The following is a 288358-nucleotide window of genomic DNA, read 5'->3' as shown; positions in this document are numbered from 1 at the left end:
GACTCAGGTAGAGGCATTGCCATGGAGAATGCACCAGTTTATACCGGGTGGCGCAGTGGTTAGCACCGCAGCCTCACAGCTCCAGGGACCCGGGTTCGATTCTGGGTACTGCCTATGCGGAGTTTGCAAGTTCTCCCTGTGACCGCGTGGGTTTTCGCCGGGTGCTCCGGTTTCCTCCCACAGCCAAAGACTTGCAGGTGATGGGTAAATTGGCTGTTGTAAATTGCCCCTAGTGGTGGTAGGGAATATGGGATTACTGTAGGGTCAGTATAAATGGGTGGTTGTTGGTCGGCGCAGACTCGGTGGGCCGAAGGGCCTGTTTCAGTGCTGTATCTCTAAATAAAATAAAATGCTCTCAGAGAAATAGCTGCAGACTTGGAGGGAAAATAAAATTAAAACTAAGTTGTTTCTTTAAAATGTGCATGTAAACAGACTTTTGATCAGTCTAAATTCCTGTGTATAGCATGCACTTCCTGTAAGCTTTGCACTTCAGAGGATCGTCTGACTCTCAGAATATCTACTAACCTAAAATAGAAACATTTCATCTATTGTCCCAACCCTGTCTTCACATTTGAAACAAAAGGAAAAGAAAATTAATTATATTTAATAGTAGAAGCTGTTCAATGACATTTAAATAGAACTAGTAAATTGCCTGTGGTTCAGTTGATTTTTTTGTGTAATAAGATTGAGAGATACAGCACTGAAACAGGCCCTTCGGCCCACCGAGTCTGTGCCGACCAACAACCACCCATTTATACTAACCCTACAGTAATCCCATATTCCCTATCACCTCCCTACACTAGGGGCAATTTACAACAGCCAATTTACCTATCACCTGTAAGTCTTTTGGATGTGGGAGGAAACCGGAGCACCCGGCGAAAACCCACGCCGACACAGGGAGAACTTGCAAACTACGCACAGGCAGTACCCAGAATCGAACCCGGGTCACTGGAGCTGTGAGGCTGCGGTGCTAACCACTGCGCCACTGTGCCGCCCATGTTTATAGAGTTTATAGAGGGGCGGCACAGTGGTTAGCACCGTAGCCTCACAGCGCCAGCGACCCGGGTTCAGTTCTGGGTACTGCCTGTGTGGAGTTTGCAAGTTCTCCCTGTGACCGCGTGGGTTTCCACTGGGTGCTCCAGTTTTCTCCCACAGCCAAAGACTTGCAGGTTGATAAGTAAATTGGCCATTGTAAATTGCCCCTAGTGTAGGCCGGTGGTAGGAGAGTTGTGGGGATGTGGTAGGGAATTTGGGATTAATGTAGGATTAGTATAAATGGGTGGTTGATGGTCAGCACAGATTCGGTGGGCCGAAGGGCCATTTTCAGTGCTGTATCTCTCTCGGGGCGGCACAGTGGTTAGCACTGCAGCCTCTCAGCTCCAACGACCCTGGTTCAGTTCTGGGTACTGCCTGTGCGGAGTTTGCAAGTTCTCCCTGTGACCGCGTGGGTTTCCGCTGGGTGCTCCGGTTTCCTCCCACAGCCAAAGACTTGCAGGTTGATGGGTAAATTGGCCATTGTAAATTGCCCCTAGTATAGGTAGGTGGTAGGAGAATGGTGGGCCGAAGGGCCTGTTTCAGTGCTGTATCTCTCTATGACTCTGAGAGTTTGGAGGAAGATTTCTGAAGTTTACTCCAAGAGATTTAGGAGTCTGTACACACAGCATTAAAGGCTAGTGGACAGGTACAAAAAATGCATCACAAAGCTAATGGAATGTTAGCCTTTATTCAAAGGGGTTGAAGTTTTGTTAGTTATATAAAGCTCTGGTTAGCCCCCAGTGCGGTACTGCATTCAGTTCTGGGCACCATGCTTCAGGAAGGATACACTGGAGAGGATATGGTGCAGATTCATCAGAATGATATTGAAGCTAAAAGAGTTAGATTATGAGCATGGTTGGCATAAACTGGACTTGAACTCCCTCAAGTGTAGAACATTATTGCGGGAGCGGCGCAGTGGTTAGCACCGCAGCCTCACAGCTCCAGCGACCCAGGTTCAAATCTGAGTACTGCAAGAGTACTGGAGTTTGCAAGTTCTCCCTGTGTCTGCGTGGGTTTCCTCCAGGTGCTCCGGTTTCCTCCCACAGCCAAAAGACTTGCAGGTTGATGGGTGAATTGGCCATTATAAATTGCCACCAGTATAGGTTTGTGGTAGGGGAATATAGGGACAGGTGAGGATGTGGTAGGAATATGGGATTAGTGCAGGATTAGTATAAATGGGTGGTTAATGGTCGGCACAGACTCAGTGGGCCGAAGGGCCTGTTTCAGTGCTGTATCTCTAAATCTAAATTATTGGGTGATCTAATTGAGGCATTTAAGATGATTAAGAGTTGAAAAGGTAGATAGAGAGAGAGAGAAAAACTCTTTCCTCTGATAGGGAGAATCCAGAACAAGGGGACATAACATTAAAGTTAGAGCTAGGCCATTCAGGAGTGATGTCAGGAAGCACTTCTTCACATTAAGGGTAGTGGAAATCTTGAACATTCTCCCCTAAAAAGCTGTTGCGACTGGGGTCAATTGAAAATTCCAAACTGAGATTGATTAGTTTGTTAGGAAATGGTATTAAGGGTTATGAAAGCAAGGTGGGTAGGTAAAGTTAAGCTACGGATCAGCTATGATCTAATTGAATGATGGAAGAGGCTCGAGGGGCTGAATAGCCTAATCTTGTTCCTGAGTCCCTCTCTGGATGGCTATTTCGTGACAGCGTTGACACAAAAGAATCTTCAAAAATTACAACAAAAAGTCAGGTTTGTAGACCAAAATGTGTGCCCTCAGCAAGGTTTTTAATGCAACTTTGAGGAAAAGTTACACTATCTTTAGTTGTAGAAGAAGCTGACTGAGAACAGGTTTGTCAATCATTGGCAGTTGAACATCTGGCAGACTTGAACATGCTGATGTATCAATGCACCCTGCTTCCTAGTACTTTGGTCACCTGGATTTCTGCTTCCTTTTTAGCAGACTTCACTATACTGTATTCAATTTTACTTTGGTATATTGATGCTAAAGATTATTTATGATCAGAATCCTATCCCGTAACACTTTGGCAGAGTTTGATTTATGCCCAAGTATAATGTTTAGGCCCTCTACTAATACCATCTATTTAACTTCATATTCTGTGTGCTTTGAACTTTGCCATTTTCCCAGACCATTTAGTTTCAGGGTGTCACTTAAGGTGCTGCAATACTTAATTCGTAGAACAGGACTTCTGTTGTTCTTAGGTTGATCCTGAGGTTTCATGTGACTAATAGGTGGAGCTGAGGTTTTAAATGGCACTGGTCAAACAAACAAGTATGGTCAGAGGAAACGTGTGGGCTGGCCTGTATCTTACCATGTGGCGCCTTTTTCAGGCATTGAATGTGTCTGTGAAAGCACTGAGTACAGACCTGAGTGGTACAAGCATGTACACTAGACTTAGCATTGGAACTTTGCATCATATTGGCCACTGGCTTTATCAGAAATGTTCTTTTGAGTAGGGATCAGTTTGGTTGGATCTTGTTGAGTTGAAGGCCTCGAGGGAGGTTGAACCATAGAAGTTTATGGCACAGAAGAAAGAGTTTCAGCTCATTGTCTCTGCTAGAGCAATCCAAAACCGATCCCACTACCTTTCCATAGCCCTGTATCTACTTCTACTGCAACTCTATTCAATTTTACCTTAAATGATAGTTTCTCCCTCAACCTCTGCTTGCAGTAAAGCATACGATGCTCAAACAACCCTTTGTGTAGAGATTTCTCCTAACCCCTTTCCTCATTTTGTTGTTGGTTGTTAACTTGATGACCCCTTGTTACTGTGTTTAACCAGAGAAAATAGTCCTTTCCTATTCACAAAACAATTCATAATTTTCAAAAACTTTAAATCTCCTGTTAACCTACTCTGCTTCAGTGGAAATATATGCAATATCTGGTATGTTCAAAATGATAATTTCCTATACTGACTTTATTCTAGTGAAGCTAGGCAGTATTTGTTCTTGGGATGAAGATAGCTTTGGAAATGTATTATTTTTTGGTAACCTTAATTGACCTAGAGGCATTAAGGATCAACCATGCAGTATTGGAATAGAATCATGTGAAGGTCAGGGCGGCAGGTTACTTTCCCAACAATATGGCCGCTTTCATGGTAATTTTAGACTACAAATTTGTTAAATTCACTTTCAGATAACCACTAGACTACTGTGACCATTTGTACACCCTCTGGTTTTAATACCTTTTTTTTACATGTTATTGTGGCCTGGAGTGTGCTGCATGTTAAATGGTGGTGGAAGCCGATTCACTAGTAACTTTCAAAAGGTATTGAATAAATACTTGAAACAGAGAAAATTAACAGGGCTATGAGGAAAGAACAGGGGTGTGGGATTAATTAGATAGCTCTTTTAAAGAGCCGGCATAGGCATGACAGGCCGAAAGGCCTCCTTTTGTGATTCTGTGATCCTATTCAGAGCTGCCTCCAGTTTCACTGCCCCCCCCCCCCCCCCCCAAAGTTTGGTACCATCTGCTGTTTGCGTTGGGTTGCTGAGTCAAAGTCATTGACATAAATTCGAGGTAGTAGTGATACCAACATTGACTGTTGTGGTACTCATACAGTACTTACCCTGGCTTAATCTCTTAAAAGTACCTGTTATCCACCTTACAGACAATTTATAATCCATTCTCGGGGTTCAAAATCTTTGAATTTTTGAAACCCAGGGACAATATTTTCTGACAGTCAGCTCCCCTCCTGAGAATTTAAACTCCTTGCTTGGTTTCGATTCCTCAAGCCCCATTCACTGCCACCTGCCCAGACCTCACCACATTCCTCACCCAAATGATTAGCATTCACGTGAGAGCCAAGGCGGTTAGTGTTTGCAGGCTGTTTGACTGAAGGGGGCGTAGCAGCTAAATCCTGTCTTAAATAAAAACAGAAAATGCTGGAAATACTCAGCAGGTCTGGCAGCATCTGTGGAGAGAGAAGCAGAGTTAATGTTTCAAGTCTTTCATCAGAACTGGCAAAGGTCAGAAATGTAATGGGTTTTAAGGAAGTGAAGCGGGGGTGGGAGGGCAAGAGAACAGAAGGGAAGGTGTGTGGTGGGGCAGAGGGCAAAAGAGATTAAATGATAAAGCTGCCGTGGGACAAAGGCAACGGGAGTGCTAATGACGTGATGAAAGACAAAACATGAGTCCAGAGAGAGTGTTAATGACAGAATAATAGACAGCTCTGTCCAAAAGCACAAACATGAAAAACCAAGTTTAAGGCAGGCACATGGTTAAAAAATAAAATAATAATGATAAAGGCCAGTCATGCTCTGAAATTATTGAGTTTAGTGAGTTCAGAAGGCGACAGAGTGCCTAATTGGAAAATGAGGTATTGTTCTTTGAGCTTGCATTGATGTTCACTGGAACACTGCAATCCTGTCTTGTTCAACATCTCCAAGTATAATTTCCTGGTGTTCTTGTTCCTAGCCCAAGGGTCCCGGGCCAGTTGCATTGTTTTAATACAACAGAGTGAGCCTAGTGAACATAGCACCGGTCAATGATCAAACCTGGAACCTCCCTTTTATGTGTAGCTCTCCAATTTAGTGGATAAACCTGCTGAATTATCGGGGAAGCCAAAGGGATGTGTGCAACCTGCTGCACCACCCAATTCTGCTGATTTTTCTTTAGTAGTTGATCTGTCTCATTGCCTTCAGGCTTTAGCTGTGTATGCAGCAATTGAGGCAGGAAAACAATAGAAAAATTAAATGTAGATCGTTTAAAACATTGTGAATTTTATTTAGCATTGGACAGCTTTCAGTTTGTAACGTCAATAAATGTTTTGTTGTGAACATGAGGGTGATAAGGCAGAGGTCATGGTACATGTTGGTACCAGTGACATAGGTAGAGAGAGGGATGAGGATTCAGGGAATTCAGGGAGTTAGGCAGTAGACTAAAAAGCAGGACCTCTTGGGTTGTAATCTCTGGATTACTCCCAGTGCCACGTGCTAGCAAGTATCGAAATAGGAGAATAGCACAGATGAATGCATGGCTTAAGAGTTGGTGCAGGAGGGAGAGATTTAGATTCTTGGACCACTGGGACAGTTTCTGGGGAAGGTGGGACCTGTAGAAGCTGGATGGTCTACATCTGAACCAGAGGGGGACTAACATCCTTGCTGGCGGGTTTGCTAGTGCTGTTGGGAGGAGTTTAAACTAATTTGGCAGGGGGAGGGGACGCAGACTCCTAGCAGAATAGGGACACAGCTAAACACAGGAAAGCAAACAAGTCAGAGAGAATACAGCGGAAGTAAGTTTCAAGGGAGTAAGACCAGGATGGATGGTCTTACTCTACTTTAATGCCAGGAGTATTACAGGTAAAATGGATGAGTTAAGGGCAAGGATTGACACGTGGAATTGTGATATAGTAGCCATCACGGAGACATGGTTGAGGGAGGGGCAGGATTGGCAGCTCAATATCCCAGGATATAGAATCTTCAGGCGAGACAGAGGAGGGGGCATTGCAATATTAGTTAAGGATTCAGTTACTGCAGTGAGGAGCGATGATCTCTTGGAGGGGGCATCAAATGAAGCTTTATGGTTAGAGTTTAGGAATAAAAAAGGGACAGCCACATTGCTAGGTGTTTATTATCGACCCCCAGATAGTCAGCAGAAAATTGAGGAGCAAATATGTGCAATTCGCAGAAGTGTGTAAAAATAATAATAGGGTAATTATATTAGGTGATTTCAACTTTCCCAACATTAATTGGGATCGTCATCTTGTTAAGGGCTTAGATAGAGTGAAGTTCTTAAAATGTATACAGGAGAACTTTTTAGCTCAATATGTAGAGGATCCAACAAGGGAGGGTGCAGTGCTGGACCTAATTCTGGGGAATGAAGCCGGGCAGGTGGTTGATGTGTTGGTGGGGGAGCATTTTGGTGATCGCGACCGCAACATGGTACAATTTAAGCTTGTTGTGGAGAAAGAAATGGACAAGTTGCAAAAAAAGGTTTTGGATTGGGGGAGAGCGAATTTTAGTAAAATAAGGCAGATCTGGCCAAGGTAGACTGGAAAGAGTTACTTGTCGGGAAATCTACAGAAGAGCAGTGGGAGGCATTCAAAAAGGAAATGGGGAGGTTACAGGCCCAACGTGTTCCCTCTAGGGTAATAGGTTGGAGCATTAAAGCCCAGAGAACCATGGATGACCAGAAACATTCAGGGTATGATGAGAAGGAAAAGAGAGGCTTTTAGCAAATACAAGGAGAGCAAATCAACAGAAGCATTAGTGGAGTACAGAAAGTGTAGGATGGAGCTTAAGAAAGCAATTGGGAGAGCAAAGAGGGGATATGAGAAAGCCCTGGCTGGTAAAAGTAGGGAAAATCCCAAGATATTCTATAAGTATATCAATGGGAAGAGGATAACCAGGGAAAGAGTAGGACCCATTAGGGACCAAGGGAGAAATCTGTGGGTGGAGCCAGAGGACATTGGTAGGGTATTGAACGAATACTTCACATCTGTCTTCACCCAAGAGAATGAGGATGTAGATATGGAACTCGGAGAGAGAGAGACTGTGAGGTTCTTGAGCAAATTGTCATAGGGAGTGACAAGGTATTGGAGGTTTTGGCAGGCTTAAAAGTGGACAAATCTCCAGGTCCGGATGATTTGTGTCCCAGGATGCTGTGGGAGGCGCGGGTGGAGGTTGCAGGGACTCTGACCCAAATTTTTAATTCCTCTCTGGCCACGGGGGAGGTGCCAGAGGACTGGAGAACAGCTAATGTGGTCCCACTATTTAAGAAAGGTTGTAGAGATAAGCCAGGGAACTACAGACCAGTGAGTTTCACATCAGTGGTAGGGAAACTATTGGAGAAAATTCTGAAGAAGAGAATCAATTTCCACTTGGAGAGGCAAAGTTTGATTCGGAATAGTTAGCATGGCTTTGTCAGAGGGAGGTCATGCCTAACAAATTTGATTGAATTTTTTGAGCAGGTGACCAGGTATGTAGATGAGGGTAGTGCAGTTGATGTAGTTTACATGGATTTCAGCAAAGCCTTTGACTAGGTCCCACATAGGAGACTTATCAAGAAAGCAAATGCACATGGGATGCAGGGTAACTTGATAAGGTGGCTGTAGGAGACAGAGTGATGACAGACGGCTGTTTTAGTGACTGGAAGCCAGTGTCCTGTGGCGTACCACAGGGATCTGTGCTGGGTCCCCTATTGTTTGTCATTTATATAAACGACATAGATAACTATGTGGGGAGTAGGATCAGTAAGTTCACGGATGACACAAAGATTGGCGGAGTGGTTAACGGTGAGATTGAGTGTCTTGGGTTACAGGAAGATATAGACGGGATGGTCAAATGGGCAGAAAAGTGGCAGATGGAATTTAACCCTGAAAAGTGAGAGGTGATACACTTTGGAAGGAGTAATGTGACATGGAAGTATTCCATGCATGGCCTGACACTTGGAGGTTCTGAGGAACAAAGGGACCTTGGCGTGTTTGTCCATAGATCTCTGAAGGCAGAAGGGCAGGTTAATAGGGTGGTGAAAAAGGCACATGGGACACTTGCCTTTATCAATCGAGGCATAGATTACAAAAGCAGGGAGGTCATGTTGGAGTTGTACAGAACTTTGGTAAGGCCACAGCTGGAATACTGTGTGCAGTTCTTGTCGCCACATTATAGGAAAGATGTGATTGCACCGGAGGGGGTGCAGAGGCAATTCACCAGGATGTTGCCTGGGATGGAACATTTAAGCTATGAAGAAAGGTTGGATGGGCTTGGGTTGTTATTGCTGGAGCAGAGAAGACTGAGGGGTGACCTGATCGAGGTGTACAAGATTATGAGGGGCATGGACAGGGTGGATAGGGAGCAGCTGTTCCCCTTAGTTGAAGGGTCAGTTACGAGGGGACATAAGTTTAAGGTGAGGGGCAGGAGGTTTAAGGGGGATTTGAGGAAGAACTTTTTTACCCAGAGGGTGGTGACAGTCTGGAATGCACTGCCTGGGAGGGTGGTAGAGGCGGGTTGCCTCACATCCTTTAAAAAGTACCTGGGTGAGCACTTGGCATGTCATAACATTCAAGGCTATGGGCCAAGTGCTGGCAAATGGGATTAGGTAGATAGGTCAGGTGTCTTTAATGTATTGGTGCAGACTCGATGGGCCGAAGGGCCTCTTCTGCACTGTATTATTCTGTGATTCTATGAGCACCCTGTATCTTTTGAATTGACAGTTTTTCTGTTTGGTTGCTTTATGATGAAACCTCAGATGAAGGATTTATTTCCAATTCAGACATTTTCAGAACTGGCTGTGTAGTTGGTAAAGGGCATTGCCAATTAATGCCAAGTAACCCAGTGAGTGGTTCAAGCATTCTAAACAGGAAGACGCCTGACTGTGTTAGTGCTTTGGTTGTAGAGAGAGATTTTTGTGAAAGTTACTAAATTATTAAAATATGATTGTTCTCAGAGGAAAATCTTTTGTTTATAGTGGTACATTTGATTTGACATTACAATTTTGGGATATCATTTTGCAAGTTGGAACAATGCTGCGTGCCAGAGGGCAGTGGAGCTGAAAATACTGTGGATTTAGGGTTACCAAAATTTGAGTAAAAATGCTTGTAGGAGCATTTGGTCAAGTGTACAGCTACCTCTATGGTGCTGGAGTAGTATTCCAGAGCTTGTGAGCTTGAATACCACCATGACAGGTCGTGAAATTTAAATCAAGAAATCTGGTAATTTGTGGGCTGACACTAGGGAAATAATGAAAACTGTCAGCGTTGTAAAAGCCCAACTTGTTCACGAATTATCCTTAGGGAAGAATCTGACTTCCCTGCTGGTCAGCCCTGCACACAACTCCACATCCTATCCCGTAGGCACATGTAACGTGGGGGAACAGTGATGTAAAGGCGGGTGGAGCAGCCTGGGGAGTCCTCAACATTGTCTGCAGACATAATGAAATCAGTTGGCTTCGTGCAAAAGTTAAGGAAACCTCCTGCTGATCACTACTGAATGTCATCTTGAACTTATGAATCAATACTCCTCCATGTTGGAACAGTACTTGGAGGGAATATCCACCACTAAGAATGACTTGGTAGTACCGCAGCTGGCTGAGCCCTGAAGAACCTAGCTGCTAGACTGGGTCAGCATCAGGTAGTGAGGGAAACATGTAAAAGTAACTTGCTTGACCTCATCTTGCCAATCTACCTGTCAGACTCATTTGACCACGCAAGCATTGGTGGTTGGGAACACAGGATTGTACAGTGGCCACTTAGCTTAAACTTGGCACCTTTGAGGTACATGAGTCATCAGTGCCAGAATTGTATGCCACCATAATCTACAACCTCATTGCCAAGCCCGTCACTGTCCAACTGAAACACCAACCCTGGATAACTGGAATGATACGACTCCACCTTAATTTGAGGCACCATCTGATATCAAATCTGGGAATAGTGCCATTGGAGCATGAATTAGACTAGAATGTTGTTGATCCACAATGCACAGCTATTGAATAACTTTTCCACTGTATTTACTGACTCCGTGCTTTATGTAATTGGTGACCCATGTGCAATCTGCAGATGGTTTATTCTTAACAGTCCTACACTTGTTGATGGTTTCAATAGAGCCACTTGACCGAAGCTGTTAACCCCCCCCATTTACTGATCAGAAATGTGACAAACCTCCCAAACTGACACAGAACCATTGCAGAAATAGTGGCTGAGATGGCATTTGTTGCTCACTTTGAGAAAGGCATGGTATGTGCTTAATTGAACATGTGATACTATTGATGTGCATGTGACAATCTGCTGTAGTTCTGTGTCTGAGGTCCACTCTCTCCCCCCCTCCCCCCCCCCAACATTTAACTTTCCTATAGTAACAAGGTGACCTTTTGCTGTGGAACTGAAATGGAAAATGGGGATATGAAATAGAAATCTGGGATGTGGCACAGTTGTGCTTTGTATGAAGTTCAGTTCTTTTTGTGATGTAGGTAGTTCTCTGTTTTCTTCCACGCCATAACCTCGGCTCACTTTTGTTTAAAGTTCATTTTTCAGTCAATGTGGAAGTTCCAGCATTTGTTGTTTTTATTATGGAAGTGACATTAGTTAGTTTGTAATGAACTGAGTACTTTGCTGCATGCAGCTAGTAATCTGGTTTACTCTTACTAATTTCTGTATAGTTATTTCTTCACATATTTTATCTAATCATCATTAATTAAGTGCAGCTCCTGTGGGTCAATGCCCCAGCAGCTTTTATTACATTGATGGTAGCAATTTCTCTCCTTTTCTTGTCTTTATGAGCTCCCTTTTCAGGGAAGCGATGATGATCTGAAAGCATGAAAAGTACTGGTGCTTCGTCATGAGTTCCAATGTGAAGGAGTTGAGAGCAGGAGTTGGATTTTTTCCTTCCATAGGTTACTCTTAATTTGAAGTATCTGTTATTTCGAATTGAAATCCTGCAAAATCACATCCTGTTCTGTTGTATTTAAAATTGCTTAAATTGAATGATTGTAGCAAAAGCGTTTTGAATTAGGAGTGTATTGTGTGTTGTAGGTATTAAAGCTGAAAGTACTTCCTAGTTGCAAAGGAACAGGTGCAGGCCTGTTGAGTCTGTTTTGCTATTTTGTTACTCATGCCATCTCATGGATAAATGGAAAGGGATGACCCCTGGAAATGCTACATGGTGTATTTCCAACTTATTGAATGTACTTGATTTGAGTGAGCTTTTTAAATAGATTCCTGGAGCCCAGAAGTTGAGAGTGCAAACTCTTAACAATTAGCACTTTTCCTGTTGTTACACAAGGAATTTTCTATGGGTGTGTCTATTATTGCATTTGATTTGTTGCCATAGTGAGTAAGATATTTGTCTTTCAGTTTTTCAAGTTAATAAAACTGGGTGTGACACAGAGCAACATTGGATGTATGTGGGTAAGTAAGGCAGATAATTCTAGGAATAATTCCAGGACATGCTTCTTGAAGGAGGAGTGTTCTGTGTGTGCTCTTTGTGGGAGGTATCTGGGAGAGGCTCCAACTCAGCAGAAATCTGGAAAAATTACCATACCACAGAAGGGCATTTTGAGGGAACGTGAGCTTGTATGAGTATTGAAGGAACAATGGCTTGAGATGATGACAGGAGTCCTTTCGAGCTATGCCGGCGATCATCTACCTTTTTTGATAATGTTACTGTCCCATAATGAAGTAATAATTTGGAAGTAGGGGCACCAAAATGTTGAGCCTGAAGATATGATGGTGGGACACCACCTGCTAAAGGATCTGGAATATGCAAGAGATGCCATTCTTAATGGATGCTTTTCTTCTGCCATTATGATGACGAAGTAGCTTGGATGATGAAGGAAATGAACGTCATTGCTAAGGCGAATGCTGAATGAGAGTATTGCCATGGAAGTTTGCAACACTTGGAAGCAGTGAGACAGAATAGAAATAAAATGCCACAGCTGAAGTGTTCATAACAGCACATCAAACAGAATTTGTGCTGGGCAATGGTGCAGTTTCAGCATTAAGCACTTCCAAGTCCCCAGGTCTGCACCATAGACAGATGCAGAGGAAAGCTCCCTGTGCTGTGCTTCAGTAATGGATCTTAATTCTGGTTTAGAAACTGCACTAGCTATTCCGTGGCTTGAGTGCTATTGTCACTAAGTGTTGAACTAGGGATGGTTTTGTGCTTGGTTGTAGGCCCATGTTCACAAGCAACTGGATTGAGACTACCCAAGATAACTTCATATAGGAGATTCTTATAGCCAGCAAACAGGAGATCTTCATCCCATTAATCTGAGCTGGATTTGTGTCCAAGTTCTAGGTGAAACAGCCAACATTTAACCCACCTCATTCCCAATTTTTGTGCTGGTGTATTTCTGAAAGGCTAAAAAACCATTCTGTGCTATATATTACAGGACCTGAAACGAGACCATATGAGAAAGTTGACACTTATGTATGGTGCTGAGAGTTGGAATCTGGCCAGTAGTGAAGCAGATGATTTTGCCATATGCTGGACAAAGATGATGCTTGCTTTTATTTGGAGGACAGTGACTAACACTGAAATAAAGGGTAGCCTGGGTGCAGGAACATTGTGTTACAGAGAAAAGATTGAGTTAGGAAGGATGAGTATGGAATTATTTTCTCTGAAAGTAGTGAAATGGATCTTATTGGGAAGAAAACACCACCTGGAAGCCCACAGCTGAGAATGAGCTCTTAGTAATTACGTTTTTGCTAATATTTTGTCGAGGGCAATTCTTGTGGAATTGCCCAACATTTGCACTGAATAATGGGAGACTGGTCTGCTTTATGGAAACTGAAATATCTCTGCCTCCAAGTACCAGAAATAGTGAACAGTTCAGCTGGGTGGGTCTTTTCAGCATGGTAGAGAAGATAAAGCCGCTGAAGACTCAGAGACCTGAATGACAGAATCAGACAACTGAAATCTGGCCTACTGCATGTCAAGCTGAGAAAATAAAAGGGTGAATGTTTTGGTGCAGTCTAGTAGCAGCACTGTTCCCTGTTCCCTCGCCACTGACTCCATTCCTGTCACTAGCAACTGTTTGAGCCTGAACTAGACTGTTCGTGACCTTGATGCCATATTTGATCCTGAGTTAAACTTCTGATCACATATCTGTGCCATTACCAAGACTGTCTACTTCCACCTCTGTAACATCACTGGACTCCGCCTTGCCTCGCCTCCTGGCCGGCCTCTCATCTTGCATCCTATATAAAGTTGAGCTCATCCAAAACTCTGCTGCAGGTATCTAAACTCGCATCAAGTCCCTTTTAGCCGACGTAATATACTTGGATTTACAAAAAACCTTCACTAAGGTAATGAACAGTAAACTTAGGGCTAAAGTCAGAGCATCTGGTGTTGGGACAAGTAACTGAATGGATAGCAAGCTGGGTACAAAACAGAAAACAGTAGATCTTAAAGGTAGTTAGTTGGATTGGCAAATGATGGAAAGTGGTGTTCTGCTGGCATTGGTGCTGGGACCCCTGTTCACCATTTATAAGCAATTTGAACACGGGCATCTAAAATTTGCGGATAATGCCAAATTGGGGGGTTTAGTTAATAGAGTGGAGGACTGCAACAAAATACAGGAACACAGTAAACTTGCAGAATGGGTATGTAAATGACACATTAACCTCAATGCAGAGGTCTAGGCAGCTGAAGGCACGGCTACCAATGGTGGAGGAATTAAAATCGGAGATGCTGAAGAGACCAGAATTAAATGAACACAGGTATCGTTGGGAGCGTTGTGGGGCTGGAGGAGATTACAGATGTGGGGAAGAGGGGGATGGACAATGAGGGATTTGAAAACACGGATGAGAATTTTAAAATCGAGGCGTTGCTTAATCAGGAGCCAGTGTTGGTCAGTGAGCACAGGGGTGATAGGTCTTAGTGCGCATAAGGACGTGGGTAGCAGAGTTTTGCATGATCTCTAGTTTATGGAGGGTAGAATGTGGGAGGTTGGCCATGAGTGTGTTGGAATAGTTAAGTCTAGAGATAACAAAGGCATAGATAAGGGTTTTGGCAGCAGATGAGCTGAAGCGGGTTGAAGTCGGGCAGTGTTACGGAGATGGAAATAGGTGATCATCGTGATGGCATGGGTATATGGTCAGAAGCTCATCGCGGATCAAATATGACACCAAGGTTGTGAACAAGCTGGTTCAGCCTCCGACTGTTGCTGGGGATTGGGATTGAGTCAGTAGCTAGGGAATGGAGTTTGTTGTGAGGACTGAATTACAATGCCTTCGGTCTTCCCTATATTTAATTGGAGGACATTTCTGCTTTCTTTGTGACAGTGAAGAAATTGAGAGCTGGTCAAGAGGTAGAACTGTGTGTTGTCAGCATGCATGTGAAAACTAACATTATTTTTGGATGATGTCACCAAGGGTAAGTATGTAGATGAGAAATAGCAGGGAGCCAAGGATAGATCCTTGGGGGAACCCCAGAGGTAATGGTGTGGGAGCAGAAAAGGAAGCCATTGTAAGTGATACTCTGGTTACAGTGGAATCAAGTAAGTGCAGGCCCACCCAGCTGGATGACAGTGGAGAGGTTTTGGAGGAGATTATGTGGTCACTCATGTCAAAGCCTGCAGACAGGATTAGAAGGAGGAGGAGGGATAGTTTACCTTTGTAGCAGTCACATAGGATGTCATTTGTGACTTTGGTATAAGCCATTTTGGTGCTGTGGAAGGGGTGGAATCCAGATTGGAGGGATTCAAACATGAAATTCTGGGAAAGGTGGGTAAGGATTTGGGAGGTGACAACACATTACAGGACTTTGGCGAGGAACAGGTGGTTGGAGTTGTGGTTGTAGTTTGCAAGGATGGTGGAGTAAGAGATGATTTCACTTGTGACCAAGACCAGAGCAATGGGTCAAAAATATAATTATCGTCACGAATAAATCCAAAAGGAAATTCAGGAGAAACTTCTTTACCCAGAGTGGTTAGAAGGTGGAACTTGCTACCTCATGGAGTGGTTGAGGTGACTAGCCTAAATACATTAAAAAAAAGGGAAGCTAAACAATCACATGAGGAAGAAAGGATTCGAATTATATGTTGATGGGGTTAAGTGAAGAGGGGTGGGAGGAGGCTCGTGTGGAGAATAAACACCAGCATGGACCTGTTGGGCTGAATGGCCTGCTTCCGTGTTGTAAATACTTTATTATAAAATTACACTTTGTATCTTAGTCGCCTCCTCCAGCCCTTCAACCCTCGGATCTCTATGCTGCTTCAATTCTGGGTCTTGTGCATCCCCGATTTCCTTTGCTCCACCATTTGCGACTGTGCCTTCAGCTGTCTAGGCCATTAGATTTGGAATTCCCTCCCTAAAACTCTCCACCTCTTCCCGCTCCTTTAAGACTCTCCTTAAAACCTACTGCTTAGGACAGAAGATCAATAGCTTGTCCAAATGGCTTGCTGCCAAATTTTGCTTGATAACTCTTCACAGCTTGAGATGTTTTACTAGGTTAAAGACGCTATATAAATGCAAGTTTTTGTTGGTTATAACTGATAGTTACATGTTGGCCAAACATGAGCTCAGCAGTCTCAGGAAAGGTATCTGAGGATAGCGCAAAGAAGCAAGGGCATTATTGCTCTTATTAAGGCAGGAACAATGAACCATTTCTCGGAGTCACCATCTCTCCTTTAATCCTACTGTAGATTTCCTGGGTGTGCTTGAATATCACAAACAGTTGAGGGTGCCCTGTCAGCGAATGAACACTACACTAGGATGGCGGACCAGAGCTGAGAACCTTGAGTCAGCAGAACACTTTCAGTCCACCTGAGTGTTTCCATAAGAGACTTCACTAAAACTACCAATCTTTTGCTGCCCTTAGAAAATATATATCTTGGTGTTGGAGAGCATGGGGAAAGTATTGGCAGAAGGAGCTGCTCCTGCAGGTGAAGTGAGAAAGTGGTGTTGGATTAATACATTCACATCACCAAGTGTGGAGGCAAGATAATTTCCTCAAAGGGAGGAATGGAAAATCAGATAACAGAAAGCCTCGCTTCCTAGCCATTGAGTCTGGAGCAGCTTTATAAAAGCCTACAGCACCAAGTCTTCCGTTCTGTCAGAGAGGGAGTCGGGTGTTTGGGAAGTATGTAAAGGGGCTGATTAATTTTGAGAGGGTAAAGGACTGATGGTGAGTGAGCAGCATTACAAAAGATTCGGCTTTGAATCTGATGCATCAGTAGTAGTAGGTGCAGTCACGCAAGCAGTTGCTGTGCCAGGGAGAGATTGTGTCATGATCTCTTGTGTTGCACACCATGCACATCGCCGCTATTGTCCCTTACGCTAGAATCAAACATCTGGAATCTGTTGCATGTTTCTGGGGATGTTGTGAAATGCAGCTAGCTCTGGGTGTGCTATGATGACTGCATTATCTTTTATGGACTGAAATATTAATGCAGTTGCAGTTTGAAGCTTGCTTTGGGAAATTCTGTAAATGTTGTCATTGTACTTTATAAACAAGCATGAGAGTTTTTTAAACAAATGCTTTTCGTGAAATCTTTCGCTGTGCAAAAAAAAAACTAATCTTAAATATAAAAATGTTTGTCTGAAGTGATGTTTCTCTGGTTCTGATGGAAACAAAACTGTCTTGTCACTGCTGCAATGCTGGAGGAAGAAGACAGGAAGCTTGAGGTTGTGCAAAGAAGTGTGTTTGTATGTGGGTTTTCCCATATATAGTCAACGTAGCTTCAGCCTACCTGATGGATCTGAGATACGAGTAATGAAACATTTCAACTGCAGTAACAGAAATTGAATTAGACTGTGACATCAGTGTCAAATGAGCAGTTTGTGGTCTGGTTTGAAGCTCTGCACAGGATACTGTTGTTACAATGCTGTTTTACATACGAGCATACAAATTAGGAGCAGGAGTAGGCCACTTGGCCATTCGAACCTGCTCCGCCTTTCAATAAGTTCATGGCTGAACTGATTACTCCACATTTCCACTTACTCGTGATAACCTTCCACCCCCTTGCTTATCAAGAATCTATCTACCTCTGCCTTAAAAATATTCAAAGGCTCTGCTTCCACTGTCTTCTGAGGAAGAGAATTCCAAAGACACTCAAGCCACTGAGAGAAATAATTTCTCCTCATCTCTGTCTTAAATGGGCGACCCCTTATTTTTAAACAGTGACCCCAAGTTCTAAATTCTCCCACAAGGGGAAACATCCTTTCCACATCCACCCTGTCAAGACTGCTCAGGATCTTGTATGTTTCAATCAAGTTGCCTCTTACTCTGCTAAATTCCAGCGAATACAAGCCGAGCTTGTCCAATCGTTCCTCCATCCTTAAGTAAGGAGACCAGTACTCCAGATGTGATCTCACCAATGCCCTGTATAGCTGAAGCATAACCTCCCTACTTTTGTATTCAATTCCCCTCGCGATAAACAATAACATTCTATTAGCTTTCCAAATTACGTGCTATACCTGCATACTAACATTTTGCGATTCATGCACTAGGACCCCCAGATCCCTCTGAATCTGAGCTCTGCAATCTCTCACCATTTAGATAATGTGCTTCTTTTTTATTCTTCCTGCCAAAGTGGACAATTTCCCACTTTCCCACATAATACTCCATTAGCCAGGTCTTTGCCCACTCACTTAACCTATCTATATCCATTTGTAGCCCCCTTATGTCCTCTTCACAAGTTACTTTCCTACCTATCTTTGTGTCATCAGCAAATTTAGCAACCATACCTTCCGTCTCTTCATCAAAGTCATTTATATAAATGGTAAAAAGTTGAGGCCCCAGCACAGATCCCTGTGGCACACCACTCGTTACATCTTGCCAACCAGAAAATGACCCATTTATGCCTACTGTCTGTTTCCTGTTAGCTAGCCAATCTTCTATCCATGCTAATATGTTGCCCCCTACACCTTTAGCTTTTATTTTCTGCAATAACCTTTGATGTGGCACCTAATCAAATGCCTTCTAGAAATCTAAGTAAAATATATCCATCGGTTCCCCTTTATCCACAGCACATGTAACTCCCTCAAAGAACTTCAACAAATTGGTTAAACATGATTTCCTTTTCACAAAACCATGTTGACTCTGCTTGATTACCTTGAATTTTTCGAAATGCCCTGCTATTAACACCTGGCTACCTGACCCAAACCCGACGACATGTGTCGGGTAGGGTCTGTATTCTGCGTCCAGCATTCGGGCTCGGGTCTGGTCGGGCTGGACTGTACTGTTTTGTTTCGTATTGTTTTCGTTTTAATCTATGATTTAAATTCTGTTTCAGTAATATGTTTGTAATTTTCAGGTTGGGTTGGGCATTTAAAAAAATTAAAGGACTCGGGCCTGGGTCGGGTTGGCTGTTGTCGGGTCGGGCTTTAATTTTATACCCGAGCAGGCTTTACCTGCTATAATATCTTTAACAAAAACTTCTAACATTTTCCCGAAGACAGATGCTAAGCTAACTGGCCTGTAGTTTCCTGCTTTCTGTCTGCCTCCTTTTTGAATAATGGAGTTACATTTGCTATTTTCCAATCTAACTGAACCCTCCCCAAATCTAGGGAATTTTGGAAAATTAAAATACATCAACTATCTCACTAGCCACTTTTAACACCCTAGGATGTAGCCCATCAGGACCCAGGGACTTCTCAGCTTGCAGCTCCAACAATTTGTTCAGTACCACTTCCCTGGTGATTGTAATTTTCTTGCGTTCTTCCCTCCCTTCCATTTCCTGACTTTCAGCTAATACTGGGATGTTACTTGTATCCTCAATAGTGAAGACTGATGCAAAATATCTGTTCAATTTATCTGCCATCTCCTTATTATCCAGTATTAATTCCCCAGACTCACGTTTTATAGAACAACGCTCATTTTGTTAACTTTTTAAAATATCAATCGAAACTCTTACTGTCTCTCTTTATATTCCTAGCTAACTTTCTCTCGTGCTCTAATTTTACATTCCTTATCAACCTTTTAGTCATTCTTTGCTGTTTTTTATATTCTGTCTAATCTTCTGACCTGCCTCCCATCTCTGCGCAATTATTGGCTTTTTCATTAAGTTTGATACTATCTTTAACTGTTTTAGTTAACCAAGGATGGCGGGTCCCACCCTTAGAATTTTTCTTTCTCGTTGAAATGTATCTATTCTGTGTGTTCTGAAATATCCCCTTAAATGTCTGCCACTGCATCTCTTTGATCTATCCCTTAACCTGATTTGCCAGTTCACTTTAGCTAGCTCTGCTTTCACGCCCTCCTAATTGCCCTTATTTAAGTTTAAAATGCTCTTCTCTCCCTCAAACTGAATGTAAAATTCAATCATATTATGATTGTTGCTACCTAGGGGCACCTTAACTATGAGGTCATTAATTAATCCTATCTTATTGCACAATACCAGGTCTAGTATAGCCTGGCTCCAGAACATATTGTTCCAAGAAAATATCCCGAAAACATTTTATGTACTCCTCATCTAGTCTACTTCTGCCCATCTGATTTTTCCAGTCTATATGTAGGTTAAAATACCCCATAATTATTGCTGTGCCCTCATGACAAGCTGCCATTATTTCTTCCTTTATACCCAGTCCTACAGTGTGGTTAATGTTCGGTGGCCTGTATACCACTCCCATAAGTGACTTCTTGCCTTTATGATTTCTCATCTCTACCCAAACTGCTTCTATATCCTGGTCTCCTGAACTTGGGTCATCCCTCTCTATTGCGCTAATACCATCATTAATTAACAGAGCCACCCCTCCACCTTTTCCTAGCTTTCTGTCCTTCCTAAATGCCATGTACCCTTCAATAGTCAGGTCCCAATCTATGTTGTCCTGCAGCCATGTCTCTGTAATGGCCATCAGATCATACTTATTTATTTCTATTTGCACTCTCAGTTCATCTGTTTTGTTTTGAATGCTACGTGCATTCAGATACAGAGCCTTTAGTTTTGTCCTATTACTTTTGCAACCTCTAGCCTTATCTGTTGATTTACTCTTAGGAAGGGACAGAGCATACAAATCTATCACAGTCTGTTTATCATTTCCCATATTAATACCTTTCTGTCTTGCCTTGTCTGCTTGATTTACCATATCTTCCCAAATTTGATCTCTTGCCCCCACTATTCAGTTTAAAACCCTCTCTACTTCCCTAGTTATGCAGCTTGCTAGAACACCGGCCCCAGCACGGTTCAGTTGTAGACTATCCCAACGGTACAGCCAACACTTTCCCCAGTACTGGTGCCAATGCCCCACAAACCGGAACCCACTTCTGCCATGCATTAATGTCTCTAATCTTATTTGTCCTATGCCAATTTGCACGCGGCTCAGGTAATAATCAAGAGATTATTACCTTTGAGATTCTGCTTCTTAATTTGGCGCCTAGTTCCTCATAATGACTATGCAGAACCTCATTCCTTGTCCTGCCTATGTTGTTGGTACCTACATGGACTGTGACGACTGGATCCTCCCCCTCCCACTGTAAGTTCCTCTCCAGCCCTGAGCAGATGTCCCAAGCCCTGGCATCGAGCAGGCAACACAGCCATCTGGACTCTTGCTCTTTGCTGCAGAGAACCGTGTCAATCCCCCTATCTATACTATCCCCGACTACCACTACATTTCCTTTTTTCTCCCTCCACTTGAATGGCTTCCTGTACCATGGTCAGGTTGCTCATCCACCTTGCAGCCCCCATTCTCATCCAAACAATCTGAAAGAGCCTCAAACCTGTTGGACAATTGCAAAAGCTGAGGCTGCTTTGCTCCTGCCCTCTGGGTCCCCTTACCTGCCTCAGCTGCAGCCACACTCTCCTGTCCCTGACCAAATCAGAAGATCCTGTCCTAAGGAGTGTGACCACCTCCTGGTACAAAATGTCCAGATAACTTTCTCCCTCCCTGATGTGTCGCAGTGTCTGCAGCACGGACTCCAGTTCAATGACTGTGTCGAAGAGCTTCGAGCCACAACCACTTACTGCAGACGTGTTTGCCCTGGATAGCACTGACATCTAGGAGCTCCCACATGCTACAGCCATGACACATCACCTGTCCTGCGATCCTTAATGTGTTTTAATTAACTACTTAATTATTTTCTTTAATGATTTTATTTTCCTTTTTTTATATATTAAGCTTACCACTAGTTCCTATACTATTTTAAACATTAGGATTAGAATGGACCTTAATAACTTACCAGAAACTCACCAAACGGGTAGCTTCTTCCCAAACCAATCACCTACCTGCTTGCCTGTGATGTTTGATGCTATGTTTGATTTAAATTAAATTCAAAGCTTACCTGTATACTCACCCCAGCGGCTCTCTGTTTCCCTCCTCTCACTGTTGATTGTGATGTCGCACTGATGTCACTTTTCGATGTCCCCCACCCCTGCTCCGCTTCTGCTGCTCCCGCCGTGCTCCTCCCTCTCTCTCTGCTCCTGTTGTGCTCCTCTCTCTCGCTCTGTCTCCGGTCTCCGACTCTGGGCTTTTGGCATGCTTTTTAAACCTCCGCTCCTGCCGTGCTCCTCTCTTAGTCATAGAGTTACACAGCACAGAAACAGGCCCTTCGGCTCATCGTGTCTGTGCCGGCCATCAAGCACCTATCTATTCTAATCCCATTTTCCAGCACTTGGCCTGTACCTTATATGCTATGGTGTTTCAAGTGCTCATCTAAATACTTCTCAAATGTTGTGAGGGTTCCTGACTCTACCACCCCTTCAGGCAGTGTGTTCCAGATTCCAACCACCCTCTGGGTGAAAATATTTTTCCTCCAATCCCCTCTAAACCTCCTGTCCCTTACCTTAAATCTATGCCCCTTGGTTATTGACCCCTCTGCGAAGGGAGAAAATGTCTTCCTATCTTTCCTATCAATGCCCCTCAATTTTGTATACCTCTATCAGGTGCCCCCTGGTTATTGACCCCTCCGCTAAGGGAAAAAATTTCTTCCTGTCTAACCTATTCATAATTTTGTATGCCTCTATAAGGTCCCCCCTCGGCCTTTTCTGCTCAAAGGAAAACAACCCGAGCCTATCCAGTCTCTCTTCATAGCTGAAATGCTCCAGCCCAGGCAACATCCTGGTGAATCTCCTCTGCACCCTCTTCAGTGCAGTCACATCCTTCCTATAGTTTGGTGACCAGAACTGTACACAGTACTCCAGCTGTGGTCGAACTAGCGTTTTATACAGCTCCATCATAACCTCCCTGTGCCTCGGCTAATAAAGGCAAGTATCCCATATGCCTTCCTAACCACCTTATCTACCTGTGCTGCTGCCTTCAGTGATCTATGGACAAGTACACCAAGGTCCCTCTGACCCTCCGTACTTCCTAGGGTCCTACCATCCATTATATATTCCCTTGCCTTGTTAGTCCTCCCAAATTGCATCACCTCATACTTCTCGGGATTAAATTCCATTTGCCACTGTTCCGCCCATCTTAGCCCATGTATATCGTCCTGTAATCTAAGGCTTTCCTCCTCACTATTTATGACACCACCAATTTTCATGTCATCTGTGAACTTGCTGATCATACCTCCTATATTCACGTCTAGATCATTAATGTACACTACAAACAGCAAAGTCCCAGCACCGATCCCTGCAGTACACCACTGGTCACAGGCTTCCAATTGCAAAAACAACCCTTGACCATCACCCTATGCATCCTGCACTAAACCAATTTTGGATCCAATTTGCCAAATTGCCCTGGATCCCATGGGCTCTTACCTTCTTAACCAATCTCCCATGTGGGACCTCATCAAAAGCCTTAGTGAAGTCCATGTAGACTACATCAACTGCTTTACCCTCATCACATCTAGTCACCGCCTCAAAAAATTCAATCAAGTTTGTTAGACACGATCTCCCCCTGACAAAGCCATGCTGGCTATCCCTGATTAATCCCTGCCTCTCCAAGTGGAGATTAATCCTGTCACTCAGAATTTTTTCCAGTAGTTTCCCTACCACTGATGTTAGACTCACTGGCCTGTAATTACCTGGTTTATCCCTACTACCCTTCTTGAATAATGGTACTGCATTTGCTGTCCTCCAGTCCTCTGCTACCTCTCCTGTGGCCAGAGAGGATTTGAAAATTTGTGTCAGAGCCCTTGCTATCACCTCCCTTGCCTCACATAACAGCCTGGGATACATCTCATCTGGGCCTGGGATTTATCCACTTTTGAGCCTGTTAAAACAGCTAATACTTCTTCCCTTTCAGTGCTAATTTGTTCAAGTATATCACAATCCCCCACCTGATCTCTACACCTACATTGTCCTTCTCCATAGTGAACACAGATGAAAAGTAATCATTTAAAACCTGATCTATGTCCTCCGGCTCCACTCACAGATTGCCACTTTGGTCCCTAATGGGCCCTACTCTTTCCCTGGTTATCCTTTTGCCCTTGATATACTCTAAAATGCCTTGGGATTTTCCTTTATCTTGCCTGCCAGTGTTTTTTCATGTCTCACCTCTTCGCTCTCCTAATTACTTTGTACCCCTCTACACTTTCTGTACCCCTCTAGGGCCTCCGCTGTTTTCAGCGCTCTGAATCTGCCATAAGCCTCCTTTTTTTTCCTTATCTAATCCTCTATATCCCTTGGCATCCAGGGTTCCCTGGACTTATTGGTCCTATCCTTCACCTTTACAGGAACATGTTGGCCGTGAGCTCTCACTATTTCCTTTTTGAATGACTCCCACTGGTCTGATGTAGACTTTCCTACAAGTAGCTGCTCCCACTCCACTTTGGCCAGATCCTGTTTTATCATATTGAAATCGGCCTTTCCCAAATTTAGTACTTATATTTCCAGTCCCTCTTTGTCCTATTCCATAACTACCTTCAATCTTACAGAGTTATGGTTACTATCCCCCTCTCTCTCTCGCTCTGTCTCCGGTTTCCCACTCCAGGCTTTTTCAAATGTTGCTGTATATTGCTAATCACAGTATGCTCAATTCAATTTCTTTATTTGGTAGGGGTGTTCAAAATCATGAGGGAACAAAACATAGAGAGAGTAGATAGAGAGAAACTTCCCATTGGCGGAAGGGTCGAGAACCATAGGATACCGATAGACATGAATGGCAAAATAACCAACAGCGACATGCGTATGAACTTTTTACGCAGTGAGTGGTTAAGATCTAGAATGCACTGCCTGAGAGTGTGATGGAGGCAGATTCAATCGTGACTTTCAAAAGGGAATTGGATAAGCACCTGTATAAGAGAAAAATTGCAGGGCTACAGGGAAAGGTTGGGGAAGTGGGACTAGCTGAATTGCTATTGCAGCGAGTTGGCACACCAACGGATGAATGGACTCCTTCTGTGCTGTAACCATTCTATGATTCTCTGAAAGATTTGACTTTTGAAGGAGGGGTGTGAATCCACATGAAACAGTTGAGAACAAATGCTGAGCTAGGAAACAAGAATTGAGGAAAAGAGTTGTGGAAGCTTGGCTGAAGTGATGTTAGTTTGAAAGGTGGAATTCTAGGAAGAGAGCTTCAGTAAAGAGTGAATGCAACTGATGATTTTACCACCAAAGGTGCCAGCCTGCAAGTTGTAATGATTTGTTTATGTTGGAGAGTAGTGACATTAATATCAAACATACTGCTGCGGGGTATTTTTGAGCATGGTTTATGAATTGAGTTGTTTGCAGAAGTTGTTACAAGAAGTGGAGATGCAGCTGGAATAATTTGAACCCACCATATGTGAAAATACCACTTGAAATCTCAACTTTACAGATGTGATGCTGACACATTGCATTCCAGCTGGCAGGTTATTAAAAATTCATTCGCGGGATATGGACGTTAGCAAGGCTGGCATTTGCTGCCCTTGAGAAAGTGGTGCTGAGCAATCTTGAATTGCTGCAGTCCATGTAGCAAAGGTGGTCCCACTGTGGGAATTTCCAGGATTTTGAACAGCTATGACGAAGGAACGGCGGTATATGTCCAAGTCAGGATGGTGTGTGACTTGGAGGTGATGGTGTTGCCACACACCTGCTGCCCTTGTCCTTCTAGGTGGTAGAGTTTGTAGGTTTGGAACGTGCTGTTGAATATTAACTAGCGTGTACTGTATTCGTATTTAAGTACGAGTTCCAGTCTGTGAGGTAATAAATGGTTTTGACAGTGTTCTGATAGTCCAACTGCGCCATGACGATACATTTTTGTTAAGTCATAGAGGCACAGAAGGAGGCCATTTGACCCATCTAGTCCAAGCTCCCTCTAGAACAATCCATTCAGTCCCATTCCCCTGCTCTATCCCCGTACTTCTGGAAGTTTATTTCCCACGAGTACCCATCCACTTTCCTTTGGAAATCAGTATCGTCTTCGCTTAGAGCACCATCGTAGGTAGCAAGTTCCAGGTCATTATCACTCACTGTATGTTTAAAAAAAAAGTCCTTCCTCACATCCTCCTGCATATGTTGCCCAAAACCTTAAATCTTTGTCCAAGAGTCCTTGTTCCATCAGCTAATGGGAACAGCTTTTCTTTTTCTACCTTATCTAAGCTGTTATAATCTTCTTCACTTCTATCAAATCTCCCCTTAATCTCCTTTGTTCCAAGAAGAAAAACCCCTGATTTTCCAACCTAACCTTGTAACTAAAAATTCCTCATCATTGGAACCATTAAGAAACAACAACTTGTCTTTATATACAACCTTTAACTTGGTCAAAAATGGAAACATTGTCAGACAAAGGATGAGTCACCAAACATTAAGCAAAGTTTTAAAGGAGAAGAGAGAGGCAGAGAGGTTTTGGGAGAGAAAATTCCAGAGCTTGGATCTGAGATGGCTGAAGGCATGGCCAGCAATGGTGGGACAAAGGGAGTGGGGATAGATTATTCCTCCCTTCAACTTTATCTACAGTAGAGCACACAGCAGTGTGACATTTCAGTTCCACAAACATAGACATAGAAACATAGAAAATAGGAGCAGGAGTAGGCCATTTGGCCCTTCGAGCCTGCTCCGCCATTCATTATGATCATGGCTGATCATCCAGCGCAGTAGCCTGTTTCCGCTTTTCGCCCCATACCCTTTGATCCCTTTTGCTCCAAGAGCTATATCTAACTCCTTCTTGAAAACATACAATGTTTTGGCCTCAACTGCTTTCTGTGGTAGCGAATTCCACAGGCTCACCACTCTCTGGATGAAGAAATTTCTCCTCATCTTAATCCTGAAAGGTTTACCCCGTATCCTTAGACTATGACCCCTGGTTCTGGACTCCCCCACCATCGAGAACATCCTTCCTGCATCTACCCTGTCAAGTCCTGTTAGAATTTTATAGGTTTCTATGAGATCTCTTTCCCCCCCCCCACCTCACTCTTCTGAACTCCAGTGAATATAATCCTAACCGACTCAATCTCTCCTCATACGTCAGTCCCACCATCCCAAGAATCAGTCTGGTAAACCTTCGCTGTACTCCCTCTATAGCAAGAACATCCTTCCTCAGATAAGGAGACCAAAACTGCACACAATATTCCAGGTATGGCCTCACCAAGGCCCTGCATAATTGCAGCAAGACATCCCTGCTTCTTTACTCGAATCCTCGCTATGAAGGCCAACATACCATTTGCCTTTTTTACCGCCTGTTGCACCTGCATGCTTACCTTCAGCGACTGGTGTATGAGAACACCTAGGTTTCGCTGCATATTCCCCTCTCTCAGTTTATAGCCATTCAGATAATCTGCCTTCCTGTTTTTGCTACCAAAGTGGATAACCTCACATTTATCCACATTATACTGCATTTGCCATGCATTAGCCCACTGACTCAACTTGTCCAAATCACCCTGAAGCCTCTCTGCATCCTCCTCACAACTCACCCTCCCACCCAGTTTTGTGTCATCTGAAAATTTGGAGTCATTACATTTAGTTCCCTCATCTAAATCATTAATGTATATTGTGAATAGCTGGGGTCCTAGCACCTATCCCTGCGGTACCCCACTAGTCACTGCCTGCCATTCTGCAAAAGACCCATTTATCCATACTCTTTGTTTCCTGTCTGCCAACCAATTTTCTATCCATCGCAATACACTACCCCCAGTCCCATGCGCTTTAATTTTGCATGCTAATCTCTTATGTGGGACATTGTTGAAAGCCTTCTTTGTTTGTTCCTTTGTTTAAGAAGGGTGGCAAGGATACTCCAGGAACTTATAGGCCGGTGAGCCTTACGTCAGTGGTAGGGAAACTATTAGAGAGGATTTTTCGGGACAGGATTTACTCCCATTTGGAAACAAATGAACTTATTAGTGAGAGACAGCATGGTTTTGTGAAGGCTAGGTCGTGTCTTACTAATTTGATTGAGTTTTTTGAGGAAGTGACGAAGATGATTGATGAAGGAAGGGCAGTGGATGTTATCTATATGGACTTCAGTAAAACCTTTGACAAGGTCCCGCATGGCAGACTGGTACAAAAGGTGAAGTCACACGGGATCAGAGGTGAGCTGGCAAGATGGATACAGAACTGGCTTGGTCATAGAAGACAGAGGGCATCAGTGGATGGGTGTTTTTGTGAATGGAGGGATGTGACAAGTGGTGATCCGCAGGGACCAGTGCTGGGACTTTTGCTGTTTGTAGTATATATAAATGATTTGGAGGAAAATGTAGCTGGTCTGATTAGTAAGTTTGCGGACGACACAAAGGTTGGTGGAGTTGCGGATAATGATGAGGATTGTCAGAGGATACAGCAGGATATAGATCGGTTGGAGACTTGGGCGGAGAAATGGCAGATGGAGTTTAATCCGGACAAATGTGAGGTAATGCATTTTGGAAGGACTAATGCAGGTGGGAGGTATACAGTAAATGGCAGAACCCTTAGGAGTATTGACAGGCAGAGAGATCTGGGCGTACAGGTCCACAGGTCACAAAGTGGCAACGCGGGTGGATAAGGTAGTCAAAAAGGCATACGGCATGCTTGCCTTCATCGGTCGGAGCATAGAGTATAAAAATTGGCAAGTCATGTTGCAGCTGTACAGAACCTTAGTTAGGCCACACTTGGAATATTGCGTGCAATTCTGGTCGCCACACTACCAGAAGGACGTGGAGACTCTGGAGAGGGTACAGAAGAGGTTTACCAGGATGTTGCCTGGTCTGGAGGGCATTAGCTATGAGGAGAGGTTGGATAAACTCGGATTGTTTTCACTGGAACGACGGAGGTGGAGGGGCGACATGATAGAGGTTTACAAAGTTATGAGCGGCATGGATAGAGTGGATAGTCAGAGGGTGGAAGAGTCAGTTACATGGGGACATAGGTTTAAGGTGAGAGGGGCAAAGTTTAGAGGGGATGTGCGAGGCAAGTTCTTTACACAGAGGGTGGTGAGTGCCTGGAACTTGCTGCCGGGGGAGGTGGTGGAAGCAGGTACGATAGCGACGTTTAAGAGGCATCTTGACAAATACATGAATAGGATGGGAATAGAGGGATACGGTCCCCGAAAGTGCAGTAGGTTTTAGTTTAGGCAGGCATCAAGATCAGTGCAGGCTTGGAGGGCCGAATGGCCTGTTCCTGTGCTGTACTGTTCTTTGTTCTCTTTGTGTCAGATGTTAAGTTCCACCGAATTGGATTTCACAATCATTACAGTGTAGAAGTAGGCCATTCGACCCATCATGTCCGCACCCGGCTCTCTGAAAGAGCAACTCCCTCAGTTCCATTCCCCTGCTTTCTCCCCATAACCCTGCACTTTCTTCCTTTTCATATGACTGTCTAATTCCCTTCTAAATGCTTCAGTTGAACCTGCCTCTACCATGTTCTCAGGCAGTGCATTCCAGACATTAACCACTTGCTGCGTGAAAAAGTTTTTCCTCATGTTACTTTTGCTTCTCTTACCAAATACTTCAAATCTGTGCCTTCTCATTCCTTTCACGAGTGGGGATAGATTTTCTCTCTCTGCTCTGTCCAGACCCCTCATGATTTTGAATATCTCTACCAAATGACCCCTCAGCCTACTTCTCCAAGAAAAATAGTCCTAATTTCTCCAATCTGTCTTCATAACTGAAATTCCTCATCCCTGGAACCATTCTTGTGAATCTTTTCTGTACTCTCTCCAGTGCCTTCATGTCCTTCCTCAAGTGCGGCACCCAGAATTGGACGTAAATACTCCAATGTTAGCCGAATTATTCATGTGTCCAGAAATATCCCCAGTGAGATAAGCGATTACATGTATGGGATAGGAGTTAATTTGATTATTATCCTCATCATACCTCAGAAATGTCTCAAAGCACTTCACATATAAAGAACTTAAAAGTACAATAAAAGCAAAATACTGCAGATGTTGGAAATCTGAAACAAAAACAAATTGCTGGAGAAACTTAGCAGGTCTGGCAGCATCAGTGGAGAGAGATGCAGAGTTAACATTTCAGGTCAGTGACCTTTCATCAGAACTAAAAAATACAATGACTTATGTAGGAAAATGTGAGTAATTCTATGTATAGTAAGATCCCACAAAGTGATAGAATGAGTGATCAGTTAAACTGTTCTTCATGGTGTTGCTTGTGGGAGGAATGGACACCAAGAGAGCTCCCTACTCTTCTGCAGATAGCATTTTTAGCATCCACTTAACATTGGAATAGGCATACGGAGCTTCTTTTTAACATCTCAACTGAGGGACAGCACCTCTGACTGTACAGCACTCCTTCAGTACTGAGCTGGCGTATCTGCCTAGATCACGTGGTCAAGTCCTGGAGAGGTACTTAAATCTACCACTTCCTGTCTCTGATGCAAAAGTGCTACTAACTCAGCCAACTGTATTGTGACCTAACAATCTCTGTTCACCACAACAGATCGAATCAAACTACTCTTAAAGAACACTTTTTTTATTTTAAGTTTTTGAAATGGCAACATTGGAAGTTGGCAGTAAATGAGAGGATACTGCAGAGGAAGTTGTTTAATATTATCCTCACACTCAGTGGCCTGCGTAATTCATCACAATTTTGTGGCTTATGAGTTCTCCTTTGCTCGTGTAATTGAAGTTGTAAACTACCACTTCCTGTATAATATCCTCTTTCACTAATTCTTCAGGCACAGACCTTATGAGAACATACTCACCCAGTAAGGGACTGTGGGAGCAAATGTCCATTTTTTTTTTAAAAAAAGGCTGTCACCTCACCGGAACAGCAATTAGTTTTTTTAAAAAGTTGTTTTGAATTGTCGCGAAAGAGAGGAGGGAGAATTACATTCATGCTGCACCAGCAGCAAGTTCATAATGGCCAGAGTCTTGAGACAAGATTAATCCTATTAATAATGATAATGATGAAAGATCAGACAAACTAAAATGGGAATTGTGATAAGCATGTCAGAGAACTGTTAGTCAAGCACAAATTTTTTGAAGTGAGGACAAGATATGAGATTTACATGGGGAGAAGTCTAGGGCCTGACTCAAAGAGCTCTGTGGGATAACATCATGAGCTTCTAATATAATTTGTGTAATGGGCTTCTGATTTACATCAGATGTAGGGTGCAGGGTTAAAGAGTCAGTACAACAATGCATGGATACCCTGCTGATGGCAATTGAGTATTTTGCTGGGACGAGGTTGCATGCTCTCTGAACAGCTGTAGTAACCTAAGAGCGTAGTAGGAGCAGGAGTAGGCCATAAGGTTCTTTGAGCCTGCTGTGCCATTCAATAACATCTGATCTTGGCCTCAATTCCATGTTCCTGCATGTTCCCCATAACCCTTGATTCCACAAAAGTTCAAGAATCTGCCTATCTCAACCTTCAATATATTCAATGAATCAGTCTCCACAGCTCTCTGGAGTAGAGAATTCCAGAGATTCATGACCCTCTGAGAGAAGGAATTCCTCCTCATCTTAAATGGGTGACCCTTATTCTGAAACTATGCCCCCTAATTCTAGATTTCTCCATGAAGAGGGGAACAGTCTCAGCATCTATGCTGTCATGCCCCCTCCAAATCTTATATGTTTCAATAAGATCACCCGTCATTCTTCTAAACTCCAATGAATATAAGCCCAACCTTCCTCATACGACTGCCCTTTCATCCCAGGAATCAGCCTAGTGAACCTTCTCTGAACTGCCTCCAATGCAAGTATATTTCTCAAATAAGGAGACCAAAACTGTTTGCAATATCCCAGACGTGGAATGATGGTTTAGGATGATGGTCTCGGAGTTGGGCTGGCTATCTCAGTGAAAGGCTTGTGGGGCAGAGTGGGAGCTGAGCTGGCTGATATTGAGGAATGCAGTTTAGGAAGTATGGCAGCAAATGGAAATCTGGGGTCCGTCGGGATAGAGGGAGAGTAATTTTAAGCAAGTGATTTATTAAGTGGCATAAGAGTGAACCCCCTGCAAACCTTGAAAATAGAGTGCAACAATAAGGTGGTGATTAAGTTGCGGCACTCTACAAGTTTGCTTCATAGCCACCTGGTGGCCATTGCCTGTAATTGCCTCATGATGGTTGACATAATATTAATTGGAAATGTGAGAAAAGTTGACAAGTGAGAGAAGGGGAATTAAGGCTTTTAGTCAGGAAATGTGTGCAAATATAAGATTTTTAAAAAGTTTCAGATGAGATTAAGTGCTATATAAATGCAGGTGGTGTCTGTCTTCCATATCTTGCTTTTTTGCTGCGAAGCGGTTCTTGATTGACAATTGCCAGACTAATGCTTGAATGTGAATGGGCAGCTGGTATATTGTCTGTGTCTATGGAATGTTGAGCTCCTTCATCTGCATTTATCTTTGTGCTGCTAATAAGTTTAGGTTTGTTGATGAATTTAGTTCTGTTCCATTTAACCATTTGTTTTAATATTTTTTAAATCAACAAAGCAGAACACTTTATTGGATTCCGGTATTAGATGGAGTCTTGGAAACAGTATGTGTAATGTAATTGTCACACATAACTTAATTTCTGTTATCTGTGGAGTCGTGACTTACTAGCTGAGCTCCTGCAAATCGCATCTTGTAGAAACATTTGTGTCCTCTGAACAGATAATAGATGGACTGGACTGAACGACAGGTGGAAATGTATAATAAGGGGAGAGCGATATTTAGATACTGATGCCCCGAGACTGGAATTGTTGCACAGGTTAAATGTTAAAACATGGTAATTGGTGAATCTTTGATGAAAAATGCTTACCATGTCCTGAGTTTGGCTCAAGGGGGCGGTGGATGATGCTCAAAAACAGAAGGTGGATGGACACATCATGCACGCAGAGTATGAGAGAGTTTGCAATGCACTATGCAGGGAAATGATCATGACAGAGGATGTGAGTAATTTGGATAGGCATTTGGTGAGAAGGTCAATTGAGTGATTGTAGGTAGCGAATGGTGTATTCTATTTTTGAACTGTGCAGCTGACCAGATGGTCTGAAATGGTTTATCATTGTCCTGTTGTGTTCCTAGAACATGGAGCAATATGTTCACAGTATCATTAATAGGCAGTAGTACACTGGGAATTTGCTTGCACTGATCAGAAGGTTAGCTGAGTGGATGCGGGTATAAATACACAGTGTGCTGGTGTTACAATGTCCAGTGTCAGAGACACTCACTGGAAATTGTTTAAAATGTACTCTGAGATATTCAGCTCTTGCTTGTGAGAATAAAATGTGGAAGTTACACGTTGACAGATGTTAGTGCAGTAAGAGTAAGAGACTTGGCCATTTTTGGACAGATATATGAGAGATACAGCACTTGCTCCCAGAGTTCTGAAACTCTGTGTGTCATATTGCTGCAGCATGCTCAGTGATTATAGCAGTTGATTTTAAATTTAGAAAGTAGTGAAATTATACTGCAGAGAAAATGACTCCAGGTACTTCATAAAGTGTGGGAATTGGACCAGACATGGAGTTTCAGGTGGTGACTGAAAGTAAAGTCTGTTTTAAGGTGGACAGAGAGTTCATGTGTGTGGCTGTGAGCTGGCTGAAAACTGCAGCATCTGTTGGGGGTGATGGCGGGAGGTGGAGATGGGCACAAAGGTACAAGTGGCCATGTGACTGTGTGCAGGTCGAGTGGTGATTGGAAAGTCTGGTTCTGGGGCATGTGGGCTGTCAAGTATGGAAAAGTAATGGAGGGGAAAGAAATTTTTTTAAAAAGGTGTAGCAAGCAATTAGGAAAGGTATATTGGCCTTTATTGCAAGAGGGTTGGAGTATATGATTAAGGCATTCTTGCTGCAGTTATATTGGGCTTTGGTAAGACAATGCCTGAAGTACTGTGTACAGTTTAGATCTCTTTACTTGCCTTTGAGGAATTGCAACAAAGTTCACTAGATTGATTCCTAGAAGGAGAGGGTTGTCCTACGAGGAGTGACTGAGTAGACTAAGCCTATATTATCTGGATTTAGAAGAATGAGAAATGATCTAATTGAAACACATAAAATTCTTAGAGGGCTCGACAAGATAGATGTTCAGAGGCTGTTTCCCTTGGTTAGAGAGTCTAGAACTAAGGCTCACAGTCTAAGAGTATGGGGTCGGCGATTTAGAATTGAGATAGGAAGACATTTTTTTCTTGGGTTGTGAATCTTTGAAATTCTCTACCTCAGAGAGCTGTGGATGTTCAGTCATAGAGTATGTCCAAGACAAAGATGGATAGATTTTTGGATACTGAGAGAATTAAGGGATATGGGCTAGGGTGGAAAGTTGGAATGTTATATTCCAGAAATCAGATGGTGAAGGATAGAACTGGAGCCAATCTTCTCACGCTTTTCTTTCGAGATGCACATTACAAACCCAACCAGTACAGATTCAGTCTGTTCCTATTTATAGAAGCACAAGTGAATCCTCAGTTAATATCCACCACCTGCATACAATTAAAAACAATTAATGTGAAATTAACAGGATTTGAGGTAGAAGCTTAACCATGGTCTTATTGATGGAGGAGTAGGCTCGAGGGGCCTTATGGTCTACTCTTGCTCCTATTCTGCCAGGACCATTGTCTCCAGACCTCATTACAGCCTCAGTCCAAACATGGACAAAAGAGCTGAATTCAAAGCGTGAGGGGCGAGTGACTGTCCTTGACATCAAGGCAGCATTTGACTGAGTGTGGCATCAAGGAACCCTAGCAAAATTAAAGTTAATGGGAAACAGGGTTGGAGTCATACCTAGCACTAAGGCAGATGGTTGTGGTTGTTGGAGGCCAAACATCTAGGCCACAGGACATCGCTGCAGGAGTTCCTCAGGGTAGTGTCCTAGGCCCAACCATTTTTAGCTGCTTCATCAATGACCTTCCCTCCATCCTAAAGTCAGAAGTCATAGAGTCATAGTCATAGAGAGATATAGCACTAAAACAGGCCCTTCGGCCCACCGAGTCTGTGCCGACCAACAACCACCCATTTATACCAATCCTACATTAATCCCATATTCCTTACCACATCCTCACCAACCTCCTACCACCTACCTACACTAGGGGCAATTTACAATGGCCAATTTACCTATCAACTTGAAAGTCTTTGGCTGTGGGAGGAAAACGGAGCACCCGGCGGAAACCCAAGTGGGGATGTTTGCTGATTGTTGTACGATGTTCAGTACTGTTTGTGACTCCACAGATACTGAAACCGTCCGTGTCCACATGCAGCAAGTCCTGGACAACATTCAGACTTAGGCTGATAAGTGGCAAATAACATAAGTGCCACACAAGTGCCAGGCAATGACCGTCTGCAGCAAGAGACATTCTCTTGACATCTCCTTGCCATTCACTGGTATTACCATCACTGAATCCCCTCCAACAATATCCTGGGGTTACCATTGACCAGAAAGGTAACTAGACTAGCCATATAAATGCTGTGGCTACAAGAGCAGGTCAGAGGCTGGGAATTCTGCAGCGAGTAACTCATCTCTTGACTCCCCAAAGTGCATCCGCCATCTACAAGGCAACGTTAAGTTGGAAAAGCTGGGGTTGTTCTCCCAGGAGCAGAGGAAATTGAGGGGAGATTTGATTGAGATATGCAAAATTATGACAGGTTTAGATAAGTTAGACAAGGAAAAACTGTTCCCATTAACTGATGGTGCAAGGACTAGGGGACACAGATTGAAGGTTTTGACCAAGAGATTCAGGTGGAATGTAAGGAAAAGCTTTTTTATGCAGCAAGTGACAATGACCTGGAACTTGATGCCCACAAGGGTGTTGGAAGAGGAGACAGTCAATGATTTCAAAAGAAAATTGGATGGGCATTTGAAGGAAATAAACTTGCAGGGCTACAGGGATCGAGCAGGTGAGTGGGACTGACTGGATTGCTCAGCAGAGAGTAACATGGACTTGGGGCTGAATGGTCTCCTTCTATGACTCTAAGTAAAGTCAGGTGTGATGGAATACTCTCCACTTGCCTAGATTAGTGCAGCACCAACAAGACTCAAGAAGCTTGATACCATCCAGGACATAGCAGCCTGCTTGATGGGAAACCCATCACCACCACCTTAAACATTCATTCCTTCACCACAGTGGCAACAGTGTGCACCATGTACAAGATGTACTGCACCAACTTGCCAAGCCTCCTTTGACAGCACCTTCCAAACTTCACCTGCAAGGACAAGGGTAGCAGATGCATGGGAGCACCATGAGAACACCAAACTCCCCATCAAACACATATCATCCTGACTTGGACCTATATTGCCGTTCCTTCACTGTCTCTGGGTCAAAAACCTGCAACTCCCTCCCTAACAGCACTGTCTGTTCACCTACACCATAGACTGCAGCGGTTCAAGAAGGCAGCTCACCACAGCCTTCTCGAGGGCAATTAGGGATGGGCAATAAATGCTGGCCTTGCGAGCGACGCTCGTATCCCATGAAATAAAAAAAAAAAAAATCCTTATGTTCTTGTTTTCCTTCATCCACCAATTTGGTCTTTAATGTCGAAGTAGCTTCCACCTCAACAACTAAGCCTTCGTTGCTCCGAGTGGCCTTTCTGGACTGATAGAGAATCGAACAGGATCAGTTCTTTATTTCTGGGATGAACATGGAGCAGTCTTCAGTGCCAATTACATTCATGATGGCAAATTTTCCTAACCCCTGCCCACCCTTGAGCTGGGCAGGAGCAGTATGTGCACACAGTGCATTTTCTTGCCCAGGCCCATGGGTATCGAGAGTTCCCGTTTGGGACTGTTAACACCTGGCACAAGCCAAAGGAACAGGAAGTATACCTGTAACCTACTCGGGCCGGGATACTGGAAACTGGCTGCAAATGGAGATCAGTAATGAGAAACTCTGATGTGTGTATCCTGAGTGGGGATGGGGTGGTGTAAGATGACAAAACAATCACTTGGCTTCTGTCATTAACCTGCACATGGATCCTTCAGGAATGTCCCCTCATGCCACATTGCATTGGATCATCGGGCTGATAATTTTGTCAACTCAGGTCCCTTCTCCTCCTCATCCCTTCCCAGGAAAGCCCCTGAGATATCAAGGCACCTTTTAGATACTGGGCTGTAGCCAGACATGAGCTCATCGTCTGTTGGGAATTGAGGGTGCAGAGACTTACAAAGACCTCCAGAATTCATGTTTCAATTATCCTGGGAGGGCAGTGAACCCAGTTGATGTTAGATGGGAAACTGAATTTAGGCAGCTAACAGATTTAACAACTGAGAATTGCTGGTGAGGGGAATTGGAAATTGAGGGAAACATCTATTTCTTTCTTTCCTTTTCTCTCTGTCCATTTCCATCATGTGTATGTTTCTCATGATTTTCCACTCCTGTGGCCCCTCGTTGTTTGCCTTACTCATATGGCCCCTTGCCCTGTGTCTTGCCCCGGTGGCCTCTTCCCCTGCACCCTCAATCTTATCATTCCATCTTCCTTTTGTGTTCACATCTCTCTTGTGCTCTGTATTGCCCTTATGCCCACTCTGCCTTCCCTCCCTCCTCTCCATCCCAACTGAATAATTGCTCCATTAGATTGGGGTTATATTTGTTCCATACTAGTCTTAGTGTCTGGTGGTTACAAAGATTCATTATCAAGCCCTGCTGTTGGATTATGAAAATGCTTTGTTGGAATCTGAATGCCATTATGAATTATTACCTGAATCTGTCTCGTGAATCTGGGATAGAGTTGTATTTGCCTAAATATATGCAAGGTATGTAGATTTTTAATACCTTAATCATGTGGTGCCACAATACAGTGAAGTTTTGCTAATTACTGCTACCACACATTGATTTATTACTCCAGTCGATGGATCCATGTTGCTATGAACTGTGTAATTCACACCATTCTATATTATCACATAGCTCATGTGCTAATAATTAGAATTTGCTAATGTGTCTGTTAATAGGGCTTGTATTTGTGTTATTGTGAAGAGTGCTAAAGTTCTTACACTCAGAGCTGGAAGTGGTGCTATAACATTTTAAAGATCTCATGGCACTGTTCAAAGAGGGGCAATGCCCTGGACACATTGCTTCCTCAACTAAAAGTAAAAACACATTTGCTGGTCAAAAGCAGTTCAGAATGTTTGAATTTTTATGCAGAATTCTGGTATGTGGTGCAAGGAGCAGTTATCTGAGGCCTGGTTAATTCCATCAAATACCAAAATGGTTAAATATGAATAACACAAGAGTGAGTAATACTTGGAGTGTTTCAGGGAACCCCACACACCATTGGAATAAGGGTCAAGTGTTTCTTCATCTTGTGCACCTAGAGATTTTTTAATGCATTGATACTCTCCAATAAAGTTTCTTCCTTTATTAAAGAGGAAGTGCTTCCCGTTTATGAAACCTGCTAAGTTGTTAATTTGCTGCAATATAGAAATATGAAGTGGCAGTCTAGAATATATTGTTATGACCAGGTGAGGAAGGGGACTCGGGCTCCCCTTTCACCCCTTCTCTGGTTTGACCGCAACAGGGTTTATTCTTTTAACACAGTGATGTAGCTTACCACCTCAGTGAGCACTTGCTCACTGTTCCTCTAATTATAATTGTAAATGAACCAATCGGACAGGTTTTCCTGAGTTTAAACAAGAAAGATGTAAGTTTATTAACCCTTTCACTCTAAACCAGTTAAAATTACTAAAATACATGCTCACATTCATACAAGAGGCGCACACATACAAGTAGATTGCAGAGGGAAAACAGAGTTGGGAGGTTGAAGTAAAGTCTGTAATAAATGGAATTCAAGTACTGAGTTCAGTTTCCTTAGTTGAAATTAAAGTCTTGAAGTCCTTGCTGGGCCACATGCACAATTTGGGCTTGCTTCTCTGGTTCCAGAAGGCAGCAGAGAGGCTTTATCTGTCCTCTTGGTTGTTTTCTGTGGAGGTCTGTAGATTTGAGGTTTACCTGCAGCCGCAGCTCCCCTGGGACTTTGCTGCAGAGGGAGACAGGAAAGATGTCTCTTTCTCAAACTCTGAGTTACACAGATACAAATGTCACCTCTTTGTTTGAACACAGAAGTTTCTGGAAGGTGTTTTGAAATTCAAAGTTCTTCTCTCAAACTGTGTAAGCATACTTGGTAGTGGGGTGTTTGGCTCTTTCAAAGTCAATGGGTGTCGATGGCTTTTGACGACCAATATTGACAAAAAATCATTTTAGGTCATTGAATCAGAACGCACCCCTATTGTTCTGGCCAGACTAGGGAATTACCTCTGACTCCCAGCTGGCCTTTGGCTTCTCATATGCAAATTGTACGTGGCCATCTTTAGCTGTTCTGTTCTGCTTTTTAAAAGTTATTTGTAATAATGTCCAGTAAAAGGTCTCGGGCAAAGTTTCATACGATAAAATTAATATTTTTCCATTTGGCATGTGGGTTTTCCGACACGATATGTTCAAATCTTTGCCAGAGGCTTGAGCCTACAACCGTCAGAATCAGGGTGCTAACAACTGGTCCAGGCTGATGCTAGTGGATTTGTGGATTACTTTTGAAGTTTTTAATGAATCAGGCAAAGTTGAGACTCATACTTGTTCTGCAGTTACATCATGGACCAATATACAAAGGAAGTTCTCTATTCCATGTAGCCACCTTGCCGATTTGTGAAAGTGTAGATGATGCTGAGCGTTGTCCTGATATCTCACCTTAACCGTTGCCGCTTTTATGCTGAATAGCCCCCGCTATTCTGTCTGATCTTCTGAGCCCCCGCTATTCTGTCTGATCTTCTGAGCCCCCGCTATTCTGTCTGATCTTCTGAGCCCCCGCTATTCTGTCTGATCTTCTGAGCCCCCGCTATTCTGTCTGATCTTCTGAGCCCCCGCTATTCTGTCTGATCTTCTGAGCCCCCGCTATTCTGTCTGATCTTCTGAGCCCCCGCTATTCTGTCTGATCTTCTGAGCCCCCGCTATTCTGTCTGATCTTCTGAGCCCCCGCTATTCTGTCTGATCTTCTGAGCCCCCGCTATTCTGTCTGATCTTCTGAGCCCCCGCTATTCTGTCTGATCTTCTGAGCCCCCGCTATTCTGTCTGATCTTCTGAGCCCCCGCTATTCTGTCTGATCTTCTGAGCCCCCGCTATTCTGTCTGATCTTCTGAGCCCCCGCTATTCTGTCTGATCTTCTGAGCCCCCGCTATTCTGTCTGATCTTCTGAGCCCCCGCTATTCTGTCTGATCTTCTGAGCCCCCGCTATTCTGTCTGATCTTCTGAGCCCCCGCTATTCTGTCTGATCTTCTGAGCCCCCGCTATTCTGTCTGATCTTCTGAGCCCCCGCTATTCTGTCTGATCTTCTGTACTTGGAGCTGATTATTTTTGCATTTGATTATTGCTTCATTGTATGAACTCAGCCTCTTAGCTACTGGCTCCTTCAAAAGAGTGGAATGTGGCGCCATTGGATGGTCTCTTGTGCAATCAGGGGTTGGATCTCACAGCAGTAATGCAGGGAAATGGCTTTATCAGGTTTGCAACCCCTTCCCCCCCCCCCCCCCCCCCCCATTAATTTTGCGCTTTTCAAGTTGAGGAACTTTACTCTATAGAGGAAACATTATCTAACTCAATCTGTACCTTCTTTCGGAGTCTACACTGTATGCACCGTATCTGAACCTAGATACGAGTATGCTGAATGATGCTTTGAAAGGGAATTGACTTGAAAACGCACAACCCTATTTTGGATAATGACTCTCCTTAATATCTGAAGATTGAACTACATTGATGAATGAATTAGAAATACTATACCATAATGAAATATGACATTGAGTTTATTAATGGTTTATGTGTCCTATCTGTGACCTCAGCAGACATCTCTCTTCATTTCTGGGTTTGACCCGGCTGTATAAATAGCATCATGGAGTGACGCATGTACTGGTCAGTAGCTGTGGGTGTCAGCGTGTATCTCATTCCCTGCTTTCTGAACCCATGTTACTTTTACTACGCCAAAGCTTCTGCGGTTCCAGAACAGATCACAAGAGCGTGAGCGAGTTGATTGAGTTTTCCTCTAATCTGTTCTACTCTTGACCTGCTTGTCATCTGCTCTGCACTAACATGTGATAGAATGGAAGCCATGTTCCAGTGGTGTATTGTACAGCATGTACCTTGAGTTCCCATGCTGCAGCATTCTTCAGTTAACACTTTAAAGAGATCATTCCTGTTGAATTAAGGCTGCAGCATTAATATTTTTTAAAAACCTTTTAATTTTGTTTGTGTGGGTTGCATGGTTCTGATAGATTGTCTGAACAAATAATGGATTAGGTACAACTTAAACAATTATTGGGTAAGAGAGTCAAATGACATTGTTCAAAGCTGCACTAATTAACAGCAGAGCACCTGCATTCCTAATATACCATCCACATCATTATCCTAAAACTGAAAGGCTGAGGGAGGCTTTACAGATTAGGATTACCAACTGTGGCTGCCCATGATGTGTCAGGACCTGGTGGATTGTTGTGAACTTCTACCAATTTTAAACTAGCTCTCTTTTATTCAGCACAGTTGAGAAGTCCATCTCTTGTTTGTGATCTTTGTTACTTGGAGCAGTAGTTTTCTGATTTTGTGAAACAGGTTTTCCTGCAGCCTGTTTACCATGCAACAATTTAACTTGAACAAAATCCTTCCTTCAACTTCTAAAATATCCCATTGCCCATATGTGATATTTGACAGCGAGATTGTTTTTCACACTTGGACAGTAAAAGGATAATTGGGAAATGTGTAACTCCTATACTCTCCCCATCCTGGCAATACTCAGGTCTGGCAGCATTTGTGGAGAGAGCAGAGTGCTTAACCTTTAGGATATGAAGCTTTTCTTAAAACAAGACGGACCAGGAACCTTTTTGGTCCTGGTTTAATGAATAGAGCTATTGGGGGATCTCCTGGATGCAAAATTTTCCATTCCAATTAAACTTTCTGAATTGAAGGATGTGCTGATGGAGTTAGATGAAGCTGGGAGGGAACAGGCTCGTGTGGAGCAAAGACACTGGGCACAATCCAGTTAGCAGAATGGCCTGTTTTTGCGCACAATAAATACAATGCAGTAAGTACTTTTGCATCAGTCTTTACTAAAGATAAAGATATTGGTGGGATGACAAATCCTGAAGTTGTTGAGAGTGAGAAGAGCGATAATGTGATGGGTGAAAGGAAAATTTTATGCTGGTCACTTGAGCTAAATGATGCAATGTAACAGGGCCCAAAGGGAGGAAATTGTAGAGGCCCTAGAAATGATATTTCAAGCTCTGTTGAGTGTGGATCTTTGCAGAGTTCAGGAGAATGGCCAATGTAGTGCCATTTTTAAAAAGGCAGACAGCTGGTCTGGGTAATTGCAGGCCAGTTAGCTTAACATCTGTGTGAAGGAAAATTTTAGAGTCTTTAATGAAGGATGAAATTACCATGTATTGAGATAAAGAGAAAATAGTAGCAAGTAACTCGCATGGAATTCAAAAACTTCACAAGCCCCACAGAATGCTTTCAGGAGCTAATGGACTATGTTGATGGGGGTGGATGTGGATGGATTTCAGGAAAGCATTTGACAAGGTACTGCAAGGGAAATTACTAGCGAAGGTTGAGTTAAGAATTAGGGGAAGGTTAGGAAACTGGATTAAAATGGATTAGAAGGGATAAAATACTAACCCAGAATTTCCTGAAACAGTGTAACCAGCAAGTTATGTGGAACTTTACACCTATCTTAGTTGTGAATTATGCCAAAATTTCCTGAGATTTCATTAACATACTCTGGAAGGTTAAAACTGGTATTTAACTAGCAGAAATAAACATAAATAATTGTGGCCCAAAGAAAAGACAAGTTTATGCTTTCTTGAAGAGGTGAGAGACTGGGAAATGTTCGTAATTGGAGACCTGGGTGACCTTGTACATGAGTCACAAATTAATATGCAGCAATTAGGAAAGCAAATGGTATGTTAGCCTTTCTCACTTATTCGTTTCATGGGATGGGGGCTTTGCTGGCCAGGCCAGCATTTATTGCCCATCCCTAATTGCCCATGACAAAGGAGTTAGAGTAGAAGAGTAAAGAAGCCTTGTTGCAATTGTATAGTGCCTTGGTGAGATCACAGCTGGAGATACTGTGTGCAGCTTTGGTCTCCTTATGTAAGCAAGGATTTACTGTACTTTTAGAGGAAATGCAACGAAGGTTCACTGGACTAGTTTCTGGGATGAGGAAAGTGTCCTGTGGGGAGAGATTGAGTATGCTAGGTTTATATTCCCTCGAGTTTAGAACAATGAGATGTGATCTTATGGAAATGTATAAAATTCCTAAGGGGCTTGACAACAGAGATGCTGGAAGGATGTTTCAACTGGCTGGGGAGCCAAGAACTAGAGGTCAGAGAGTCGGAGCAAGGCCATTTAGGACTGAGATGAGAAATTTCTCCACTTAAATGTTTGCGAATCTTGGGAATTATCTCCTGCAGAGGGCTGTGGATATTCAGTCGTTAATTATATTCAGGATAGAGGTCGATACGTTTTTGAATACTAAAGGAATCAAGGGATATGGGAATAGTGTGAGAGGTGGAAGATCAACCATGATCTTATTGAATGATGGAGCAGACGTGATGGGCTGAATGGCCTGCTCCTGCAACTATTTGTTCCTTTTTGCCCCTCTATGCCTGGATATTAAAGTTCAAAGCCATCAAACCACCAGTTGTGCACATTAGGCATAACATGTTTAAAGAAATGCAATTGTGGAAGTTTTGCCAAATGAATTTTTAAAAATTCTGATGTCATAAAGATGCATTCAAGGATACTGTAAATACGTTGTAGATCTGTGAGGAGCAGTTAAAAAAAAACAAAAAAAAAATGGGTTGTCAGAGGCTTTGCAGAATCAACGGAAAAGATTGAAAAAATGTAAATACTGTGAAAATAGGCGCAAAGTCACTTACACCTGACATTGTTCTGTCTATTGTGCCAAAAATCAATATTACTGTACTTGTGCCATTGATTCGGTGCAAGTTTTCAGGAAGTTCTGTACTGTCGCTGAGTTAAGGGCAGTTTTTCAGAGTGACAATTGACTCTTGAAGCCTTCTGAAGTAACTGTACAAAGCCACTTAGAGTGGAAGCCATCGTCATCCCAACACCACCTCAGACGAACAGGAGGGGAGTAATAATCCTGGCCTTGCCAGTTTACCTGCACCCACCCTCCCCCAACTAACATCCTGAGAACTAAGATATAAGAAAAAAAAAATCAGAGCTGAACAAATTCAAGCTTTTAATTTGAATTTAGAAGATGCTCAGGCAGAGCTGGGAACACTGAAGTTGATTGGACAGGATACGTTTCTGTGGAAGTCAGTTGAGGACTGGGTCAGGCGTAACTCTGCCTCTTCGGCTCAAGTATCAGTGACGTTGCCAAAACCTGTGGGATCACATCGGGAGGGGAGGAACCCTCCACTCCCCTCAGTTCCTTGGGTGTAGTGATGTCAAGTATGTTTGTATTTGGAGCTGCAGACATGTGCTCGTGTCAGACAGGAATCTGATCTGAGTCACACCTTGAAGGATAAACCAATATGACAGACTAGACTGAGCAATGTGAGGGAATAAAATTCAAGCTGTTTTAGTAAATCCGCGCATTGTGTTTTGGTCAGACTGGAAATTCTGTAGTGTGTGCCCACATTGCTCGCAATGTGTAACTCCAGTCTTGGGCTAGCACTGCTGTTCAGATGTATTGTGAAGAACAATGTTGTTGGCAGTAAAATTTTACTCACTTTATAGGTTAAGAATCACCAATTTTAGCTTTTAAAAAATTCTTTCATGGGATGGGAGCGTCGCTGGCAAAGCCAGCACTTGTTGCCCATCCCTAATTGCCCTTGAGAAGGTGGTGGTGAGCTGCTGAAAATATTTTTGCTGGGGTTGATGCATCATTTAATGAGAAACAGAGTAGGTTTGCATTTTTAGGAACCATAATGTTTAATTCCTACATGCTGAAAGTTTTTTTTTTAAATGAGCTTTTCGCTGAAAGGAGTGTTTGGCAGAGAAGTATTGCAGTGGATTTCTTTACTCATTCTCAGGATGTTGTGTTGCTGGTAGGGTTGCTTTTATTGCCCATCCCTAGTTGCCCTGAGAAGGTGTTGGTGAGACATTTTCTTGAACTGACTTAAATATACAGGAGCTTGTAATTATCTGTCACCTTTTATTATTTTCCAGGGATGCCCTCGTTGTGGCAGATGATTGAGGTTCCAATGTGATATTAGTACAGATTAGGTATACAATACTGATTCTATATCATTTTACTTTGGACTGTGTTTACTGGCTGTTTGGAGTAGAGAGACTCTCAGCATGGCAGGAAGCCTCACTGAAGTGGGAGTTTCTGAAAATAACTGTGGTAAAGTTCAGAGTTTGGCAGCATTGTGGTGCTTGGTAAATACAGTGTCAGGGCAAGAGATGAGATGCGTTTGGAAGAGAGATTGGGGATAGAGTGATGAATGTGAGAACAATGAGACAGGGCAGGAAGTAGTAACATTAGGATTTGAAATCACTCAGTAGATATGTGCAGACATGTCCTGGAAGCCAGGTCCTTATCAGTTAATAGTTTTGCTTTGAGTCGTGCTTATTGAGGAGTTTGAAGACGAGGTTTCTCCATAGTACCATAGATGTTTAAAGTACGGAAGACCTTTTGGCCTGTTCTTTCTGGAGCAATCCAAAATTAATCCCATTTACTTGCTCTTTCCCCACACCCTCAAATATCAAATGTCTATTCTTTCAAAATTTGCAATGCCCTCTACTTCAGCTATTATCAGTTTTACCGTTGGCGAAATAATTTTAATGCAGCGCAGCAATTATCACTAAACTTTTCCCTGGTGCAGATATATTCATTTACTTTTTAACATTGCTGAAACGTTTTCAGCAAAAAGAAAGCAATCTTGACCATGAAACCAGGGATGAATGTCTTTCTCGGTGTCTGAATGACTCCGAGTATGTCCTGTCTGCTGGGGGCCGAGTGCTGATAACTGATCAAGCTTAACAAGAAGTCACATGTTTCTAAGTAGTTGTTTACATGCTGTATCTCTTGGTTATTACTTTATGTGGTTCTTTTTAAAGAATACAACTATTAATTCAACTACTGGAACAGGTAGACTTCATTAAGGAATGTCTCACTTTTATAAATTGACTGAGGCAGGCGAGCTGTGATATAGGACATTCCCACTCCAGAAGTCCTGATCCTAGTTCTGGGGTAGCACAGAGTAGAGTCAGATGCTTCCCTACAACGTGCTTGCTCTTCCTTCTGCCTGTGTATGTCAGCTTTGCACTGTTCTATGTCAGTAAAAATTCCTACCTGAGCTGTATTCTGTATATAATGTGGAATTTGCTCTTGAAGTCAGATGAATGCTGAGACTTTCATATATAGATACTGGACCAGATAAATAAAAACATATTTTGACAGCTGGCTTCATGAGAGCCTGGAATTGCTGATAGTTTTTCAGTCAACAGCAGCGCCATAAGCTATAGCCAGTGCTTAAAATAGCCAGGTTTGCTGCAATGCAGTTATGACTGGCTGTGTCAGTGAATCTGTACTGTGTGCCTGAAACTGTACACGTGGGGAAGGCTCCTAATCACAGACCGTTGATTACTTACACAGTTTCATTGTGTTGAAGACTGTCTTGCAGCCTGTGTCACATTCTCAATGTCTTTGCGTGGTTTGATTGAAAGTGACGCAGATTTTATTGGATTAATTCTACCCTGAAAATAGATAGTTTATCTAATTGAATCTTTCCCCACTGTACATTCATTTCACACTGACAACTTCTCCCAGGTTTTTGTTTTTTGTCATTATGGGAGTTTAGGTGCCTTGTAGGCTAGCTATAAAGTTTAAATCAATGTTTGCACTTATTAGCATCTATTAAGTTGTAGTTTCTAACATTATGTGGTCTGATTTAGGATTTACCAGCTAATGAGGCAACAGATCTTTCTGAATCTCCAGAGCTATGAAATTCAAATGGGATAAGGCAGCAAGTAAGAAATAAACCTGTAGGTTTGGGATTGGTGGCTCAGGTGTCGCAGTGGTCCCAGGATTGGTGGTGTTCCAAGGCTTGGAGGCAGTGGTGAGGGGCGGGAGGGGGGTGGTGGGGGGGTGCTGGGCTCAGTGGGGTACTGGACTCGCCTGGTGGAGGAAGTGCCCAATTCTGCTGCTCCTGGTGTTGTGGATTCAAAAGGATCTTGTTTTTGTTGTATTTTTGTAATGTATGCTGAAGTGGATTAATGTCAACCCTCTGTTGATCTCCTGAGTAGCAGGAACTATCTGCTAGTCCCAGGCTTTGGACCTGTGAGTAGGCAGTTGAATAACTGCCCTCTGCTGTGCGTACTTTGACCACAGCTCAATTGAATTCTGCTCTATTTTTTGCAAACCTGAGAGGACAGCATTGATAATGCTTGAGGGTATTCCTGAATGGCGCTTTCCAGGCAGGGCAGGGCCTAACTGTTCAGGAGCAGTGGATCAAATGTTCCCCAGGCAGCCCTTTCGTTTGACCGTAATTGCCTGTATCTGGAGCTGCAGTCGCAAACATCTATCTCCATTTCCTGCTGCTACTTTTTCATCCTCCACCTTTGCTAAGGACAGCAGGTCCCTCCTATTGGCTCATCTGGTAGATCAAATGATTTTGAGTAAGAACATTGTACTTTCATGTCCCATTTCAGGACTTGAGCAAGTAATATAGACTGACACATGGAGCAGCTGTGGCATGGGCTGACAGTGGAGGCGTTGTACTCAGATAAGACATGAAACTGGGGCCTCATCTGCCTGCTCAGGCCGCTGTTAAAACTCATACACAGATTAACTTGCAGTGTATCACTGCACTGTTTGTGGGATCTTGCGCGCACATAACTTTCGTATTTACCTTTTTAAGTCATTGTACATCGTAGTAATTTATTGATAAAGAAGTGCTTTCAGATTTTGCTGAGTTATGGTATGGCACTTGATAAAAATCCATTCTGGTTGGATGCAGATAAAGCGTGATAATAGTGCAGTTAAATCCAGGCCTCAGGTGTTCCCTGACAATATAAGAAATAGGAGCAGGAGTACATTATATGGCCCCTTGAGCCTGCTTCACCATTCAGTTAGGTCATGGCCAATCTTCTACGTCAAAGTCACCTTCCCACACTATCCCTATATCCTTTGCTTCCCTCAATATCCAAAAATCTGTTGATCTCTGTCTTGAATATACTCAATGACTGAACATTTACAGGGCTCTGAGGTAGAGAATTGCAAAGATTCAGAACCTTTTGAGTGGAGAACTTTTCCTCATTTCAGTCCAAAATAGCTGATCCTTTATTCTGAGCCTGTAACCCCTAGTTCTAGACTCCCCAGCCAGGGGAAACCTGCTCCCAGCATCTACCCTGTCCAAGTCCCTTTAGAATTTTATACATTTTGATGAGATCACGTATTATTCTTTTAAACTCCTGGGAATATGGGCCTAGTCTACTCATTCTTAACTCATAGGATGGTCTTGCATCCCAGGAATCAGTCTAGTTAACCTTTATTGCACTCCTTGTAAGGCAAGTATATCCTCCTTTAGTTAGGGAGACCAAAACTGTACGTAGTACTTCAGGTCTGGTCTCATCAAGGTCGTATGTAATTGCAGTAAGACTTCTTTATTCTTATACTCTTAATTTCTTTGTAATAAAGGCTAGCATATCATTTCCTGTCCTAACAGCTTCTGTGATTAGTATATAAGGCCACCCAGGTCTGTCTGAATCCTACTACTACAACAACTTATATTTGTATAGCATCTATAACGTAATAAAACATCCCAAGGTGCTTCATAAGAGCATTTTGAAACAAAATGACACTGAGCCACATAAGGAGTCAGTTAAGCAAAAGCCTGGTTGAAGATGTAGGTTTTAAGGAGTGTCTTAAAGGAGGAAAGAGGGATGGAGAGGTGTAGGGAGGGAATTCCAGAACTTAGAACCTGGACAAATGAAGGCATGGCCACCAATTGTGGAGTGATTAAAATTGGAGTTGCTTGAGGCCAGAATTAGAAGAGCACAGATATCTGAGGGTTGTGTGGCTGGAGGAGATTACAGAGATAGGGAGGGGTGAGCGAGGCCATGAAAGGATTTGAAAACAAGATGTTGCTTGACTGGGAGCCAATATAGGTCAGTGAGCACAGGAGTGATAAGTGAACAGGACTTGGTGCGAGTTAAGACACAGGCAGCAGAGCTTTGGATGACTTCAAGTTTACGGAGGGTGGAATGCAGGAGACTAACCAGGAGTGTGTTAGAATAGTCAAGTCTAGAGTTAACAAAGGCATCAATGAGGGTTTCAGCAGCAGATGAGTTGAGACGGATGAAGTCGGGTGATGTTAGAGGTTGAAATAGGCAGTCTTCGTGATGGCGCGAATATGAGGTCAGAAGCTCATCTCGGGATCAAATATGATACCAAGGTTGCGAACAGACTAGTTTAGTCTCGGACTGTTGCCAGGGAGAGGGATGGAGTCAGTAGCTAGGAGTTTGGAGCAGGAACTGAAAACAATGGCTTCCCAATATTTAATTGAAGGAAATTTCTGCTCATCAAGCACTGGATGTCAAATTAGAATCTGATAATTTAGCAACAGTGGAGGAGTCGAGAGAAGTGAGATGAAGTAGAGCTGGGTGTTATCAGCGTACATGTGAAAACTAATGCTGTGCTTTCGGATAAGGATTGATCTATGCGGGTTATGGTGCAGGAGCAGGAAGGGAAGCCATTGCAAATGATTCTCTGGATATGATTAGATAGATAAGAATGGAACTAGGTGAGAGCAGTTCTACCCAACTGGATGGCCGTGGAGAGGCGTTGGAGGAGGATGCTGTGGTTAACCACGCCAAAAGGCTGCAGACAGGTTGAATTACCAACATTTTCCAGTCTTTCTCCAGTTTTTCCTCCCAAAGTGAAAAACTTCACAGTTCTCCATGTTATAATCCATTTGTCATGTTCTTTCCCAATCAGTTAACTTGTCTAAATTCTTTTGCAGTCTCCTTGCATTTTCCCCAGTGTACTTTCCCACCTTACTTTGTATCATTAGCAAACTTGGACACATTACATCCAGCCCCCTCATCTAAGCTGAGGCTCAAGTACTGATCTTTGCAGTACCCCACTAGTTATGGCCTGCCAACCAGAAATTACCCGTTTATTCCTACCCTCTGTTTTCTGTTTGTTAACCAGTCTTCAATCCAAGCTAATATGTTATCCCAATTCCATGAGCCCTAATTTTGTGTAATAATGTCTTAATGGGAATGATTTCTGCATTGCAGACATAAAGCCCAGACAGTTTAAAGTTGGTATACTTCACTATCTTTCAGATAATTGGTAACTGGTTGCATAAAGCTCAGCTACATGCATTAGCAGTTTAAATTAACACTGGGCATTGCAGAATAAAGCCATGCCTAACTGTCCAACTGAAATTGACAGCACCCATCAAATCTTTGAATCATGTAGGCATAACCGGTCAGTGCAATGTAGGCTTAAAGCCCAAATAATCTCCTGTTAATACTATCCCCTCGTCCCATCCCATTTAAGGTTTAAAGCACATAGGCAATTGAATGCTATGCTGGCCCAGACCATGAAATATACTATTACAAAGCAGAGACTTTAAAACTGAAGCCACAGCAGGCTTAAAACCAATGGATAAAATCTGACTCCACCTCACTGTTCCTGTCATTATTAGCCTTTGGAGCTGACCGTATAGATTCAACCAAAATTCAAGATGCTGGGATGAATAAATACCAAATTTACCAGAAAGTTAATCTTTGTAAAATCCAAATGTGCACTTAGCTGTTGTGAAGTGAATCTGAGATGGTGCCATAGTGTCCTGAACACATCAGACTTGCATGTAAGGATATTGAACTTTAACCAATTTGGGTAAGACAAACATATGAAGATGAAAGCAACAATTTTCCAATGATAAAGTGCCACATAACAGGCTTATCAGCAAAGTTGAGGCCCATGAAATAAAAGAGACAGTGACATCATGGATACAAAGTTGACTGAGTGACAGGAAATGGAGAGTAATGTTCAAGCAGTTTTTTGGACTGGAGGAAGGTATACAGTGGTGTTCCCCAGGGGTCAATACTAGGACTGCTGCTTTTCTTGAATCAGATAGATACATATTAGACTTAGGTGAACAGGGCACAATTTCAAAATTTGTAGATGATACAAAACTTGAAAGAATTGTGAACTGTGAGGAGGATAGTGATAGACTTCAGGAGGACATAGGCTAGTGGAAATGAGTGGGCCCGTGGCAAAAGTTTAATGCAGAGAAAAGTGAAGTGATATATTTAGGTAGAACAAGGAGAGGCAACATAAACTAAAGGGCACAGTGCTCAAAAGGAGACATTCAGGAACAGATATACCTAGGAATATAGTGGCATAAATCATTGAAGGTGTCAGGGCAGGTTGAGAAAGTGGTTAAAAAGACATAAAGGATCCTGGGCTTTATAAATAGAGGCATAGAGTACAAAAGCAAGGAAGTTGTGATGAACCTTTATCAAACACTGGTTCGGCCTCGGTGGGAGTATTGTGCGCAATTCTGGGCACGGTACTTTAGAAAGGATGTGAAGGCTTTTGGGTGAGTGCAGAAAAGATTTGAAAGTGGTTCCAGGATGAGGGACTTTAATTGAGGATAGATGAGAGAAGCCAGGGTTGTTCTCCTTGGAGATGAGAAGGTTAAGAGGAGATTTGATAGAAGTGCTCAAAATCATGAGGGGTCTAGACCGAGCAGATAGAAACCCTTCCCATTGGCGGAAGGGTCGAACTAGAGGACAGAAATTTAAGATGATTGGCATAAGAACCAAATGCGGCTTGAGAAAACATTTTCTTGTGCAATGAGTTCTTATGATCTGGAATGCCTGGTCTGAGAAGGTGGTGGAGGCCGATTCAATTGTGACTTTCAAAAGGCAATTGGATAAGCACATGAACATTGTTATGACCAGGTGAGGAGGAGTCTATGGGGTTCCCTCTCAGCCTTTGCCTGGTTTAACCGTAACAGGGTTTAATTTTAAAACACCATGTTTTTAACTTACCCTCAGTGAATCCTTGTTGACTGCTCCAATTGTAAGGTGAAGAAATCAGACAGGTTTCCTTAGATTTAAACAAGAAAGGTAGAAGTTTATTAATCATAAACTCTAATCTGGTTAACGACTACGAATATGAGACGCGACCACGCTAGCATGCATTCGCAATAAACACAAGCAGATAGAGACAGAAGTAGATGAAATAAAAGGGAAAAGTTTGAGGCAATATCTGGTAGTTACAGTCCTTTGAGTTCAATGTGGAGTCTTTGGTTGTTGTTAAGTCTTGCAATTCATTGGGGCCCAGTTTACGCTTCAGCTTGTTCCGGTTTAGGAATCTTTTCTCTCTTGAGGTTTACGTGTCTTCTGTGGGTCTGGCGGCTTGGGGGAGAAAGCGAGAGAGGGAGGTTTCCTTGTTCCAGCTTCGGTTTCATACTGCCTTCTGTTCCTTTCTCTGTGGCGCAATTCAAAAAAACCGCCAGGTTGCCTAGCAGGTTAGTCATGTGACTAGCTCCTTATTTGGCAACAGTTGCTCCTGCGAGATTGTGGATTTCAAAGCTCTCGAATTGAGGGTGGGGGGGAGGGGGTGGATGTAGTGCTATCTCTTACCGACAAGGTGTGGAACCATTGTCAGACCAATCTCTCTTAATTGAATCAGTGATCAATTCCTTTGTGTCTCCAAGCATTGTCTCTTAATATGCAAATGTTCTTCCAGCCAAGTGTCTGGTGATCTTCAAACCAGTCATTTCTTCACTCCAGCAACAATTTAAAATCAGTGTTCATATGACAAAATTAATATGCCTCATTCTTGGCAGGGGGTGGTGGGTGGGTCTGCATGACAACGTGACAAATATACTGGGTTATGGGGGAAAGGGCAGGGGAGTGGAACTAGCTAAATTGCTCTTGCCGAGAGTTGGCGCAGTCTCAACAGGCCGAATGCTCTCTTTGTGTTGTAACCATTCTGATTCTAAGTTCATCATTATCACTAGCCCCTTAGTTCCCTACTATTTCCGGAATGTTTATTGTGTCTTCTGCAGTGAAGACAGATATAAAGTATTAGTTTAATGTCTCTGCCAATTCCTTGAATAATTTCTTCTGTCTGTGCCTCCAAGGGCCCCACATTTATGATCTCTTACCTTTTACATACCTATAGAAGCTCATAGCTGTTTTTATTTCTCTTAGTTTACTCTCATTCTGTTTTCTCTTTATCAATTTCTCTGTGCTCCTTCACTGAATTCTAAAATGCTCCTAATCCTCAGGCAGAGATCGGCAACGTGTCAGTACACTGACAACAGTGTCGTGACCGGTAATTTTAAAGATGAGAAGTTTCCATTGGCGGCTTCACCAGTCCAACTTTAAAAAAAAAAAATTGCAGCTGCCATTTTCACAACTGTCAGGTGCTTAAAGCAGCGACAGCGTTTCCGAACCTCGGACCGAAATGTGGCTTTTGGGAGGCTTTTTAAAAAAAATCGTAACCCGCCACAAAGCCACGAATCTGTCCGGGGTTCTGAAGTGTTGTCTCTGCTGTAAGCACCTGATAGCTATGAAACTGATGGCTGCGATTTTGTAAAAAAACTGATCGACCACAAAGCTGCTCAGCGGAGAATTCACTGTCGAGAGAGAGAGAGTAGGGAGGGGATAGAGAGAAAGGGAGAGAAGGTGGGAGGGAGAGAGCGAGTTTGGGGAGCAGGTGTGGGGGGGGGGAGTGGCGAGGGAGCGAGTGTGGGGGGGAGGGAGTAGCGAGAGAGCGAGTGTGGGGGGGAGGGAGTAGCAAGTGTGGGGGGGAGGGAGTGGCGAGTGTGGGGGGGAGGGAGTGGCGAGTGTGGGGGGGAGGGAGTGGCGAGTGTGGGGGGGAGGGAGTGGCGAGTGTGGGGGGGAGGGAGTGGCGAGTGTGGGGGGGAGGGAGTGGCGAGTGTGGGGGGGAGGGAGTGGCGAGTGAGCGAGTGTGGGGGGGAGGGAGTGGCGAGAGAGCGAGTGTGGGGGGGAGGGAGTGGCGAGAGAGCGAGTGTGGGGGGGAGGGAGTGGCGAGAGAGCGAGTGTGGGGGGGAGGGAGTGGCGAGAGAGCGAGTGTGGGGGGGAGGGAGTGGCGAGAGAGCGAGTGTGGGGGGTGGTGGAGTGGCGAGAGAGCGAATGTGGGGGGGGGGAGTGGCGAGAGAGCGAGTGGGGGGGGGGGGGGGTGGAGTGGCGAGAGAGCCAGTGGGGGGGGGGGGGGGGAGTGGCGAGAGAGCGTGTGGATGGGGGGAGTGGCGAGAGAGCGAGTGTGGGGGGGGGGGGAGCGGCGAGAGAGCGAGTGTGTGGGGGGAATGAGTGCGAGCGAAAGATAGCTAGAAAGTGGTGGGAAAGAGAGTGATCAAAATCATTCCTGACAGATGGACATCTATCCAGAGTACTCGGCATCACGCCAAAAATGTGCAGGCAAACATTGACTATTGTGCAAGCAAAAAAATGCCACATATCTCACTAGATCAGTGTCCAACCTAGTGACCAGAAAGTAAGTCAATAAATTAGTCTTCTCATTTATCAGTCTTCCCAAAAATGCACATTTGTTGCTGTTTTGATTAATAGTCTTATGACCAGGTGAGAAAGGGTCTAGGATTCCCTCTCCGCCTTCACCTGGTCTTAGCATAACAGGATTTAATTTTAAGCACATTGTGTTTTTAACTCCCCCTTGGTGAATCCTTGTTCACTGCTTTCCAATTATAAGGCAAAGAAACCAGCACAAACAGGTTTTCTTAGGTTTAAAGAAGAAAGGTTGAAATTTATTAAACTTAAACTCAACGTCTACAGATACACAACGCACCCATGCTAGCATGCATACGCGATACACACATGCAGATAGAGACAGAAAAGAGCGGCAGAAAATAAAGTGGAAAAGTTTGAGGCAATCTCTGAAGAGGGTTTTTGTTACGGTTCTTTGAGCTCACTGTAGAGTCCTTGATTGTAGGTAGTAGATCTTACTCTTCGTTGGGCCCAGTATTCTTCTTAAACCTTGTTCAGTGTAGGAGACATTTCTTTCTTGGGGTTCATGTGTCTTCAGTGGATTTGGAGTTCCGTGAGAAAGAGAGGGAGGACCAGACCCGAGAGGTGGTCTTCAGTCCAGGAGCATACTGCAGACTTTCTGTTCAAAATGCTTTGTGCAATTCAGAAAAACGAGGTTGCCAGGCAGGCTAGTCACGTGACCAGCTGGTCTGATGGTGTCTGTTTGTGGATTCGGCCATCCCAGCAGCCATCCTGAAATTTGAGCTCCTTTAAATGTCTGGTGTTCAAAGTCCATTGTGGGTTAAATTGGATAAGGGAAGTAACATCTTTGTCTCCACAAGCACTGTCTGTTAATACGCAAATGTCTTTCCAGCCAAGGGCCTGATGATTTCTTTTTTTACACAAGTCCTCTCTTCGCTTCAGCAACAGCTTTCTAATCGATGTTCGTATGACAAAATTACTGTGCCACATTCTTGGCAGGTGGGGGGGGGGGGGTGGTGGGGTCTGCATGACAAATAGTAAGAAATTTTTAATGCCTTTATCTTTACAAAATTGTCTCACCAGTCCCCTATGTTCAGACAGAAATTGTAATGTGCCCCACCCCCCCAATATGAAAATGTTGGACATCCCTGCTTCAAGCATTTAACCTTGTGTTTTAAATAAGTTGGCAGCTAGGTTATTTTAAAACACAAGTGTTTAAAGGCTTGTGTTACGTAAACTCATTTTAATATGGCAAAAGTCACTTGGGGAATGTCTCGATTTCTACGCTCAGGCATGCATTACTTTCACCTGAGCCACAAGCTCAGTGACCTGTTGAAAGTTGTTGGTCTTTTGCTTCTGTATAAATATCGTGGTTCTGCTGCTATCCATTTGGAATCACATTGTTCCAGATCTTGTATTGAGAGGAAAACAGGCAAAAAAATCGAAGGAATATTCAGAAGTCAGCACTGTAAGCTCCTCATAAATATAAAAGTGCGATGTAATGGGGCTGAATGATATTGGCAAAAGCGGGATGCTGCTGACCCATATACAATGGTTAGTAAATACAATGTAATGGAGAGCTTTAATAACTCTGAATCTATGATGAACTGTCTACGATTCCTTAAAAAAATCAATACTGCATTTGCAATTTTGAAAACTGTTGGGGAAGTATGCTCAAAGATCAGTAACTGCAATGTGCATCATTTACATCCAGTTTGAGGGCAGATAACCTGACTGGCCAATGTCATTTGAAAGTTGTCTATCGTATAATTACATTGTGTTAAAAATGCACCGTTATTAACAGGTAATAGATTTGGTTTGGACATAAATTGGTTAGTCTGGAGTACAATCATACAGATAGTGACTAAACATTTTGTAACTGAATAATACATGCAGTAACAATCGCTCAACTTTTTGTAGAAAAGCTTTTTGTTATCTTGTTAGAGCTGATCAGAATCGGCAGTGAGAGTGAATCTAACAGAATCGCTTTATTGGAGGAACTGTAGGGCGCTTTTTATTTGTAATTGTGTTTATCTAATTTTGCCACTAGCTTTGGTGAGCAAATGACATTTTGTCCATTAGAGATGGGGCGGCGCAGTGGTTAGCACCGCAGCCTCACAGCTCCAGCGACCCGGGTTCAATTCCGGGTACTGCCTGTGTGGAGTTTGCAAGTTCTCCCTGTGTCTGCGTGGGTTTCCTCCGGGTGCTCCGGTTTCCTCCCACATGCCAAAGACTTGCAGGTTGATAGGTAAATTGGCCATTAGCAATTTCCCCTAGTATAGGTAGGTGGTAGGGAAATATAGGGACAGGTGGGGATATGGTAGGAATATGGAATTAGTGTAGGATTAGTATAAATGGGTGGTTGATGGTCGGCACAGACTCGGTGGGCCGAAGGGCATGTTTCAGTGCTGTATCTCTAAACTAAAACTAGATTCTGATGTTTCTGTATTTTAGAATCCAGAACCTAGTTTAACAGTCTGTCAAGATGAATAAACTAACCTTGGCAAATTACCATTAATCTTTTTTTCCTTTCTTGTCCCACTGTGCTGTTCTGTTTTAAATGACTTTTCTGAAATACTATCTGCTTCATCCTATAACATTCTCCTGATTTTTATTATTCATTCATGGGATGTGGGCGTCGCTGGCTATGCCAGCATTTATTGCCCATCCCTAATTGCCCTTGAGAAGGTGAGCTGCCTTCTTGAACCGCTGCAGTCCATGTGAGGTAGGTACACCCACAGTGCTGTTAGGAAGGGAGTTCCAGGATTTTGACCCAGCGACAGTGAAGGAACGGCGATATAGTTCCAAGTCAGGATGGTGTGTGACTTGGAAGGGAACTTGCAGATAGTGTTGTTCCCATGCACCTGCTGCTCTTGGCCTTCGAGGTGGTAGAGGTCGCAGGTTTGGAAGGTGCTGTCGAAGGAGCTTTGGTGCATTGCTGCAGTGCATCTTGTAGATGGTGCACACTGCTACCACTGTACGTCGGTGGTGGAGGCAGTGAATGTTTGTGGATGGTGTGCCAATCAAGTACACTGCTTTGTTCTGGATGTTGTTGGAGCTGCACCCATCAAGGCAACTGGAGCGTATTCCTTCACACTCCTGACTTGTGCCTTGTAGATGGTGGACTTGCTTTGGGGAGTCAAGAGGTGAGTTACTCGCCGCAGGATTCCTAGCCTCTGACCTGTTCTTGTAGCCACGGTATTTATATGGCTACTCCGGTTTAGTTTCTGGTCAATGGTAGCCCCTCGGATGTTGATAGTGGGGGATTCAGCGATGCTAATGCCATTGAATGTCAAGGGGAGATGGTTAGATTCTCTCTTATTGGGTATGGTTATTGCCTGGCACTTGTGTGGCGCAAATGTTACTTGCCACTTATCAGCCCAAGCCTGGATATTGTCCTGGTCTTGCTGCATTTCTACACTGACTGCTTCAGTATTTGAGGAGTGCGAATGGTGCTGAACATTGTGCAGTCATCAGCGAACATCCCCACTTCTGACTTTGATTGAAGGAAGGTCATTGATGAAGCAGCTGAAGATGGTTGGGCCTAGGACACTACCCTGAGGAACTCCTGCAGTGATGTCCTGGAGCTCAGATGATTGACCTCCAACGACCATAGCCATCTTCCTTTGCGCTAGGTCTGACTCCAACCAGCAGAGAATTTTCCTCCTAATTCCCATTGACTCCAGTTTTACTAGGGCTCCTTGATGTCGAGGGAAGTCACTCTTGAGTTCAGCTCTTGTGTCCATGTTTGAACCAAGGCTGTAATTTGGAGATCATTGCCCTTTTGTTGGCTGCCTGGTCTTCAGACACACATTACAAGCAAGTGGAGAAGTTGCACAAACATTGATCATCGTGGGTTAAATTGTCTTGACAACAGCAGTGTAAGAAATGGTCCATCTTCCTATTGCTGATTTTTCTACTGTCTCACCTCAGTAACCACAATAATAATCCTCTCTTTGAGTTTCATGGTTTATTGGATGAATCTGTGAATTCACAGAGGCCATCCGATAAGGTCCCTCTATACCATCCTGTGACATGGTGTAGCTAGCTCTATTTTGTCAACAAAAGTAATTCGCATTGGCATTGCATACTATTTTGTTTGCTAGCTAGCTAATGCAGGTGTGTTTTGAATCAGACTGTGTTTTGATGGCATTAGATTGGCTATATACTCTATATACAGATTAATTGCCCCCATGTCCGTGGCTGAGTCAATTTTGTTGAATGTCCGTGGTGCAGCATGTCGGCGCCTATCCATGTTTTCAGGTTTACTGCTCTTTGGCAGCATCTTATATTGAACCGTTTCTGTCTGTCTGCGCGTTTCAGATTGGTTGGTGGGTTGAATTAGTGGGCGGAGCCATCACTTGACACACAGCAGAGTGTTTATTGGCTCCATTTTGCACTGCGAGAGAGATGAGTTGTGCAAATGAAAACTTGAGAGATTAGGTGGATATGTTCTTGGTTTTCACACGTACAGTGAGAGGTGAGTTTAGTACGCACTTGCGAGACTATCATATAACATTGAGAGATACTGAGGTAAAATTTAATTAGTGTAATATCAAATAGAGACTAATGTTAAATATAGAAAATATAATACAAATTAGAGAGAGTCAGAGGTAAAATATAATGAAATGAAGCGAGACTGAGGTAAAGTATAATCAATATAATATAAGAATTGCTGAAGAAGCCCTATATTAAAACTTGGACAGCTTCTGTAGGATTTTGTAGGTCTTGATTTGTAGCGTGTTTTGAAAGGTCGAGTAAAATATAAAATTGAGAGACTGAGGTAAAATTTAATTAGTATAATGTCAAATAGAGACTGAGGTTAAATATAGCCAATACAGTGAGAAACCCATTTGAAAACTTGGACGACAACTGTTGGGTTTGTAGGTCTTGGCTTGTGGAATGTTTTGTAAGGTCCAGTGAAGTTTTGCACCTGTGGAATGAAACCATAATATAAAATTGAGAGAAACTGAGATATAATTTAATCAATGTAACATCAAATAGGGAGAAACTGAAGTTAAACATAGCCAGTCTTAGAAAATATATAATTTCTGTCTGTCTGCATTTTCTGATTGGTCGGCGGGCACGGTCCCAGCTGCTCCCTGGTCTCCTTTACCAGCCCCCGCCACTTCCTGGCCTCGGTTAATGGGCTTGATGACGATGGGGGTGAGTTGGGGGGGAGGCGAGGGGGTAGGGAAAGGCATGGGGAGAGGGTGGGACGGGATGGGGAAGGCATAGGAGAGGGGTGGGGTCGGGGAAGGCATGGAAAGGAGGGAAGCGACGTGGGGGGGAGGGCACACGGCCTGGCATGGGATGGTCTGGGAGGTGTGGAATGGGGGGTGGTGATGACATAGGTAGAAGGTGGGGATGATGTGAAAGGGGTGGCATGGGAAGGATGAAATGGCATGGGATTGGGTTTGAAAGAAGTACTGTTGCAATATAGATACTAATTTCATGCAAATGTTTTGGGGGGGTGATCTCTGCTAGTTATATCTTTAGCACCTAATATATCTAATACCTAATATCTTATTTAATATTTCTTTACTCTATATTTGACTTCTCTTGTTAGCCACAGTTAGACCACCTATCTTGTGGGGTTTTTATTCCTTAAAGGAATATATGCTTGTGAATTATGAATTCTTTAAATGCTTGTTATTGCTTATCTATAGTCATATCTTTCCATCTAGTTTCTCAATCTACTGCAGCAACTTGCCTCTCTTACCTATGTAGTTTGCTTTGTTCATATTTAATTTAGGACTAAATTAAATCACTCTCAAACTCAGAAAAGTTCTTCATATCACTTCTCTGGAAGCTCTTTTACAAAAAGGCTATTAATTAACCCTTTCTCATTGCATAATCTAAAATAGCTGCTTCCCTAGTTGATTCCTTGATATTTTAATCTAGAAAACCGCCTTGAGTACATTCCATGAACTTGTCCTCAATGCTATTACTGCAAATTTGATTCGCCCAGTATATATGAAGGTTAGAGTTGCCCATGGTTCATTGTACCCTTCTTGTATGCACCTCTAATTTCCTGATTTGTAATGATTCTATGGCTATAGAAAGCTTTCCTTATTCGCCATTCAATACATGTTCCTGATGTTAACAACTGGAACCAGTGTCTGGTGCAACATGAAAAGCTTCACGCAGCGAGTGGTTAGGATCTGGAATGTACTGCCTGAGAGTGTGGTGGAGGCAGGTTCAATCGAGGCATTCCAAAGGGAATTAGACGGTTATCTGAAAAGGAGGAATTGTGCAGGCCTTCAGGGAGAAGGCAAGGGAATGGCATTAGGTGAATTGCTCGTTCGGAGAGCCAGTGCAGACACAATGAGCTGAATGACCACCTCCTGCATTGTAACAATTCTGTGATTCTCTATCTGATTCTGAGATGTCCAGTCAGTTCAGCTTACTAATCTTTATTGATTTAAGAGTCAGTTACATGGGGACATAGGTTTAAGGTGAGAGGGGCAAAGTTTAGAGGGGATGTGCGAGGCAAGTTCTTTACACAGAGGGTGGTGAGTGCCTGGAACTTGTTGCCGGGGGAGGTGGTGGAAGCAGGTATGATAGCGACGTTTAAGAGGCATCTTGACAAATACATGAATAGGATGGGAATAGAGGGATACGGACCCTGGAAGTGCAGAAGGTTTTAGTTTAGGCAGGCATCAAGATCGCCGCAGGCTTGGAGGGCCGAATGGCCTGTTCCTGTGCTGTGCTGTTCTTTGTTCTTTAACCCACCTTTAACCACTTAACTTATGGAACAGATCCAAGATTCTGTTTGGATCTTAAAAGAGGAGTTTGCCCTGATGATCTGTAGCTGATGATGTGTAAAGGCACTGCCCCATGTTGTACTAAGCCAGGTAGACCAGGAACTTGGAACTTAGCTGATTGACATTGAGGCAGCAGTTAGTGAGCTGCAGTTGGTGTAACAGTCCTGGGTTAAGAGGGAAGTATCAGCCAGGGTTTTTGCTATCTGATGGCTTCTGTTGAACAGTTTAAGTGACAAGTGGAATAAGTTGTGATGGTCCCCACAGTTTGCATAGCCTTGGGACGTGCTAAGGTGACTGGCACCTTTGGAAGAAAGTACCCCAGAGATGGTGCTTTGACAGAAAAAGTTGACAGATTTGTGACTGAGAAGGAAATTGGCACTGGTGCAGAGTTGCTTAAATATTAAATTAAAATATTGGATGGATTGAGTGATTGTTCAGAGCCATTGTCTTTTGCTTTACCAGATAGCGGGTGCTGTAGCTAGCCTGATTGTGGTGATGCAAAGGAGCTTGCAGATGGTAACTCGACAGTATTATCCCATTGAGCTGTAGTAGCATGTACCGTGATGCTAATTATCAAAAGGTGTAAGCTGAGATGGGAAGCGTGAAACTACCGTGTAGTTGAAATAATGAGGCATCGTGGTAACCTGCACGCCAGCATCTGATGATTTTTCTGGATTTCCTTTGTGATGGCTGGGCTTCAGTTTGCAGTTTTGCGTGTGCCCAGAGCCACATTTCGAATAATCTGGTCTGATGCTTAGGGAGGGCACTGATTGGCTTTTCCTTTTTTGCTTGCTTGAGTGAAAAATTGTAATACATATAACTCCCTTCTGTATGTATAAAATCTGGACACTGCATCGTTGTCTTTCTGCGACCTGTGCCTGACTCACCTTTGTTCAAAATGCCCAATTCTTATGCAGAACTGGACATTTCAGACTTCTGATGCCATCCCATGTAGCTGCCCGATTCTGGAGCTCAGGAGCTGAGCAGCTAGGGTTCTATTTGAATTGTGGTCTGTTCAGAATGGAAATGATGACCAGTTGGCAATTGGCCAGCTAACACACGACCTCTGGTCAGGGCAGGCATTAGGATAGGCATTGTGCCTGTGAACCTTTAAATGTACTTTGCTGAAGCAAGTCAAGCTGTTGGATTACTTCTTTATGTACAAGAATGTTGTATGTGAGAGGTTACCTGCAGAAGTTCACTAAAGTCCTTGATGGAGGGAAATTGCTGTCATTACCTGGTCTGGCTTATATGTGACTCCAAACCCATAGCAATGTGGTTGACTCTTAACTGCTAAGCAAGCTACTCAGTTGTATCAAACTGCTACAAAAAATAAAAATAAAAAATCTGGATAGACCACCTGACATCAACCCAGGCACCAGACACAGTACCAAACGGCTCTTATCAAAGTCACTAAGGACATTCTATGTGACTGTGACAAAGGTAAACTATTCCGCCGCGTACTTCTTGACCTGCCTGCAACCTTCTACACGGTTGACCACACCATCCTCCTGCAGCGCCTCTCCATTATCATCCAGCTGGGTGGGACTTAATTCGCCTGGTTCCATTCTTATCTGTCTAATCATAGCCAGATCACTTGCAATGGTTTCTCTTCCTGCACTGTTACCTCTGTTGTCCACCAATGATCTTTGCTTGGCCTCCCATTTCTCATCAAAACCCACTCCTCACTTGAGCAATTGAGCACAAAAATCAAGGGTGACATTCCAGGCACTGCTGGAGGTGGCGTTTTTTGGATGAGACTTTAAACCGAGGCCCCGTCTATCCTTTCGAGTTAATGTAAAAGGTCCCATTCCACCATTTCAAGGAGCAGGGCAGTTATCCCCGGTTTCCTGGGCAATATTTATCCCTCAATCAGCATCAGTCTGCCTGCCGCAGATGTATCTGTCCATGACAGTGTTGGTAGGAGTGATCACCGCACAGTCCTTGTGGAGACAAAATCCCGTCTTCACATTGAGGATACTCTCCATTGTGTTGTGTGACACTACCACCATGCTAAATGGGATAGATTTTGAATAGATCTAGCAATGCAAAACTGGGCATCTATGAGGCATTGTGGGCCATCAGCAGCAGCAGAATTGTACTCAACCACAATCTGTAACCTCATGGCCCGGCAAATCCCCCACTCTACCATTAGCATCAAGTTAGGAGACCAACCCTGGTTCAAAGAAGAGTGCAGGAGGGCATGCCAGGAGCAGCACCAGGCATACCTCAAAATGAGTTGTCAACCTGGTGAAGCTACAACCCAGGACTACATGCATAACAAACTGTGAAAGCAGCATGTGATCGAGCTAAGCGATCCCATAAGCAACAGATCAAATCTAAGCTCTGCAGTCCTGCCATGTCCAGCCGTGAATGGTGGTGACAAGTAAACAACTAACTGGAGGAGGTGGCCCCACAAATATCCCCATCCTCAATGATGGGGAAGCCCAACACATCAGTGCAAAAGGTAAGGCTGAAGCATTTGCAACAATCTTCAGCCAGAAGTGCCGAGTTGATGATCCATCTCGGCCTCCTCCTGAAGTCCCCAGCATCACAGATGCCAGACTTCAGCCAATTCGACTCACTCCACGTGATATCACGAAACGACTGGATACTGCAAAGGCGATGGACCCTGACAATATTCCGGCAATAGGACTGAAGATCTGTGCTCCAGAACATGCTGCACCCCTAGCCAAGCTGTTCCAGTACAGCTACACCGCTGGCATCTACCTGGCAATGTGGAAAATTGCCCATGTATGTTCTGTAAACAAAAAGGCAGGACGTCCAACCCGGCCAATTACCGCCCCATCAGTCTACTCTCCATCATCAGTAAAGTGATGCAAGGTGTCATCGACAATGCTATCAAGCGACACTTGCTCAGCAATAACCTGCTCACTGAAGCTCAGATTGGGTTCTGCTTGGACCATTCAGTTCCTGATGTCATTACAGCATTTGTTCAAACATGGACAAAACATGAAGTCAAAAGGTGAGAGTGACTGCCCTTGACATCAAGGCAGCATTTGTCCGAGTATGGCTTCAAGGAGCCCTAGCAAAACTGGAATCAATGGGAATCAGGGAGAAAACTCACTGCTGGTTGGAGTTATACCGAGCACAAAGGAAAATGATTATGGTTGTTGGAGGTCAATCATCTCAGCTCCAGGATATCACTGCAGGGGTTCCTCAGGGTAGTATCCTGGGCCCAACCATCTTCAGCTGATTCATCAATGACCTTCCTTCACTCATTAGGTCAGAAGTGGGGATCTTTGCTGATGATTGTATAATGTTCAGCACCATTCGTGACTGCTCAGATACTGAAGCAGTCTGTGTAGAAATGCAGCAAGACCTGGACAATAACCAAGTTTGGCCTGATAAGTGGCGAGTAACATTTGCGCCACACTAGTGTCAGGCAATGACATCTCCAACAAGAGAGAATCTGACCATCTCCCTTGACATTCAATGGCATTACCATCGCTGAATCCCCCACTATCAACATTCTGTAGGTTACCATTGACCAGAAACTGAACTGGAGTAGCCATATAAATACCATGGCAACAAGTGCAGGTCAGAGGCTAGGAATCCTGTGGCGAGTAACTCACCTCCTGACTCTCCAAAGCCTGTCCACCATCTACAAGGCATAAGTCAGGAGTGTGAAGGAATGCTCTCCAATTGCTTTGATGGGTGCAGCTCCAACAACACTCAAGAAGCTTGACACCATCCAGGACAAAGCAACCCGCTTGATTGGCACCCCTTCCACAAACATACACTTCTTCCACCACCGACGTACAGTGGCTGCAGTGTGTACCATCTACAAGATGCACTGCAGCAACACACCAAGGCTCCTTAGATCAGAGCTTCCAAACCTACAACCTCTACCGCCTAGAAGGACAAGGGCAGCAAATGCATGGGAACACCACCACCTGCAAGTTCCCTTCCAAGTCACACACCATCCTGACTTGGACCTATATCGCCGTTCCTTCATTGTCACTGGGTCAAAATCCTGGAACTCCCTAACAGCACTGTGGGTGTACTTACCCCACAAGGACTGCAGCGGTTTAAGAAGGCGGCTCACCACCACCTTCGCGAGGGCAATTAGGGATGGGCAATAAATGCTGTCCTAGCCAGTGAAGCCCACATCCCATGAATGAATAAACAAAAAATGTAGATGAGAAGTAGGAGGGGGCCAAGGATAGATCCTTGGGTGACATCAGAGGTGATGGAGCGGGAAGAGACGCCATTGTAAGTGATACTCTGGCTACGACTAATTATTTAAGAATGGAATCAGGCAAATGTAGTTCCAACCAGCTTGAAGGATAGTGGAGAGGTGTTGGAGGAGGATGGTATGGTCAAATGTGTTAAACACTATGAACAGGTCGAGGAGGGATAGTCAAATAGGATACTATTTGTGACTTTGAGTACTGAAGTGCCTCTGTGATTGGGTGTAAACCTGATTGAAGGGATTCGATCATGGAGTTTCAGGAAAGATGGATTTGAAAGGTAGCAACATGCTCAAGGACTTTGGAGAGGAAAGGGAGGTTGAAGACAGGCTGGAAGTTTGCAAGAATGGTATAGGTAAGGTCTTTCTTTGGGAGGATGGGGTGATGACAGATTTGAAGGAGAGGGAGACAGAACCTGAAGAGAGACATCCATTAACAATATCAGCGAGCCAGGAAGGAGAGTTAGATGGTTGGCACTTCAATGAGAATAGGGTTGAAGGAGAAGAAAGTGGATCTCATGGACAAGATAAGCTTGGAAAGGGAATGAGGAAGGATAGGAGGAGAGATAGGAGCGAGTTCAGGGCTTGGCCAGGAGGAGGCTTTTGAGGAAATTTGGCCAGTAGGCTAGGAGAAGGGAGAGAAGTGGCAGAAGCGATTGATCAGGTGGTCTCAATCTTGGAGACAAACAGTCCGTGAGCTTCTTTCAGTTGTTGGAGGTGAGGGTGAAGCGGCAAGGGAAGAGGTTTAAGAAGATGGTTTATAGTAGAGAAAAGAAGCTGCGAGTAATATTTGCACTCCAGGATGATCCTGGAATGATGAGCAATTTTGACAAATGTGAGCAGGACCCAATAGTGTTCTACGTGATCCAGACAGATCTGGTGGTGAACGGTTAAACTAGTTGTCTGTCACATTCATTCAAGTCTGCATCCCTTGGGCTTATGGGTACAGAGGTCAGGAAGTTATGTTAAATCCATATAACACACTAGTTTGACCCCATCTGGAGCATTGTACCAATTCGGGGCACTGCACTTAATGGGAAGGATGTGAAGGCTTTGCAGAAAGGTTACAGAAGAGATATACAAGAATGGTTCCAGTGATGAGGAATTACAGTGATGAGGAATTACAGTGATGTGAATAAACTGGGGAATCTGGGATGATACTTGTTAGACCATAAAAACATAAATAGGAGCAGAAGTGGGCCATTCAGCCCCTCAAGCCTGCTCTGCCATTCAATAGATCATGGCTGCTCTGATTGAGGTCTTCACTCCACCTTTCTGCCGGCCCCCCCATAACCCTTTACTCCCTTGTAGATCAACAGTCTGCCTAACTTAAGCCTTGAATATATTCAATAGCCCTGCCTCCACTGCTCTCTGGGAAAGAGAATTCCAAAGATTAAGCACTCTATGAGAGAAGGAATTCCTCTCATCTCCATCTTAAATGTGAGATCCCTTATTTTGAAATTATTCCCCCATGAGGGGAAACATAATTTCGGCATCTACCCTGTCAGGCCCCCCTCAGAATCTTTTATGTTTCAATAAGATCACCTCTCATTTTTCTAAACTCCAATGAGTATAGGCCCAGCCTGCTCAATCTTTCCTAATAAGGCAACCCCTTCATCCCAGGAATCAACCTAATGAACCTTCTCTGAAATGCTTCCAATGCAAGTATATCCCTCAAGTAAGGAGACCAAAACTGTATCTCGTATCCGCTGTTCGCAACGGGCAAGATACAGGCTGTACCCAACCTGCCAGCCTATGCTTGCAACACTCAAAGCACAGTCTCCGACATTAGATGTGATTCCGCGGTTGGACAACATTTTCTAAGTAAACCTCAGTGTGCTAAGAATTACGCTGACAACCAATTTAAGATTGTCAGTCAGGCTCACAGTGTGGTGCATTTGCACATACTGGAAGCTACATATATCAATACACGGGCCCCTGTTCTTTGCAGACAGAAAGAACATGTACACGTATTATGCCTGTTTCAGCTGAATGAAATAAGTGGCAGCCTTATGTTAATTCCTCAGCGCAGTGCCTTGACCAATCAGAGTCAAGCTGCCTGCTTTAAATTTCAAACAAAGCTTGGCAGTTAACTGTCAATCACCGTAAACTGGTGTATTCTCCGTGGCAACGCCTCTACCAATCAGAGTTCACTTGCCAACCAATCAGCGCACTCTTCTCATGCAGTATAAGTTGTTGTTTTCCCTTATATTGGTTATTCTTGCGTATTGTCCTGATGAGTGCAAGATGAAAAGCTTTGACAACATGTCTCTATTTTCAGCAATTCTCAAGTTCTGTACTACTAAACGACTGTTCGATCTATATCTGTTTGCAGACCCTTTGCATTCTCCTCACAACTTGCTTTCCCACCTATCTTTGTTTCATCAATAAATTTGGTTACAATACACTCGATCCCGTCATCCAAATCATTAATACAGATTGTAAATAGTTGAGGCTTCAGCACTGATCCCTCTGTCATAGGGTCATAGAGTCAGATTTATACAGCACAGAAACAGGCCCATCGAGTCCCCGCCAGCCATCAAGCACCTATCTATTGTAATCCCATTTTCCAGCACTTGGCTTGTAACCTTGTGTGCCATGGTGTTTCAAGTGCTCATCTAGTGGCACTCTACTGGTTACAATTTGCCAACCTGAAAATGACCCATTTATTCCGTCTGTTTCCTGTTAGTTAGCCAATCCTCTATCCATGCTAATATATAACCCCAACACCTTGTGTAGTAACCTTTTATGTGGCACCTTATTGAATGCCCTTTGGAAATCCAAGCACACTACATCTACTTGTTCTCCTTTATCCACCCTGCTTGTTACATGCTCAAAGAACTCTAATAAATCTATTAAACACTATTTCCCTTTCATAAATCATGTTGACTCTGCTTGATTGCATTATGATTTTCTAAATGTCCTGCTAATGCTTCCTTAATTCTAGCATTTTGCCAATGATAGATGTTCGGCTAACTTGCCTGTAGTTTGCTGCTTTCTGTTGCACCCCCCCCCTTGAATAGAAGTGTTGCATTTGCACTTTTCAATCCACTGGGGCCTTTCCTGAATCTAGGGAATTTTGGATGATTACAACCAATGCATCCACTATTTCTGCAGCTAGTAGGCAAGCCATCAGGTCCAGGGGGGACTTGTCGGCCTTTAGTCCCGTTAGTTTTCCTAGTCCCTTTTCTGTAGTTTAGTTTAGTTTAGAGATACAGCACTGAAACAGGCCCTTCGGCCCACCGAGTCTGTGCCGACCATCAACCACCCATTTTTATACTAATCCTACACTAATTCCATATTCCTACCACATCCCCACCTGTCCCCATATTTCCCTACCACCTACCTATACTAAGGGGCAATTTATAATGGCCAATTAACCTATCAACCCGCAAGTCTTTGGCATGTGGGAGGAAACCGGAGCACCCGGAGGAAACCCACGCAGACACAGGGAGAACTTGCAAACTCCAGTACTCTTGCAGTACCCAGAATTGAACCTGGGTCGCTGGAGCTGTGAGGCTGCGCTGCTAATCACTGCGCCACTGTGCCTCCCTGAGTGATGGTGATTGTTCTAAGTTCCTCCCTTCCTTTTGCCTCTTTTTTTCTCCCTCTTGATTATTTTCTTAGTCATTCTCTGCTGGTTTCTAAATTTTTCCCAATGTTTTGGCCTACCACTAATCTTTGCAGCATCGTACATCTTATTTTTCAATTCAGTGCCATCCTTAACTTCCTTAGGCACAGATGGTGCATCTTTCACAGAGTCTTTCTCAATGCTATATATCTTTGTTGATTGTTATGAAATATCTCTCTTAAATGTCTGCCACTGCTTTTCTACTGTCTTGCCTTTTAACCTAGTCCACTTTACCATCATCTAAGTATAAGACACTAGTTTCAGACGCAGACTTCTCACCCTCAAATGAACGTGAAATTCTATCATGTTATGATAATTCTTGCCTAGAGGATCCTTGACTATGAGGTCATTTATTAATTCTGTCTCATTACACATTACCAGGTCTCAAATAGCCTCTCCCGGGTTGGTTCCAGAATGTATTGTTCAGCACCATTCGCACTCCTCAAATACTGAAGCAGTCCATGTAGAAATGCAGCAAGACCAGGACAATATCCAGGCTTGGGCTAAAAAGTGACAAGTAACATTTGCGCCACACAAGTGCCAGGCAATGACCATCGCCAACAAGAGAGAATCTAACCATCTCCCCTTGACATTCAATGGCATTACCATCGCTGAATCCCCCACTATCAACATCCTAGGGGCTACCATTGACCAGAAACTGAACTGGAGTAGTCATGTAAATGCCGTGGCTGCAAGTGCAGGTCAGAGGCTAGGAATCCTGCGGCGAGTAACTCACCTCCTGACTCCCCAAAGCCTGTCCACCATCTACAAGGCACAAGTCAGGAGTGTGATGGAATACTCTCCACTTGCCTGGATGGGTGCAGCTCCAACAACACTCAAGAAGCTCGACACCATCCAGGACAAAGCAACCCGCTTGATTGGCACACCATCCACAAACATTCACTCCCTCCACCACTGACACACAGTTGCAGCAGTGTGTTCCATCTATAAGATGCACTGCAGCAACGCACCAAGGCTCCTTAGACAGCACCTTCCAAAGCTACGACCTCTCCCACCTCGAAGGACAAGAGCAGCAGATGCATGGGAACATCACCACTTGCAAGTTCCCGTCCAAGTCACACACCATCCTGACTTGGAACTATATCGCTGTTTCTTCTCTGTCGTTGGGTCAAAATCCTGGAACACTCTTCCTCACAGCACTGTGGGTGTACCTACCTCACATGGACTGCAGCGGTTCAAGAAGGCAGCTCACCACCACCTTCTCCAGGGCAATTAGGGATGGGCAATAAATGCTGCCATATCCAGTGATGCCCACATCCCATGAATGAATTAAAAAAAAAAGAAACTGCCCCTAATACACTCTATGAACTCATCCTCCAGGCCAGCTTTGCCAGTTCGGTTCATCCAATCTATTTACTGTGATTCTGAGATATGAAGATAAAGATCGCCCATGATTATTGTAGTACCTTTCCTGCAGTCCCCCATTATATCTTGATTTATATTCTATCCTACAGTGTAGCTGCTGTTGAGGGGCTTATAAAGTACTCCCACCAGTGACGATTTTCCTTTTGCTGTTTCTAATCTTCACCCAGACTGATGCTACATCTTGATCTTCCGAGCCAAGATCATTTCTCAGTATGGTAGTGATCTCATCCTTTATCAACAGAGCTACCACCTCCTTTACATTTACCTTCCTACCCTTTTGAAATGTCAGTTACCCTTGAATATTTAGTTCCTAGCCTTGATCACCTTGCAGCCATGGTATCATACCCATTTATTTCTATTTTTGCTATCAAATCGTCCATTTTGTTTCAAATGCTGCGTACATTCAGATAAAGAGCCTTTAATTCTGTACCCTTACCATTTTTCCCTGTCTGACCCTGTTGCTGGTGCACTCTTATGTTTGTATGCACTGTCCCTGTCGCCCTCTGGTTATCATTACCCGAATTGCTATCCTGCACTGATTGCCTTGTTCTTGTTAACTTTCTAAATTTTCCCTCACCTGAACCCGCCCGCTATTTAGTTTAAAGCCCTCTGTACAGCCCAAGTTATGTAATTTGCCAGGACACTGGTCCCAGCACGGTTCAGGTGAAGGCCATCCCAACGGTACAGCTCCCTCTTTCCCCAATACTGGTGCCAGTGCCCCATGAATCGAAACCCACTTCTCCCATGCCAATCTCTGAGATATGCATTCAACTCTGATCTTATTTACCCTCTGCCAATTTGCTCGTGGCTCAGGTAATAATCCAGAGATTATTACCTTTGTGGTTCCCCCTTTTAATTTAGCCCCTGGTCGCTCATATGCTATCAGCAGAACATCTTGCTTAGTCCTACCTATGTCGTTGATACCCACATGAACCACGACACCTGGATCCTTCCCCTTCCACTCCAAGTTCTTCTTCAGCCCCGAGGAGATGTCCTTAACCCTGGCACAGGGCAACTCAGCCTTCCGGACTCTTGATCTCAGCTGGAGAACAGTATCTATCCCCCTAATATTGTTCCCTACTACTATATTCATTTTTACTCCTCCCACTTGAATGGCCCCCTGCACCATGGTGCTGTGGTCAGTTTGCTCATCCTCCCTGCAGTTCCTGCTCTCGTCCAACAAGCTGCAAGAACCTCGAACCTGTTGGATAGGTGCAAGGACTGAGGCTCCTCCATTGTTATTTTCTAGACCCCATACATGCCTCAGTGGTAGTCACGCCCTGTTATTCTTGAGAATGGGCCAAATCTGAAGTACCTAGCCTAAGGAGTGTGACTGCCTCCTGGAACAAAGTGTCCAAGTAACTATCCCCCTCCCTGATGCATCACTGTCTCTGAATCTTGGACTCCATTAATCAACTCTTGAGCCGAAGGTCCTCGAGCTGCAGACACTTAGTGCAGATGTGGTGCGGTGGATCACACTGGTGTTCACCAGTTTCCATGTGCTACAGCTGCAACACATCACCTCCCCTGCCATCTCTATTGTGTTTTATTTAACTAATTAGGTTTCAAGATTAGAAATATCATTGCTAATTTGTAGTTGTATAGCTTAACTAGTTAAACTAAATATATTAAATACAGTACTTATATCGCTACAGTACCTGATTAAACAATTGCCCCAGTTTAGTGCAGAGAAGGTTCAGAGGAGATTTGATAGAGGTTTTAAAATCATTGGTGGGTTTAGGGAGAGTAAATGAAGAGAAACTATTTCCAATGGCTGAAGGGTGGATAACAAGGGAGCATTGATTTAAGGTGATTGGTAAAAGAACCAGAGACGACATGAGGAAAAGCTTTTACCCAAGAAGTGGTTACGATTTGGATAGTGGATACAGATTCAATAGTAGCCTTCAAAAGAAAATTGGATAAGGAAAATAAATTCTGGTAATACGGGGAAAGAGTGGGGGGTGGGACTATCTGGATTGCTCTACTGTGCTGTACTATTCTATGAAAACAGAAAAGAGAGAATAAGAGGTTAAGGTAGTCACTCAGACGGACAAAAGGTGAGAAGTTGGGTTCCGCAAGGATCAGTGCTGGGGTCACTGTTCCCCATTTATATAAACAAGGTGGACTTGGGCATCAGGAGTACAATTTCAAAATTTGCAGATGACACCAAATTGGAGAGTTTAATTAATGCGGCAGCCACCTGTTTCTTGGACATTAAGTGTCTAAATGTGGCAGAGAGGCAGATGGATCTGGGGGTACAGACGTACAAATCACTAACTTTAGTGACGCAAATTAATATGGCCATTTTTTAAAAAAGCAAAGAATTGGTGTTCATTTTTAGATGGGTAGAATTGAAAAGCAGACACGTTATGTTAAACTTGTATGGAATCTTGGTTTAACTATACTTTGAGTACTGCGTAGTCTGATTTCCTGTTATGAAAAGGATATCGAGGCACTGGAGAAGGTGCAAAAAAGATCCACAAGGATAATTCCAAAACTGAGAGGTTATGCCTATCAGCAAAGATTGAACAGGCTGGAGCTCTTTTCTGCAAAAAAAAAGACTGAGGGGTGACCTGATAGAGGTCTTTTAAGATTTTGAAAGGGCTTGATAGAATCAGTATAAATAAGATGTTTCCACTTGTGGTGGAGCCCAAAGCGAGTCACTAATAAATCCAGTAGTGAATTCAGGAGAAACCTCTCTACCCAAAGAGTGGTAAGAATTCAACAAATGTTCAAGAACATCCTCAGCATTTTTTTCACTCAAATATATTTTGTCCCCACTACCCCCAAAACCTAGTCATCTAACTATAGATATTGGTGCCCCAGTCTCCATTTCTGTAGTCACAGGACAGACTGTATCCTTTGTTACACTTGTAATCTGATCAGCAGAGTACCAGCAATCAGATTAAAAATAGTTTTGTTTTGACTGCCAAATCTGTTTTTATTGTGCAGTAGTTGTATGCGGTTTTGAGTCATTCAGTCTGGTTTGCATAGGTCACACATAGCAACCTTTACTTGTCACTATTAAATGCTATCGTTGTACTGTCCTTCTAGTAGTAACAACCCTGATTGAACACACTGAACATGGAGAGAATGATGACAGCAATGCTCTTCTTAAAAGGTTCTTTAGAGGGAGGGATTGTGTTGTCTGGCCAATGTGGGGTTTGGGGGAACTGGGACTGGGTGAAACAATGTGTACAGGATTCAGTTGCAATGTGAGTGGAATCCACACACTAACCCGTTGTCCATTTAACCTTCATTAGCATGTGACCTTTGAATGCTTGGAGCCCTCCATTTTCTTGAAAGGAAACAAGATGTCTAAAATTGAGCAGGAGTTAAACAGTATGTACTGCCTGTGCATTATTGCAAAGATTGGAAACTAGGGCAGTGTGTGTCTGGAAGGAAGCAGAAGACATTTGACAGCTCTGACCCAGATTTTCCTTGTGTCTGTTCCTTTGTTCATGGGTTTATATTGATATCAGAGTAAATTGAGTGAAGTACCCTCTCTTAGGGGACATTCATCTGCTGTGGAGCAGAGGGAAAGATGTATATGATTTCTAAGTTAGTGCGATAGGGTTTTGTTCAGTGATCACGTGACCCTCCAGTGTGTTGCTTTTCAAGCTTGGGTTTTAAAATGTTCTATTATTGAAATGTTTTACTTTATAAAAATCTTTTTCTTTGACTGCGATCCTTACCCTGTAAGATTTCTGCCTCACTGAGTGGCATTGAGAGCCACCTTAATGTGCTCAGTCCTGATAAAGACTGACCGTCTCAGTAGTGCCCAGCTGCACAGTAGGTCCAGTTTAAGTTTTGTTCACAGATTGGGTTGATGTCCAGTAGCTAGTTAACTCTGCAGTTCCAAAGAAAGAAAATTAATTGGTCTTGTTTCACTCTTCAGAGCTGTGAAAGGGGGGAAAAACAGAAAATGCTGAAATTTTGAAATAAAAATGTAAAGTGTTGGAAATAAAGCTTGGCTACTCGCCCCGAACCCGACGACATGTATCGGGTTCTGGTCTCTCTTCCGGGTCCAGCATTCGGGCTCGGGTCGGGTCGGGCCGGACGTGGACAGTGCTGCCTTGGTCCAGGAAGTAATCTTCAAATGAACATTCAGGACGTCAAGGCGGGGAACATGCAGTGCGGACTCCGCACTCTGCAGTAAAGCCTAACTACCCAACCAAACCTCACAACATGTGTCGGGTTCGGGTCGGGCATTTTAAAAAATTAAAGGTCTCAGGCCCGGGTTAGGTTTGGGTTGGCTGTTGTCGGGTCAGGCCTGGGTCGGGTTTTACTTTTGTACGCGAGCCAGGCTTTAGTTGGAAATAGGCAGCAGATCTGCCATGATGTGAAAAGTGGAAATGCCAGTCAATATTGTCGGATCAGAAGTGTCGACCGTTTCTCTTTTAGATCAAACCTCGACCTGCTCTATAATCCTGGATTTTCTATTTTTATTATTAGATTAGATTAGATTAGATTAGAGATACAGCACTGAAACAGGCCCTTCGGCCCACCGAGTCTGTGCCGAACATCAACCACCCATTTTATACTAATCCTACACTAATCCCATATTCCCAACAAACATCCCCACCTTTTCCCTACCACCTACCTATACTAGTGACAATTTATAATGGCCAATTTACCTATCAACCTGCAAGTCTTTTGGCTTGTGGGAGGAAACCGGAGCACCCGGAGAAAACCCACGCAGACACAGGGAGAACTTGCAAACTCCACACAGGCAGTACCCGGAATTGAACCCGGGTCCCTGGAGCTGTGAGGCTGCGGTGCTAACCACTGCGCCACTGTGCCGCAGCAGGTCTCTTTGCTACAGCCTGTGCTGCCAGAGATTCTGGGGACTGACAGGTGGGATGGGAGGAGCGGGGCGGGGATTGCGGGATGGATGCTGGGTGGTAGGGGCTGGGGGCTATATGTAGCTATGGAAGAGGCAGCGAGGTGTATGAGTTTATCATTGACAATATGGCGAGTGGACATGCTTTGGGAAATTTAATTCCAGACTTGGGCATGACAAGTTGATGTATTCGGGAGCTATGCAATTGAAAATTTGATGAGGTGGGGTTGTGTTTTAATCTGAATCAGATTGTTGGGGACTGGGGAAGTGCTGAGTCCCTTAGGTGGCTGGGTAAAACCAGTTGCTAAATCCCAGTTAGTGGCCTTGGTGTCTGGAAGTTTGGGAGTTTGTTGCATGATCATGGGGAGGGGAGCAAAGGGACCTGCTGCTCACAAAGACAAAATGCTCCAGAGAATAACAGAAGTAGAAAATCCAGGATTACACAGAAGTTCAGGCCTTCTTCTAGAGAGAGAAATGGTCGATACTTCTGCAAAGAGTAAAGATTTGCATTTATACAGTGCCTTTCATAACCTCGATTTCCCAAACTGCTTTACCACCAATGAAGTACTTTTTGAAATAAAAACAAGAAATGCTGGAAATACTCAGCAGGTCTGGCAGCATCTGTGGAGAGAGAACGTTTCAGGTCAGTGACCCTTCAGAACTGGCAAATGTTAGAAATGTGAAAGGTTATAAGCAAGTTAAGCGGGGGTGGGCCAAGAGATAACAAAGGAGAAGGTGTAGACAGGACAAGGTCACAGAATAGCTGACCAGAAGGTCATGGAGCAAAGGCAAACAATATGTTGATGATGTTTTGAAAGACAAAGCATTAGTACAGATCGGGTGTTAACGGACTGAAAATTGAACAGCCGCAAGTACAAACATGAAAAAAAAGTGGGTAAGCAAACTAAACGCAAAAAAACCCCAAAAATAAATAAATATAAAAAAGAAAAAATAACTAAAAATAAAAGTAAAATAGGGGGCCCGTCATGCTCTGAAATTACTGAACTCAACGTTCAGTCCGGCAGGCTGTAGTGTGCCTAATCGGTAAAAGAGATGCTATTCCTCGAGCGTTTTGAAGTTTAGTTATTGTAATGTATGAAGCGCAGCAGCCAATCTATGTGCAAACAACAAGGAGATAAATGACCAGATGATCTGTTTTAGTGATGCCCGTTGAGGGATAAATATTGGCCCGGGCACCAGGGTGAGCTCCCCTGCTCTTCGCATAGTGTCATGGGATCTTTTACATCCACTTGAGAGGGAAAATGGGGCCTCACTTTATCGTCTCATCTGAAAGACGGCATCTTCAACACTGAAGTTCTGCACTGGAGTGTCAGCCTGGATTATGTGCTCAAGTCCTGGAGTGGGACTTGAACCACGACCTTCTGACTACGAGGCAAAAGAGAAACTCACTGAACTACAGCTGACACCGTGACATCATGTCAAGAAAATGTCTTTTGTCTAATCCTTTTTGAGTGCAGTTACATCAGTTGTGTCTGTAAGTGGATAATTATCCTGGCCTTGCTTTTCAGAATATAATCAGTCCAGTGCTAGCTGTTTTATCTGGGAGTCTGTTCCCAGGGTTGTCTGCTTTATCTTGTGGACGGGCAGCTTGAAATGAAGGACCATTGGGTATATGGGTGCTAGTGGTGTGGGGGAACAGTAGGGATTGGGTTACAGTGAGCTGGGGTACATAGTACAGGATTATTTCTCTAAGTTCCTTGGAATCACTTTCCAGTTGTTGTGTTCTGGTGATGGTGGTTGTACAATTCCCCAGGGGATGGTTTTGTCAGTAAATGAAATGAATACTTGCATTCAGGCCCCTCATCACAGTGATTCCCCCCTACTGTCAGAATTGGTAGTATACACTTAACTGCTAGTTTATATTTTTTGTATTGATCCAGAGTTCATTAATGGTTGCTGGGAAATTTTCAAGCATCAGCTAGTCACCTGACCTAGTGAGAAGTGCTCAATATCTTGCTCATGGGATGAATCTCATTAAAGCCTCAATGCAGTGGCTCCCTCAATTGGAGACTCCCTCTTTAAAGCCAGTCTTGGACTACACAAATAATAATGTTGGTGCGATGCTAATCACAGTGGATTGATCTTTATTCATTTCTCAGTTATTAGGCCTTCTTTACTTGAGGATATAGATATTCCATCTGTACCAGCACCAGGGGTAGCCTCTATTCACCCAATTACAGCAGAAGTCAGACAACCATGTAGTTCAAGATAAAAGTTAAGGGTGTCCTGCATGGAGCTTGCTGCCGATACTGTTCACATTCCTTAATCCCTGACCCACCCCATACCATTCTACCCTGGTATTGAGTGAATGTGTCTGTGTTGTGGAACTGAGGAGCTGTGTTAATGCATCATATTAATGAGTGTTCATTGTTCATGAGCCTCCTTTGTGAACTGCAGCAATGTGACTTCAGCTCCCAAGGTCCCAGATTCCAGAGAATCGTGGTGCATATTACGACAAGAACTTACATTTATATAGCACCTATAACCAATAAAACATCCCAAAACGCTTCACAGGAGCATTATAAAACAAAGTATGACACTGAGCCACAAAAGGAGATATTAGGTCAGATGACCAAAAGCTTGGTCAAAGAGAGAAATTTTAATGAATGTCTTAAAGGAGGAAAGTGAGGCGGAGAAATGTCGGGGAGGGTATTCCAGAGCTTGGGGCCTAGGCAACCGAAGGCACAGCCACCAATGGTGGAGCAATTAAAATCAGGGATATGCAAGAGGCCAGAATTAGAGGAGCGCAGATATCTTGGAGGGTTGTGGAGCTGGAGGCGAATACAGAGATGGGGTGTTGGGGGGGGGGGGGGGGGAGTGGGGGTTGTGGTGGTGGTGGTGCGCGAGGCCATGGAAGAATTTGAAAACAAGGATGAGAATTTTACAATCAAGACGTTGCTTGCCCAGGAGCCAATATAGGTCAATGAGCACAGTCGAGGGGTTATAGGGGAATGGAACTTGGTGCAAGTTAAGACGCAGGCAGCAGAGTTTTGGATGACCTCAAGTTTACTGAGAGTAGAATGTGGGAGACTAGCAAGGAGTGCTCTGGAATAGTCACATCAAGAGGTAACAGGCACGAATGAGGGTTTTGGCAGCAGATGAACTGAGGTAGGGTGAAGTCGGATGATGTTATGGAGGTGGAAATAGATGGTCTTCGTGATGGCATGAATAGGAGGTTGGCAGCTTGTCTTGGGATCAGATGTGACACCAAGGTTGCGAACAGACTGGCTTAATCTCAGATTGTTGCCAGGGAGAGGGATAGAGTCGGTAGCTAGGGAACTGAGTTTGGAGCAGGGACCAAAACAATGGCTTCAGTTTTCCCAATATTTAATTGGAAGAAATTTCTGCTCATCCAGTGTTGTATGTTGGATAAAGAGTCTGATTTAGCAACAGTGGAGGAGTCAAGAGAAATGGTGCTGAGGTGGAGCTGAGTGTCGTAAGCATACATGTGAAAACTAACGCTCTGCTTCCTGACGATGTCGCCAAGGGACAGCATGTAAATGGGAAATAGGAGGGGGCCCTGGGTAGATCCTTGGGGGACACCAAAGGTAATAGTGTGGGAGCAGGACGAGAAGTCATTACAAGTGTTTCTCTGGCTACGATTAGGTAGATAAGCTGGATGACAGTGAAGAGGCATTGGAGGATGGTGTGGTCAACCACGTCAAAGGCTGCAGACAGGTCGAGAAGGAGGAGGAGGGAAAGTTTACCTTTGTCACAGTCACGTAGGATGTCATTTGTGACTTTGATAGCTGTTTTGGTACTGTGGTGGAGTGGAAAGCTGATTGGAGGGATTCAAATATGGACAAACATGGGCAATTTCTATCTCAGCTTAGGGAGTGGTTTCCCTGCGTTGGTGACTAGGCTGCTTTTAGGTTGGACCCAACATGTTGCAATCCAGCCCTGAAATTGACATCACTGGAGTAGCCGAGCAGGTGAGGGCAGAAACTGAGCACTCCAGGAATTCCAGAGTAGGTCTAAAGTTGATTCTTAAGTCAAGAAATTATTTATAAAAATTGGATAAAACTGACCATAGATTCTCCTTTCTTGTTATCACAGAGGAAGACTAACATCAGTATAGATAGTAACACCGTCCTGGGGGCGAGATGTTACTGAGTGCAGTGTGAAGGAGCAGGATTAACATCAGTAGAGATACATTCAGTAAAATAGGGTGCTGGGAAAGAGGTTCCTGAGCGAGTGCATGAGGGAACTGGATTGACATCAGTCGAGATATATCCAGCAGCGCAGGGTGCTGGGGGAAGGAGTTAGTTCAAGCTGAGAGTTTTGAGTACAATATCTTACCTATCAAAATATCTAATTTCCATTTCTCAAAGTATATTACTGTGATTGGTGCATTAGCTCAGAGCTGATGAGCTCGTTGGTGTTATGCATGGATTTATCCTGGGAGAGAGGCGTGGTATAGTGTTCTCATCCCCGAGGACAGATGCCAAAAACTGCTGAGCAGAAATATCTTGTTGCGCCAGACTCTGGGCTGAGTGCCTCCTCTTGTAGTTGCAGTTACAGCTTCACAGTCCTTCCCTGTCCCTTAGTGTTTCTGCTCTTGGTGCTGGCTATTGCAGACTGGTACCTCTTGTTTCAAGAAAGAAAGCACATTAAATCCACAGTCAGTGTCTCGCTTCATTTGTGCTTGTCTCAGATAGGCAATTGATTTTAGCCTGTCTTAACTTAGTGCTTTTGTGTTGTCTTGAACTGCAATTCTGAGAGTCTGAGGGTTGGACAGAGGGCAAGGAAGCTGTAACTCAGATCAGGTTTTTAGGAATGCAGATGGAATGATCAAAATTTGAACAGATTGTTGAGACAGTTAATGGAGACTAGAATCAGTTTGTAACTAATTGATACCTGCTTCCAGCATTTTGCTCTCCAGTCTGAGCCACATGGACAAAGAATCACTGTCAGAATGTCTGTGATTCCTGATGCAGACCTTCAAATCTTTCATTTATTGTTAGGATGTGGACTGCACTGGCTTGTACTTAGTTGTTCTGATGGCATTAAGTGTAAACTGGTCAAATCGGTGTCAGATTGGGTATATGTGCAGTTTCATTTACTGAAAGATATTAATGAACTAGTTCAGTTTTAGGACAATCTGATAGCTTCATGGTCATTTCTCCTCAAATCACCAGCTTTATTGATTCTACATGCCATGGTGAGATTTGAATACGTGACCTCTGGTTTGCCAGTCCAATGGCATAGCTGTCACCAGCTGGGGCATCAAATGTTTCTGCTGCAGTAAGATATATTTGCATTTGCTTTTGAACCTGACCATGGGATGTTTACTCACTTATCCAGACACTCATTTTCCTCATTTGGGAATTAGCCATATGACCCCACACAGGGCGGCGCAGTGGTTAGCACTGCAGCCTCACAGCTGCAGGGACCCAGGTTCGATCCTGGATACTGCCTGTGTGGAGTTTGCAAGTTCTCCCTGTGTCTGCGTGGGTTTTCTCCGGGTGCTCCGGTTTCCTCCCACAAGCCAAAAGACTTGCAGGTTGGTAGGTAAATTGGCCATTATAAATTGTCACTAGTATAGGTAGGTGGTAGGGAAATATAGGGACAGGTGGGGATGTTTGGTAGGAATATGGGATTAGTGTAGGATTAGTATAAATGGGTGGTTGATGGTCGGCACAGACTCGGTGGGCCGAAGGGCCTGTTTCAGTGCTGTATCTCTAATCTAATCTAATAAAATCAAACTGACTCTCCCAAATCATTTGATGCAATAAGATCATAGGAAATAGGAGCAGGAGTAAGTAATTTGGCCCCTCGAGCTTGCTCTGCCATTCAGTAAGATCATGGCTGATCTGATTGTGGCCTGAACACCACTTTCCTGCCGGCCCCCCATAACCCTTGACTCTCTTGTAGATCAAATATTTGTCTAACTCAGTTTTGAATATATTGAATGACCCAGTCCCCACTGCTGTCTGAGGAAGAGAATTCCAAAAATTAACAACCCTCAGAAGAAATTCCTCCTCATCTCCATCTTAAATGAGAGACCTCTTATTTTCAAACTGCCCCTATTCTAGATTCCCCCACGAGGGGAAACATCCTCTTATCTATTATGTCATGCCCCCTCAGGATCTCGTATGTTTCAATAAGATCAACTCTCATTCTTCTAAACTCCAATAAGTCGAGGCCCAACCTGCTCAACCTTTCCTCATAAGACAACTCCTTTATCTCAGGAATCAGCCTAGTAAACCTTCCCTTAACTGCTTCCAATGCAAGTATATCCCTTCTAGGGTGAGGAGACCAAAACTGTACACGGGACTGTTTGGTGCAGTCTCACCAATGCCCTATACAGTTGTAGCAAGACTTCCCTTCTTTTAGACTCCATCCCCCTTGCAATATATACCAACATTCCATTTGCCTTCTTAATTACTTGCTGTTTCTGCATGCTAACGTTTTGAGATTCATGTACGAGGACACCCAGATCCCTCTACCGCAGCATTCTGCAGTCTGTCTCCATTTAGATAATCTGCTTGTCTGTTCTTCCTGCCAAAGAGGGCAACCTCACATTTTCCCACACATTACTCCATTGCCAAATTTATGCCCCCACACTAAAGCTATCTATATCCCTTTGCAGACTCTTTGTGTCCACACAACTTGCTTTCCTACCTATCTTTCTATTATTAGCAAATTTGGCTACAATACACTCAGTCCCTTCATCCAAGTCATTAATATAGATTGTAAATAGTTGAGGCCCCAGCACTGATCCCTGTGGCACTCCACTAGTTACCGTTTGCCAACCTGAAAATGCCCCATTTATCCCGACTCTGTTTCCTGTTAGTTAACCAGTCCCCTCTATCCATGTTAATATGTTATCTCGAGCACCATGAGCTCTTATCTTGTGTAGTAACCTTTTATGTGGTACCTTATCGAATGTATTGGAATTCCAAATGTACTACATCTACTGGTTCCCCTTTATCCACCCTGCTTGTTACATCCTCAAAGAAACTCAAATTTGTCAACCATGAATCCCCTTTCATAAAACCATGTTGACTCTGCTTGATTGCATGTGATTTTCTAAATGCCCTGCTACTACTTCCTTAATGATGGATTCCAGCATTTTCCCAATGATAGATGTTAGGCTAACTGGCCTATAGTTTCCTGCTTTCTCTCTCACTCCTTTCTTGAATAGAGGTGTTACATTTGTGCTTTTCAATCCACTGGCACCTTTCCAGAATCTACGGAATTTTGTAAAATTGCAACCAATGCATCCACAATCTCTGCACCTACTTCTTTTAAGACCCTAGGATGTAGGCCACCAGGTTCAAGGGACTTGTTAGCCTTTAGTCTTATTAGTTTTCCTAGTACCTTTTCTCCAGTGATACTTATAGTTTCAAGTTCCTCCCTCCCTTTTGCCCCATGATCTTCCTTTATTAGATGCTTTTAATGTTACCTGCTGTGAGGACACATACAAAATACTTGTTCAAAGTCCCGATGGACTGGGCCCTGGAATGGTTCATTGACAGCAGCTCGGAACTCCCTGCTATGGCCGTAAATTCGCTGAATCGTCAGCGAAATAACCTTTTCTGTTATATCCACTGACTTGTTTATCTTGGAATGGATTGACTTGGCAGTGTTTCTGCACTGTTTTTGGGATGCTGGTGGTTTAGTATGATGTACCACCCCGCCCCCCCCCCCCCCCCACCCCCAACCAACCTGTGTGATTTTAGAACGCTGAAAGAATGCACATCTTTTGCAGTTGCATTTCTGGTAAATTTCCCCAGTGTGGTGAAGGGTTGGAAGTGCAGAGAGTGGGAGGCCAAACTATTTGCAAAACCATGTCCAAAACTAAATGCTGGCTCACAGCAGTCGGTTATGTTGAACTCATGGCACAGGGAGATGACACCTATTCAGGTAGTTCCTGATGTGGTCGAAGATACTGACCAGGCTGCTTGTGATGGCTGTTTGTAACACTGGAGCTGATTGGATTGAAATGGTTAAAATGCCACAGGCTGTTTGTGTTGATTTGTGAATTGGTGTTGCGGGTTGAATTAATGCTGTCAGTGAATGTGGCAAAATAAATGTATATTGTAATGTCAGGGATGTGTGCTTATCTTGATTAATTGATTTAATGCCTTGGCTTATCCATAATGTCCTAACAAGAAACAAATTTGTTTGTAAATCTAGCTTGCATTCAAGTTTAAGTGCATTTTACAAAGGGCAGAGTTGCTTGATCTTCAACCAGCAGACAGGTTTCCCTTTTGTAATGATGTAGTATGCCATATTCTGGTTAATATAGTGAAATCAATTAATCCTTAGTTTGTAAGAACTAGGAGCGGGAGTAGACCATACAGCTCCTTGAGCCTGTTCTGCCATTCAATAGATCATGGTTAATCTGCTTCAACTCCACTTCCCTGTCCGATCCCCATAATAGGAACATAGGAGTAGGAATAGGCCATTCAGCTCATCCTGCCTGCTCCGCCATTCAGTGCAATCATGATTGATCATCCACTTTGGTGCCTTTCTCCCACACTATCCCTGTATCCCTCTATGTCATTGGTATTTAGAAATATGTCCATCTCTGCTTTAAACATTCTCAAAACCTGAGCTTCCACAACCTTCTGGGGTAGAGAATTCCAAAGATTCACAACCCTCTGAGTCAGTTGATTAGAATCCAGGACCAGCATGTTCCTGTGAGGAAGGAGGATAAGTTTGGCAAGTTTCGGGAACCTTGGATAACGCTGGATATTGTGAGCCTCGTCAAAAAGAAAAAGAAAGCATTCGTAAGGGCTGGAAGGCTAGGAACAGACTAATCCCTTGAGGAATATAAAGACAGTAGGAAGGAACTTAAGCAAGGAGTCAGGAGGGCTAAAAGGGGTTATGAGAAGTCATTGGCAAACAGGATTAAGGAAAATCCCAAGGCTTTTTATACGTATATAAAGAGCAAGAGAGTAACCAGGGAAAGGGTTGGCCCACTCAAGGACAGAGAAGGGAATCTATGTGTGGAGCCAGAGGAAATGGGCGAGGTACTAAAGGAGTACTTTGCATCAGTATTCACCAAAGAGAAGGTCTTGGTGGATGATGAGCCTAGGGAAGGGAGTGTAGATAGTCTCAGTCATCTCATTATCAAAAAGGAGGAGGTGTTGGGTGTCTTGCAAAGAATTAAGGTAGATAAGTCCCCAGGGCCTGATGGGATCTACCCCAGAATACTGAGGGAGGCAAAGAAGAAATTGCTGGGGCCTTGACAGAAATCTTTGCATCCTCATTGGCTACAGGTGAGGTCCCAGAGGACTGGAGAATAGCCAGTGTTGTTCCTTTGTTTAAGAAGGGTAGCAAGGATAATCCAGGAAATTATAGGCCGGTGAGCTTTACGTCAGTGGTAGGGAAATTATTAGAGGATTTTTCGGGACAGGGTTTACTCCCATTTGGAAACAAACAAACCTATTAGCGAGAGGCAGCATGGTTTTGTGAAGGGGAGGTCGTGTCTCACTAATCTGATTGAGTTTTTTGAGGAAGTGACAAAGATGATTGCTGAAGGAAGGGCAGTGGATGTTATCTATATGGACTTCAGTAAAACCTTTGACAAGGTCCCCCATGGCAGACTGGTACAAAAGGTGAAGTCACACGGGATCAGAGGTGAGCTGGCAAGATGGATACAGAACTGGCTCGGTCATAGAAGACAGAGGGTAGCAGTGGAAGGGTGCTTTTCTGAATGGAGGAATGTGACTAGTGGTGTTCCGCAGGGATCAGTGCTGGGACCTTTGCTGTTTGTAGTATATATAAATGATTTGGAGGAAAATGTAGCTGGTCTGATTAGTCAGTTTGCGGACGATACAAAGGTTGGTGGAGGTGCGGACAGTGATGAGGATTGTCAGAGGATATAGCAGGATATAGATCGGTTGGAGACTTGGGCGGAGAAATGGCAGATGGAGTTTAATCCGGACAAATGTGAGGTAATGCATTTTGGAAGGTCTAATGCAGGTGGGAGGTATACAGTAAATGGCAGAACCCTTAGGAGTATTGACAGGCAGAGAGATCTGGGCGTACAGGTCCACAGGTCACAAAGTGGCAACGCGGGTGGATGAGGTAGTCAAGAAGGCATACGGCATGCTTGCCTTCATCGGTCGGGGCATAGAGTATGACAATTGGCAAGTCATGCTGCAGCTGTACAGAACTTTAGTTCAGCCGCACTTAGAATATTGTGTGCAATTCTGGTCGCCACACTACCAGAAGGACGTGGAGGCTTTGGAGAGGGTACAGAAGAGGTTTACCAGGATGTTGCCTGGTCTGCAGGGCATTAGCTACGAGGAGAGGTTGGATAAACTCGGATTGTTTTCACTGGAACGAAGGAGGTGGAGGGGCGACATGATAGAGCTTTACAAAGTTATAAGCGGCATGGACAGAGTGGATAGTCAGAAGCTTTTTCCCAGGGTGAAAGAGTCAGTTACATGGGGACATAGGTTTAAGGTGAGAGGGGCAAAGTTTAGAGGGGATGTGCGAGGCAAGTTCTTTACACAGAGGGTGGTGAGTGCCTGGAACTTGTTGCCGGGGGAGGTGGTGGAAGCAGGTACGATAGCGACGTTTAAGAGGCATCTTGACAAATACATGAATAGGATGGGAATAGAGGGATATGGACCCCGGAAGTGCAGAAGGTTTTAGTTTAGGCAGGCATCAAGATCGGCGCAGGCTTGGAGGGCCGAATGGCCTGTTCCTGTGCTGTACTGTTCTTTGTTCTTAAAGAAATTTCTCATCTCTGTCCCAAGTGGCTTCCCCCTTATTTTGAAATTGTGTCCCCTGGTTCTAGACTCCCCAACCAGGGGAAACATCTTAGCTGCATCTACCCTGTCTATGCCTTTAAGTATTTTGTAGGTTTCAATGAGATCACCTCTCATTCTTTGAAACTCTAGAGAATACGGGCCCAGTTTCCCCAATCTCTCTTCATAGGACTGTCCCGCCATCCTGGGAACAAGTCTGGTGAACCTTCGTTGCACTCCCTCAATGGCAGTAATATCCTTCCTCAGGTAAGGGTGCCAAAACTGCACACAGTATTCCAGGTGCGGTCGACCCAGGGTTCTATATAATTGAAGCAAGACTTCACTACTCCTTTACTCAAATCCTCTTGCGATAAAGGCTAACATACCATTAGCCTTCCTAATTGCTTGCTGCATCTGCAAGTTATCTTTCATTTATTGATGAGAACACCCAGGTCGCCTTGTACATTTACAAGTGGGACCGGCATAGTTTAAAAGTGCAGCGGCAGAGGGAAGGCCCGAGACTGAGTGAGACCAGCACAGTTTAAAAGTGCAGCGGCCGCAGGAAGGAGTGTGACTGAGTGGGACCAGCACAGTTTAAAAGTGCAGCGGGAAGGAGCGAGACTGAGTGAGACCAGCATAATTTAGAAGGGCAGCGGGAAGGAGTGAGACTGAGTGAGACCAGCACAATTTAAAAGGGCAGCGGGAAGGAGCGAGACTGAGTGAGACCAGCATAATTTAGAAGGGCAGCGGGAAGGAGTGAGACTGAGTGAGACAAGCACAGTTTAAAAGTGCAGCGGGAAGGAGTGATACTGAGTGGGACCAACACAGTTGAAAAGAGTAGCAGCGGGAAGGAGCGAGACTGAGAGAAGTCCAGGCGCACAGAGTTTTGGAAAAAAAGTCAACAGTGACATCACAGGAAAGCTGTAAGGTGATTGGTTGGTGAGTAACTGCTGTTAGGGGATAGCTCTAAATAGCTGGCTTAGTAACTAAGGTAAGAAAGGTCTACAGTTTATTTTCATGTATAGTAAGTAGTGTTTTTTAGGGAGTTCTGTAGTAACGAGGACCAAGGAAGAAGGGTCCTAGAGTAATTGATAAGCATCTTCCAAAAGGCTTAATTTAAAGGGTTACGTCATAGCATGAGAGCTCAAAGCCATGGTGCTCTATTTGGGAAGCCAGGAACAATTCCAGTGCCCGGGACCAGCATGTGTGCAGGAAGTGTCTCTAGCTGCAGTTCCTGGAAGCCCGACTTTCAGAGCTGGAGCGGTGGCTGGGTACGCTGTGGAGCATCCGCGAGGTGGAGTGTATCGTGGATAGCATGCATAGAGAGGTGGTCACACTGCAGGCTCAGACTCCACAGGCAGGAAGGGAATGGGTGACCACCAGGCAGAGTAAGAGATCTAGGCAGGCAGTTCAGGAATCTCCTGTGGCTATTTCCCTGCAAAACAGATAAACTGCTTTGGATGCTGTTGGGGGAACGGCCTCTCAGGGGAAAACAGCAACAGCCCAATTCGCTGCACCACAGTTGGCTTTGCTGCACAGGGGAGGAGTAAAAAGTGTGGGAATGCAATAGTTATAGGGGATTCAATTGTAAGGGGAATAGATAGGTGTTTCTGTGGCCGCAAACGATACTCCAGGATGGCATGTTGCCTCCCTGATTCGAGGGTCAAGGACGTTTCAGAGCTGTTACAGGACATTCTGAAGGGGGAGGGTGAACAGCCAGTGGTCGTGGTACACATTGGTACAAACGACATAGGTTTAAAAAAAAAGGATAAGGTCCTAAAAGCAGAATATAGGGAGTTAGGAAGTTAGTTGAAAAGTAGGACCTCAAAGGTAGTGATCTCAGGATTACTACCAATGCCACGTGCTAGTCAGAGTAGAAATAGTAGGATATATCGGGTGAATACGTGGCTGAAGAGATGGTGTGAGGGGGAGGGTTTTGGACTCCTGGGGCATTGGGAGCAGTTCTGGGGGAGGTGGGACCAGTACAAACTGGATGGGTTACACCTGGGCAGGACCGGGACTAATGTCCTGGGGGGAGTATTTGCTAGAGTGGTTGGGGAGGGTTTAAACTAAAATGGCAGGGGGATGGGAACCTTTGCATGGAGTCAGAGGAGGGGGGATCAAAGACATGAACAAAAGACAGTAAGGGGAATAAGAAAAGTGATAGGCAGAGAAATCAAGGGCCAGAATCAAACAGGGCCACAGTGAAAAACAGTGGGAAGGGGACAAGTAATGTTAAAAAGACAAGCCTTAAGGCTTTGTGCCTTAACACGCGGATCATTCGCAATAAAGTGGATGAATTAATCACACAAATAGATGTAAATGGGTATGAAATAGTCGGGATTATGGAGACATGCCTGCAGGGATGGTAAATGAACATCCAGGGGTATTCAGTATTTAGGAAGGACAGACAAAAAGTAAAAGGCGGTGGAGTTGCGTTGCTGGTTAAAGAGGAAATTAACACAATAGTGAGGAAGGATATTAGCTCTGACAATGTGGAATTTGTATGGGTAGAGCTGAGAAACACTAAGGGGCAAAAAACATTAGTGGGGGTTGTATATAGACCCTCAAACCGTAGTGATGATGTTGGGAATGGCATTAAACAGGAAATCAGACACATGCAATAAAGGAACATCTGTAATTATGGGTGATTTCAATCTGCATACAGATTGGGCAAATCAAATTAGTCACAATGCCGTAGAGGAGGAATTCTTGGAGTGTATACGGGATGGTTTTCTGGATCAATACGTTGAGGAACCAACTGGAGAATAGGCCATCCTAGACTGGGTATTGTGTAATGAGAGAGGAATAATTGACAATCTAGTGGTGCGAGACCCCTTGGGGACAAGCGACCATAATATGATAGAATTCTTCATCAAGATGGAGAGTGACATAGTTGATTCTGAGACAAGGGTCCTGAATCTTAATAAAGGAAACTACGAAGGTATGAGGCGCGAGTTGGCTATGATGGATTGGGAAATGTTACTTATAGGGATGACGGTGGATAGGCAATGGCAAACATTCAAAGAGCGCGTGGATGAACTGCAACAATTGTTTGTTCCTGTCTGGCGCAAAAGTAAAATGGGAAAGGTAGCCAAACCCTGGCTTACAAGGGAAATTAGACATAGCATTAGATCTAAGGAAGAGGCATATAAATTTGCCAGAAAAAACAACAGACCTGAGGATTGGGAACAGTTTAGAATTCAGCAAAGGAGGACCCAGGGATTGATTAAGAAGGAGAAAATAGGATACAAGAGTAAGCTTGCGGGGAACATAAAAACTGACTGTAAAAGTTTCTATAGGTATGTGAAGAGAAAAAGATTGGTGAAGACAAATGTAGGTCCCTTACAGTCAGAAACAGGGGAATTTATTATGGGGAACAAAAAAATGGCTGACCAACTAAATGCATACTTTGGTTCTGTCTTCACAAAGGAGGACACAAATATCATACCAGAAATGTTGGGGAACACAGGGTTTCGTGAGAGAGAGGAACTGAAGGAAATCAGTATTAGTAGAGAAATGGTGTTGGGGAAATTGATGGGATTGAAGGCTGATAACTCCCCAGGGCCTGATGGTATGCATCCCAGAGTACTTAAGGAAGTGGCCCAAGAAATAGTGGGTGCGTTGGTGATCATCTTCCAAGATTCTATAGACTCTGGAACAGTTCCTACGGATTGGAGGGTAGCTAATGTAGCCCCACTGTTTAAAAAGGGAGGTAGAGAGAAAGCAGGGAATTATAGACCAGTCAGCCTGATGTTGGTAGTGGGGAAAATTCTAGAGTCCATTATCAAAGATTTTATAGCAGAGCACTTGGAGAGCAGTGGTAGAATCGGACAGAGTCAGCATGGATTTACGAAAGGGATATCCAGCTTCACAAATCTACTAGAATTCTTTGAGGATGTAACTAGTAGAGTTGATGAGGGACAGCCAGTGGATGTGGTTTATTTGGACTTTCAGAAGGCTTTCGACGAAGTCCCACATAAGGGATTAGCATGCAAAATTAAAGCGCATGGGATTGGGGGTAATGTATTGCGATGGATAGAAAATTGGTTGACAGACAGGAAACAAAGAGTAGGAATAAATGGGTCTTTTTCAGAATGGCAGGCAGTGACTAGTGGGGTACCGCAGGGATCAGTGCGAGGACCGCAGCTATTCACAATATATATTAATGATTTAGATGAGGGAACTAAATGTAATATCTTCAAATTTGCAGATGACACAAAACTGGGTGAGAGGGTGAGTTGTGAGGAGGATGCAGAGAGGCTTCAGGGTGATTTGGACAAGTTGAGTGAGTGGGCAAATGCAAGGCAGATGCAGTATAATGTGGATAAATGTGAGGTTATCCACTTTGGTAGTAAAAACAGGAAGGCGGATTATTATCTGAACGGCTAGAAACTCAGAGAGGGGCTAGAAACTCAGAGAGGGGAATATGCAGTGAGACCTGGGTGTTCTCGTACACCAGTCGCTGAAGGTAAGCATGCAGGTGCAACAGGCGGTAAAAAAGGCAAATGGTATGTTGGCCTTCATAGTGAGAGAATTCGAGTATAGATTAGATTAGATTAGAGATACAGCACTGAAACAGGCCCTTCGGCCCACCGAGTCTGTGCCGACCATCAACCACCCATTTATACTAATCCTACACGAATCCCATATTCCTACCAAACATCCCCACCTGTCCCTATATTTCCCTACCACCTACCTATACTAGTGACAATTTATAATGGCCAATTTACCTATCAACCTGCAAGTCTTTTGGCTTGTGGGAGGAAACCGGAGCACCCGGAGAAAACCCACGCAGACACAGGGAGAACTTGCAAACTCCACACAGGCAGTACCTGGAATCGAACCCGGGTCCCTGGAGCTGTGAGGCTGCAGTGCTAACCACTGCGCCATAGGAGCAGGGATGTCTTGCTGCAATTATACAGGGCCTTGGTGAGGCCACACCTGGAATATTGTGTGCAGTTTTGGTCTCCTTATCTGAGGAAGGATGTTCTTGCTATGGAGAGAGTGCAGCGAAGGTTTACCAGACTGATTCCTGGGATAGCGGGACTGACGTATGAGGAGAGATTGAGTCGGTTAGGATTATATTCGCTGGAGTTCAGAAGAGTGAGGGGTGATCTCATAGAAACCTATAAAATTGTAAAAGGACTTGACAGGGTAGATGCAGGGAAGATGTTCCGATCGTGGGGGAGTGCAGAACAAGGGGTAATAGTCTATGGATACGGGGTAAACCTTTCAGGACTGAGATGAGGAGAAATTACTTCATCCAGAGAGTGGTGAGCCTGTGGAATTCGCTACCACAGAAAGCAGTTGAGGTTAGAACATGGTATGTTTCCAAGAAGGAGTTAGATATATCTCTTGGGGCGAAAGGGACCAAAGGATATGGGGCGAAAGCGGGAACAGGTTACTGAGTTGGATGATCAGCCATGATCATAATGAATGGCGGAGCAGGCTCGAAGGGCCGAAAGCCTACTCCTGCTCCTATTTTCTATGTTTCTATGTTACCCTTTCTAATCTCTTACCATTTAAGAAATACTCTGTACATCTGTTTCTCCTGCCAAAGTGGAAACCTCACATTTTTTCACATTATATTGCATCTGCCATGTTCTTGGCCATTTTCTAAGTCTGTCCAAATCCCCTTGAAGCCGCTTTGCATCTTCCTCACAACGCACATTCCCACCTAGTTTCGTGTCATTTGCGATCTTTGAAATATTACATTTGGTCCCCACATCCAAATCATTGATATATATTGAGAATAGCTGTGGCCCAAGTATTGATCCTTGCGGTACCCCACCAGTCACAGCCTGCCAACGTGAGAATGACCCAATTATTCCTACTCTTTGCCTGTTAGCCAATCCTTAATCCATACCAGTATATTACCTATCGCATGTGCTTTAAGTTTGCTAACCAACCTCCTGTGGGTTTTCCTATTCATAAATCCCATGTTGACTCTGCCCAATCAGATCATTATTATCCAAATGCCCATTTATCACATCCTTTTGGATAGATTCTAGCATTTTCCCTACCGCTGCTGTAAGGCTAACAGGTCTGTAGTTCCCTGTTTTCTCCCTCCCTCCCTCCCTTAAATAGTGGAGTGACATTTGCTACCTTCCAATCTGCAGGAACTGTTCCAGAATCTACAGAATTTTGGAAGATGATCACCAATGCATTCACTATCTCCATAGCTACCTCTTTCAATACTCTGGGATATGGAATATGAGGTTCCGGAGACTTATCAACCTTCAGTCCCATTAATTTCTCCAATATAACCTCCTTACTAATACTAATTTCCTTCAATTTCTCATTCTACCTGGCCCTTTGGATCTCCAATTCTGGGAGATTTCTTGTACATTCCGCAGTGAAGACAGACACAAAGTAATCATTTAGTTTCTCTGCCATTTCTCTATTTTCCATTATAAATTCTCCTGACTCTGCCTGTAATGGACCCACATTTGTCTTAAACATTTCCTTTTTGCATACCTATGGAAGCTTTTATAGTCCGCTTTTATGTTTTTTGCTAGTTTACATTCATATTCTATTTTCGCTTTATCTGTTTTTGGTCCTCCTTTGCTGTATTCTAAAATCCTCCCAATCCTCAGGTATACTATTATTTCAGGCAACTTTTTATAAGCCTTTTCTTTTAATCTTATACAATTCTTAACTTCCTTTGTTAGCTACAGTTGAGTGACTTTTCTTTTTGGGCTTTTGTGCATTGAAGGAATGTATAGTTGCTGTAAACTATGTAATATTTCTTTAAAGACTATCCATTGCCTATGTACTTAGATTAGATTAGAATATTACAGCGCAGTACAGGCCCTTCGGCCCTCGATGTTGCGCCGACCTGTGAAACCATCTGACCTACACTATTCCATTTTCATCCATATGTCTATCCAATGACCACTTAAATGCCCTTAAAGTTGGCGAGTCTACTACTGTTGCAGGCAGGGCGTTCCACGCCCCTACTACTCTCTGAGTAAAGAAACTACCTCTGACATCTGTCCTATATCTATCACCCCTCAACTTAAAGCTATGTCCCCTCGTGTTTGCCATCACCATCCGAGGAAAAAGACTCTCACTATCCACCCTATCTAACCCTCTGATTATCTACTGTCATACCTTTTAATGTATTTTCCCAATCTACCACAGCCGATTTGCCCCATATACCTTAATTTCGTTTGTTCAAACTTAACACTCTGGCTTCAGATTGAACTACCTCACTTTCAAACATTGTGTAAAATTTTATCATATTATGATCACTCATCCCTTAAGGTTCTTTTATAACAAGATTATTAATTAGCCCTTTCTCATTACATAATACTAGATCTAAAATAGCCTGTTCTCTAGTCGGTTCCTCAATATACTGCTCTAGAAAACCAACCCTAACACACTCCAGAAACTCGTCCTCCATTAGATTAATGCGCATTCGGTTTGCCCAGTCTATATGCAGATTGAAGTCACCCATAATTACTGTATTACCCATGCCACATGCTTCTTTAATCTCCTGATTAATACCATGTCCCACACTACCAGTACTATTTGGTGGCCAATAAATAACTCCTGCCAATGTTTGCTGCCTTGTGCTGTTTCTTAGCGCCACCCTTGATTCGCAGCCTTAAATATACTCAACAGTGGAGTAACTGCAATTCTTTGAAATAGACAATTCCAAAGATTCACTGCTCTGAGTGAAGAAATTTCTCCTAATCTCAGTCTTAAATGATCGACCTCTGAATTTGAGACTGTGCCCCTGTGCCCTAGATTCCCCAGCCAACAAAAACAACCTGGCTGTGTCTACCCTGTCAAGCCCCTTCAGATTTTGTATATTTCAATGAGATCATCTCTCATTCTTCTAAACTCCAGAGTGTATAGGCCCAATTTACTCAGCCTCTCATCATAGGACATCCCTTTCAACCCAGGAGCCAATCTTGTGAACCTTCTCTAATGCCTCCAATGCAAGTATATCCTTATTTAAATATGGAGATCAGAATTGCAAGCAGTATTCCAGGTGTGGTCTCATCAAGGCCCTATACAATTGTAGCAAGACTTCCTTATTGTTGTACTCCAGTCTCCTTGCAATAAAGGCTAACATGCTTTTTTTTCTTCATAATAGTTTCTGCACTTGCATGCAAACTTTTGTTTCTTGTATAAGTACACCCAAGTCTCTCTGAACATCAACATTTAGAAGTTTCATGCCTTTTTAAAAAATGTTCTGGTTTTCTATCATCACCAAAGTGAATAACCTCATGCTTACCCACATTATACTCCATCTGCCACCTTGTTGCCCAATCACTTAACCTATCTTTAGCTCTTTGCAGCCTCTGTATCTTCCTCACAGCTTACTTTCCCATCTAGCTTTGCATCATTAGCAAATCTGGATACATTACTCTCAATCTCTTCGTCTAAGTCATTAATGTAGATCATAAATAGCTGAGGACCCAGCACTGATCCTAGCGGCAGATAGCATTTAAAAGAAAATTTTCATTCCCACCCCCTTTCCTGAAGGGGCTGGGTTGCAGCTGCAAGGGCAATTTTTACTGCCCTTCAGTACTAAACTCAATTAGCTATTCTCCAAGTGGGAGCCCAGATGCTGGTAACAGGCTGTTCCTTTACAGGGACATCACAGATAGGAATGATTCTGTCTGCATGCAACGCCTTAGGTACTTTCACACTTGCTTCTGTAGTTTGGGTTGGGGAGGTTGATGTGTGTGCACTGACTCCCTTATCCTGAAAACACAGTTGAGTCTGATGCTACAGTTGAGAGTCTCCAGTTCTCCACGTGTGTTTCTGGCTAGGGCCAATGAGCAGTGATACAGAGTATGAGTTGTAGTTCAGCTTTCCTGTAGCCAAATTGAGGGAAAGTTAAATTTAATATTGTGACATAAATGCACCGTTGTTTAAATACTGTGTGTATGGAATATTGGCCATTTAAAGCCTATGTTGTTGGTGTTCAATTCTAAGAAAATAGTGAATGTTGAAGATTGTCAGTACTCAAAAAGGAAGTATAGTCTCTGTGAAGTTTGGTTGCTGTAAACTATACCCCCTCCTCAAACATCTTGCTGGTGGCATTGTTATTGGGGAGGGGCGGGGAAGAAATCCTCTGTTTGGAGAATTAACTGCTACTAACTCTAGGCCATGCTCCTGAAGGCTTGATATTACAGGTCCATATTCTGCCCCTCATCTGTCGTCTGTCCAGTCAATGAACCTGCTGTGACCAAGAACAACCTGCTACCTCCTTGCTGTCTACCCAAAGCTCAGTCACTGAATTACCAGCACGATGGCTGATTGCTGCTATGCGTTTATCTGGTGCAAAGCATTGGGCATGAAAAGCCCACCAAATTCTTTCTCTTCTCATTGTGTACCCTCGATTCTGATTGTGGACTGCACCCTACCCACATAATCCTGAGATAAAAGCAACTCTTTGAAGGAGTTGGTCAGGATTAAGAATCCTGGATGGTTAGAATAGTGGTAATGTTACTGGACTAGTAATCCAGGGCTGAACAAATGATCTAGAGCCAGGAGTTCAAATCCCACCATGGCAACTTGGGAATTTAAGTTCAGTTAATTAAATAAACCTGGAATAAAAAGCTTCTATTAGCAATTAGTAGATCACAAAGGCAGCTTCACAGGTAGATAAGGTGGTTAGGAAGGCATATGGGATACTTGCCTTTATTCGCTGAGGCACAGAAAATTAGAGCAATTAGAAAATTATGATGGAGCTGTATAAAACGCTGGTTAGACCACAACTGGAGTACTGTGTACAGTTCTGGTCGCCACACTATAGGAAGGATGTGATTGCACTGGAGAGGGTGCAGAGGAGATTCACCAGGATGTTGCCTGGGCTAGAGCATTTCAGCTATGAAGAGAGAATGGATAGGCTGGGATTGTTTTCTTTAGAGCAGAGAAGGCTGAGGAGTGACCTGATAGAGGTATACAAAATTATGAGGTGTATAGATAGGGTAGATAGGAAGAAACTTTTTCCCTTAGCGGAGGGGTCAATAACCAGGGGGCATAGATTTAAAATAAGGGGCAGGAGGTTTAGAGGGGTTCTGAAGGAAATGTTTTCTCCCAGAGGGTGGTTGGAAACTAGAATACACTGCCTGAGGGGTGATGGTGGCAGGAATCCTCACAACATTTAATAAGAAACGCCATAGCATACAAGGCTATGGGCCAAGTGCTAGAAAATGGGATTAGAATAGATAGGTGCTTGATGGCTGGCATGGACACAATGGGCCGAAGGGCCTGTTTCTGTACCATATAACTCTATGACTCTAGGAGCCTTGAAACTGCCAGATTGTTACTTTATAGTCCTTTAAGGAAGGAAATCTGCTGTCCTTACCCAGTGTGGTCAGCCTGTGACTCCAGACCCATAGCAATGTGGTTGACTCTTAACCACCCTATAAAATGGCCTTGCAGGCTACTCAGTTATATCAAAAACATGATGAAAAATTAGAATGGGAATAAAACTGGATGGACCACCTAGCTCAACCTAGGCACTGGATTTGGATACAATGAAAGCACACCCAGCCCAGTGGAGTCTCTAAAGTCGTTCTTGCTAACATCTGAGGGCTCGTACCAAAATTGGGTGAGCTATTATCACGCAGACTAGTTGAGCGACAGTCTGATGTAGTCAATCACAAAATCATGCCCATCAGCTAGTATCAAAGACTCCTTTCCCACCGGCAGAACAGACTGACCAGAGATGCTGGCACAATTGGGAGGGAGTGATACTGGGTGTTCTCAAACATTGGTCCCAGACATCATGAAGTCTTATAGCATAGACAAGGAAACCTTCTGATTACCACCTACCACCTTCCAACTGCTGAATCAGTCCTCTCCCATGTTGAACACTACTTGGAAGATGCACTGAGGGTAGTAAGGGTACAGAATGTACTTTTGGTGGGGGGCTTCCAATCACCAGGAGTGTCACCAGGATGCACCAAGAGCATCCCTGTAGCACTGCTACTGCTGAGCCCTGATGGACGCAACTGCCAAACTGGGCCTGTGTGACGTGATGAGAGAACCAACTCGAGGAAAAATCTCTCTTGACCTTGTCTCGCCAGTCTACCTGTCACAGATGTATCTGTCCATGACAGTATTGGTAGGAGTGACCACCACACAGTCCTTGTGGAGACAACGTCCCATCTTCACACTAGGATACCCTCCATCATATTATGTGACACGAGCACTATGCCAAATAGGATAGATTAAGAACTGATCTAGCATCTCAAAACTGGGCATTCATGCAGCACTGTGAGCCATCAGCCAATCGATAACTTCATGGCTAAGCATATCTGTTACTTTACCATGACCATCAACCCAAGGATCAAACCCTGGTTCAATTAAGAATGTTGAAGAGAATGCCAGGAGCTATTCTACGCATACCTAAAAATGAGGTGCCTGTCTGGTGAAGCTGCAGTACAAGACTACATGCATGCTAAACATTGGAGCAGCATGCTATAGACGGAGCGAAGCAATCCCACAATGTGGCATATGTGACACCATTTTTAAGGCACTATTCAGGAGTGTGATAGAATCTTCTCCAATTGCCTGGATGAGTGCAGCTTCAACAACACTTAAGAAGCTCGGCACCATCCAGGACAACCCAGCTTGCTTGATTGGTACCCTATCCACGTGGCATCATGGAATCCTCGTAAAAGTGAATTCAGTGGGAATTGGGCTGGAGCCATACCTAGCATAAAGGAAGGTGGTTGAGGTTGTTGGAGGCCAATCATCTCAGTCCCAGGACATCGCTGCAGGAGTTCCTCAGGGCAGTGTCGTAGACCCAACCATCTTCAGCTGCTTCATCAATGACCTTCCCTTCATCATAAGATCAGAAGTAGGGAGGATCACTGAATGCAGTGTTCATTTCCATTTGCAACTCCTCAGATAATGTAGCAGTCGATGCCTACATGCAACAAGATCTAGACAACATCCAGGTTTGAGCTGATAAATGGCCAGTAATGCTTGTACCACACAAGTGCCAGGCAGTGGCGTCTCCAACAAGAGCGAGTCTAACCATTAACCCTTGACATTCAATGCCATTACTATTGTCTTATCCCCCAACATCACCCTGGGGGTCACCATTGGCTGATCTGGTTGTTTCTGATCACATAAATACTGTGACTACGAGAGCAGGTCAGAGGCTGGGTTTTCGATAATGAGTGACTCACCTCCTAACTCCCCAAACCTTTTCCACTATCTTCAAAGCATGAAGGAATCCTCTCCAGTTGCCTGGCTGAGTGATGAAGAAGCTCAACACTGTCCAGGACAAACTAGCCTGCTTGAGTGTTACCTTTTCCACCACCTTAAAACATTCACTGCCTCCACCAACAGCACACTGTCATTTGTACAAGATGCACTGCAGCAGATTTTGCAAGGTTTCTTTGACAGTGCCTTTCTAACCCGTGACGTCTACGACCGAGAAGGACAAGGGCAGTAGGCATGTGGGAACATCACCTAGTTTGCCTTAAAGTCTCCCACCATCCTGACTTGAAATTATATCGCCGTTCCTTCAGCATTGCTGGGTCAAAATCTTGGAACTCTCTACCTAACAGTACTGTGGGGATACCTTTACTACGCAGGCTGCAGCAGTTCAAGAAGGCAGCTCACTACATCTTCAGAAAGGCAGTTAGAGATAGGTAATCCTCATCCAGGCAATTGGAGAAGATTCCATAACACTCCTGAAGTGTGCCTTGACGATGGTGGAAACATTTTGGGAAGTCAAGAGGTGAGTCACTCATTATCGAAAACCCAGCCTCTGACTTGCCCTTGTAGTCACAGTATTTATGTGATCAGAAACGTAACCGGATCAGCCAATGTTGACCCCGCCCAGGGTGCTGATGTTGGGGGATAATGGCATTGAATGACATTGTCTGAGAATTGCGAATGGAAATGAACGCTGCATTCAGTGAACATCCCGACTTCTGACCTTATGATGGAGGGAAGGTCATTGATGAAGCAGCTGAAGACAGTTAGGTAATAAATGCTGGCCTTACCAGTGACACTGGCATCCCAGGAATGAATCAAAAGAGATTATCCCCTTTCTTGGCCCAGAGTTACATGGTATATTTCCCACCCTGTCCCCAAATGACAGATTACTTCGTATATTACCCCCCCCAGCATGCTCCACCCCTTCCTCAAATGACAGGGTACCTGGTATAATCTACTGGGGACCTGTGTAGCTGTGTCGCTCTTGGTTTTTCAAGTTATGTCAGTAGGTGTACAGAAATTGCAGAAGAATGGCATAAGAAACCCAGCCTGTCGATGATGTGCAGTCTGCCCCATCAGTGATTCTCCCTGCTCATTTAATCAGTCAGTAAAAATTCTCATTTGTAGATCCCTGCATATAGTGGATCCAAAACTGAAAGTCCTGCAATTTCTGCACTGACATGGATGCTGGAACCAGAAACTGTAACTAGTTTCAACAGAGCACTAGACTGGTTCTTGTCAATAAGTGGGATTCAGGGTGTTTAGAAATGCACCAAGGATGGGTGGGATAGATGGTCTGAAAATTGTCTTCATGAAGCTGTTACCATATTACCATCTCCCCTCAGTCCTTATCACATTCATCTTGTCCCTGAGTTTCCCACCTACTTCCTCGATCCTCTCCTGCTCTTGCTCCTGACCATCCAACTTCAGCTCCTGAGGCCAACCCATACAATGATCTTGGGATGTGGGCCATGGCACTCAAGCCACATGCATTGCCGGAGAAAGTGGTGGTGGGTCTTCCAGTGGCAAATTGTTTTACGACTGATGATTTCCTAGGTCACTTCAGAGGGCATTAAATTCAACCTATAGTGTGGGAGTGGAGTCATACATAGACCTGATCATGTAAAGGTGGCAGATTTCTCCTGGTGCTGCTAATTATGTTACAGTGCTGGCAGTGAGGAGCTGTAATGTTGGTACATTTTCCCGGTGTACTTTTGGCAAGTTTTTTGCCCTTCCATATTTACGTAGTGCCAGTATGTAAGGGTTTTCAGGGCACAAGCAGTAATGTACTGGTACTTTTTCTTAAAACAACATTTGTACACCCTGTTGGCGGTAGCTTTTGAAAGGAGGCCTTTTCTACAGTCTGAGTTCAGGAGACTGCCAATATTTGGAACAGGGAGGGCAACCTGTGTCGGGTGAAGTGCAGTTTCATTTTATGAACTTACAAAAATGATGGACAAGAAAAGTCCAGCTGGTCCATTGAGTCTGTCCACACTCAGGAAGGCTGGAGCATCATAACTACACCCCCATTACCGCATACGGAGATGTGCAGAGAGAGCACCCACGACACCAGCTGGCTGCATATTCCCAGACTCACTGTTCTCTGAACATCTAGTCCATTCCTTGTCTTCAACAGTTTAAACTCGCAGCCTCTGGTCCTCCCCAATCTATTAAATTGGAATAATCTATCAATAGGGATGCCATCCAGCCCTTTCAGTATTTTATAGACCTCCATCAGACCATCTCTAAGACTGCACTGCTCTAAATAGCCGAAGGACCTTTTGTCTATCTGAGTAATTAAAGTGCTTTAAGCTCTGAATCATTCATGTAAATCTCCTCTGAACCTTTTCCAAGACCCACAACTTATTTTAACCTGATTTACTGCAGTGTACTGTTTAAATTTTAATCTGGTTTAATGTGCTATGTTGTGGGCTTGATTTTAACCTGGAATTTTTGTTTCTTTCACAGGGAGCGGTGATGGTCAGGGCCGGATTATCCAGCGCTTCCCAGAAAAAGAGTGGGAGGATAATCCCTTTCCGCAGGGGATTCAATTGGTTAGTCACAGCAAACCATATAAAGATACTGTTTTGGTTTCATTTTTTTAGATTGGGTATACATTCTCTCTCTGCCAAACACCAGCCTCCTTTCTCTTTACCAAACACTGTCCTTATTTTTCTCTACTCTGCCCAGCCTATGGCTATGGCGGTTTGGAATTAGGTGAAAGTGACTGCAGTAACTTCCTGCAGGTTTTGATCCCAGTCTGCAGTGGTGAGAGTATCATGCACTTGGGCATCTCCCCACAGCCTTGCAGTAGTTCAGGTTAGAGGACTGCTTCCACTGTCTTCCTTGCTTTCGATGAAGGATGTTTTAATAACTGGCAATGTTTTGTCAATAGATGAGTAGGTAGTGAATGAGTGTCCCTTTCGTGGGGGTAGGTATTGGGCCAACTGTGTTCCGACCATTTTCATATACTGCGAATCCAGTATTGAAGTCTCGTGCTATTCGGACAGACATCGTAATGCTGTCTTTACACTGCCCATTGAACACTTATAAATCGACACAGGTTAGATGCCTGGCAGAGTTTCTTCATAATCTGAACTGACATTGTACTGCAGTATTCAAAGATGTGTTATGTTTTTCATGCGTGTTAAAATGAGACCCCATCTTATCTGTGCAGATGTTTTCAGTGGACATTGAGAATCCGATGACATTATTTGAAAAACAGCAGGGAGTTTCATCAAGTCTCCTGGGCAACACTGCTGTTTCAACCAGCACCATCAAAAACAGATTAACTGCTATTCAACTCATTGCTGTTGTGGTTCCTTGCGAGGCACAAAACAGTTGGCGTATTCTGATTGGGCAGATAGGTGCAGAAATTTGAAGTACATTTAGGGAAAAAGAACAGTGAAAGGATGAGTACCTCAATAGATGACAGGCACAGCAATCAAGAGATGTGATGGACTTCTTTAAAGCTGGCAGTACAGGTAGAAAAGGCCACATAAAGGCAAATAGCATTCTAGGATATGAAGAAAGATAGTATATTTTTACAAAAAATTGGAAAAGCCACAATTGATGTACTGTGGCAGTTCTGGGTGCTCCATCATAGGAAGAATATTAAACGAGAAAAGTGTACAGTAAGACTCTCGAGAGGTGATTATAGCGATGAAGAAAGCTTAAAAAAGTGGTACTTAACTATGCACTTAGAAAATTATAATATGATTAGGTGGAGTCAACATGGCTTTATGAAAGGGAAAGGGCGTTTGACAAATTTGAGTGTTTTGAAGATGTAGCTAGCAGGGTAGATAAAAGGGATGTCGTATATTGGGATTCTCTAAATTCCGACAAGATGTCATGAAGGGTTGTTGCACATGATAGTCATGTGATTGAGGTAATATATTAGCATGGAGAGAGGATTGGTTGAAGGACAGAAAACAGAAGAAATAAACGTGCCATTTTCAGGTTGATAGGCTGTTATTAGTGAGGTGTCGCAAGGATCACTACTGAGGCCTCAACTACTTAAGCTATATTAATGTGCTAGATGAAAGGACTGAGCAGCGTTTCTTCTAAGCTGCGCAGCCGTGCAACAACCTGAAAGCTCCTCTGCAGGCCATGTACAAGTCGGATTTTTTAAGTTACTGTCTGTACGCGGCTGCACAATAAAAATAAAAGGGCTATGCTTAACAATTGCCGACATACTCTAAAACAAAATTAGAGGGTATGTTGGGACCGACTGTAATATATCGTTTGCTAACGATACAAAGCAAGGTGGAAAAATAAGCTGTGGGGAGGACATGAGGATTGATTCCTGGGATGAGAGGGCTGTCCACAAGGAGAGGTGGAGTAGAATGGACTTGTACTGTCTGGAGTTTGGAAGGATGTGATCTTATTGAAACATAAGATTCTGAGAGGCCTTGAGAGGGTAGATGTTGAGAAGCTGTTTAGCCCTGGTTGTAAAGTCTAGAACTAGGGGGCATAGTATCAAGATAAGCGGATGGCCATTTCAGACTGCGCCCCCCTCTCGCCCCGCCCGCGCCCCCCTCTCGCCCCGCCCGCGCCCCTCTCTCTCTCCTAGAATACAATTTAGATTTTTATTTAACTGTAGTTTTAGCTACTTTCCTGTTTGTTACAACAGCTGTTGCCCTTGGACTTCAAGGCAGTTAATATTGGGGCTTTCACGAGGTTAAGTATCAGGGTTTCCAGGTGGGTGCGTATTTTACGGTTGGATGATGTTGGTTGTGTAAAAAAAAAACCTGATTTCGCATTTTCTGTGTCTGAATTTTTCATTTTTCTCTCTCCCTCCCTCCCTTCCTGCAGTTCTGTCAGCCAAGTGGATGGCACTTGGTTCTCGAAAGGAAATCTCCAAACTTCTTTGTGGCTGTTTTAACTGATATCAACTCGGAGAGACATTATTGTGCATGTTTCACTTTTTGGGAAGCAGTTGAGCAGGTACAAATCAGTACAGAATCTTCACACAGTGTCTGTTTTGTGTGTTCACTGTTGTTATGTCCGAGGCGGGAGGAGTGCACTGTTTATTGTAGTTCCACTTCTCCATGGGTCACAACGTATATTTAAATTTTTCCTACTTACCGATACTGTCAATCATTGACTCTATTTTTAATCCCAGAATAAAACACACCAACCAGGTTTCTTCAATAAACAGCAAAATTATCAGTTTATTATAAAACAAGTCTTAACTAGTAGTGAAGCAAAGCATAAACACACAGATTGAAATATTAAAGTTCCCTTTTTACCGTAGCGCCTTACACTCCCACACAAGCGCACTGGTTAACTGGAAAAATAAAGGGATTTTTGTTTTTCGAGCTCTATTACTGACAAAAACAAACACTTGGGCTTAATACTTGCTCATTCTTGAAGAAACAGCAACTGAGATATGTTGTGTTCCAAAACTGGCAGACAGTTTACGGTTGGATGATGTTGGTTGTGTACACGTAGATGGGTCAATGGGATCTTTTGGAACAGTTCTTTTCAGGTGTTGTTGAGAATTAATTTAGCAGGCTTTTCTTGAAAGACAAGACGAGATGAGTTGACCAGTGGACTTCTCAGGGTCTTTTAGAGAGGTGCTGGAAAGCTGAGCTGGGTTGTGGTCTTTTCTCCTCTCTTGGGAATTCTCTCCTTGGAAGTTCTCTCCCTTGTTATACAGTTCAACCCTAATTCAAAACAATTGTGATAAGGGTTTTATTTTTGTACTAAATCTTAGAATTCTGTGTGTTTTAAAAAATTGAAAAAAGGATTTTCAGTGGACATGGAAACCTGCAAATAGCTGAAATTTTTGGATGTTGACTTTGTATACAAGAATAGGAAAAGCAAGCCAGCCAGCAGTTTTTGACTTCCTCAGAGCAACAATTTGAATGACAGGGGAGACACTGTGTGAGATCATGTGATCGGCTCAGGAAGATTACTTTTTTTGCACCCTTTAAAAACCAGTGAGTTGGACAAAGAGCAGGCATTTGAAATTTTGAAAGTTAGACCTGACCTGCCTAGAGACTAGAAAAAAAACCTCCCTCTGTAAAGGCAGCTTGCATCTCTTGAAAAGAAACCCTGTATTTGAAAGGTGGCAGATTCCTATTGACTCCTGTCTGAAGAATTCCTGCATCCAGTGTGGTTCGTGTTGCCTCCTGTGTTTGGGAAATTCTGGAATCTGAAGAAAACTTCTGTTGTGAGTCCTAAGCAGACCTGATGCTACACCCCGGCTGAAAGACCTATGTGATGCCTGCCGTAGTTGAACTGCCTTGAACACCTACCCATCACAGACTGTTCATCAACCCCGCCTGAAGAGACTTCGAGTGACATCTGACTATTTGACTTTGGGATACCTCACCCAACTGAAGAATTTCCTACCAGAACGTGACAAACTGATATATTTTATTATTCCTGCTATTCCTAAGAAACAGCTGTAAACCAAAACCTTTTTTTCTTGGTTAACCGGTTTTCTTGAATGTATGTGTGTGTGCATGATGACTAGGGAAATAAGGAGCTTTCATAAATATAGACTTTTTTTCCTAATAGTTAATGTTGTTTAAAGAAACCTGGTTGATGTGCTTTATTCTGGGGGACAGATAGAGTCTAATTGGCTAATCTTCAGTAGGTGGGAAAAATTTATTGACGTGTTGTGATCTGTGGAGAAGTGGGACTGAATTAACAGTGCATTTCTCCTGCCTTGGTCATAACACAATTCAAAAGCAAAACTGACAACAGGAGGTCACCTTTTGACCTCCATCAATCTTGACCTGGCACTTCTTTGTAAACAACTAATCCACGCGTCCAAAGTACTGTGTTATTTATTGAGTTGGAAGTCAGGTGGTTTCCCAGAAAGGCTTGTTTTTGTTGGAAGTCAAGTGGTTTTCCGGAAAGGCTTGTTTTTCTCATGAGACCTCTTAGTGCCCCATTTATAAAAACATTTCTAGGGACTGTTCTTTCAAAGTCAAGTAGCCTTTACATGACTCCCTTTGAAAACCCCGAAGATTAACGTTGCTTCAATCTTTGAACAATGAATCCTCAAAAAACATATTTAACAAAACCCAAAGGCACTTTTGAAACACTGTCCTCATCCCACGACCAATATCGTTCTTTTTGCTCTGAGTGCTGATTGCTGCTAGGATTTGGTTATGAGGGTTTGGAGTCTGGCAGAAGATGTTCCAAGTGACTATTCTTGCTGTGTGAGTGGCGACAGCGCGAGTTAGTCATTCAACTCTGAAGGCTGTTTTCCTACAGAGTCCTGATTAAAGTTCAAAACCAAGAATCCTGGCTCATTTTCTTCCTTTTATTACTGCCTTCCCACCTCCGAACAGTTTAGGAATTGCAAACCTCTCTTGCCAACCTGGATGACAAAGGGTGGAACCTGTGACTTTCCTGGTCCACATGGATAAATTCCAGATCCAGTTTTGATTCTGGGTTGTTTTACGCTTCATTCGTAGCTGTTTCAACCACATCCATTAGATGCCATTAGATTAGATTCCAGCCTGTAACTCACTTCCATGTATCTGTTCTTCTCTGTATAACCACTTAATTCGATTCCACCCCATAACTCACTCCAGGTGAGTTCTATGTAAACCACCCAAACCCCTTGATTTGCACGCTTTGTGATATACTGTATTTCACGCTAATCTCGACTTGATCTGTTTCCCTATAGTCCCAGAAGAACCATGCTAATGATGTCGATGATGAGGACTCGAAATTTATGCAGGCCCCACAGTTATTTGCCCCAAAGAGTCTGGTTCTGGTCTCTCAGTTGGATCACACCGAGGTGTTCAGGGTAAGAGCCCAGTTGAGAGACGGAATGCCTTGCTTATCACGCTTTGTGAAAGTTCTCTGAAACATTGTGATTGTTTCACGTGTGTTGCATTATTTTCAGATGCAGTAAATGTTATGTAGAGCAAATATGGCAGTCATTTTGAGAACTTTAAAATCCCACAAACAGCAGAGTGATAAATGACAGGTCAATCTGTTCTTAGTGTTGCAACAATCACCATATAACCAACAATGAAAGTAAATTTAGAAAAGCATCCCAGGGCCCTTCTCAGAAGTCACCGAGCCAAGAAAAGAAACTTGGAAGTATGAGTAAAAGCTTGGTTGAAGAGGTTGATTTTCAGGATGGCCTTTAAAGAGATGGAGAAACAGAGTGTTAAGGGGGAGAATTCCAGAGCTTTAGACCTAGGTGGCTGAATGTACAGATGCCACTGTTAGGAGAAAGGGATTTGGGGTGCCTGAAAAGACCAGAATTGGAAGAATGCAGACTTATGGAAGTTTGCAGGAGAAAATTAGAGAGATGGGGAGGGGACACTTAGAAGTCATTTAAACACGGAGAATTTTAAAATTTACGTTGCCTGATGTAAGTAAGCAAGCACAGGGGTGAGGGGTGAATGGGACTTGGTACAAGTTAGGATACAGGCAGCAGAGTTTCAGATGACCTCTAAGTTTACAGAGGGTGAAGAATGGGAGGCCAGCCAGGAGAGCATTAGAATAGTCGAACTTAGAGGTGAAGAAGTCATTGAGGGTTTCAGCTATGGAAGTGGAAGTTGGCAGTCTTGGTGATGGAACGGATATGTGGTTGAAAGCTCAGCTCAGGGTTAACTAGGACACCAGTGTTGTGAACGGTCTAGTTAAGACACCCTGTTGAAACGGCCTCAGACAGGGAGCAGTATGGAATCAGTGGCAAGGGAGTGGAGTTTGTGTTGGGGACTGAAGACAGTGGCTTTATTGGAGGAAATTGCAGCGCTTCCAGGACTGGATGTTGGACAAACAGTGTGCCAATGCAAGAGCATTGGAGGGGTCAAGAGCGATGGTGAGATGGAGTTGGGTATCATCAGCTTGCTTACATGTGGAATCCTCTCTTTTGATATCCTCAGCCTATTGGTGAAGAGGAGAAGGCCTGTGAGACTCCTGAGGTAACTGTGGGAGGGGGAAGAGAAACTGTTGCAGGTGATGCTCAGACTATGATTAGGTAAGTGTAGATCAGGCAAGGGCAGCACTATCCAGCTGGCTAACAGAGGGGTGCTGGAGGAGGATGATATGGTCACCTGTTTCAAAGGCTGCAGACAGGTCAAGAAGGATGAGGAGGGATAGTTTGCCACGGCCACATAGGATGTCATTTGTGACTTTGATTAGTGCCATTTCACTGTTATGGCAGGGGCGGAAATCTGATTGGAGAGTTTCAGACATGGAGTTGTGGGAAATATGGGCAATAATTTGGGAAATGCAACACATTCAAGGACTTTGGAAAAGCAGGGGAGATTGGAGATGGGGCAGTACTTTGCAAGGAGAAAGTGTTTTTTTGAGGAGGGGTTGGTGATGGTCGTTTTGAAGGATATTTACAATATCAGCTATCGTGGGGACCAAGAAGGTATGTTGGGAGGTCAGTCACTTAATGGGAATGGTATCTGTTTCAGAGTTGGGTCTAGTGAACAAGATAAGATCAGAAAGGGCATGAAGAGCAATAGAAGAGAATCTAGAGAACTTAGGGTGTAGGGTGTAGAGTGTAGTGGAGGCGCCATTGAGGAGGGCTAGCTCCTGCCCTCTCTTGCCTCCCCCTGCCCTCTTGCTCTCTCTCCCCCTCCCTCCCTCTCTCCTCCTCCCCCTCCCTCCCTGTCTCCCCCTCTCTCTAGAGAAGTTAGGGTGTAGTGGGGCTGCCTTCAAGGAGGGTTGGCTTGGTGGGGAAGGGGGGCTGTGGCAGAGGTAGCATAACTCGCTCTTCGTAACAAAGAAGTCAATGAGCTCACATTTGGTGGTGACGGACTGAGGAGAGTGGTTTAAGGAGACTGTTAGTAGTGGAGAAAAGAAGCCGGGAGTTATTGTTGTTCGCAAGGGTGATCCTGGAGTAATGAGTGTTTCTCCTGTTCAAATAGTGAAGTGGGGAATTTAGCATTCAACTAAACAGGCAGACATGAGCTTAGCATCAGATTCAGAGGAGCCCAGTTCTTTCAGCACTGTCAACGTAATTGAACACACAATTGCCTGGCTTGGAAGAAAGAGTCCAACCTGAGCCCAGATGACCCAAAACCAATTCATGAATACATGGGCCTCTGTGGAGCAACCTTATCATGAAATATCTCGATCTCTCATGATGCAGTTTAATTGCATAATTGTTTATAAAAACAGGGTCTATGTTTGACCTTCAGTGAGGCCAAGAGAGCTCCATCCTCTGTGGCCTGGCATGGCTCTATATCTCTTGTGCTGGTTTATGACTTTGCATGTAGTTTCTGTTTAGGCTAGTCCTGATTTGGGCTGTTTGAGTGACGCTACCTGTGAATCTGCCTGTTAAAGGTTCTGGTATTCTCTCTGTACATGTCCTGGGGAGGGGAGGGCAGGAGGAGAAGGTGTGGTCACCAGTTTAGTACTGAATATAATATTAGTTGACTCACTGTTGCAGTGCAACTTATTAATTGGTTTCATATTGGTTGAATAGATAGGTACATTATTTACAACTGCATGTTCTAGTGAGTGAAAGTGTCCTGATCTTTGTCTGTCTCTCTCTTTTGTGCAGAATTGTCTGGGATTGATCTACACCATTTACATTGATAGTCTGAATTTTCCATTGGAGACGGTGATTGGGAATCTGCTAACTTGCATCATTCCTATCACAGGAGGATCCCAGGTCAGTCCGGGTGCAGCATTTTACTCTCTCTTTTAGTTCATAATTCCCTTTACCTTGCACATGTTCTCATTATCAGCCACTGTGTTGAAGGTTTGATCGTTAATTTGGTAAGAAAAGTGAGTGAAGGGTATAAGAAGCAATAGATTGGGATTTAAACTTTGGCGGAGATCTGTAAGCATTGTAAATCCCATGGAGTATTTGGATTCTTCAGCATCTCCTTTGCTAAAAAGCCCAGACAGTGCAGACTAGCATCCTTCAACTGTCTGTGAAATTGCAGAAATTAAAGTTCCATCATTTTTTTCCAATTAAATCAGAGCCTGTTCTGGCACAGCAATGGGTCATTCAGCTCAAGTATGTGCAGGTGCTTTGCTCCACATAGCCCACCCAGTTTAATCCCACTCTCCCCATAATCTTGAATATCCCACCTAATATAATCCCACTCTCATCACGTCCCCTACCCTTTAATGTCCCACCCATTCAGGTCCCTGAGTCAGCAACTTCAGAGGGGATGGGGTGATGGGGAAGAGGGAAGAAGGTCAGCAGATACAGGGGAGTTGAGAGAGAGATACAGAGCTGTCAGTATCTCAGGTTGTTGCCACGGTCATGTGAAAGCTGAGCTGTGTTCTAAGAGTGAAACGGAAGGATAGAGTTCTCCAGGTGACTAGTTTATGTTCTCAGCTGGGCAACAGGTGGAGGTGCCAGGCACCAAGCAATGTGGGACAGACTGTCCCAGGACTCTAGAAGGGATGCTCTGTGCCAGCAGAACACTCTTTCATTACCTTTGTGCAAAGTCCACTGAACGGAAGATGCATTCCAGCTAATGAACTGTATTGTAAAATAAATGTGAGATGTGAGCACACAGCAGTTAGCTGCTTTAAATATTCCTGGCTGCTCATGTGTTCCTTGTCAGAGAAAATGTGGTTGGGATGATTCCTTATCAGGTGATTTAAACTTTAAAAATGCCCTGCTAAACAAAGGCTGAAGTTTGTGTATGTTTAGCATGATTATTATTCCAGGCCCTGGGTGTTCAAAGGTCAAATTAGAAATTGGAAAATTCAAGCCTTATGCCCACTAGCATCCTTCAACTGTCTGTGAAATTGCAGAAATTAAAGTTCCATCATTTTTTTCCAATTAAATCAGAGCCTGTTCTGGCACAGCAATGGGTCATTCAGCTCAAGTATGTGCAGGTGCTTTGCTCCACATAGCCCACCCAGTTTAATCCCACTCTCCCCATAATCTTGAATATCCCACCTAATATAATCCCACTCTCATCACGTCCCCTACCCTTTAATGTCCCACCCATTCAGGTCCCTGAGTCAGCAACTTCAGAGGGGATGGGGTGATGGGGAAGAGGGAAGAAGGTCAGCAGATACAGGGGAGTTGAGAGAGATTCAGTACCTTCGACAACAGTAGCAACAACTTGTAATTGTAAAACATCCTAAGGCACTAGACAAGTGTGTTATCAAACTTAATTTGACTCCAAGCCACATAGCGAGTTATTAAGGCAGATGACCAAAACCTTGGTCAAAAAGGTAGGATTTATGGAGTGTCTTAAAGGAGGATAGAAAGGTTTAAGAAGGGAATTCCAGAGCTTAAGGCCTTGGAAGATGAAGGCACGGCTGCCAACAATGGAGCAGATAAAATTGGGAATGCTTCAGAGGCCAGAATTGGCGCAGCACAAATATCTCTGAAGGTTGTGGGACTGCAGAAGATTACAGAGATAGGGAGAGGTGAGGGATTTGAAAGCAAATTTTAAAATCGAAGCATTGAACCAGGAGCCAATGTAGATTAGTGAGCACAAGGGTGAAGAATGAACGGGACTTGGTGTAAGTTGGGACGTGGGCAGCAGAGTTTTGGATGGCCTCAAGTTCACAGTGGGTAGATGGCGGAAGACTGGTCAGGAGTGTTAGAATAATAACCTGCATGGATAAGGGTTTCAGCAGCAGATGAGCTGAAAAGGGTGCAGAGTCGGGCATCCAGTGCTTGATGTTGGACAAGCAGTCTGACAATATAGAGAGAGTGGAGGGGTTGAGGGAGATGGTGGTGAGGCAGAGCTGGGTGTCATCAGTGTACACGTGGAAACTGACACTCTGTTTTCAGATAATGAGATAATGTTGCTGAGGGCAGCATATAGATAAGAATGGAACCAGGTGAGTGCAGTTCCACCCAGCTGGATGACAGTGGGGAGGTATTGGAGGAGGATGGTGTTGTCAAATTTGTCAAAGGCTGCAGACAGGTCAAGAAAGAAGAGGAGGGATAGTTTGTTTGTCACAGTCACAGGGTGTCATTTGTGTCTTTGGTAAAAGCCGATTGGTAACGTGGCAGGTTGGAAACCTGACTGGAGGGGGAAGGAGTCAACACCTTCAAGGGGTATGTGGAGATTGCAGCTTCACAGGATAAGAAGTAGTCAGCACCTTCAAAGGGAGAGCAGGGATGGGAATCTCAAAGGAGGAGCTGAGAGAAAAGGAAGGAGAGCAGCAGAAAATAGGTGAGCTAAGTGCCATCATCATAGAAATAAAGGGTGATTTTCAGTGGCAATATGTGAACTGGGGAGGGCACACGTGTTGTGACCTTCGTTACTGTTGCATCCAACTTATGAATTGTTCTTCCATGTGTTATAATCTGACATGCTGTTTATCTGGTCATTCTTGAGTTATGTTCAGGTTCTCTCTCTCTCTAACCGTGTGTTTTGTTTTTCATCTATTGTGTGTCTGTCTTTGTTGCTAACCTAGACGGATGATGAAAGCGAGGAAGCAGGGGTAATGATTCTCTTTCTGCTTCAATTCTCATTGTCTAAAAGCTGCATTGCTGGATGGAGGCAGGTCGCACAGAGCCATGATTCTATTGGTAACGCGCATCAGAAATGATTGCAAATGAAAAGCTTTCCTATTTCTTAACCTGTAAATATCAGGCAGAGACATCCTGTAGGTTGATTGCTCTCGAGTATCAGGAGGATAGCTGAAGTGCTGTGGCATTTCATGGTCATTTCAGACCATAGAAAGATGTCTCTGATTGAGAGCCCAGTGGTATTTGGCATGAAAAAAAGGCAGTATTTACATCATCTTTTCTTCTTTGGCCTCCTTATCTCGAGAGACAATGGGTAAGTGCCTGGAGGTGGTCAGTGGTGTGTGAAGCAACGCCTGGACTGGCTATAAAGGCCAATTCTAAAGTGACAGGCTCTTCCACAGGTGCTGCAGAAAAATTTGGTTGTCGGGGCTGTTACACAGTTGGCTCTCCCCTTGTGCTTTTGTCTATTTTCCTGCCAACTGCTAAGTCTCTCTTCGACTCGCCACACTTTAGCCCCGCCTTTATGGCTGCCCGCCAGCCTGATATTTACATAGAATTATGTAATATACAGCAGAGAAATAGGCCAGCCAGCCCAACTAGTCCATGCTAGTGTTTATATTCCACAAGAGTCTCCTCCCATTCCTTCTTCCTCATCGCCTTTCAACAGATTTTTCTATTCCTTTTTCTTTCGTGTACTCGTCTATATTCCTTTTGAAAGCATCTAAGCTATTTATCTGAACCGCTTTCTGTCATAGCATGTTCTGCATTCTAACCACTGAGTAAAGACATTTCTCCTTAATCCCCTATTAGATTTATTAATAACTATCTTGTAGTTATGGCCTCTAGTTTTGGATTCCCCCTTAAATGGAAACATTCTCTCCACATCTACCTGTCCAAACCATTCATAATTATAAATGCCTCCATCATGTCTAAGTCTTTTCTAAAGAAAAAAGCGCCAAACCAGGTCAATCTTTCCTGATAGTTGTAATCTCTTAGTTTCGGTACCATGCTTGCAAATCTTTTATGTATTTTCTCCAGTGCTTTTATGTTCTTTTCACAGGATGGAAACCACAACTGTGCAGTTCCCAAAAGGTGGGGAGGGGAGAGAGCGTGAGGGGCTGGGGGAGGTGAGAGCGTGCGAGGGGATGAGGGAGGGGACAGAGTACAATCATGCGCCAGACTGGCTCTGCCCCCAGCCTCTCTGCCGGGGCTGGTGCATGCTCGCACTCTCTCCCTTGTCCCACCGCATCATGCCCTCACCTCTCCCCCACCCCCTCGCGGGTGCCGTGCTCTCCCCCACCCCCTCGCGGGTGCCGTGCTCTCCCCCACCCCCTCGCGGGTGCCGTGCTCACCCCCACCCCCTCGCGGGTGCCGTGCTCTCCCCCACCCCCTCGCGGGTGCCGTGCTCTCCCCCACCCCCCTCGCGGGTGCCCTGCTCTCCCCCACCCCCTCGCGGGTGCCCTGCTCTCCCCCACCCCCTCACGGGTGCCCTGCTCTCCCCCACCCCCTCGCGGGTGCCCTGCTCTCACCCACCCCCTCGCGGGTGCCCTGCTCTCCCCCCACCCCCTCGCGGGTGCCCTGCTCTCCCCCCACCCCCTCGCGGGTGCCCTGCTCTCCCCCCACCCCCTCGCGGGTGCCCTGCTCTCCCCCCACCCCCTCGCGGGTGCCCTGCTCTCCCCCCACCCCCTCGCGGGTGCCCTGCTCTCCCCCCACCCCCTCGCGGGTGCCCTGCTCTCCCCCCACCCCCTCGCGGGTGCCCTGCTCTCCCCCCACCCCCTCGCGGGTGCCCTGCTCTCCCCCCCACCCCCTCGCGGGTGCCCTGCTCTCCCCCCACCCCCTCGCGGGTGCCCTGCTCTCCCCCCACCCCCTCGCGGGTGCCCTGCTCTCCCCCCACCCCCTCGCGGGTGCCCTGCTCTCCCCCCACCCCCTCGCGGGTGCCCTGCTCTCCCCCCACCCCCTCGCGGGTGCCCTGCTCTCCCCCCACCCCCTCGCGGGTGCCCTGCTCTCCCCCCACCCCCTCGCGGGTGCCCTGCTCTCCCCCCACCCCCTCGCGGGTGCCCTGCTCTCCCCCCACCCCCTCGCGGGTGCCCTGCTCTCCCCCCACCCCCTCGCGGGTGCCCTGCTCTCCCCCCACCCCCTCGCGGGCGCTCCCTCCCCTCCACCCCCGTCCCCTCGCGCGCGCTCCCTCCCCTCCACCCCCGTCCCCTCGCGCGCGCTCCCTCCCCTCCACCCCCGTCCCCTCGCGCGCGCTCCCTCCCCTCCACCCCCGTCCCCTCGCGCGCGCTCCCTCCCCTCCACCCCCGTCCCCTCGCGCGCGCTCCCTCCCCTCCACCCCCGTCCCCTCGCGCGCGCTCCCTCCCCTCCACCCCCGTCCCCTCGCACACGTTCACCGGCCCCAGGCGTACTCCCCTCCCTCCCCGCCTGCACTCCCCTCCCTCCCCGCCCCCTCGCGCGCGCCCCCTCCCTCCCCGCCCCCTCGCGCGCGCCTCCTCCCTCCCCGCCCCCTCGCGCGCGCCCCCTCCCTCCCCGCCCCCTCGCGCGCGCCCCCTCCCTCCCCGCCCCCTCGCGCGCGCCCCCCTCCCTCCCCGCCCCCTCGCGCGCGCCCCCTCCCTCCCCGCCCCTCGCGCGCGCCCCCCTCCCTCCCCGCCCCTCGCGCGCGCCCCCTCCCTCCCCGCCCCTCGCGCGCGCCCCCCTCCCTCCCCGCCCCTCGCGCGCGCCCCCTCCCTCCCCGCCCCTCGCGCGCGCCCCCCTCCCTCCCCGCCCCTCGCGCGCGCCCCCCTCCCTCCCCGCCCCTCGCGCGCGCGCTCCCCTCCCCTCCCTCCCTCCCTCCCTCCCCGCCCCCTCCCCTCCCTCCCTCCCTCCCCGCCCCCTCCCCTCCCTCCCTCCCTCCCTCCCCCTCCCCTCCCTCCCTCCCTCCCCGCCCCCTCCCCACCCCCTCCCCGCCCCTCTCTCCCTCCCCGCCCCCTCCCCTCCCTCCCTCCCCGCCCACGCTCCCCAACCCTTCACCCGCGCTCACCTCCCTCCCCTCCCAACTCCTCACGTGCTCTTCTCCCCCAACCCCTCGCACTCCCTCTCTCTCTCCCTCATTCTCCTTCTCTCCCTCCTTCCCCCCGCCCGCCCTCTCTGCTTCCCCGCCCGCCCTCTCTGCTTCCCCGCCCGCCCTCTCTGCTTCTCTTGAAGGTGTTGACTCTTTTCCTCTCGCCAGATCTCTCTGGTATCTTAATAAAAGGCCTCTCTTCATTGTCCAAATCTAACATTCAGTGTTAGTTCGATATTTGACCGGGGCATCACATCAGCCTGATGTTCACACACAAGCCTTCCAGCAGGTGGCACTGACTTGTGGTTAGCTGCGCATACTGCTTGTTTCTCCATCTAACCTGAGGGATTTGTATTAAAGGCTTGCTCAGGTCGGGGAAAAAGAACCTGACCCGATCCACAGCGGACCTGAGCCCGACCTGGCCCGAGTCCCTCCAATTTCGCCCCGAGCCCGACTTGACCCGACCATCCCTTTACTTACCTACCGACTGGGAAGCTCCACGAAGCTGCAGCACATGCGTGATGACGCCATAGTGACGTCACTCGCTCACTGCGCAGACTCAGTTTTTTCCCGGACTCACAGCTCAGGGAAGGTTTTTTTTTTTTGTTTTTTTTTTTGTTTTTAATGCTTATCAGCAGAGTACTTACCCTTTGTACCCGACCTGCCGGGGTCCCGTCAGATTTGGATCGGGTAGCAGGCTTTTAATTTGTATTGTCCTATAGCTGCTGCTAACTGCCCAGTGTATGGATGGAACCAGGGGCTTCTCACCCCTATGTGGCTTAGTCTATAAATATTTCCCTCCTGTCCTTTGCGGCTGCTCTCACATTAGATTGTTACTATTCTGGGAAACTGATTTTCTTGCTCAAACTGAGAATATTTGTATTCTCAATGTTGAAATCAGAAATGGAAACATTGGGCAAACCCATTTTGTTCCTTGTGCCTGTGTCTGAGCTTGTTTCCCAACTGGAGTTAGCAACCCTGGTCCCATTCCAATCTGTTCCCTGTATTCTGTCCAGGTTTTCCTTTGTGTTAAGCCTGTTCATTCTGTTGGATGAAGAGCAGCCTCCCCCATCCATCTGTCACTAAAAGCCTCTGAAATCATACTCATTGTAACTCAAGCACATAAATTTTACCAACTGATTACTGCCTTCCAAGTCCATCACTCCACCCCAGTATATACCCCTTGAGGGCAAGAGGTCTAGTTACCATATAGAACAGTCATGGTTGACAGAAGACAAAAAGAAACTTGTGAAGAATATCAATAGTAACACAAGTTTTACTATTAGAAAAGAAAGTATAGTCAAGGTTCATGTGGGCCCTTTAAAAATAGACCGTTAACACTGTAAATGAAAATAAGGAAATGGCCAATCCAATGAAATGGGACTTCATGGTGAACCATCTCAGAGTTTAAAGGAAGTAGGTAAGGAAATTGCAGATGTTTCAGTCATAATCTTCCAAAGTTCTCACTTCAGAAATTGCCCCTTTAGATTGGAAAATTGAAAATGTGACTCCATTATTTGAGGTGAGAGAGGAAAAACAAGAAGTTATTGACCTGTTGGCCTGTTGGCCTGATGTGTGTTGAGTGGAAGTTATTGAAATCTATAATTAAGGACAGTGTGACTGGGCACTTAAATTTAAGTTGATTAACTAGCTCCAATATAGATTTGTAAATGTTGGGTTATGTCTAACAAACCTTATTGAATTTTTGAATAAGTGCTAGAACTTTATAAATCACTGGTTAGACCTCAGCTGCAGTATTGTGGACAATTCTGGGTCCCACACCAGGAAAAATGAAGAGGCTTTAGAAAAGGTACAGAGGATGTTTATTAGAATGTTACCAGGATGAGGGACTTCAGTTATGAGGAGAGGTTGGAAAAAGTTTGGATGCTGCTTGGAACAGAGTAAGTTAAGTGGTGACCTAATAGAGGTTTTCAAGGTGATGAAAAGTTTTGATAGAATAGATCGAGAAAAACTATTCCCTCTGGCAAGTGGGTCAGTAACCATAGGTCATAGATTTAGCATCTTTGGCAAAAGATTTGGAGGGCAAATGAGAAATATTTTCACTGAATTTTGGGATATGTAATGCTGTATCTGAAAAGGTGGAGGAAACTGATTCTATAAATAATTTTAAAAGGAGTTGGACAGATAGTTGAGAATGAGGAACTCGCCGGGTTACGGACAAGAAGTGGAGATGTGGGACGAAGCACGAATGCTCTTTCAAAAAGCCAGTACAGGCATGATGGGCCGAATAGCCTTTTGCTGTGTTATAGTTCGAAGTAACTAAGTAATAGACGAGGCAATGTCTGTGGTTGTAGTCTATGTGGGCTTCCAGAAGGCATTTGATAAATTTCCACAGATGAAACTTATCTACAATTAAACCTCATGGAATTGAAGGCAAATTATTAACCTGTTTAGGAGTTTGATTAGGCAGTAAAAAACATTAGGAATATTGACTATGTACTTGAACTGGATGGAAGTGGCCTGTGGTATCAGACATGGATCTGTGCTGGACCTCAACTATTCACAATATTTACTGATGGCTTCGATAACATAATAGAGAGCCATATATCCAAGTTTGCCGATAGATTAAGTGATTGGGCAAAACTGTGGCAGGTGGAGTTCAGTGCAAGTCAAATGTAAATGTGAGGTCGTCCATTTTGGACCAAAAAAACTTTATAGCAGAGTACTTTTTAAATGGTATAAAGCTAGGAACAGTAGAGGTCCAAAGAGATTTAGGGGTTCATAGAATCATAGAATGATACCGCACAGAAGGTGACCATTTGGTCCATTGAACCTGTGGAGGCTCTTTAAAAGAGCTCATCAATTAGTCCCACTCCCCGGCTCTGTAACTATTTTCCTGATAAGTAGTTATCCAATTGCCTTTTGAAAGTTACTGCTAAATTTGCTTCCAATACCCTTTCAGGCAGTGCATTCCAGATCACAACAACTCCCTATATTTAAAAAAGAATTCCTTATGTTGCCCCGGTTCTTTTGCTTATCACCTTAAATCTGTGTCCTCTGGTTACTGACCCTTCTACCACTGGAAACAGTTTATCTTTATGTACTCAATGAAAACCGTTAATGGTTTTGAACACCTCTATCAAATCTCCTGTTAACCTCTACTGTAAGGAGAACATCTCCAGTCTTTCCACATAACTGAAGTCTGTCATACCTGCTGCCATTCTTGTAAATCTTCTCTGCACCCTCTAAGGCAGGGAGCTCATTAAGGACTCGCACGGCTCCTGACCTTGGTCAGTCGATCACGTTTTTCAACCTGTCCAGATATTGAAACGCTTTGCAAAGAAATCCAACAGCAGAAATCGTATTAAAAGTAAAAGTTATTTTTTCATTTACCATTTTTTGCATCCAACTGCTTATTTGCGCAAATATAAATGTGCCCATCTCCTGTCTCTGTCTTGTTTTTCATTATTGTCATTTGCGTAACAGCATTGCAGCTCCTGAGATACTGCGTTTTTGATTAAATTTAAGAAATGGCTCCTTTTGTTATTAAGGTTGCCAACCCCTGCTCTAAGGGCTTGAGATCCTTTCTAAAGTGTGATGATCAGAATTGAATGCAGTACTCCAGCTGAGGCCTAACCAGTGTTTTGTAGAGGTTTAGCACAACTTCCCTCACTTTTGTACATTATGCCTTTATTAATAAACCCAAGGATCCTGTATGCTCTTTTTAAACAGCCTTCTCAACTTGTTCAACTGCCTTCAAAGATTTGTGTACGTACACCCCCAGATGTCTCTGTTCCTGCACCCCCTTTAAAATTGTACCATTTAGTTTATATTCTTCCTACCAAAATTATCACGTCACACTTCTCTGTTAAATTTCATCTGCCATATGTCTGTCCATTTCATCAGTCTGTTTGCCTGAAATTTGTTACTATCTCCCTTATTGTTTATTGCATTTGAGTTTTGTTTCGATGCCCTGTGTACCCAAGTCCAGGTCATAAATAACAATGGTTATAATACCGACTGCTGGGTAGCACCACTGTATACTTCCCTCCAGCAACTATTCACCACTATTCTCTGCTTTTTGCCCCAAAACAAATTTTATACTCATGCTGTTGCTGACCCTTTGATCCCTGGGCTTCAATGTTTGCTTACGTGTCCATGAGCACAGTTCACTAAAGTTTCATAGTCAGGTACAAAAATAATCAGGAAGGATAATGGTTAAATCAGGGGGAATGTAAAGAAGAAAACATTTTGCTACAGTTATAAAAAGCCTTGGTTAGACCACATCTGGAGTACTGTTTACAGTTCTGGGCACCACACCTCAGAAAGGATATATTGGCCTTGGCAGGATTGCAATGCAGATTCACCAAAATGTTATCAGGGCACCTGGGGTTAGATTATGAGGAGAAATTGCATAAACAGGGCTTCTGTATTCCCCGGAATAAAGAGGTTTAAGGGGTGATTTGTTTTTTATTTGTTTTGTTTTAGAGATACAGCACTGAAACAGGCCCTTCAGCCCACCGAGTCTGTGCCAACCATCAACCACCCATTTTATACTAATCCTACACTAATTCCATATTCCTACCACATCCCCACCTGTCCCTATATTTCCCTACCACCTACCTATACTAGGGGCAATTTTATAATGGCCAATTTATCTATCAACCTGCAAGTCTTTGGCATGTGGGAGGAAACCGGAGCACCTGGAGGAAACCCATGCAAACACAGGGAGAACTTGCAAACTCCACACAGACAGTACCCAGAATTGAACGCGGGTCGCTGGAGCTGTGAGGCTGCGGTGCTAACCACCGCGCCACTGTGCCGATTTGATTGAGGCTTTGCGGATTTTCAAACGGATTGATACGGTAGATAGAGAAAAACCTTTTCAGCTAGGCAAGGACTCTAGGACAATGGGACTTGTCCTTAAAATCTGAATCGGACCATCAGGAGAGAAGTTAGGAAATACTTCTTCACACAAAGGTTCGTAGAAATGTGGAAAACACTCCAAAAAAGAAAGTAGATGCTAACTCAATTCATAATTTTAAACGAGATTGAAAGATTTTTGCTAGCCAAAGTTATTTTGGGATATGGAGCCAAGGGTGGAATGAGGATGCAGATCAGCGATGATTCTATTGATTGGCGGAACATGCTTTTTTTTTTGGAACATGCTTGAGGAGCTGAATGGCCACCCCTTGTTCCTATGTTCCTAATTTCAGCTGTTTCTGACTTGGGAATGTGGTGCAGTGCCTCCACCAGGTGGTCACTAATATAAATTACTGCTGTTTTGGTTGACTCCTACCTCCCTGCATAAACCTGAAATGACATCATTGGGTATTATTTTTGATGTAGGAAAAGGGAAGATGTAGGTGAACATGACATCAGAACATTGTAATTGGGCAGTTTCTGGAATTATTGCTTGTCACTGCAGTGTATATTGATAGTTGAAGAATGAGGAATTTCAGGTAGTGAGTCTACCTGTAGGACAGAATTTTCAAAGCTTTGTATTCAGGTTACCCCTGAGAATTTTGATACAACCTGTTTTTCTGCCAAATGTCTTGTGTTCTGTCACCAGTTTGTAAACCTGTGCTGTTTAACATTGCATGATGTGGCTACAGATTAAACCAAGCCTCAGTCATCACCTCCAATTATGATTGAGTTGTTTCTCTAACTCTTCGAATGGGGATAAAACATCAATTTTAAGAGGAAAGTTTTATTTATTGCTGTATTTACTGAAATTAAACCAACTCAGAATGTTGGTAAAACATTTTCTTACAATTTCTGCTTGATTTGCCTCCACAGAGAACAGTCTCACTGGGAGCAGGAGACCGTCAGGTGATACAGACCCCCATCAATGATGCGCTACCAGTCAGTGGCTGCAGTGTTGCACTGCTGCTCAAACAGCTGGGTACGTATCTGCAGTCTGTGTGTGACGTCAGACTCCATCATGGGAACACAAGATGCTGTGTGCACAGTGATTATTCTCCAATCTCAGCACAGTGATGGCTTCTGCTGCCTGCATCATACCCTTAGTATTACTCTTCAAACGTAACATTCATTTCCACAATAAAAACAGAAAATGTTGGAAATACTCAGTATGTCTGACAGCATTTATGGGGTGAAAAACAGAGTTAAGATTTCAGGTCGATGACCCTTCGTCAGCCCTTTGAAGGGTTATTGGCCTGAAACATTTTACTCTGTTTCTGTCTCCACAGATGCTACCAGACCTGCTGAGTATTTCCAGCATTTTCTGTTTTTATTTCAGATTTCCAGCATCTGCAGTACTTTTCTCTTGTATTCATTTCCATAACTTACTTAAGATTAATGAGTAAAAGGAGGTCCTGACTGTTATTTATGGAGCTGTGTGATTGCAGTACCTGGGATTTAATCATATCATATATATGAAGTCACTTCAACATCGTCCAAAGGGGCATCAGGTAAACAGTGTCAGATTGGTCAGATCACAAATTGGAATGAGGCTGCCCGATAACTCCCGCCGCCCCCCTCACCTTCTGAAGGTGCTCTCTGTTTCCTTCCCCCTCCCTCAAAGGTGATGGCTCTCTTCCCTCCCTTGAAGGTTGCTGGCTCTCTTTCCCCCTCCCTTGAAGGTGCTGGCTCTCTTTACCCCTCCCTTGAAGGTGCTGGCTCTCTTTACCCCTCCCTTGAAAGTGCTGGCTCTCTTTCCCCCTCCCTTGAAAGTGCTGGCTCTCTTTCCCCCTCCCTTGAAGGTGCTGGCTCTCTTTACCCCTCCCTTGAAGGTGCTGGCTCTCTTTACCCCTCCCTTGAAGGTGCTGGCTCTCTTTACCCCTCCCTTGAAGGTGCTGGCTCTCTTTCCTCCTCCCTTGAAGGTGCTGGTCCTCTGCCCCATTCCCCTGAAAGCCTATCCCTTCCCCTCCAGTTTCTTTCTCTCTTCTCTGGGTGACTCATGGAACCCCAACTCCTCCGATGACTCTCCCTATCCCTTTCCCTCCCCCCCCCCCCCCCCCCCCCCCACCCCAGTGATGCTCTTTCCTGTCTCTATCCCTCCTTTTCCCTACCCAACCCATGACTTAACTGCCAGTTGTGGAGGGAGAGGACACTTGGGCCGGATGTTGAGATGCTGATGAAGGTACTTTGTCCAGTATTGTTTTGAGCTTCTTGAGTGGTGTTGGAGTTGCATTCATCCAAGCAAGTGGAGGGTATTTCATCACAATCTTGACTTGTGCCTTGTAGATGGTAAAAAGGCTTTGCGGAGTAAGGAGGTGAGTCACTCATCACAGATTACCCATTGTTTGACCTGCTCTGGCAATGTGCCCTCTCGCTTTAAAATTGTAGTTTAGTTTATACTGTCTCTCCTCATTCTTCATTCCAAGATGCGCCACTTCACACTTCTGTGCATTAAATTTCCTTTGGCATGTTTCTGCCTATTTTGTCAGGCATGTTTCTGCCTATTTTTCCAATCTCTGTCAGCAGAGAAGGAGGCCATTCAGGCCATCATGTCTGTGCCAGCTCTTTGGAAGAGCTATCTGGTTAGTCCTATTCACCTGCCGTTTCCCCATAGTCCTGAAAATATTTTATCCAATTCCCTTTTGAAAGTTATTATTGAATCTGCTTCCACCACCCTTTGAGGCAATGCTTTCCAGATCATCATAACTCGCTGCGTATTTTTTCATGTTGTCTCTGGGTCTTTTGCCCCATATCTTAAATCTGTCCTTTGGTTACCAACCCTTCTGCCATGAGAAACATTTTATCCTTACTGACTCTATCTAAACCCCTCAATATTTGCAAACCTCTATCAAATCTTCTCATAGCCATCTCTGCTCTAAGGAAAACAAACCCAGCTTTTCTAGTCAAGCCACATAATCCTCATCACCGTTTACTATATTTGCAGCTTTTGTGTCAGCTGTGTCAAATATGTTTGTGTTGGCTATATTCTAGTCTATGTTATTAATATATCAAAAAAAAGTGGTCCTAATACTGACCCCTGGGGAACACCACCGTATACTACCCTTCAGTCTGCAAAGCAACCATTCATCACTACCACAAACAAAAGCAAAATACTGCTGATGCTGAAAATCTGAAATAAAAACAGAAAGTGCAGGAAACATTTAGGCCAGACAGCACCTGTGGAGAGAAAGTAAGTTAACGTTACCTTTCACTATATTTGGAAGAAGTTGGAGATTTACAAGCAAGTACTGAGCCAGCGTAAAGGGGGAAGACGGAACAAACAGGAAGGGCTGTGACAGTGACAGAGTGAAGGGCAAGAGTTCACCACTATGCTTTGCTTTCGGTCTTCGCCAGTTTTGTATCAAAGCTGCCATTGCCCCTTGCTCTCCCGCTGTCTCTGCCCCTTTGCTCTCCCGCTGTCTCTGCCCCTTTGCTCTCCCGCTGTCTCTGCCCCTTTGCTCTCCCGCTGTCTCTGCCCCTTTGCTCTCCCGCTGTCTCTGCCCCTTTGCTCTCCCGCTGTCTCTGCCCCTTTGCTCTCCCGCTGTCTCTGCCCCTTTGCTCTCCCGCTGTCTCTGCCCCTTTGCTCTCCCGCTGTCTCTGCCCCTTTGCTCTCCCGCTGTCTGTGCCCAGTGATGGCAGTGATGATGAGCGACAGTGTTGCAGGAAATGTTTCTTCAGAAGTATTGGCACTAAGGTGTGTCACTCATTTGGGTTTTGTAATCCGCACTTCGCTCGGATGCTTCTCGATTCAGTGAATGTGGTAAGCGACGTTCATTGGTCTTTTACTGTTGAATTGCTGCAAGTTTGATGCAGATTTCAGTGGCTGAATTTCAGTAATGGTGATATTTTTATTATTCCGGTTGCTATAACTTGGTCTGTTTGTTTGGCTTGTTCTGCAGACAATGTAAATGGGTATTTCAGGTTGGAAAGCATATTTTGACATTATTGAAGTTACTGAATTAGGATGGGGCTTCACGGGTGCTGCTTTGTCATAAATTGGTGAATAGTATAATACCTTTACAATGCCACTAATAGGCACAGTACCTTTGGAAGCCTGAGATCACTCTACATTTTTAATATATAGCATATACAATCAGATACTTCATGTTCACAGTAAGGTATATTCTAAGTTACAGTAATTAGCTTTTCATTATTTCCAGCTCTGGAATTTGTTTTCTTTATTCCTTGTTTCCTTTTTCCAGGGATTAACAATGTCTTGGATCTTTTCTGTGCTGCCCTAACCGAACACAAGATTCTGTTCCTGTCTTCCAGTTACCAGAGGCTGACGGAGGCCTGTCGAGCACTCCTCGCTCTCATGTTCCCTCTAAAGTATAGGTAACTAGGGGAGGACCAATGCATTTAGAGAGACGCTAGTGTATTTAGGGTACAGACACATTGGAGCAATTGGGAGGGAGTATTGGATGGGATGTTTGGCGGGTATTTATGTATAGGTGGATTGGGTTAGTGAGAGCCGGTGGGATTGAGTTTCTGGACATGTGGATACTGTATAATGCCTGTAGCTTTTGCAAGTAGTTTTTGGATGCTGGGTTAAGGGCTGGACAGTTTTGGTGACTGGTTAGGAAAAAGGTCAATATGGATTTTGGGAAGGGGAGTGGGGGGTTGGCAGAAGGGAGGAGTAGGGTGTGGAGGGTAGTCTAGGTGTGAGAGGCTAAATTGTAAGGTTTCGTAGGGCTGTGGGCAGGGCAAGGCAGCAGCTTCAGTGTGAGGTGGTTGTGGAGATGGTTTGTGGGAATGTTTGTCTCTTATTTGTGGGATTGGCACGAATGACCCTTTGCCTTGTGTTCTGGTAGTTTTACGTATATCCCAATCTTACCAGCTCAGCTTCTCGAAGTGCTGAGCAGTCCCACGCCTTTCATCATTGGAATCCATTCCTCCTTCCGAGCAGAGATGCAGGACCTGGTGAGTGCACCCAACACGATAGTCCAGTCAGTCGTACCTTCATCAGCTGAGTTCCGCAGCTCACTGAAATATTTGGTCACAATCTAAAGTCTGAATTGGTGAATATTTTCATTTATAATGTGAGTGTAATTTAATATTGACCAATGCAGTAGGGAGTGAGAGAGATTTGGTGGGAGGGGGTGGAAGAGAATAGCAAGGTGGAGAGGGGCAACAGTTATGCATGGAGTCAGGGAGGGCGTGGTAGTGCATGTGGGGGTAGAGAGAGTGCTTGGTGAGGGTTGTACCTGTGTTGGTGAGGTGCTGATTGTTTTTTTCTCTAGTTGGATGTAATTGTGGCTGATCTGGATGGCGGCACACTTGTGATTCCAGAGTGTATCCACATCTCAGTCCTACCAGAGCCCCACCTTTTCCAGACACAGACAGCACTATCTATGGTAAGATGTTTCTAACTATATCGAACTGATAATGCCTGCTCTAATCGGGAAATGTCGGCATACAGAGTTCGTGGTGGGAAGCGCGAGGAGAGGAGCGCTCGGTGGTATGTGCTCCAATTGTAGTGAGATGCCGTGTAATTCCAGAGCCCTGTGGTGTGTCTGTGGATATAGCGAGCAGAGAAATGGAATTGGTTGGAAGCTGGGAATGTCTGCAGTACAGGTTGGGGAGCTGAGAAATGTAAAAGTGAGGGTCTCCATTGCTGACACGATGTAATTGCTAAATTGCTGGGGAGCTATATTTGTGTGGTTCAATTAAGATAAGACAATACGCTCACAAAGTTTCACATATTCAATGCTTAATGTTCCAAATAAGGTAAAGTACTTATGAACCAAGCAAATTTGATTCGGGTAAATAATATCTATTGGGTACATAGTTCAAGTTCAACCTTAATACAAAGAAAAATGCTGCAGTTGCTGGAAGTCCGAAATCAAAACAGGAAATGCTGGAAGCACTCAGCAGTCCGGCAGTATCTCTGCAGCGAGAAACAGAATTAACATTTCAGGTTGATGACCATTCGTCAGGTTCTGATGAGGTGCCACTTCAGTAATCCAGGAGACCAGAAAAGGCAGGAAATACTGCTGGCCTTAACTCTTCTAGCCATGTCTCCAACAGCTCAGCAGGTTTACAGCAACAGCTCCAATTATTAATGTGGACAGTGGATCTTCTAAGTTGTGCGCCAGACATGAGACTTGTAAAAATAATTTTTATACATGTTTTAAATGTACATTTCCCATGTTTTCCTCACAGGTTTTGGACCCAGAGTTGGAGTATGCGGATTATGCCTTCCCACCTTCCTCCATATCAGCCTCTTCAATGAAATTCCAGGTACAGTAATGGATGAGAATTGGGAATTAACAAATAGAATGGTACCCTTTTTTAGTAGTTTTTAGTAGATCTTGTTAGCACATCAATCATTACTCTGCATTCTGTTCAGTGAGTAAACCAAAGTTGGTAAGCAATAAACCTTGGCACTGTTATAGTGAAAAACCCTTACCCTGAATAAAAAGAGCAATTCTGTGCAGTTGCACAGTGAGTAATCTTTACCCTTCTGAATAAAGTTATTCTACAGTTACATTGAGTGGTCCCTTACCCTGAATAAGCAGCAGCTCTGTCCAGTTAGTGTGTAACCCTTACCATGAATAAATAGCACCTCTGTACAGTTAGGGATTAACCCTTACTCTGCTGACTGAATAGTGACTGCAATGACTGGTCCTGATGCTGAATAAACAGAAACTCTATTTTGTATTGCAAAGTTTAATAAGACTTAAAAGTTGATAGGTCATTGATTCAAGATGGTCAACATTCACAGTAAGGCCAACCATATAAGTTAACCTTATAATTTATCCAAATTCTTTAGTAATGGGAATTGTCCCAGAGGACTGGAGGATGACGAATCCTAGGATTTTACAGTAGAGAAGGCCCATCACACCTGTGCTAGATCTCAGTTATCCATCCAGTCCAATTTACCTACCCTTTCCCCATACCCTATTGATTTTGATCTTTTCTAAATATTCACCCAGTTCCCTCTGTAAAGGCCAGTTTGGTTTCTGGTGGAGCATTCCATGTTTTAACAGCCATCGGCATAAAAAAAGCCCTCCGAGCCTCTTGTTTTTGGTTGTAATCTTGAATTGATGCCCTCTTGTTATTCATCAGCCAGTGGAAACAGTGTTTCCTGATTTACTGTTATCAAAACCCTTCAGCATTATTAGCACCTCTGCAATACAGCAAGTAAGGTTAAGACGAGTTGTGACAAAGAGTCCGAATATCTTATCTTTGCACATAGCTAAACCCTCTCATCCCTGGTGTCATCCTGGTGTATATCTTAGTCTCTCATGATTTTAACATCCTAAAATAAGGTGCCAAAACTGGACACAATTTCTAACCGGGTCTAACCAATGATTATCTCTCTGCTTTTGTCCCCTCTACCTCTATTTATAAAACATAGGATTCCAGAAGCTTTCATTTTACACATTTTATCAATTAGTCTTCCCAACTTTTAAAGATTTATGTATCCGACACCTTGAGTCTCTCTTTCTCTACTCCTTTTAAAGCTTTACCATTTACATCAACAACAACTTGCATTTATATAGTAACTTGTGTTAAACTTGCATTAAATGTAGTAAAATGTCCCAAGGTGCTTCACAGGAGCGTTGGCAAACAAAATTTGACACCAAATCATGTAAGGAAATATTAGGGCAGATAACAAAAAGCTTGGTCAAGGAGTTAGGTTTGAAGGAGCTTTTTAAAGAAGGAGAGAAAGGTGGTGAGGTGGAGAAGTTTATGGCCTCTGCAGTTGAAGGCACAACAGTCAATGGTGGAGTGTCAAAAATTGAGGATGCACCAATAATTGGAGAAGCTCAGAAATTTCGAAAGGTTATAGGGCTGAAGGAGGTTGCAGCTATAAGGAGGAACCAAGATCATGAAGGGATTTGAACATGCGGATGTGAATTTTAAAATTGAGGCTTAACTGGACTGAGAGCCAATGTGGGTCAATAAGGACAAGGGTGATGGTGAACAGGACTTGGTGTGAGTTTGGATATGGGCTGCAGTACTTTAGATGAGTTCTGGTTTATGGAGGGTGAAGATGGGAGAGCATATTAGATGACATCTGGCATCTCTTTGTCCTTCGCAGTTAACCAGACCTCCCTTTTTTTGGTAATGAAAACAGAAAATGCTGAAAATACACAGCAAGTCGGGCAGCATCTGTGGAGTGAGAAACAGAGTTGATGTTTCGAGTCGGATATGACTTCTTCCGAACCGGTTTATATCTGAATCGAAATGTCAGCTCTGTTTCTCTCTCCACAGATGCTGCCAGAGCAGCTGAGTATTTCCAGCAGTTTGTTTTTATTTCAGATGTCCAGCATCCCTCCCTTTTGTTGTCCCCTGCAAATTTTGACATCTTGTCCCTTATATCCAGTTGCAGATTATTTCTGTATATTGAAAAGAGCATTGGTTCAAACACTGATGCTCAATGATATTCCCTACTTTGGAACCCTGGGAAAACACAATAATGGAAACTGTTGTGCTTTTTGAGTACATATCTATTCCCCTGACAAGGAATCACTATTACGACTTAATTTCTGCAGTTTACTTCCACTCCTTGTCAGCCATTTGCTCCAGAGTGCTGTGGTCGTCATACATTGAGTCATTGTCATTGTCTCAGTATGGAATATCTATTTGTTAGTGCACAAATTCCTACAGTGCCAACCTATCGCCGGTCTCCCTTTCCTATATTTAAGAATGGTCCCACTTCACTGGTCTCTCGCCCACTCAAGAATATGTTGCACCCTTGTTCAGGAAAGAGGAAAAGGACCAGTTAGTCTTAAGTCTGTAGTAGGGAACAGCTAGGAACCATAATAAGGAATAATTCTAGCGATAAAGATATTCAAAACAGATTCGTAAAGGGCTAGTTATGCTAGAGTATTTTAACTGAATTATGGAAATTACTGAATCATGAGACAAGAGACTTATGTAGATTAAGGGCCATGGTATTAAAAGTTATAATTTATTAACTTGTCTGGGCAATTGAAAAATCCATCTAACGAATTAATGTCAGAAGCCCTTTAATCTCTCTCTATCTATACGATGAGGTTAGGAGGAGAGAGACAAACACCAAAAAGGCAGTCCTGCTTTTGGAAACAGGTTGTTGAACTATCCGGCAGTAAAAATTCTGCAGAGTGAAGAGATTCTATCCTCAATTGTAAAATAGAATGTGCAGGTGTTAGTCTATTAAGCTGCCCTTTATTGTAGTGTTCAGATCTTTGTTCTTAGGCAGGCATAAGTTGTATCAATTGACTGGGAGAATTTGTTTATAAGCATTACTCTATGTTTAATCTATATTGAAAATAACATCTTAGGATACAGAGTATGATTAATTTGAGACATGACATGTGAATGTAGCATGCTTGGAAGGAACAGATGACTTTGGAGCGATGGTTCCCTCACCTCATGTCTGGGTTTGTTGTAGACAAATTGATAGAGAATGATTGCTGTGATTCATCAACAACTCCATTCTTGTTGCACACAATTACCAGGATGATAGAAGGCAAACAAGATGGACTTTGGTCTGTCTGTGTCAAGCAATTCCTGTGTTTACCTTGTGTAGAATAAAGTAGTTTCATTATTTGAACAAATCCTCAGCTCATTGGCTGCAAAGCGCTTTGAGATGTCTCGTGGTCATGAAAAGCATGATATAAATGCAAGTCTTTTTTTCTTTCATCTCGTGTTTACTTGATCTGGGACAGCAGAGGGATCTCCACTTACCACACATGATATGGTTCCTCACATGATGCACAGTTTGACCAAATGGTTGGTTAGCTCTTAACTGAAATTAGCAATGTTATAATCTTTCTCAATTGAGTGGTTTGGGCTCTATGATTCCAGCTGTAATGAATGTATAAAGATCTCTTGAATGGGATTGGTTCTCAAGTTAATATTCCTGTGAACTCATTCTGTGTGCTTTGCTAGGATAAGGAGATCCGTGCTGTCTTCCTGCGCTTGTTTGCACAGTTGTTTCAGGGTTATCGGTGGTGTCTGCAAATCATCCGCATCCATCCGGAGCCAGTCATTCGTTTTCACAAGGTATGTAGGGCACATCCAGAGGCGAGGAAATAGGATATGGATGGAATACCACAGAGTGGGGAATGTACTGGCAGGGACAATTGCACAGTACGGAGAGTGTACTGGCAGGGGCATTTGCATAGTACAGGGAGTGTACTGGCAGGGACAGTTGCACAGTACGGAGAGTGTACTGGCAGGGAGAATTGCACAGTATGGAGAGTGTACTGGCAGGGAGAATTGCACAGTACAGAGAGTGTACTGGCAGGGGCAATTACACAGTACTGAGAGTTTCGTTTAGTTTAGAGATACAGCACTGAAACAGGCCCTTCGGCCCACCGAGTCTGTGCCGACCATCAACCACCCATTTATACTAATGCTACACTAATTCCATATTCCTACCACATCCCCACCTGTCCCTACATTTCCCTACCACGTACCTATACTAGGGACAATTGCTAATGGCCAATTAACCTATCAACCTGCAGTCTTTGGCATGTAGGAGGAAACCGGAGCACACGGAGGAAACCCACGCAAACACAGGGAGAACTTGCAAACTCCACACAGGCAGTACCCAGAATTGAACGCGGGTCACTGGAGCTGTGAGGCTGCGGTGCTAACCACTGCGCCACTGTGCAGTAGTTCTTTTGAACTACTCGAGCATCTTTCATGGAGGGTTCTGAGGTCAGTACCAAGTCCCCTGTGGTGCAGCTAGCACTGATCTAGAGTATCACCCTGGACAGGATCATTTTGAAGCTCAGCACCCAGTATTTTGCAAATCAGAATAAAAAGTGACAGTTTTAGTACACAAATTCAGAGTGACACTATATTTGTAATTTTTCTTGAATGCTTTACTGTGACAGATGCAACAATGAATTACGCTGGCCTTGCAAACATTATGCTTTTTATATTTAAATTTAATTATCTTAAGTTACAGTGAAGGTTACTAGACTGGTTTTATAATAATATTGATATTTTATTTACCTTTAATATTTTTCTAGCTGTTCTTTTCCCCCTCCATTCCAGTCTATTAAAACCAGTTCACGTTCTTTGTTCACTCTTCTGGGTTAACTAGCTCTGTAGAATGCTCAGTCATACATAAGAACTAGGAGCAGGAGTAGGCAATTCAGCCCCTCGAGCCTGTTCCACCATTCAACACGATCATGGTCGATCCCATCTCGGCCTCAACTCCACTTTCCTGCCCGCTCCCCACAACTCTTCAACCCATTACTAATTAAAAATCCGTCTATCTTCTCAAATTTACTGAATATCCTGGCATCCACCACACTCTGGGGCAGTGAACTCCACTGACTGACGACCCCTTGAGAGAAGCAATTTATCCTCATCTCAGCTCTAAATCTGCTACCCCTTAGCCTAAAACTATGACCCCTCGCTCCAGATTGCCCCACAAGAGGAAACATCCTCTCTACGTCTACTCTGTCTACTAATCTGTACTGGCAGGGGTAATTGCATAGTACAGGGAGTGTACTGGCAGGGAGAACTGCACAGTATGGAGAGTGTACTGGCAGGGGCATTTGCATAGTACAGGGAGTGTACTGGCAGGGACAGTTGCACAGTATGGAGAGTGTACTGGCAGGGAGAATTGCACAGTTCGGAGAGTGTACTGGGGGCAGGGGCAATTGCACAGTACGGAGAGTGTACTGGCAGGGACAATTGCACAGTACGGAGAGTGTCCTGGCAGGGGCAATTACACAGTACGGAGAGTGTACTGGCAGGGGCAATTGCATAGTAAAGGGAGTGTACCGGAAGGGGGAATTGCACAGTATGGAGAGTGTACCGGAAGGGGGAATTGCACAGTATGGAGAGTGTACCGGAAGGGGCAATTGCACAGTATGGAGAGTGTACTGGCATGGGCAATTGCACAGTACGGAGAGTGTGCTGGCAGGGTCAATTGCATAGTACAGGGAGTGTACTGGCAGGAGCAATTGCACAGTACGGAGAGTGTACTGGGGGCAGGGGCAATTGCACAGTACAGGGAGTGTGCTGGCAGGGAGAATTGCACAGTACGGAGAGTGTACTGGCAGGGGCAATTGCACAGTACGGAGACTGTACTGGCAGGGAGGATTGCACAGTATGGAGAGTGTACTGGCAGGGGCAGTTGCACAGTATGGAGAGTGTACTGGCAGGGGCAGTTGCACAGTATGGAGAGTGTACTGGCAGGGACAATTGCACAGTACGGAGAGTGTACTGGCATGGGCAATTGCACAGTACGGAGAGTGTGCTGGCAGGGGCAATTGCATAGTACAGGGAGTGTACTGGCAGGGAGAATTGCACAGTATGGAGAGTGTACTGGCATGGGCAATTCAACAGTACGGAGAGTGTGCTGGCAGGGGCAATTGCATAGTACAGGGAGTGTACTGGCAGGGGCAATTGCACAGTACGGAGAGTGCACTGGCATGGGCAATTGCACAGTATGTAGACTGTACTGGCAGGGAGGATTGCACAGTACGGAGAGTGTGCTGGCAGGGGCAATTGCATAGTACAGGGAGTGTACTGGCAGGGAGAATTGCACAGTATGGAGAGTGTACTGGCAGGGGCAATTGCACAGTATGGAGAGTGTACTGGCAGGGGCAATTGCACAGTATGGAGAGTGTACTGGCAGGGAGAATTGCACAGTATGGAGAGTGTCCTGGCAGGGGCAATTGCACAGTATGGAGAGTGTACTGGCAGGGACAATTGCACAGTATGGAGAGTGTACTGGCAGGGGCAATTACACAGTACGGAGAGGGTACTGGCAGGGGCAATTGCACAGTATGGAGAGTGTACTGGCAGGGAGAATTGCACAGTATGGAGAGTGTACTGGCAGGGGCAATTGCACAGTATGGAGAGTGTACTGGCAGGGAGAATTGTACAGTACGGAGAGTGTACTGGCAGGGAGAATTGTACAGTACGGAGAGTGTACTGGCAGGGAGAATTGTACAGTATGGAGAGTGTACTGGCAGGGACAATTGCACAGTATGGAGAGTGTACTGGCATGGGCAATTCAACAGTACGGAGAGTGTGCTGGCAGGGGCAATTGCATGGTACAGGGAGTGTACTGGTAGGGAGAATTGCACAGTACGGAGAGTGTACTGGCCGGGAGAATTGCACAGTATGGAGAGTGTACTGGCAGGGGCAATTGCACAGTACGGAGAGTGTACTGGCAGGTAGAATTGCATAGTACAGGGAGTGTACTGGCAGGGAGAATTGCACAGTATGGCGAGTGTACTGCCAGGGAGCATTGCACAGTATGGAGAGTGTACTGGCATGGGCAATTCAACAGTACGGAGAGTGTGCTGGCAGGGGCAATTGCACAGTATGGAGAGTGTACTGGCAGGGGCAATTGCACAGTATGGAGAGTGTACTGGCAGGGAGAATTGCACAGTATGGAGAGTGTACTGCCAGGGAGAATTGCACAGTATGGAGAGTGTACTGGCAGGTAGAATTGCATAGTACAGGGAGTGTACTGGCAGGGAGAATTGCACAGTATGGCGAGTGTACTGCCAGGGAGCATTGCACAGTATGGAGAGTGTACTGGCATGGGCAATTCAACAGTACGGAGAGTGTGCTGGCAGGGGCAATTGCACAGTATGGAGAGTGTACTGGCAGGGGCAATTGCACAGTATGGAGAGTGTACTGGCAGGGACAATTGCACAGTATGGAGAGTGTACTGGCAGGGAGAATTGCACAGTACAGAGAGTGTACTGGCAGGGGCAATTACACAGTACTGAGAGTTTCGTTTAGTTTAGAGATACAGCACTGAAACAGGCCCTTCGGCCCACCGAGTCTGTGCCGACCATCAACCACCCATTTATACTAATGCTACACTAATTCCATATTCCTACCACATCCCCACCTGTCCCTACATTTCCCTACCACGTACCTATACTAGGGACAATTGCTAATGGCCAATTAACCTATCAACCTGCAGTCTTTGGCATGTAGGAGGAAACCGGAGCACACGGAGGAAACCCACGCAAACACAGGGAGAACTTGCAAACTCCACACAGGCAGTACCCAGAATTGAACGCGGGTCACTGGAGCTGTGAGGCTGCGGTGCTAACCACTGCGCCACTGTGCAGTAGTTCTTTTGAACTACTCGAGCATCTTTCATGGAGGGTTCTGAGGTCAGTACCAAGTCCCCTGTGGTGCAGCTAGCACTGATCTAGAGTATCACCCTGGACAGGATCATTTTGAAGCTCAGCACCCAGTATTTTGCAAATCAGAATAAAAAGTGACAGTTTTAGTACACAAATTCAGAGTGACACTATATTTGTAATTTTTCTTGAATGCTTTACTGTGACAGATGCAACAATGAATTACGCTGGCCTTGCAAACATTATGCTTTTTATATTTAAATTTAATTATCTTAAGTTACAGTGAAGGTTACTAGACTGGTTTTATAATAATATTGATATTTTATTTACCTTTAATATTTTTCTAGCTGTTCTTTTCCCCCTCCATTCCAGTCTATTAAAACCAGTTCACGTTCTTTGTTCACTCTTCTGGGTTAACTAGCTCTGTAGAATGCTCAGTCATACATAAGAACTAGGAGCAGGAGTAGGCAATTCAGCCCCTCGAGCCTGTTCCACCATTCAACACGATCATGGTCGATCCCATCTCGGCCTCAACTCCACTTTCCTGCCCGCTCCCCACAACTCTTCAACCCATTACTAATTAAAAATCCGTCTATCTTCTCAAATTTACTGAATATCCTGGCATCCACCACACTCTGGGGCAGTGAACTCCACTGACTGACGACCCCTTGAGAGAAGCAATTTATCCTCATCTCAGCTCTAAATCTGCTACCCCTTAGCCTAAAACTATGACCCCTCGCTCCAGATTGCCCCACAAGAGGAAACATCCTCTCTACGTCTACTCTGTCTACTAATCTGTACTGGCAGGGGTAATTGCATAGTACAGGGAGTGTACTGGCAGGGAGAACTGCACAGTATGGAGAGTGTACTGGCAGGGGCATTTGCATAGTACAGGGAGTGTACTGGCAGGGACAGTTGCACAGTATGGAGAGTGTACTGGCAGGGAGAATTGCACAGTTCGGAGAGTGTACTGGGGGCAGGGGCAATTGCACAGTACGGAGAGTGTACTGGCAGGGACAATTGCACAGTACGGAGAGTGTCCTGGCAGGGGCAATTACACAGTACGGAGAGTGTACTGGCAGGGGCAATTGCATAGTAAAGGGAGTGTACCGGAAGGGGGAATTGCACAGTATGGAGAGTGTACCGGAAGGGGGAATTGCACAGTATGGAGAGTGTACCGGAAGGGGCAATTGCACAGTATGGAGAGTGTACTGGCATGGGCAATTGCACAGTACGGAGAGTGTGCTGGCAGGGTCAATTGCATAGTACAGGGAGTGTACTGGCAGGAGCAATTGCACAGTACGGAGAGTGTACTGGGGGCAGGGGCAATTGCACAGTACAGGGAGTGTGCTGGCAGGGAGAATTGCACAGTACGGAGAGTGTACTGGCAGGGGCAATTGCACAGTACGGAGACTGTACTGGCAGGGAGGATTGCACAGTATGGAGAGTGTACTGGCAGGGGCAGTTGCACAGTATGGAGAGTGTACTGGCAGGGGCAGTTGCACAGTATGGAGAGTGTACTGGCAGGGACAATTGCACAGTACGGAGAGTGTACTGGCATGGGCAATTGCACAGTACGGAGAGTGTGCTGGCAGGGGCAATTGCATAGTACAGGGAGTGTACTGGCAGGGAGAATTGCACAGTATGGAGAGTGTACTGGCATGGGCAATTCAACAGTACGGAGAGTGTGCTGGCAGGGGCAATTGCATAGTACAGGGAGTGTACTGGCAGGGGCAATTGCACAGTACGGAGAGTGCACTGGCATGGGCAATTGCACAGTATGTAGACTGTACTGGCAGGGAGGATTGCACAGTACGGAGAGTGTGCTGGCAGGGGCAATTGCATAGTACAGGGAGTGTACTGGCAGGGAGAATTGCACAGTATGGAGAGTGTACTGGCAGGGGCAATTGCACAGTATGGAGAGTGTACTGGCAGGGGCAATTGCACAGTATGGAGAGTGTACTGGCAGGGAGAATTGCACAGTATGGAGAGTGTCCTGGCAGGGGCAATTGCACAGTATGGAGAGTGTACTGGCAGGGACAATTGCACAGTATGGAGAGTGTACTGGCAGGGGCAATTACACAGTACGGAGAGGGTACTGGCAGGGGCAATTGCACAGTATGGAGAGTGTACTGGCAGGGAGAATTGCACAGTATGGAGAGTGTACTGGCAGGGGCAATTGCACAGTATGGAGAGTGTACTGGCAGGGAGAATTGTACAGTACGGAGAGTGTACTGGCAGGGAGAATTGTACAGTACGGAGAGTGTACTGGCAGGGAGAATTGTACAGTATGGAGAGCGTACTGGCAGGGACAATTGCACAGTATGGAGAGTGTACTGGCATGGGCAATTCAACAGTACGGAGAGTGTGCTGGCAGGGGCAATTGCATGGTACAGGGAGTGTACTGGTAGGGAGAATTGCACAGTACGGAGAGTGTACTGGCCGGGAGAATTGCACAGTATGGAGAGTGTACTGGCAGGGGCAATTGCACAGTACGGAGAGTGTACTGGCAGGTAGAATTGCATAGTACAGGGAGTGTACTGGCAGGGAGAATTGCACAGTATGGCGAGTGTACTGCCAGGGAGCATTGCACAGTATGGAGAGTGTACTGGCATGGGCAATTCAACAGTACGGAGAGTGTGCTGGCAGGGGCAATTGCACAGTATGGAGAGTGTACTGGCAGGGGCAATTGCACAGTATGGAGAGTGTACTGGCAGGGAGAATTGCACAGTATGGAGAGTGTACTGCCAGGGAGAATTGCACAGTATGGAGAGTGTACTGGCAGGGGCAATTGCACAGTATGGACAGTGTACTGGCAGGGGCAATTGCACAGTATGGAGAGTGTACTGGCAGGGAGAATTGCACAGTATGGAGAGTGTACTGGCAGGGGTAATTGCATAGTACAGGGAGTGTACTGGCAGGGACTGTTGCACAGTATGGAGAGTGTACTGGGAGGGGCAATTGCACAGTACGGAGAGTGTACTGGGAGGGGCAATTGCACAGTACGGAGAGTGTACTGGGAGGGGCAATTGCACAGTACGGAGAGTGTACTGGCAGGGAGAATTGCACAGTATGGAGAGTGTACTGGCAGGGAGAATTGCACAGTATGGAGAGTGTACTGGCAGGGAGAATTGCACAGTATGGAGAGTGTACTGGCAGGGAGAATTGCACAGTATGGAGAGTGTACTGGCAGGGAGAATTGCACAGTATGGAGAGTGTACTGGCAGGGAGAATTGCACAGTATGGAGAGTGTACTGGCAGGGAGAATTGCACAGTATGGAGAGTGTACTGGCAGGGAGAATTGCACAGTATGGAGAGTGTACTGGCAGGGAGAATTGCACAGTATGGAGAGTGTACTGGCAGGGAGAATTGCACAGTATGGAGAGTGTACTGGCAGGGAGAATTGCACAGTATGGAGAGTGTACTGGCAGGGAGAATTGCACAGTATGGAGAGTGTACTGGCAGGGAGAATTGCACAGTATGGAGAGTGTACTGGCAGGGAGAATTGCACAGTATGGAGAGTGTACTGGCAGGGAGAATTGCACAGTATGGAGAGTGTACTGGCAGGGAGAATTGCACAGTACGGAGCGTGTACTGGCAGGGGCAATTGCATAGTACACGAAGTGTACTGGCAGGGAGCATTGCACAGTATGGAGAGTGTACTGCCAGGGAGAATTGCACAGTATGGAGAGTGTACTGGCAGGGGCAATTGCACAGTACGGAGTGTGTACTGGGAGGGGCACTTGCACAGTATGGAGAGTGTACTGGCAGGGAGAATTGCACAGTATGGAGAGTGTACTGGCAGGGAGAATTGCACAGTATGGAGAGTGTGCTGGCAGAGGCAATTGCATAGTACAGGGAGCGTACTGGCAGGGAGAATTGCACAGTATGGAGAGTGTACTGGCAGGGGCACTTGCACAGTATGGAGAGCGTACTGGCAGGGAGAATTGCACAGTATGGAGAGTGTACTGGCAGGGGCACTTGCACAGTATGGAGAGTGTACTGGCAGGGGCAATTGCACAGTACGGAGAGTGTACTGGCAGGGGCAATTGCACAGTACGGAGAGTGTACTGGCAGGGAGAATTGCACAGTATGGAGAGTGTACTGGCAGGGGCAATTGCACAGTATGGAGAGTGTACTGGCAGGGACAGTTGCACAGTATGGAGAGTGTACTGGCAGGGGCAATCGCACAGTATGGAGAGTGTACTGGCATGGACTGTTGCACAGTACGGAGAGTGTTCTGGCATGGGCAATTGCACAGTACGGAGCGTGTACTGGCAGGGGCAATTGCATAGTACACGAAGTGTACTGGCAGGGACAGCTGCACAGTATGGAGAGTGTACTGGCAGGAGCAGTCGCACAAATATGGGGAGAGTCGCACAAATATGGGGAGTGTACTGGCAGGGGCGATTGCACAGTATGGAGAGTGTACTGTAAGGGACAGTTGCACAGTATAGGGAGTGTACTGGCAGGGACAATTGCACAGTACGGAGTGTGTACACGCAGAGGCAATCACATGGCAGTCCATGGGATTGAAGATTGTGGGTGATTATTTTGGAATTACTACAACTTTCACTACTTGAAGGTGAAAGTGACAAACATTTCGGGCTCTGGCTGGTTTTAAATGGGATTGTTTGTTACGGGTGGATTGTTGTTCTGTTCTGGCACAGGTGGCCTTTTTGGCCCAACGAGGGTTACTAGACGATGACTTTCTGACCAAAGTTCTCGAAGGAATGGCCTTTGCGCGATTTGTATCAGAAAGAGGCTCACCATATCGACCATGTGACCTGTTTGATGAGGTAACCCTTGAGTAATCTGTCAGTCTTAAATTAGAGAGTAACCATAGTGTTTGTCTAACGCAGGGTCTGTGATTCTCAGAGTAACCACAGGGACTGTAATGCAGGGTCACTGACTCTTACATTATTCATTACCCACACCTCCTCAGGTTACTGGAGGCCCTAATTTTAATTATTGTTCCCATTCCCTACACTGCCCCACTCCAAGCTGAGTGTAGATTGATAGATGGGCTGCACCCTAGTCTCAACCACTGCCTTCAGGAGCAGGTGGCTAAGGTATGGGAGGGTGACACTGCCTGACCGAGTACCACCCATACCAACTACAATCCCCACCCACACCCCCCAGAGTGAGAGATAATGACCCTGACTGAAGCTCCATCCCCCTATCGGAGGTTGATCCTACTTGGCCACCACCGCTCCCAACTCCATTGGAGGATGAGGTGACCTTGCCTGACTCCCAGCCAGCGTTTGAAAGCACAACACTGCCTGACTTCCCACTGCACACGAGAGGGCGACCTTGCCTGACTCCCTGCCGGTGTGTGAGAAGGTGACCTTGCCTGACTCCCTGTCGGTGTGTGAGAAGGTGACCTTGCCTGACTCCCTGCCGGTGTGTGGGAAGGTGATCTTGCCTGACTCCCTGCCGGTGTGTGAGAAGGTGACCTTGCCTGACTCCCTGCCGGTGTGTGAGAGGGCGACCTTGCCTGACTCCCTGTCGGTGTGTGAGAAGGTGACCTGGGTCAGAAGCAACCCTTTGAGTCAGTTGTAGGTTTTCATGATACAGTGCTGTGCTTGTATCTGATCGGTTCTGACTGTCGAAAGGTGATGACAGTAAATGCTTCTTATTTCTGTTTACAGTTGGTAGCAAATGAAATAGAGAGGATACGACAAGAGGATGGAAATGCACAGAAAGTTCTTAAACACGTGAAAGAAATATCAGAACATCTTCACCGGAACGTATGTCCCCAGTCAGAATTGATAGCTACGATAACAGCTCATCAGCATGGGATATCTTGCGACATACTCATGCGGAGAGGCTCTAGCGAGCATGTTGATGGGAATTTGACAACTTCATCGCTTAGCTGTGTGCTTTTTGCCTGCTCAGATGCAGATTTTGTAATTTGAAATTGGGATTTGCATTGTTTTCTTTGGGGTGTTGGGAAGGAAGTTTAGTTTATCCTTTTACATATCGGACTGTTGATCCATTGATGCATTAAGAGCTTAACAAGTTTCATTTGCACATTTTTAAATTTCTAAGCAGATGGGGAGCAGCAGAATACAGCAATTTTCTTTTTTGTTTTGGCTTTCATGTGTGAGATTCAGAGTAAGTGATTGCAGGAGTAATAAGTCTGAGTGCTGCTAGCTGAGGTATCCTCTGGTTATCATCTTGACTCTGCTCTTCTAATAGGAGAACCCTTACCCAGCAGTTGCAATGCACAAAATACAGAAACCAAAGGAGGGCTCCCATCTGCTGCTGCAGCAGAGCACCTTCCCTCACTTAGATGAGGGTACAGTGCAGTGGATCATCGACCAGGCCACTGCCAAACTGAAGAACGCTCCACCTGCAGTTAAAGCCGAGATGAAATGCATGGTGCCTATGGGACCTCCAAGCGGTGAGTGTACTGTGGGGTACTAGCCTGACTCGGTTCTTGGTGTGTGTATATGTATAGATGATTTGGCACAGGGAGCATGATATTGACATTTGATGAGGGATGGGGAGAGTGGTGGTACAAGCTCAATTGACTGAACATTTCCTTAAAGAATTTTTATTTTTTAAAGCTACTATGATCGATCGAAATGGTGTTGTCCTCGCCAACAGTGCTCGAAGGTTAGAGGTTGTCAGGAATTGCATAACCTACATATTTGAAAACAAAATGTTAGAAGCCAAAAAGGTAGATTTATTTTCTGTTATCTAATTCTGTTTCGCCTCCTTGAATCTTTAACCGTGTTGTGATATCTAATAATTCTTAGTTGCCACTGAAATTGGCACTGATGCATAGCATTACCACTCATTCGCATGTTTTGTCCATAAATGAGCGATCTCACGCAGAGAGACTGACTGCATAACAGCTGGTGAGACCATTGGAAAATGGCACACTAGGGCAGCACAAGGTTGCCTGTGGGATTTGTGGCTGAAGTACATTAGTGGGACAGTGTAGAGGGAATTTTGCTCTGTATCTGACCTGTCCGATACCTGCCCTGGGAGTGTTTGATGATACAATGTGGAGGGAGTTTTAGTCTATATCTGACCTGTCCTGTAGCTGACCTGGGAGAGTTTGATGAGACAGTGTAGAGGGAGCTCCACTCTGTTACAACCCATGCTGTTTTGAGGCTGAAAAATACCGAAGAATCTGAGGAAAGTTCATTCAGAAATATCTTGGAGAAGCAACTTTGCCTCTATAGCTGGGAACAGTTGCGTAATGTGCAAGTGTTAGCAATGAATGATGAATTTTTGTCAGGATATTTATAAATCTGTTGTCTCTACAGCTGCTTCCTGCCATGTTAAGAGCCCTGAAGGGACATGCTGCTCGACAGTGCCTGACCCAGGAGCTGAATTCACATGTTCTACAAAATCGAGCTGTCCTCGACCATCAGCAGTTCGACTATATTGTCCGGATGATGAACTGTGCACTGCAGGTATTATGGTGACCAATCATGTTCACAAACAACTGCAGGCAGCTCAGAGCCACTCCACCCGCGCTTCCTTCCCCCCCCCCCCCCCCCCCCCCGCGCTTCCTTCCCCCCCCCCCCGCGCTTCCTCTCCCCCCCCCCGCGCTTCCTCCCCCCCCCGCGCTTCCTCCCCCCCCCCCCCGCGCTTCCTCCCCCCCCCCGCGCTTCCTCCCCCCCCCGCGCTTCCTTCCCCCCCCCGCGCTTCCTTCCCCCCCCCGCGCTTCCTTCCCCCCCCCGCGCTTCCTTCCCCCCCCCGCGCTTCCTTCCCCCCCCCGCGCTTCCTTCCTCCCCCCCGCGCTTCCTTCCTCCCCCCCGCGCTTCCTTCCTCGCCCCCGCGCTTCCTTCCTCCCCCCCGCGCTTCCTCCCCCCCCCCCCCGCGCTTCCTCCCCCCCCCCGCGCTTCCTTCCCCCCCCCCCCCGCGCTTCCTTCCCCCCCCCCCCGCGCTTCCTTCCCCCCCCCCCGCGCTTCCTTCCCCCCCCCCCGCGCTTCCTCCCCCCCCCCCGCCGCGCTTCCTCCCCCCCCCCCCCCCCGGCGCTTCCTTCCCCCCCCCCCCGCGCTTCCTTCCCCCCCCCCCCCCGCGCTTTCTTCCCCCCCCCCCCCCGCGCTTCCTTTCCCCCCCCCCGCGCTTCCTTTCCCCCCCCCCGCGCTTCCTTTCCCCCCCCCCGCGCTTCCTTTTCCCCCCCCCGCGCTTCCTTTTCCCCCCCCGCGCTTCCTTTTCCCTCCCCCCGCGCTTCCTTTCCCCCCCCCCGCGCTTCCTTTTCCCCCCCCCCGCGCTTCCTTTCCCCCCCCCCCCGCGCTTCCTTTCCCCCCCCCCCGCGCTTCCTTTCCCCCCCCAGCGCTTCCTTTCCCCCCCCCCGCGCTTCCTTTCCCCCCCCCCGCGCTTCCTTTCCCCCCCCCGCGCTTCCTTTCCCCCCCCGCGCTTCCTTTCCCCCCCCGCGCTTCCTTTCCCCCCCCCGCGCTTCCTTTCCCCCCCCCGCGCTTCCTTTCCCCCCCCCCGCGCTTCCTTTCCCCCCCCCCCGCGCTTCCTTTCCCCCCCCCCCGCGCTTCCTTTCCCCCCCCCCGCGCTTCCTTTCCCCCCCCCGCGCTTCCTTTCCCCCCCCCCGCGCTTCCTTTCCCCCCCCCCCGCGCTTCCTTTCCCCCCCCCCCCGCGCTTCCTTTCCCCCCCCCCCCGCGCTTCCTTTCCCCCCCCCCCGCGCTTCCTTTCCCCCCCCCCCGCGCTTCCTTTCCCCCCCCCCCGCGCTTCCTTTCCCCCCCCCCCGCGCTTCCTTTCCCCCCCCCCCGCGCTTCCTTTCCCCCCCCCCCGCGCTTCCTTTCCCCCCCCCCCGCGCTTCCTTTCCCCCCCCGCGCTTCCTTTCCCCCCCCCGCGCTTCCTTCCCCCCCCCCCGCGCTTCCTTCCCCCCCCCGCGCTTCCTTTCCCCCCCCGCGCTTCCTTTCCCCCCGCGCTTCCTTTCCCCCCGCGCTTCCTTTCCCCCCGCGCTTCCTTTCCCCCCGCGCTTCCTTTCCCCCCGCGCTTCCTTTCCCCCCGCGCTTCCTTTCCCCCCGCGCTTCCTTTCCCCACCCGCGCTTCCTTTTCCCCCCCCGCGCTTCCTTTTCCCCCCCCGCGCTTCCTTTTCCCCCCCCGCGCTTCCTTTCCCCCCCCCCGCGCTTCCTTTCCCCCCCCCGCGCTTCCTTTCCCCCCCCCGCGCTTCCTTTCCCCCCCCCGCGCTTCCTTTCCCCCCCCCCGCGCTTCCTTTCCCCCCCCCGCGCTTCCTTTCCCCCCCCGCGCTTCCTTTCCCCCCCCGCGCTTCCTTTCCCCCCCCGCGCTTCCTTTCCCCCCCCGCGCTTCCTTTCCCCCCCCGCGCTTCCTTTCCCCCCCCGCGCTTCCTTTCCCCCCCCGCGCTTCCTTTCCCCCCCCGCGCTTCCTTTCCCCCCCCGCGCTTCCTTTCCCCCCCCGCGCTTCCTTTCCCCCCCCGCGCTTCCTTTCCCCCCCCCCGCGCTTCCTTTCCCCCCCCCCGCGCTTCCTTTCCCCCCCCCCGCGCTTCCTTTCCCCCCCCCCCGCGCTTCCTTTCCCCCCCCCCCCGCGCTTCCTTTCCCCCCCCCCCCGCGCTTCCTTCCCCCCCCCCCGCGCTTCCTTCCCCCCCCCCCGCGCTTCCTTCCCCCCCCCCGCGCTTCCTTTCCCCCCCCCCGCGCTTCCTTTCCCCCCCCCCGCGCTTCCTTTCCCCCCCCCCGCGCTTCCTTTCCCCCCCCCCGCGCTTCCTTTCCCCCCCCGCGCTTCCTCTCCCCCCCCCCCCCCCGCGCTTCCTTTCCCCCCCCCCGCGCTTCCTTTCCCCCCCCCCGCGCTTCCTTTCCCCCCCCCCCGCGCTTCCTTTCCCCCCCCCCGCGCTTCCTTTCCCCCCCCCCGCGCTTCCTTTCCCCCCCCGCGCTTCCTTTCCCCCCCCGCGCTTCCTTTCCCCCCCCGCGCTTCCTTTTCCCCCCCCCGCGCTTCCTTCCCCCCCCCCGCGCTTCCTTCCCCCCCCCCGCGCTTCCTTTCCCCCCCCCCGCGCTTCCTTTCCCCCCCCGCGCTTCCTTTCCCCCCCCGCGCTTCCTTTCCCCCCCCGCGCTTCCTTTCCCCCCCCCGCGCTTCCTTTCCCCCCCCCGCGCTTCCTTTCCCCCCCCCGCGCTTCCTTTCCCCCCCCCGCGCTTCCTTTCCCCCCCCGCGCTTCCTTTCCCCCCCCGCGCTTCCTTTCCCCCCCCGCGCTTCCTTTCCCACCCCCGCGCTTCCTTTCGCCCCCCCGCCCCGCGCTTCCTTTCGCCCCCCCGCCCCGCGCTTCCTTTCGCCCCCCCGCCCCGCGCTTCCTTTCGCCCCCCCGCCCCGCGCTTCCTTTCGCCCCCCCGCCCCGCGCTTCCTTTCGCCCCCCCGCCCCGCGCTTCCTTTCGCCCCCCCGCCCCGCGCTTCCTTTCGCCCCCCCCGCCCCGCGCTTCCTTTCGCCCCCCCGCCCCGCGCTTCCTTTCGCCCCCCCGCCCCGCGCTTCCTTTCGCCCCCCCGCCCCGCGCTTCCTTTCGCCCCCCCGCCCCGCGCTTCCTTTCGCCCCCCCGCCCCGCGCTTCCTTTCGCCCCCCCGCCCCGCGCTTCCTTTCGCCCCCCCCGCCCCGCGCTTCCTTTCGCCCCCCCGCCCCGCGCTTCCTTTCGCCCCCCCGCCCCGCGCTTCCTTTCGCCCCCCCGCCCCGCGCTTCCTTTCGCCCCCCCGCCCCGCGCTTCCTTTCGCCCCCCCGCCCCGCGCTTCCTTTCGCCCCCCCGCCCCGCGCTTCCTTTCGCCCCCCCGCCCCGCGCTTCCTTTCGCCCCCCCCCGCCCCGCGCTTCCTTTCGCCCCCCCGCCCCGCGCTTCCTTTCGACCCCCCGCCCCGCGCTTCCTTTCCCCCCCCCGCCCCGCGCTTCCTTTCCCCCCCCCGCTACCATCCCCTCACCCCAACTCCCACTTTGCACCCATCTCCCTTTTCCCCCACCCCTTGCTTCCTCCCTCACTTTCCCTTCCCTTTCCCTCTTGCCACCCCGCTCCTCTCCCCTGCGCACCCGCCTTCTCCCCCCGCTCCCCCCACCCCCACGCTTCTTTTCCCCTCCTCCTTCCCCAGACACACTGGGGGAGTGAGGGGGTCTCAGACATGCTGTGGGGTCACTATTCCAAATGTACAGTTACCTGAATTCAGTTTTTTTTAATTGCTACAGGATTGCACGCCATTGGATGAACATTCAGTCGCTGCGGCATTACTCCCGTTGATTACAGCCTTCTGCAGAGTAAGTGTACCTTCAAAAGCTTACACAAAGTCGCAGAGTGGCCTATGTACAAACACAGGACAGCTCAGGAAGACTGGCGCACACGCAGGCAAACACATAGGACAGTTCAGGAAATCACGTAGATGTACCCTGCTCCACACCGCCCTGCCCCAGTGAGAAAGACCAGCACACATGCCACTCGGGGCAGCACAGGGAGACCGGCACACACACACACACACAGGACAGATCAGGGCACAAACATGGGATCGTGCAAGAAGACCAATTACGATCTGCTGACAGTGATCCATTTACAGTTCCATGAAACTTTTCTGTTAGAAAACACAATTTGGTCTGGCTTAGCTGTTTTATTCCATTAAAGGTGCTGTGGAAATTCAAGTTGTTTGTTGATGTTGACTGTGGATTTGACCATTGTTGTGTAGTTCTGAACACTGGTCCAGGAACTGCGCACAATCTTTAAGCCAATATCTCACTTTTTGCAGAAGCTGGGCTCTGGCGTCACGCAGTTTGCTTACAGCTGTGTACAGGAACACCTGGTATGGACCAACCTCCAGTTCTGGGAGGCTATGTTTTACAGCGATGTACAGAACCATATCCGAGCATTGTACTTAGAAGTCGATGGTGACCATTCCTTGGAAACCGTAAGTAATGGCCTGGTCAGTGAGTCTGGCCAGAGAATAGCTGTTCAATCCTCGATCAGCACTCTCTGACTTTTTTACTAGATGCAGGGTGGATGTTCCTGATGACTGGGGAGTCCAGAACCAGGGGTCACAGTCTCAGGATATGGGGTATGCCATTTAGAACCAAGATGAGGAGAAATTTCTTCACTCAAGGGTGGTGAACCTGTGGAATTCTCTCTACCACAGAAGGCAGTCGAGGCCAAGTCATTAAATATATTCAAGAAGGAGATAGATATATTTCTTGATGCCAAAGGGATCAAGGGATATGGGGAGAAAGCGGGAACAGGGTACTACTGAATTAAACAATCGACCATGATCTTTTTTGAACGGTGGAGCAGGCCCAAAGGGCCGAATGGCCTACTGCTGCTCCTATTTTCTATGTTTCAATGTTTACTGACAGCACCAGCCCGAATATTCTAAATGGAGCCTATCCAGGGTTTTGATGGAGTTTGCATTATCACTTGATTCTGTGTTCCTGTTCATAAAACTTGTCTTTATTCAGTTTTTATTAATGCTTCCTTACCCAAATAACTGGCTTCAAGTTATTCATGTCTAGCTCACTGACAGAAAGCAGACACTAATAGACACAGTGAAAGCCCAGCCTGTGCTAGTGGTCGCTCACCGAGAGTGAAAGCCCAGCCTGTGCTAGTGGTCGCTCACTGAGAGTGAAACCCCAGCCTGTGCTAATGGTCGCTCACCAAGAGTGAAACCCTAGCCAGTGCTGGCAGTCACTCACGGTGAAACCCCAGCCTGTGCTGGCGGTCGCTCATGGTGAAACCCCAGCCTGTGCTGGCGGTCGCTCATGGTGAAACCCCAGCCTGTGCTGGCGGTCGCTCATGGTGAAACCCCAGCCTGTGCTGGCGGTCGCTCATGGTGAAACCCCAGCCTGTGCTGGCGGTCACTCACGATGAAACCCAGTCTTTGCAAGTGATCCCTTGCAGACAGTGAAACCCTAACCTGTAGTCGTGGTTGCTCACAGACAATGAAACCCCAGACATATGGGAAGGGGATGTTACTGGCAGGGAAAGAGCTGTATTGTTGCTTAAATGTGTAATGTGTTACTGGTTGAAAGGTTGCACAGACTAGTGCTGTGATCATTCTGCCCTTTGTGTTTTTGAAGGGTTGTGGCAGCGCTGAGAAGCAGCAGAGATCAGCGCTAGAAGTGGCAGCCGAACAATTACGCATGTGGCCAACCCGCAGCAAAGAGAAGCAGCAAGAACTGATTGATAAAGAGGAGAGCATAGTTTACAGTCAGGCCATTCACTATGGCAATCGCCTCACCTACCTGCTCTTGCCACTCGATACCAGCAAGAATCGTCTGCTTCGCACTACAGCCGTTGGAGACATGGAGAGTGTGAGCAACAGCTTTGTAACAAACAGGTCAGGACCAACGTCACTCACTTCATCATTGTTTCTTGGCATTCACGCTGACAGTAAAACTACAGCCTGTGCTAACAGTCACTCACAGATGGTGGAACGCCAGCCTGTGCTAGCAGTCACTTAGAAAGTGACTGAAAAGGAACTCCAGACTGTGCTAGTGGTCACTCACGCACAGTGAAGTCCCAGCCTGTGCTCGTGGTCACTCACAAGCAGTGAAGCCCCAGCCTGTGCCAACGGTCACGCACAGACAGTGAAACTCCAGCTTGTGCCAGCTGTTGCTCACAGACGGTGAAACTCCATCCTTTGCTAGTGGTCTCTTAAAGTGAAATCCCAGTCTGTGCTAGTGGTCTCTTACAGTGAAATCCCAGCCGTGCTACTGGTCACTTACAGTGAAATCCCAGCCGTGCTACTGGTCACTTACAGTGAAGCCCCAGCCTGTGCTATTGGTCACATACAGTGAAGCCCCAGTCTGTGCTAGTGGTCTCTTACAGTGAAATCCCAGCCGTGCTACTGGTCACTTACAGTGAAGCCCCAGCCTGTGCTATTGGTCACATACAGTGAAGCCCCAACCTGTGCTATTGGTCACTTACAGTGAAGCCCCAGCCTGTGCCAGTGGTCACTTACAGTGAAGCCCCAGCCTGTGCCAGTGGTCACTTACACTGAAACCCCAGTCTGTGCTAGTGGTAAATTACAGTGAAGCCCCAGCCTGTGCTAATGTTCACTTACAGTGAAGCCCCAGCCTGTGCCAGTGGTCACTTACAGTGAAGCCCCAGCCTGTGCCAGTGGTCACTTACAGTGAAGCCCCAGCCTGTGCCAGTGGTCACTTACACTGAAACCCCAGTCTGTGCTAGTGTTCACTTACAGTGAAGCCCCAGCCTGTGCTAGTGTTCACTTACAGTGAAGCCCCAGCCTGTGCTAGTGTTCACTTACAGTGAAGCCCCAGCCTGTGCTAGTGTTCACTTACAGTGAAGCCCCAGCCTGTGCTAGTGTTCACTTACAGTGAAGCCCCAGCCTGTGCTAGTGTTCACTTACAGTGAAGCCCCAGCCTGTGCTAGTGTTCACTTACAGTGAAGCCCCAGCCTGTGCCAGTGTTCACTTACAGTGAAGCCCCAGCCTGTGCCAGTGTTCACTTACAGTGAAGCCCCAGCCTGTGCCAGTGGTCACTTACAGTGAAGCCCCAGCCTGTGCCAGTGGTCACTTACAGTGAAGCCCCAGCCTGTGCCAGTGGTCACTTACAGTGAAGCCCCAGCCTGTGCCAGTGGTCACTTACAGTGAAGCCCCAGCCTGTGCCAGTGGTCACTTACAGTGAAGCCCCAGCCTGTGCCAGTGGTCACTTACAGTGAAGCCCCAGCCTGTGCCAGTGGTCACTTACAGTGAAGCCCCAGCCTGTGCCAGTGGTCACTTACAGTGAAGCCCCAGCCTGTGCCAGTGGTCACTTACAGTGAAGCCCCAGCCTGTGCCAGTGGTCACTTACAGTGAAACCCCAGCCTGTGCCAGTGGTCACTTACAGTGAAACCCCAGCCTGTGCTAGTGGTCAGCCGCACACACAATGAAACCCCAGATTGTGCTAGCGCTCACTCACAGACATAGTGAAACCCCAGCCTCTGCTAACGGTCTCTTACATTAAAACCCCAGTCTGTGCTAGCGGTCAGTCACAGATACAATGAAACCCTAGCCTGTGCCAGCAGTCGCTCACTTACAGTGAAACTCCAGCTTGTGCTAGTGGTCACTTACAGTGAAACTCCAGCCTGTGCTAGCGGTCTCTTACATTAAAACCCCAGTCTGTGCCAATGGTCACTCACAGATACAATGAAACCCCAGGCTGTGCTAGCAGTCAAACAGACACAGTGAAACTCCAGACTCTGCTCCTGGTCACTCACAGGTAAAACCTAGCTTCTGGTTGCAGTCACTTACAGAAGCAGTGAAACTCAAATCTGTGGTAATGGTCACTTAAAGAGGGAGTGAAACCCTGGCCTGTGCTTGCGATCACTTACAGACAGCAAAACTGCAGCCTTTGTTCATCGTCACTTACGGACGCAGTGCTACGGGTCACTCACAGTTAAAACATTGTGTGTTCACAAACATTCAGTGAAACCCCAGCCCACATTAGCAGTTTCTTTTGGACTGACATATCCCAGCCTATGATGGAAGAGTGGGAAAAAATGTCTCAGGATTCTATTGACGCACTTTGTGCAGTTCAAGGGAGAATTACATGACATATGTACTACAGTTTTCCAAGTCATCTGTGATCAGTGTGGGTTACATTAGCTTGTGTGGGGTGATCCTGTTCTCTAACCTTAATTGCTGGTTTGAGAAGCTGTAGCGGAATTCCATACCCTGCCCTGATGGACCCCCTTTGTCCCACAGTATTGCAGGCAGTGTGGCTGAGAGCTACGATACTGAAAGTGGGTTCGAGGATGCAGAGACTTCTGATGTGGCAAACTCAGTGGTTCGATTCATCAACAGATTTGTGGATAAAGTGTGCACAGAGAGCGGTGTCAGTAATGAGCACTTGAAAGCACTTCATGCTAATTTGCCAGGTAAGCTGAGATCTCCTGTCTCCACCGCTGTCTCCCTGTGAACAGGGCTCAGGACCATGGAAGCTGTATAACTGCCTAAATACAATCACTAATGTTCCCAATTTATCCAGCAATAATCTTTCCCCATCCGACAATAAGGTGCCCGTCAGGCGCTGAACTGTTTGGACAGTGTAGTGGGACCTTTAATAAAAACAGAAAGTGCTGGAAATACTCAGCAGGTCTGGCAGCATCTGTGGAGAGAGAAGCAGAGTTAACATTTCAGGTCTGTGACCTTTCATCAGAACTGGCAAAGGTTAGAAATGTAATAGGTTTTAAGCAAATAAAGCAGAGGTGGGGGAGAAGAAAACAAAAGGGAAGGTGTGTGATAGGACAGAGGGCCGGAGAGATTAACTGACCAGGATGTCATGGGGCAAAGGCAAAGAGAGTGTGCTAATGGTATGGTGAAAGACAGAGCATTAAAGCAGAGGGAGGGTTAATGACAGAATAATGAGCAGCCCTAGCCAAAAGCACAAACTTGCTGCACTCCGTTCTCTCAGGAATAACCCTGACATTGTGATCAAACCTGCTGACAAGGGTGGTGCTATTGTTGTCTGGCGTACCGACCCTACCTTGCAGAGGTTGCGCGCCAACTCTGACGCTTCTTCCTACCTCCCCTGGACCATGACCCCACCACGAAACATCAAGCCCCTGTCTCCAGGACTGTCACTGACTTCATCTCTGGAGATCTTCCCTCGACAGCGACCCACCTCATAGTCCCGAAAAGGAAAGGTCACAGACCTAAAACGTTAACTCTGTTTCTCTCTCAGCAGATGCTGCCTGACCTATTTCCAGCACTTCCTGATTTTATGTGATGCCAGTATCTGCAGTATTTTGCTTTTATTTTACTGTACTGTGCCTGCCTGGGAGTGTTTGATGGGAAGTGTAGATGGGCAACCACCTATCAAACCTATTCTTGAATGTTGACACGGTCTCTGATTTGTCGCTAACCCTGGTTGTACATTTCACAGCCTCAAAACTCTTTGTATTAAAAAAAAGGTTTGTCTTGTTCTCTGAACTAACTCTGGTATCCATGTCCCCTTTTTGCAGATCCCACAACTAGTGGAATCGGTCTCCCTATCCACTGAATCCCACCCCTCAATTGTATGATGGATGATCATTCTTTATTTCAGGCTTTATGTTTCAATACATTTTTATGTTCCTTCTGCAGACATTGTGCAGATGCACATCGAGACATTGGATGCTGTTCATCGAGAAAGCAAGCGCCTGCCTCCCATTCAGAAGGTGAGCATATTCTCAGTTCATGGTGAGCTGCCTGTCTGTGCCAGTCATTCCAGGTTTTACTTCTGGCAAAGTTCATACCCAGTGCCTCCAACTGTGGTATATTACAGATCAGAATTGAACACAACGTTAATATTTCTACAGATGACATGCCTTCATATGCTATAGAATCGATCATCAAGGGTAGATCTGAGTGGTGTCGAGGCAGCTTCTTTGTATGCCACAAATTGAGTTTTGTTTTGTCTCTAATTATTTATTTTCTCTCTCTCACTTGGTTCTGACTTCAGCCTAAACTTCTACGCCCCACTCTGTTGATTGGGGAGGAGCTGGTAATGGAAGGGCTGCGAGTTTTCCTGATGCCGGATGGACGAGAAGAATCAGTGGGAGGTTCCCTGGGAAGCCCCCGCATCCTCCCAGCAGAGGGTGCTATTTTCCTCACCACCTACCGCATCATCTTCAAAGGGGCACCCATTGAAACACTCGGTAAGAAATCAGAGACAAGCTCGGCATTGCCCATCAGGGATATAGACTGGGATTGAATCGAGGGGTTAGAGTGATTTATATACAGGATAACAGATGTCCAGGAGTGAGTTACAGGCTGGAAACTATTCAAAGGGCTCAGGGGTGGGTCATTCACAGGATAACATACCCAGGAGTGAACTAGTAACTGAAACCTGTTTGGTGGGGGTTTTATCTACAGGATAAGATATCCAGGAGTGCATTAGTAACTGAAACCTGTTCGGTGGGGGGTGGTGTTATGTACAAGATAACAAATATCCAGGAGTGAGTTACAGACTGAAATCTAATTGGGGGTGGGGGTGTGGTGATTATATATGGAATAATATACCCAGGAGCGAGTTACAGGCTGAAATCTAATCAAGGGTTTCGGGGAGGTTATAAACAGGATAACAGATACTCAATAATGAGTTTCGGACTGAAATTAATTGAGGGGTTTGGTGGGGTAGTGCTTTTTAATAAAATAACAGATACACAGGCATCAGTTACAGACTGGAATCTAATCGAGATGTTGGGGGTGTTTAAAATATAAAATCATTAATACCGGGGAGTGAGTTACAGGTTGGAATCTAGTCCAGGGCTTCAGGTTAATGTTTTTGGATTAGTGTAAGGAGGCCCTGGATTTCTGGAATAGTATAAATTTTCTCTTTTCTCTTTCCATGTTGTGTCAGCTGGGGAACAGATTGTGATTCGTTCATTCCCTGTTGCCTCTTTCACCAAAGAGAAGAAGATTAGCCTGCATTTGCCCACTGACCATGATATCCAGGACGTGCTCCAATTGCGTTCCTCCACTTTTCAGGTAAGAGTCATGGAGAGCATTGGGCAGTGCTCATTGAACTGAAGGATCTGCTTTACAACTTGTTAGTGTCCATAAACTGGAGGTTCTGGGGTTTAGCACATAGAGTCACTATAGCATCGCAGGACATTCATGGATGAGGAAGCCATTTGCACTAGCTTCATCCATCCCGATCGACCCTGAAGTCCCCCCATTTGTAACGTCTAATTTTATCGTAAAGGATTTCAGGGTTTCCACTGCTCTGCTGAGTTTTGATTACTGTGAATAAAATCTTTAGTATTTGCCCGTTAGTGATAACTTTCATTGGCTTCTTGTTGTGCTCTCTCAATTTAACTTAAGTGATCTCCCTTCTCACCTCCCCACTGAACTTTCCATATTCCGAATGATTCCCTTTTGTATTGTTTTCACTAATTTTATTTGGTTTCTCTATTTGTTGTTTGTCTGGTTTTCCATTGAACTCTTCTTTCATCCAACCCCTTCAGAGACTGCTTCACTCTGCTTACAGCTTGTCTCTGGAATTGGGAGGGGTGGGTGAGCCAGTTACCTCCCCTCTCGTCTTTCAGTGGTACTTGTTTCAACAAGGTGCAATTAGAGGAGAAAATAACAAGGAAGGAGTCTTGTATTTACACATTTGCCAAAATAGCTGGCTTCCTCCCAGCACTTCACTGTGCATGCTGTGCTGTGTTTCTGAGGTACTTAATCACAAAAATAGTTTGTATTATTTCTAGAGAAGCCTCTCAACAGGGGTACCCATGCCGTCAAGGTGTTGTTTCTCATTCCAGATAAAATCAATCCCAAGACATGTTCCTTTTCACTCCCTAACAGTTGATGAAGATCGCTATTGACACAGAGGTGGCATCTGAGATGGTGGAAATATTTCGGAAGCACATCCACAAGCTGAGGTACCCACAGTATGTGCACAACACCTTTGCATTCACTGTAGGCCAGTCGCCAAAACAAGTTGTGGAGCCCAAGCAGAAGGAGAAGAATCCATCACTGAGGTGAGCTGGGGATGTGCATGGGAACTTTTACAGATGCAGTTCAGCAGGGTGGCTTTTAATATTGGCGATGTGGTCCTTCTTGGTGTGCCACCAGGTCTTAACCTGCTCTGATTTCAGATGTTCGCACCTGAAGATCAAAGAGCTCATCACCTGCTCCACATCCCCTGACATGCAGTCAGACCTCTGACAACAGGGTCCGTGCCTGTGCTAACACGTGAGGGTGAATGGTGCGTAACACGGAAGGAGAAATTCTGCGTCTCCTGCCCCGCAGTAAAACACACATGTGCGAATCCACTCAGTTGGAGCCCAATAATTTAATGTATGATTCTTTATCAATTTTGGCTGCCAGGTTTATTTTTTATTCCCTCCTATAGTGAAGGAACTGACTGCTTGCTGAGGTTCTGTTCTATAGGTGCCTTCCCCATCTTGTATCTCACCCAAGTGCCTGTTCTTAATGTGTTTGTTTAAACAGTGTGTTTTGACAGAAAGCTATTATATAGGGGGTCAGCACAACTGAGCCTAGAGTCTATGTACTCACAACCACACTCTGTTGACTCCTGCCACCTCATCCCCCCTTCTGTTGTTCCCCACCCAACCCCTGCATGTGGCCCCCTCTATTGCTCTGCAGCTCATCTGCTGAAACCTTTGTCTGCTCTAAACGAAAATTCCTATGCTCTATCGGCTGGCCTCTCACTCTTCTCTTTTCTTCAACTTCACATGCAAAACTGTGCTGTCGGTATCCTATCTCACACCAAGTCCCATTCACCCATCACCCTTGCATTTTTGTCCTACATTGATTTCTGGTCCTAAAATGCCTCTAATTTAAAATTTGCATTCTTTGTTTACTTGGGAGAATTAAAATGCACTCGCTCACATGGCCACAGACACTTGGGTATACTGGTCACGCAGAATCACAGAGGGAGGGCCAATGGCCCCATGGTGCAGCATGCCAAGGGAAGGTCTGAAGCCCCACTGTTCAGGAGACTGGGGGAAAAGGTTGAGGTGTGCTGCTCGGGCCTTGACTCTATGCTTTCCTCCTATTGATGTGGTTTGAATTTAAGACTGACTTCTGATGAATTACTGAGCAGTGAAGCAGGTCTTGAGCCTGCAGCAAGTCAGAACTGCCAGTGTCTAAGAAGAGACACCTTAAGGCACGTTTGAGATCTGTATCAGCATTTGTACTGGCACTCTTGCAGTTTGAAGATTATTGTTTAGAAATTAATTGATAACAATCAGTAGAAATCAGTCCTGTTGAAATTGTACGATCAGGTGAGAAAGAGGTCTAGGATTCCCTTTCAGCCTTCACCTGGGCTTAACTGAAACAGGATTTTATTTTTTTAAAGACTGTTTTTACTCCCCTTGGTGAATCCCTGTTCACCGCTTTCCAATTATAAGGTAAAGAAACGAGTACAAACAGGCTTTCTTAGGTTTAAAGAAGAAAGGTGAAATTTTAATAAACTTAAACTTAAAACTCTAATTCGGTTTACATCTACGGATACATGACGCACCCACGCTAGCATGCATACGCGATACACACATGCAAATAGAGACAGAAGAGAGCAGAAGAAATAAAGTGGATAGGTTTGAGGCAATCTCTGAAGAGGGTTTTTTTGTTACTGTGCTTTGAGCTCGCTGTAGTCCTTGATTGTAGGTAGATCTTGCTTTTTGTTGGGGCCCATTATTATTCTTAAATCTTGTTCACTGTAGGCGACTTTTCTCTCTTGAGGTTCATGTGTCTTCAATGGATTCTGAAGCTGGTGAGAAAGAGATGGGGGCAGACAGGCAGAGAGGAGGTCTGCTTTAGTCCAGGAGCTAAGAGCTTTCTGCCAGTTTAAACACTGTCTCTCCAATTTAAAACTCTCCATTCAGACTCTGCCACAGCCAGTAAGTCATGTGACTAACTAATCTGACTACGTCTGTTGTGGATTGAATTGGAGCAGGGTGTGGCTCCTTTGTCTACAAGCCTGTCTGTTAATATGCAAAAATGTCTTTCTAGCAGGGGCCTGGCAACTCCTTGTATCAGGCCTTCTCTCCTTCCCAGCAACAATTTGAACTTTAATGTCCATGTGGCGAAATTAATATGCCTCATTCTTGGCAGGTGGGGGCCTGCATGACAAAATTAAAAGTAGTTGTGATTTAATCTATTCAGAACCATGTCCAGAAATATCATGAAGAATGCGAAGAAGACAATTGGACGTCAGTACGTCACCAGAAGGAAGTACACCCCTCCGACCTGGGACCAGCGAACTGCTCCCGCACACGGTGACAACCTGGACCAAATCTCTGGTATGTGGTCAGTTTGTACTGGGTAACCAGGGGCTGCCATTCTATGCTGGGGTATGGATATTGGACATTGGGGCATGAGATTTCGGTGGACAGTGGAGATGCTTCTTGTTGCACGAGTCTACATTCTCAGTGATCACTGTGATCAAGTCCTGCTTTGGATTTCTGGACAAAAACCTAGAAGCTGAACTGAAGGAACTCTGCACTATGCACGGGCCAGAACTGAGGAAGCACTGCATTGTCGGAGGGGCAGTACTGAGGGAGCACTGCACCGTCAGAGGTGGGAGTGCCAGGGCGTCTTAGGCGCAGAATGCTGGGAGTGCGCTACGTCAGATGCGCAGTACAGTGGGAGCTCTGTGTCATCAGAGGAGGGACAATACTGCAGTAGCGCCGCGTCATCAGAGGAGGGGCCGTACTGAGGGAGTAATGCACTTGCCCTCTGATAGTGCTGCACTCCCTCAGCATCACCGCGGACCATGCAGTGTGCACCATGCATCCTGCACGTTCCTACTCCACACCTGTCCAACACTCTGTCTGCATGTGAAGCAACTCTGCCCCTGCTCTGTTCTGTTCCCCCTCCTGACACCACTTCTTTCTGTAGTTTCAGAGGAGATGGAGCAGAGTGCACAGACACTTTCCACTACAATTAGGTCGGATAAATCGACCATGAGCCACATGGTAGAGCGAGCTTGTTGTCGTGACTATCAGCGTCTGGGCTTGGGCACGCTCAGTAACAGTTTGACCAGGTCGAAGAATGAGCCATTCCGAATAACTACGGTAAATCGCATGTACAGTGTCTGCAGGAGGTGAGTTTGCTTATAATCCCAGTCAAGTATGGACACTTTCTTGTATTGTAAGTTTATCAAAGCAACTTCTAAACTGCCCAGAAGGAATAACAGTTTGAGTGCAACACACAAATGTTTAGTGGATGCCCTTCAGATGCTTCCTCATTATTATGTCTCAGTACTTTCAAGCATTCTCCCAGCATAGGCAGTGAGACTGACAGGGCCCTCGCACTTGTTCTGAAGATGGGAACCCGTTTGCGATTTTACAATCCTCCAGGATTTGGCTCAAGTCCAATGACTGAGAAACATCCAAATGGGCTCTCATTTGCTGAGCTAATTCCTTCCTAATCTTGGGATAGGTGTCAGCCAAGAGCCTGTTCTACCTGGAGCTTCAATAACCTCCCTAATATGTCCTGTTATGATTTTAAAATGTTTGTTCAATCTTTCATAAGTATGACCTCTCAGTTCTGGTATCAACCTTGCGAATCCTTTTGTACGTTCTGCTCCTCATCTATATCCTCCTTGTAACATGGAGACTAGAACTGTGTATAGTACTGCAAGTGTAGTCTAACCAAAGTTACAAAGTATTACAAGGCATTTATAGCACAGATACAGGCCATTCAGCCCGATAGGTCCATGCTAGTTTTTATGCTCCACAAAAACCTCCTCCCATCCTTCATCTATCCCATCAACGTATCCCTAAGTATGGCCTTTCCTTTTGAAATCTCTGCTCACTATTTTGTTTTATTTTTGTTTTCTAAATGTTTGCCCATTATGTTTCCATTATCTTTCCTACAAGTGACGTTATGCTAACTGGTCTGTAGTTCACTAGACTTGTCCTATCTCCCTTTTTAAATTTAGGAATAACGTTTGCTGTCTGTTAGTCTCTTGCCATTATTCCGTTTTCTAAAGAATTTTTGTATATATATGTAATGGTGCTTCTGCCATCTCTTCCTTAACGCATAATATAGGCGGATGCAATCCATGCAGATCAGGGGTTCATCCTCTCTATTTTTGATTGATTTATCAATTATCTCCTTTTCTATCTTGAATGTGATATCTTTTATAATCCCTTCGAATGTCATGATCACTCTATTAGTTTCACTGGTAAATACAGGGACAAAGTAACTTCAATATTTATGCTATAGCACTGAGAGTTTATCTTGTGCATCCCTTAGTGTTCCTATCCTTGCCCTGATTTTTCTTTTCTTTGTGTCTGTAGAACATATTACTGTTTTTATATTCGATAACTTAATTTTGCAATTCCTCTTTGCTTTTCTAGCAGTTTTTTTCTGCCTTTCCTAACCACTTCATATTCCCTCTTGTTATCATCTCCTTTATTGTCTATCCACTTAGTGTATGCCTCTTTTCTTTAGGTTCAATTTTGCCCTCGTTACTCCATGGCATTTCATTATTAGCTAGTTTGTTCTTGTCTTTTAGTGGAGTATACTTCTCCTGAGTTCTATTGAACCCCTTTTTAAAATATTTCCTACTGCTGTTCTTTCTCTTTGTCAAAATATTTTTCCAGTTTATCTTGCCTTGTTCTACTATCATCCTCTCAATTAGCTTTCTTCCAATCTCTTAGTTTGGCCGTTGTCTTATTTCTCAGTCATGATTTTAAACCTTATATATTTTGATTGCTGTTGCCTAGATGTTTCCCCTACATGCTCCCCTACACTTACTTTGGTTATCTGCTTGATTCACTCCCATTATTAGATCCAGAAAGAAGTTCTGAGCACACTATTAAAGCTCCATTTCCTTTTCCCATTTACTACCCCTTCTTGTCAATTTATTTGGGAGTAGTTGAAATCTTCCATGTTTATTCGTCTGTCTTTTACTCATTTCATAGTCTTGCCTACATGTTTTTTCTTACATTTTTAGGCAATCTGTGGAATACCCTATTTGTGATTTATCCCTCCTCTTTTATCTCAATCTATGAGAATTCTGTTTCTATCTTAACGCTAGTTATAACCCTTTTTTTCTACAGTCATTGCTATCTGTAGTTAGTACAGCAGCCCACCTGCAAACAAGATGCTTTGTGCACTGAATAAATCCGTGGCCCACCGAGAGATGAAGTGCAAAGTTGCTGAACTTGAAAGCAGAGAGCTTTAGTGATGGCACCAATATGTCTGAAAGTCACAGGCTATTAAGGCGTCAGCAGGATGGTTTTTTGTTTGACCTAATATTTTCCCCTTCCAGTTACCCCAGCCTCCTGATTATCCCCCAGACCATACAGGACAGTACAATGCAACGCATCTCACGGTGTTACAGACAGAACCGCTTCCCCGTCGTGTGTTGGAGAAATTCACGCACAAAGGCTGTGCTTCTGCGATCGGCTGGGCTGCATGGGAAGAGTGTTGTCGGTCTCTTCAAGTCCCAGAATGCACCAGCTGCAGGTACCAACTATTCAATGTAAGGAAGAAGCGTAATGTTACAGGCAGTGAGAGTTTGTGTGTTACAGGCACTGAACCGCTACAGGCACTGGGAGTGTGGGCGTTACAGGCACTGAACCTCTACAGGCAGTGGAATTGTGGGTGATACAAGCACTGAACCATTGCAGGCAGTGGGAATGTGGGCATGGCAGACTATAAGCACTGAAACATAACGGGCAGTGCGTGCGTGAGCATTGGGAGCATAGGTGTTACAAGTATTGAACCATTATGGGCAGTGGAAGTGTGCATGTTAGAATCATTGAAAGTTTAAGGCACAGAAAGAGGCCACTTGGCCCATCGTGTCTGTGCCGATCGAAAAACGATCCACCTATTCTAATCCCGTCTTCCAGGATTTGGTCCGTAGTCCTGCAGATTATGGCACTTGAAGTGCATATCCAGACTCCTTTTGAATGAGTTAAGCCTTTCTGCCTCAACTACCCTTTCAGGCAGTGAGTTCCAGATCCCCACCACCCTCTGGGTGAAAATGCATTTCCTCATTTCCCCTCTAATTTTTCTACCAATCACTTTAAATCTTTGCTCCCTAGTCACTGACCTCTCTGCTAAGGTGAATATGCCTTTCATCTCCACTCTATCCAGGCCGCTCAAAATTTTGTACATTTCAATCACATCTCCCCTCGGCCTTCTCTGTCCCAAGGAGAACAACCCCAGCCATCCAATCGTTCCTCGTCACTGCATTTTTCCAGTCCTGGCAGCATCCTCGTAAATCTCCTCTGTACCCTCTCTAGTGCAGTTACATCCTTTATGTAATGAGATGACCAGAACTGCGCACAAGTTACAGGCACTGAACCATTTGAGTGTGGGTGCTAGATTGTGGGCAGCAAGGGCATTAATGTTACAGACTACAGGCACTGAGCTATTTTAGGCAGCGGGACCATGGATGTTACAAACTAGTGTAAATGGGTATTACAGACCACAAACAGTGGCAGTGTGAATGTTACAGACTAAAGGCATTGTGCATCAACATTTGGCATTGGAAACTGCAGGCAGTGGGACTGTGATGGTGAAGGGAGTGGATGTTTAGACAATTGGATGAGGTGCTGATAAACAGTCTGCTTTTTCCTGGGTGGTGTCAATCTTCTTGAGTTATGCAGCTGCATCCATCTGAGCAAGTGGATAATATTTCATCACTCCTGATTGTTTTGGAGCTGTTTTGGGGAGTCAGGAGGTGACCCATTTGCCTCTGACCTTTAGTTGACTTGGCATCTATGTGGTTCTTCAGTTAGCTTTCTGATCAATGGTGACCCTTAGGATGTTGATAGTGGGGGATTCAGTGAGGCTAATGCTGTTGATTGTCAAGGGGAGATGGTTAGACTCTATGCATCTAGATGTATTTCTTAACCATTCCTGAATGGCCTGGCTCTAGCTTTTAGGCTGTCTCCCCTCGTCCTGGGCTTCCCAACCAACGATAGGTAGAGTTTATCTACCCTATTTGCTCCCCTTAATATCTTGAAAACTTTGTTCCAATCTCCCCTTAATCTTCTAAATTCCACGAATGCTACCCTAGTTTGTGTAATCTACATGTAATGTAACCCTTAGGAGTCTAGGTATCATTTTGGTAAATGTACACTTGACTCACTCCAAGGCCCAAATCTCCTTATGATGGAGGAAAGGTCCTTGATGAAGCAGCTGTAAGTGGTTGATTTTAAGTTGTTGCCCTGAGGAATTCCTGCAAACATGTCCTAGGGCTGAGATGAACAGCTAGAACCATCTTCATTTGTGCCAAGTATGACTCCAACCAGTGGAGAATTGATATTTTTTGGCAGCTCCTTGGTGCAGATCTGAGAGATGGAGCTCAGCGTTTTAACTGTGCTACTCTTTGTGGTGTGTACTTTTGTCATTGCATTATTTGGTTCGTGTTTGAGTGTTGCAGCTATGATTCAAGTCTCTATTAGTGCCTCTGTCCTTCATCTGTGAAGGAGATCTTACTAAGAAATGTATTTTTCTGTTTCAGGTCCTTCTCAGACAGACTCCACCAATTTAGAGCAAGAGAAGTATTTACAGGCAGTAATAAACTCCATGCCCCACTACGCAGACGCAGGTGGTCGCAACACACTCGGCGGATTCACATCTCACATGAACAGCTCAGGTTTGTTATGTCTCTCTGTGAGAACTTCTTGAGCAAGAGAAAGATATCAGTGAGGTAAAGTGTGTACTGGGTGCATCTGGAGGGCATTGAACTACCAGTTATACTGACACTGCAGGTGAGTGGCGAGGCCCTTTATGCAAATGGATGCAATTCTGGTCATCCTACCTCATGAAAATAGTTTCTAATCTCTAACCTTGCTCTGGCTTGTGAATTATGTACTTGTGTCCTTTAGTCCTGTCCAAGACCAAGAATTTCTTTACTCACATTTCAGCTACACCTTTTGTTATTTAAACACCTCAAACTGAGCATTTTGCCATTGAAACAGCAAACTGAATCCTTGGTTTTATATCTGGAGGCATTGAATACAGTAGCAAGGAGGAAATGTTGTAATTGTATAAAGCCCTTAGTTAGACTGCTGTTGGAATATTGGGAGCCATCATAAGAAGGCAGTGGAAATGTGTGTGGATTCACTCCATGCTCCTTAGGAAGAAGAGTGACACTTGAGAACAAGATTGATCTCTGCTGGTCAGTTGTCAGCCAGGTTGCTCTCTGCTGGTCTGTGCTTCACCTGTTCCAAGTTCAGTACTCTTTTCACTGCTCTGAGCTTTGTCGCGTTTTGTCCTTTCCTTTTGTACCTCTGCTGACATAGAATCTTTCCGTGTCTTGATACATTCTGAGGAATCTTTCCATGACCTGTATCCTGTTATATTCTGTAGACTCGTCTGATAAGCAGAGACAGCCTAAGATTGGTGTGCTGATGAAACAGGTGATGGGCGGAAAGGAAGATATGCCAAGCACTTTCAGTCGCGGAGGTGAGAATCACTCTGAATCCCTATGGGGTGTGTACAATCAATATGAGCATCTTTTTGTGATTTATCGTTGATTCTTTTCCATCAAAATTCTTCATTATTTCTGAGCTGTTTCCTTGGTTGAAGTTTCCTTCTAGCAGGGAAAATGGGTGAGTGGACTGGACTGTTGGCACTTACCCTTTTGCTACTATGTGCTTAGTTAGCAGGGGGCCCTGTGTCTGCTGCCCTTGTAGACAGAAGCTGCACAACAGAGCATGGGACTTGAACGCAGCCCTACAATCATTCAGAGAGAGTAGGGGTGGTGGGACAGCAGCGGCGTGTTTAGGATTTGTAGCAGGGGAAAGGAATAGCACATAATCACAGAATTTATAGCACAGAAGGAGAACCTTCAGCTCATTGTGACTGTACCTATTGCCTCATACCGAAAAAAAGGGGACGGGAAGAGCGTGCTGCCCTATCGCCCAATGCCTCCAGTGGCTGCACTTGGTTCAGCAGGTCTCCATCAACCTCTGTGTAAAACCCACCATGTCTAGAAATTCTCTGTGCCTATTTCGTGTGCGTATATCAAAGTAATTGCTGCTCAAATGGAATAAGATTGGCAGTTTTAGTGACAGCATTGTGCCAGGTGTCTAGCTTCTGCCTGCATCTTAACCTGCCACTGCACTAGCAGGTACATGCACTGATATTGATACATGTTAAAAGACTATTCTTCACTTTGAGGCTTGGGAGATTTGTTAAAGTTTGGTGTGTGTACACCCTGACATCGGCAATTAAGTGTTCTATTTGCATTTCAGAGCTCTATGCTATTGAAGTAAAAACCAAGCACAGCATTGACGGCCATCGCAGTTTGATTGCAATGCAAACACTGAACGGCACTCCCCCGGTTCAGTGGCCTTAGAGGTCACTGGAATTTTGCAAACACACGTATTTGTCAATTGCAGTGCTCAATTGGATCAAGGAATGGGAAACACGGGAAGTCACTGACCAGTTCCTTGTGACAAATCCCATCTTTTGAATGGCAGGCTTTGAACTACCACAGCGAGAGTGTCCTTGCTAAACAGGTTCAGGACAAGTCAGGGCTCCTCCATAGCCAACCTCCAGTGCTAGGGCCCCACAGTACAAACACCTTATGCACTTGTGGAGAGACACAAACAATGCTGCACATTACCGAGGAGTGTCCCCTCTGTGGACTAAGTGGCGGACTAATCACCTTAAACTCAGCAAATGAGGTGGCTGTTACTTGGTTCCAGGGATTTGCATAAATAAATAATGCTCAATTCCACAGGCCTGGAGAGGGTGTGATACGAAACAAAATCCAGAATTGTACAATAATCCATTCCACCCCCACCCCCAGAGGAAAGCTCATCGGTTTAGAAACATCTGACTGATTGGAGGTAGAGCATGGCTACCTGACCTGAACCCAACGGGACCCGACGACATTTGTCGGGTTCAGGTCGGGTCGCTCTTCCGGGTCCGGCATTCGGGCTCAGGTCGGGTCGGACACAGTGACAGCCAGGATGTCAAGGCAGGAAACACTCCACATTAGTCTGCAGTGAGTGTTTCCGTCCAAGGTGTAGAGCACAACCTCTTTAATATAATGAACTTTATTACGGTGGTCGGGTCGGGTGCGGGAAGAAATGAAAGGGCTCAGGCCGGGTCGGATGTGGTTCTGTCGGGCTCGGGTAAGGTTTCATTTGCAGAGCTGAGCAGGCCTTTAATTGGAGGGACTGGTCAATATGGCAGCATGACACTAATGAAACATTGAGAGTGACAATGCTGTGTATCCTGTACATTTCATGCAACAGTGTCTGAAGTGACAGTTATTTTATCAGTGTGCCCTCTGCTGGACTGTAATGGACATCAGTGTGCCTTATACTGCACTGCAATGGATATCAGTGCCCGGTATTGAGCTGTAATGGATATCAGTGTGCCTTGTACTGAGCTGTAATGGATATCAGTGTGCCTTGTACTGAGCTGTAATGGATATCAGTGTGCCTTGTACTGAGCTGTAATGGATATCAGTGTGCCTTGTACTGAGCTGTATTGGATATCAGTGTGCCTTGTACTGAGCTGTAATGGATATCAGTGTGCCTTGTACTGAGCTGTAATGGATATCAGTGTGCCTTGTACTGAGCTGTATTGGATATCAGTGTGCCTTGTACTGAGCTGTAATGGATATCAGTGTGCCTTGTACTGAGCTGTAATGGATATCAGTGTGCCTTGTACTGAGCTGTGATGGATATCAGTGTTCCCTGCACTGAGCTGTAATGGATATCAGTGTGCCTTGTACTGAGCTGTAATGGATATCAGTGTTCCCTGCACTGAGCTGTAATGGATATCAGTGTTCCCTGCACTGAGCTGTAATGGACATCAGTGTGCCCTGTAATAAACTGTGATGGATATCAGTGTGTCCTGTAATAAACTGTGATGTGTATCAGTGTGCTCTGTAATAAACTGTGATGGGCATCAGTGTGCCCTGTAATAAACTGTGATGTGTATCAGTGTGCTCTGTAATAAACTGTGATTGGCATCAGTGTGCCCTGTAGTAAACTGTGATTGGCATCAGTGTGCCCTGTAATAAACTGTGATGGGCATCAGTATGCCCTGTAATAAACTGTGATGGGCATCAGTGTGCCCTGTAATAAACTGTGATGGGTATCCGTGTGCCTCAATCAGAACTGCAATGGATATCAGTGCCCTGTATTGAGCTGCATGGATATGTGTGCCCTGTATTGGACTGTTTTGAGTATCAGTGTGCACTGTACTAAATTGTGATGAGTATCAGTGTGCCCCTGCACTGAGCTGTAATGTCTATCAGGTGTGCCCTGCACTGAGCTGTAATGGGTATCAGTGTGCCCTGTAATAAACTGTGATGGATATCCGTGTGCCCTGTAATAAACTGTGATGGGTATCAGTGTGCCCTGTAATAAACTGTGATGGGTATCAGTGTGCCCTGCAATAAACTGTGATGGATATCAGTGTGCCCTGTAATAAACTGTGATTGGCATTAGTGTGCCCTGTAGTAAACTGTGATGGGTATCAGTGTGCCCTGTAATAAACTGTGATGGGCATCAGTGTGCCCTGTAATAAACTGTGATGGGCATCAGTGTGCCTCAATCAGAACTGCAATGGATATCAGTGCCCTGTATTGAGCTGCATGGATATCAGTGTTCCTGTATTGGACTGCAATGAGTATCAGTGTGCACTGTACTAAATTGTGATGGGTAGCAGTGTGCCCTGTACGGAACTGTAATGGATATCAGTGTGCCCTGCACTGAGCTGTAATGGGTATCAGTGTGCCCTGTAATAAACTGTGATGGGCATCAGTGTGCCCTGTAATAAACTGTGATGGGTATCAGTGTGCCCTGTAATAAACTGTGATGGGTATCAGTGTGCCCTGTAATAAACTGATGGGCATCAGTGTGCCCTGTAATAAACTGTGATGGGCATCAGTGTGCCTCATTCAGGACCGAAATGGATATCAGTGCCCTGTATTGAGCTGCATGGATATCAGTGTGCCCTGTAATAAATTATAATAGGTATCAGTGTGCTCTTTACGGAACTGTAATAGGTGTCAGTATGCCTTGCACTGAACTGTCATGGGTGTCAGTGTGTCCTGTCGCAAACTGTAGTGGGTAACAATGTACCTCTTCAAATGTCAGTAACTTGTGATAACTCTTTAAATGGAGACTGATACGTCTATCCAATACCAATAACACTGTGATACAAGAGCAAAGTACTGCCGATGCTGGAAATCTGAAATAAAAATAAAAAATGCTGGAAATACTCAGCAGGTTTAAGCACTAATTTCACACTGAGAAATCTGTTTAAATGGAGACTGATATGTCTGTCCAATGCCGGTATTGCATTGGGTGATACATGATTGATGTTGTGCATTCTCAGTAGTTTCATTGTTTGATTATCTTTGCTGCCACGTTTCTGGAGCAAGTCAACTGATTTTTGTGCTGTGCCTTCTCAGGACTAGGTCACAGAGCCAGGGTCATCACTCTGGCAAATCCGAGGGCCACAACGAAGGGGAGAGAAAGCCCTCAAGGTATTGTGTTTGAGCACAAGGAAAGTAACCGATCATATCCTTGTGTTTGAAAGGGCTAACACCAAGAATAACCACAGATATTAACCTGTTATAGCATGTATAAACTGAGACTACCTATTCTAACATCCTTAACTTCCTATTCCACTCACCTGACTAACTTAGTTATGGCTTAAGTCTTCGCTCAGTGGAAAACAAAGCTGAAAGGAATGAATGAGCTGATACTAACTGTGTCACTGTGCACAGTAATTACCTGTGGAGGGAAAAAAATCAATTTTCCATATTTTTGTGTTCATCAGGCATTGTACTGTCCATGATATATATTAAAAATCTTGCATCTGCATGCACTTGTTCCCTACAAAACCTTACTTCCCAATGTTAACTTTTCCCATTATAAATTTCTGTGCGTACTTTTGCAGTGAAAACTGCCTGTGTAAACCTATCCATGCTGTAATTACATCCTCTTACCAGTGGAGGTGCTGTAGACACTCATGGTTTACATTTCCCAGTTCATCAGCCTGCACTGTAGCAATGCTTCGAAGCTCCAACTAACTCTACTTATTTCCTGTCCTAATGTACATTTTTCTATTTAATTATAACTAGCAATAGAAACACAAGGTATTAAGGAAAATTGACAGTATATGACATTAAGGTGGTAACTGAATTAGATCTGTGTACTCTTGTACAGTTATTACCCCAACCTGGAAGCCTGCTTCACCAGCAGTCTACACTTGCGTAGTTACAGTATTTACACCACAGAAACAGGCCATTTGGCCCAAAAGATTCATGCCACTGTTAATTCTTTGCATCAGCCTCCTTCCACCCTCCTCCTAACCTTATCAACGTATCCTTCTATTACTGTCTCCTACCCTTGTTTATCTAGCTTCCCCTTAAATGTATCCATGCTTCTCAAATCAACTACTCCTTGGTAGCAAATTCTACATTCTAACCACTCTCTAGCTAAAGAAGTTTCTCCTGAATTCTCTATTGGTTTTGTTAGCAACAATCTTATGTTTATGGCCTCCGGTTCTGCTCTTGGAACTGGAAACATACAAACATACGAATTAGGAGCAGAAGTAGGCCATTCGGCCCCTTGAGCCTGCTCCGCCATTCAATAAGATCATGGCTGATCTGTTTCTGTTTTGAATTCTACACTCCCATCTAGCCCCGATAACCTTTGATACCCTTGCCTAACAATCTCCCTCTGCCTTAAAAATATTCAGTGACCCCCACCTCCACCACCTTCTGAGGCAGAGAGTTCCAAAGTGTCTCAAACATCTGACAGAAGATGTTTCTCCTCATCCCTGTCCTAAAAGGGCGACTCCTAGTTTTAAAACAGTGCCCCCTAGTTCTGGACTCACCCACAAGGAAACATCCTTTCCACATCTACCTGGTCAAGACTGTTCAGGATCTTATATACTTCAATCAAGTCTCCTTTCACTCTTCTAAACTCCAGTGAATACAAGCTCAGTCTGTCCAACCTTTCCTCACAAGACAACTCGCTCATTCCAGGTATCAATCTAGCAAACCACCTCTGAACTGCCTCCAATGCATTTACATCCTTCCTTAAATAAGGAGACCAAAACTGCACACAGTATTTGAGATGTGGTCTCGCCAATGCCCTGTATAACTGAAGCATAACATTCTTACTTTTATATTCAATTCCTCTCGTAATAAAGGATAGCATTCTATTAGTCTTCTTTATGACTTGCTGTACCTGCATACTAACTTTTTGTGACTCATGCACTAAAACACCTAGATCCCTCTGCACCTTGGAATTCTGCAGTTCTCCATTTAAGTAATACTCCGCTTTTTTTATTCTTCCTGCCAAAGTGAACAACTTCACATTTTCCCACATTATGCTCCATCTGCCAGATTTTTGCCCACTCACTCAACCTATCTATATCGGTCTGCAACTTCCTTCTGTCCTCTTCACAACGTACTTTCCTGCCTATCTTGTGTCATCTGCAAATTTAGCTACCAAGCCATCGCTCCCCTCATCTAAGTCATTGTTATAAATTGTAAGAAGTTGAGGCCCAGCACAGACCCCCACACGACTCCACTCGTTACGTCCTGCCAATCAGAAAAGGACCCATTTGTGCATACTCTGTTTTCTGCCAGCAGCCAATCTTCTATCCATGCTAATATGTTACTCCCTACACCATGAGCTCCTATTTTGCGCAATAACCTTTTATGTGGCACCTTATCAAATGCCTTCTGAAAATCCAAGTACAGTATGTCAACGGGCTCCCCTTTATCCATAGCGCATGTTACTCCTTCAAAGAACTCCAATAAATTGGTTAAACATGATTTGCCTTTACGAACATACAAATTAGGAGCAAGAGTAGGCTCCTCGAGCCTGCTCCGCCATTCAATAAGTTCATGGCTGAACTGATTACACTACATTTCCACATACCGCCCCCCCCCCCCCCACCCCCCCCAGCAAACCATGCTGACTAGTCCCGATTACCTTGAATTTTTCTAAATGCCCAGCTATAGCCTCCTTAATGATTGATTCTAACACCCTCCCCACGATACACGTCAAGCTAACTGGCCTTAGTTACCTGTTTTCTGCTTCCCACCCCCCCCCCCCCCCCCCCACCCTCCCTTCTTGAATAGAGGGGTTATATTTGCTATTTTCCAGTCTGATGGAACCTTTCCAAAATCCAGTGAATTTTGAAAAATGAACACCAATGCAGCTACTACCTCATTACCCACCTCTTTTGAGACCCTAGAATGAAGCCCATCAGGACCCGGGGACTTGTCAGCCTGCAGCTCCATCAGTTTGCTCAGTACTGCTTCCCTGGTGATTGTAATTTCACCTAGTTCCTCTCTTCCTTCCACCTCCTGATTAACAGCTATTACTGGAATGTTTTTTGTAGCCTCTATAGTGAAGACCGAAGCAAATTATTTGTTCATTTCATCTACCATTTCCTTATCTACTATTAACTCCCCATTCTCACTCTCTAGAGGACCAACACTCACTTTACTTACTCTTTTCCTTTTTAAATACCTGTAGAAACTCTTGCTATCTGTTTTTACATTTCTAGATAGCTTCCTCTCATACTCTAATTTCTTTCTCCTGATTAACCTTTTAGTCATTCCCTGCTGTTCTTTATATTCTGACCAATCATCTGACCTGCCACTCAAAGCAATTATATGCTTTTTCCTTAAGTTCGATGCTTTCCTTAACTTCTTTAGTTAACCACGGACAGTGGGTGCTCCCCTCAGAATTTTTCTTTATAGTGGGAATATATTTATTCTGAGTATTCTGAAATATTCCCTTAAATGTCTGCCACTGCTTCTCTATTGATCTATCTCCTAGCCTAGTAACCCAGTTCACTTCATCTAGCTCAGCTTTCATGCCCATATAGTTGACCCCATTTAAGTTTAAAATACTAGTCTTAGACTCACTTTTCTCTCTTTCAAAGTGGATGTAAACATCTCTACATCTACCTGCTCAAACCCCTTCATAATCTTAACAACCTCTGTCAGGTCATCCTTCAGTCTTCTCTTTTCTATAAAATGGAGTCCCAGCCTGTTCAGTCTTTCCTGATAGATAGAACGTCTCAGTTCTGTTATCATCCTAGTAAATGTTTTTTGGACTCTCTCCAGTCCCTCTTTACAATATGGAGACCAGAGCTGTTTACAGTTCTCCAGGTATAGTCTAACCAAGGTTCTATACAAATTTAACACATCCCTAATCTTCAATTCTATCCGTCTAGAAATGAACCCGAGTGCTTTGTTTTTTTTTTATAGATCTATTAACCTGTGTCACTACTTCTGGTGATTTGTGTATCTACTCCCAATATCCCTGTGTTCCTCTACCCCTTTTGGACACTTAATTTTCAAGGAGTATGTGGCCGCCTTGTTCCTATCAAAATGTACCACCTCATACTTATCTATATTGAAGTTCATTTGCCAATTTCACTTCAATTCAGAAAATGTATTAATGTCTTTCTGTATTTTGTCACAACCATCCTCTGTATTAACTACACCCCTTCCCCCACCCCCATTTGGTGTCATCTGCAAATTTTGAAATGGTATTTCTGATTCCCAAGTCCAAATAATTTATGTAAATGGTGAACAACATTAGTCCCAGCACTGATCCTTGTGGAGCACCACTTCCTATCTTCCACTGCTCTGAACCTTTAACCCCTACTTTTTTTTTTTGTTTTGTAGCCAGCTTGCTATCCATTCTGATACTTGTCACCAAGTCCACATGTTCTGACCTTAGACACAAGTCTACTTGGTACCTTATCAAAGGCCTTTTGAAAATACAAATTTATTACATCTCGTTTATACTTATCTAGTCTTTCTGTTACTACTTCAAAGAATTCAATAAGGGTGGTCAGGCATGGCCTTCCTTTTTGAAATCCATGCTCACTACTCTTATTTTTTTGTTTTTTCTATACTTTTCTATTACATCTTGCAGTAAAGATTCCATATCTTTCCTACAGTGACATTAACCCAAGTGGTCTTTAGTTCCCTGGACTGGTTCTATCTCTCATTTTAAATACGAATAGCACTAACTGTCTGCCAGTCCTCTGGCACTGTTCTCTTTTCTAATGAATTTTTATATGTAATAGCCCCAGCTCCCTCTTCCCTAACATCTTTTAAATTGTGCTGATGCAGTTCATCTGGACCAGGAATTTTGTCCTTAAGTTTGGTTTAGTTTTATATGATTTTTGATCTCTTCTAATGTCATGTCCACCATGTTAATGTCTCTGGTAAATACCAAGATAAAGTAATTATTTAATATTTTTGCAATTTCTCTGTCATTACCTGTAAATGCATCATGTAACCCTTAGTGGCCTTGGTTTGCACTTAGCCTGCACTCATGCTGGCACCATCATGGGAGATTGACTGGTATGTTAGAAGCCTTACTTGTGGCACACACTTTCAGTCCATAAGCTTGCCTTGTTATTGTCATGAGTTTTAAGTTATATTTTTATGTCAACATTTGTCTAAACATTTATAGTAGGAATCCCAAAATATACACTTGCCTTTGTAGATGCTGACTTCACCACTGGTGGTGCTTTGACACCTTCTCATTCCCATTTTCCAGTTCCCTCACCTTTTTGTCTTCCTCTCCCTGTCATATTCCTTGACCTTTTCTTTGGTCTCTGGCTGTTCCCTCTCATCCGACTTCCCACTCGAGTAGTGACCCTTTTTATTGCCCCTGCTTGCCCCACATTTTTCCTGGATTTAATCAAGACGCAGCTCTTTCCCCCACCACTTAATTAACTTGCCTGAAATAAAGCTTTAAGAATTCTCTTCCTGTTTTTCAAACATTTCTTTATTTTGCCTTGCAATCAGAGAATATAAAAAATTAGGATTCTGCAGGGCAGGAACATTAACACAGCATTCCTAGCAGTGTAGACTCTCATCATTAGAACAGCATTTTGGAGCCTTGATGTTTTACTGTTTAGGATCGTGGGCTAATCCTGATCTGCATTTACACCTTTCTTTGTTCCCACCTAACCCTGTTTCCCTCCCAGCAGAGTATGAGTCCAGATCCACAACCCTTCACCAAGTTGAGTTGGGGACAGGGAATCAGAGTGAATGATGCTGGTGGTCTTATAGCAATGTGGACCCTGTTTAGGAATGGAGGCTGGATCTGATATTACTGTAACTAGAGGATAACTGAATACTGACAGTTATTATGGCTCTTTCTCTACCAGGAAAATGGGGCAGCATTCGGGGCAGCGGGCGACTGAGTGCTTATTCACTGAATTCAGACGTAGGACTCCGGCTTGCGGGCAAAGAAACGTCCCCACAGGCGAACGGGGGCCCATCAGACTCTCACTACTTCAGGCAGCCGCGAGCAGGCCTGTACATTATTGGAGAGAAGTCCCAGCTAAAGGTGAGAACAATCTCTTTAAACCCTTGAGGCCGATTCCTGAATTTCTGGTTTGTCCCAGGATATTCAACAGGCTGAAAAGGGAAGAATGGACATGAAGACAGATAGAAGGGATGAAGAACATCTCTCTGTTGGAATATTGTGTGCAGTTTTGGTCTCCTTATCTGAGGAGGGATGTTCTTGCTATAGAGGGAGTGCAGCGAAGGTTTACCAGACTGATTCCTGGGATGGCATAACTGACGTATGAGGAGAGATTAAGTTGGTTAGGATTATATTCACTGGAGTTCAGAAGAGTGAGGGGGATCTCATAGGAACCTGTAAAATTCTAACAGGGCTTGACAGGGTAGATGCAGGAAGGATGTTCCTGATGGTAGGGGAGTCCAGAACCAGGGGTCATAGTCTGAGGATACTGAGTAAACCATTCAGGACTGAGATGAGAAGAAATTTCTTCACCCAGAGAATGCTAAACCTGTGGAATTCGCGACCACAGAAAACAGTTAAGGCCAAAACATTGTATGTTTTCAAGAAGGAGTTAGATACAGCTCTTGGGTTTAAAGGGATCAAAGGATATGGGGCGAAAGCGGGAACAGGTTACTGAGTTGGATGATCAGCCATGATCATAATGAATGGCGGAGCAGGCTCAAATGGCCTACTTTTGCTCCTATTTTCTATGTTTAATATTGGATCAGAGCTGTCTTGTCACCCTTCAGAGACCAGGGGGTCAATGCTGTCTAGCTAGGATAAGGGATTTGATGTTGCAGCTACTTGAAACATTGTGCCTTTAGTTCCAGGTTATTGACTAATATGTGTGTGTCCCACCAGTGATACATTTACAGATTTGCAGTCCAGTGTACACTGTAAATCCCAAAGCTTGCAATGCTTTCAGTCTGTTTCAAATATAGCATGATAATTAGACTAGGACCACTGGATGAGGTAAAAAAAAACTCTTTGGTCCATTGTTTGCATTGGAGACGTGACCTGGAATCCAGTCAAAGCTCCCCTCTCTAGCAATGTTGATGATTAATTATAGGACCACATATCAGATTTTTGGAATCCAGATACACTAGTCTGGAGAGGTACTTCTGTTTAATGTAGATAAATGAAAGAGGAGATTAGTTTCAGGCTGGACTGGGGGGAATAGTATGAGTTAAGTATTGGTGTATTGATGGCGGAGGGTCTTTCAAACGTTGTATAGTTGCATGCTGAATTTGCAATAAACAGTAAACGGATAACATTCAATTCTTTGCCCAGGGGGCGAAACAAGATCCTACACAACAGTGGGAAGTTGTCCCCATTGAGATATTTGATGTCCGACATGTGAAGACCAGCTTTAAGAAGTTGATGAAGGCATGCGTGCCAAGCTCTGTATCCACCGAGCCCACCTTGTCCTACTACCATTCATTGGAGGAATCTGACTGGCTCTCTCAGGTATTTCAGCTACATTCCCTTCTCCTACCCTGACTGCTTCTTCTCACCTTCCCCATGCCCTCTCACTCTGACCACCCTCCCCCCGCAACTTTGATCCCCTCCCTCTCCTCTCCTATTCTGACCGTTATTGTTTTCTGTTACTAGCTGCACAAGTTGCTTCAGGTCTCTGTACTGGTTGTCGAGCTGTTGGACAACGGATCCTCGGTGCTAATCAGTCTGGAGGATGGCTGGGACGTGACCACTCAGGTACCTGCTGTTAATTATCAAACTGGGGTTTCTCCTCACAGCCATAATAAAAGAAAAGAATTTCACTGCACATGTTGTGATTTTTATATTTGTAAGAGAAAGGAATATATGTTGCTGATACTTTTTTTGAATTCCCCCTTGTGTCCTGGAGCTGCACGGTCACGAGCTTTCACACAACCTAAAGTGGCCTTTCTTCCTGCGTCAGTCTAGAGTGTGTGTTGGCAGGTTATGCACGAGCATGCCTGTACATGTGCCTGCGCCAGCCCTTACACATGTGCACCTGCACTCACTTTCCAGCAGAAGTCACTACAGAGTAATTAGAAGACAAAACTTTGGCTGATATTACCTGTTTCTATCCACAGCACTCTAAAAACCAACTATTGTGTCCCCATCTGCTGCCCTAGCTCAGATCAGCAATGGGATGTGGCACCTCCTTGGCCTATCTGACTCAGAACCAGAGGGGGGCGGTACATTTACAGGCCACTGGGTCACTCCAAGGGAAGCATTTCACAACAAAAGCAGAAAATGCTGGAAATTCTCAGCAGGTTAAGCAGCATCTGCTGTGTGAGGCATTTCACGAATAGTTTGTAACTAAACGGTAACCTTTGTATTGAGGGTGCTCCCATGAGCCGCTCCTTAGTTCTTTTTTGGCTCAGACGGGAACAATGCTTAGACTTGGCATAGATTATCCTTTTGTTGTCCCACACTTAGCTGTGTTTCAGCAGGTTTGTTGATGGGGTAGCTGGTGTGGATTAAGGAAAGAGGTAAATTATGAGGAGGAACCTGTGGGGTACTGTATGAGGGTGGACAGAATGCTGACTGCTTACCTCTAGTTAATGTGGTAAATGTTAGGCCACTGGCACTATCAGACAGGCTGAGAGTGGGTGTACCTTGCAGATCTACAAGATCCCACAGAACTGATGTATGAAGAGCGGGAAGTCATCCCTGTTGTACTGAACAATATTTATCCCTCAACCAATACCTAGAACCGAGGATCTGATCATTATCACATTGTTGTATGTGGGAGCTTGCTGTGTGCAAATTGGCTACTGTGTTTCCCATATTACAATATGCTTCAGATATCCTTCATTGGCTGTAAAGTGCTTTGGGATGTCCTGAGAGCATGGAAGGTGCTGTACAAATACAAGATTTTTTATAAAAGCAAAATACTGCAGTTGCTGGAAATCTGAAATAAAAACACAAAATGCTGGAAATACTCAGCAGGTCGGGCAGCATCTGTGGAGAGAGAAGCAGAGTTAACGTTTCAAGTCAGTGACCTTTCATCAGAACTGGCACTACCAAACACATCCCCTCCCCTCCCCTGTCAGCATTCTGAAGGGTTTGTTCCCTCTGTGACACCATGGTCCACTCCTCCATTACCACCGACACCTCGTCCCCTTCCCACTGCACCTTCCCATTCAATCGCAGGAGGTGTAATACCTGCCCTTTTACCTCCTTTCTCCTCACTATACAAAGCCCCAAACACTCCTTTCAGGTGAAGCAGCAATTTACTTGTACTACTTTCAATTTAGTATGCTGTATTCGCTGCTCACAATGCGGTCTCCTCTACATTGAGCAGACGAAACATCGATTGGGTGACCGCTTTGTGGAGCATCTTCGCTCAGTCCGAAAACATCACCCTGAGCTTCCTGTCGCTTGCCATTTCAACACATCCCCAGCTCTCATGCCCACATCTCTGTCCTGGGCTTGCTAGAGTGTTCCAGTGAAAATCAATGCAAGCTCGAGGAACAGCATCTCGTTTACCGATTCAGCACACTGCAGCCTATTGGACTGAACATTGAGTTCAATAATTTCAGAGCATGACTGGCCCCATTTTTATTTTTATTTTAATTTTATTTTAGTTTGTTTCATCATTTTTTTTTACCATGTGCCCGCCCACTTTTGTTTTCATGTTTGTGCTTTTGGCCCGGGGCTGTTCATTATTCTGTCATTTAACACTGTCTCTGCACTAATGCTTTGTCTTTCACCACACCATTAACACACCCTTTGCCTTTGCTCCATGACCTTCTTGTCGGTTATTCTCTGTGACCCTCTGTCCTATCAACACCTTCCCTTTTGTTATTATTTGCCCCACCCCTGCTTTATTTGTATAAAACCTATTACATTTCTAACCTTTGCCAAATCTGATGAAAGGTCACTGACTTGAAGTGTTAACTCTGCTTCTCTCTCCACAGATGCTGCTCGACTTGCTGAGTATTTCCAGCATTTTTTGTTATTAATATACAAGATTTTTTAGATGCTGAAGAGGGGATTGACTTGCATTTATATGAAATGCACAAAAAATGCAAACCAGGCACAGGGGTTCATTGCTGTAGGGTTAGAATTCAAAAGCAGAGAATATATGTTTAACTTGTATGGAACCTTGGTTAAACTTCACTAGTGAACAGTTCGGGTCTCCAGATTATAAAAAAGATATAGAGGCACTGGAGAAGGTGCAAAAGAGATTTGCAAGGTTGATACCAGAATTAAGAGGTGGTACTATTAGGAAAATTGAGCAGGTTGGTGCTTTTTTCTCTAGGTGACCTGACAGAGGCCTTCAAGATTATGAAAGAGTTTGATAGGGTAGATGTGGAGACAAGACCAAAACTAGGCTATGTAAATATAAGATAGTCACTAATAAATCCAGTGGGGAATTCAGGAGAAACTTCTATACCCAGAGGCTGATTAGAATGTGGAATGTCCTATCACAAGGAGAAGTTGAGAGGAATAGAGTTTAAGAAGTGAGGTAGAAAGGAATAAAGAGTTATATTGAAGGGGTGAGATGAAGTAATTTGTCAGTGGCACCACAGGGACTATGTGATCAACTATCCCATCCCAACTCTAGTCTCCACAGTAGAATTTCTCCATCTTGTTTTCGGAGTGGATTTTCTGACTTGTTTTTGAATTCCCTTCAGGTGGTGTCCTTGGTGCAGTTGCTGTCTGATCAACACTACAGGACATTGGAGGGCTTCCGCCTTCTGGTGGAGAAGGAGTGGCTGTCATTTGGACACCGTTTCAGCCATCGTGGTGCTCAGACAATGGCCAGTCAGAGCAGTGGCTTTACCCCAGTCTTCTTGCAGTTTCTGGACTGTGTACATCAGGTAGGTGCATTGTACTGCAGCACCTGGCTGTTCAGCGTCTTCACTGTGGGGTGAGAACACACTGCATGCACTACAGCGTATGCATCATAATAAGGTGTTGGAAGTTATTCACTACCTGTCTTGTCAGATCGTCAAAGATGAAATCGGGCAACAACATGTATCAACTTCCGAAGCGTAATTTAGAAGCATTTAAACTAGGCAATAAACAACTATTTAGTAGATGGGGTTAACTGAGGGACGAATAATGGAAGTTACCGAAGAAGCTGATATATCTCAATAATCCAACATTAACTGGGCTGGTGAAATTTATCGTCCGGAACAATGTCTGCGATATATATGTTAATGAGATTCAGTACCAATTAGACTCCTTGGATAATTGACATGCTAACAGTTCTAGATAACTGATCCATGGACATTATCACAGTTACAAAATTTTCCAGGTCTTGTCTGACCTTGCTGTTGGAAGCTGATGTGGTTGAGTTGCTTGCCTCACCTTTCTAACTCTCGCACACACCCTCCTTCCGGTCCCCGCCCCCCTCCCCCCTCCTTCCGGTCCCCTCCCCCCCCCCCCCCACTCCTTCCGGTCCCCTCTCCCCCCCCCTCCCTGCACCCCCCTCCCTGCACCCCCCTCCCTGCACCCCCCTCCCTGCACCCCCCTCCCTGCACCCCCCTCCCTGCACCCCCCTCCCTGCACCCCCCTCCCTGCTCCCCCCTCCCTGCTCCCCCCTCCCTGCTCCCCCCTCCCTGCTCCCCCCTCCCTGCTCCCCCCTCCCTGCTCCCCCCTCCCTGCTCCCCCCTCCCTGCTCCCCCCTCCCTGCTCCCCCCTCCCCCTTCTCCCTCCTTCCTTCCCCTCCTCCCTCCTTCCTTCCCCTCCTCCCTCCTTCCTTCCCCTCCTCCCTCCTTCCTTCCCCTCCCCGCTCCTTCCTTCCCCTCCCCCCTTCTCCGTCCCCTGTCCCCCTCCTTCCGTCCCCTGTCCCCCTCCTTCCGTCCCCTGTCCCCCTCCTTCCGTCCCTCTTCCGCTGCTCCCCATCTACCCCCACTTCGGCCCCTCGACTCCTTTTCCCCCCACCTCCTTGACGCCCATCCAACCCCCCGTCCCTCGCCCCTCCTCCTCGTCCCTCTGGCCCCTCCAACCCCCCGTCCCTCTGGCCCCTCCAACCCCCCGTCCCTCTGGCCCCTCCAACCCCCCGTCCCTCTGGCCCCTCCAGCCCCCCGTCCCTCTGGCCCCTCCAGCCCCCCGTCCCTCTGGCCCCTCCAGCCCCCCGTCCCTCTGGCCCCTCCAGCCCCCCCGTCCCTCTGGCCCCTCCAGCCCCCCCGTCCCTCTGGCCCCTCCAGCCCCCCCGTCCCTCTGGCCCCTCCAGCCCCCCCGTCCCTCTGGCCCCTCCGGCCCCCCCGTCCCTCTGGCCCCTCCGGCCCCCCCGTCCCTCTGGCCCCTCCGGCCCCCCCGTCCCTCTGGCCCCTCCGTCCCTCCGGCCCCCCCGTCCCTCTGGCCCCTCCAGCCCCCCCGTCCCTCTGGCCCCTCCAGCCCCCCCGTCCCTCTGGCCCCTCCAGCCCCCCCGTCCCTCTGGCCCCTCCAGCCCCCCCGTCCCTCTGGCCCCTCCAGCCCCCCCGTCCCTCTGGCCCCTCCAGCCCCCCCGTCCCTCTGGCCCCTCCGGCCCCCCCGTCCCTCCGGCCCCCCCGTCCCTCTGGCCCCTCCGTCCCTCTGGCCCCTCCGGCCCCCCCGTCCCTCTGGCCCCTCCAGCCCCCCCGTCCCTCTGGCCCCTCCGGCCCCTCCAGCCCCCCCGTCCCTCCGGCCCCTCCAGCCCCCCCCCCCCTCCCTCCGGCCCCTCCAGCCCCCCCCCCCCTCCCTCCGGCCCCTCCAGCCCCCCCCCCCCTCCCTCCGGCCCCTCCAGCCCCCCCCCCCCTCCCTCCGGCCCCTCCAGCCCCCCCCCCCTCCCTCCGGCCCCTCCAGCCCCCCCCCCCTCCCTCCGGCCCCTCCAGCCCCCCCCCCCTCCCTCCGGCCCCTCCAGCCCCCCCCCCTCCCTCCGGCCCCTCCAGCCCCCCCCCCTCCCTCCGGCCCCTCCAACCCCCCCCTCGCCCCTCCAACCCCCCCCTCGCCCCTCCAACCCCCCCCTCGCCCCTCCAACCCCCCCCTCGCCCCTCCAACCCCCCCCTCGCCCCTCCAACCCCCCCCTCGCCCCTCCAACCCCCCCCTCGCCTCTCCAACCCCCCCTCGCCCCTACAACCCCCCCCTCGCCCCTACAACCCCCCCCTCGCCCCTCCAACCCCCCCCTCGCCCCTCCAACCCCCCCCTCGCCCCTCCAACCCCCCCCTCGCCCCTCCAACCCCCCCCTCGCCCCTCCAACCCCCCCCTCGCCCCTCCAACCCCCCCCTCGCCCCTCCAACCCCCCCCTCGCCCCTCCAACCCCCCCCTCGCCCCTCCAACCCCCCCCTCGCCCCTCCAACCCCCCCTCGCCCCTCCAACCCCCCCTCGCCCCTCCAACCCCCCCTCGCCCCTCCAACCCCCCCCTCGCCCCTCCAACCCCCCCTCGCCCCTCCAACCCCCCCTCGCCCCTCCAACCCCCCCTCGCCCCTCCAACCCCCCCTCGCCCCTCCAACCCCCCCTCGCCCCTCCAACCCCCCCTCGCCCCTCCAACCCCCCCTCGCCCCTCCAACCCCCCCTCGCCCCTCCAACCCCCCCTCGCCCCTCCAACCCCCCCCTCGCCCCTCCAACCCCCCCGCTCCCCCCCCTCCAACCCCCCGCTCCCCCCCCTCCAACCCCCCGCTCCCCCCCCCTCCAACCCCCCGCTCCCCCCCCTCCAACACCCCGCTCCCCCCCTCCAACCCCCCGCTCCCCCCCCTCCAACCCCCCGCTCCCCCCCCTCCAACCCCCCCTCCCCCCCCTCCAACCCCCCTCCCCCCCTCCAACCCCCCCCTCCAACCCCCCCTCCCCCCCTCCAACCCCCCCTCCCCCCCTCCAACCCCCCCTCCCCCCCTCCAACCCCCTCCAACCCCCCCTCCAACCCCCCCTCCCCCCCCTCCAACCCCCACTCCCCCCCCTCCAACCCCCCCTCCAACCCCCCCTCCCCCCCCTCCAACCCCCCCTCCCCCCCCTCCAACCCCCCCTCCAACCCCCCCTCCAACCCCCCCTCCAACCCCCCCTCCCCCCCCTCCAACCCCCCCTCCCCCCCCTCCAACCCCCCCTCCCCCCCTCCAACCCCCCCTCCAACCCCCCCTCCCCCCCCCCTCCAAACCCCCCTCCCCCTCGCCCCCCTCCAAACCCCCCTCCCCCTCGCCCCCCTCCAAACCCCCCTCCCCCTCGCCCCCCTCCAAACCCCCCTCCCCCTCGCCCCCCTCCAAACCCCCCTCCCCCTCGCCCCCCTCCAGCCCCCCCTACCCCCTCGCCCCCCTCCAGCCCCCCCTACCCCCTCGCCCCCCTCCAACCCCCCCTACCCCCTCCAACCCCCCCTACCCCCTCGCCCCCCTCCCCCCTCGCCCCCTCCCCCTCGCCCCCTCCCCCTCGCCCCCTCCCCCTCGCCCCCCTCCCCCTCGCCCCCCTCCCCCTCGCCCCCCTCCCCCTCGCCCCCCTCCCCCTCGCCCCCCTCCCCCTCGCCCCCCTCCCCCTCGCCCCCCTCCCCCTCGCCCCCCTCCCCCTCGCCCCCCTCGCCCCCCTCCCCCTCGCCCCCCTCCCCCTCGCCCCCCTCCCCCTCGCCCCCCTCCCCCTCGCCCCCCTCCCCCTCGCCCCCCTCCCCCTCGCCCCCCTCCCCCTCGCCCCCCTCCCCCTCGCCCCCCTCCCCCTCGCCCCCCTCCCCCTCGCCCCCCTCCCCCTCGCCCCCCTCCCCCTCGCCCCCCTCCCCCTCGCCCCCCTCCCCCTCGCCCCCCTCCCCCTCGCCCCCCTCCCCCTCGCCCCCCTCCCCCTCGCCCCCCTCCCCCTCGCCCCCCTCCCCCTCGCCCCCCTCCCCCTCGCCCCCCTCCCCCTCGCCCCCCTCCCCCTCGCCCCCCTCCCCCTCGCCCCCCTCCCCCTCGCCCCCCTCCCCCTCGCCCCCCTCCCCCTCGCCCCCCTCCCCCTCGCCCCCCTCCCCCTCGCCCCCCTCCCCCTCGCCCCCCTCCCCCTCGCCCCCCCTCCCCCTCGCCCCCCCTCCCCCTCGCCCCCCCTCCCCCTCGCCCCCCCTCCCCCTCGCCCCCCCTCCCCCTCGCCCCCCTCCCCCTCGCCCCCCTCCCCCTCGCCCCCCTCCCCCTCGCCCCCCTCCAACCGCCCCCCTCCAACCGCCCCCCTCCAACCGCCCCCCTCCCCTCGCCCCCTCCCCCTCGCCCCCCTCCCCCTCGCCCCCCTCCCCCTCGCCCCCCTCCCCCTCGCCCCCCTCCAACCGCCCCCCTCCAACCGCCCCCCTCCCCTCGCCCCCTCCCCCTCACCCCTCTTGCCCCCTTTACCTCCTGCCCCTTTTCTCCCTCATCCCCTTTCCCCATCCTCACTTTCCTTCTCGCCCCCTCGCCACCCCCCCCCCCCCCCCCCCCCGGCGTCCTAGTGTCTCTCCTCATTCTGCCTCCTCTCTCTCAACTTCCTCCCCCATCTCCCCTTGTAAATAGAGTAGGCTGTACGTGGGGCCACCTCTCTGCCACGTTGCCAGTCAGTGAATAATGGCACCCTGATCGTGTAGGAACCAGTCATTGTCACCAGGCAGTGGTTGGTTGTTCATTCCTTGCCCATGGTTCCCTTCTGTAGCTGCTTACCTCTTCCTTTCTGTCCTTTTTAGATCCATTTGCAGTTCCCCATGGAATTTGAGTTTAGTCTGTACTATCTGAAATTCCTGGCATATCATTATGTGTCCAACCGCTTCCGAACCTTCCTGCTGGACTCTGACCATGAAAGGATCGAACTTGGTAAAACCACAAACATCTGCTTCTCTTGTTCAGGCGAGGGTGTGTGTGGTGGTGGAGGGGCTGGGTGGTTTTAGTGGGTTGTTGGGGGTGTGGTGTATATGTTGAGTGGGGGAGTGTTTGGAAATGAGTTGTGGGGGAGGGGGAGATGTTGCAGTGAGGGAACTGCTCTGATTTATTTTCTCAGTTTTCCTGGGGGCCAGTGTCGAACTGGAGCAGTCAGCTGGGATCCTGCTCCTGTCACATAGGACTTAGGAGCAGGAGTAGGCTGATCTGGTTGTGGTCTCAACTCCACTTTCCTGTCTGCCCTTGACTCCCTTGTCCATCAAAAATCTATCTAACTCAGCCTTGAATAAATTCAAACACCCAACCGACACTGGTCTCTGGGGAAGAGATTGCATAGTCTGTCAACCCTTTGAAAGAAAATATATCTCCTCATCTCAGTCATAAAAGGGAGACCTCTTATTCTTAAACTGTGTCCTCTTGTTATAGACTTCCCCACAAGAGGAAACATCCACTCTATTAAGTCCCCTCAGGATCTTATATGTTTCAATAAGATCACCTCTCATTCTTCTTTACTTCAATGGGTATCAGCCCAACCTGTTCAGCCTTTCTTCATAAGACCTCATCCCCGGAATTAGTCGAGTGAACCTTCTCTGAATTGCTTCTAATGCATATATCCTTTTTCAAATAGGGAGACCAAACCTGTACACAGTACTCCAGATGTGGTCTCACCAAGGTCCTGTACAGCTGCAGTAAAGCTTCCTTACTTTTATACTCGATTCCCCTTGCAATAAACACCAGCATTCCATTTGCCTTCCTGATCACTTGCTGTATCTGCATACTAACATTTTGTGATTTATGTAGCAGGACACCTAGATCCCTGTGTACCACCGAGTTCTGCAATCTCTCTCTATTTAAATAGTATGCAGCTTTTTTTATTCTGCCTGCCTAAGTGGACAAGTTCACATTTTTCCACATTATACTCCAGTGTTATATTCACCTGTGCTGCTAGAAACATCTTTCCCCACTCTCCCGTCCCACCAAGGCCCTCCTGTCCCTGTCCGCCAACTTACTACAGGCTGATGTGCTGAAGAAGTTCTGTTCTCTGGATAAGATATTAAAAGTTTTAATGGGAAGACTGATGGGTTGCTTTTCTGACAGGATGATTTTTTTTTTTGAAAAGGTTAAAGGGTCTTACTTAGCGAATTCTACTTGTAGCCAACAGTCTTTCTCAAATTCAGTCTGAGGTGAAAGAACAACATCCAATCCCCAGTAGCACAGAATCATTACCTCTGGAGTCCTTATCCCCTCTGTCTGGGACTGGATTTGAGCTCAGATCTTAGATAAGTTGGTAGGAGAGTGGGATTAAATTAAATGTATCTAATATTCCATGGTGAAAGAACAGAGTCTGATCTATTCAGTCCCTGTTCATTTTGTAGTCCAGATGTAGTTTTACAGGGTTCTTTGAGTTCTGTCTGCATCCCACAGGACTGATGTATGAAGAGAAAGGAGAGCGGAAGAGCCAACACACGTACAAGTTTGTGTGGGACTACATCGACCGACTGAGTAAGAAAACGCCAATATTCTTCAATTACCTGTACGCACCTGAGGATGGAGAGGTGAGGAGGAGCTTCTGGCTATTTGCTGTGGAGATAGGGGATTTCATCAGGCAACATGATTCTTAGTGGATTTTGCTTCTGTAACCCCACTAACTATTGATCTAACCACACTGACTGTTTCTATAACCCCACTGACTATTGGTTTAACTATGCTGAATTTTCTATGTGTGTAGATCATGAAAATATCATGGACAGGTAGAAAAACATAATCAAAAAGGCTAATAGAATGCTGGCCTTTATATCTAGAGGACTAGAATGCAAGAGGTTAAAAGTCATGCTACAGCTGTACAAATCCTTTGTTAGATCACACCCAGAGTAGTCTGTTCAGTTCTGGACCCCACACCTTAGGAAGGGTATATTAGCCTTGGTAGGGACGCAGCATAGATTTAGCAGGGTGATATCCGGATTCCAAAGGTTAAATTGCAAAGAGAGATTACACAAAGTAGAATTTTATTCTATGGAATGTAGAAGATTAAGGGGTCATTTGATTGAGGTTTTCAAGATATTAAGGGAAACCGGGTAGATAGAAACAGTTGCCACAGGTTGGGGTATCTAGGACTAGGCAACATAATCTAAAAACTAGAGCCTGGCCTTTCAGGAATGAAGTTAGGAAACTCTTCTACACACAAAGGGTGGTAGAAGTTTGGAACTCTTCCACAAAAGCAATTGGTGCAGGGTCAGTTGTTTAATTTTAAATTTGAGATCAATAACCAAAGGTATTGAGGGATATGGGGCAAAGGTGGTTATGTGGAATTAGGTTAAGGTTCAGCCAAAATCTCATTGAATGACTGAACAGTCTTGAGGAGCTAAATGGCCTCCTCCTGTTCCTATGTTCCTGTAACCGCATTGATTATTGATATGAATGCATTGATAGTTTCTAAATCCCACCAACTCTATCCTCCTGTTAAACTCCAGGTTCTGAGGCCGTATAGTAACATTTCCAATCTGAAGGTTTGGGATTATTACACACATGAGACACTTTCTGAGGGGCCGCCATATGATTGGGAGCTGGTATATGGTCGACGAGAACAGGTGGATGATGGGGAAAGTGCGGATACCATGGCTCCTCGGACACAGCGCAAGATTGTCTGGCCTTGCTACGACAACCAAAACAAGACAGAGCCAGATGCCATCAGCAAACTGTTGGAGGTAGAGTCCATGCCTGAGGGTCAACCCCTGATCATAAATGCAAGCAGTGTCTGAGGGTCAGCCTCACCCAAAGTATGAGCACTGCCTGAGGGTCAGACCAAGGGCTGTTCTTGTGTCCAACATTGGTGGGGGTGGGTCATGCATCTGATCAGCGATCCTTGTGTCTGACATTGGGGGGTGGGTCATGAATCTGATCACCGATCCTTGTGTCTGACATTGGGGGATGGACCATGAATCTGATCACTGATCCTTGTGTCTGACATTGGAGGGTGGGACCATGAATATGGTCTCCGATCCTTGTGTCTGACATTGGGGGGTGGTCATGAGTCTGATCACAGATCCTTGTGTCTGACATTGGGGGCTGGGTCATGAATCTGATCACCGATCCTTGTGTCTGACATTGGGGGGTGTTCATGAGTCTGATCACAGGTCCTTGTGTCTGACATTGAGGGATGGACCATGAGTCTGATCACTGATCCTTGTGTCTGATGTTGGGGGGTGGGTCATGAGTCTGGTCACTGATCCTTGTGTCTGACATTGGAGGGTGGGACCATGAATATGATCTCCGATCCTTGTGTCTGACATTGGGGAATGGAGCATGAGTCTGATCACTGATCCTTGTGCCTGATGTTGGGGGGGTGGGTCGTGAATCTGATCACTGATCCTTACGTCTGACATTGGGGGATGGGGACCATGAGTCTGATCATTGATCCTTGTGTCTGAAATTGGGGGCGTGGGTCATGAGTCTAATCATTGTTCCTTGTGTCCAACATTGGGGGCTGGGTCATTAGTCTGATCACTGATCCTTGTGTCTGACATTGGAGGGTGGGACCATGAGTCTGATCTCCAATTCTTGTGGCTGATAGTGGGGTGGGGGGGTGTTTGGGTCATGAATCTGATCACCAATCCTTGTGCCTGATAGTGGGGTGGGCAAAGAATTTAATCACCTGTCCTTCAGTCCGACAGCAAGGGCCATGAGTCTGATCACCTGTCCTTGTGTCTGACAGGAGGTGCAGTTTCTGGAGTCTGAGCTGGGCCAAGTGCCGGACAAATGGAAGGAGACTTGGGACAAGATCAAAACAACCCAGCGGACAGAGAGCAAGCAGGAGGGTAAGGTAGGTCAGCACTTGGGCGCCAAGATGTGTTCACAGGATGCTCACTTTTCCAAGAGAAAAAGTACTAGAAAAACTAATGGGACTGAAGGCTGACAAGTCCCCTGGACCTGATGGCCTGCAAGCTAAGGTCTTAGAAGAAGTAGCTTCAGAGATTGTGGATGCATTGGTTGTAATCTTCCAAAATTCCCTAGATTCTGGAAATGTCCCAGTGGCGCAGTGGTTAGCACCGCAACCTCACAGCTCCAGCGACCCGGGTTCAATTCTGGGTACTGCCTGTGTGGAGTTTGCAAGTTCTCCCTGTGTCTGCGTGGGTTTCCTCCGGGTGCTCCGGTTTCCTCCCACTTGCCAAAGACTTGCAGGTTGATAGGTTAATTGCCCATTAACAATTGCCCCTAGTATAGGTAGGTGGTAGGGAAATATAGGGACAGGTGGGGATGTGGTAGGAATATGGAATTAGTGTAGGATTAGTATAAATGGGTGGTTGATGGTCGGCACAGACTCGGTGGGCCGAAGGGCCTGTTTCAGTGCTGTATCTCTAAACTAAACTAAACTAAATTGGAAAACCGCAAATGTAACACCTCTGTTCAAGAAAGGAGAAGACAGAAAGCAGGAAACTAGAGGCCAGTTAGCTTAACATCTGTCATTGGGAAATGCTGGAATCCATCATTAAGGAAGTAGTAGCAGGACATTTAGAAAATCATAGTACAATCAAGCAGAATCAGCATAGTTTTATGAAAGGAAAATTGCATTCGACAAAATTTGAGTTCTGAGGATGTACCAAGCAGGAGATAATGGGGAACAAGTAGATGTAGTGTACTTGGATTTCCAAAAGGCATTCAATAAGGTGCCACATAAAAGATTCCTACACAAGATAAGAGCTCATGGTGTTGGGGGTTATATATTAGCATGGATAGAGGATTGGCTAACTAACAGGAAACAGAGAGTTGGGATAAATGGATCATTTTCAGGTTGGCAAACTGTAACTAGTGGAGTGCCACAGGGATCAGTGCTGGGGCCTCAACTATTTACAATCTATATTAATGATTTGGAGGAAGGGACCAAGTGTATTGTCGCCAAATTTGTTAATACAACGACAGGTGGGAAAGCAAGTTGTGAGGAGGACACAGAGAATCCGCAAAGGGATATAGGTAGGTTAAGTGAGTGGGCAAAAATTTGGCAGATGGAGCATAATGTGGGAAAATGCAAGGTTATACACTTCAGTAAGAAGAATAGAAAAGCAAAATATTTAAATGGAGAGAGACTACAGAATGCTGCAGTACAGAGAGACATGGGTGTCCTCGTACATGAATCACAAAATGTTAGCATGCATGTACAGCAAGTAATTAGGAAGGCAAATGGAATGGTGGCCTTTATTGCAAAAGGAATGAAGTATAAAAGTAGGGAAGTCTTGCTACAACTATACAGGGTGTTCGTGAGACCACACCGAGAGTACTGCATACAGTTCTGGTCTCCTTACTTAAGGAGGGATATACTTGCATTGGAGGCAGTTCAGAGAAGGTTCACTCAGCTGATTCCTGGGATGAAGGGGCTGTCTTATGATGAAAGGTTGAGCAGGTTGGGTCTATACTCATTGGAGTTTAGAAGAATGAGAGGTGATCTTATTGAAACCTAGATTCTGAGGGGGCTTGACAGGGGAGATGCTAAGATGCTGTTTCCCCACAGGGAATCTAGGACCGGGGCACAGTTTCAGAAAAAGGGGTTTCCCATTTAAGACGGCAATGAGGAGTAATGTCCTCTCTGAGGGTTGTTAATTCCCACCCCAGAGAGCAATAGAGGCTGGGTCATTGAATATATTCAAGCCTGAGTTAGGCAGATGTTTGATCTCCAAGGGAGTCGAGGGTTATGTGGGGTGGAGGGGGTAGACAGAAAAGTGGAGTTGAGACCACGATCAGATCAGCCATAAGATCAAAGAAGTATGATGAATCATGGTCTTATTGAATGGTAGAGCAGTCTTGAGGGACTGAATGGCCTACTCCTGCTCCTATTACTTATATTCTTACGTAGACTTTCTTTATTGCTCATCTATAATAAGTGATGGTGACCCACGAATGTCTTGCTTCACAGCAGCTGTGGTTTGCCATGCTTGAGTTGTAGCCAAGTACTGCCGAGGCTGTGACTCCTAAATAAGAAAAGGCAAGAATGTGGAGGTACCAGCTCATCTTGCACAGACTGGCCAACAGCAGATGTGGATGAGAGACGGGCGCACATCTTGAACAATATGTCAAGGAACCAACTATTTTAAATCTAGTGATGTGCAATGAGACAGAGTTAATTAATCTTGTAGAAAAAGATCCTCTGGAGAAGAACGATCATAATATGACAGAATTTCATATTAAGTTTGAGAGATATGGTTATGTCAGAAACTATGGTCTTAAATTTAAGCAAAGCCAATTACGATTATGAGGGACGAGTTGACTAAGGTAGAGGTGAGTAGTAGCTACCCTGATGAAGGCATTCATAAGAGTGTAGCACCAAGTTAAAGGGATAAATCTCTACTAATAGAGTCATATCAGATGCAGAGGAAGTTAATTATGGCTGTAAGGCCAATTATCACAGCCCTAGGATGTCACTGCAAGAGTTCCAGAGGGATCCAACCATTTTCAATTGGGGGTCACAGTGCAGGTCATCTCACAGTACGAGACAGAGAGGGACGCTACACGTGACTGGGAGCTGATCATTACACAGTGTGAGACAGAGATGGAAGCTGCACTATGACTGAAAGCTGATTGCTACACAGTGTGATACGAGATGGACGCTGAACTGCGACTGGGAGCTGATCAGGACACACAGAGAGAGAACCCTGCACTGTGTCCAGAACCCGATAATTACAAAGTGTGAGACAGAGAGGGGCACTGCACTGTGTTTGGGAGCTGATCGTTATACAAAGTACAGGAATTAAACCCAATGGCACTATTTTGTTGCAGCATCACTCCTGATTCCCTTATTTCTTACTTGTGCAGCACTTGTCTTCAAGTTCTCTGCTGATGTCCTCAAGCCTGTCACACCATCGAAGGTCACAGTGTGTTTATCTGCATGAGGCAGCAGTTGGATCCACTCTAAATCTGAGTTTGGACACAGACAGCAGCACAACCTCCACTCCCTCCAGTGGTGTCATGGGGCGAAAGAGCACAAGCACCTTGTACAGCCAATTCCAGACGTCAGAGAGTGAACACAGGTAGGGAATAACTCTACATTGGAACTGTGGGAAAACAGGGTATAATTGTATACTGGGACTATGGAGAAAACATGGAGTAACTCCACACTGGGTCTCTGGGGAACACAGGGAATAGCTCCACACTGGGAGTATGGAGATAACGGGAAGCCACTCTACACTGGGACTGTGGGGAAAACAGGAAGTAACTCTACACTGGGACTATGGGGAAAACAGGAAGTAACTCTACACTGGGACTATGGGGAAAACAGGAAGTAACTCTACACTGGGACTATGGGGAAGCCTGGACTAACTCCTCACTAAGACTGTATTTCAGCACCTCTTACTCTTGCTAACTTGTCTAGATTTTTCACTGAGTGACTAACTATTTATATAATATTTAAATTATTGATGAGAATGCTGTGTCACAGCCCCAGTCAGTAGGGACAAGAGATATTTCAGCTGCTGATACATCCCAGCTAAACAAAGGGAGTTGTGTTTATCCGTTATTGATGGGTGTTAAAAATAGCTCCAAAGTCCCTGTTCACATCTTGTCCAATTTTGGTTACTCAATTACTGATGCAAGGAAAATACTCCTTAGAAGATAGGAACAGGAGGAAGCCAATTAGCCCCTCAAGCCTGTTCTGCCATTCAAAGAGATCATGGTTGATCTGTGACCTAACTCCATATACCGCCTTTTCCCCATATCTTTTAATAACTTTGGTTAGCAAAAAGTTTACAACTTCAGATTTAAAATTAACAACGGACCTAGCATCAACTGCCATTTGCAGAAGAGAGTTCCAAACTTCTACCACTCTACATATAGAAATTTTTTTCTAACTTTCTCCTGAAAGGCCTGGCTCAGATTTTTAGGCTCTATCCCCTAGCCCTAGAATCCCCAACCAACGGAAATAGTTTCTCTGTATCTACACTATTCGTTCCTCTGAAATATCTTGAAAACTTTGGTCAAATCACCCCTTAATCTTGAAAATACACAGGAAAGTTTTTTGATTATTTTCTGTACTTGTAATGACATTTTAATGAGCTATGTGCATAGCTCCCTAAATCTTGTTGGACCTCCACTGTTTCTGGCTTTTCACCATTTAGAAAATACTTAAGCTATCCTTTTTAGATTCAAAGTAGATGACCTCGCACATGCCTGCCTTGAAATCCACTTGCTACAGTTTTGCTCATTCACTGAATCTATTAATATCTCTTTGTAGTGTTACGACTGAGGCTGGAGGACTGCACTGTCTTTCTCTAGTTCCACTTCTCCACGGGTCACAACATGTATTTAAATGTTTTACCCAGTTACCGATACGGCCATTTATATACTTTATTTTCATTTCAAAATAAATAACAATTATTAATTTATTACAGAACAAGACTTATTCAATAAAGATGCAAAGGTTATTAACACATAGGTTGAAATATGAAAGTTCCCTTCTAAATTAACCCAACATACACACACCAGTTAAAGAAAAAATGAAGAAGTTTTCTCTGCAGAGATCTCTTTACAAAAAAAAAACTTTGGCCAAATACTTGTTAATTCTTGAAGGAAAAGGTTAGGATATGGTATGTTCCCAGTCCTTTATTCTGGCATCCAAATACAATTAGACAGCTGTCAATGGGATATTTTTGGAGCATTTCTTTTCAGGTGACATCAAGGATCAGTCTGGCAGGCTTTCCAGGAGAATCACTGAATTCTTAGGGTTTCGCAAAGAAGTGGAAAAAGGATGAGCTGGTGGCTTCTCTCTTGGCAGGTTTACCCCCAACTGACTCAAAACAATATCCAAAATGAAACCAACTCTTGACCAACCATAAATCTTGACATGTCACTTCTCTGTAAACAACTCTCCTAGTCACCACAGCTCCTGCTGTTTACTTAGCTTAAGACATGTGACTTCCAGTAAGGGATTTGTTTTTAAACAAAATCTCAAGTAGTGACCTTTTTTAAAAAAAATCCAGCATCTATGAAATCTCTTCAGTCTTTGAAATGAAGCCATTTCCACAATTTTTAAACATAAGTCCTCAAAAAAAAATTTTAAAATGGAAGTGCTTTCATAACAGTAGCTGTATGCTTTAGTCTACTGCTTGCTTACTATGCAACCTATGTTTGTGTCCTCAACTAACTTGGATATGTGGCGCTCTATCGCATCATGTAAGTCATTAATAAATATGGTGAATAGTTGAGCCCCAACACAGATCCCTATGGGACACCACAGACTTCCTTGGGATCTTCATTCCTATGTCGGTAGTGTTCACGAGGATTGTGAATGGGAACAGAAGTTTGTGTGGGTTCCCCTTGCTAGCAGAGACTGTCACTGAGAATTTACTGAAAGAAACAGCAAGGTTTTTGGACTAGTCATTTGTTTATCAACAGTTTTATATTTTGCTGGTCTGGTCAATGTACTGCACTATTATGTCGCTGTGTCTATTTTGCTTCCATGTATTAATTCTGACCCTGCAATTTAGCCGATACATGTTGATCTGGTGATGTGCTACTTTTTGCCTTCTGAGGTGACAGGAGAAGATGGTGGGAATCCCATGTATTCTCCAGTAAATGGATTACAGTACTGAGGGGTTAAGTGTTGAAAATACACTACCTTAATCCAGACAGGGTGCAGAACAAGACACTTATTTCAGTTCATTAGGGACTTGTCTGCTTTCAGGAACTGGAGCCTGTCCTTTATAAGTATTGGGAAAGCCTGAAATGTACATTACTCAAGAGATGCACCATTACATTGTACAGCAAGGCAGTGATAACAGCACAGCACAGATGAAGAAAAGCTTCTCCCTGTTTCAGAGAGGGAGAGAGAGAGTTAATTGTGTTGGATCACAAACCATTCCGTGAATGCACTGTTTCTATTAGTGTCCTTTTCCGTGATCATGTTTGTGTTTTGTTTCCAGGTCGTATGAGGGAACCCTTTACAAGAGGGGTGCTTTACTGAAAGCCTGGAAACCACGTTGGTTTGTACTCGATAAAACCAAACATCAGGTAACACTGCACCAGTCTTTTTTTTCATTCTTTCCTGGGCGTCACTGGAAAGGCCAGCATTTATTGCCCATCCCAAATTGCCCTTGAGGTCTGCTCAGCCCTGTCTTGTTTCACAGTATTAATAACTCACTAAGTCCTGTCTTTTTACAGTGGGGCCGTGAAGTACCCTGGACAGAGGGTTCAAACGCAGCTTGGGCGGCACAGTGGTTAGCACCGCAGCCTCACAGCTCCGGCAACCCGGGTTCAGTTCTGGGTACTGCCTGTGCGGAGTTTGCAAGTTCTTCCTGTGACCGCGTGGGTTTCCACCGGGTGCTCATGTTTCCTCCCACAGCCAAAGACTTGCAGGTTGATAGGTAAATTGGCCATTGTAAATTGCCTGTGGTGTAGGTAGGTGGTAGGAGAATTGAGGAGAAGGTGGGGATGTGGTAGGGAATATGGGATTAATGTAGGATTAGTACAAATGGGTGGTTGATGGTTGGCACAGACTCGGTGGGCCAAAGGGCCTGTTTCAGTGCTGTATCTCTCTATGATTCCAACACCAATTATGTTCCATTCCTATTCAAAAAAGGGTGAGGGGTAAACCTGCTAACTACAGGCCAGCCAGTCAAATGTCAGTGGCAGAAAAACTACAGGAAACTATTGCCAAGGATAAAATTAATTCTCGTTTGGAGAAGTATGGGTTAACAAGGGACATTTGACATGGATTTGTTAAAGGCAAATCATGTCTGACAAACCTGTGTTTTTCTGAATAGAGAGAAGTATGCAGTGGGGTGCCCCAGGGATGAGTATTAGGACCTTTGCTTTTCTTGTATGTAAATGACTTGGGTATAGGGAGTACAGTTCTGAAGTTTGCAGATAATACAAAACTTGGCAATGTAATAAGTAATGAGGATTATAGTAGTAGACTTCAAAAGCACATAGACTGTTGAAATGGGCCAACACATGGCAGATGCAATTTAATGCATCTAAGTGTGAAGTAATGCACTTTAGGAGGAACAACATGGAGCGGCAACCTAATTTAAATGGTCCTGTTTTGAAGGGGTGCAAGAGCTGAGGGACTTGGGGTGCAGATTCATAAATCTTTGAAGGTGACAGAGCAAGTTGATAATGCAGTTAAGAAAGTCTGTGGGATACTTGGTTTTGTAAATAAGGACATTGAATACAAAAACAAGGAAGTCATGCTGAACCTTTACAAATCTCTGGTTATGTCTTAATTGGAGTATTATGTACAATTGTGGACACTGCACTTTAGGAAATATGTAAAGCCCCCGGAAAGGGTACAGAGGGGATTTAGCAGAATGATAGCAAGGATGAGAAACTTCAGCTATGTGGGGAGTTTGGAGAAGCTGGGATTCTTCTCCTTAGTGCAGAGATTGTTGAGGAAAGATCTAATACGGGTATTCAAAATTGTGAGAAGTTTCGATAAAAGCAGTAAGGGGGAAACTGTTCTTTTTGGCAAGTGGGTCAGTAACCAGATATCATAGATTTAAAATAATTGGCAAATGATGTAGAGGAGACCTGAGAAATTTCTTCACACAGAGGGTTGTTAAGATCTGGAATGCACTACCTGAAAGGGTGATGGAATCAGGTTCCATAGGAACTTTCAAAATTGGATATTTACTTGAAGAGGACTAATTTTTCATGGTTATGGGGAAAAGGCTGACAGTGGGACTAAATTAGATGGCTGTTTCAGAGCTGGCACAAGCACATTGGGCTGAATGGCCTCTTGGGCAAGAATCCATGCAACAGCCTGGGTGGAGGGTTCAAACACAGCCCGGGTGGAGAATGCCTGGGTCACCTTTACCACCCCCACCTTGCTTGGGCTGTGGTGTATTTCCTGAGATTCTGTAGAGGAGAGATGGTGTTATAAAAACAAGGACAGGATTCAATGCTGTGCTGCTTGACTGGGAACATTTCAGAAATCTTGTGCTATCTCTTGCAGTTGAGATATTACGACAGTAAATCAGACACAGATGTGAAGGGGATTGTGGACCTCACAGAGGTGGAATCTGTTACTCTGGGAACGGCAACATTGGGAGCCCCTAAAACCATTGAGGACAAAGCCTTCTTTGATGTGAGTCTCTATCAGCAACACCTTAAGTCTCAAATGTCTCGATAATGGGCTGTGTGCAAACTGAAACTGACTGTTAAATATTTTACTTTGTAGCTGAAGACAACAAGAAGAGTTTACAACTTCTGTGCCCAAGACAGCCAGAGTGCCCAGCAGTGGATTGATAAAATACAGAGCTGCTTGTCTGATGCGTGAGCATCTTGTACTGCAGGCATTGCCCGTGTACCGCTGGGCATAGAGCTCATATCACCTGGATCTCTGTCGCTAACGGAGAGCAACTGATGTATTAAAAACACAAGAACCAGACAAGTATGGGAACTTGTGACTACTCAGCCATCTAATTACAGAGTCCAGAAGAAATGAGGGAGGATGGTGATTGGATGTCCATAACCAGACTTGATATACTTGTGCATTTGCTGGTGATTTTTGGTTTGAGAGTCAGGAGATGCTTGGAGAAATGGTGGAGAGAGAGCTTGTTGCACATATCACCACAAAAGAAGGTTACAGGTTAGAATGAGTATAAACCCTTCCTTGCTCAGGGCCTTTTACACACAGTAAGGTTTCCTCTGCTCTTATCTCTGAACTAATTTGTGTTTAATTCTGTTGCCATTTTCAGTAGAACTTTTGTGGCCAAGCTCCTGAGACTAGGGTTAATATTCTAGATCAGTAACTCATTGCCCAAATACCACAGCCTAAAACCTCTTTCACCAAAATAATTTAAACGTTCCAGCAAAGCTTGAGCCAAATCTATCAGATTTGTTGGCTGTTCTTGGAGAGTGGATATGGATCAATAATCAGTCATTTCGACCGTCTTTATTATAGACCTTGTGAAATGTTTTAAAACCTCTGCACTCTCCTCAATGTGTGTTATTACAACTCTGTTAATCAGTACAGAATCAGTGCAGAGCAGTGGGAGGATCGAGCTAAATTAGTAAGCAAGGCATCAGATGGTGTAGGGCTGCAGTCCCAGAGTGAAAATCAAGGCATCTCCAGAAAGGGGAACGTATAAAGGCTCTTGCCTTGAATTGAATATTTTGCAGAAAAGGTAGGTCAAAAAATAATGACAGCCTCCTGTTTACAGTATGTGGGAATACATTTTGCTCAGGTCTGATTTTCATTGGGTCAGTGCTGCTGCAGCAATCTGTAGCCAGTTTTGCTAAGGAAAACTGCAGCCACTTGCAGGCTGTGTGGACAAGAGAGGGTTAAAGGTACAGGGTTGTGTGTGGTTGTTCACAGAGCAACTCCCAATGAGAGTATTAATGTTCTTTTAAACTATAAGGGCAGCAGTAGGACAATGAGGGATGTATTTGTGTAATTCGTTCTATATTAACTTATGCAATAGGGGCAGGGCTTGGCAGGTGGTGTATGCTCTGTGTGTTTACAGAGATGGCTGTGATGATTGTGTGCAGTGGGGCTGGGCTGACCCATACCTTTCCCAGGCTGCTCACTCCCACAGTCACCTTCCATTGGGTCACGCTGAGGGAGGAGGGGAGGGGCTTCCAGCTTTCACACATAGCTGCACAGAAACATCACAGCTGTGAGATTATTTTAACAGTGTTGTAGCTTTGATTCTGCTGTTAATGATGCACAGCTGTACATAGTTTAATTCTTGTTCTATTTATGCAACAGCTTCCTAGATATCAGTGTACAGGTTGGATAATATTTACAAATTGTTGTGTATCCACATGTATTTGCATCTTTTCCAATGCTAAAAACAATGTAATTGAGCCAGCAGAGCACTGATGGGTGTCTCCACATTGTGTCTATTGCCAACACACTGCAATTAGGACTTCATAAGCATGTCTGCTCAGCTTTGGGCAGCTGAAGGGTGCTAGAGCATCAGGAAGCAGAGACTGCCACTAGTTCCAGAATTCAAGGTGGGCTGGCTCAAAAGGTGATTATTTCCATTCTGTACTACAAGTCGAATGTTAGTCATAACTTTAATTGGCGGACACCCAATTGTCACACAACCAGTAGCTCTCAACAGATCTGTCTCAAACACAAAAGTCCATATTTTGGGGATGAATTGAATGAAACTGGTGGGTATTCGCTCCTGTGACTCAGACTGCGAAGTCAAGATTGCGTTCAGATGTGTCCAGGCTGTTTCAATATATGGCTGCCAATTACAAACAGTAAAGGCATCTTATCCTGTTGTTTAGTGTTAATATTGTGGTTGCCAATTTAGGAATATTGATACTAGAATCTATTTTACAAGCTCATGCTCTTTCTTGCTGTCATTTGTTCACTATCTGTCCAAATTGCACTTGCCTCTGACTGTTCTGAACAGTTTCTGTACATTTTGCAGCTCACACTTGTTCTAGCTCACTGTCCCGTTTTACAGTATCCTAAGCTCTGTAATGTTGCCTGTAGTCCCTGTGCTGTCAGATCCCTGATCAAATTCCAGCTGTTAACTGCTAATAATCAGTTAAATGTTTCTAGAATGCCCAGACTAGCCATGATAGAGACCTGAGTGATATTGCTGGGGCCTCATAGTTTCAGATTCTGCAAGGTGTGAGATGTGTATTGCTGGTTTCAATGTGGAAAGACATTGTTCTTAAAACACAGCTGAATTTTCAACCTTTTGATATGAAGCAATGTGGAAGGATAGGCAAGGAAACTTCCTGTTCTAAAAAGGAAGTGAATATGCCTGATGTTTTTAATATCAATGTTTGAATGTATTCTGGAGCCTTAAAGGACTGAGTAATCTGTTGAACAGACTTGCAGGTTGATAGGTAAATTGGCCATTGTAAATTGCCCCTAGTGTAGGTAGGTGGTAGGAGAATGGTGGGGATGTGGTAGAGAATATGGGGTTAATGTAGGATTAGTATAAACGGGTGGTTGTTGGTCGGCACAGACTTGGTGGGCCGAAGGGCCTGTTTCAGTGCTGTATTTCTAAATAAAATAAATAAACTCTGCTCCTAAATAAAGGGTGCTTCATTAAAACTGGGAGAGTGGAGTGAATGAAAATGGCACTTCGCTCCCTGTTAATGGACCTCAGCACCATACTACTCAAGAGGCTACCTCTGTCAGGCCTTACTTTACTCACTCACTCACACTGCACTGATTGTTTCATGTAGAATGCACTAGGATCAAACCACAACATGCCCCCACTTTTAAATGTCTGAACCCTCTTGCCTCTGTTAAAAACAATGTCAGCCTGCCAATGTATTTGCATTCTGTAGGCAAATTCCTCATTCAACTAACAGAAAACAGTAACTCACTCCCAACTATTTATGTATTTATGTATTTTTTTAAAATACCCTCTCGAACAAGGTCATTAAAAATCTCTGCATAAATAGAGGTTCTTTTATTTTACGGATTGATTGATTCATCTATTTAGAAGCCTGCCTAAACCCGTCTGATGCCCACCACCAGCCTTGGTAACTGTGGGTCTACCTAATGATCTTTGTGTCACTCTCAGTGCTCCACCATATATGCTCCTCTATGTGAGAAAACCTGCCCACCCTGTGTTGCACACGTGACAACTGCACTCTACTCCTGGCTCCCAGCTCGCACCAAGCCTGCCTGCTGTTGCCACTCGCACTTACTCGTCTGATCCACGTTCCTGTTGGGGCACTCACTGTTCCGCTCAGGGTTGTCAATCAAACAAACTGGCAACCCACTCTTGGAGCCCTGACTGAAGGGTTTGGGAGTGGAGAGCAAGCGACTGAGGATCTGCTCAATCTAATTGCAGAGCAATACGCTGTTTTAACTGCGGCTTATGATTTTTTTTATATCCACATAAAGAAAAGATAACAATCAACTTATTTTTAAACCACCATTTCAGGGTTTCCTGCCATGTCACCTTTCACCCCCTGTGCCTCTCAGAGCTGATGTGTATTTCCAGCATTTATAGTTATTTCCTTTTTGCCAGAATTCATGTATCTGCCCCTGCACCAAATCAGCACCTTCACTGCGAATAATGGCATCTGACCAGCATCAGGGGGCTTCCAATGTCACACCCCTCCCCCTTTTCACAGACCATGCAGCTTATTGTAGGTTATTATGATAGGTTACCAACAGGGATGTCGGACACCTTGTGGTTGATAGTTTGCCCAACCTAATGTCACTTACTTTAAATTTTTTTTAAATGAAGTGTAGATTGTTTTCCCCATTTGTGAATGTCGGTACATATTTTTGTTCAGTGATACCATCCTGCACATGCCAGACCAATTACATAGCACGGGTGAGGTGCAGAATAAAGCTGCTTCATTTTTCCCAGTTAAAATTGACAGGGTTGAAATTGTGGGTTAGATCCAGAGTAAAGCTCCCTCTACGCTGTCCCATCAAACAATCCGAGGACAGTACAGCACAGGGTAATGCTCTTCTATGTTTTTACAATGACATGCATTATTTCAAGCTGAGAATTCCTGTCATCAGCCAACCACCACACTATCTCATTCCCATTTCTCACATTAGCTATTTGCGGCCTACTTGGTTATCTGAGAATAATGTTTCTGTTTTATTTTTGTTGTGGACTATGTCCAGCTGGTACTGGACTGCGGAAACTTATTTCATTTAAGACCAGTTTAGGAGGCTGAGAGGAGAGACTGGGCAAGATTGTTACTCCGATCCTGGTGTGAAGGGTATTTGCATCACCCTATTTAGTTTCTACAGCTGGTTTCTGCATTACGTGGCCCCTCGTGGTAGAGCAATGTGAGACCTGCGAAGATGGGAAGACGGAAAAGGCCGCCTTCCCCCAGTCCCTTCCCAAAGTGATTGAGAGTAATTGTGAATCTGCTGACCAACATCAGGTTTGCACCTGTTCAGGTAAACGCTCACACTGCTTCATCAAAGGGTTGCATCTGGTACGGTAGATGGTTCACTGTTTCATAACCAGGATCAGACACTTCTGAAGAGAAGGAGGAATGAATTATCATAAAAGATGGATTTTTTCTGCAACAGTCTAGTCCTCAACCTCCTCTAATTATAATCAGCATTTCCCCAACACTCACCTGCCTTCTGTTGTTTTAGATTGAGAGTATCTCTGCTTGCCTGTCCCCAATGGCAGAAATGCTGATGAGAATAATCTGAACGAACATAGATGCGAATATTTGTATTTCCCTTTCATACGATCCAGGGAGACTCTGTCTGCAGCAACCCCCCCATTACAATCCAGGGAGACGCTCTATACCCCACCTTTCATACAATCCAGGAAAACTCTGTAGCTCCCTTTCCAAAGAGACTTTGTCTATCCCCGCCATCCATGTGATGCAGGGAAATTCTGTCTGTAGCCCCTATTTTCTGTAGAAAATGATAAAAGTTAGAGAAAACCGCAGTTACTTGACAAGCTGATGAACAGCAGAAACATGCAATGCACAGTTGGTGTCCTTATACAAGATCCTAACGCCCTTGGTCAACATGAATATGATTTCAGGGATCTGACAGCAAGGAGGCAGGGCAGGCAAAGCAATTTCTTGTTCAACATTTTGTGTGAAAAAGTTTGACAAATTTAGCCTTTCATTTTGGATTTCTAAATTCCTCTGTTCGGACTGTGTTTAGTTTAAACAGAAGTGACAAATATTTTTGTTCCTTCCCGCATTTAAATCCATTTTACTTTTGCCCCAAGCTTTTAACTTTGAAAATGCTTTTATTTGAAATATGAAGATGATTCTTTGTACATAGTCTCAATTTACAATTCCTGTATAAAGATGGGTGAGTGTCCAGAATGTAAAATACGGTAACCATGTAGAGTTTGGGATTTCTATTAGAGTCTGTACATTGTGGTCTCCATACAGAGTCCTGTATTGTGCTTAGAAAAAGAGATAACTGAAATTTAATAAAATATATATTAAAATATTATTTTTGGAATCTTTCTTTAATAGTGAGTGGTTGTTAGCCATGATTCAGTTGGTAGCACTCTTGCCTCTGAATGGAAAGGTCATGGGTGCAAGATCCACTCCTGCAACTTAAAAGAAAAACTTGCATTTACGTAATTCCTTTCATGACCACCAGATGTCTCAAAGCACTTTACAACCAATGAAGTACTTTTTGAAGTATAGTCACTGTTGTAATGTAAGAAAAGCAGAAGTCAATTTATGCACAGCAAGCTCCCAGAAACAGCAGTGTGATAATGACCAGATAATTTTTTTTGTGATGTTGATTGAGGGGTAGATATTGGCCAGGACCACCAAGGATAATTAAAAGCAAAATACTGAAGATGCTGGAAATCTGAAATAAAAACAAAATGAGCAGCATCTCTGGAGAGAGAAGCAGAGTTAACATTTCAGGTCAGTGACCCTTCATCATAACATCAGGGACTCCCTCTGCTTCAATTTCAGACTGGGCAGCCTGTGCTAACTCTTGCAATACTGGGTCGGCTCACTGAGCCTCAGCTAGGGAAAATTCATTTAATTCATTCCCTGGTTCTTCCAACTTCCCAAAGAAAGTCTCAGACAGACAGGCCTGGTCATCTGCCTGCAGTGATAATTCAGTCTACTGTGGGGGAGCTGGTTTGATCAGGGTCTGATCCACTACACATTCAGGGAAACTGCAGGGGTCCGTCTCCTGCCAGTGCCCTGACTCTATGACCTCCTGTGGTCTTTTTTTCACTACTGGGGGACTACCACCATCGCACCGCCCCCACCCCGCCAGATCATTACCTAGAAGGTCAACCCCATCCACAGACAAACTAGAGACAATCCCAATGGTCACCAGTCCCAAAATTAGGTCGCACTCCAGGTGCACCCAGGGTACAGCTACAGGCATACACTGCCCTCCAATACCATACACCACCATTCTGGTGTTCACTGTACTTTCTTGGAGAAAGGTCAGGCCTTTTCCCAGTAAAAGGGATCTAGTGGCCACTGTGTCCCTGAGAATCACTATGGGCTTGCTTGCCCCACTCAAGGGATAAGGGGTTACTTTCCGTTCAGACACAAAACCCTGATAACCTTCAGGAATCCTGGTAAATTTTCCTGCACTTGCAGCCATAAGCTTCCTGGGTCTCACTGTTACTGCAATTAAAGCCACAGCTTGTTCTTTGCTTTCCATCAGGTTCCTGTCTTCACTGAGCGGGTGTGCCCTGATCAATCCTACTGGTTTTCCCTTTAGTTTCCAGCAGTCAACTTTTAAATGCCCTGCTTTATTACAATGGAAGCACACAGGTCTCTGGGTCTCACTCTTGCTCAAAGCACCTTCCTTTTTGGCAAGCGGAGGGCCCCCTGTGTTCCCTGTTTTCCTTTCTCTCCCAGGACTGCTTGAGCTCCTATCACCTTCCCACCCTTTGTCCTTTTTGGATTTGTGGGGGTGATTAGGAAAGGTTCTTCCCCGGGAAACCGACATAAAGCAAACTCATCAGCTAGAATGGCTGCTTGCTGGGCTCTCTAAACCCACTGCTTCTCTACGTGGGTCTCAATGCAGAGTGGGCGAGAGTGTTTAAATTCCTCTAACCGAATTACTTCTCTGAGATTCTCATAGCTGAGCTGTACTATAAAAGCCTTCATCCACTGGTCAAAAGCCAGCTGCTTACTTCTTTTAAACTCCAGATAAATTTGATTAGCTTGCTTCTTGAGAGTTCTAAACTTTTGGCGATAGGCTTCGGATACTAATTCATATGCCCCAAGAATAGCATTTTTGGTCAGCTCATAACTTGATGAACTTTCATCTGGCAACAGGGAATAGACCTCATGGGCTTTTCCAGTTAGCTTGCTTTGCAGTAAAAGAGGCCAGGTCTCAGCTGGCCATTTTAGCTGCCTTGCCAGTTTCTCAAAAGACACAAAAAATGTTTCTACATTTTCCTCATTGAATTTTGGAATTAGTTGAGCTTGTTTTAATAATTCTGTACCCAGCCCTGAATTAAGCTCCTCCATTTTGGCTATGTTTTCACTGGGGTTTCTCTGTCACCCCCAAGTTAACTCAAGCCACTTCAGCTCTCTTTCTTCACATTCTTTCTCTCTCCCCTCTCTCGTTCCTTCTCCTGTCTTTTTCTTCATGTTCCTTCTGGAAGGCTCTTTCTTTCTCCCTCTCCTGCCTCTCTTTTTCCTGTCTCTCCCTTTCTCTTTCCCTGTCTTCTAATTCAAGTTTCCTTTGTTACAATTGTATTTTTGCTAGTAGTACCATGTCTAGGTCTACTTCTAACCCAGTTTCTGCTTCTTCAGATTCAAGGGAAAAAGGGTTGGCCACTGGTCTTAGGAGTTCAGACTTCCTAGCCTTGCCATATACAGTGATCCCATACTGCTCAGCCATTTTCCTCAACTCCTCCATAGACTGTGCTTTTAACTTATCCCAAGTTACTTCACCCTGGCTTGGTGAGCTACTCGCTTCAGTTGCAGACATGTTCGTATTCAAGCACACACAACCACAAGAAAACCTGTATTGAAATCTTGCTCTTTTTTGATTGGGAACAATTTGGCTTCCCACTTCCAATTTCTCTCATTTGTCTGTGGGTCAATTCCGGACACTAGTACCCAAATTTCTGTTATGACCAAGTGAGAAAGGTGTCTAGGAGTTCCTCTCAGCCGTCACCTGGTCTTACCATAACCGGGTTTAATTTTTAACACACTATTTTTAGCTCCCCCTTGGTGAAACAGAACATAGGAGCAGGAGTAAGCCACTCGGCCCTTCGAGCCTGCTCCGCCATTCATTATGATCATGGCTGATCATCCAACTCAGTAACCTGTTCCCACTTTTCCCCTATATCCTTTGATCCCTTTCGCCCCAAGAGCTATATCTAACTCCTTCTTGAAAAACATACAATGTTTTGGCCTCAACTGCTTTCTGTGGTAGCGAATTCCACAGGCTCACCACTCTGGGTAAAGAAATTTCTCCTCATCTCAGTCCTGAAAGGTTTACCCCATATCCTTAGACTGTGACCCCTGGTTCTGGAAGCCCCCATCATCGGGAACATCCTTCTTGCAGCTACCCTGTCAAGTTCTGTTGGAATTTCATAGGTTTCTATAAGATCCCCCCTCACTCTTCTGAACTCCAGCAAATATAATCCTAACCGGCTCAATCTCTCCTCATACGTCAGTCTCGCCATCCCAGGAATCCGTCTGGTAAATCTTCGCTGCACTCCCTCTATAGCAAGAACATCCTTCCTCAGATAACCCAAAACTGCACACAATATTCCAGGTGTGGCTTCACCAAGGCTGTGCATAATTGTAGCAAGACATCCCTGCTGCTCTACTCAAATCCTCTCGCTATGAAGGCCAACATACCATTTGCCTTTTTTACCACCTGTTGCACCTGCATGCTTACCTTCAGTGACTGGTGTACAAGAACACCAAAGTCTCCTTGCATATTCCCCTCACTGCTTTCCAATTATAAGGCAAGGAAACCAACACAAACTTAAAACTCTGACTTGATTGATGCCTCCATATACACGACACACACATGCAAATAGAGACAGAAGAAAAATAAAGTGAAAAGTTTGCAGCAATATCTGGAGAGTTTTTGTTGCAGTTCTTCGAGCTCACTGTAGAGTCCTTGATTGTAGGTAGGTCTCGCTTTTCGTTGGGACCCAGTATTCTTCTTGAACTCAGAGAAAAGTCTCCTAGTGAACAAGGTTTAAGTGGATTCAGAGGCTTGCGAGAAAGAGATGGGGGCAGACAGGAGAGATCTTCTCAGTCCAGGAGCAAACAGACACTCTCAGTTCAAACTGTGTGTACAATTCAGAAAAACCCAGGTTGCCAAGCAGGTTAGTCATGTGACTAACTGGTTTCACCACGTCTTGGATTGTATCACCTTAGCAGGCTCTGGAATGCTCCTCTTACACACAATACCTGGTGATCCAGGTCCATTGTGGGTTGAATGCGTCAGGGAATGGCCCTTTGTTCTTCCAAGCACTATCTGTTGATATGCAAATATCTTTTTCAGCCACGGCTGATCTTTTTATCAAGTCTTTTCACTCCAGTAACAGTTTAAAATCAATGTTCATGACAAAATTAATGTGCCTCATTCTTGGCGGGTGGGGGGGCTTAGCCTGACAATATCCTTTCTGTACTGTTTTGGTCACCACAGTACAGAAAGGATATTAAGATATTGAAAGGGTACAGAAGCGAGCTACCAGAATGATTGAGCACCAAGACAAGCATTTTTTTTAAATCAAGAGGGCAATCTGTCCATCTTCAATTTCTATTAGAGAAACATGAAATACAATACATGAAAAGAACTGAAGACGGACAGCTATAGGATCAATCAACAGGAGGAAATAGTGTGAATTTGGATCAAAAGTTGAAATGTTGTTGACTGCGATTTCCTGAGAGCTTGAACACAATTAGCAATGATGCTGCTAAATGGCAAATTGCATTTATATCGCAGCTTTAACACAGTAAAATGTCCCAAAGTGCTTCACAGGAGCAATTATCAAACAAAATTTGACATTGAGCCCACATAAGGAGATATTAGGACAGATGACCAAAAGCTTGGGCAATATGGAGCATCGTTCTGAGAAGAATGGGGTACTGATGAGGAAATGGAGTTCTCCACACAGACCTGAGAGCAAGGAGTGCACAGTAGTTCACCAGTTAGTGGTGCCGCAGAGAAATATTTAGAAGGGCCCACGAGACTACAGTGGCTATACATGCCGGTATACCAAAGCCCACATAAGACAGCAGTTTGACTGGCTAAAACTCCACAAAGATGTGGTGGAGTACTGCAGGAGTTGCCACATGTGCCAGGTTGAGGGGAAACACCAACCTACAGTGAAACCTGCACCCCTAAGTTCTGTACCAGTTTTAGGAGGACCCTCCAGCAGAGGGCTGGTGAACTGTAAGGGACAGGCTGGCAAAAGATTATACAGGAAATGACCGAGAGGGCAGGTTAAAGGAAGTCTGGAAGGAATCCCAGATTGAAAACCCCTACTGTCCGGTCAGCCAAACCCGAAAAATGTGACAGTTAGACTCCACATCCTCCTATGTAAATGCAGATACTAGAAGCACCCCACCAGAGTTGTTAACAGTATTTACAGGAACTAGCAGAAACAAAGAAAAACCTCTAGGGGGTAGAGAAACTGTGAGGGTGATGCCTCACTTAATCGAAGTGCCTAAAGGGCGTGCAGTAGAGTCTGCACAAATACCTGCAGGCAGGCATGTCCGCTGGGACAAAGAGGTGATTAACAAAGAATCCTCCCCCACAGTCAGAACCAAAGAAAACCACCCAGCCCCCTAAAGTCAAAAGCCTTTGCATGACTCAGCAAAGCACTGAGAATTTAGGATAGATGCGCCCACTACTGACTCTCCTGAAAATAAAATTACCTCAGCAGGAACAAAGACCCTAGGCAGCCACGGAAATGCGCAAATGGAAGAGAAACTTCCGAAAAAAAGAAACATGTTTATTGGGATGCCAAAAAAGGGGCGATTTTAATAAGTTTTAGGATTTGTGAATGCATGTGAGAAATGCATGTTTTTTTTCTGTATCTTATATTTTCTCTCGACTCTTAATGAAATGTGCTTTTCCTCAAAAGCCATTTCATTTCACTAGGTGTGGAGGTGTCATGCTAGGCCCCCACCTGCCAAGAATGAGGCACATTAATTTTGTCATGAACATTGATTTTAAACTGTTACTGGAGTGCAGGAAGGATTTGTTAAACAGATCAGCCGTGGCTGGAAAAGACATTTGCATATTAACAGACAGTGCTTGGAAGGACAAAGGACCATTCCCTGACACATTCAACCCACAATAGACCTTGATCACCAGGTATTGTAAGAGGAGCATTCCAGAGACTGCTAAGGTGATACAATTCAAGATGTGGTCAGACCAGTTAGTCACATGACTAACCTGCATGGCAAACTGGGTTTTTCTGAATTGTACCAACTGTTTGAACTGAGTGTGTCTGTTTGCTCATGGACTAAGAAGATCTCTCCTGTCTGCTCCCATCTCTTTCTCACAAGCCTCTGAATCCCCTGAAGACACATGAACCCCAAGACAGAAAAGTCTTACAGCCAACAAGGTTTAAGAATACTAGGCCCCAACGAAAAGCAAGACCCACAATCAAGGAGTCTACAGTGAGCTCAAAGAACCGTAACAAAAACTCTCCAGATATTGCCTCAAACTTTTCACTTTATTTTTCTTCTGCTCTTTTCTCTCTCTATTTGCATGTGTATATCATGTACGTGCGCATTGTAGCGTGGTCCTGTCGTGTATCCGTAGGCATCGACCGAATTAAGAGTTTAAGTTCAAGTTTAATAAATTTCAACTTTTCTTCTTTCAACCTAAGAAAACCTGTTTGTGCTAGTTTCTTTGCCTTATAATTGGAAAGCAGTGAACAAGGGGGAGCTAAAAACACAGTGTGTTAAAAATTAAACCCTGTTAAGGTAAAACCAGGTGAAGCAGAGAGGGACCCCCTAGGCACCTTTCTCACCTGGTCATAACAATATCCAAAGTGTGGTTGCACCATGATTTATAAAGTAGCGGGATTGCCTCACTATTTCACCTCAAAATTGACCTTTTAATGCATCCCAATATCTGATTCGCTTTAACACTGCTGCTGAGCATTGTTGAGATGGCTTCAATTTACTGTCAATTGACCCTCAAAATCTCTCCCATTTTCCCATGCACATTATTTTCTTTCCATCTAAACAATAGTCCCTTCCAAAATTTTTGTCCCCATATAAAGCACTTTGCACTTCTCTATAATCACTATATTAAATTTTATCTGCCACCTGTCTACCCTGTAGTTTAACCTGTTCAGCTTTGGAGTCTACGACCTTCATTAGTTTTACATTGTCTGTAAATTTAACCACTGTTTGTGACTCCTCACTCCAGATCATTTATAGACATTTTTTAAACAAAAGGTCCCAAAACAGAGCTGAGACCCCACTGGTAACATTCTTTCAGGTTAATGAAAATCCCTACATCATGACTATTGAGTAACCAATTATGCACCCATTGTAAAATACTTTCACATTCCTGAAAAGGCTCATTGAAAATAAAGTGGGAATGTTACCAAAGGTCTTACTGAAATTCAAGTACACCACAATCTGCGCCTTATCCTTAAGATTGGCAAGACCACTCCTTCATGAACCCATATTGATTCTTTTCTGGTTTTATTTCTATCCAGATGCACCATGATCTCCAAGAGTTTCTATAGCTTTACCCATAATGCATACCACTCACTGCCCTACAGTTTCCTGATCCACTTTTGTTACTTTACTAAGATATACCATCCGTATTCCCCCCACCCCCACCACTGTCTCCAGCCACCTCTCCAATATTCAGTGATTTTTATAAGATCCGGCAGTTTCTTCCTTAGTTCCTTAAGAATGCTCAATGCCTCTTAACTGGCCCAAGATTTATTCCCTAAGTTTGCATAACTGTTTCGCAATGGTAGAAATGTGAATAATGTCATAGCTCACCTCTGCAATACACTAATTCCCTCTTCCAGATCACATGTTACAAGTCACCCTCCTGGTAAAAATTGAGGCAAAGAACTTATTTAGCACTTTTGCAATCTGTGTAGCATCAGTTCTCATGTCTTCACCTGGTCCCACTTTCAGTTGCCCCACTACATCTTCCCCCATTTCCTGCTTTTCTGTTTCTCAGTATAACTGAAAAGCATATTATCCTTCACTTCATTTGCCATATTCAATGATATTTTCTTTGCCATTTTACCCCATTTACACTCCAGAAATGTCTTTGTATTAAATCCATCTTAATTCTCTACTGTTTTTCTTTAAGTTGCACAGTATACCCATTTAACCAGGCAGGAGCTTTTAAGCTTCATACCCTTGTTTAGTCAGGGTATACATTGGTCCATTGCATTCAGAATCACCATGAAGGAACTCTAGTTTCTCCAGCCACCTGGCTGTATTGAAACGTACCAAACCCACTTGAGAAGACTCGAGTTATTTCTCTGGAAATTAGATAATTTTATTTGTATTTAATTAACTTTACCAATTCTTATGTCAAATCTTAGCACAGTTTTACCCACTTTAATGGAGCTTTGATCACCTCTATTACACAATCAAATCCAGGTGATTTCTCCTTGTTGGCTCTTACAAACTGAGTGACGAAACAGTCTTCCATTAACTCAAGGTATTCCTTCCCTGTTTTACCCATAGATTATCCCAGTCAATTTACAGTAAGTTGAAATTTCCAACTACTATCGTTGGTCTCTTACCAGTCACCTTCCTCATCACATCCACAGTTCCAGATCAAACCTTTCTCTCTAGCAAACTCCCAGTAATAGCTCACCTCTGTTACCAATTATCCATTCCACCCAAAGTGATTGTGTTTGCCTTTTCCTTTTTTTATATCCTCTTCCTTGCCTTCAATACTAGTCTGATTTTGGATATAAATATCTCTTACTCCCACACTACTGCCTTTTCTCCTGAGCAGTATCTTAATTCATATCCTTTCAGATATGTATCCCATTGCATGGAATCAGTCCACCATCTCTCAGTAATGCTAATGTCCAATCTATCAACCCCTGTAGGATCTTCCAGATTTCAAATCTTGTTAGACTTCTACTACTAAAGAAGCCCAGCTCCAATACTTTGTAACTTTCTCACTTTCTTTAACATTTTTATTTTGTTTATCTCCCACTATTGGAAGACAAAATTTGATGTGTTTTCGACCTCAAGGTTTGCTCCAGCGTGAGACACCTTCCATGACCACCCCTACCCTCCCACCATTCTATTCGTCCATCCTGCCAACTAAAACTTTAATCCACCTTTTGTTTAGGAAGAACCCATCCAGTCTGCATGAGCTCCAATTCGAAAAGGTTTCCCTACACCAAAGCCTTGGCCACACATTGGTTCCCAGTTACTATCCATCGCTCTAGTCGCACATGACAGACTGCACTGAAGATCCTGCCCTTCAGCTTCCTTCCTAATGCCCTAAATATATTGTGAAGAACCACATTCCAAGTGACATTGATGACAACTGTTTCCTCACCAATTATCCAGTCAGCCTGGAACGTCAGATCTTCAACCCTACCCTGGAAGCAGACACCTTTTGTTTGACTGGACCAAGTTTGCAAAGCTCTCTAAACGAAATCCCCCAACATCACAACTGCTCTGCTCTCTCTCTCACTCCCGCCTTCCCTGATGAGCTTGCTACAGTGCAAGGCCATCATTGCCAAAGGCTGCTCCATTGCCTTAGTGCAAGGCACAATCACTGAAGGTTACTGCATTGCCCCAAAGCTGCTGGATTGCCCTCTCACATGCAGAGGTAGTTGTTCCCAAGATCACACTGTCCACCCACCCCCCCCCCCCCACCCTACTGTCTCTCACACACACACCACCTACAATCCCCTCACACATGGCCTGTAACTGGTTCCTTTACTGAATTAAGTCAAAAGCACAATTCATGCACAAAATATTAAGGATTGTTTCTGAAAACGCCTTTATTAAGATTGAATCAATGTTTCAGAACATATATGCCTTCTGCTACGTTCAATATGGTTTGCCTCAGCTCACTGATTTACTGTTTATAACAATGCCAGTTATCAGGATCCACAGGGAATGCAATATACATTTGCAGGTGTGTTTACAGCATTTAAAGCACAGAAAGTGTTTACATAACCAAAAGAACATTACATTAGCGCACAAGGGGAATTTCAGAAGGGTTCCTCATCATTGTAACATTAGCACAAATACAATATCATGGCAGGATGAGGTAAATGCTCCATGCATACAATTTATGAAGTAGCTGTATTTTTAAACCATTTATATATGTCTCAAAGAGACAATTAACTGAGTTTTCTCTGTACAATTGTGGAAATGATTTACACTTGAGCCATTAAAACAGCAAACCTGTAACCTGATCAGTTTAAGAATAAACTGAAGAGAGAAACAAAAGCACAGCCACAAGTAAAATATACAAATTCTTGTAGTTTGAAGTCATATAATTCCATTCAAAAAGCATTTACTACCAAGATCTGGATTTGCACAGCAGTGACACCAGACCAGAACTCACTGCAGTGGCCCTTTGTTGCACTGATGGGAATCCTGTCCCATAGGGAGGAGACACACAAGTCAGTCACTGAAAGGAAGAGGGAAGATCAAGAGACCACTTGAAGGTAAAAAGCTCTTTTGCGCAGGGTAAAAAACTAAATGGAAAGAAAGTTGGCTTGTCCAGTTAATAGGTGAAAGCTGCAGTTAGGTCGCAGGGAGTTACTCTGAAAAGCTAACAGCTGCTTGAGGAGTATGTTCATCTTATAATTGGCACTCCTCATAAATACAGGTTAAAAAAAACATTTTCCAAGCTACAGTTTAGCTATTGAGTAAACAAGCACCCACATGTCCACACATTCTCTAGTCCTGAAACAATACAGCTTAGCATCCCGCTGCATTGAAAAGCATAATTCACATCTGCAAAACCTCTTCCTTCACTGGGATCCTCTTAAGCAATGTGTATATTCTGATGGCTGTGGAACACTGAAGAGGGAGTGTATCACTGCACTTTGAACAACCATTTAAATACTCTTATGGTCCAAAATCAGAAGACTAAACAAACAGCAAGATGCTGTGCAAATGTGGTTCTTCCAGTTGTTGAGACATAAATTTAGAATTGCAGTGAGAAACTATTGTAGTTGGCAGCTGGTTGCAAAGTTCTCACCTAGTCACAAGCATCGAAGGTTCAAACTCAGTTCAGAGACAACAGATGCTGTTGCTCCTTGAACTGGTCTTGCAAGGGGGCATCCATCCATTACTGCACGAGGACATCCAACCCTTACTGAATGAGGGATCACTCCTGCCCAAACTTTGATTTTATTTATTTTTTTTAAATGCACCTTAAAGAGCTGACAAACATGAGATGAAAAGCAAAAGGGATAGAACAGGAGAGTCCGGAAAGGAATCTATTGTTAAAAGTCCTTGAGTTCAAGTCCTAGCAGTTGACACACTGATGTAGGCGGGATAGTGAATGAAGCTGGTTCTTCTACTGTTGTTTGGACAGCTCGTCAGACAACCAATCCAGTCCTTCACACAGACCTGTGCCCTGAGTGGCACACGTGGCCTGTATGTGCCACTGAGGACAAAAAGACAGAAATTATCAATTCACAACATTAGCTAACGAAATAGGAAACACACACACACAAAACAGTATCTCTCATTGCATTACACTGTAAGACAGCCTGGACACAATACACTGGTAATGAGGCTAGAAATGCTATATTACAGTGAAGGGGTGGAATAGTGTTTGAGTTTGCAAAATGATGTTTTTTCAGGCTTTACGTGGTATTTCTGAAGTCTGTATCTTTAAAGTAAGGACAGACCAAAATATGTGTATTATCTGAAATGTGTGGCCGTGTGACAGGAAGCAGTTAAAAAAACTCAGTGATGGGGTGAAATTGCCCACTAACAATTTGGTGCTAATCCTGTAAATTATTAGAAGATGCATTGCCACAAATGGCTTTGAAGCCAATCTAATTACACTTGAGGGGAAATTGATACCACAAAGAGAAAGAGCAGAGGAATGGAACTAGTGTAGATAGCTCTGAAGTGGAGGTAACTATGGTGTACACGTAATTGGCTAAATGGTTTCATCTGTCCCTCTCAGAGATGCCTCCTCTTGGGTAGCTTTGCTGGGAATGACAGTAGCTCCCAATGGACCTTTTTTACTCGAGTCCAGACAAATATGAGCAAGTTAAGATGAGCAGCTTGGGATGTTATACTATGTTCAAGTGCTATATAAACGCAAGTAGTCAATGTTCAAAGATGGTGACGGAGCTCAAACTCGTTCTCTTTCGAAGTTTACACAATTGCAATTCCAACAGGGGTTACTGGGTAATAAAAAGACTCATTTCTACAGCGTCTTTCACCAACCAGAGACAAAACACTTTACAGTTCAAAAGTACTTCATTGGCTGTAGTCACTGTTGTGGAAAATATGGCAACCAAATTACACATAGCAAGGTCCCAAAAACAGCACCAGATAAACAACCAAATCATCTATTTTAGTGATGCTGGTTGAGGGATAAATAGTGGCCAGGACACCAGGGAGAACACGCCTGATGTTCTTCAAATAGTGCCATGGGACCTTTTAAGTCTACCAGAGAGGAGTGATATCCAACAGAAGGCACCTCCGACAGTGCAGTGCTCCCTCAGTATAACAGCAACTTGTATTTATATAGCCCCTTTAACACAATATCACGAAGGCAACTCACAGGAGCAAGACAAATCAAAATTTGATATCTAGCCATAAAGGGCAATATTAGGGAAAATGGCCAAAAGCTTGGACAGAGGTGGATTTTAAGGAGCATCTTAAAGAAGAAACGTAAGGTAGAGAGGTGGAGAGAAAAAGGGAGGGAATTCCAGAGCTTGGAGTCTAGGCAGCTGAAGGCCACCAAATGGAGCGATTAACAATGGGGAGCTCAAGAAGCCAGAATTAGACAAACACAGATATCTGAGGTTGCGGGACTGGAGAAGATTACAGCAATAGGGAAGGGTGAGACCATGAAAAGTTTTGAAAACAGGGAAGAGAATTTTAAAAGTTGAGGTGTTGCTTAACCGGTTGCCAGCATAGGTTAGCTAACACAGAAGTGATGGGTGAACAGAACTTGGTGTGAGTAAGGACACCTGCAGCAGAGTTTTGGAACACCTCAAGTTAATAAAAGGTAGAAAGTGGGAAGCTGGCCAAGAGTGCATTGGAATAGTCAAGTCTAGAGGTAATAAAGGCATGGATGAGGGTTTCAGGCAGAATCAGGTGCTGTGCGAAGGTGGAAATAGGCGGTCTTAATGATAGGTGGCTAGTCAGAAACTCATCATGGATCAAATGTGACACCAAGGTTGTGAACGGCATGTTTCAGCCTCAGACAGTTGCCAGGGAGAGACATGGAGTCAACGGCCAGGGAACAGAGTCTGTAGCAGGGACCAAAGACAATGGTCAGCAGTCTTCCCAATATTTAATGGGAGAAAATTTCTGCTCACCTACTACTGGATGTCAGATAAGCAGTCTGATATTTTAGTAACAGTGGAGGATTCAAGGGAGGTGGGTGAAGTAGGTCTGGGCATGGCCAGCGTATATACAGGAAACTGATGCTGTGCTTTCAGATGGTGTCACCAAGGGGCACCATGTTAGTGAGAAATAGAAGGGGACCAAGGATAGAACCTTGGTTGACAGAGGTAACTGCAGAAACAGGAAGTGACAATCTAGATAGATAAAAATGGAACCAGGTGCCATCCAGCTGGATGACAGTGGAGAGGTACTGAAAGAGGATGGTGTGGTCACTAATGTCAAAGCCTGCAGACAGGTCAAGAAGGACGAGGAGGGATAGTTTACCTGCATCACGGACATAGCATGTCAGTTGTGACTTGGATAAAAGCTGTTCGGTACCATGGCAGGGACAGAATCCAGATTAGAAGGATTCAAACGTGGGAGTTCCATGAAAGATGGGCACGGATTTGGGGGGCAACATGTTCAAGGACTAAAGAGGAAAAGGAGGTTGGAGATGAGGCAGTTGTTTCCAATAACGATGGAGTCAAAGGTTTTTTTGAGCAGTGGTAAAGATGTCAGATTTGGACAGGGGGACAGAACCTGAGGAGAAAAACATTTACAATATGAGTTAACATGGGAGCCAGGAAGGGAAGCTGGGTGGTCAGCAGTTTAGTGGGAATAGGGTCAAGGAAGCAGGAGGTGGGTCTCATGGACAAGATGAGCTCGAAGGAGGGATAAGGTTGGAGAGAAACTAGAGATCGAAGCAAGTTCAGGGCTAGGGCAGGGGGAAACTAGAGGAAGCTTGGCCCAGTGGGCTAGGGGAAAGGGAGGGAAGTGGTAGGGAAGCTGATCAGATGGTCTCAATCTTAGTAATGAAGAAACCCACAAGCTCCTCACACGGTTGGACAGGAGTGTGAGGATAAGGGCAGAGGGGTTTAAGTCGCCAGTTTAGAGTAGAGAAAAGCAGGAGTAATCTTTGTATTCCAGGATGATCCAGTGCTTTATAAGCTCCAGCCAGATCTGGCAGTGAATGGCTAAACCAGTTGTCCACTACATCCGTTCAAGTCTGTGTCCCTTGAACTTAAGGGAGCAGAGATGAGGGCCATACCGGAGGGATAGCCAGCGTGAGAGAGTGCAATGGTTTTTTGGGGTCTAGGACATCAAAGGGGGAGGTGAGGTGCGGATGAGAAAATTAGCATGGCAAATGGAGGGCCAAACGCTAGACAGTTGGGATTTTGAAAATGCAGCTGTGAATTGGGGGATAGTTTTTCCAGGGGCAGGTACAGAAGGAAAGTTGGGATAGGGAATGGGGGAATATGGGTGGGGAGTGACACAAGGAAGTGATCAGAGATGGCCTTATTTGTGATTAATATGATGGAAATAGCAAGGCCACGTGATATGACAAAGTTAAAGCAGGTGATTGTGAACATGGGTTGGGGAGTTTACATGCAGGGAGAGGTTTAGGGAGGTTAAGAGGACTGTAAACTCTGAGAAAAGAGAACATAATGAGTTGAGATGCAGGTTGAAATCACCAAGGATGAGAAGTCACTCGGTGCTGAGGGTGGAAAGCAGTGAAAACATGTCAGAATTTTTATGGTACTTGGGTGGACGGCACAGAACAAGGATTTTAAATGAGAAATGAGAGGGCCAGAATAAGGGGAGATGCTCAGAGGAGGAGAAATTGCCAGGAGTATAGGGACAAGGCCAAGGTCTGATTTGGTGATAAGAACCATCCCACCACAACAGCCTTGGTGGAGTAAGTACTGTCCTTCCGACAATGCAACACTCCCTCAGTATTGCACTGGAATGTCAGCCTGGATTCTCTGCAAAAGTCTCTGGAGTAGGGCTTGAACCCACAGCATTCTGACTCAGATGAGTATGCTACCGAGTCAAGGCTGACACCTCAATAGTCAGAAACAAAAACTGCTTTCCCTTGATCTAGCCAGGTTTGCCAAAGCCAATTAGGGAGCAGCAGTTAAAAACTGGCATCTTCTTGCTGTTAGTCATCGGAGGCCTTTTAAAAAAAGACATTTTCAACAAACATCAGCAATGGATATACATTTTAGATAAATACAAAAGCCTTACAGTTCTGTTGTGCAGGCGATGTAATCCCAGTTTCTCCGAGAGCTCATTAACTGTCAAGGCATTTGGCAAATCCTGCTTGTTTGCAAATACCAGCAAAATTGCATCATTCAGCTCATCCTCTTGCAGCTGGGAACAAAAGGCAAAGCACAAGCAGAGTAAGCACAGTAATCACATAAATCAAAGTTAAAGTCAACAGTGTTGCAGTTTTAGAAGTAAGACATTTAAGAGTTTAAGAAACCATTACATGAATGAAATCTAAATCTCAGAAGCCTCCATTTTCCAAGCGTTTTGGAACTTAAATATCAGTTTCCCAGAGGCAGGAAAGGGTGCGATGGCAGCACATGAACCCTCAATGATGGGTGATGGAACCTGTTTTCAGTAACGGTGTCACATCCCACAGCTGTATTGTTATTATTGTACTGATGAACAAACCATTGGACAACCAATGTTGATCAGCTATTCAACTGTGGACACAGAGACAAGTCCAATCCCATCTGTACCCAACATTTACACACCAACATGTGAGGGTTAAGTGAATATTCAGGAGTCCTAGCTGATTTTCCCTTCTCTATAATGCAGGGTATTGAGGCTGACCTCCACATCTATAGCACCTGCACCAGATGAGAATTTGAACCTGGGACCTTTATGGTGAATGTGACTCAACCACGGATGAGTGGCTGGGGCAGAGCTGCTACTACTTTTTCAAATTGTTCCTCAAAAGCTATTTCACACAAAAGGAAATCTCCACAAATTTTAATTGCAGGTTATGGAGAATCTTGAAATTCAAATGCCCAATCTAATACCATTATAAATACAGACAGCATCAGGACATCTTCCACAAACACTGATCTGCAGTACTTCATACTCATTTAGAAGCTGGCCCTATTTTGCATCTCCTAGTCCAATGCCAACATCATTGGAATTATTTCCACGATAAGTGGCTCCCTTCAGCCAATAGGTTTTGTGCAGAACTTTGTAAATGGTCACTGAGAAATCATTACCAGGTGGAGTAAAAGGGATTTCCTCTGAAATTATAGTGATTCTATATAAATGCTCAACATGAGACAAAATGAACATGTATTTTTCAAAACATTTTTGATGATTGAAGAGCAAAATATGTAAATCCATTCATTCCAGGATAGAGTTTACTTGTAAGGTACTTCAGGGCAGAGACCACCTCCCCTCCCCCAAGTTTGAATACAACACAAATTTGATTTGGCAAAGAGGTGGAACATAAGACGACACCACCTTGCTCCTCAGATACTTTTAAGAAAACCTGGGTTTCCTCCTCAACCAACCAGCACTGCCATTTCTCACCATTTTTCCTAGTTCGTCTACCGATTCCTGCACTCTCTCTCGGTCATTGCTGTCCACAACAAAGATCAGGCCCTAAAAGGATAAACAACCAATAGTGTTATAGCAACTTAGCCACTGTACAACAGAGCACAACTCGCTCCAACAGTGCACTCCATTAAGGATAACAATCACATTAGAAAGTACGAAACAAGTACAAATACATATGTTTAGAGAATTCTAACTAAGTAGTTCTTTTTCCTGGGTATATAACTTCGCAAAGCTTTCATAATGAGCACTACAGCTGAATCATAGTAATAAAAGCAAAATACTGCTGATCCTGGAAATGTGAAATAAAAACAAAGTTCTGGAAATACTCAGCAGGTCTGGCAGCATCTGTGGAGAGAGAAACAGAGTTAACATGTCAGGTTTGTGACCTATCATCAGAAAGGAGGTGGGGAGAGAGGGTACCTGCTCTCAGAAGACTAACACAGCTAAAGGCTGCAAAGACCTGAACCTGATTTGAAAGTTAAGGTCTGCAGAGAAGTAAAAGACCAACAGGATCACCAAGGATCGCCTTATTCACAGATGTCCAGGTCAAAGGTGCTCAGAGAAGTGATGGAAGAGGATATGACTTTGAGAAAGGTCTGGGAGAGCCAACCCATTGCAACTGGGAGGAGCTTGAAACTTTTAACTGCCAAGATTTTGCCATCAAGGAGGACTGTGTAACGTATAAGTATGGTGTGAGGTTTTCAAGTGTTTGAATAAGTAAAGAAAATACCTTACTTTGTAATTTGGGATATCAATTACTTACAAAGTACTATGTAGTTAATGGGGATTTCTTTTAGTTTAGCTGTTATATTAAAAGTCTTAAAATGTGAAATTTTGACGTGTAATTCTTTAAATTGGTCTGGGGAGTTCATATTTTGAGTTTCAACGTAAACGGTCTCATTGAGGTCATAACAGCCAGTGCTGAGCTTTTCCCTGATCCCATTGACCTCAGTATGACTACAGCTCCAAATGCCACCTCGATGTTGAGGGCAGTCACTCTCACCTTAAGTTCTCTAGATCAAGGTCATGAGGAGGTCTGGAGCTAAATATTTCCCATAGAACCAGAAGGGAGCATCAGTGAGCAGGTTGTGGGTGAATGAGTGTTGCTTGATGGCACTATTGTGACTCCTATTATTTGACATTTGGGACAGGCTGATAGGACGATAGGTTAGGCACTGTTTTTTGTGGATAGAACACACCCGTGCCATCTTCCACATCGATGGATAAATGGCAGTGTCACAGTGGCACTGGATCAGATCAACTCGGGAGAATCAAGTCTTATTTTATACTCACCTCAATGTTCTATTTATATTACATAGCATCCAAAATGACATCATCCAGTTAATCAGCACATCAACACATTACTGCCTTTTTCATTCACGTACTAGGCCGACATATTCACTCTTGCGTGTAGTGATGTTGAATAGTGGCTGTTGTATAGACGAATTTCTATTCATGAAGCAATAGGAAATATAATGAGGACACGCCCAGGAGTTCCAGCATTCACGTACCTGTGTGTTTTGGAAGTAGTGCCTCCACAAAGGGCGGATTTTATCCTGACCCCCAACATCCCACATGGTGAAGCAGATATTCTTGTACTCTACAGTCTCCACATTGAAACCTGAAATAAGAGAACACCTTAATGCTCAGTCACTAGGACACAATCTACTCCAGGACTGCACAGCTTCATTTTATTTATAATGTCAAAAATCAAGTTTCCCACAGCTGTTTTTCATCACACATACGATCTTTCATTTGTGCCTCCGCCAATCTAAACCTCAACCCATTGCTACTCCTCTGTATTCCTACTCTCCTGCCACAAACTCAAGCTTGATATCCTGCTGAATAGGCTCGCAGTTACTGAGTGCCCCTTTGTATTCTCCACAGCCCATCGAGGCACCCATCATTATCTCCTTGCAAACAGCAACCCTACATCCCCAACCTCCCCTCTCACCGGTCTTCTGGCTCAGTGTACCCAATGGGGTCTACTCTCACCAACCACTTATCCCACCCAACACTACCCACTTCAACACTGCCAGTGGATCAATTGCCTCTCTGCATTTCCCTCCAGAATGCCCGTTCACTCAGAAACAAGGCCCCTGCTATTCTCAACCTTATTACGGATGATTGCATGGACATGGCTTTGACAAACTTAGTTTTACGGATGGAGATACATTTTCCTTCACCAAGCCTCACCTTGGTCTCTCCCCATACTCCTCTGGTACCTTCTCTCTGTTCTACGCCTAGTAGCCTCTTTAAAATCTTGATCGTCAACCATCATCGCTACCCACTCACTCAAGCTAATATATCCTCCTTCAGCCTCTGCACTGATTGACTCCGCACGTCAGTAACTTCAATCTTCATCTCAACTCACCTCCTCTCCTCTGATTCCACTGCTCTCCTGTTCTCCCGAAACTTGTCTTATCCAGACAAACTCTTGTGCATATTCATGACCATCCCCTCCAGATGACCATTTTCCAAGCACATCCGGCCAAAGTGGACTGGGAGCAGCTTCTTATAGGTAAGGCTACATCAGACCAGTGGGAGTCATTCAGAAAGGAAATAGTGAGGGTTCAGGTCCAACATGTCCCTGTAAAGGTGAAGGGTAGTACCAACAAGTCAAGGGAACCCTGGATGTCAAGGGATATAGAGGATTGGATTAAGGAAAAAAAAGGAGGCTTACGGCAGATTCAGAGCGCTGAAAACAGCGGAGGCCCTAGAGGAGTACAGAAAGTGTAGGGGAGTACTTAAAATAATTAGAAGAGTGAAGAGGGGGCATGAAAAATCACTGGCGGGCAAGATAAAGGAAAATTCCAAGGCGTTTTATAAGTATGTTAAGGGCAAGAGGATAACCAGGGAAAAAGTGGGACCCATTAGGGATCAAAGAGACAATCTGTGTGTGGAGCAGAAGGACCTTGGTGAGGTTTTGAATGATTAAGTTTCATCTGTGTTCACTATGGAGAGGGACGATGTAGGTGTAGTGATCAGGGAGGGGGATTGTGATATACTTGATCAAATTAGCATTGAAAAGGAGGAAGTATTAGCTGTATTAGCAGGCTTAAAAGTGGATAAATCCCCAGGCCCAGATGAGATGGATCCCAGGCTGTTATGTGAGGCAAGGGAGGAGATAGCAGGGGCTCTGACAAATTTTCAAATCCTCTCTGGCCACAGGAGAGGTACCAGAGGACTGGAGGATAGTGAATGTGGTACCATTATTCAAGAAGGGTAGGAGGGATAAACCAGGTAATTATAGGCTGGTGAGTCTAACATCAATGGTACGGAAATTATTGAAAAAAATTCTGAGAGACAGGATTAATCTCCACTTGCAGAGGCAGGGATTAATCAGGGACAGTCAGCATGGCTTTGTCAGGGGGAGATCATGTCGAACAAATTTGATTGAATTTTTCAAGAAGGTGACTAGATGTGATGATGAGGGTAAAGCAGTTGTTGTTGTCTACATGGACTTCAGTAAGGCTTTTGATAAGGTTCCACATGGGAGATTGGTCAAGAAAGTAAGTGCCCATGGGATCCAGGGCAATTTGGCAAATTGGATCCAAAATTGGCCTAGTGGAAGGAGGCAGAGGGTGATAGTTTTTGCGAATGGAGGCCTGTGACCAGTGGGGTAACGCAGGGATCAGTGCTGGTACCTTTACTGTTTGTAGTGTATATTAATGATTTAGACATGAATATAGTATGATCAGTAAGTTCGCAGATGACACAAAAATTGGTGGTGTTGTAAATAGTGAGGAGGAAAGCCTTAGATTGCAAGATATAGACGGGCTGATAAGATGGGTGGAGCAGTGGCAGATGGAGTTTAATCCTGAGAAGTGTGAGGTGATGCACTTTGGGAAGACTAACAAGGCAAGGGAATATACAATGGATGTTAGGACCCTAGGGAGTACAGAGGATCCTTGGGGTGCTTGTCCATAGATCACTGAAGGCAGCTGCACAGGTGGATAAGGGGGTTAGGAAGGCATACAGGACACCTGCCTTTATTAGCCGAGACATAGAATGTAAGAGCAGGGAGGTTATGATGGAGCTGTATAAAACGCTAGTTAGGCCACAGCTGGAGTACTGTGTACAGTTCTGGGCACCACACTATAGGAAAGATGTGATTGCACTGGAGAGGGTGAAGAGGAGATTCACCAGGGTGTTGCCTAGGCTGGAGAATTTCAGCTATGAAGAGAGACTGGATAGGCTAGGGTTGTTTTCCTTGGAGGGGACCTGATTGAGGTATACAAAATCATGAGGGGCATTGATAGGATAGTGAGAAACTTTTTCCCTTAGTGGAGGGGTCAATAACCAGGGGGTATAGATTTAAGTTAAGGGGCAGGAGGTTTAGAGGGGAGTTCAGGAAAAAATTTTCACAGACGGTGGTTGGAATCTGGAACATACTGCCTGAAGGGGTGGTAGAGGCAAGAACCTTCAACATTTAAGAAGTATTTAGATGAGCGCTTGAAACGCCCTAGCATACAAGACTACGGGCCAGGTTCAAGAAAATGGGATTAGATTGGACAGGTGCTTGATGGTCGGCGCAGACGCGTTGGGTCAAAGGGCCGTTTCTGTGCTGTAAAACTATGACTCTAGCCTCTACTTCCATGGCCTTACTCAGACAAGGCCATCTCAACTCCTGGCCTGTACCCTACCCCTCTCCTCTTACAACCCCCTTGCCTGGATGAGTGCAACTTCAACGACACTCAAGAAGCTCGACAATATCCAAGAAAAAGCAGCCTGCTTAATTGGCACCCATGGCTCCAGTGTGTACTATCTACAAGATGCAGTGCAACCACTCTCCAAGGCTCCTTCAACAGCACTTTCCAAACTAGTGACCTCTACCACCTAGAAGAACAAGGGCGGCAGACGCATGGGACCACCAAGATCCCCTCCAAGTCAGATACCATCCTGACTTGCAACTATATTGCCACTCCTTTACTGTCGCTGGATCAACATCCCAGAACTCCCTTCCTACCAGCACCACATGGACTGCAGCGGTTCAAGATGACGACTCACCACCACCTTCTCATCGACAATTTGGGATGGAAAACAAATGCTGGCCTTTCCAGCAACACTCACATCCCAAGAGTGAATAAAAAAACACTTCCTTTTGCATTTGCCCCTAGATAAATTCTCCCAGACACTTACAAACTGTACTAACAAACTCATCACTGCCTAGCCATAGGCCATTTGCTACAGTACTCAGTTGCTGATTTTCTCAACCAATCCCTCCCTTCCCCCCAGAAAAGGCTCTACTCTCCTCCATCCTGGGAGCTTCCTGTATATAGCCCTTTCTTCACTTTATGTCCAAGGTGCCAAGACTTGATTATCTAGCACACAGCTGGTTTTCCCTTCCAGTACAATACCTGGCTGAACCACATTAAATACCAGTTGGCCCAGTTCTCCTCTGCTAAAATACTTGCCACCCCACAGCTCCTCCTTATTCTACCACCAACCCCCTCCTTAAACCCCTTCCCTGCTCCAACCTCAAAGTGCAATGAACTCATGGATGACTTTGCCATCAAAAATGAGACCATCTATTCAGCTACTGACCCTCATTTCCCCTCAACTACCAAATCCAACCACCTCTCAGATTTTTCTCGCCGTGCCCTGTGTCTCACTAGTTTCTCTCCTATCTCACTTTGTATCCTCTCCAAGCTCATCAACTTCCCTGGCTCCCAAACTAGGGAGCATTAATGACTCCCTCTCTTCAGGTAGGGTCCCCCTCAATTTCAAAACCACCATCACCCCAACACCCCCCCAAAAACTCTCTGTCCTTGAAACTACTGCCGTATCTCACTTTTCTCTCCAAAGTCCTTGAATGTGTTGCTGTCCCCAAACAATGCTCATCTTTCCCACAACTCGTGTCAGAATCTCTCCCATTAGGTTTCCATGCCTTTAGCCGCAGCCCTACCAAAGTCACAAATGACATCCTGTGACCGTGGCTCATTACCTCTCCTGAAGCTCTTCTAAATGCTGCCCTTGGCAATATTTGCAGAAACAGGGTTGCTTCACCACTGATGGCCATACCTTCAGCCACCTAGGCCGCACACTACTGAATTCCCTCCCTAATCTCAACTTCTCTGTCCTCCCTAAAACCAAACTCTAAGCATTTGACCACTCCTCCCAATATCACCTCCTTGGCTCAGTATCCATTTCAGTTTCTGATTACACCAGTGAAGGACACATTTCTATGTTAAAGACGATGTATGAATGCAAGCTCTATATTCAACACTGAAGATGCATGCTCCTTAGCTCAAGGCATTACTCCTCTTGCATGTCTTCCATGAACACAAGTGGTGGAGATGGAGTAGGTCAGCTGCTTATCTTCTGAGCACAGTTAAAGGAACTGGATAAAAACAACAACATTTGTACCTTACCCCAAAAACGAAAACCATTGAGAAACCTACCAATTGTTGGAATGGTGGTGACAACTTCGCCCAGCTTTAGCTGGTACAGAATTGTAGTTTTACCGGCAGCATCAAGTCCCACTGAGGTACAGAGGAAAACAAGTTAGATAGTTTACATTATGCAAAAACTTCCATGGCAGCATAATATGCCATAAACTTTTCCATGCAGCATTCCCTATTTAAATATGCACACGACGAAGGAACTTTCGATATGAATGTAGTGAGACATAGGATTTTGTGGGGTGGTTTTCATTAGAACAGAAGTGGTTAGGGATGAATTTCATAGAAGTCTTAAGGGGGAAGACAGCAGAAAGCAGACATTTTTTCATGATTGAGTAGTCAAGAACAAGGGGACATCAACACAAGCTGAATGTAAGATTGAGGCGAAAGAGATGGAGAAACTTTCTTTTTGAAGTGTGTGGAAATCACAAATGGAGATAGCAACGGAAGCAGCCACTATGTCAACAGTTAAGAACAGGTTACATAGAAGTTAATGCATAGACACAGGTCATTCTGCCCAATAAGTCTACGCTGGCCTTTATGCTCCTCCTACCCTTCAACTAACCCTAACGTATTCTTCGAACAGCAATTATACTGCTGGACAGAGCATTAAGCAAGAAATAATTCAAGCTTGTAACAAAGACAATGTAATAATCGTGGGGGAATTTAATCTTCATATGGACTGGACAAATCAAATTGGCAAAGGTAATCTAGAAGAAGAGTTTGTAGAAAGCTTTCACAACAATATGTTGTGGAACCAACTAGGGACAAAGCTATTTTAGATCTTCTATTGTGCATTGAGGCAAGGTTAATTATTAATCTCATAGTAAAAGATCCTCTGGGAAACAACGATAATACAATTTAATTCCATATTATGTTTGAGCACGCCAAACTCGAGTCCCAAACAAGAATCTTAAACAAAGCCAATTACATAGGTACAAGGGGAGAGCCGGCTAAGGTCAACTGTATAATAGACTGAAAGGTATGGTGGTAAATAAACACCGGGAAACATTTAAAATACAGTTTAAAAAAAACTCAGCAAGAAAGATCCATCCATAAGGAAGTTAAGGATAGCATTAGATTAAAAGAGGCATATAATGTTGCGAAGAATGGTAGCATACCCGAGGATTGGGAGAGTTTTGGAAACCAAAGTGCAACCAAAAAAGTTGAGAAAAAGAGAAAAAAACAGAATGAGAATAAACTAAACAGGAATACATAAATGGATCGCAAGAGCTTTTACAGGTATATAAAAAGAATAGATAAAATAAACCTTGGTCTCGGAGAGACAGCGACAGAAGAAATTATCATGGAAACGAGGAAATGGCCTTCAGAGTTAAAAACACAAATTACAAATCACGAAGAGAGCATCCAAGGGGCTAAGAGTGAGGAACTTAAAGTAATTAATACCAGAGAAAAAGCACTGAACAAATATAAAGGGACTAAAACCCAACAAACCCCCAGGACCTGATGGCCTACACACTAGGGTTCTAAAAGAAGTAGCTGCAGACATAGTGGATGCACTGGTTATGATTTTCCAAAATTCCCTAGATTCTAGAATAGTCCCAACAGATTGCAAGTTAGCAAATGTAACTCCGCTATTCAAGAAAGGAGGGATACAGAAAACGGGAAACTACCTGCCAGTTAGCCTGACAGTCATCAGGAAAATGCTGGAATCTATTGAAGCTTTCACAATATACTTAGAAAAACTCAGACAGAGTTAACATGGTTTTACAAAAGGGAAACAGTGAGACAAATTTATTACGGTTTCTTCAGGATGTAGCTCGTAGGATAGATAAAGGGGAGTCACTACATGCAGTATACTTGGGTTTCCAAAAGGAATTAGATGAGGTGCCACATAAAAAGTTAATTTGCAAGATAAGGGCTCATGGAGTTGGGAGTAATATATTAGCACAGATAGCAGATTGGTTAACGAGAGACAGCAAAGAGAAGTGATAAACAGGCATTTTCACATTGGCTGGCTGTAACTAGTGGAATGCCACAAGGATCCATGCTGGGACCTCAGATATTTACAATCTATATTAATGACTCAAAGAGACCGAGAGTAATCTATTCCAGTTTGCTGACAATACAATTCCAGGTGGGAATGTAAGCTGTTTAGTTTAGAGATACGGCACTGAAACAGGCCCTTCGGCCCACCGGGTCTGTGCCAACCATCAACCACCCATTTATACTAATCCTACACTAATTCCACATTCCTATCACATCCCCACCTGTCCCTATATTTCCCTACCACCTACCTATACTAGGGGCAATTGCTAATGGCCAATTTACCTATCAACCTGCAAGTCTTTGGCATGTGGGAGGAAACTGGAGCACCCGGAGGAAACCCACGCAGACACAGGGAGAACTTGCAAACTCCACACAGACAGTACCCGGAATTGAACCCGGGTCGCTGGAGCTGTGAGGTTGCGGAAGTGTCCAAGGTGTGCAAAGCACCACATTCATACGAGGTGACAACACCAAATGGAACGATCCTGTGAAAGAATTTGGAGTACCAAGTGCAGTTTTGGTCTCCATATCCAAGGAAGAATATACTTGCCTTGGAGGCAGTACAGCGAAGGTTCACTGGATTGATTCCTGGGATGAGAGGGTTGCCCTATGATGAGAGGCAAGTAAAATGGGCTCATACTCTGGAGTTTAGAAGTATGAGAGGTGATCTCATTGAAACATACAAGATTCTGAAGGCACTTGGAAAGGTAGTCATTGAGAGTTTGTTTCCCTGGCTGGGGAATCTGGAACATTGGGGCACAGCCTCAGGATAAAGGGTCAGAGGGTGGTGAATCTTTGGATTTCTCTACCTCAGAGGGTTGTGGATGCTACATCGTTGATTGGATAAGATTTTTGATCTCGTGGAGAATGAAGGAAAATAGGGAGCAGGCAGGAAAGTGGAGTTGAGGCAGATCAGTTTTATTTTCCAATTAAACATTGTTTTGCGTTGATGCGAGAATCTAAGGATATTATCCATCTGGATTGAACTTTTATATCCACCTTTGTTGAGAAATTTGTAAACAGTTCTATATATCAGTTAAAAATTGGTTTATTCCCTCAGATGCACAAGGGTACAAACCCATCACCTGTTTTTCTTTTAATTCAGATATTTGAAAAAACTGAATTCAAATTCCCAAATTGATTTGGTGAGATCATAACTCTTATCTCGGGATTATTAGTCCAGTCAACAGGATTCCAAGTTTAGAAACGTAACCACGGCGGCACAGTGGCGCAGTGGTTAGCACCGCAGCCTCACAGCTCCAGGGACCCGGGTTCGATTCTGGGTACTGCCTGTGTGGAGTTTGCAAGTTCTCCCTGTGTCTGCGTGGGTTTTCTCCGGGTGCTCCGGTTTCCTCCCACATGCCAAAGACTTGCAGGTTGATAGGTTAATTGGCCATTATAAATTGCCCCTAGTATAGGTAGGTGGTCGGGAACTATATAGGGACAGGTGGGGATGTGATAGGAATATGGGATTAGTGTAGGATTAGTATAAATGGGTGGTTGATGGTCGGCACAGACTCGGTGGGCCGAAGGGCCTGTTTCAGTGCTGTATCTCTAAACTAAACTAAACTAAACATAATCATACCTTGTACAGTCTACTGCTGACCAGATAAACCTCTTAGGGGACTTGGGGCCACGTCCCAGAGCTGGAATGCAACTTTGGAAGATCAGAGTAGACATACAAGAGCCAATTGTAACATCCCGAGGTTATGCTATTATGGAATGAGAGTTTGGCAGCTCTGAACACTAATGGGAGCGATTAGTGCCACTGTGGCCTGGAGGAGCCTCAAAACTTGTAGAAGACAATAGGAATCTTTAAACTACTTGTTACTGTGGACACAGAACAGTTTAAAGTACTGGTGAGAATTATGGACTGTATTGTTAATTTTATCTGACATTCTTTTTCTCATTAAAGTTCACATTTCACTAAATTTAAACCAGTAGTTAAATCCGAGCTCCAGTGTGACCACTTAGTGTCTTTCCATTTATCAGAGTGTGGGTGGGTCAGACTGTTGGTGTCTATGCAGACTTAGTGCTAGAAGAACTGAATGAGTGCCTGTGGCATCCTAATCTTTAGTTTTCAAATATAAATTTTGATTAATGGGAAGTGCAGACTTAGCTACCTGACGTGACCCCGCGCTGTTTGTGACAATAAACTGCTTGTCTGACATCCAGTCCTTTAAATATTGGGAAACCCGAAAACACGGCTACAAACTCCATTCTCTCGCCACTAATTCTACCCTCAACCATTTTCTGGCTGAACCAGACTGTGCACAAACACATCAGCCTATTTGATTCCAAGCTGAACTTCCGATCTTGTATCCTCTCCATCACAAGGTGGTTCTGTAGAGCAGGTTTCTGAAGTCTTGTTCAACTTCGGATTGTATTCAAGAATCTGGTATTCATCAACTGATTGCTTAATGTCACAATGTATTATTTTTCTACCATAAGGCATTGAAAATAATTTATGTGGTATTATGTATTTAGATGCAATACAGCAAAAATACTTGTAAAATCGTATATATTGAGATTGCACATGTGAAGTTGAGTATAAGACAGTGGAGAGAAGATTGCAGAGCTAGCCTTGAAAGGTGGGAGGAACAAAGAAATAGCCTGGCTGTGGAGAGATTGGTATTAGTGAAAGGTCATCAATCTGAAACACAAACTCGATTTCTCTCTCCACAGATGCTGCCTGACTTGAGTCTTTCCAGCATTTTCTGTTTTATTTCAGATTTACAGCCCTCACAGTATTTTGCTTTTGTTTTAGGCCATATAAAAGTGAAAATGCTTTTCAATTATGAAAACAGCTGGAAATATTTACATTGCAAGTTATTGTAATCAGGAAAACATTGCCTAAAAGGATGGAAGCAGATTCGAAAGGGACACGCCAAAAAAATTGCAGAGCTATGGGAAAAGAGCAGGAATGTGATTAATTGGATAGTTCTACCAAAAAGCCAGCATAGGCACAATGGATCAAAAAGCCTCCTTTTGTACTATATCATCCTATGTTTCTATGGAGGAAGGCTATTTTAGTGAGTTGAAAAGGGATCTGGTCAGGTGGATTTGATTCAAAGATTTCCAGGTGAAACAGTAAATGAACACTTCAAAAAAAAAAGGTCAGATACAGAACAGACACATTTGCATGGGTGGGCAAAGGTAGGGCATCCAAAGCTGGAGCTCCCTGGATGACTAAAGATATAAAGATTTAAAATTAAACCGAAAAAGGGAGCTTATGATAGTACTGTATAGGTGCATAGTACTGTAGAAAACCAAGCTGAATATATAAAACACAAGGAGATCTAAAAAGGGAATGAGAGAGGCAAAGAGAAAGAAAGAGAATAGATTAGCAATTAACATAAAAGGGAACCCAAAAGTCTTTTACAAACATATAAATAGTAAACATAAGAACTAGGAGCAGGAGTAGGCAATTCAACCCCTCGAGCCTGCTCCACCATTTAATACGATCATGGCTGATCTCATCTCGGCCTCAACTCCACTTTCCTGCCTGTTCTCCATAACCCTTCAACCCATTACTAATTAAAAATCTGTCTATCTCCTCCTTAAATTTACTCAATGTCGCAACATCCACAAACAGGAGTCAAAGGAAGGGTGGAGCTGAGTAAAATGCTAAAAGGAAAAAAGATTGCAGGGATAACATAATAGGAGCAGCAGTAGGCCATTCAGCCCTTCGAGCCTGCTCTAACATTCAATGAGATTATGGCTGATCTACTTCAACTCCATTTTCCTGCACTATTCCCATATCCCTTGATGTTTTCAATATATGGGGAAAGAGCAAGGGTATGGGACTAACTGGATTACTCTTCAAAAGAGCTGGCGCAGACCAAATCCTTCTGTGCTGCACTACTATATGATTCTATGAGATTATCTTGTAGATGCAGAGGGCATGGCAAAGTACTAAATACATACATTTCATCTGTCTTCACTAAAGAGGATACTGGTAATGTTTGTGATACTTGATAGGTTAACAATAGATAAAGAAATTGTTCTTAAAAGGTTGGCAGTCCTCAAAGTAGAAAAGTCACCCAGTCTGGATGGGATGCATCCTAGTTTATTGAGGGAAATAAGGGTGAAAATTGTGGAGGCTCTGGTCTCAATCTTCCATTCTGCCTTGGATATAGGGTTGGTGTTAGAGGACTGAAGGATTCCAAATCTTACATCCCCATGCAGAAAAGGAGAGAGATATAAACCTGGCAATTACTGACCAGTCAGACTAAAGTCGGTGGTGCAAAAACTCGAGGCAATAATCTGGGACAAAATTAACTAGCACTTAAAAGTATTGGTTAATAATGAAAGTCAGCACTGCTGCTAAAAGCAAATCATGTTTGGCTAATTTCATTGTATTGCTGAAAATAGAGACATTTTGTCAAAGCTTTTCGTCTTGCACTCATCAGGACATTTTGCAAAAATACCAATGTAAAGGGAAGCAACAAATTTATACTTATATGGAAAGAGAGTGCTGACTGGTTGGCAAGTGGACTCTGATTGGTAGAGGCATTGCCACAGAGAATACATCAGTTTATGGTGAATGACAGTTAACTGCCAAGCTTTGTTTGAAATTTAAACCAGGCAGCTTGACTGATTGGTCAAGGCATTGCCCTGAGCAATGAACCAGCGAATGGCTGTCACTTACTTTGTTTAGCTGAAACAGGCACAATGTGTGTACATGTTCTTTATGTCTGCAAAGAACAGGGCCCTGTGTATTAATATATGTAGCTTCCAGTAAACGCAAATGCGTGACACTGTGAGCCTGACTGACCATCTTAAATTGGCTGTCAGCGTAATTCCTAGTACACTGAGGATTATTTAGCAAATGTTGTCCAATCACAGAATCACGTCTAATGTTGGACACTGTTTTGAGTTTTGCAAGCATAGGTTGGCTGGGTATGGCCTGTACCTTGCCAGTTGCTAAAAGCAAATCAGAAAAGGTCAGGTTCTTTTTTATGAAATGCCAGTTTTTGGGATGTACAGCCTATATACCTAGCATCACAGTGGCACTGAAATTCATATATCACATTACTCATTTGTTAGATAGGCAGAACATCTTTTTGGCAAACTCCCCAAAACAGATTATGTGATAATTATCAGATAATCTGTTTTTTATGATGTTAATTGAGGGACTGGCCAGGAAACTGGGGATAACTCCCTTGCTCTTCTTCGAAATAGGATGGGATCTTTTACATCCACCTGAGCAGGCAGATGGGGCCTCTGTTTAACATTGCATCTGAAAGACGGCATATCCAATGGCGCAGCACTTGCTCAGTACTGCACTGGGTTGTCAGCCTTGATTTGTGTGTTCAAGCCCTTGAACCTTGTAACCTAGAGGTGAGGGTGCTACCAACTGAGCCACAGCTGACACACAAGAGATGTTAGCAAAATTGGAGCCCATGGTTTTAAACATGCAGCAGCAGAGTCAATCTGAAATTGCCTAAGGGGCAGAAAACAAAGATTAATGGTGAATGATTGTTTTATAGACTGGAGGGAAGAATACAGTGGTGTTCACTCAGACAGTACTGGAACCACTGCTCTTTTGACATGTTGACATGGATTTGGGATATAGCGCATAATTTCAAAGTTTGCAGATGACAGCTTAATAATACAAGGTAGAATCAGGCTGATTAAAAAAGTACAGTGGAGAAATGAAAAAAGGAAGAGGAGAAAAGAGACAGTGCAAGAATAGATTGACAGCTAACACAAAAGGGAATCCAAAGACTATCTCAGGTATCTTAACAGTAAAAAGGTCGTCAGAGGTGCAGTGAAGCCAATTAGGGACCAAAACAGACATTATTGGTGGAGGCAGAATGCATGACTGCGGTACTAAATTAATAAATTGCGTCAGTATCTACCAAGGAAGAGGACTTTGCCAAAGTTACATTCAACAAGGAGGTTGTCAGAATGCTGGATGAGATATAAATAGAGAAGAGTTTCTTGAAAGGCTAGTAGTACCTGAATTGAATAAGTCACCAGGTCCGGACAGGATACATGCTAAGTTGATAAGGAAAACAAGGGTAGATATGGAAGAGCTGCTGACCAAACTTCCAATCCTCCTTCGACACATGGATAGTGCCAGCAGACTGGAGGATTGCAAATGCTACCCCCTTTTTCAAAAAAGGAGAGGATAAACTGACTGGCATGTAATTGTAAGGTTTAACACAAGTGGTGAGGAAGCTTTTAGAAACACTAATGCACAAGAAAATTAAAAGCCACTTAGAATAGTATGGATTAATAAAGAAAAGCCAGCACAATTGTTAAGGGCAAATTATGACTAACTTGGTTAAGTTTTGGATGAGGTAACAAAGGGTGGTAGAAGACAAAACAGTTCTGCTCCTATTCCTTGTGTTCTGTATTGATGTTGTGCATATGGACTTTCAAACGGCATCCGAAAGCACCACATTTTTCGCTTGTTAGCAAAATTGAAGCCCATGGGATAAAAGCAACAGCAACATGGATATAAAATTGGCTAAAGGATAGAAAATTGTTGTGACAAATGGCAGCTTTTCAGACTGGAGGGTGGTATAGTGACGTTCCCTACAGTTCAGTAATAGGACTACTGCTATTTCTGACATACATTTGAGTTGGACTCGGGGGTACAGCACATAATTTCAATTTGCAGAAGACAAAACTTGGAAGCGAAATAAACAATGAGGAAGATATTAGCAGACTTCAAGAGGAAATATCCAGACACATGGCAGATGAAATTCAACACAGAAAAGTGTGAGGTGCTACATTTTGTTAGGAATAATGCAGAGAAATAATACAAGCTAAATGGTACCATCTTAAGGAGGGTGCAAGAACAGAGACTCCTGGCAGCGTTTGTGTACAAATCTTTGAAGGCAGCAGGACAGGCCAACAAAGCAGTTAATAAGGCTTATAAACAGAGGTAGTGCGTACAAAAGCCAAGAAGTTATACTAAACCTAAATAAAACATTAGTTCAGCCAGCTGGAGTATTGTGTCCAAATCTGGGCACCACCCATTAGGAAAGACCTGAGGCTTTGGAGGGGTGTGCAAGAGATTTACTAGAATGGTTCCAGAGACAAGGGATTACAATTCCACGGTTAGACTGGAGAAGCTGGGATTGTTCTCCTTAGTCAAAGGCAGCCAAGGTGATATTTGATACAGTGTTTAAAATCATGAAGGGTTTAGATAGAGCAAATAAAAATAAATATTTTCCAGTGGCCTAAGAGTGGATAACCAGAGGGCACATATTTAAGGTGATTTTTGGCAAAAGAACAGAGACGATGCAAGGAAAAAAAAAACTTTTGCATAATGAGTGGTTAGCATTTGGAATGCACTGCCTGATAAGTCTGTATCCAGCACCCTAACAGTAGCTTTCATTAAACAGACTTCAAGAGGATATAGGTGGGTGAAAGGACCATACACATGGCAGACGAAACTTAACAGAGAAGTCTGAAATTAACTTTGGAAGAATGAGTAGAAGCAATATAAAAAAAAAGGTACAAGTTTAAAGCGGGTGCAGGAACAAAGAAACGTGTTTTTTTTTTAAAAAGGAGATACAGCACTGAAACAGGCCCTTCGGCCCACCGAGTCTGTGCCGACCATCAACCACCCATTTATACTAATCCTATACTAATTCCATATTCCTACCACATCCCACCAGTCCCTATATTTCCCTACCACCTACCTATCCTAGGGGTAATTTATAATGGCCAATTTACCTATCAACCTGCAAGTCTTTGGCATGTGGGAGGAAACCGGAGCATCCGGAGGAAACCCACGCAGACACAGGGAGAACTTGCAAACTCCACACAGACAGTACCCGGAATTGAACCCGGGTCGCTGGAGCTGTGAGGCTGCGGTGCTAACCACTGCGCCGCCCCTGTGTACAGAAATCTTTGAAGGTGGCATGTCAACTTGAGAAGGCTTTTGAAAAGGCATAGGGGACCCTTAAATTTATAAATAGAAGCGGAGTACAAAAGCAAGGAAGCTACACTAAACCTCTAAATTGATTTAAAGTGCTCTTTGATTATTAGAACATGGCCAGCAATATGGGGCGTTTAGGATAATCCAACTGCGAAGGGGCATTGTCTCTTTAAAGGGTCAACAATGCTGCTTGTAAGGATTGACTCCAGTTAGAACTTTCACCATTTGTTCTGACCTGAAATTGAAACTCTGACTGCTGCAGAGTATTAAATGTATTGTGTATAAATATTTTAAAAAGTAGACTTCAGAGAGAGACACCTCCGGAGCTGTTTGACTGATGCAATCATGTATAATTTTAACTATTTTATCAACAAGATCAATGTAAAGTCGAGATGTACTTTATGTTTGACCGCTAAAACACTGGTTAGGCCCAGTTGGAGTACTGTGCCCAATTCTGGACATCAGCTTTGAGAAAGGATGTCAAAGCCTTGGGGAGGGTGCAGAAGAAATTTACTAGAATAGGACCAAGGATGAGACACCTTGAACATAGAACAGTACAGCACAGTACAGGCCCTTCGGCCCACGATGTTGTGCCGAACCTTTAACCTACTCGAAGATCAAACTACCTACATACCCTTCATTCCACTATATTCCATGTACCTATCCAAGAGTCGCTTAAATGTCCCTAATGTATCTGCTTCTACTACCACCGCTGGCAGCACATTCCATGCACCCACCACTCTCTGTGTAAAGAACCTACCTCTGACATCTCCCCTAAACCTTCCTCCAATCACCTTAAAATTATGCCCCCTGGTAATAGCCCTTTCCACCTTGGGAAAAAGTCTCTGGCTATTCACTCTATCCATGCCTCTCATCATCTTGTACACCTCTATCAAGTCACCTCTCATCCTTCTTCGCTCCAATGAGAAAAGCCCTAGCTCCCTCAACCTTTCTTCATAAGACATGCCCTCCAGTCCAAGCAGCATCCTGGTAAGTCTCCTCTGCACCCTCTCTAAAGCTTCCACATCCTTCCTATAATGAGGCGACCAGAACTGAACACAATATTCCAAGTGTGGTCTAACCAAGGCTTTAATAGAGCTGCAGCATAACCTCACGGCTCTTAAACTCAATCCCTCTGTTAATGAAAGCCAACACACCATACGCCTTCTTAACAACCCTATCAACTTGGGTGGCAACTTTGAGCGATCTATGGACATGGACCCCAAGATCCCTCTGTTCCTCCACACTGCCAAGAATCCTGTCTTTAAGCCTGTATTCTGCATTCAAATTCGACCTTCCAAAATGAATCACTTCACACTTTTCAGGTTGAACTCCATCTGCCACTTCTCAGCCCAGCTCTGCATCCTGTCAATGTCCCGTTGCAACCTACAACAGCCTTCCACACTATCCACAACTCCAGCAACCTTCGTGTCATCGGCAAACTTGCTAACCCAGCCTTCCACTTCCTCATCCAAGTCATTTATAAAAATCACAAAGAGCAGAGGTCCCAGAACAGATCCTTGTGGAACACCACTGGTCACCGAGCTCCATGCTGAATACTTTCCATCTACTACCACCCTCTGACTTCTATGGGCCAGCCAATTTTGTATCCAGACAGCCAACTTTCCCTGAATCCCATGCCTCCTTACTTTCTGAATGAGCCTACCATGGGGAACCTCATCAAACATGGAGAGACTGAACAAAGAACAAAGAAAATTACAGCACAGGAACAGGCCCTTCGGCCCTCCAAGCCTGCGCCGATCCAGATCCTCTATCTAAACATGTCGCCTATTTTCTAAGGGTCTGTATCTCTTTGCTTCCTGCCCATTCATGTATCTGTCTAGACACATCTTAAAAGACGCTATCGTGCCCGCGTCTACCACCTCCGCTGGCAACGCGTTCCAGGCACCCACCACCCTCTGCGTAAAGAACTTTCCACGCATATCCCCCCTAAACGTTTCCCCTCTCACTTTGAACTCGTGACCCCTAGTAATTGAATCCCCCACTCTAGGAAAAAGCTTCTTGCTATCCACCCTGTCTATACCTCTCATGATTTTGTACACCTCAATCAGGTCCCCCCTCAACCTCCGTCTTTCTAATGAAAATAATCCTAATCTACTCAACCTCTCTTCATAGCTAGCGCCCTCCATACCAGGCAACATCCTGGTGAACCTCCTCTGCACCCTCTCCAAAGCATCTACATCCTTTTGGTAATGTGGCAACCAGAACTGCACGCAGTATTCCAAATGTGGCCGAACCAAAGTCTTATACAACTGTAACATGACCTGCCAACTCTTATACTCAATACCCCGTCCGATGAAGGAAAGCATGCCGTATGCCTTCTTGACCACTCTATTGACCTGTGTTGCCACCTTCAGGGAACAATGGACCTGAACACCCAAATCTCTCTGTCCATCAATTTTCCCCAGGACTTGTCCATTTATTGTATAGTTCACTCTTGAATTGGATCTTCCAAAATGCATCACCTCACATTTGCCCGGATTGAACTCCATCTGCCATTTCTCTGCCCAACTCTCCAATCTATCTATATTCTGCTGTATTCTCTGACAGTCCCCTTCACTATCTGCTACTCCACCAATCTTAGTGTCGTCTGCAAACTTGCTAATCAGACCACCTATACTTTCCTCCAAATCATTTATGTATATCACAAACAACAGTGGTCCCAGCACGGATCCCTGTGGAACACCACTGGTCACACGTCTCCATTTTGAGAAACTCCCTTCCACTGCTACTCTCTGTCTCCTGTTGCCCAGCCAGTTCTTTATCCATCTAGCTAGTACACCCTGGACCCTATGCGACTTCACTTTCTCCATCAACCTACCATGGGGAACCTTATCAAACGCCTTACTGAAGTCCATGTATATGACATCTACAGCCCTTCCCTCATCAATCAACTTTGTCACTTCCTCAAAGAATTCTATTAAGTTGGTAAGACATGACCTTCCCTGCACAAAACCATGTTGCCTATCACTGATAAGCCCATTTTCTTCCAGATGAGAATAGATCCTATCCCTCAGTATCTTCTCCAGCAGCTTCCCTACCACTGACGTCAGGCTCACCGGTCTATAATTACCTGGATTATCCCTGCTACCCTTCTTAAACAAGGGGACATTAGCAATTCTCCAGTCCTCCGGGACCTCACCCGTGTTTAAGGATGCTGCAAAGATATCTGTTAAGGCCCCAGCTATTTCCTCAGTAACCTGGGATAGATCCCATCCGGACCTGGGGACTCGTCCACCTTAATGCCTTTTAGAATACCCAACACTTCCTCCCTCCTTATGCCGACTTGACCTAGAGTAATCAAACATCTATCCCTAACCTCAACATCCATCATATCCCTCTCCTCGATGAATACCGATGCAAAGTACTCGTTTAGAATCTCACCCATTTTCTCTGACTCCACGCATAACTTTCCTCCTTTGTCCTTGAGTGGGCCAATCCTTTCTCTATTTACCCTCTTGCTCCTTATATATGAATAAAAGGCTTTGGGATTTTCCTTAACCCTGTTTGCTAAAGAAATTTCATGACCCCTTTTCTTCTTTTGGGCCTCCTTATCTCGAGAGACAATGGATACGCGCCTGGAGGTGGTCAGTGGTTTGTGAAGCAGCGCCTGGAGTGGCTATAAAGGCCAATTCTGGAGTGACCCCTTTTAGCCCTCTTAATTCCTCATTTCAGATTGGTCCTACATTCCCGATATTCTTTCAAAGCTTCGTCTTTCTTCAGCCGCCTAGACCTTATGTATGCTTCCTTTTTCCTCTTAGCTAGTTTCACAATTTCACCTGTCATCCATGGTTCCCTAATCTTGCCATTTCTATCCCTCATTTTCACAGAAACATGTCTCTCCTGCACGCTAATCAACCTCTCTTTAAAAGCCTCCCACATATCAAATGTGGATTTATCTTCAAACAGCTGCTCCCAATCTACATTCCCCAGCTCCTGCCGAATTTTGGTATAGTTGGCCTTCCCCCAATTTAGCACTCTTCCTTTAGGACCACTCTCATCTTTGTCCATGAGTATTCTAAAATTTACGGAATTGCGATCACTATTCCCAAAGTAGTCCCCTACTGAAACTTCAACCACCTGGCTGGGCTCATTCCCCAACACCAGGTCCAGTATGGCCCCTTCCCGAGTTGGACTATTTACATACTACTCGAGAAAACCCTCCTGGATGCTCCTTACAAATTCTGCTCCATCTAGACCTCTAACACTAAGTGAATCCCAGTCAATGTTGGGAAAATTAAAATCTCCTATCACCACCACCCTGAGTTTGTTCTCTTTAGAACAGAGAATGAGAAAGGGAGATTTAGCAGAGGTGTTAAAATATCATGAATGGTTTTGATAAAGTAAGGGAAAACTGCTCCAACAGCTGAAGGATCAGTAACCAGAGACACAGATTTAAAGTAACTGCAAAGGAAACAGGTAGCTTGAGGGAACTTTTTCTTTTCACAGTGAGTTATGATCTGGATTGCACTACCTGAAAGGGCAGCAGAAGTGTTTTCAACAGCAACATTCAAATGGGAATTGGATAAATACTTGTAAGGGAAAAATATACAGGACCATGGGGAAAGAACAAGGAAGTGGGCCTAGTTGGACAGCCCTTTCAATGAGCCAGCACAAGCACAATAGACTGAAGGGCCTCCTTCGGTGCTATATCATTCCATGATTCTGAAAGAGTTAGAAACACAGCACAGGCCCACTAGTAGATGGAAGGAGACAACAGGTTATCATTCAGGGTATAGGTCCTCCATCTGAACTGATCAAATTGCCATTTTTACAATATATTTTTATCACTGAAAAAGACTATACTTTAGAACAAATGACAATATAAAGCAGAGTTCAAGCCCCAACACCAGGTTTACATCTACCAAACGGATATTTATTCGAATTACATACTTATACAGATGACAAAACTAAACAGAATCACAAGAGTCTGATCCAGTGTTTCCTACAGTCAAACCTGGACAATCTCAATCACCAATTTCCTTCATTCTCAATACGAGCAGCAGGATTATAAACTCCAGCCTCAATATTTGAGAGCTTCCTCATGCTGGCCAGGAGCCATTCCCCTGGAGCGCTGTTTACACTGAGTGGTGGCCTGGACTTACCCATCAGGATTCGCATTTGTTTCTTCCCGAAGAGTCTGGTCAGTATGTTCGAAATAGATAATCCCATGGTTCCGCGAGCGGAGCGGGGCCTGCCGGCTCGGGCGGGTCTCGGGTTTGGATTCGGGGCCTGCCGGCTCGGGCGGGTCTCGGGTTTGGATTCGGGGCCTGCCGGCTCGGGCGGGTCTCGGGTTTGGATTCGGGGCCTACCGGCTCGGGCGGATCCCGGGTTTGGATTCGGGGCCTGCCGGCTCGGGCGGGTCTCGGGTTTGGATTCAGAACCTGCCGGCTCAGGCGAGTCTTAGGTTCTGGACCTAACGGTTCGGGACTCGGACTGCAGTAAAAACGAGAGATAGCACTGTGATGACGTTCTAATGACAATCCTCCAGCCAACAGGGAAGAAATTACGTCAGAGGGTGGGGTGAACTCCGGAAGCCACTTCCGGGCGGTTCGGCCAATAAGCAGTTTCTCTCAAAGAGGCAACTAGATTGGCGTCGCGGCTGTGACCTTTCACCTTCAGTGCTGTGACCTTCCCAAGATGGCGTCTTTACTGCTCCATTGGCGACGTCAGCGAAGGTTTTCCGGCTTTGGAAGCTTGGACTCGGACTGAAGGCGACGTTCAGCCCGGAGTGTAGGCGGATCTCGGTGAGGTATCAGGTCTGTTGGCTTTGTGAGTGAGGTGAAGTGGCCTTTCGTTGGGTGAGAAGGGAAACTGGAGCCCGGTGTGTTGGTCAAACGCGGCCTTGGGCCGGGGATTGGAGTCCCACAGCGAGCTGGTCGGTACAGCCGGAGTGCTGCACTGTCGGAGGCTACGTTTTTCGGATGAGGCGTTAAACCAAAGCCCTGTCTCCTCTCTCAGGTGGGTGCAAAAGATCTCATGACCATTTCGACCAAGAACAGGGGAGTTCTCTCGCCTTTTCCTGACCAATATTCATTCCTCCACCAACATTACTAAAACAGAGAATTTGACCATTATTATTTTGGGGATCTTGCTGTGTACAAATTGTTTTCTATATTACAACAGTGACTGCACTTCGAAAAGTGCCGTATTGGCTTAAAAAAAAGACACAAACATCCTGACTGTGAGAGGCGCTATATGTAGGTGACTAAGCCTTTTAAAAAAAGAGCTTGTATTTGTTTATATAATGCCTTTCATAACATCACGACATCCCAAGTGCTTTACAGCCAGTAAAATACTTTTTAAGTGTAGTTAGTGTTGTAATGTCAGAAACACAGCAGCCAGTTTGCACACATCAAGGCTCCACAAACAGTAATGTGACAATGATCAGCATTTGATTGTTTAGTAATGTTGATTAAGGGCTAAATGTTGGTTAGGACACTGGCAGAACTACTCTGCTTTTCTTCAAAGTAATGCCATGGGATCTATTAGAGGATAGATGGCGCCTCGTTTTAACAATTCATCCAAAAGACAACACCTCCCACAGTGCAGCACTTCCTCAGTGCAACAGTCTTTCTGTATTGACCCTTCAACAGTGCAGCACTCCCTAGGCCCTACCCCTCTGGTACAGTGCTCCCTTGGCCCTGCCCTGCTGACAGTACAATACTCCCTCTGCACTGCACAGGAGTGAGAGCTTAGATTTTTGTGCTCAAAGTTTCTGGAGTGGGACTTGAACCCCCAACCTTCTGACTCCGAAGTGAGGATGCTACCAAATAAGCCATGCCTTACATAGTAAACCACCTCAAGGCACTTCATAGGAGCATAATCAGATAAAAATTGACACCGAACCAAGGTAGGCGGTATTAGAATAGGTGCCCTAAAACTTAGTCGAGGAGGTAGGTTTCAACAAGTGACTTACAGAAGGAGAAGTTGGAGAGGTTTAGGGAAGGAATTCTAAAGCTTAGGGCCGAGACAGCTGATGGCACAGCTGCCAGTAGTGGAGCGATTAACATCCGGGATTGGCAATTGTAGAATAATAGAATGATACAGCGCAATAGGAAGCCATTCGGCTCATCAAGACTGCATCGGCTCTTTGATAGAGCTATCCAATTAAACACATTCCCTATAGTCCTGTACAGTTTTTCCCAAATCTCTTTTGAATGTTTAGAGAGAAGCAGAGTTAACAGTTCAGGTCAATGACCTTTCATCAGAACTAACCTGAAACGTTAACTCTGCTTCTCTCTCCACAGATGCTGCCAGATCTGCTGAGTATTTCCAGCATTTTCTGTTTTTATTTCCAGCATCTGCAGTATTTTGCTTTTATTTTACTCTTTTGAACGTTACTATTGAATCTGTTTCCACAACCCTTTCAAGCAGTGCATTTAATACTTTGTAAAAAAGTGTTGCCTCTGGTTCTTTTTCTGTCACCTTAAATCTGTGTTTTCTAATTACCAACGTTTCTGCCACTGGAAATAGAGTAAACAAAGTGAAACTATCAAAGCCATTCATGATTTTAAACACTTCTATCAAATCTCCTCTTAACTTTCTCCGCTTTAAAGAGAGTAAACCCAGTTTCTCTACTCTCTCCACATAACTGAAGTCTGTCATCCCTGGTACCATTTTGGTAAACATCCTTTGCATCCTCTCCAATGCTATGACATCCTCCCTAAAGTGTGATGCTCAGAATTGGCCAAAGTACTCCAGCTGGGGCCTAACCAATGTTTTATAAAGGTTCAACATAACTTCTTTGCTTCTCACTCCAGACATTCTTCAACATCCCACCCAGTCTAATGCCACTCTCCTGCTTTTGTTTTCTTAATCCTGGATTTGTCATCTGCCTCCTTTTTAAGTCTCATTTTAATTTTAGTTTCTTTCCTCATCCAAGGAACTTCACCTTTTGCTGCATCATCTGACTTCATGTGGGAATGTGTCTAGTCTGAAATGCAATCAATTCCTATGGGAATATGTCTAGTGTAAATCCTAATCATGTACTGCAGGAATGTGTTTAGTCTGTACCCCAATCATCTCCTGTGGGAATGTGACCAGTCTGTACGCCAGTCTCTCCAAAAGCAGACTGGTTTACACTAAATGAAGTTTGGTTTGTAAGGTACTTTATTCTGCAGTTAGTAAATGATACAGAACATTGAGTATGATGAATGTCACTTAGTGTAATTGGTCGGGCATTTGTTTGTGTGGCATTACTAAAATAATGAACATTCGCTGGCTCACCTGGGGGGATTCTTCACATGGAAAGGCAAAGGCTGAAATTATACTTGGATAGCCTATGGAAAAGAAAATCGGGCAAGGCGAGAACAGGCAGCTGACTCTGTCTGGCTTATTTGCCCTACCATCAAATACCAAATTCACCTCCAGCCTCTTTCTGCTACCTGTCTGCCAACAGTCAATTCTTCCTCACTGATTTTCTGCTGCTTTCCTGAATGACTTCTGCTATCTGAGTTGATTGTTAAAATGCCTCTCTCTCCTGACTGACAGAGATGAAAAGAGTTTGTCATATTTCACCCGCCCTGTATTCCACTCTACCGAAACAGAGTGCAAGAGATTGCCATGTTTTTATCAAAATATTTATTTTCTCATTTGTATCTCTCCTTGTTGCAGATGGGCTCCTTGCTTTGAGATCCACTTTGAACTGACATGGAGAAGTTTGGTGTGAACTTTGGTGGGGGCCCCAGTAGGAAAGAGCTTTTGGATACAATTGAAATACAGAAGAAGCAACTGTTACAGTACCAGACACGCCTGAGAGATGTTGTCCGTGCTTATAAAAGCCTCCTAAAAGAAAAGGAGGCGTTAGAGGCCAGTTTGAAAGTCCTCTCTGTATCTCAAGAGGCGGATAAAAGTTTACAGAACGTAGGTCCTGGAAGTACAGCTTCTGATCTTGGAGATGACCAGAGCTCAATCCATAGTGAGGACAGTATGTGGACAATGAATAGTGTGGACACAGCAGCCAGTTTGACCAATAGCATCAAGGGAGAATTAAATGATGAAGACAAGGGCTTGGTGGAACTGGTGGCTGGAGGAACCTCTTCCCCAAAATCTGAGGAAGCTAATGGTTCTGAAAGTGGTATCAGTGTTGGGAGTGGGGAGCAGCAAAGCCACAGTGATGCTGATAAAATGATGCAGTTGAAGAGTCAATTGGCAATACTGACCAATGCTTTGGCAACTGTCACACAGGAGAAATCACGAATGGAGGCCTCCTATTTAACAGACAAGAAGAAAATGAGGCAAGAGCTGGAAGACTTGACACAGAGGTTTGAAGAAGAAAACACCAAATATGAAGCAGAGATTAATAAAGTCCAAGAGCAGCTCGCAGAAGCCAAAGCTCGCATCATTACCCAGCAGCATGAGCGAAGCCGGGAGCAGAGTGATCATGCCTCAATGCTTCATGAACTTCAAAAGTTGTTGCAGGAAGAGAGAGCTTTGCGACAAGATGTGGAACTGAAACTAGAAGATACAAGAGACATGTTGACATCAAAAAGCCATGCAGCAGACAGGGTGGATGACTGTGAATCTCAAATGAAGCATCTGAGTCGGGAGGTAGATGAGGTGAAGAGTGCACTACGGCTTGCTGAAGAAGAGAAGAGAAGACCAGACCCACGTGTACAGGAATTGGAGGAGAAAATGACTGAGATAAAGGCTCATTATCAGGCACAACTTCAGTTGGAAATAAAAAAGGTAGAGTATGGATTTCATATCAGCAAATGGTCATGGACCTTTTTGTTCAGATTCTAATACTGCATCTTTCCACGAAAGACTTGTAAGGTACTCAGAATGTATTCAAAACTGTTTACTATGAATCGCTTCCTATTTTGACCACCATTGGTAATTTTTTCTGGACTAGTGGATAGCTGATATCTCCCATTATTGCAGCTAATTACTTCTGCAAATCTCTTCCTGTAATTGTTTCTACAATTTAACAACCTATAATGAACATTCAGTACTGTTACTTTTTATTTTTTTCTGTTAAATTCAAAGAGACTTACTCTAAACACTACCTTCAATAATATTCCGTCTTCTATGTCCTTAGTAATGCCACCTCTCCTTTTTGCTTTCTCTATCCCTACTGAAAATCTTGTATCTAGGAATGTCTTTTCCAGTTCAGGCATGGCTGAAATAAATTTTTATCAAAGCTGTGATATTGTATCACCCAAATGGTTCTTAATGACATCATACCTGTGACTTTTTTTATTCATTTATGGGATGTGAGTGTTGTTAGCAAGGCCAGCATTATTGTCCATCCCTAATTGCCCTTGAGATGGTGGTGGTGAGCCACCTTCATGAACCTCTGCAGTCAATGTGGTGTAGGTACACCCACAGTGCTGTTAGGGAGGGTGTTCCAGGATTTTGACCCAGTGACAGTGAAGGAACAGCAACATATTTCCAAGTCAGGATGGTGTATGGCTTGGAGGGGAACTTGCAAGTGGTGGTGTTCCCTTGTGTCTGCTGCCCTTGTTCTTCTAGGTGGTAGAAGTCGCGGGTTTGGAAGGTGCCATCGATGGAGCCTTGGTGAGTTGCTGCTGCGCAGCTTATAGATGGTATGCATTACCGCCACTGTGCACTGGTGGTATAGGAAGTGAGTGTTTAAGGTGATGGATGGGGCACTGACCAAGCGGGCTGCAGTGTCCTGTTTGTGACTTGTTATAGCCACAGTATTCATATGACTGGTCCAGTTTCTGGTCAATGGTAACCCCCAGGATGTTGTTGGTGAGAGGGATTCAGCGATGGTAATGCTATTGAATGTCAAGCATGGATAGTTAGGTTTCCACTTGTTGGAGATTGTCACTGCCTGGCACTTGTGTGGTGCATATGTTACTTGCCATTACAGCCCATGCTGCAATGTTGTCCAGGTCTTGCTGCTTGCGAGGAATGGACTGCTTCAGTATTTGAAGAGTTGTGAATGGTACTGAACACTGCACAATCATCAGCGAACATCCACACTTCTGACCTTATGTTGGAGGGAAGGTCATACCTCTTAATGATTCTTAGAAACATTTTTACCTGTGCCATCATACCTCCTAATAGTCTTAGTGCTTTTAGTTTCCTCATTTTATTCCTAATGCTTTGTGCATCTGTGCACAGATAATTCAAGCCTATCCCATTGTTAGTCCTTGATATCCTTAAAATCATTGAATGATGGAGCACAGAAGGAGGCTATTTGGCCCATCATGCCTGTGTCAGCTCTTTGAAAGAATTAATCCAGTTAGTCCCATGCCCCTGCCAATGTGTCCACTTCAATTATTTCTCCAATTCCCTTCTGAAAGTTGTTATTTTTCTTCCTTCTTTCCTCCACTATACATATTCTTTGGTCTTTCCCCGTTATTGTAATGTAAGGCTGTTCTTTCCACTCCTGAGCTACCTTGGACTTTGTGGCTAGTTTGCTTCAGATGCAATATATCTCTCCCAAAAATATTCTCCTCTTTCAAATCTCATCCTGAGGCCTCAAAAAACTTGAAATCCTACCAGTGATACTGCTCATTGAGCCATGCATTCAACTGCCTCATCTTCCTCTGCGTCATGTGTTAAATTAGACAGTCGGAGAATATTTAAGAGTACTGACTATATTTTTTAGATTGCTTCCTATTTATATTGTGTGTAAGACCACTTCTTCATTCTACCCACATAAACTATTGCTAGACTAAGGAAAGGCTCTGGCATAGCGGGGGGGGGTGGGTGGGGGTTAGTGGCGGGGAGATGCTGTTGAAGCACTCTGTCTCTCTGATGCCAGGGAAGTAGTATCTCCCACTACTAGCACTGTCTTATGCACACTGATCCTAGGTAATGTCTTACTCAAGGAGACTTATTATAATTCTCTCCTTAACCTTTCATTAAGCTAATGAGCCATTTTATACTGATCTTCAACAAACCGCTCATAATCCACACTGATGACTGTTTAAATGCACTGAGGTGGCAGTCTGTAACACAGGATGTTACCCCGTCACATTGGAATTGATTGAGGAAACGAATAGATGTAATATTACAGAATCAGGTACTGAGTAGGGAAAATATTCAATGCAGAATCCTTTCTCTTGCATATTGCGTTAAAGGTGAATAGGAGAAATATTTTACAAATTAAAAAACTAAAGACAAGTCAGAAATTTAAAAAACAAATAAAAATCTAATTAAATAAAACCGAGATGCAGGGCCAGGTGATGTGTTGTACCTGCATGATGTAGGAGCTAGTGGACTCCATTGTGGTTCCCCGTGACCACATCTGTAGCAAGTGTTGGCTGCTTCAGGAACTCCGGCTCAGAGTTGATGAGCTGGAGTCTGAGCTTCGGACACTGCGACACATCAAGGAGGGGGAGAGTTACCTGGACATTGTGTTTCAGGACACAGTCACACCACTTAGATTAACTACCTTTATTCGGCCAGTGGTCAGGGACAGGAGGGTGTGACGATGAGTGAGGCAGGTAGAGGGATCCAGGAGGTAGTGTTGCAGGAGCCTCAGCCCTTGTCCTTGTCCAACAGGTTCGAGATTCTTGCTCCCTGTGTGGACGAGAGCAGAGACTGTAGGGAGGATGAGCAAACTAACCAGAGCACTGTGGTACAGGGAGCCAGTCAAGCGGGAGAAAAGAGAAATGTAGTCGTAATCGGGGATAGTATAGTTAGGGGCATAGACACTGTTCTCTTTAGCCAGGATCAAGAGTCCCAAAGGCTGTGTTGCCTCCCTGGTGCCAGGGTTCAGGATATCTGACCTGGGCTGCAGAGGAACTTGGAGTGGGAGGGAAAGATCCAGTTATCGTGGTCCACGTAGGTACCAACGATATAGGTAGAACGAGGATAGAGGTTCTGCTGAGGGAATGTGAGCAGCTAGGGGCTAAATTAAAAAGCAGAACCAAAAGGGTAGTAATCTCCGGATTACTACCTGAGCTACGAGCTAATTGGCACAAGGTCAATAAGATTAAAGAGGTAAATGCATGGCTCAAAGATTGGTGTGGGAGGAATGGATTCGAATTCGTGGAACATTGGCACCAGTACTGGGGAAGGAGGGAGCTGTTCTGATGGGACGGGCTCTACCTGAATCATGCTGGGACCAGAGTCCTGGCGAATCGTATAACTAGGGCTGTCGATAGGGCTTTAAACTAAATAGTAGTGGGGAGGGTTCAGTTGCATGGAAAATTAGGAAGCTAAAGGAGAAGGTAGGAGTGCAGGTTAGTGATGAGGCTGATTGTTACCAAAAAATAAAAGGTAGGGACAGAGCGTGTGAACATCATATTGCACCTAGGAATCGTACAAGAGTATGGAAATTTGTTAATAGAACAAACTTAAAGGCTTTGTATCTGAATGCATGAAGCATTCAGAATAAAATTAATGAGTTAACAGCGCAAATAGAGATGAATGGGTATGATTTAGTGGCGAGTACTGAGACGTGGTTGCAGGGAAACCAGGTTTGGGAATTGAATATCCAAGGGTACTCAGTATTTCGGAAGGATAGGCAGGAAGGAAAAGGAGATGGCGTAGCTTTGTTAGTAAAGGAAGAGATCAGCGCTATCGTGAGAAATGATACAGGCACTGGAGATCAAGATGTAGAATCAGTCTGGGTAGAAATAAGAAAGAGCAAGGGAAAGAAGACCCTGGTGGGAGTAATCTATAGATCCCCAAACAGTAGTTCCGCAGTGGGGCACAGTATAAACCAGGAAATACTGGGGGCTTGTAAGAAAGGTACGGCAATAATCATGGGTGATTTTAATATCCATATAGTCTGGATTAATCATATTGGCAAGGGGAGCCTCGAGGGAGAGTTCATTGAATGTATTAGAGATTGTTTTTTGGAGAAATATGTTGTGGAACCAACCAGGGCGCAGGCTTTTCTAGATTTGGTATTTGGTGTAATGAGGTGGGATTAATTAATGATCTCATAGTTAAGGATTCCCTAGGGAAGAATGATCATAGCATGCTAGAACTTCAAATTCAGTTTGAGGGCAAGAAACTGGAGTCCCACACTAGAGTTCTGGAGTTAAACAAAGATAATTACATAGGCATGAGGACAGCTGTGGCCCTAGAGGCCTGGGCAGGAAGACTAAAAGGTAGGACAGTTGATGAGCAGTGGCAGATGTTTAAGGAGATATTCAGATCCTCCCAACTAAAACAGATGCCAGAGAGGAAGAAAGATTGTATGAGGGGGAAAAACATCCATGGCTAAGCAAGGAAGTTACGGATAACAAAGACAAAAACTAAGGCATACCATATTACAAAGGCCAGTGGCAGGCTGGAAGATTGGGAAACTTTTAAAGATCAACAAAGGGTAACTAAAAAAGTAATAAAAAGAGCCAAGGTAAATTGTGAAAGAAAACTAGCGCAAAATATAAAAACAGATAGCAAAAGCTTCTATAAGTATATAAAAGGGAAGAGAGTAGCTAAAGTGAATGTTGGTCCCTTGGAGGATGAGACTGGGGAGTTAATGGTGGGGAAACACAGAAATGGTGGAGACACTAAATCAGTATTTTGCCTCAGTTTTCACACTAGCACCATCCCAATAGTAACAAGTAATGCGGGGGTAGTAGGAAGGGAGGAACTTCGAACAATCATCATCACTAGGGAAAAAGTACTGAGCAAACTATTGGGATTTAAGGCAGACAAGTCCCCAGGGCCTGATGGCCTACATCCTAGGGTCTTAAAGGAAGTGGCAGCGGAGATAGTGGATCCATTGGTTATAATATTCCAAAATTCCTTGGATGTGGGAAAGGTTCCAGTGGATTGGAAAAATGCTAATGTAACGCCCTTATTCAAAAAAGGAGGAAGGCAGAAAGTAGGAAACTATAGACCAGTTAGTTTAACATTTGTCGTTGGGAAATTGTCAGAATCCATTATTAAGGAAGTAATAACAGGACATTTAGAAAGTCAAAACGCAATCCATCAGAGTCAGCATGGTTTTATGAAGGGTAAATCATGTTTGACTAATTTGCTAGAGTTCTTTGAAGAGTAACAAGTAAAGTTGATAATGGGGATCTTGTAGATGTAGTATATCTGGACTTCCAGAAGGCATTTGATAAGGTGCCACACAAAAGGTTAATACACAACGTAAGATTACATGGGGTTAGGGACAATTTATTAGCTTGGATAAAGGATTGGCTAACCAACAGAAAACAGAGAGTCGGGATAAATGGGTCCTTTTCTGGTTGGCAAGATGTAACTAGTGGGGTGCCACAGGGTTCGGTCCTCGGGGCCCCAACTATTTACAATCTATATTAATGACTTAGATACAAGGATAGAAGGTATTGTAGCCAAATTTGCAGATGACACTAAAATAGGTGGAATTGTAAGTTGCAAAAAAGAAATAAGAAATTTACAAATGGATATGGATAGGTTAGGTGAATGGACCAAAATTTGGCAGATGGAGCTTAAAGTGGATAAGTGTGAGGTTATCCATTTTGGTTGGAAGAATAGAAAGGCAAATTATTATCTAAATGGAGAGAAACTTGAGAGTGCTTTGGTGCAGAGGGATCCGGGTGTCCTCGTGCATGAATTGCAGAAAACTAGTATGCAGGTGCAGCCGGTAATAAGGAAGGCAAATGGAATTTTGGCATTTATTGCTAAAGGAATAGAGTATAAATGTAGGGAAGTGTTGCTGCAACCGTACGAGGCATTAGTGGGACCGCACCTGGAGTATTGCGTATAGTTTTGGTCCCCTTACTTGAGAGATGTAATTGCTTTGGAGGCAGTTCAGAGGAGGTTCACTAGGTTGATTCCAGAGACGAGGGGTTTGTCTTATGAAGAGAGATTGAGCAGTTTACGCCTTTATTCTCCAGAGTTTAGAAGAATGAGAGGAGATCTAATTGAGGTATACAAGATAATTATGGGGATTGACAAAGTAGACGTAGAGAGGAGATTTCCTGTGATGGGGCAATCTAGAATGATAGGTCATAGTTTTAGGATAAGGGGTAGCAGATTTAAAACAGAGATGAGGAGAAATTACTTCTCTCAAAGGGTCGTGAGTCTGTGGAATTCACTACCCCAGAGTGCGGTGGATGCCAGGACATTGAGTAAATTTAAGGAGGAGATACAGATTTTTAATTAGTGAAGGGTTATGGAGAATGGACAGGAAAGTGGAGTTGAGGCTGAGATGAAATCAACCATGATCGTATTGAATGGCGGAGCAGGCTCGAGGGGCTGAATTGCCGACTCCTGCTCCTAGTTCTTATGTTCTTATATTGCTTGTATTATTTGGGGTTAATATCTTACCTGTAAATTAATATCTTCAATAAACTCTATTCTTGAAGAGCTACAGCATTTCAAATCAAATAGAGGTCCAACAACTTGACTCAGTTGCCACTTTCCATACTGCAGGTAACAAAAGCCAGCGCATCTTTCTTACTCCCTCTCCATTCCCAAATGTCATTCAGAGTCTGCAATTAAATCTGAACAAAGGAAACTATGAAGGTGTGAGGGGCTAGTTGACTATGGTGGATTGGGAAAATACATTAAAAGATTTGACGATAGACAGGTAGTGGCTAGTATTTAAAGAAGTATTACATGGTTTACAACAAATGTACATGCCTTTAAGACACAAAAACCCAACAGGAAAAGTGAATCAAAGGTGGCTGACAATAAAATTTAAAGATTGCATTAGATCAAAGGAAGTGGCTTATAAGGTCGCCAGAAAAATTGGTAAGCCCGAGGATTGGGAGCAATTTAGAATACAGCAAAGGAGGACCAAGCAACTAATAAAGAAAGGGAAAAGAGAATATGAATGAATGCAAGCAAGCTAGAAACATAAAGGTGGACTGTAAAAGCTTCTTTAGGTATACGAAAAAGAAAAGATTAGCAAGAGCAAATGTGGGTCCATTACAGGTGGAGACAGGAGAATTTGTGGTGGAGAATGGGGAAATAGCGGAGAGACTAAACAATTACGGTGTCTTCACGGAGGAAGATACAGAAAATGTCCCCGAAATATTAGGGAACCAGGGACTTGTAAAAATGAGGAGCTAAGAGAAATTAGTAACAATAAAGAGGTAGTACTCAAAAAAAAAAAAAAATTAACTGGATTGAAAGTTGATAAATCCCCTGGACTAGATGAGCTACATCCCAGAGTATTGAAGGAGGTAGCTATAGAGATAGTGGATGCATTGGTGGTTATCATAGAGTTATACAGCACAGAAACAGGCTCTTCGGCCCATTGTGTCTGTGCCGGCCATTAAGCACCTATCTATTCTAATCCCATTTTCCAACACTTGGCCCGTGTCCTTGTATGCTGTGAACAAAATGAAAGCACATGGGATTGTCAGCAAACACAGCCTTCCAAATTTGCTGATGAGACAAAACTCAGTGGGAATGTAAGTTGTGAGGAGGATGCAATGAGGTTTCAAGGGGATTTGGACAGGCTAAATGAATGAGCAAGATCATGGCAGATGGAATATAATGTGAATAAGTGTGAAGTGATCCACTTTGGTAGAAAAAAACAGAAAGGCAGAGTATTTCTTAAATGGTGAGAGGTTGGGAAGTGTTGATGTCCAAAGGAATCTGGGTGTCCTTGTTCGTGAGTCACTAAAAGCTAGTATGCAGGTGCAGCAAGCAATTGGGAAGGAAAATGGAATGTTGGCTTTCATTACAAGGGGATTTGAGTACAGGAGTAAAGATGTCTTGCTGCAATTGCATAGAGCCTTGGTGAGACTGCACCTAGAGTATTGTGTACAGTTTTGGTCTCCTTATCTGAGGGAGGATATATTTGTCATAGAGGGAATGCAACAGAGGTTCACCAGACTCATCCTGGGATGGCGGGATTGTCTTATGAGGAGAGATTGCAGAAACTGGGCCTTTATTCTCAGGAGTTTTGAAGAAACAGAGGTGATCTCATTGAAATTTACAAAATTCTTACAAGGCGTGACAGGGTAGATGTGAATAGGATGTTTCCTTTGGCTGATGAGTCTAGAACCAGGGGACACTGTTTCAGAATAAGGGGTAGGCCATTTAAGACTGAGATGAGGAGGAATTTCTTTAGTCAAAGGGTGGTGAGTCTTTGGAATTCTGTACCCCAGAGGGCTGTTCCACAGGGATCAGTGCTGGGACCTTTGCTGTTTGTAGTATATATAAATGATTTGGAGGAAAATGTATCTGGTCTGATTAGTAAGTTTGCGGACGATACAAAGGTTGGTGGAGTTGCGGACAGTGATGAGGATTGTCAGAGGATACAGCAGGATATAGATCGGTTGGAGACTTGGGCGGAGAAATGGCAGATGGAGTTTAATCCGGACAAATGTGAGGTAATGCATTTTGGAAGGTCTAATGCAGGTGGGAAGTATACAGTAAATGGCAGAACCCTTAGGAGTATTGACAGGCAGAGAGATCTGGGCGTACAGGTCCACAGGTCACTGAAAGTGGCAACGCAGGTGGATAAGGTAGTCAAGAAGGCATACGGCATGCTTGCCTTCATCGGTCGGGGCATAGAGTATAAAAGTAGGCAAGTCATGCTGCAGCTGTACAGAACTTTAGTTAGGCCGCAGTTAGAATATTGCGTGCAATTCTGGTCGCCACACTACCAGAAGGACATGGAGGCTTTGGAGAGGGTACAGAAGAGGTTTACCAGGATGTTGCCTGGTCTGGAGGGCATTAGCTATGAGGAGAGGTTGGATAAACTCAGATTGTTTTCACTGGAACGACGGAGGTGGAGGGGCGACATGATCGAGGTTTACAAAGTTATAAGCGGCATGGACAGAGTGGATAGTCAGAAGCTTTTTCCCAGGGTGGAAGAGTCAGTTACTAGGGGACATAGGTTTAAGGTGAGAGGGGCAAAGTTTAGAGGGGATGTGCGAGGCAAGTTCTTTACACAGAGGGTGGTGAGTGCCTGGAACTTGTTGCTGGGGGAGGTGGTGGAAGCAGGTACCATAGAGACGTTTAAGAGGCATCTTGACAAATACATGAATAGGATGGGAATAGAGGGATACGGTCCCCGGAAGTGCAGAAGGTTTTAGTTTAGGCAGGCATCAAGATTGGCGCAGGCTTGGAGGGCCGAATGGCCTGTTCCTGTGCTGTACTGTTCTTTGACTCTTTGGCTGTGGAAGCTCAAATCATTGAGCATGTTCAAGACAAAAATCGATAGATTTTTGGATACTAATGACATCAAGGGATATGGGGATAGTGGGGAAAAATGTCATAGAGGTAGATGATCAGCCATGGTCTGTTTGAATGGTGGAGCAGGCTTGATGGGCCAAATGGCCGCCTCCTCTTATTCATTTGCTGATCATGTACATGAGTACTGGTGCATGCTCTGACTGCGCTGATGCAATGGAAATACTTCCCAAACAGCAAACATTCAGGAACAGGTATAGCTGTAGACAGACTGCCTGCGGTCTTTATCAAAAAGTAGTGGAATGCGCTAGAACATTTGAATTGATTCACAGGAATGTCACAGTATTTGTTAACCATGGGTACTCTATTTTACTCCCAATTCACTGCTTTTCTTCACAATTAATGCCATTTCTTCCTAAGTGGTTACCTACCTATCTATTAAACACTGCAGTTGTCTTTGTATTTGTCATCCTGGGGCACTGCATTCCATATTTTCACAACTCTATATGGCACGAGGTTTCCCTGGATTTTATTTTAATTGATTTCCTGCAAGGACTCTACTCCATGCTTCCAGTTTGTCCATTGCATCTTTTCAGATGATGCATCCTTCCATACTCACTGTGTTTGACGGGTCCCTGAATCATTTCCGATCTATTTCACTCACTTCTGCTCTCACACATCCCCTCCCTCCCAGAACCATGATAGGGTTCCCCGGTCCTCACTATCCACCCCACCAGATCTGTATTTAATGGATCATCCTCTGTCATTTCCATCACCTCCAGTGTGATGGCATCACCAAACATATTTTCCCCTCCCCTCCCCTTTCGGCATTCCGAAGAGACCGTTCCCTCTACCATTACTTGGTCATCCCCAACACTTGCCCCCTTTCCTATGGCATCTTTCCATGCAAGTACAGGAGATGCAACACCTGCCCGTTTACCTTTTCCCTTCTTATTGTCCAAGGCCCCAAGCACTCCTTGCAAGCGAAACAGCAGTTTATATGTACTTCCTCTACATTGAGGAGACCAAACGCAGACTGGGTGACCACTTTGTGGAACAGCTCCATTCAGTCCGCAAGCATGACCCTGAGCTTCCTGTCGCCTGTCATTTCAATTCTCTACCTTGTTCCCACTCCGACCTTTCTATCTGTGGCCTGCTACAGTGTTCCAGTGAAGCTGAAAGCATGCTCGAGGAACAGCACCTCATCTTTCAACTGGGCACTTTACAGCCTTCTGGACTTACCATTGAGTTCAGTAATTTTAGATCATAACCTCTGCCCCCATTTTTAAATTTTATTTGGTGTTTTATTTTGCTGCTTTTTTAAAATTTGCCCACCCCACCACCCACCTGTTTCTTTCTTAATCCCTTTACTTTGTATTTGGATGGCTAATAGACCTCATCCGGACGCATCTTTTGTTTCTTTCCTTGTCCCATTTCCAGTCCTTTTGGCTTTGGATCATGAAACCTTTTGTCATTTAATCTCTCCTGCTCTCCACCAACCTTTGCTTTTGATCTTCTCTCTTCCCCCCCCCCCCCCCCCCCCCCTGCCCTCCCTCCCACCCACCCCCCTTTCACTTGCTCAAAACCTATTGCATTTCTAATTTTTGCCAGTTCTGATGCAGCGGAGAGGAGACCAGGTGTGCCCGAGTTTGATAAAACAAGTTAACAGTGACATCACAGGAAAGCTGCAAGGTGATTAGTTGGTGAGTAACTGCTGTTAAGAAGTATCAGTATATAGCTGGTTAGTACTCATACCGTTCGGGTGCATGTGTAAGTAGCTGGGTTATAGCATCTCAACTGGCAGACTAAAACAAGTTTTTTTAAAAATTCATCATAATGAACAAGTGAGTAGCTGGTGAGTTTTTTTGAGTAAGGCTTATTTTAACTAGAACTTATTGACTTTTAGTAGGATTTATCAATACTAGTAAGGTTTTGTTAATAATTCTGGTGTTGTAATATTGGTAAGGTTTTTTTAGCAGTAGCAAAGAGTCAACTAATAAAGAAAGGAATGGCAGGGGTGATTCAACCTTGAGAGTGCGCCTCCTGTGCTACGTGGAAGTTCCAGGATGCTTCCCGTATCCTGGAGAAGCATTTGTGCAGGAAGTCAATTGCAGCGACTTGAGCTCTGGATTTTGGAACTTGAGCGGCAGCTGGTAACACTGCGGTGCATTCGTGAGGATGAGAGCTATGTGGATAGCTCGCTTATAGTTGTGGTCACCCCACAGCTTAAGCGTATGCAGGGAGAGAGGGAATGGGTGACCGCCAAGCAGTCAAAAAGAATCAGGCAGGTAGTGCAGGAGACCCCTGAGTGCATCTCACTCTCCAACAGGTATTCAGTTCTGAATACTGAGGAAAGAGATGCTTCACCTGCGGATTACAGCCAGAGCCAAGTCCATGGCACCACGGGTGGCTTAGCTGCACAGGAGGGTACAGGGAAGACTGGAAGAGCCATAGTGATAGGTGATTCAATAATCGGGAACAGACAGGTGTTTCTGTGGCCGCAGACGTAAATCCAGGATGGTGTGTTGCCTCCCTAATGCCAGGGCCAAGGATGTCACTGAGCGGCTGCAGAGCATCCTGAAGGGGGAGGGTGAACAGCCAGCAGTCGTGGTCCACATCAGAACCAACGACATAGGTAGAAAGAGGGATGTGATCCTGCAGTCAGAATTTAGGGAGCTAGATAAGAAATTAACAAGCAGGACCTCAAAAGTAGCCATCTCCGGATTACTCCCAGTGCCACGCACAAGTGACTATAGAAATAGAAGGATAAGATAGATGAACACATGGCTGGAAAGATAGTGCAGGAGGGAGGTCTTTAGATTCCTGGGACATTGACACCGGCTCTGGGGGAGATGGGACCTGTACAGGCCGGATGGGTTGCACCTGAACAGAGCCGGGACTGAGTTCCATGCAGGACGTTTTGCCAGTGCTGTTGGGGAGGGTTTAAACTAGTTTGGCAGGGGGATGGGGACCTTAGGGTAGACTCAGTTGGGACAAAATCAGAAATGAAAATGGAAGGCAGAACATTAATGGATGAGTCTGGAAGACAGGGAAAACAAAGGTTAGAAAATTTTTTAAAAAAAAGTGTTGGCAGTGCTCAAAGGTATCCATTTCAATGCAAGGAGTATAGCAAATAAAGCAGATGTGCTGAGGGCACAGATAGACACGTGGCAGTATGATATCATGGCTTAAGGAGGGACAGGAATGGCAGCTCAACCTTCCTGGTTACAGGGTTTTCAGATGCAATAGGGAGGGGGAGGGCAATTTTGGTCAAATAAACTATTACAGCTGTGAGGAGGGATGATATGTTGGAAGGTTCATCAAATGCCTTATGGATTGAGCTAAAGAACAAAAAAGGGGCAATCACACTGCTGGGAGTGTACTGTAGACCCATAAACAGTCAGAGGGAAATAGAAGAGCAGATATGTAGGCAAATCTCTTGAGAAGTGCAAGAACTATAGGGCAATAAAAGTAGGGGATTTTAATTACCCCAATATTAACTGGGATAGTTTTAGTGTAAAAGGAATTGAAGGAGTAGAATTCTTGAGGTGCATTCAGGAGAATTTATTTGGCCAGTATGTAGCAAGTCCAACAAGAGAGGGTGCAGTTTTAGACTTGGTTTTAGGAAATGAAGCTGGGCAGGTGGAATGAGTGGCAGTGGGAGAGCATTTTGGTGGTAGAGATCATAATTCAGTCAGTTTTAACATAATTATGGAAAAGGACAGAGATAGAACAGGAGTTAGAGTTCTCAATTGGGGCAAGGCCAATTTTACTAAACTGAGGAGTGATTTAGCGAAAGTGGACTGGAAACAGCTACTCGAAGGTAAATCGGTGTCAGAACAGTGGGAGGCATTCAAAGGGGAGATTCAAGGGATTCAGGGTAAACATATTCCCAGAAGGAAAAGGGGTGAGACGGCCAAATCTAGAGCCCCATGGATGTCCAGGGCCTTACTGGATACGATAAGGCAGAAAAGGAAAGCTCATGTCCGACAGCAAGAACTCAATGCTGCAGAAAGCCAAGAGGACATGAGTATAGAAAGTGGAGGGATGAAATCAAAAAGGAAATTAGGAGAGCAAAGAGAGGGCATGAAAGAATATTGGCAAGCAAAATCAAGGTGAACCCAAAGATGTTTTATCAATACATTAAGAGTAAGTGGATAACTAAGGAGAGAGCCCATAAAAGACCAAAAAGGTAACCTACGTGTAGGGGCAGAAAATGTTGGTTTTGTTCTGAATGAATACTTGCGTCTGTCTTCCCAAAAGAGGGGGACGATACAGATATTGTAATTAAGAGGGGTGTAAAGTATTAGATGTGATAAACATAGGGAGAGAGGAAGTATTAATGGGATAAGCATCCTTGAAGGTTGATAAATCACCAGATGAAATGTACCCCAGGCTGTTAAAAGAAGCAAGGGAGGAAATAGCAGAAGGTCTGACCATTATTTTCCAGTCCTCACTGAATACAGGTGTGGTGCCAGAGGATTGGAGAATTGCTAACGTCATACCTCTGTTTAAAAAGGGAGCGAGGGATAGACCGAATAATTACAGGCCAGTCAGCCTAACCTCAGTAGTGGGCAAATTATTGGAATCTATTCTGAGAGACAGGATAAACTGTCAGTTAGAAAGGCACAGGTTAATCAAGTATAGTCAGCATGGATTTGTTAAGGGAAGATCTTGTTTGACCAACTTGATCAAATCTTTTGAAGAAGTAACAAGAAAGATAGATGAGGGTAGTACAGTTGATGTGGTTTACATGGATTTTAGCAAGGGTTTTGACAAGGTCCCACGTGGCAGACTGGTTTAAAAAAAAATCCCATGGGATCCAGGGAAATGCAGCAAGGTGGATACAAAATTGGCTCAGTGGCAGGAAACAAAGGGTAATTGACGGGTGTTTTTGCGACTGGAGGCTGTTTCCAGTGGCGTTCCGCAGGGCTCAGTATTGGGTCCCCTGCATTTTGTGGTATATATTAACGATTTGGACATAAATGTAGGGGCATGATCAAGAAGTTTGCAGACGACACTAAGAATGGCTGTGTGGTAGATAGCGAGGATGATAGCTGTAGGCTGCAGGAAGATATTGATGGTCTGGTCAGATGGGCAGAAAAGTGGCAAATGGAATTCAACCCAGAGCAGTGTGAAGTGATGCATTTGGGCAGGTCAAGCAAGGCAAAGGAATACAGGATTAATGGGAAAATACCGAGAAGTGTAGAGGAAGTGAGGGACCTTGGAGTGAATGTTCACAGATCCCTGAAGGTAGCAGGACAGGTTGATAAGGTGGTTAAGCAGGAATATGGAATCATTTCCTTTATTAGCTGAGGTATAGAATATAAGGTTAGGCCACAACTTTAGTACTGTGTGCAGTTCTGGTCACCTCATTACAGAAAGGATGTAATTACACTAGAGAGGGTACAGAAGAGATTTACGAGGATGTTGCCAGGACTGGAAAAATGCAGCTATGAGGAAAGATTGGATAGGCTGGGGTTGTTCTCCTTGGAACAGAGAAGGCTGAGGGGAGATTTGATTGAAATGTACAAAATTTTGAGGGGCATGGAGTGAAGGTGAAGGGCCTATTCACCTTAGCAGAGAGGTCAGTGATTAGTGGGCATAGATTTAAAGTGATTGGTAGAAAAATTAGAGGGGAGATGAGGAAATGCATTTTCACCCAGAGGGTGGTGGGGGTCTGGAACTCACTGTCTGAAAGGGTAGTTGAGGCAGAAAGGCTTAACTCATTCAAAAGGAGTCTGGATATGCACTTCAAGTGCCGTAATCTGCAGGACTACTGACCAAATGCTGGAAGGTGGGATTAGAATGGGTGGATAGTTTTTCGGCTGGCGCAGATATGATGGGCCAAGTGGCCTCTTTCTGGGCCTTGAGCTTTCTATGATTCTACAAAGGTCACAGACCTGAAATGTTAACTCTGTTTTTTCTCTCCACAGCTGCGGCCTAACCTGTTGAGTATTTCCAGCATTTTCTGTTTTTGTGTAAGATTCTGTCCCCTTGTTCTGGATTTCCCTCAAGATAAATGAGTCATTCCTTGTTCACGCATCAATTCTTTTCATTATTTTAAACACCACAATCAGATCACTCTGAAACCTTCACATTTACAGGGAGCATAACCAAGTTTATGCAGTCTCACCATTCATCAGTCCTTCCACCCTACAACCATCTTGCTTGGTTCCTCCAAGGGCAGCATATCCTGGGGTGCCTTGGAACCTCTTTGAGATCTGGAGCAATCTAGTTGCAGCACTATTTCTTTGCTTGTATGTCTTGGAGTCATAGAATCTTTATGGCACGGAAGGAGGCCATTCAACCTATTGAATCCATGCTGGCTGTACTCTCCAACTTTATCGATTGAGGACCGAGATGAGGAGAAATTTCTTTACTCAGAGAATTGTGGATCTTAGGAATTCTCTACTCCAGAGGGCTGTGGAAGCTCCGTCATTGAGTATGTTTAAAGCAAAGACAGATTTCTAAATACCAATGACATAAAGGAATATGGGGATAGCGTGGGAAAAAGGCATTAAAGTGGATGATCAGCCATAATCATATTGAATGCCAGAGCAGGCTCGATGGGCTGAATGGCCTGTTCCTATGATCCTACTCCCGTAGCCTTGCAAGTTTATTTCCCCCGAGTGTTAATCTCCAAAAGGCCCGTTGGCGAAGGATGATACTGGAGCCAATCTTTACTGAGTATTACAAGTATTAATTTTCGTAACTCAACCTCCATTCAGTTTAAGTAAGTGTCTCCTTATATGTGCTCAAGTAAGACCCTAATCAACACCCTCTACCTGCATATAATTAAACACAATTAATATACAATTAACAAGTGCCCATCCAATTTCTTTGAAATCTCCTCTGCACTCTCCCAAGGACCCTCACATTCATCCTACAGTGTGTATTCTGTCTCTTGTGAAAGAGGCAACATCTCATTCTTCATTTAGATCAGTCTTGTCTTTTATTCCATGGCTTTATCCATGTGCCATAATCAAAAGGCTTTCTATCACAAAAGGTTTGTTTTAATTGTAAATTGTTCTGGGCAGACTTGACCTTCCCAGCTGAATATTATTTCAGGCACACATCTCAGTGGTAGTGGGTTATTTATTTGCCTTAAGGAAATGCCTTTTTGCATATCATGCTTGGCTTCTTGGCAAATCTAAGCTTGCCTATGGGAGCTGACTTTTGGTTTGAGCATTAGCAATAGGTATTGTGGAGTAGTTTGAATTGTAACATCTCTGCTAATAAAACAGCTCTGTGTAGTTACAAATCAAGCTATCCCTTACCCTACTGAATAAAGAACAGAATTCAGTCAGCATTTCAGTAGCAAGATATCTCATATTTCAGAATTAGCAGCCTCTCTCTGGAAGAAATAATATGTAAATGCAGCCAATTATTAATGTTGCGAAAAGAGGTATTTTAGAAGATACATTATCCGTATATATGGAGGGAGATCTGTATTATCACTGGACAAGTCCCGTAACTAAACAGAAATGTGCTGGAGTGTTACAGTAGCAGAGTGGGGACTGGTGAGAAAATTCCTTTCTTTGCACTCCCATCACAACACCCACCACTTTCGTTTCTCTGCTAAGGCCCTGGGATACAGCTTCACCCATACTCATAGCTGTCTTTTACCTCTGTGGCCATGTGCGAACCTGGTCTGTGAATGTCAGAAGGCTGTTCCTCTTTGATGGTCTCTCATTCCCATCTGACATTCCAGCAGGAATCACTGGATAAGAATCAGAAGCTGGCTGGTTTTCCTTTCTATTCTCTGGACCTAGCTGAGATGAAATAATTTGCACTTCTTCGCAGCACTATCATTGAAACATAGAGTCATAGAATGATACAGTACAGAAGGAAAACATTCAGCCCATTGTGCCTTTGCTGGCTCTTTCAAAAGGCTCACCAATTACTTCCGCTCTCTTGCTCTTTCCCCATAGCCTTGCAATTTTTTCCACTTCAAGTATTCGTGCAATTCCCTTTTGAAAGTTATTATTGAATCTGCTTCCTTTCAGGCAGTGCATTCCAGATCATAGCATGCTAGTAAAAATGTTTTCCTATGTTGCTTCTGGTTCTTTTGCCAATTACCTTAAGCCTGTGTCTTCCAATTACCAACCCTTCTGCCACTGGAAACATTTTCTCTTAGTCTATCGTGATTTATGCTAAATCTCCCCTCTCCTCTAATCAAAGAAGACCAACCCCAGCTTCTCTAGTCTCTGGTCTCTCCACGTAAATGAAGTCCTTAATCCCTAGTACCATTCTAGTGAATCTAAACAGGGTGGAGGAACAGAGGGATCTGGAGGTAAAGATACACAAATCACTAAAAGTTAATAAGGTCACACTGGGAGAACATAGGGACAGCACAGTGCGCAGTGGTTAGCACCGCAGCCTCACAGCTCCAGCGACCCGGGTTCAATTCTGGGTACGGCCTGTGCAGAGTTTGCAAGTTCTCCCTGTGACTGCGTGGGTTTTCGCCGGGTGCTCCGGTTTCCCCTCTCAGCCAAAGACTTGCAGGTTGATAGGTAAGTTGGCCATTATAAATTGCCCCTAGTATAGATAGGTGGTAGGGGAATTGAGGGAAGGTGGGGATGTTGCAGGAATATGGGATTAATGTAGGATTAGTATAAATGGGTGGTTGTTGGTCGGCACAGACTCGGTGGGCCGAAGGGCCTTTTTCAGTGCTGTATCTCTAGAAAAAAAAAACTGAACAGTTCTGGTCTCCATATTATTAAAAGGATATAGAGGCACTGAAGAAGGTGAAAAGAGGATTTACTAGAATGATGGGCACAATCTCTCAGTTCTGGTATCAGGAGAGATTGAACAGGCTGGGCCTCTTTAGAAAGGTGACAACTGAGGGGTTGCCTGATAGACATCTTCAAGATTATAAAAGGGTTTGATGGGGTAAACATAGAGAAGCTGTTCCCACTTGTGGAGGAGATCATACGTAGGGGCCGTAAATATAAGATAGTCAGTAGTAAATCAAACAGGGAATGCAGGAGATACTTCTTTACCCAGAGAGTGGTTAGAAAGCGGAACTCACTACCACAAGGAGCAGTTGAAGTGAACAGCATAGATACATTTAAGGGGAAACTAGATCGGCAAGTGAGGGCGACAGGAGTAGAAGGATATGTTGATAGGGTTACAAGAAGGAGTTTGGGAGGAGGTTCGTGTGAAGCATAAATACTGGCATGGATCTGTTCGGTCGAGTGGCCTGTTGCTGTGCTGTTGATACTTTGTTAACTCCTCTGCACCCTCTCCAAGGCCTTACCATCCTTCCTAAAATGTGGTGTCCAGAATTGGCCACAGTACTCCAGCTGGAGCCCAACCAGTGTATTAACAAAAGTTTAACATAACTTCCTTGCTTTTGTACTCTGTGCTTCTGTTTTTAAAGCTCAAAATCCCAGATGCCTTTTTAACAGCCTTCTCAACCTGTCTTCCCACCTTCAAAGTCTTATGTATATCACCCCTAAGTGTCTCTGCCCCTGGACCGCCTTAAAAATTGTACCATTTCATTTACATTGCCTCTCCTTTTTCTAACTACCAGAATTGGGCTAAATTTTATCTACTGTGTTTTTGTTTATTTCCTTCTAATGTTTGTTACTCTTCTCTTCACTGTTTAATACATTTTCAAGTTTTATGTCATCTGTAAACTTCAAAATTATTCCCTGTATACTCAAGTCCAGGTCATTAATAAATATCAAAAAGAGCACTGGTCCTAATACTGATTTCTGGGGACACCATTTAGTTTTTAGTTTAGTTTTAGAGATACAGCACTGAAACAGGCCCTTCAGCCCACCGAGTCTGTGCCGACCATCAACCACCCATTTATTACTAATCCTACACTAATTCCATATTCCTACCACATCCCCACCTGTCCCTATATTTCCCTACCACCTACCTATACTAGGGGCAATTTATAATGGCCAATTTACCTATCAACCTGCAAGTCTTTTGGTCATGTGGGAGGAAACCGGAGCACCCGGAGGAAACCCACGCAGACACAGGGAGAACTTGCAAACTCCACACAGGCAGTACCCAGAATTGAACCCGGGTTGCTGGTTATATTCCTCCCTCCCGTCCCTTAGCTAATTATGTAATCATGCAGCCAGTGCCCCTTTAATCTTGTGGGCTTCAATTTAGTTAGTCAAACACAATTTGCCTTCAACAAATCCATGCCTGCTTTCATTAATTAAACTGTATTTTTTCATGTGCCTAAAAGTTGCCCCACTGCTGACATTTGGCTAACTGGCCTGTAGTTACCACATTTATCCCTGTCCCCTTTTTTGATGGCTGCATTTGCTGACAACGCAACTACTAGGTGGCACTGTACTAGCACATGCGCAAATGCAGTCTCATCCACTTAAATATCACTGCCTGTGACGTTCAGGCAGCTGCCAGGATTAAAGATGACCATGCTCAATTTATCACAGAAAACAACATCAACCCATGGCAGCACACAATGGACATGTTTGATACACGGAGAACACTGCACTGTTTCAAGTCTCATCAGAAGGACAGTACCTCTGACAGTGTTGCACATCCTCCATAATTTATTTATTTTATTTAGAGATACAGCACTGAAACAGGCCCTTCAGCCCACCAAGTCTGTGCCGACCAACAACCACCTATTTATACTAACCCTACAGTAATCTCATTTTCCCTACCACCTACCTAAACTAGGGGCAATTTACAATGGCCAATTTACCTATCACCTGCAAGTCTTTGGCTGTGGGAGGAAACCGGAGCACCCGGCGAAAACCCACGCATTCACAGGGAGAACTTGCAAACTCTGCACAGGCAGTACCCAGAATCGAACCCGGGTCGCTGGAGCTGTGAGGCTGCGGTGCTAACCACTGTGCCGCACTGTGTGAGGTTTCAGTGCCATCCCGCTCTCCGACCGCTCACTTGCCCCCCCCCCCCTCCAATCCCATTCTCTGGCCACTCACTCCCCGCTCCTCCCCCCCCCCCCCCCCCCCACCCCATCCTTCCAGACACTAGCTGTAGGCCGCGCTGCTTCCTTCCTCTTGGCCACTTGCTCCTGCATCGCCACGTCATCCCTCGCGGCCCACTTTGCTTCTTCAGGCGGAGCAAATGGCCAAGAGTAGGGAAGCGGCCGGCGGCCTAGAGCTAGCGTCTGGAGGAATGCAGGGGTGGAGGCGAGGGGCCAGAGAGCGGGGAGGGTGAGGGGGGAAGCGGCTGGAGAGCAGGAGAGGGTGGGTGGGGGGAGGGGAAGCGAGGAGCGAGGGACCTGGAGTGAGTGGCCGAGGGTTGAGAGCGTTTTTCTGTGCATGTGCCTGTTAGTCCTGGCAAGGCAAGACGTAGGCTGCACATGTGCGGTATCGTAGCGCAGGAGACCGTTTGCGCATGTGCGCAGCTTGGAGTGCTCTGATGACGTCACTTTGTTCTTTTGAACAGGTTGTAATATCTTCAATCCTTCATTCCTCTACCACCATTCCCATATCTAAGGGTGATTGGAAGATTGTGGCCGGAGCCTCTAGAATTTCACTGCTTATCCCTCAGCAACTTCGGGTACATCCCATCAGATACATTTTCTACTTCGAGCACTGCCAAACTTTTAAGTACTTCTTGTTGCTCTATTTTTACCCTATCCAATTTCTCTACTCCTGTGATGGCAGCATCCTCAGATGGAAAGTGCTCATTTGATAGTTCAGCCATGCACTCTGCCTCCACAAATGCCACCCTTGCTTTGACCACCCTTTTCCTATTTTTATATGTTTATAAAAGACTTTTGTGTTCTCTTTTATGTTACTCGCTAATTTATTCTCATACTCCCTCTTTGCCCCTCCTTTTTTTCTTTTGTCAGATCTCCTCTGTACTTGCATTCAGCTTGGCTACTGATTTATTATGAACTGCACATTTATTATAAGCCTTTTTCAGTTTAATTTTAACCTCTATATCTTTAGTCATTCAGAGAGCTTCAAATTTGGATGCCGTTTCTTTCCCCCTCGTGGGAACGTATCTAGTCTGTAACTGAACTGTATCCTCTTTGAAGACCTCCGTTGCTCACTTACTGGTTTTTCTGCCAATCTTTGCTTTCAGTCCATCTGGGCCAGATCTTTTTAACTCACTGAAATTAGCCCTTCTCCAGTTGAGTATTTTCACAGTTGATTGCTCCTTGTCCTTTTCAATTAATACTCTAAACATAATGATATGATCACTGTTTCCCAAATGCTTCCCAACTGAAACATGCTCCACTTGCCCCATTTTATTCCTCAGAACTAGATCCAGCATTGCTTTCTTCCTCATTGGGCTGGAAACACACTGATCAAGAAAGTTCTCTTGTACACATTTCAGGAATTTCTTCACCTCTATGCCCTTTACGCTGTTATTTTCCCAATCTATATTCTCAATCTATATAATTGAAGTCCCCCATTATCACCACTCTAAAGTGCTAGGAGCTTTATGCAATCTACCTGAAAATTTTCTTCTCTATCTTCCCAGTATTTGATGGCCTAAGGTATACACCCAGTAGCGTAATAGCTCCTCTATTGTTCCTTAATTCTAACTAAATAGATTTTGATTTGAATACTCAAGTACACTATGCCTTTCCAGGGCTATACAGTATATTTGATTAATACTGCCACCCACTGTTTTTTTTCCTTCTCTATCATTCGAGAATACAATGTTGCCATGAATATTAAGTTCCCATTCCTTCCGTTGTTTGAGCCAGATCTCCATTATTGCCACTATATAATCCCACGTGGTGACGTGTGTCTGCAGTTCACCAACTTCATTCACCGTGCATCGTCCATTTACATGAACTCTAAACCCATCTTAGTTTGCTTTGTATATTCCCCTGTCTGATCCTTTCTATTTCTAAACTACTCTTTATTCTAATGCTGTTTGTCTCTCCGAGCTCTCTGTGCAGCTTGTATCTCTAATGCATCTTCTTGGTAGCCCTCCCCTTCTAAATTAATTTAAACTATCCCCCTGCAAGGACATGATTCAGTCTGTTGAGGTGTGCAGCCTGTCTATCTTGTACAGGTCTCTTCTACTGTGGAACTGGTCCTCATGTCCCTGGAACCTGAAACCCTCCCTCCTGTACCATTTCTCCAGCCATGCATAAGCCTATCTTACCTTACTTTTCCTATGCTCACTAGTATGTGGCACTGGGAGTAATCCAGAGATTACTACCTTTTGACATCCTGCTCTTGAGGTTCTCACCAAGTTCTGAAAGTCTGTCTTTTGTTCCTCAACCTTTTTCCTACCTTGGTCATTGGTTCCAACATGAACCATGACTGCTGGCTGATCCCACTTCACCCCAACCCCCTCAAATTTGTTTTGCACCAGTTCAGTAATGTCCTTTTCCCTGACATCAGGGAAGCAGCACACCATGCAGGACTGTCATTGGCAATTGCAGAAACATCTGTTTATCACCCTTATTACCGAATCCCCTTTGACCACTGCATTTCTGCACTTTGTTGTGCCCCTCTGTGCATTCATTTGCCCCATGGTGCTGTAGATGTGCTCTAGACTGCACTTCCCCCAAAGAGGAATCATTGATATTCAGCACTGAAAACCTGTTTGAGAGTACCACACTTCTGGAGGATTACTGCAATGCCTGCCTCTTCCTACCTGAGCAGGTGGCCACTGCTTGCTATACTCTTGAGCTCTTTGTAGCTACAGAGTGACCACCTCCTGGAACATGCACTCCAGGAAATTCTCAGCCTCTTGTATGCTCAGCAGTGACTCTAACTGCTTCTTAAGCTCAGAAACCTTGATCTCAGGTTTGAGCAACTGGAAACACTTCCTGCACATGCTGTCCAGGACACACACTGTGTACTGGAGTTCCCACATGGCGCAGAACTTGAGGGCAACAAAACTCAACTCTGTCGTTATTTGCTTAGAAGTCTATTAAGGTTTTATATGTTCTTAGATTAGTATCCCCTTACACTTATTTATGTATATCAGATTTTTATTTAATGCAATTTGGATCCTTTACTATGGTATCCATTACTTCATAGAAACTTACAGCACAGAAGGAGGCCATTCAGCCCATAGTGCCTGTGCTGGTTCTTTGAAAAAGCAGTCATGCTTAGTCCCATATTGCTTTTTGACTGTAACCCTATAAGTTCTTCATCCTCTAGTATCTCTCCAATTCTCTTTTTAGATTATTTATGGAATCCGCTTCCACCACCTTTTCAAGTAGGGCGTTCCACAACCAGACAACTCGAGTGAAAAAAAATTCTCCTCATCGCCCGTCTAGACCCTTTGCCAATGATTTTAAATCTATATCACACAGTGATATATCACACGGGTGGCGCAGTGGTTAGCACCGCAGCCTCACAGCTCCAGCAACCCGGGTTCAATTCTGGATACTGCCTGTGTGGAGTTTGCAAGTTCTCCCTGTGTCTGCGTGGGTTTCCTCCGGGTGCTCCGGTTTCCTCCCACATGCCAAAGACTTGCAGGTTGATAGGTTAATTGGCCATTATAAATTGCCCCTAGTATAGGTAGGTGGTAGGGAAATATCGGGACAGGTGGGGATGTGGTAGGAATATGGGATTAGTGTAGGATTAGTATAAATGGGTGGTTGATGGTCGGCACAGACTCGGTGGGCCGAAGGGCCTGTTTCAGTGCTGTATCTCTAAACTAAACTAAACATCCTCTGGTTATTGACTCGCTTGTCAGAGGGAATAATTTTTCTCCATCTACCCTATCAAAACTGCTCATTGTCTTGAAAATCCCCTCTATTAAGTCAGCTCTTTACCTTCTCTCTTCCAAGGAGAACAGTTCTAACTTTTCCAAACTCTCCTTATAACTGATGTTCCTCCTCCCTGGTAACATCCTGGGAAGCCTCCTCTGTACCCTTTTAAAGATCTTTACATCTTTCTTGAGGTGTAGTGCCCAAAATTGTCCACAGTACTCCAGCTGAGGCATAACCAGTGATTACTTAGTTAATTATATCCCCTTAGTTCTAATTAATTACTCTGATTATTTATATGTTTACATATTTACTGTTTCGCCTTGTTTTTAGAATGGGAGGTAACCTAAAACTTAGTCAAAGAGATGACTTTAAGAAGAGTCTTGTGGAGGAGAGTTGGAGGGCAAAGTAATTCAAGTGTGGGGCCAGGTGGCTGAAAGCGTGGCTGCCAATAGTGAGGAGCATGCACAGTCGTGAACAAAGATGTCCGAGGTGGGTATTGTAGGGGTGGAGGAGGTTGCAGAGATGGCAGGAGGCCATGGAGTGATTTAAACACAAGGATGAGAATTTTAAATTTGACATGTTGGGAGATGAGGAGCCACAATAGGTTAGTGAGATATGTATAGTGGGTGGATGACCTAGTTACAGGCAACTGAGATTTGGATCAGCTGAAGTTAGTCCAAGGTTAGGCTGTTGAGAAGAGCATGGAGTAATCAGAGTTGGAGATGATCTAAGCATGAATGAGGGTTTCCCTGGCACATATACTGAAGTGGGAATGGGAAGGTGATGAGCATGTGGGACAGGAGTTTGAAGTCAGCCAGAACTCAGATAACAGCCTGGTTTAGCCAAGATTGAAACTATGGAGGAGAATGGAGTTGGTGTAACAGTACAATGTTGGTAGTAGGAGCCCAGGGTGGAAGAGTCAGTTACTAGGGGACATAGGTTTAAGGTGCGAGGGGAAAAGTTTAGAGGGGATGTGCGAGGCAAGTTTTTTTACAGAGGGTGGTGAGTGCCTGGAACTTGCTGCCAGGGGAGGTGTTGGAAGCAGATACGATAGCGACGTTTAAGAGACATCTTGACAAATACATGAATAGGAAGGGAATAGAGGGATATGGGCCCCGGAAGTGCAGAAGGTGTTAGTTTAGGCAGGCATCAAGATCGGCGCAGGCTTGGAGGGCCGAATGGCCTGTTCCTGTGCTGTACTGTTCTTTGTTCTTTTGTTCTTTGGTCTTCCCAATGTTCCGCTGACAGATGCACACTGATGTAAGGTGGGTATGATAACTACTGTTTATGGTACTGGAATAGCTTTCCCAAAGGTCATGAGTTCAGATCCCACATGGCTCTATTTTTATCTAGGTTAGTAGAGTATTATTGGGTACGGTCCACTAGAGTCATAGAGAGATACAGCACTGAAACAGGCCCTTCGGCCGACTGAGTCTGTGCTGACCAACAACCACCCATTTATACTAATCCTACATTAATCCCATATTCCCTACGTCGTCATCACCATTCTCCTATGACCTACCTACACTAGGGGCAATTTACAATGGCCAATTTACCTATCAACCTGCAAGTCTTTGGCTGTGGGAGGAAACCGGAGCACCCAGCGGAAACCCACGCGGTCACAGGGAGAACTTGCAAACTCCGCACAGGCAGTACCCAGAACCGAACCCGGGTCACTGGAGCTGTGAGGCTGCGGTGCTAATCACTGCGCCATTGTGCCACTAGAACAAGTGCCCTCTGTTACGGTCAAGTGAGGAGGGGTCCAAGGGCTTCCCTCTTTTCCCTCTCTTTGTTTGACCACAACGGGTTTAATTCTTTCTTAAAGTTGATGTACTGGCCAATTTACTAGATGTTTGGTTCTTGTTATGGTCTAGCAAGTAAGTAATCAGACAGGTTTACTTGACGTTAACAAAGAAAGAGGTTAACTTTATTGTACCTAACCAAATTAATGAAAATAATTAAACTACGCACCAACTTTCACTCACTCTCACGCACACACACACCCACCCACAAATAGGTTAGAGTGGGGAAAGGTAATTCAGTTGAGTTAGAGTCTATTGAAAAAATGGGTAAACAGTCTGTGTGGTTTGGTGATTTGGCTGGCTTCTGTCTGAATTTGGTGGTCTTGTGGCTTTTAGTTTGAAGAGATTGATGACTGATTCGGTGGATCTCTTGGACATAGCGATGCGGATGATTTCCTCTAACGGGTTTCTGATTGCAGCTGGAGTATGAAGAGTTCGAAGCTTGTACGCTGAAATGGAGGGAGAGAGAGGGGGACTCCCACTTAGGTCTGCACATGTCAAAGTCCAGTTGCTTCTGCTCTGCTTCAGAGAAAACACCAGCTTAAAACCACAGACGAGGAGGGGCTTGTCACATGACAATCACTCAGTGATTCAAACATAGCAATTAGCAGTATTTCTTCTTGCTAAAAAGAACAAGTAGTTCCCTTAAACATCTTGGTTCTTGCTGGGGACTGAGCAGACATTTCATCTCTCTCCTCACAAGCTTTGCAATGTAGGATACAGTGTTGCAAATTAAGTGGTCATCCCAAGCTGCCAGCAAAGTCATCCTTCCAACTGTTCTTTTTTAAATGTCTTTTTAAAAAGAAATATAAATTCAGGTCTCCAGTCAGTGGATTAACGAAAATTATCATTCAACAAAGCACACTGGTGTGACATGTCCCTCGACTGACTAGTACAAAACAAAAATCTTGGGCAGAGTATTTATATGGTGATTTGGTTCTCATCAAAGGTAGATAATGCCCAGTGTTGCCCACTGATTGTGAAAGCTTCAAGCAAACTAGAAATTTCACCATAGCAGTAATGAAATGTTCATTTGTGGGCTGAAGCCAAAAAGCAATATGAAAAATCTGCCAGATTGTCATTTTAATAATTCAACTGGTCAACTAATGTCCTTCACGAAAGGGAATCTGCACTTCACTGTGCAGAGTTCTGATCTCCATGCTACAAAAACGATATTGAAGTACTGAAGAAAGCACAGAAAAGATTTACAAGGATGATACCAGAATTGAAAAGACAGCCAGAATTTTGGCCTGACAGGGACCCTGATGATGAGCCCAAAAACTGGGGGCAGCTCTGCCTCAACCATTTGTGGGATCCACAGCTGCATTTTCCGACCATCCGGCAACTGATTGATTGTCATCAGGGCTCCTGTCCCTTTTAAAGGACAGGCAGTCATCCCCATAAGCTTCCAGCCAATCGGAGGACCAGCAGTCTCAGCAGCACTGCTGAGAGTGGTGGCCACTGTTGGGATTGTGCCTGGAAGAGAGGACACCATGGAAGCAGCCTCCCCTCCCAACCAAGTAAGTGGGTGGGTACGCTGGGGCCAGTCAGGCAGGCTCCAGTTAGGGGGAGGGGGTGGTGGTAGTGTTGTGGGGGCAGCCATTGCTACCAGGGGGCCCCTCTGTGGGGCACAGAGCTCCCCCACCCTCTCTGAGCCCATAGGGAGGCTGCCAGGGTTTACTACGGTTGGCTCTGCTGCACAGGGAGGAGTAAAAAGTGTGGGAATGCAATAGCTATAGGGGATTCAATTGTAAGGGGAATAGATAGGCGTTTCTGTGGCCGCAAAAGAGATTCCAGGAGGGTATGTTGCCTCCCTGGTGCTAGGGTCAAGGATGTCTCAGCACGGTTACAGGACATTCTGAAGGGAGAGGGTGAACAGCCAGTGGTCGTGATACACATTGGTACAAACAACATAGGTTAAAAAAAAAGGATGAGGTCCTAAAAGCAGAATATAGGGAGCTAGGAAATAGTTTGAAAAGTAGGACCTCAAAGGTGGTGATCTCAGGATTACTACCAGTGCCACGTGCTAGTCAAGAGTAGAAATAGCAGGATATATCAGATGAATATGTGGCTGAAGAGATGGTGTGAGGGGGAGGGTTTTAGATTCCTGGGGCATTCGGACCAGTTCTGGGGGGAGGTGGGACCAGTACAAACTTGATGGGTTATACCTGGGCAGGACTGGGACTGATGTCCTAGGGGGAGTATTTGCTAGAGTGTTTGGGGAGAGTTTAAACTAAAATGGCAGGGGGATGGGAACCTTTGCAAGGAGTCAGAGGAGGGGGGATCAAAGACATGAACAAAAGACAGTAAGGGGAATAAGAAAAGTGATAGGTGGAGAAATCAAGGGCCAGAATCAAACAGGGCCACAGTGAAAAATAGTGGGAAGGGGACAAGTAATGTTAAAAAGACAAGCCTTAAGGCTTTGTGCCTTAACGCGCGGATCATTCGCAATAAAGTGGATGAATTAATTGCGCAAATAAATGTAAACGGGTATGATATAGTTCGAGATTACGGAGATATGGCTGCAGGGTGACCAGGGATGGGAAATGAACATCCAGGCATAGTCAGTATTTAGGAAGGACAGACAAAAGGCGGTGGAGTTGCATTGCTGGTTAAAGAGGAGATTAACGCAATCGTGAGGAAAGATAATAGCTCTGACGATGTGGAATCTGTATGGGTAGAGCTGAGAAACACTAAGGGGCAAAAAAAGTTAGTGGGGGTTGCATATAGACCCCCAAATTGTAGTGGTGATGTTGGGAATGGCGTTAAACAGGAAATTAGAGATGCATGCGATAAAGGAACATCTGTAATTATGGGTGATTTTAATCTGCAAATAGATTGGGCAAATCAAATTAGTTACAATACCGTAGAGGAGAAATTCATGGAGTGTATACGGGATGGTTTTCTGGACCAATATGTTGAGGAACCAACTAGAGAACAGGCCATCCTAGACTGGGTATTATGTAATGAGAGGAATAAATGACAATCTAGTGGTGCGAGACCCCTTGGGGACGTGCGACCATAATATGATAGAATTCTTCATCAAGATGGAGAGTGATGTAGTTGATTCTGAGACAAGGGTCCTGAATCTTAGTAAAGGAAACTACGAAGGTATGAGGTGCGAGTTGGCCATGACGGATTGGGAAACGTTATATAAAGGGATGACGTTGGATAGGCAATGGCAAACATTTGAAGAGCGCATGGATGAACTGCAACAATTGTTTATCCCTGTCTGGCGCAAAAGTAACCAAACCATGGCTTACAAGGGAAATTAGAGATAGCATTAGATCCAAGGAAGAGGCATATAAATTTGCCAGGAAAAACAACAGACCTGAGGATTGGGAGCAGTTTAGAATTCAGTAAAGGAGGACCAAGGGATTTATTAAGAAGGGGAAAATAGAGTACGAGAGTAAGCTTGCAGGGAACATAAAAACTGACTGTAAAAGTTTCTATAGGTATGTGAAGAGAAAAAGATTGGTGAAGACAAATGTAGGTCCCTTACAGTCAGAAACAGGGGCATTTATTATGGGAAATAAAGAATGGCTGACCAACTAAATGCATACTTTGGTTCTGTCTTCACAAAGGAGGACACAAATATCATACCAGAAATGTTGAGGAACACAGGGCTGAGTGAGAGAGAGGAACTGAAAGAAATCAATATTAGTAGAGAAATGGTGTTGGGGAAATTGATGGGATTGAAAGTCGATAAATCCCAGAGCCTGATGGTATGCATCCCAGAGTACTTAAGGAAGTGTCCCTAGAAGTATTGGATGCATTGGTAGTCATCGTCCAAGATTCTACAGACTCTGGAACAGTTCCTACGGATTGGAGGGTAGCTAATGTAGCCCCACTATTTAAAAAGGGAGGTAAGAGAAAGGAGGGAATTATAGATCAGTCAGCCTGACATCGGTAGTGGGACACTTCTAGAGTCCATTATCAAAGATTTTATAGCAGAGCACTTGGAGAACAGTGGTAGAGTCAGCATGGATTTATGAAAGGGAAATCATGCTTGACAAATCTACTAGAATTCTTCAAGGATGTAACTAGTAGCGTTGATGAGGGGGAGCCAGTGGATATGGTTTATTTGGACTTTCAGAAGGCTTTCAACAAAGTCCCACGTAAGAGATTAGCGTGTAAAGTTAAAGCGCATGGGATTGGGGGTAGTGTATTGCGATGGATAGGAAACAAAGAGTAGGGATAAATGGGTCTTTTTCCGAATGGCAGGCAGTGACTAGTGGGATACCGCAAGGATTGGTGCTAGGACCCCAGCTATTCACAATATGCATTAATGATTTAGATGAGGGAACTAAATGTAATATCTCCAAATTTGCAGATGACACACAACTGGGTGAGTTGTGAGGAGGATGCAGAGAGGCTTCAGGGTGATTTGGACAAGTTGAGTGAGTGGGCAAATGCATGGCAGATGCAGTATAATGTGGGTAAATGTGAGGTTATCCACTTTGATAGCAAAAACAGGAAGGCAGATTATTATCTGAACGACTATAAACTGAGAGAGGGGAATATGCAGTGAGACCTGGGTGTTTGGTACACCAGTCGCTGAAGGTAAGCATGCAGGTGCAACAGGCGGTAAAAAAGGCAAATGGTATGTTGGTCTTCATAGCGAGAGGATTCGAGTACAGGAGCAGGGATGTCTTGCTGCAATTATACAGGGCCTTGGTGAGGCCACAGCTGGAATATTGTGTGTAGTTTTGGTCTCCTTATCTGAGGAAGAATGTTCTTGCTATAGAGGGAATATAGCGAAGGTTTACAAGACTGATTCCTGGGATGGCGGGACTGACGTATGAGGAGAGATTGAGTCGGTTAGCATTATATTCGCTGGAGTTCAGAAGAGTGAGGGGGGGATCTCATAGAAACCTATAAAATTCTGAAAGGACTTGACAGGGTAGATGCAGGAAGGATGTTCCCTATAGTGGGGGAGTCCAGAACCAGGAGTCATAGCTTAAGGATACGGGGTAAACCTTTTCAGGACTGAGATGAGGAGAAATTTCTTCACCCAGAGAGTGGTGAGCCTGTGGAATTCGCTACCACAGAAAGCAGTTGAGGCCAAAACATTGTATGTTTTCAAGGAGTCAGATATAGCTCTTGCGTGTAAAGGGATCAAAGGGTTTGGGGAGAAAGCGGGAACAGGCTGCTGAGTTGGATGATCAGCCATGATCATAATGAATGGCGGAGCACGCTTGAAGGGCCGAATGGCCTACTCCTGCTCCTATTTTCTATGTCTATGTCTACTAGATAGTCTCCCAACATGGTGGATGGCCCACCTGCCACGGTAAAGTGCCAGCAGTGGTGGGAAGATGCCCTCAATTGACCTCTGGGTGGGAAGGCCGTCCTCCATTTCCCCACTGCTGGTAAAATGGCATGGTGGTGCGAAGATGACGGTAATGCCAAACGCCCACCCCCCTCCCCCCCCCAGCTGCCTTCACTTGCCATTTTATGGACCCCGCCACCTCCCAGTCTGTCCCCAGAGGGCTGGTAAAATCCAGCCCGATTAAACTATCAGGGGTCTCTTTTCTCTAGAAAAGCGATATGGCTTAACTATTTCCACGTGGTCGTACAGAACGAAAGGGCATAAATAAGAGAGCCTCTAACAGATCTAATAAAGAATTTAGGAGGAATTTCTTTGCGTAGAGAACAGTGAGAATGTGGAACTCGCTGCCAAATGGAGTGGTTGAAGCAGAGAGCATTGAAGCATTTAAAGGGAGTAGAGGGATATAGGGGCAGGGTGGGAAGAGGCTATTCGTGTAGAATATAAACACTGGTTGGACCAGTTGGGACGAATGGCCTGTTAGTGTGCTGTAGCTTATGCTAAGACAATGGATCTTGTAGCATCCATCATCTGTGATTGCACTGTACAGCTTCATTCCAAGTGTGACTGTGAACAGGATTGTTACTGATTGGATATTCAGTTAAACCCAATGATCTCTAGAAGCTAAAGAGCTGCAAGTGTTGGGTTATCTGGCCTATTCCTTTCTCCCTCAGTAAAGGTGACTTCTGGCACAACTTTGACATCTAACAATGTTTGAAAGATTGTGGTCAGAACTTCTGTTTCTCCTTTAACTGGTGGGGTGGGCTGGTAAGACGGGCAGAGCAGTGGCAAATGGATTTTAATCCTGAGAAGTGTGAGGTGATGCATTTTGGGAGGACTAACAAGGCAAGGGAATATACATTGGATGATAGGACCCTTGGAAGTACAGAGTGTCAGAGGGACCTTGGTGTACTTGTCCATAGATCACTGAAGACAGCAGCACAGGTAGATAAGGTGGATAGGAAAGCATATGGGATACTTGCCTTTATTAGCTGAGGCATAGAATATAAGAGCAGGGAGGTTATGATGGAGTTGTATAAAACGCTAGTTAGGCCACAGCTGGAGTACTGTGTACAGTTCTGGGCACCACACTATAGGAAGGATGTGATTGCACTGGAGAGGGTGCAGAGGAGATTCACCAGGATGTTGCCTGGGCTGGAGCATTTCAGCTTTGAAGAGAGACTGAAAAGGCGAGGTTTGTTTTCCTTAGAACAGAGAAGGCTGAGGGGGGACATGATTGAGGTATACAAAATTATGAGGGTCATTGATAGGTTAGATAGTAAAAAAACTTTTTTCCTTAGCGGAGGTGTCAATAACCAGCAGGCATAGATTTAAAATGAGGGGCAGGAGGTTTAGAGGAGATTTGTGGAACAAAAAATTCACTCAGAGGGTGGTTGGAATCTGGAACGCACTGCCTGAAGCAGTGATAGAGGCAGGAACCCACAGAACATTTAAGAAGTATTTTTAGATGAGCATTTGAGATGCCATCGCTTACAAGGCTACAGACCAAGTGCTGGAAAGTGCTGGGATTAAAATAGTTAGGTGCTTGATGGACGGCACAGACACGATGGGCCGAAGGGCCTGTTTCTGTGCTGTATAACTCTATGACTCTAACATCTAAGTCACGACAGCCCTGGGCCTTTTCCACTTTGTGTTCAGCCAGCATCAATAGTACTTCTGGATGAGATATTAAACCAAGGCCCCATGTGCCCCCTACCCCACCCAAGTGATGTAAAAGAATCCCACAGGATTATTTTGATGAAGAGCTGGGGAGTTCTCCCCAGTGTCCAGGCCAACCTTTACCCCTCAGATCACAAAGAACGGATTATCTGGTTATCTCATTGTTGTTTATGGGACCTTGCTGTGAACAAATTGGCAGCTGCATTTCCAACATTGCAACAGTGACTACCCTTCAAAAGTACTCCAGTGGTGTAAAGTGCTGTGGAATTTATAGTTGCTTTATAAGTGGGAATCCTTCCCTCTGTTGTTCCATTTCATCGTTCTTTTCCACTTTTATATTGGAAGAAAGCTGGGTTTTGGTATCTTGACATATATATGCTGAGGAACCTGTCGAATCCTTAACACTCTCCTTTAACTTCTCATTTAAAACCTTCTGTGATTTTACTTCCAAATGTAAGTCCAGTAATGCGTGATTTCCGACTTTGCTTACCTTTAACTCAGCTTGGATCAAAATGAGTTTAATTTACTAACCCTTGGTTAGGGTACCCTCAAGCTGCTGAGTGAGTGAATTAATTGTTTCCAAGCCATCAAGGAAGAAGCCAAGCCACAAGACATATATGTTAGAAATCACAACTTATATTGATCATTGAGCACACAAATGCTTAACAGACAGACAAACGTAATCTGATATCTAGCAATTGAGCAGCAAATCATTAATGGACAAATTACCTAACAAGACAAGTAGAAAAGGTTACACAGGAAATTCCAAGAATCACACTAAATAAGTGGCAACGGATATTGAGTATTAACTGCAGCAGTGACCAGAGTCTGGGGTTCTAAATTGGTGAGATTATTTTAAGCACAATTCCTTACATAGCTGATAACAGTTTTGAGCAGTCTATTAAATAGTTAAAGTCTACATGTGATTTACAATGTTCAGAGCTTGCACGATCTCATCCTTAGGAGCTGCATGTTTGAGTAAATTTCCTGGGTCACGGGCAATAGTTTCTGGAGCGGGGCTATCTATTTCACTTGGGTACTTGGTTCCCACCGATTCCACTGTACACATAAGTGACGATATCTGAGCCAGCTTCCCTCTCTCCTTTCTTGACCACAGCTTACTGCCAATCACGTGACACGCTTAACCCTGCCTATATTGGGCTGTGTAGTCACAATTCAGCTTCTAACTTCTGTCCTTAATGGTAGCTTGTACTTTTGTGCCTTTGATATGGTTGACCACATTCCCCTCAAATGGTTCTCCTCCATTCTTCAGCTGAATGGGCCTGCTCTTGCCTGGTTCCAGTCTTGCCTATCCAGTCAAAACCAGAGAATTGTTCCTATCTCTGCACCGTTACCTCTGAAGTCCCCCAAGGATCTGTTCTTGACTCCATCCTCTTGTCGCCTAATCATTATCTGGTCGTTTATCTTAACTTTGAGTAGCACATCTATCGGATATGTTAGATTCCAGTTGGTTTAACTTATTGCTGATAAATTCACAGCTTAGCAATGATTCCAGGAGCTTATACAACCTTGTCCTTCTGAGTCAGAGATAGAATTTGCTGTCTTCCCTGTTCCTGGAATGCTTGGGCTTGTTACCAGGACATCAGACATCGATTCTCAGTCTGGCATTGTAGTCTGTCGTCTCCTTGCAGTTTTTTCAGTATAACTAATTTTGCTTTTGTATTCAGCTTAACACTTACTCAGCAGCTTAACTCTTACGCATAAATTTAACAGCTCTCCTGGCTACCCTCCGTAAACTTGAGCTCATCCAAAACTCTGCTGTCTGCGTCCTTACCTGCACCAAGTCCTGTTCACTCATCACCCCTATGTTCACTGGCCTACGTTGGATCTTGGTCTGACAATGCCTCGATTTTAAAATTCTCGTCCTTGTTTTCAAATCCCTCCATGTCCTGGCCCCTTCCTATGTCTGTAGCCCACTCCAGAACTGCACCATCCAAGATTTCTGCACTGTTTCAGTTCTGACCTCTTGAGTATCCCTGATTTTAATTACCATTTAGCAGCTATTCCTTCAGCTGTCTTGGTCCTAAGCTCTGGAATTTCCTCCTTAAACCTCTGTCTCTATCTCTCCTCACTTAACATGCTCCTTAAAGCCTACCTGTTTGACCAAGCTTTTAGTCACCTGTTCTAATATCTCCTTTAGTGGCTTGGTGTCAAACTTTGATAACGCTGCTGTGGAACGTTTAACTATGCTAATTGAACTGTATAAATCTAAGTTGTTGCTGTGTTGCTCCAATACTGATTAGTTTGTTCTTCATTTTGTTTTTATATTCATCTTGATCCATTGAGCTATTCATTGTGCCCTTTTTCCCTGTCTTGCTTCTAATCTTGGTCACAATAACTCTTGCTCTCAGTGATGGGCATCTGTTCTGTGTATTGTTTTTATAGAGTCATAGAATTATACAGCACAGAAACAGGCCCTTCAGCCCACCGTGTTTGTGCCAGCCATCAAGCACCTAACTATTCTAATCCAATTTTCCGGCACTTGGCCTGTAGCCTTGTATGCTATGGCGTTTCAAGTGTTCATCTAAATACTTCTTAAATGTTGTGAGGGTTATTAAGATGATTCATTTCCCTTTTTCCCTTCTGCCATCCCTGTCCAGCCTATCTAGCTCACCACCCAAAATCTACCTTATTTTTGTTTTCATTACCAGCCAAAGAACAAGAAATACTTTCACTGAGAATTATGTACCTACAATGTAAAATGGTGCTCAAATATCATCAGTTAATGTGAATGTAAAGTCTGACATTGTAGTTCAAAGAGAAATATGTTTAAATCTCTTGAATCCCTTTTAATGTTACAAAACAAACTTTTTGTAATCTATTTGTGGTTAACATTATTTTCCTTCACTCTCTGCTTCAGGCTGCTCAGGCACAGGAACAGTTGCGTCATTTCTCTCAAATGGAGGAAGAACGAGTTGCAAATTTGGAAACCAGAGTCTCTGAGCTTTCTGAGCTCCTCGGCAGTTATGACAAGAGTAAACAGAAAGACAAGATGACAATTCACAAACTGAAGGACCGTATTATTCAGTTGGATATGGAGAACAAGACATTGGCTATTGCTGCTTCCAACAGAGCCCTGTCAGATCTAACTGTAGATGAATCTAATCTTGACGTCAATATTTTAAGAGACAAAATGGAAAAGCTAAAGCGACTGCTGGTGTTGGCAATCCGGAAATCACAGCAACCCTTAGATTTAGAGAAGCTTTGTGAAGTTGATTTGACAGGCACACCTGAAACATCAGATGGAGAGAAAGCCTCTGTTTTCTATTATCAACAAGAGTTGAAACAGCTGAAGGAAGAGTTTGAACGGTACAAGATGAGGGCTCAAGTTGTCCTGAAAAACAAGAATGCCAAAGATGGCAGTACAACCAAAGAACTGGAGAGTTTACGCGAACAGCTGGCAGAGCTGAAGGAGAAGTACATTACCCTGCGACTCATATGTGATGAAATGGAGACCAAACACAAATGTGACATTGAGGCAAAGAATCTGGATATTGCCCAACTCCAAGCAACTCACAAGAAAGAACTAGAAAAGATAGAGGGCCAATGTCATGAGAGAGTTATTAAACTAGAAGAAGAAATGCACAAACATAGAGACAGAGCTCTTGCAGTCTTGGCAGAGAAAGACAGAGAGACTGAAACTCTACGTTCAGGTTCTAGTGGGCTACCTAGTCATAGAAACTATGTTGAGAACAAGTTTTGGTCAGATGGGGAAAGTCCTCAGAATAAAGATCATCTTCAAGAAGATTTCTGTCAAGATATTCTGAAGCAGACTGCTAATTTTTCAGGACCCAATGAACCTACTTTTCTTCACTATGCAGAACAACTGGCTCGAAAGGAGCTTGAGGTCACAACACTGAGAAAGCAGAAACACCAAATGGAAGCTGTGGTTCATGAGCTGGAGGACAACCTTCTGATGGAGAAGGAACGACACAAAGAAGATGTCGAAGTTCTTCAAGATGAGATACAGAAACATCTCAGGGACAAGAAACGCGAAGGAGCGAATCTGGAGTATGTGAAAAACGTGACCTACAGGTTCCTAACCTTGTCAGATGCCCTGGGACGCCAGCAGACTTTAACTGCCATTCTCACTGTCCTGCACTTCAGTCCTCAGGAGAAGCAAAACGTGATGAAACTGCAGGCCAGCAGCTGGTGGAGTTCTGGGAAAAGATGATTTGCACACAATTTATTCTGGACGATGGAAATTAATTGCAGTTGGTTCTTTAATCTCAAAATCCACTTTTTCAGGTCTTTCTTACGAATAGTTTTGTAGTGGGGCATTTCTGTTTCTGTAAGCACTGTAGCTTGATGTCACTGCCACTAGCCAGAAAATAAAAAGCTCCTAAACCACCTCTAACTGCCTAACCCAGTGACAGTGGTGTTTTCATAACAATGTAACATTGGAATGGTCTGTAAACTAGTTGTTATATCTATGTAGCAATTTTGAGATGATTAAGGATATGAAACTGACATGAAATAAAAGAAAGCTTTAAAGCTTTTTGTGGTGGTAAAATTTCCCTAAGACCTGCTTCAAAATTTACTGCCAAAAAGCTTTGCTTTGTAAAATAGCATCTTTGCTGATGAATATTCTTTCCTTTTTATTACCGGGACTATACTGGAAGCCAAAGGAATGGCCAGCGAGCACTCTGGTTTTCGCCATTCATTCATTCCTGATCCTTTCATGTGAAGATTTTGTCCCTGTGCTCTTCAGTGCAGGTGTCAGTTTGCCTTATTGTCTAAAATGCTTTCCTCCTGTGCTATGAAATATCAGTCAAATAAGTGCCAATTGTATCTCTGCAAAGAACACTGCATAGGCTGGGTCAGTTAATGCTGGGTTGCTGTCGTGCTTATGGAAGTTGCTCTTTGTAAACTTAGGTTTGGAATCCTTTTTCTGCTTCTTAGGATTTCTGTCTTTGATTCAAGAAACGCATTTTCACAAGTGCTTCCTGATTGCCTGGTGCAACTTCGAAGGAAAGGCAACAGAAATTGGAGAAAGGGTGAAAATGACAGATTTCTGTGGGATTTCCACTGAAGTCATGGCTTGCTTACAAGATGAATTCCTGATTAGGGAAGTGCCTTGGGATGTTTTACCAAGTTAAATGGTGTGGGTGATTTTAGATGCCCCAACAAAAGGAAAAATAATTCATAGAATCACACACAACCAGAAGGTGGCCATTCAGGCCATCATGCTTGTGCTAGCTCTTTGAAAGAACTAACCAATTAATCCCACCCACCTGTTCTTTCACCAGAGCCCTGCAACTGCTTCCTTTTCAAGTATTTATTCAATTCCGCTGGGAAAGCAACTATTAAAACTTCTTTCACCCTTTCAAGCAGTGCATGCCAGATCAGAGGTAATAAAGGATCCACTATACACTTGTTCTTCCTAATTTTGAATACCTATTCACATGGTATTGTAATTTATCACAATACTCTGTCATCCGTAGGTATTTTGCATTTGTTATTTTAGAATGTGATAGGCCCATTTAAAACCATTCAGCAGTCACATCATGTTGCATAAACCCTGTCCTTAGATTTGTGGTGACTTTTATACCACATTACTATTCCAGATAGGCAGGCTGATTATGTGATTTCTCCTTATGCTGGAGGTGTTGTATGAATTGCTTTGGAATGTGACAGGTATGCAGGATTGGTAAAGGTCCCTCAAATATTTGGTTTGGAGAGGATAATGGCAGACTTCCTGATATAAATGGGCTGGGGACGAAATGTGAGTTTGTTGCCCTTTCCTGATCTTTTTCATGTCTTGTGCTTTGTAGGACTGTTTTGTAGACCTTTGACTCCGTCACTAATGAATGCATTTAACTTCCTTTGTACATAATGATTCTATTGCAACATCTACTTTTGTTTAAAAGTAACAGATTAAAAAACACTTCCAAAGTATTAATTTTTTAGTCAGGGGCAAAACTGTCCCACTTGTTAATTTGTGACATCAGTCTTCTATTTGCTCTGTGAAATTTTGATCAATGTTGATTGCCTTTCAAAAATATCAGTCAAATCACCTTTGCCTTACCCAAAGACTTCTATTAACCCAAGCTGCCAGACTCATGTCTACATAGAATACAATACACCAGCACCAGACCCAAGTTATACAGCTGCCTGGGTCACTGGGTGGATGCCTATAACATGCTACATGATCTAGACAATTCCTTAATTTTAAAACAAGGAAAATACTAAAAAGTTACAGCTCTGGAGTACAATAGGTGAATAATTTAGATAGAGGCAGCTGCTTCTTTTCACATTTACAAGTGTGCAGGAGGAAGTGTCCAGTTTTTCTAAACAGGAAGTTTGCAGCCTTCCCATGCAATCCTCTAGACCTCTAGGAGGTCAGAGGTTGGGAATTCTGTGCCTGTCCACCATCTACAAGGCACAAGTCAGGAGTGTGATAGAATACTCTCCACTTACCTGGATGGGTGCAGCTCCAACAACACTCAAGCTCGACACCATCCAGGACAAAACAGCCCGCCTGATTGGCAACCCCATCCACTGCCTTCAATATTCACTCCCTTCAACCACCGAAGCACAGTGGCAGCAGCGGTCTGTACTATTTATAAGATGCACTGCAGCAACTCACCAAGGCTCCTTTGACGGCACCTTTCAAACCCGTGACCTCTACCACCTAGAAGGACAAGGGCAACAGATGCATGGGGACACCACCACCTTCACGTTTCCCTCAAAGCACACACCATCCTGACTTGGAACTATATTGCCATTCCTTCACTGTTGTTGCGTCAACATCCTGGAACTCCCTTTCTGACAGAATTGCTGGTGTCAGAATTGCTGGACATCCCATGACTGCAGCAGTTCAAGAAGGCAGCTCACCACCACCTTCTCGAGCAATTCGGGGTGGGCAATAAATACTGGTGTAGCCAGTGAGGTCCCACATCCCACGAATGAATTTTAAAAAGCACTGAAATGTGGCTTTGCAGCAGGTTAAAGTTATACTGCACCCAGCGTAAGGTAGTGATTACACACATGCATCAATGTGGACTGAAACTGCCTCACATCAATTGAACAGGGAAGGTAACTACAGCCGTAAATCCAAAATAAGCAGAATCGTTATAGTTCCCCACGGCATAGCAACTACAAATAGAGGTAAGGTCCCAGAATGCTGATTTGGCAATTTTACTTAGCGACACCCAATGGTCACTTAAAAAAAAACTTTGCAAACCATTTTTTTTTTAATATACTAAATTGTAACTTGTGTCCACTTCTGTAATTCAGGTTAGCACAGTGACAATAGGTAAGAAAACAGGATTTGTGTCAGTATTGTTGAAGCAACAAATACAGGCTGTAGAGAAAACTAATGTATGCAAAAGAAGTTCACAGAGTCAATGTGGTTAGGCATCAACTATTTTGCAGAATCATACAGTGCAGAAGTAGGCTTTTGTGCCTGTGTCAGCAATCCCATTCCCCCACTCTTTCCCCATAGCCCAACAAATGCTTCTTTTCAAGTATATATTCAATTTCCTTTTGAAAGTTATAATTGAATCTGCTTCCACCACCCTTTGAGGCAGTGCATTTCAGATCATACCTAACTGCATAAAAAATGTAATCTCCCCACACTCACGCACCTCCATCCCAATTCTTTTGCCAATCACCTTAAATCTATGTCCACAGTTTCCATTGGCAGAAAGTTCAGTAACCAATGTTCCCTTATTTACTTTATCAAAAGCCTTCATAACTTCAACACTTCTATTAAATTTCCCCTTTCTGCTCTCAGGACAACAATCCCAGCTTCTGTTATGACTCGGTGAGCAATGTGTCTCGGGGGTCTCTTGCTGTCTTCACCTGGTCTTCTTGTAACAGAGTTTAATTTTAAACACACTGTGTTTTGAGCTCCCCTTTTTGTGAATCCGTGTTCACAGTTTCCAATTATCAGGCAAATAACATGTCTTCAATGGTTTCAGTTCCCTGAGAGCTAGGCAGACAGGAGGTGTTCTTAGTTCCAGGGGAGCACATGGCATTCTCCCAGACAAATCCTTCGGGAGTTCCAAATCAAAATCCTCCCAGGGTGCTCAACAGGTTAGTCATGTGACTAGCGCCTTATATGGCACAGTCTCTTCAACATCCAGTCGAACTGGTTTGACCACTTGTGTGTGTTGGAAAACAGGGACTGGCTCCCCTTTGTTTCCACATTCCATACTTATACAAATGTTCTTCCAGTCAGAGATTGCAATTTTTAAAGTTTTAATGTTCAGGTGGCAACGTTAATGTGTGCCTCAGGCTTGACAAGTGGGGTTTGCCTGACACCTCCACACCCGGGAATGAAATGCGGTTTGAAGAAAATGGCACTTTTCATTACAGAGTCTGAGAGAAGTGTAAGGTACAGAAGGAAAACTATGCATTTCTCCAGACCTGCTGAGTGAATCCAGCATTTCTTGTTTTTGTTTCAGATTTCCAGCATCCGCAGTATTTTGCTTTTATATTATGCATTTCTCTCGTTCATTTTCATTCATTCACCACTCTTGAAGCTCATTAAAAATGGTCTGTTCTGGGGGGGTCAGGACTTCTTTAATTCCCCTTCTTTTTCCTTCAGCAGAGTTAGTAGGGGGGGGCAGGTCTATCCTGAACTCCCTGATTCATGCAGACTTTTGGCTTCAGGAGATTGGGTGGGGCGCGGTTCTCTTTTACTCTGACTGTGGGGGAGGAGTCTGTTACGCTGTCCTTTGTCCTCTGGGACACTCCTACCTGCAGGTATTTGTGCAGACTTAACTGCATTTTCCAGTGACCCTTCAATTAGGTGAGGCATCACCCTCACAGTTTTGTTGCCCCCTAGAGGTCTCTGTCTCTGTAGGTTCCTGTAAATGCTGTTCGTAACTCTGGTGGGGTGATTCTAGGGTCTGCATTAACATAGGAGGATGTGGCATCTACCTTTTAACATTTATTTGGGTTGGTTGACCGGGCAGTAAGGGTTTTCATCCCGCTTTCTTCCCGGACTTCCTTTAACCTGCCCTCTGGGTCCCTTTTCCCCCTTCTCTTTCTAACCTTTTGCCAGCCACATGTCTGCCTGTCCCCTTTTTTTCTCAGTGGGGGTCCCAAATACCTCACCAGCCCTCTGCTGGAGGGTCCTCCTAACTCCGGTACAGGACTTAGGGATGCAGATTTCACTGTAGGTTGGGGTTTCCCCTCAACCTAGCACATGCAGCAACTCCTGCTGTACTCCACCACATCCTTGTGGTGTTTTGGCCAGTCAAACTGCTATCTTATGCGGGTTTTGGCTTTTGTATACCAGCATGTACAGCTACTGTAGTCTCATGAGCCCTTCTTAATATTTCTCCCCGGTACCCCTGTGGCACCACTAACTGGTGAACTACTGTCCACTCCTGGCCCTCAGGTTTGTGAGAAGAACTCCTTTTCCTCATCAGTACCTCATTCTTTATAAAGTAGCAGTCAGGGACTCTACTGCTTCACTTTCAGATTGGGCAGCCTGTGCTAACCCTCACAATACTGGGTCGGCTTACTGAGCCTCACCGAGGGAAAATCCAGTTAATTCATCCCCTGGGTCTCATAACTTTCCAAAGAAAGTCTCGACCAGGCAGACCTCATGGACATCTGCCTGCAATGCCAATGCAGTCTCCTCTGGGGGAGCTGGTTTGATCATGGCCTGACTCACTAAACATTCAGGGACTCTGCAGGAGACCATCTCTTGCCACCGCCCTGTCTCTCTGACCTCCTGCGGTCTCTCTTTCACTACTGTGGGGGCTGCCACCTTCACCCCTGGCACATCATTACCGAGGAGCGGGTCAACCTCGTCCACAGGCAAACTAGAGACAATCCCTGCAATCACCGGTCCCAAAGCTAGGTCACATTCCAGGTGCACCCGATGTACAGGTACAGGTATACATGGCCCTCCAATACCATTCACCACCATTTTGGTGTTCAATGCACTCTCTGGGGGAAATGTCAGGCCTTTTCCCAGTAAAAGGGATCTGGTGGCCCCAGTGTCCCTGGGAATCACTATGGGCTTGCTTGCCCCACTCGAGGGATTATGGGGTTACTTTCCCTTCGGATACAAAACCCTGATAACCTTCAGGAATCCGAGTAACTTTTCTTGCACTGGACAGAGTAAGCTTCCTGGGTTGCACCCTTACTGCAGTCAAAGCCACAGCCCATTCCACGTTTTCCATCAGGCCCTCGTCTTCACTGAGCGGGTGTGCCCTGAGAACCCCTACTGGTTTCCCGTTTAATTTCCAGCAGTCACCTTTTAAATGCCCTGCCTTGTTACAGTGGAAGCACACAGGTCTCTGGGTCTCACTCTTGCTCACATCACCTTCCTTTTTTGCTGGAGGAGGGTCCCCTGTGTCTCCTGCTTTAATTTCTCTTTCAGGGCTTCTATCACCTTCCCACCCTTTGTCCTTTTTGGATCTGTGGAGGTGATCAGGAAAGATTCTCTGCTGGGGAACCGACTTATGGATTCAAGAAAATTCATCGGCCCGAACGGGTACTTGCCAGGCTCCCTGAACCCACTGCTCCTCGACATGAGTTTTGATAGAGGAATTTAAAAACTTTCTCCCATTCTCAAACAGGATTACCTCTCTGAGAGTCTCATAGCTGAGCTGTATTTTTAAAGCCCTCAACCACTGGTCAAAAGCCAGCTGCTTGCTTCTTTTAAACTCCAGATAAGTTTGATTGGTTCGTTTTTTGAGGGTTCTAAACTTCTGGCGATAAGCTTCGGGTACGAATTCATGTGCCCCGAGGATAGCATTTTTGGTCAGTTCATACTTTGATGGAACTCTCATCTGGCAGTGAGGAATAGATCTCATGGGCTTTTCCAGTTATTTTGCTTTGCAGGAAAAGATACCAGGTCTCAGCTGGCCATTTTAGCTGCTTTGCCAGTTTCTCAAAGGACACGAAAAACACTTCCACATCGTCCTCGTTGAACTTTGGAACTAATTGGGTGAGTTTTAGCAATCCTATACCCAAGCCTGAATTCTGATCCTCCATAATGGCCAAGCTTTCATTAGGGTTACTCTGTCACCCCCCTAGCTAACTCAAGCTGCTGTAACTCCTCGCATTCTTTCCAGAATGTCCTTTCTTTTTCTTTCCTTCTCCTGTCGTTGTTTCTCCACATTCCATTTGGAAGGCTCTTTATTCTCCCTCTCCTGCCTCTCTCTCTCATTTTCCTGTCTCTCTCTTTCCTTCTGCTCTAATTCAAGTTTCTTTTTGTTCCAATTGTATCTTTTCTAGCAGTACCCTGTCTGGGTCTGCTTCGTCAGATTCAAGGGAAAAATGGCCGGCTACTAGCCTTAGGAGTTCAGACTTCCTAGCCTTGCCACGTACAGTGATCCCACACTGCTCAGCCATTTTTCTCTTTTTGATTGGGAACAATTTGGCTTCCCACTTCAATTTAACTCGTTTGTCTATAGGTAACAATCCGGACACTAGAACCCAATTTCTGTTATGACCAAATGAGCAATGCGTCTAGGGGAGTTCTCTTGCGGTCTTCACCTGGTCTTATTGTAACAGGGTTTCATTTTAAACACATTGTGTTTTGAGATCCCTTTTTGTGAATCCGTGTTCACAACTTTCCAATTATAAGGCAAATAACTGAGCAAATTACTTGGTTTAAAGCAGAAAGATGAAATTTATTAAACCTTAAACTTAATTCTAATACAGTTCAAGTCTGCGGCTATACAACGCATTCACGCTAGTTTGCACATGCGATATAAACATGCAAGATAGGGACAGAAAAGAGTAGAAGAGATAAGTAGGACAGTTGGAGGCAATATCTTGTTACTGTTTCTTGAGCTCGGGGTAGTCCCTGATTGTAGTTATAGTCTTGTGTTTCATTGGGGCCCAGTAATCATCTTAAAACTTTGTTCATGTGGCAAAACTTTTTCTCTGAGTTTCACATGTCTTCAATGGTTTCAGTTCCTTGAGAGATAGGCAGGCAGACAGGAGGTGTTCTTAGTTCCAGGAGAGCACTGACATTGTGGTGGCTCCACGTAACTGTCCCTCAGTCCTGCTACCATTCCAGTAAATCTCCTCTGCACCCTCTCTAAGACTTTGTCATCCTGAAGTGTGGTGCCAATTGGACATAATACACCAGTAATTAAAAAGATTTAGCATAATTTTCTTGCTTTTGAACTCCATGTCTCTATAAAGCCCAGGATTCCATATGCTTTTTTTTTTTGCACATGCATGTCCAGGTGTCGCTGTTCCTGCATCCTCTAAAATTGTGCCATTTAGTTTATATTACATCTCCTCATTCCTTCCAAATTGCAGCACTTCATACTTCTCTGCCTTAAATTGCATCTGCCCGTTTCACCAGTCTGCGAATGTGCTGAAGTCTGTTACTATCCTCCTCATTATTTACTTCATTTCCAAGTTTCATGTCATCTGAAAACTATGAAATGGTGCCTGATATACCCATGTCCAGGACTTTTTGAAATATATCAAAAAGAGCAGTGGTCAGAATACTGACCCCTGGGGGACTCCACTGTACTTTCCATCCAGTCTGAAAAACAGTATTTCACCACTGCACTCTGCTTTCTGTCTCAGACAATTTTGCTAACAATTCAATTATGCAGTACTTTATCAAATGCATTTTTGAAAGCCCATACACACATCAACTACACTACCCTCATTGATCCTCCATTACTTCAAAGAGCTCAACCAAATTAGTTGAACACAATTTGCTTTTAATAAATCTGTGCTGAGTTTTGTTTACTAACCTGTATTTTTCCCAAGTTCCAATTAATTTTGACCTGGGTTAATGTCTAAAACTTTACCACTTAGGCTGACTGGCCTGTTGTTACTGGGTTTATCCTTCTCCTTTCGAACATTTAAAAAAAAGTTGTTACATCAGTGGGTTCTACCTCAGATCCTGACGTTGTGGGAGGGAAATGGAACAAGGAATCTTCAGTATTATTGTTCTAGATTTTAATTCCTCACTTATTGACTGGAATGGTGGGGTGGGCCTGGGGGTAATAAATGGAGAAAAGGGAATTGCATTTCCAAAATGTGAGCAGGACCACTTCTAAGAGCAATAGATCTGCTTGCAAGGAGAGAAAATTGCTACATCTCATTATGAGTACTAAAATAGATCAGATAGATGAGTTAAATAAATGTGGCCAAACATCTTCCTTCTCTGCTGTATTTTATTTTAGTGACCAGAATATGACAGTTTAAGGACCACATGGAAAGGGAAAGGTTAGTACAAAATCTAGGGCAGCAGATTGGATTGGGGCAGATTTTAGGAAAATTAAATAACAGAAAATGCTGGAAATACGCTGTAGGTCAGACAGCATCTGTGGAGAGAGAAATAGAGTTAATGTTTCAGTTTAATGACCTTTCATCAATCCCACCTTGGTTAAAAATGAAATGAGAAGTATAATGAATTAAAGTTTTTGAGAAGTTAATTGAGGTAAAGGAGGGCAAAGTATCTAGATGACAAGAAAATAATTAGAAGTACCAATATAGATTTTGGAACGGAAGGCTGTGCTGGACGAAAACAACCTTTGAGGAGGTGATAGATATGGTGGATGAAGAAAGCTTTGACAGAAGTACCACATAGGGTACTATTGATCATAATTAAAAGGGGAAAGGTAGCAAACAGGGTTTAAAAACATTTCAAAGGGAGGAAACAACAGGAATTAAGGACAGTCGTCATAATCCCAAGTGCCCGCCCTGTTTCCATATTCCTTTATTCGCCTTTCCTTAAACCACCAATTCTTAAATTATTCTTAAATATTGACACTGCTTCAGTCAGTGACTCTGGTAATGACTTCCAGACCCTCAAAACTGTGCAAAACATCTCCCACTCACTGTCCTAAATCTTTTAAATTTATTCTTATATCTATGCATTTAATCTTGTATCTGTGACCTCTCAATCACTGAAAATCAGCTGTTTCCATCTACCCTGTCCTAATCTTAGTAATTTTAAATAGCAGTATCGAATCACTCTAATCTCTAATGGAAACTGACCCAATTTTTCAAGACTTTATCAAACACCTTTTGAAAATCTATATGGCCAAAATCCACTGTATTTCCGACATCATTACTTCCTCAAAGAATTTTTACATTATACACTTTATCTTTTCTTATAAATCCACACTGGCTGCCCTTAAACAACCTATGTCTTTCTAAGTATTCATTTTATTTTGTATTATAGCCTCTCGATCTTGTCCACTACTGATGGTGAGTTGTTGGTTGATTACATTATCTCCTGTGTTTCTAAACAGAGGTGCTGCAATCCTCCAGTTCATTGGCACAACTTCCAAATCCAAGGTATTTTAGAGGTTGGATTCACTCTTGCTAATGTCCATCAGAATTCCAGGATGAATGCCATCAGGGTCCAGCACCTTTTCTCCTTTCAGTCCCACGAGCTTTTTCACTACTATTTTCTTAACATGCTTTCCTATCCAGTTGCTCTAATCTCTTCATTTCCACTATCACACTCTAAAAGAACTGGGCAAACGACTCATTTAATGTGTTCCTTTAACCTCTATCAACTTTCCTTCTAGTTTTTGTTTCAACAAGTTTTGTGAGAAGTAGCAGTGACACCTTAAGGTCAGAAACAATCCAGTCCTTCAATCAGCAAAAATAAAAGC

The 288358-nt window shown here is 45.0% G+C and overlaps 3 protein-coding genes across 6 annotated transcripts; 2 read left to right on the top strand and 1 right to left on the bottom strand.

Moving 5' to 3' along the window:
• Window positions 1–58479: 58479 nt before the first annotated feature.
• Window positions 58480–198500, top strand: sbf1 (SET binding factor 1). 2 transcript variants are annotated; one of them, XM_068059302.1, is made up of 42 exons: window positions 58480–58525; window positions 100289–100374; window positions 102635–102766; window positions 105471–105593; window positions 108321–108431; window positions 120016–120121; window positions 123342–123474; window positions 123951–124059; window positions 124380–124493; window positions 125302–125379; window positions 129022–129135; window positions 137879–138007; window positions 138860–138958; window positions 139410–139614; window positions 139781–139893; window positions 140489–140638; window positions 144353–144421; window positions 144901–145059; window positions 146219–146478; window positions 148846–149018; window positions 150226–150299; window positions 150584–150779; window positions 151484–151611; window positions 152434–152609; window positions 154759–154895; window positions 155494–155698; window positions 157877–158073; window positions 160082–160216; window positions 160933–161028; window positions 165005–165079; window positions 170761–170942; window positions 172191–172367; window positions 172512–172613; window positions 175529–175714; window positions 180448–180574; window positions 182063–182193; window positions 183109–183342; window positions 184350–184457; window positions 187439–187653; window positions 190540–190627; window positions 192570–192701; window positions 192795–198500. In XM_068059302.1, exons 1-42 carry the CDS (start codon window positions 58495–58497, stop codon window positions 192891–192893), a joined length of 5694 nt encoding a protein of 1897 aa, XP_067915403.1. In that variant the 5' UTR covers window positions 58480–58494; the 3' UTR covers window positions 192894–198500. The 2 variants fall into 2 exon arrangements, with proteins under 2 accessions (XP_067915403.1, XP_067915404.1); XM_068059303.1 differs by lacking the exon at window positions 165005–165079.
• Window positions 198501–207966: 9466 nt separating this feature from the next.
• Window positions 207967–236796, bottom strand: LOC137384804 (ADP-ribosylation factor 4-like). Its single transcript, XM_068059301.1, has 6 exons — window positions 236386–236796; window positions 221350–221430; window positions 216457–216566; window positions 214919–214990; window positions 213602–213727; window positions 207967–209609 (listed from the first exon to the last, which is right to left on the bottom strand). Exons 1-6 carry the CDS (start codon window positions 236450–236452, stop codon window positions 209520–209522), a joined length of 546 nt encoding a protein of 181 aa, XP_067915402.1. The 5' UTR covers window positions 236453–236796; the 3' UTR covers window positions 207967–209519.
• A 116-nt stretch (window positions 236797–236912) lies between these two features.
• On the top strand, window positions 236913–278286 carry gcc1 (GRIP and coiled-coil domain containing 1). Of its 3 annotated transcripts, none has more exons than XM_068059300.1 (3): window positions 236913–237027; window positions 239897–240970; window positions 276649–278286. In XM_068059300.1, the coding sequence occupies exons 2-3, from the start codon at window positions 239933–239935 to the stop codon at window positions 277960–277962; spliced, it is 2352 nt and encodes a 783-aa protein (XP_067915401.1). In that variant the 5' UTR covers window positions 236913–237027; window positions 239897–239932; the 3' UTR covers window positions 277963–278286. The 3 variants fall into 3 exon arrangements, with proteins under 3 accessions (XP_067915401.1, XP_067915400.1, XP_067915399.1); XM_068059299.1 differs by having other exon boundaries at window positions 236913–237039; XM_068059298.1 differs by having other exon boundaries at window positions 236913–237241.
• The last annotated feature ends 10072 nt before the right edge of the window (window positions 278287–288358 follow it).

The sequence above is a fragment of the Heterodontus francisci genome, chromosome 27 (assembly GCF_036365525.1).
Source record: "Heterodontus francisci isolate sHetFra1 chromosome 27, sHetFra1.hap1, whole genome shotgun sequence".
Taxonomy (NCBI): domain Eukaryota; kingdom Metazoa; phylum Chordata; class Chondrichthyes; order Heterodontiformes; family Heterodontidae; genus Heterodontus; species Heterodontus francisci.
This window is presented reverse-complemented; position numbering and strand designations above follow the sequence as displayed.

What these genes read in the sequence shown, in the direction of transcription:
- LOC137384804 (XM_068059301.1), bottom strand. Translation starts at nt 236,452, where the DNA reads ATGGGATTATCTATTTCGAACATACTGACCAGACTCTTCGGGAAGAAA. An exon ending in ACAAATGCGAATCCTGATGG is followed by an intron (nt 221,431 to 236,385) that starts GTAAGTCCAGGC and finishes TCTGTACCTCAG; the next exon opens with TGGGACTTGATGCTGCCGGT. An exon ending in CACCACCATTCCAACAATTG is followed by an intron (nt 216,567 to 221,349) that starts GTAGGTTTCTCA and finishes CTCTTATTTCAG; the next exon opens with GTTTCAATGTGGAGACTGTA.
- gcc1 (XM_068059300.1), top strand. Translation starts at nt 239,933, where the DNA reads ATGGAGAAGTTTGGTGTGAACTTTGGTGGGGGCCCCAGTAGGAAAGAG. An exon ending in TTCAGTTGGAAATAAAAAAG is followed by an intron (nt 240,971 to 276,648) that starts GTAGAGTATGGA and finishes TCTCTGCTTCAG; the next exon opens with GCTGCTCAGGCACAGGAACA.
- sbf1 (XM_068059302.1), top strand. Translation starts at nt 58,495, where the DNA reads ATGTTCTTGGTTTTCACACGTACAGTGAGAG. An exon ending in CTATCACAGGAGGATCCCAG is followed by an intron (nt 108,432 to 120,015) that starts GTCAGTCCGGGT and finishes TTGCCTCCACAG; the next exon opens with AGAACAGTCTCACTGGGAGC. An exon ending in TGCGTTCCTCCACTTTTCAG is followed by an intron (nt 151,612 to 152,433) that starts GTAAGAGTCATG and finishes ACTCCCTAACAG; the next exon opens with TTGATGAAGATCGCTATTGA.